Source organism: Pongo abelii, chromosome 14, assembly GCF_028885655.2.
Source record: "Pongo abelii isolate AG06213 chromosome 14, NHGRI_mPonAbe1-v2.0_pri, whole genome shotgun sequence".
Lineage (NCBI taxonomy): Eukaryota > Metazoa > Chordata > Mammalia > Primates > Hominidae > Pongo > Pongo abelii.
Window position 1 is genome coordinate 56,871,778 of NC_071999.2, and position 236,891 is coordinate 57,108,668.

Sequence of the window (236,891 nt, forward strand, 5' to 3'; positions counted from 1 at the left end):
CTTGCTTCCTGTTAGATTGAGCCAATGGAGGCATGGATGGAAGAAGAGGGAAACTTGGTAATACACCAGCTCCACCTCCCTTTCCAGCCTTTTCTTGGGCAGTGACTACATCTCTCTCTGTAGGTGACCACATTTCCTCCTTGGACCCAGCTCCATCACACAGCCTCTTCTTGGCTTCCATTTCCCATTCCCCATGATGGCCTTTCCCCCATGGTTTCAGCCGTAGGGTCCTCAGGTGGCATCTCATGCAGCCCCTCCTCCAGAGTTCCAGCTCACAGTTCCTGGGTCTGGTGGCTCAGTCCCCTCCCTTTGTTCCTCCGTCCTAGCAGTGGTAATGGCTTCCTGCAGTTGCTAATCTCTGGGTTGCCTCACCCTCCCCCGGTTTTATAATGCCCTTCTAACTAGCCTGCTGTATTAAATTCCTTCCACGAAATTCCCTGCCTTTCTTGACTGCACCCTGACTACAACACAAAGGTTAATGAACCCAGTAAAAGTTCTTGGCTAATTTGTTCAGCTCTTCCCATTTTCTGACAAACATCATACATCCATCCTTCATGCTCCTTGAGTTGTCTGCACTCACTCCTTAAACATCCACCTGTCCTTGGCAGTAACAATGAGCTCCCTGGCAAGGACTTTGTACCAGGGTCTTCTCTCCAAGGGTTCACAGGAACAGAAGTCAAACTAAGGAGACCTTCTCAGGTGGAGATTAGCTTAGTTTGCTTTCTTTGCAGTTCTCAAGTATTTGTTTAGAGGATTAGGAGAGAGCTTAAACTATATCTGTGTTTTAGCCATTTTAAAGTAATTTGCCAGTATTAAATGCATCAAAAGCTCTGTCTCCCTCAGTAAAGAAGTACATGTGAAAAGCATCCCAAATTAGAAAGTCTGGGCCTTGTTTCTGTGCTGAAGTATTTTCCCTCCTCCCCTGCACCCTAATCTCAGATCCCCCTCTTCCTTTAGCTTGACCGGGACCTGCTGCTTCAGAATCACTGTGGTCCTGAGACTAATCAGGAAAAAACAGCAACAATGATGAATGTGTGTTTTTCTGGGATTCTCCCCAAAACAATGTTTACTTTAGAGGAGTTGTACAAAAATCCCTTCCCCTAGCTCACACCATATGTGCTTCTGCTTGGCCTCTTCACATTAAGAATGTGAACATTCAAATGATCAGCATCAGCTGAAGACTCGATCACCAGGGAATGTGATCGTGCTCAGAGGAGGCCACACAGTTGGTTCTGTGTTTTGGGAAAATGTTTTTTATTTAATTAATGTTATTATTTATTGGATAGGTGCCCAGAATTAAGGTCAGTCCTGAAAAGACTGTTTTTTAAGACGTAAAAATCATTCCAAAAGTTTGTCATCTTGTTGTGGAGAAAACAAATATAATACATGAAATCCTCAATGCAGAACTTTGTATGATTTAAATAATAATGAAGGTAACAATAGTAATAAATGATGAAGACAGTAGTGCTGTATGCAGAGCAAAGAAGGGAGAAGTCATCACACAGGACAGAGCCTGGAAGGCCTGAGACAGGCCAGCAAGTTTCTAATCTTCAAATTGAGATTAAACGGATACAGACACACCACCCCCCGCATTGAAGAACTGCTTGGGGAACAAGTTTGTAGTCATCACAACTTTAGAGATTAAAAAGTGTCAGCAACAATTCAAATCATCAAGCAGGGAGTGGGATGTATTGGGACAAATAACTGTGAAAGGACAGAGACAGAAGTGGCGGCAGGCACAACTGGATTCAGGAACTAAAGCAAAGGCATGAGTGCTCTCCAGCTCTCCACACCTCGTGTGTTGGGCTTGTTCTCTCTCCCTACAGACACTCTTTCTTTGTGAGTCAGGGGACTGGGACATCAGCACAGGAAACACCAGCTTTATGCCCTCCCAGGCAATAAAAATCCAAGACAGAAGAGCCCTGCATGTGGAAGTTCAGTAAAAGGACTCTGATTGGCTGGGTTTGGGTGATATGTTCACCCTTGGAGCCAATCACTGCAGCTGGGGATGAGGCGATGGTGGTTGGCTGGGGTTTTGCTAGGGAGCTGAGTTCTGTAGATCTGAAAATTACAGCTGCAGGGTGAGAAGCAGATGCCCAGTGATGTTCAAAGGAAAGGCGTGAAAGGACTGAGAAGTTTACAAAAGGGAAAACCCAAATGTGCAAACGGAGCCTGCAGTCGCTTAAAGCAGTGGTCCCCAACGTTTTTGGCACCAGGGACCGGTTTTGTGGAAGACAATTTTTTCATGGACCAGGCTGGGGGATGGTTTCGGGATAATTCAAGTGCATTACATTTAGTGTGCACTTGATTTCTATTATTATTACATTGTAATATATAACAGAATAATTCTACAACTCACCATGATGTAGAATTAGTGGGAGCCCTGAGCTTGTTTTCCTGCAACTAGATGGTCCCATCTGGGGGTCATGGGAGACAGTGACAGATCATCAGGCGTTAGATTCTCATAAGGAGTGGGGAACCTAGATCGCTGGCATGCACAGTTCACAATAGGGTTCATGCTCCTATGAGAATCTAATGCCACTGCTGATCTGACAGGAGGTGGAGCTCAGGTGGTAATTTAAGTGATGGGGAGCAGCTGTATATACAGATGAAGCTTTGCTTGCTCACCTGCCACTCACCTCCTGCTGTGCGGCCCAGTTCCTAACAGGCCACGGACAGGTACTGGTCCATGGCCCAGGGGCTGGGGACCCCTGACTTAAAGGAAAAAGGAACTTGGATCGGCCTGGCTGAGATGCATGTGGTACTGGGGTGGTTTGTGGGGAGCTGCAGAGAGCCCAAAACCAGCGTAGGCTCTGATAGCATTGCCCTCTTCAGCTGCCATCACGGGGTGGGAAACTGCCACTGAAGGTGGTTTTCTAAATACTCCTCACAGATGGGGCTCACACTCTGTAGTAACTGCAGGAAAATCGAGCCACAAGACAGTGGCTCAAGTCAGATTCTCTGTGCTTTAGGCAGGGAATGGATTCTGGCTGTCTCTTGGATAGCCCTGAAAAGAACTCTGGTGGGAAGGTGCAGAGGGGTGTTTGCTATGGGCTCCACCTGGGACATTTATACATCTACCTGTGGGACAGGGCCTGAAGCTAGGGCTACCAAGACAGCAGACCAGGCATTTCCTCATCTTCAACCTCCTGTCCCCTCACCCCTCCCAGCTAGACCCTGACACCGCTGACTACATCCCCCCACCCTCTGCCCTGGGATGGGGGAAAAAATAAAACAGTTGAGCATGCAGCTAATGATATTTACAGCTACCAGTAGGGAGCGTTCCCAGTGCGCCAAATGCTTAACATCCACGATCTGACAGCTCCCCTGTGATGGTAAATATCCTCTCCACTTTTCAGATTCCAATACACAACCCCTGAGACTCAGGATGCTCTTGCCATGGTCTTTTTTCCCCTTTTAAATTTTTTTAAAAATTTCCCACATAACAACCAACGTAACCACAAGCCTCTCCTAACGGCTGCCTGACCCTCCTCCTCTTAGCCTAAACACTTCATCTCTTTTCTGTGGACAATGCCTGCTTTCAAAAGCTCTTTTCTTCAGGGAGACCAAGAGTCTGCTAAATTCTATTAGTGTTCAGCAAACCCCAGGGCCCCAGTCTCAACTTTGGCACAGGAAAGTCCAGCACTCCGCATCCCCTTCCTGGAGGAGCCAATCTGCAGGAAATTTTAACTCTCAGCCTACAAGAAAGCTTCAGACTGACTTGTCTTTTTCTCCAGCTCCTTCTAGCTGTGCCATTGGGGACAGCTTGGTGAATATAAAAGATTTTCAAAGCCTATAACAAGCCATACAGCTCTAGAGGGGTGTGTGTGTGTATGAGACAGAGAAACACGTGTGTGTAACACAAATCATGTTTTTAGAATAATTATTGAAGTTTTCTTATCATTTCAGAGACTCAGTTTTAAGTGAAGGAACTATGTGAGCAGCAGTGGCATGTCCAGGAGAGGGCACCCTCTCACAGCCTGGCTAAAATGTTCATGGCAGGTCCTGGTTCTGCAGTCACTGCCCTCTGGGGAAGGTTGTTCAAGCTGTCAGTGCACAAGCCCGACGCACCCAGCTGGATGCCCTGAGAGGGGGATGCTGTGATTATCAGACAAAGCCTGTTGTGACCACCAGAGGAGGCCCATCTCTTCCCATGAGGCAACCCTGCAGCTGTCTTCTTACAGTGTCTCCAGAACTCCGCTGAGTACTTCCAACTGTGCACTGATCCTTGCCAGAAGCTTGGCCAGTTTGGTCAGCTTGGGGGCCTGACCGTTGTGAGAACAGTGGCCTCAGTTGGTCATGCGCTCAGGACAATTCAGAGAACTTAAAGGAACCCAGGTACCTGGGCTCCACTCCAGACATACTGAATCTGAATCACTGGGGTAGGGCCCGGGCAGGTATGGATTTTTGAAACCCCACAGGTGATTTAGATGAGCACCTTGACAGGAGTTAGTCTGCCGCAGTTCCATGTATGCTGGCAGAAAACACAAGACTCCTGAGTCAGAAACAAAGCACAGCAAGCAGCACAAACTTCATGTTCAGGTTGGTTCCCTTTGTTCTCTGGCACCACAGGGTGATTCAGAGTGGCCCAGGTGAATATAGACTACACATTGGGTTCATCACAGCAGAGGAGCCCCAAGTTTCAGAAACCCAAATCTTCTGAAAGGCTGAAAGGACTGCAGGTAAACCTGCCCAACTTTTACACCATAGTAAGACATTGTCTTTTTTTTTTTTTTTTTTTTGGAGACAGGGTCTTGCTCTGTCACCTGGGCTGGAGTGCAGTGGTGCCATCATGACTCACTGTAGCCCTAACCTAGGCTCAAGCAACCATCCTACCTCAGCCTCCAAAGTAGCTGGGACCACACACGCATGCCACCATGCCTGGCTTTTTTTTTTTTTTTTTGGTAGAGATGGAGTCTCATTGTGTTGCCCTGGCTGATCTTGAACTCCTGGGCTCAAGTGATCCGCCTGCCTCAGAATTCCAAAGTGCTGGGATTACAGGCATGAGCCACTGTACCTGGCCAACATTATCTTTATTATCAAACACAGTAAGAAAATCTCTCTTCCCTGGAAGGGGACTCTTATTTTTGTCTGCCAAGATGATTTCCTTTATAATCTTCTTGAAAAAATAGTTGAAAAGATAACTAGAACAAGGCTGGGAGCAGTGGCTCACACCTGTACTCCCAGTACTTTGGGAGGCCAAGGTGGGATATATCACCTGAGGTCAGGAGTTGGAGACCAGCCTGGCCAACATGGTGAAACCCTGTCTCTACTAAAAACACAAAAATTAGCCGGGCGTGGTGGTGCATGCCTGTAATCCCAGCTACTCGGGAGGCTGACGCAAGAAAATTGCTTAAACCCAGGAGGTGGAGGTTGCAGTGAGCTGAGATCGCGCCATTGCACTCCAGCCTGGGTGACAGAGTAAGACTCCATCTCAAAAAAAAAAAAAAAAAAGAAAAAAAAAAAAAGGGCTGGGCGTGGTGGCTCATGCCTGTAATTCCAGCACTTTGGGAGGCTGAGGTGGGTGGATCACGAGGTCAAGAGATCAAGACCATCCTAGCCAACATGGTGAAACCCCATCTCTACTAAAAATAGAAAAATTAGCTGGGCGTGGTGGCGTGCACCTGTAGTCCCAGTTACTTGGGAGGCTGAGGCAGGAGAATCGCTTGAACCTCAGAGGCGGAGGCTGCAGTGAGCAGAGATTGCACCACTACACTCCAGTCTGGTAACACAGTGAGACTCCATCTCAAAAAATAAATAAATAAATAAATTAAATAAAATAAAATAAAAAGATAACTAGAACAAAAGTGCAGTGCCCCTGCTCATAAACATGCAGAAATACAAGAAACTCCTGGGGAGTTTTCTCCTAACACACTCCTGGTTAAGAATCACTAATGCAGGATATTGTTCTATATCTACAAGCTTTTCAGTTTTCAAAGAACTAATTGAGAAATGAGCTCCTTATAATAGAGAGGATGGCTGCCTCATGGATGGAGAAATGGGCAACTGACTTATGGTGTGACGGCAGCTACCACTACATAAATATCATGCATTTTCTGAATGTTATACAAAACAAACATCAGATTCACATTTGCAAAAGTAGGAGCACTATAAGGGTTAAACTAAACAATATATGCAAAATGTTGGCACATACTAGATAATAAATGTTAGTTCTCTCTCCTCTTCTGCCCTTTGCCTATTTCACAGCCTATCCTGGCTGCACAAAGCCAACAAGAATGGCTTAGACTTACATCTTTTTCCTGCTACGATGGCACTGCTGGAAGGAGTCCTTTGGGTCCTTTAAATGTGTTCCAGGAGAGGCACCCAGCATGCTAAAAGGGTAATAAAAATGACTGTGCCACCGGCAACCTGTTGTCTAGGATTTCCTGATCCACCACTCACTTGATTCTACCTTGTACCTGCCTATCATTCCTCCTCACTTTCTCTGCCTCAATCCCCGCTCCAATCTCACAGTACTAAACCTGTTCTCACCCACCGCTGATCACTGCTGGCCTTCTCAAGGCCACCTTCCAGAGACTGTCTAGACTGCATGTCTTACTCCCACAGCTCTTACTTATTGATTCATTTAGTAAGAATAATGGTAAGTAAATGAAACTATCTCTATTCACAGATGGTATAATCTCTTATCTGGAAAATCCATAAAAAACGCTTTCAGAACCAATAAACAAGTACAGTAAAGTTGCAGGATATGAGGTCAATATACAAAAAATCGATTGTATTTCTATATACTAGCGATGAATAATCTGAAGAGGAAATCAAGGAAACAATTTACAATAACATCTAGAAGAAAAAATACTTGAGATAAACAACATAGGTGCAAGGCTTCATAATCACACTGTATCCCATAAATATATACAGTTATTATGTGTCAATTAAAAACAGTAGTAAAAACCTGAAAAAGGGTATAGCAACTTTTTCCAGTGTAGTTCTAATCAGCAACATTTGGCACTTGCAAAGAAAATGCAAGTCTTATACACTAAAAATTATAAGATATCATGAAAGAAATTAAAGAAGGCCTAAATAAGTGGAAAGACATGCCATCTTCATGAATCAGAAGACTTAAGTATTAAGATGGCAATATTTCCCAAATTGATGCACAGATTCAACATTATCCTCTCAAAAATGTTATCTGGCTTCTATGTAGAAATTGACAAACTGACCCTAAAATTCATATAAAAATGCAAGGGATCCAGAATAGCCGAAACAATCTTACAACAAAATTGGAGGACTCAAGTTTCCCAATTTCAGAACTTAATGCAAAGCTATAGTAATTAAGACCGCATGGCACTAGAAAAGGCTAGACATGTAGTTTAATGGAATAGAACTACATTTTTATTAAATTATGAATAGAAATAAATCCTTACTTTTATGGACAATTGATTTAGACAAGCCTAGGCAATCATATGGGAAATGAATAGTCTTTTCAATAAGTGGTGCTGGGACAACTGGATATTCACCTACAAAAGAATGAAGTTGGACTCCTATTTCAAACCACATACAAAAATTAACTCAATATGGGTCATAGTCTTACATGCAAGAGTTAAAACTATGGAACTCTTAGGAGAAAACCTGGGAATAAATCTTTATACCTTGAATTAGGCAATGGTTTCTTAGATAGACACTGAAATCATAGGCAAAAAAAGAAAAAAAATGTAAACTGGACTTCTTCAAAATAAAAATCTTTTGTGCTTTAAAGCACATAATCAAGAAAGTTAAAAGACAGCCACAAAATGGGAGAAGATACTTGCAAGTCATAGATCTGATAAGGGACTGGAGTCCAGAATAAATAACTCTTACAAATCTACAATAAAAGGACAACCCAATTTAAAAATAAGCAAATGAGTTAAATAGACATTTCTCCAAAGAGGATATACAAATGACCATGGAAAGATGCTCAACACCATTAATCATCAAGGAAGTACAAATCAAAACCACAATGACATACCACTTCATATGCACTGAAATAAAAAAGACAGACAATAACAATGTTGGTGAGGATGTGGAGAAATTGGAACTCTCATGCATCATTGATGGGATCAGAAAAAAGATGCAGCCCATGTGTCAGTTCTTCAATGTTAATGTAAAGATACAGTTACCATAATAGCCTAGCAATTCCACTCCCAGGTGTCTCTCCAAGAGAAATGAAATATATGTCCACACAAAGACTTGTATGCAAATGTTCATGCCGGCACTATTCATAATAGCCAAAAAAATGGAAACAACCCAAGCATCCATCAACGAATGAATGGACAAACAAAATGTGATATATCCATAAAATGGATTATTATTCAGCAATAAAAATGAATGATGTATTATTGATACATGCGACAACACGGGTGAACTTTTAAATCATTATGCTAAGTATAAGAAGCCAGACACAAAAAGCCACACGTTTTATGGTTCCATTTATAGGAAATGCTCAGAATAGACAATTCTGTAGAGACAAAAAGTAGATACAAGGTTGTCAGGAAAGAGTAAGGCACGACTCCTAATGAGTACAGAGTTTTGTGGGAGAGAAGGGTGGTGAAAATGTTCTAAAATTTTAAAGTGGTGATGGTTGCACAATTCTATGACTATACCAAAAACCACTGAATTATAAACTTTAGAGGGGTGAAATCTATGACGTGAATTATATCTCAATAAAACTTTTTTTTTTTTTAAGTGAGGCCCAGCCTTCTCGGATTTGTGATGTTAATGTCCACACAACCGCATTTCTACTCACAAAATTGTGAAGGAAGAGAACCTGGGTCCACACACACTTTAATGAAGCATGGTTCCTGAGTGTGGCTGCATCTGGCCCAGCTAGAAAGTTGTACCTAGCATTTGACCTGCTAAAAAGCGAAGTTCCACGTGGTCTAGAGTTCAATGCAGAAATATCCCTGGTACATATAAAGAAACCACTCCTGCTGGAGGGGTGGCGCCCAGTGGAGCTGCCTGTGCCCCACCCGCCCTCCCACGCCTCACGCCCCTCTCAGTTGTCAGTTGCCCCTGGAACAGGTACTTCTGGAAATTCATATAGCCAAGGAAAGTCAAAAACGAAGAAGAATCCAACAAAAACACAGAAACACATCAGTTTACTTGGGTCAATGGCATTACTAACTACCCTCGGAGAAGCCTGAACACATCTTCAGTGCCTCTATTTTCCTTTCTGCCCTCCCCCAGTGCCCACTCCATCCAAAGTCCCTTTACAAAGCTCTGTGACAGTGGCTCTCCTAAGTATCTAGAAATACCTGCTCTCCTAAGGCTCACTGCCTCCCCCAGTTCAGGCTTTATCAGCCTCCTCCCACAACACGTAGCCTCCTCCCTGCTTTCCCTACCTCCAGCCCAGCCTAGCTATAATCCTCTGGGCAGAAGACCCATTGGGTGTGTTTACATACGAAATTTGTGCAGAAAATCCACATAGCTCCATTGGGTTACCCAGTCCAGAGCAAACACGCCAGGCCTTTCTCACTCTGTCATCCAAGTTCAAAATCCAAGAGAGTACAGTTTCAAGAAGGAGGAGCTTGGGAGGTTATCCACTGGGGTCAAGCTCCATGGAAAGGTCATGTAATAAAAAAACTGAAAAGAATCACTTGGGATGTGGTATCAGGGGGGTGTTACTGCAGACCTCTGGAGAAGCCATTTCAGGGGTGATGTCAGAAGCCAACGTGCACTGGATGAAAGAATAAATATAGGTAGATTCTCTGTTTTATAAGATGTAAAAATCAAGAGAAACAAAATGAAAAAAAGCACTGATGTTGAAGACAGTTTCCCAGTTGCCTTGTTACATTTTCAGTGTGGGACTGAAGGGGTGGTGGGCATTGCTTCAACAGAATCACAACACATTTTGCCCTTCTCACAGCCTGGTGCCTGGAAAAGCTTTGGGAATTATTAGCTGCTGCTATTGATGTTGAGGGCATCCACATGCCTTTAGAACCAGAATCTAAAATGTTCAGCCTCTGAATGTCTAAAATGAACTGCTGAAATGTTGCAGATTTAAAAATTAGAGGAAAGTTATTTTATTAAATATATTTTAGAATATACGTTTTATAGGAAGTATGTTATCATAGCTACTCTAGAAGCTGAACTTGGGAGAGTCCCATGGTTAGAGGGACTGAGCATTCTGCCAACAACCAGCCCCGCCTTGCCAGCCGGGCCAGTGAGCCACCCCAGAAGCAAGGCCCCCTGCCTCAGTCAAGCCTGCAGGTCACTTGCAGCCCTGATGGACAGTCTGTGGGCAACCTCCTGAGAAACCCAAACTGGAACCATTCTGCTAAGCTGCTCCCAAATCCCTGACCCACACAGACAGTGAAATAACAAATATTCATTGTCCGTTTAAGGCACTAAGTTTTGGAGTAATTTATTTTGAGAAACAGATAACTAACACAGCCCTGACAGCAATCAGTTATTGGCTATGGGATGCCGAGGGAGTGGATAACTTTCTAGCATGGTGGCTTCTGCTCTGCAAGGGCAATTCTTCAGGAAGTAGGCGGCTGCGGTGAGCAATACTCAAAGCTGGGAGATGAGTGCATCCGCCTGGTAAAGGGGCCCTGGGCAAGGCACCAATAGCATCCACTGGGGGTGTTGATTATAATCTACCTAAATATAGTTTTGGTTTTGACAGGTCAGTTTGTACACAAACACAATTGTGGAAATATTTTGCACTTCTTTTGAAGGTCTCACCTCCTTAGTGTGTGTATCCAGGCGGTACACAACTAGAACTGCATGCACGAGGCAGCAGCAGTGGGAAGCAGCAAGGTAATCTAGAGACACTTTATTTATTACTCACTAAGTCCCAAAAAGTGCTTGCAAATATAGAAAGTGCAGGTAGAGATGATCAATAATAACTAACTATAGTGTCTTCCCTTCATTGCTATTCAGGCCTTGGTTTCCAATAAGACACTTCATAACTCATTCCTAAGTGCGCTGTTGGAAGTGGGAGGGCGGGAGAGGCGGCATACGAATGAGGTCAGGGAGGGAAGAGAGACTCTATGTCAGATGACAATGTCTCAGTTGTCACTTCAGGTTCTGGCTGCTCTCTCCACTGTACAGGGAAAGCCACCAAATAGAGGGCAAACTGCTCCCCCTATTCTCCCCAGAACACCCCTTTCCCCTATCCCTAGGTGTAAGTGCAGGAGGCCCTGAGCATCTAATGGAGTCAGATGCTAAGTTAAACACCCAGAAGTCCCAGTTTCTATGGGCCAGAGGAAAAGGCAGAGTGCTATTTCCAGACTTCAGTGGCAACTGAAAAATGAAAAAGACTTGTGTGGGTGTGGGGCCAAGGCTGCCCCAGAATGCCCAAACTTTAGCTTCAATAAACCTATCATAGCCATAATGAGGCAGTGCTGGGGCAGAAAAGAGAACCATATAGGGTCTTTTGCTCTGGCAGAATCATACCTGGTTGGGCAACCAAAGCGTCTTCTCACACCTGCCCCCCATGACACCATTTGGGTTTCTCCAACAGTCTTCCGTGTGTGTGTGTGTGTGTGTGTGTGTGTGTGTGTGTGTGTGTGTGTGTGTGTGTGTGTGTGTGTGTGTGTGTGTGTGTGTGTGTGTGTGTGTGTGTGTGTGTGTGTGTGTGTGTTTAGAAAGAAGCATCTGGTCACCAGAAACTCAGATGCCAATAACTCTTAACAAAAATACATTCACACTGGACAAGTGAACACTCAACCTAACACAGAGCACCTGTGGCCCTGGGATGCTAGGAGTGAGGTGGTTTTCTGCAGTGCTGCTTCTCATTCACCATCAGCATCAGAATCAGCATGAGCTTAATGACTGCTTGTTGCCTGGTTTGCAGTGATGATGACAATGATGGTGATGGTGATGTTGATGATGATGATGATGATGATGATGATGATGATGATGATGATGTTAATGAGCCCATGGACCAGATTTAGTGCTGCTGCCTATTTTGAAATTAAGAAATACATGATGACAGAAACTGAATTAAGGTAGCACTGGGCTAAAGGCAGATGACTGATGACTGCTTCGTGGCTAGCTTATATGCAATTCTTATGATGACCCTAAGGTAATTGTTGATGATGATGATGACAATGATAATGATTATCATGATCATGATGAGTCAGATCTGGGAAAACATCACCTGGCCTTCAGCAGCTAATGCATAGTAGTAATGAATAATTTTCTCTGGGCTTGAATAGGAATTCATGGTATGGACGTGGAAAAGAAGGAGGCTCTAGATCAAAAGAGAAAAGATAAGCATGGTCCGTTTTCAAGATATTGTGGAAAGCACAGGTTGAGCAATCCAAAAATCTGAAATGCTCCAAATTCTGCAACTTTTTGAGTATCAACACGATGCTCAAAGTCATGCTCAAAGGAAATGCTCATTGGAGCATTTTAGATTTTAGATTTTCAGTTTGGGAATGCTCGACCAGCAAATATAATGCAAATATTCCAAAATCCTAAATCTAAAACACTTCTGGCTCCAAGCATTTCAATTAAGAAACATTCATTCTGTACTGATGTGGAGGCTGAGAACCTTGAATTTTATTTACCAGGTAGGGGAACATCATCATTAGTAGGATTTCTTAACCTCATTAGTACTGACATTTTGGAATAGATAATTGTTGTGGGGGTCTGTCCTGTGTGCTGTGGGGTGTTGAGCAGCATCCCTGGCCTCCACCCACTTGACGTCAGTAGCACACCTCCAGTAGTTACTGTGTACAATATCTCTGGACATTACCAAATGCTCCTGGGGGAGGTCAACAGCACCCTCCTTGAGAAGCATTGAGCTAAGAAAAACAGCAGACAACGCGAAGCAGTCAACAGAGAACAGCCCTAAGCAGGAGAAGAAATGTCAGGCTGAAGGCAGCTCGTGCAGGGAGAGAGACTGTCCTCCCTCTTCCAGAGAAAAGAGCTGTCACGACACTGGACGAGGGCCTAGAGGCAGGACTTCAGAGCAACAACCTCAGAGAGCCATGATTCCAGAGCAGTCTCAGTGCCTGCTGTCACCACCTCGGACACGGCAGGTCCCACTCACCTCGGCTAGAGCCGCACCTGACTCACCCAGTCACGGAGATGCCACTGCCCTCCTGAGGCCCTCTCATTTGGAAAGCACCTTCTTCAGGGCATCCCAAGGGAAGCCGGAGTTCCTCTTCAGCAGGGCTTTGAGATGTTTTCTAGCATGCCAGGTCCCTCCCTTCACAAAGGAAACACCCAGAGAGCAGGGAGGCAAGGGGCAAGCCCTCCCTCGAAGCAGCGGGGTCGACCCAAGCAGGAAGTGGAATCCTGCAGGGAAGCCGCCCGAGCCCGTCTGCCTGCCACAGGTCCCTGTAAAAATGGTAGAATAAGTGCTAGGAAATGCAAATTGTGATCAAGGGCCGTGAGACACTTAAAAAACTACACCTTGGTTTCCAAAGAAACAGAATGCTATTATGAGAGGCTCTGCCTCATTAGCCTTGGTTAATGTCAGCATGTGTCTTAGGACAATGCCCCGTGGTTCTATGTTGGAGAGCAACTCAGCTGTGATGCTGCGTTCTCTTCCCCAGTCGGATTGAGAATGAAGGCTTCACCTGGGGCTCTGAAGCAGACAGGTAGGAGTCTCGCTGAGACACCTAGACGCAGAACAAATGACTCATCAGGATGAAGCTCCACCACTGCACAGCAGAGGAACGTGCACTGTACCCAGTGGTGACTTGGGGCTCAGGCTCTGGGAGCCAGTGTGGCACCTCACAGGCTGTGTGCTCTGGAGGGACTGAAATCTTCTCCTAGCAAATGGTGGACCAGGCTGGGGTCCCTGGAGCAAAGAGCAGCATGCAGGGCTGGGCTGTACCTGGGGGTGTCAGTAACCCCTGCAAAGGCTAACTTAGACCGCTAAGGGAACTCCCCGAGGCATCTAATTCAAAGGGTGAAATAATCTAATGAGTGCAGCCACACAGAATGAGCAGTTATCGGGGAGAGAAGGGATTCACTGAAACGAGGCAGGCTTTGTAGGGGTCCCATAGCTCCACCCTTGGGCCCAGGGCAACTCCTAGGGCCCCAAGCCAATTCTGAGCCCCCACCAAGACAGGGATCCCCTAGAGCTTCAATGTTCTCATATGAAAAACTAGGATAATGAGGCCTAACCACAGGTGACTGTGAGAACAAGGAAGAACATATGAGAAAGTGCTTCATGGGCCCTAAAGTGGGGAGTAAATGTTGGTTGTTATTGGCCTAATTGCATATGCTTTACAAATGGTACTTTCATTGTAATAAAGCATCTGCATTTCTATAGGAGAAGGTCTAGAGTTATTTTAACTCCTGATAAGAAAATAATACGTCCATGAGAGACCCTGACCCTGAGGCATTCAAACAGTTTGCAAACAGGCCTGGGCTCCCTGCCAGCACAGGCAGGCACTCCCCGGGATCCCAGGCCCTGGGGCAGTTTCAGAGGCAGCAACCCAAAGCCACGCCAACCCTCCTCTAAAAGTACAAACAGTCCCTGCAGGCTCCTGGACAAACACCCAACTGACCCTTGATGCTGGGGACCAACAGTGAAAGGGAAGCTATACCCTGACTCCACACTAGCAAAGACAAACGAGCTGGAACTCAACTTCTTTCTGCTCTTCCTATTTGATCTGGTCTGTTCAGAAAGGCCTTTGCAGTGCTTTGAAGCCACACTTCTGTAGCAGGTTGTTTGCAAAAACAACTGCAATGACCCTCCCCTCCCACATAGTTAATGTTCCTCTCCTCTCAACGTGAGCAGGGATCTGGGGCACATCTGTGACTTGCTTTGATCCATGGGATGCAGCAGAAGTGATGTTGCATAACTTCCAAGCTGAGGCTTTACATGGCCTTGTGGCTTCTGCTGTCTTGAACGGCCTTTGACATCCCCTAAGGGAGCTCACTCTAGAGCCCTTCATGAGAGGCCACATGAAGACAGAGGCTCTGATACCATATTAACCATGTTTTTTTATGTATTCTGACACTTCCGACATCTAGGGCCTTGCTGACCTTGGCAGGCCTGTCCCTCCCAGGGTTAGCCAATTCCTAGAGACAGTAAACAACTTGCCCTTGAGCGTGCTTTTCACACACAAACCAACCAGTCCAGAGCTCATGCCCCCAGCTACCTACTTTATCAGCCTTCCACAGGACTCACACACTCTAGGCCACTATTCCTCTGCCCTAAGCACCCCAGGGCCAGGTACAAGACAACTAGGGACAGCCCCTATACCCAGAGCCTGCTGAAATTACTCAAACTATAATAGCTAACCTTAACCGTGCTCATCTTGCCTCACTCATTCCTTCCCATGGAAACCACCGTAAAGGCTCTTGCCCATGTTTTTCCATCCCTCCTGCCTTCTCGCTGACCATAGTGCCTCCCTATTTAGTCCTGCATGGCATAGTACTTTCCTTTCTCTTGGGATCTGTGAGTAACAAACCATCTTTTCAGTGGCAATCGACTCTTGATCTGTTGGTCTCTCCATACCTTAAGAATAATGCAACCTATATATATATTTTAAATCAACTATAATTTATTTAATTAAGCATAAATTTACTTTCACATTTGTCCACAACCACAGTAAATACAGTTCTTGGAATAAGGACAAAGCCTTTAGAATTTAAAACTTCCCCACCTGCAAGATTACATATATAAAACTCCCACTACTGTTTAGATAACAGTGGATTAATCAAATTAAAATAGTTACACTATCTAGAATAAAATAAAATGGAAATAATTTACTCATAAGATTCATATTTAAATCATCCTTATTTACAAAATACTATCCTGAGAATTATAATTCTATTAAGTTTCAATTTGAGCAAAAGTGTAATCACTGAAGTAACAGCAGTTACTTCAACTGAAAATGAGAACAGTCAAAACGACTTTTGAAGAGAGCGAAAATATTGTCAGGTTTCTTGCTGTGGTTCTGGATCTTCAGTAGCAGGCTCATTTGAAGGCAGACTTAACCCTGAAGGGAACTCACTCTATCTTCAGAATGTGCAGGTGGGGGGAAAAATCCAGGTCTTGGGGGAAGGTAAGGAGGAAAACCCCTCGGTGGACAGACATTTCTCATTGCAAATGGAGCACGTGGTGGACCTGGGACATCCCTTGGTGGAAAATAATCTGGAGAAGCTCCAAACATGGTTCCTGGAGGAGGTGGAGGGAAAGGAGGTCCTCTTCTCATGAACGGGCCCCTCATATCCACTGGAAACAATGGACCTCTGATTGGAGCAAGAGGTGGAGGAACAAAGCCAGGGCCAGTTGCTTCATTTTCAGTGGGGAGAGATGAATCAGGCACATTTAAATTACCAAGATTATCTTTGGTATCATTTCCACTGGATTCCATTTCTGAAGGCATTGACCCATCCATTTTATCCAAAGAAGGTATATTAAAACTTCTGAGTTCTGCTGGTCCAGAGCATCTAGCAGAATTAGAATAAAATCTGTCTTGCCTTTGTGGAGGAAGAGCTGAATCAGGATATGACTGTACTGGTGGAGGAAACATCATCCTACGGTCCTGTTCCCACGGAGGTGACAGGGGCCCAGTGTCAGAAGGAGTCTTTTGAGTATCAGTAAACCTATCACAGCTTGATTCTCCTCTTTCATTGGTAATCTGGTGGTCCAGAGGATTCCCTGGGCCTCTTAAGCCTCTTCCTCCTCCCGCTGGAAGCAGAGGTGAGAGTCTGAGTGGACCCTCCAACAAAGCTGGAGGATAGAGAAAAGCTCTCATTTCAGATGAAGGCCGACCCAACGGTGAGGGACCATATGAGGAATGCTCTCTGCCAAATGCTGTATTTGGAACATCAAGTGCATAAGGATCTTTTTCTAAAAGTTTAATTTTAAACTCTGTTTCAGCTAATTTTTGTCTGTTGTGAGCATTTTCTTTCCTTAAATCATTGAGGTTTCTTTCAGCAGTCCATGCTGCCAAACAATTATCATGTGCTTTTTTCTCATGGTATATAATCTTCCCTTGATAAAAATGAATAGTTCTCTCAAGTTCTTCTTCAAGATCTTTGGCTCGCTTTCTGCAGGTCTCCAGCTCTTCAGTGGCATGGCTGATCATTTTGTCTACTTTAGAAAGTTTCTCTTTCTCTAACCGGTTATTTTCCTCTACTATTAATTTCCTGTAGAGTTTCATTTCATTTTCTTGATATAACTCAGTCATTACTTTAACTTTCTGTTGAAGTTTCTGATTCTCACATTCAAAATATGTGTTTTCCGACTGCAAAGATGCTTGTTCCGTCTGAAGATTTTTAATATGCTCTCTAAGCTCTTCCTTGGTTTTATCAACTTCAGATAACTGAATATAAATTTGGTTTCTTTCTCCTTCTAAGGTTGTTAAAGAAGCATTTAACTTAGCAGCATGAATCAGTTTCTTCATATCTCCTTTTGGAGGATTATCTAAGTAAGCACCATCTTTCAATTCACTGTTCATTTCCAATTCCAAGTTACCATCATCCATTATGTCTTCTTCCAGCATACCAGCCTGATCTTTGATCTTCAGCAAGCACTCAGTCAGAGTCTTGATGTGATTTTCTTTATCATTTAGAACTTGTTCTGTGTGCACTTTGGAGTCTTCAAATGTTATTTTCTGTTTATTAAGTTCACTCACTTGTTCTTTCCATACTTCAGCTTCTTGCAAAAGCTGTTTCTGGCTTTCCTGAAGTTGAGAATTTTCACTCAAAGCATCTTGTATTGCTATCTTCAGTTTTTCTTCCTTCATTTGACATCTCTTGAAGGTCATTTTGGCTTCAGCTAGTAGTGATTTGAGGGATTTTGACTCATCTTCTAGAGACTGTATCCTTTTGGAAATATCCGCCATCACCTCATCTTGTTCAGAATGTTTAGATTTCTCCTCTTTTAACTCTTTTTCTAGACAGAGTATTTCATGCTCCAGTTCAGAATTGGACCTGTTCAGCTTTTCACAGGTTGCCTCCAAACTTTGTGTTTCTGTTGCCTCCTTCTCAAAGCTGGCATCCTCTAAAGATGACTCTACTTCATAGCCTTCATACTCTTTTTGAACAAGGCTAAATTTTTCAAGTAGTCTACATTTTTCTTCAATTAGTCCAGAAAGTGCTACAGCAAGCTCTTTCTCTCTTCCCACATAAAGCCGACTCCTAACAGATCTAAAACTTCTCCACAAAAAAAAGGGAACAGCAAAAAATCCAACGACAGCTGCACATATCACCAATTCCCATGGAAAACCATAAGGATTCGAATTTGGTCTCACACCTTCAGGCAGTGCTGCCATAACCCTGGGTAGCAACTGCAAGACCAGCCCCAAGTACAGCTGAGGGGTAGCCCTAGGCTCCTCCATAGTGCCAAGGCTGCTCTGGCAGTGGCCAAAGTAACCACGGCCTGTTGAGGCCACAATAAGCAGCAGAGAATACGCAGCCTTCCGTTCGGAACGCAAATCTGCGCCTGGCAACCGGAGCGGACCACTGTGGAGTCAGCTGCGGGGGGATCTGGAGGACGCGAGCACCCACAGGCCTGACAGGCCCACGCTGCCCACCCCAGCCCCCTTGTTACACTCTACATCCTGAGGCACCGCTAAAACCTGTATTTTAAAACAATACCATGTGCAGAGAAAGATTCAGGTGACCCAGCATCCCAGCTATGCCCATCCCCAAGCTGACACCCTAGCTAAATGCAGTCTTGTGCGTGAGCCCAGGTGAGGCCAGCAGAAGAAACTCCCAGCTGACAGAATGATGAGGGATAACAAATCATTGTTTTAAGTCGCTAAGCTTTGGGGTCATTCATTATGCAGCAGTAGCTAACTGAAATACCTGCCACCTTATCACTTTGGTGTTTCAGTATCTGTTGCCTGAAATCATTAATTTGGGTGCTTGACTAAGATTATGCCCCATGGTAAATTGTGATAAGTAATTTTATAGCTAAAATATAAATTTTCTGATTGACCATTACTTCATTGAAGAGAGATTTATTAAGCTCCTCCCAGATGAGGCAGATTATGCTTTTTAGGTTAACTCCTTCCAGGAAAGGGCTCACCTCTGCCTAGCATGATCCTCAACTATCCCACGCATGACTGAAAAACACTAATCTCATCCCCAGAAGATCCAGGGCACTTAAAACAGTGCTGTCACATAGAGAGTGTTCCTCTTAACTGTCCATCAAACGTACCTACTCTGTGTCTGTTTCTGAAACACTGGCACTCCTTCAACACGGATGATGCCCTGCCCTGCAATGAGCCGTCACCTCCCGAGCATGCACATATCTTCAACTCATCCGGAAAGCTCGCTCCTTCAGGAGAGGAACCAACTACCTAGCAAAATGTCCTTCACGTACTAGATGTTCTATAAATATTTTTGCTTAATTGGTTTCTGGAGACTCTGGGTTTTTTGTTTTTTGTTTGTTTTTGCTAGGCACCAGTTGGCTGCTCTAAGCCTGGGCCCACGCTGACCTGACAGTGGGTGTTCACATTGAAACAGAGGTCACATCTGCCACTCCCCTGCCCACAGCCTCCATTGGCTTCTAACCTTGCCCGAGACAGAGCCTCCCGGCCCTCCATGCACTGCCCAGCTCCATCTCCTCCTCTCCGACCCACTCCCTCCCACTGCTCTGCTTCTGCCTTCCCCTCCTTGCCTTTCCCTGAACACAACAAGCCCACTGCTGCCTCAGGGCTTTCCCGCTTCTTTCCTCTGCCTGGACCACCCTTACTTCAGGCACCCACATGGCCACTCCCTCAAGGATCTGTTTGAATGTCACCTGTGTCGCACCTCCCACCCTCACCCTAGCCTTGCAGGCTCTATCTCACTTCCTTCCTTTGTCTTTCTCCATAGCTGTCTTCCTCCATCATGGTCTGACAAACCACAGATTCATCTATTTGCTGATCATTATGTAAAGGTCCAAAAGGGCCAAGATGCGGCGGTTTTCCCTGTTTTCCCAGTCCCGACGACAGTGTGTGCAGCAGGTATTCGGTAATTATTAAGAGGCGAATGGACACATGAGAGAGAGGCAGAGCTCTTGAGAACTGTTTCCCATTCACGCTTGTTCTTTGTGCTGCTACCTGTGGCTGTTCTGCAAACAGCCTTCTCCGTGTCACGTGGGGGCAGCAGGCTCAGGAGCACCGAGCCATGCCTGGCACATCCTCCACAGAGCTCCCAGCCCACATACATTCTCAGGAAACTGATCTCTTACTAAAAGCTGTGGGGGACTGGAGAGAGGGTTTACATGGTACACCCTTTGGCCACACTTTCCAAATTTCCCTCTAAACGCCTTTCTCTTTCTTTCACTAAACTTCCTCCCTAATTATTGCCAATTTGTTTCTCTAGGACCACTCCAGGAAGCCTCACCAGCCCCTAGACCCAGTAGGTGATGCTCCACAGCTCCACATGCCCCAGACATGTGGGCTACCAGCGGCACTGACCTCGGTGTCTGCCCACTGACCCCTGCTCATCCACCCATCACGGCCTTGGAAGCTCAAGGGCAGGGACAGTGGCCCCCATGTCCAGTGCAGTCCTGGCACATAGTTCACATTTAATGAATGCTCACTGAATGGATGAATGAATGCATACATGAATGAAGCAGAAAAAATACTTAGGAATCTGAAAAGTTAGACGGATGGAAATGACAATAGAAGGAGCTTCAGAGTTAGAAAATTAACACTTGTGAACCTAGGATTCTGCCTGCCATTCAGGACTAACAGGTGTCCACTAAACAAAGCTTTCCAAGGAAAGCAATTCCACAGCTTCACCCCTTCCTCTTTCTGGGCAAAGCCTGTTAATTCACACACCAAATTAATAGATGAGTGGGCAAACTGCATTCTCAGGGTTCAGTCTTTGCTCATGTTGTCCTAAAGCTAATGCTTCGTGTGGAATGCAGTTGAGGACCTCGGGTTGAAGGTGAAAGCTCCTCCCCATACTCTTAGACATCCCCTTCCCCCAAATGGCAAGGTCAGGAGCTTCAATCCCTTGCATAAAAAAATTCTACTGAGATACACTGAATTTTAAACAAGTAACCAAGGAGCTAAGTGAAGCAGTTTGCTTTTACCAGTGGCATTTTGAAATTTACCAGGAAGGTTTTTAAAAAATAGTATTGGTGCCAAAGAAATGGGAGGGGTGTTCCTGAAAAGGGCAATGCAGCAGAATGAACCTCTTGGAATGACTGTAATTATATTGTCTCCCTGCTCTCTAAGCCAGTGACAACGTGTGCTTACTGAGCTCTTCCCTGATGAGCAGGCCCCTCAGTCCTTTTTCTGGAGTTGCAGCTGCATTGCAGGGGCAGCTTAAAATAACCCAAACCCAGGCCAGGCTGCAACTGATGTCGGACGCTCTAGGCTACAGGGCTTGGGGCAGCACCACCTAGAGTCTGCAGCCATTATGGTGCATGTCCTTCTGGGGGATGCTAATGACCAGGAAGTCTCCAGAGGATTGGGCCAGCCAGGAAATACAGCCTGCCCTCATCTATTAGCCTTTTCTCCTGGAAAAGATGTCTGCAGTACAAACATCTGATGTCTCTGGGAAAGAAATACTGCTACACATGCTCTAAAGATGACAAATAAAATCACCACAGCCTGTTGTCATCAGGCAGGCCTGTGGTGATCAAACAGCATGGCTGGGATTTTGGGTGCATTTGGGAGGACCCAGGCAGAAAGAGAATGCCAGAGGCTGTCAGCCTGCTGCACAGCTGCAAACATGTTAAGAGAGACAGACAGGCAAAGTTGACATCTGTCAGGGAACAATTAGCTGCCATCAAGCCCTTACCTCTGTTCAGCCCTCTGCAGGTGTGAGATGTTTGCAGATGTCCTTCTATTCTAACAGTTTCATCTTCACACACATTGAGAAAAAAGGAAGCTGAGCGTACATGCTGCAAGACGAAGTCACTTGATTCCCAAGGTCAGTTTAGCTCAGGAACAACAATCACCAGTTCCACGGGTGCTATAGGCCAATGCATGCAGAGTTGGATCATGTAATTTGTCATATAATGCCTCATTTAATCCATGAATAACTCGATGAGGTGGGTCATATTAAGCTCGTTTAATACATAGGGAAACTTGACGCTTAGCGGGGCTGAGCAGCACTGTCACCAAGGTGGAGAAAGCCAGGCAAGTAGAGGTCAGCCAGGTATGTCTGTTGCACTGGAAACGCCAGTGCTCTCCTGCTCGCCTTGCAGGTCTTGAGACTGACTGCAGCATCTCAGGCCAATTCAGGGAACAGGGGACAGGCAGCTCCCACCTGAGGTGTAGGGGGCTGGAAGGGACATTCCTCTTGGGGACCCAGAGCTGACTCCTGGGATTCCCCACTTAGCCCACCTGCCACCATGTAAGGCAGGCGATGGAGCTGTGAGTTCAGCCTCTGACTCTGCTACTCTGGGCAAGTCCCACAACCTCCCTGAGTGGCAATGGTTAATTGCACTGCCTGAGAGCTGGCCATACAGCGCATTAGCTGAGAGATCCTGGCTCCTCAGAGTGTGGCCCACAGAGCAGCAGCCTCACAGCACCTGGGCACCAGCCCACATCTGCTCAGTCAGAATCTGAACTTTAACAAGACTCTGACTCCAGGGGCACATGTTAGAGTCCAAGACGCCCTTTTGAGGCCCATGTTTGAATTCCAGCTTCAAATCCTGGCTTGGCCATTTAGTGGCTGTGATTTCGGCTGTTACTTAATTACTCTGTCAAGAATTGATTCAGGTTTTGTGGGCCTAAATTTTATACAATCTGGAGTATTTTCCTTAAGAAAAGGATATAAAATTACAAATACAAAATTAGGTACAAAAGTGATGTTTAGAATGTAAAGACTTCACGGCAAATTACAAATATTGAAGAGCTGGAAAGTACCACAAAAACAGTAAACAATACAGAAAAATCATTTCATGTTTTTATCAACCAATAATACACTTCTGCAATACTTTTATCCTGTGCTTTGGGGCTCTGATTGACTCTTCATCTGGCTATGATTTTATACAAGACAATTCAGCCTTTTCCCTAGCAAGGTTGATAGAAATGTTTCATTATCAATAGTTGGAATGTGTAGAATATGCCACTTCACGCATAGACATACTCATTAGATACAGCACTACTATTGATTTCTGCCCTAAAGATACAACAGCTGCAGTGAATTGTATTTCTTGGAGTTGCCACTGAAAAAGAAAACAATGCATGATGCGCTTAAAAGTATATAGGCCACATTAAGTATGTTCCTGACAAGAGAGACCTTTGTTGATGAGAATCGACTCTGTTAACAATTTTACATGTCAGATAATTGGGAGAATTCTCCAGAGTAGCTTTGAACTCCATATACTACAGATCTGGAGTTCCTCTACTGTTCATGTTCCTCTACATATACACAGAGACACGCCCCTGTCACCATGCCCCTGGGTGAGTCAGGAAGTAGACAGTGGGAATAGTCCTGGGTCCTGGAAGTCATTCCTATACAGGGAGCACTTGATACACAGAAGTGGTAGCAAATCATCTGAATAGATCTCGCTCATTCAAACTAATCGTATCCCCAACTCAATGACCTTTTCCCCTTAAAATCACTGACACTTGGCCAAGTGCGGTGGCTCACGCCTGTAAACCCCAACACTTTGGGAGGCTGAGGCAGGTGGGTCACGAGGTCAAGAGATGGAGACCTTCCTGGCCAACACGGTGAAACCCTGTCTCAACTAAAAATACAAAAATTAGCTAGGCGTGGTGGTGTGCACGTGTAGTCCCAGCTACTCAGGAGGCCGAGGCAGGAGAATTGCTCGAACCCGGGAGGCGGAGGTTGCAGAGAGCCAAGATCACACCACTGCAGTACAGCCTGGGTGACAGAGGGAGACCTCGTCTCAAAAAGAAGAAAAAAAATCACTGACACTTAACACAGGGAACGTGTATGTGCTGGAAGGGACACCGGCATGAAGAAACCTATCTTAACCAATTACAAGTGAAATATTAATAACTAACTTTGCAAAACTTGCAAAACACATGACCAAGAGAACCCATGGCTGGGCCCCTTCCAGAGCCTGACAGGGGCCTGTGCATTACAGAAGCCTTGAGGGAGAAGCTTCAGTGAACAGCCCAGTGAACGGCCCAGTGAATGGCCTCTGTACTCTGGTCTCAGTTCTTTCTCCATGAAATAGTGGGAACAATAGTATTTTACATATGGGCTGTGTGAGAGCTGGGAAGAATAGATATGTAAAGGGTTTCTATGTACTTGTCAGGGTGCCTGGCATATATTTAAGGTTCAACAAGTGGTAGCTATCATCAATGCATTCTTCCCTTGTTGAAAACTTCTTATTTTAGTCTGCATTTTAGTCTAGAGAAAGGCGCCACATGGAGCCAGGTGCTGGCTTGGGTTTGGCCCTTCCAGCCATCCAAGCATGGACCGAGCCCAGCCCTCCTTCCTAGGTTTGCATCCCAGGCAGGGCCTGGTTCCCTGGGGTGCCATTGGCCCAGAGCCCCTCAGGGTCACCTCAGGTCAGTTACCCAAGAAATCCTTAAGTTTCATCTTTTAAATCATCCACCTAAAATTTATTTTACCTCAGTGATTTTTCTTCTGAGAATCCTATTTAAACACACTCTTTCCCCCTTCAATTAAACCAGCAAGAATTCAGTACCCTTCTACCCCTTCAACTCTTCCTCCACCCCCTGAGCATTCCCATGCATCATTCTCCGGCATCATTCTCACTGTATCCTCAGGCTCTGGGAAGCTGCGTGATCACCTGAGGTGATCCAAACTCAGGTCTGTCTCGCTCACCAGTGTTTTCTCCATTCCCTTATGCAGAGGAGGACAAGTAAGGCCCCGTTAATGCTAACCTGTGGGCTTAAGCCCTAGTTGCCCATCTGCTGACCAGGCCGACATTCACTAAAGACCATGAATATGACTTACGGGTGCCAGCCCACCCACCTCCTAGTCCCACACTGCACCTGCAAACATCACCATGGAGCTCCACAGGGCAACTGTTCCTTCCTCGTCTAAGTGACTTGCCAGTGGACCAGCGACATCCCAGGTCTCTCTCTCTCAACAAATGGCAGCAGGTTGGTGGGGCTGTGATGCTGCCAGGTGACGGACAAGTTTTATTAAGCCTGAGTAAAAGACTGGAGGCAGCTGGGGCCAAAGAGGAGTTTGAGCACCCAGAGAGGGTGCTCAGGGAAGGAAAGAGGGAGAGAGCAGAAGCAGGAATTCCAGAGGAAATAATATAATTCAAGAACAAAGATGGACAGGCACCCCTAGGTTCCTGAATCTTCCATCTTCTGCCACCCCTGCCCTGCTCACATATCCAGGTACCCTTACACACCTGAGCCAATCCAGTGAGCTGTTTTCTGGGAGATGCTAGGGAAACCCACACGCTACTGAGGACTGGTGCCATCAGCTAGTCCTGCAGTTTAAGGACAATGTTTCTCAGGGCTGTGCAGAAGGGCTCTGCGCTAAAAGCAATTCTGCTATTTACTAAGTATGTGTTGGGCAAGTTACTTAACATCTCTGAGTTCACGCTTCTGAGCTGCAAAATGCATTGATGGGGCTTAAATGAGACGACAAAAGTGCCTGCAGCAGCCACCCGATAAGTCACAATATCATCACACTTCTGGGTTGACCCCGGTCTCTGCCCCCAGGGAGTTCCGAATTCTCATGTCCCAAACTGCAAACTCAGTGTTCTCCAAGAATGTCGCCCCTCTCCTCCCACCTCTAGATGTTTCAGTAACTTCTTTCCTGTTTATTGAGAGATTCATCCCAGTGTCCTCTCATTCCCTTCTGTCACTCTGGGAATTTCTTCCATCAATTTTGCTTCCTTTTTCATACCTGTCACCTGAGCTTCCAAATATCAATCTCTCTCCATCCTAAAAATATTTCTGTGCCTCATCCCTGCATGCTCAAAGGTGATCTTCCTTCTCCTCTTTACCACCACAGTTCTCAAAATAATGATTGGCATTTCTTGAATGTTTCTCTCGAAGGCCCTCTGTGAACTCCTAGTGCCAATTCCAGCAATGCCTCAGGGTCAGCACTTCCTCCTGCCACCTCTGCACCTTCAGCTGTTCTCCATCCTGGAACTTTCCTGACAGCCCCTTGGTCCTCATCTCAAGTCATCTGTAACATTTAATGTGACTGACACTTCCCTCTTTAAAAATCTTTCTCAGTGTCTGGATATTTTAGAATTGCACATGGCAGTATGAAGGGGTGGAAAGACACAGCGTCCGGGATTCACTTTAAATTACTTCAGCAAATAAAAAAGAGAAAAAGAAAGAAAGGAGGAATAGAAGAAGCAAAAATGATATGGCAAAATCTTGACAATTATTTAATTCAAGATGTTCAGGGTGGGTATATGGGGATTCACTCTTAGTCTCTGTATTTCTACATACAAAGCAATTGACATTTTCCATGTAATTTTTTAAACTATTTTTATTTAGTTAGTTTTTGGAACAAGGTCTTGCTCTGTCATCCAGGCTGGAGCACAGTGGTGCAATCACAGCTCACTGAAGCCTGAACCTCCCCAGCTCAAGTGATCCTCCCACCTCAGCCTCCGAAGTAGCTGGGACCACAGGGACACGTCACCATGCCTGGCTAATTTTTGAAATTTTTTTTTTTTCTTTTTTTTTGGTAGAGACAGGGTTTTGCCATGTCGCCCAGGCTGGTCTCAAACTCTTGAGCTCAAGTGATCCACTCACCTTGGCCTCCCAAAGTGACAGGATTACAGGCATGAGCCACCATGCCCAGCCCATAATTAGAATTATTTTTCTTTCCTGGACCTCCTTATCACACATCTCTCCTGGCTCTGCTCCTTTCTGAGACCTCCTCCTATTCCCATCTTTTCCTTCTCTTTCTCTACCTGCTTTGTGAACAATCAATGCTTCCCAAGGCCCTTGCTCGCCTCTGTGTGAGGTGCCGGTGGCCAGTGCCGAGGCCCGGGTGAAACTCCCCAGCCCACTGATTCACCTGAGCCTGCTCTGAAGGTAAGCCAATGCTATAGCTTTAGTCCTGCCCTCTCTACAAACACCAGATCCACATGTATTTTTAAAAATTTACACATATTTTAAATATGTATATAAATACAGAGAATAAGAAGACAAAATCCCTGACCCACTACCCAGATTTAACCAGTGCTGACATTTTGGTACATTTGCTTCACAGTTTTAGAAATAAGTTACAAAATATAGCTGAAGGCCCTGACACACCTCTCCCAGACCCCATTCTCTTCCCTTGCTCCCCATAGGAAACCACTGATCTGAACTTGGTATATAGCCCCAGACCATGTTTGTACTTTGACCACAGAGGCTGGTGTCTAGAACAGTATATGAAACAATTTTTTTAAATCTTCATGGCTCTTTAGGTATGTCTGTAATTTTTTTCACTCAACACTGTGTTTTCCCCATATTGATACACACAGATCCTGTTGGTTCATTCTGAACGCTGCAGAGTAAATACTTTCTCTTATGACACACATCGCAAGTTGTCTGTCCACTTCCCTAAGCGGACGTCTTGGCTGTGTCCCGAGCAAACGGTGCCATGGTGACCTGCCTTTGCGGGTCTCCTGCTGCGCACCTGCGTGAGCATGTCGCTCTCCTCACCTGCCAGCATCCCTGTGACACTTTCTTGTGCTTGTTTGCTTTTCTGACTCCCCCACTCAAACGCAAGCAGAGAAGGTATTCACTTCATCTCTATGCTATTAATGCATCACGCCTAGCTCATAGTGGATTAATATGAAGGAGAAAAAGAAGGAAGGAAGGAAGGAAGGAAAGGAAGAAGGAAGGAAGGAAAGAAGGAAGGAAAGGAGGGAGGGAGGCTTTCTATCACCAGGCTCAGGAGCTAAGGACTAGGCAATATGTGGAATTATTTTGTGGAAGTCCAGGTATGACATTGCAGTGAGGAATCCAAGAGGCATTTTAATAGCAATGTATATGCCTGCAACCAAAGAACATACTCTGAGCAAGCGTTTTACCTCTCAGCAGAAAGATGTGAGCTGCTGCCTGTATTTTGCACTGCTCCTGAAACAGGCATCTGATAAAAGCTAGTTATTGAATATTTGGTGTCATTTTCCAGATGAAGAGAACTACATGGTCTCAAGCCAGCTAAGACTTGACAGAGAAAAGATAAGACTTTGACAGTAATTCAGCCAACGTGTATTTTGACTCCTGCTCTGTGCCAGGCAGCACAGGTGAGCCCCGAGGAGGGTCTGGGTAGGGCATGGCCTCTTCACTCCCCTACAATCCACTCACCACATGAAGCAAATCGTCACGCCCCTCCTTCAAGCCCTCCAATGTCTTCCAGCAGCTTTGCAATAAAGTGTCAACTTCTTGCTCTGCTGGTCTCTCTGAGATCTGGGCCTGTTCTTCCTGCCTCCCTCCATCCTACCCATGTGCACCAGCGCTGACCCTCCCAGCCAGGTCCCCTCAGGGCTTTCTCACTCACAGGGCAGCATCTTCCCATGGCAATCCCCCTCCCCATCTCTCATCACTGCCTCCTCTACCCTGCTGTCCTGCTACAGTGTCTTCATGGCACTTTCCACTGGCAGAAATGACAGGATTTGCCTATTATTGCTGTATCTTTGTTCCACTAGAATGTAAACTCATGAAGGGCAGGAGCCTTGTTTGAATGGTTTCTTGGCTGTAGATCCCTCACCTACAATTGCGACAGTCACCTAATGAGTATTTGTTGCAAGTGGACTTCCGGTGGCCTTCAGATTCTCTGCCCCATCGTGCCTGAGGCCCAGCTGTGAAACTGCAACACTCCTGCACTCCAATTATGGATTCCCCTTAGGCTCAAACTCATTTCATTTTGCTTCTGATAACTGCAATTCACAGTTCTGCGACGCCTGGTGGGAGAGGAGCTAGGCAGAGAGCTTGCTGGATCAGGAGGCAGCCATTGAGTGCTGACCCTGGTCAATACGCAGACATTGATCCGCGAACGGAGATGCGGCTGCACATTTCTCAGGCTGTCAAGTACCTGCAGTGACCATGAGCAGTAAGGCATGTGGCAAGAGATGGGGCAAGCCTGGGTTTTCCTTCAAGACCTGGTGCAGAGCAGGTGTTCAGATATCTAGCAGGTTTGCCTCTCAAGCCATAAACCTGGGTCTCTAGTGAATTGCTATTCCAGCCTCTAATTCCACTGGGCTGGAAATTACAGATTGGTTGTTACTGGACTCCAGGAGGCTCCCAAAGTCTCACAGGAATCCAGGAGACTTAAATGATCCAAGGGCAGGAAAGAAGGCTGCTCATCCCAGCCTAGCAGCAGATTTGCTCCTCAGTCTTCAGCGTCTAAGCTCAGAGCAGTTCCTGCGAGTCTACCTCCAGGCAAGGGAATCTACCAAGGTGGGGCACCCCTGGGGGCTGTCCCTCTCTAAGACACACCAGGTACCCGCTGCCTCAGAGCTCTTGCTGTCAGAAGCCCACCTGAGCACACATCCAGGCAACACCTGTCCTTTGCTCACCCAGGCCACAGGGGAAGCTCTGGGCAACTCCTCTTCCAGGACATTAATGCAGCATAAGGAGATAATGGTCTGCTCTACTTTCAAGCCGTCAGAACTTAAGGGGCTCAAGCATCTTTCTCTCACAGACATGTGCCCCCTGCTCTCCCCTCTCTCCCACTCAGCTGGGGAGCGGAGGTCCAAAGCATTTTCTCAGAAACTCAACCTGATGTAATCTTTCTCACATTCTTTCTCATCAGTGTCCCTCCCCACCCACTGTGTGTGCGTGTGTGTGTGTGTGTGTGTGTGTGTGTGTGTTGGGGATACGTGTGTTGGTTCAGCCTGATCATGCATTCTCTCCACTCTTTCATTTATACATGTGGGTTGTGCTTTTTAAAACATAACTGTCAAGACTTAACGTCTTTGTTTTCTTGTTCCTCCCTCACATCTCTCTGCAGGCAGCCCTGGCCTCTTGAGCAGGGAGTGTCAGAGGGTGGAGATGGCATATCAGTTCATCCTCTACAGACCATCCAACCACAGGAGTTATCGCTTGAAAAAAGTTTCACAGGTCGTTGGGAAATGCTGGGCACATGCCCTTTTCTTAATGACTCACAGGGCAGAGGCAGATAAACACAGGAAGGGTCATCTCCAGGAAAGAGCCCTGTTTATACACTAGTGATTCCCAAATGCACTCAGCTTCAGAGGCTTCTTCAGAGTAGTCTTGGGTGGGCGTGGCCCAGGCTTAGGCTCCTGTTCCCAGGACTGCTGGGTTGTATTTCTACATACAAAGCAGTTGATACTTTTCACGGTAATTTTTAAAATTATTTTTATTTATTTAGTTTTGGGGACAGGGTCTGGCCCTGTCACCCTGGCTGGAGCACAGTGGTGTGATCACAGCTCACTGCAGCCTCAACCTGCCAGGCGACAGCAGTGACTCCTGTGGGACAGGGATCACACCTGCAGAAGAGCTTAGGTGGGTGGATTCACTTCCTGTTGCAGCTGTAACAAACTACTGCAAACTTCATGGCTTAAAACAATGCAAATTTGTCCTGTTACCGTCCCAGAGGTTGGAAGTTTGAAATGGGTCTTATGTGCTAAAATCAAGATGTAGGCAGGGCTGGGTCCTTCTGGAGGCTCTAGGGGAGGATCTATTCCTCGCCTCTTCCAGCTTCTGAGGCCACCACAGTCCTTGGCTTGTGGCCCTGCCTCCATCTCCAATCGCATCCCTCCAACCTCTTCCTCTATCATTGCATCTCCTCTCTGATCCTCCTACCTCCCTCTTAGAAACACCCTTGTGATTATCTGGCGCCACCCACATGGTCCAGGATCCTCTTGCCATGTCAAGACCCTTAATCACATGTGCAGGGCTCCTTTTGCCCTTCACAGGCTCTGAGGACTCGAATGAGGATGTCTTGGGGGCCACTGTTCTGCCTGCTGCAGGGTGTGGTGCTGGAGGCATGGAGTGGGCTGTCTGAATCCTCCATCAGAGTCAGATGATGGCAATGTAACCTCATGTGGAGCTGGCTGGATGATTTTTGGACAAGCCTCTGTTGGCAAATGCTGATAAGTCCTAGGCACTCTGCACTGCAGCCTGCCAATGCCAGCAGGGATGGGAGACTACACTTTTGACAAACCAAGTCCAGTCCTAGACATTGAGATCTGGGCTGCGACTCAGTCCTCTCTGCCCCATCGTGATGGGACCTCTCAGGAGACAGAATGCGATGGGCTGGTGAGGAGCTGCTCTGTGACCTGACAGGCTTCACTGCCACCACCACAGCCACCTGGGGAGGCAATGGAATGGGTGGCTTGTTAAGGCCAGGAAAAGCAACAGTGTCAGTTGTGCCACACCCACACTGAGATCAGTTGAAAGCCCATGGCCAAGCACCAGACCCTCAGGCAGCACATCTCACAGTGGAAAGTGCCGGCAGCCACCACTCAGATGCTTTGGGGCTGGCGCTGTGGACTTGAGAGCCACTGGTGAGACAAACAGCTCCAAAGCTGCCTGTTCAAAGAAGAAGAAGAGAGAAAAAGAAGAAAGGAGAGAAGGAAGGGATGGAAAAAAAGGAAGATGGAAGGAGAGAAGGGGGTAAAAGAAGAAAGAGGAGGGGAGGGGAGGAGAGGGGAAGGAAGGGGAGGGGAGGGGACAGGAAGGGAGGAGAGGACAGGGGGACAATCCCCCAAGCCCAATTAGCCCTCAGCCACCCCTGCAGAGATGAGCAGCTGTCCTCCAAAGCTAGGAGGCGCTCTGGTTTCATTGCAGATGAACATCAAGAGAAAATCTCACCCACAGGCAGCAGTTTGGTCCTATTTTCCCCAGGTGGGTACCTGCCTTTTGGCACCCCTCAGACGAAGCCCCTTTGGAGGCTCTATGAATTATCTCGAGTTAATAGTAAGCATCAGGCACCCTCAGGGCTTGGGGCTGGGTAAAGAAGAGGAGGAACGACCTACTCCTGATCAATTTTGAAAACCACCCCTTCCCTCAACCTTTCAGCTACCCTCCCGCCTTACAGCTGCTTCTCCCCAGAGCCTTGCCCTTTAGTCACTCCTGTCTGGGACTGGCCACCTGGCGGCCTTCTAGAGGTTGGCGCCCTAATCAGATGTCGTTTGGACTCTCCTCCCCCACTGTTTAAAACAAAACAACAACCAAAAAAACACCCCCTCAGGCCGGGCATAAGTGGCTCTCACCTGTAATCCCAACTCTTTGGGAGGCCAAGGCAGGAGGATCACTTGAGCCCATGAGTTCCAGACCAGCCTGGGCAACACAGCCAGACCCCTTCTCTAAAACAAAAACAAAAACAAACAAAAACCTCTTTTCCTCTTTCCCCCAGTCCCAGGAGAGGAGGTGCTGGGTCTGTTGATGGTCTCCACAATCCTGCCAGTGGGGTTGAGTCCAGGGATGGAGCCCCCATCTGCCCTGTTAATCTTCCTAGGACCCCCATTTCTGCATTCTTGGGGCCACGGTTCAGAGAAGGGGGCAGAGAGGGGATGGTGGAGTCTCCTGAGTTGGTGGAAGAGAAAGAAGAGAGCACTGCCTGGCTGTGCCTGCTTCCTTCCATCCTGCCTGAATTCTGCCTGTCTCCAAACAGTGTGGCCCCACTCAGCCTACTCATCCCCTTTCCTGCTCTCCCCAGCAGCCAGGATGCACCCCTCACTGCATACAACAATCATGCATCACCTGGACCATAAGCCCTCTCCTCCCCTCCCGAGCAAATCCCTCCTGTGCTTGACCTCACTCAGTTCTCACCCTCTCTGAACAGCATTCCCAGAAGATCTCTTCTCTGTATCTGATGTAAACTGTATTGTGGGAGGAGAGATTCTGTGGTCCCTCCAGTATGTTTGGGAAATGTGGATTCTATGCTGCAGGACTTCTCAGAACCTTCGATATAACAAGACCTGCCGGCAGGGGGTGAGCCAGCACACGTAAGGACCTCAGGCCCTTGACACCTCTTGCTCTGGGAAGCCTTCCTGGCATTACTAGACATTACTCCTTTCTAAATTTTCTCTTGCACTTAGAAGGAATGCGCCACTGTTTAGCTCTTTCTTAGTTGCTCATTTGTTTTCCCAAAACTCCATTGCCTTCGTCTAGGCACCCCATAGCAAAGCAGCTTGAGGACAGGAGTCCTGTTTCATACCAGGCTAAGCACCTGGCAGGAACATCATATTTCATCGACTGACTTCTAAAACTGATTAAAACTAGCAGAAAATAGTGTCAGCTTTCAGATAATTTCTCCACTTAATTGCCATCTTACATCATCAGCAAAAGTACTGCCTGTGAGCACTTTCCACAGGAATTGAAACAAACAAGGAAGTGATTCTTAGAACAGATGCCACCAAAGGTGGAATTAACTTTTTTCTTTCCTTGTACTAATCTAGATGGTTTATCAATAGCAATACACACATCCCTACACATCACACATACACACACACACGCACACCCCTACACATAATACACAAATATAGGCACATAGAGCTATCCCAGACAGCCTCTCAGTTTCAGTAGTTACAGAGATGCATAGAGATGTGTACCAGAGCCTTCCTTGGTAACTCATGCCCCTTCCACACTTCCTCCCACAGCTTTGCCAAGGAGAGACACTCTGCCCATTCTGCCCTGACCATGTGACTTTCCCCTAAACACCCCTTTCCCACCCAGGCCTCCACCTTCATATTCTTCCATGAAATCACACTTCAGTGCCAGCCCAGATGCCACCCTTCCTCCCCAAAGCTAAGACCAGACATGATTTTTTCTCCTCACCAAATCCCTCTCCTAAGACACAGGAGCTCCTTCTGTCATTAGCTGTGTGTGTAGTAGTGTGTTTATGTGTGCAGTGGTGTATGATGTGGTACATATGTGTATGTAAATGTGTGTAAGGTATCTGTGTTGTGCGTATGTGTCTATGTGTATGTAGTATGTGAGGCATATGTGTATGTGAGGTGCATGTGGTATATGGTGTGTGTAGTGTGACATATATGTGTGGTGTGTGTCTATGCGTGTGTGGTATGTGGTGTGTGTGGTGTGTGTGTGTGGTGTATGTGTCTATGCGTGTGTGGTATGTGGTGTGTGTGGTGTATGTGTTTGTCTTGTCTTCCCTGCACTGGTTCCTTGAGGCAGGCTCTGTGCCTTCCCTGAATCCTCCCAGGCTCAGCGTGGGCTCAGGACTCCCCTGGGGACCTGGAGATGGGAGCCCTTCCCGCAGTGACCTCCTTGCTGTGGCTTTTCCTCACTCACTGTGGATGAAGCCACCTCCAGCTCCACAGCCCCCGTTCTGGTGACTTCTCACTTGCCAGGAGAGGCCAAGCTAACCTGGGTCCCTCCAGGAGATCCACTTTGTGGGCAGTGGACACAATTCACTAGTCTTCCCCACTGCCGAGGTGAGGGCGTAATCAGAGTAAAGCCATGGATGACACAGGGGAAAGCCCTGGAGCATTAGAGCAGCCTGAATGTTTAGGCTCAGGAAGAATGGAGGAGCCTGTGAGAGGCAAAACAGGTTAAGGTCCCTTCATGGTTGGGGGTTGGGGGGTGGGGTGTGTGTGTGTGTGTGTGTGTGTGTGTGTGTGTGTGTGTGTGTGTGTGTGTGTGTGTGTGTGTGTGTGTGTGTGTGTGTGTGTGTGTGTGTGTGTGTGCGCGCGCGCGCGTGCAAGGAGCACAGTGGGTGGGGACAGGGGCGTGCTGGGAGCAGGAGGGATGGAATTATCCTCTGAATGCTCTAAGGTGGGACAGGGAGCAAGGATAATTGACAGTGATAGCACAAGTAACATTAAAACATTACTAGATCATTCTATGATGCATTTATACTTCTAAGCATGTTGCACATCATAGATATATACAATTTTATCTATCAATTTAAAAAATAAAATAATAAAACAAACATATATATAAAACACTGTTATTCAGAAAAACAAAGATTAACTAGAGATTGGTGGAGATTTAAGGGGAAAACAAAGCCCCCAGCCTGAAGCATCTAGTGCTTCATACTTTACAGGAAACCCCAATAAACCCAAATAAGTGTATCCTAAGTCACAAACAGGCAATATCAGCTTCTTTGAGGTTCCCAGAAGTAATACATGTTAACATTTTTAGCTGGATCTAAGCTTATATGGATTTTGGCATTAATTCCGAACACTACATAGGAAAGAGAAAATGGAAGTTTATAAAACACCCATATTCCTCCAAAATAAATAAATAGACGATCCCCTCATTGCTCCCCACCCCACCCCGGGAACTATTAATAGCAGGTTATTCTGTGATTAAATTCACACGATGCCACGGCCCACTCGCTGCTGTGATGGAAGTACCATACCACCGTGCTGGGTTTATATTTAGCCACCAAAGCTGGGTCATCAGAAATAGCAGAGCAAGATTGTTCTATTTTAATCAAAAATTAGTACATTCTTTAGGAATTCATATCTAAAGGCAATATAATTCTGTCCTGGAGAAAAGGGAAAGATATTTTAAAAGGTTGCTGAAAATGATCGAATTACTGAATATAAGGCAGGTGGGCTGAATGAGATAAGGTCCTGTCTTCTAAAACCAGACTGAAATGCCACATTAAAACTCATCACTTTCCTCATCTCCACACTCTTGCTCACTAGCACCCTTTACACTCACGTCCTCAATCCCCACTGTGCACCAGCATCATTCAGGCAGTCAATAAATATTTTCCAGGAGCCTGCATCCTATTCCATCCCAGATGCTCCCTGAGAGCTTTTACCTCTCCAGCCCCTACTTGGGGATGCCACATCAGTGCCATTCTAACGATGACTGCCTTTTATGAGTGTCCGCCATGTGCCATGCACTGTGCTAGGCATTTTATGTACATAATTCCCCTTAACCTTCACAAGCCACGGAAGCAGCAGTGAACTCATTTTACACCGATTCAGAAGCCCAGAATGGTGAGTGACTTCCTTAAGGTGTACAGTCGGGTTTTGAACTCAGGTCTGCCCAACTCCAAGGCCAGTGCTGTTAACCTCCCCTACATTCCGTGGTCTTCCACTGGACCCAGGGCACACTGAGGTGGAAGACACATGCAAAGACCACCAAGAAACAAGAGCACTGGGGGTCTGGCCTGGTGTCCAGTAACTGGACAAATGCAGCTCTTTTTAAAGGCAAACTTTTGTTATCAGTCCACTAAGTCTTAGCAGCAGACCCCAAAATAGGAACTTCCTTTGGCCCAATATAGAAAGATGGCTTTTACCTGCTCCGGGAACAAAGGCTGAGGAGGTTTTTTTTTTTGGTTTTTTTTTTTTCCTAGAATACAGACATCATCACTCTTAACAGCAACGATGACAACAGCCACTAGCATTTCTTGAGCACTCCGGATGTGTCAGGCACTATTCTAAGTGCTTTACTCAGACGACCTCATCATACCCTCATGGCAGTGCTGTGAGACAGGAAGTATTATCATCCCCATTTGTGCAGACGAGAAGGCTGAGGCCCCGACTGCACTCAATTGCGAAGAGGTAGGATGATCTGAGGGAAACGGCATGACACATTCACTGCCTGTTGAGATCGCCTGTGGCCACTGCGTACCTTGCACTTGTGTGCGGGTTTCCTGTGGACTGCCCCTTCCATCCTCCTAGCTCAAGGCAGTAACGACAGCAGTTCTTATCAAACAGATGAGAAAACAGAGGTCCGGAGCAGTTTGTAAAGTGGCCCCCGGGGCTTTGGTGAGGATCTATTTTCTAAGCTACCAGGGTACTAGCTTTGTAATCAACTGCTGAAGACAGATTCCTGTCCAGCGGTTTGAGGTGGAGTCCTGTAGACCCAGACACAGGAGGCAGAACATGGAGCTTTGGAGCCATCAAAAATACTGTGAGCCCTTTAAAAACCTTTTCTTTTAAAAAATGTTCAAGCCTTAAAAAAGTTATCCAGGCCGGGTGTGGTGGCTCACGCCTGTAATCCCAGCACTTTGGGAGGCCAAGATGAGCGGATCACGAGGTCAGGAGATTGAGACCATCCTGACCAACATGGTTAAACCCCGTCTCTACTGAAAATACAAAAATTAGCTGGGTATGGTGGTGCATGCCTGTAGTTCCAGCTACTTGGGAGGCTGAGGCAGGAGAATCACTTGAACCTGGGAGGCGGAGGTTGCAGTGAGCTAAGATTGTGCCACTGCACTCCTGTCTGGGGACAGAGTGAGACTCCATCTCAAAAAAAAAAAAAAAGTTATATAAACTTGCAAGAATATTTAACATGAAGCTCAGATGCACATGATGATAAAAAGAAATACGTTGACTGTCGAGTCATCCTAACATGTACTCTGCACTAAATGCATGTCTGAGGCTCTAAAACCCTGGGCTGCAAGTACAGGTGTTGCATATATTGTAGCATGGAGGTATCCAGTGGCAGAGCTAACCTCCAGCCTCATGCTCTTCCCCTTCTCCCATGTTTTCCTTCTGATACTTGCATTTCCAGATGCATATAAAAATGATTAAATTGGCTCTAGCTGCAGACTAGGAGGTTGTTTTGGTCAGATAGACACAGGGTGGCTCTTGAGATAAGCCACACTGTCCTGCCAAAGGACACCTTTCTTGTCCACGTAAGGGGACCAAGGGATGCTGAGGAAGCACAGATTCTCCTCCTAAGGAAAGCACCAGCATTCACCTTTGGGAGGAAGAGGGAGCTTTCCAGAGGGAGCATGATAGATTACAGGCTTTAGTGCCAATGCCAAATGGGTTTGAACGCCCCTTCTGTGTCCTGGACAGTCAGCTGAACAACCTGAGGCTTGGTCCTGTCTGTGGAAATGGGACAGTTATGCAAACAGCTCTTAGTGCCACTGTGAGGATGGTCAGACAGGCAAGATGAGTGACAGAACCTGCCCAGGCACCCAGCACTCAGCAGCCTGGAGGTATTTGAGCATTGTCTGTCCCCTGACCTGACCAGGACCTGGATCTGCTCTCAACAGGCCTCTCTGAGGCCACTGCAGCACCTCTGTCTCAGATGGCTGCCACTTGGTCAGGTGTTGGTCAACAAGGAGAAGAAAGGCTTTGCTCCCTCCATGTCCCAATGTGGTCCATCCACAAAGGACATCCCTCCATGAAGTCATGTTCACTGGCTTTCCTTTTGAGGCTAGGGAGGATTTGCCTTTCCCCCCCACTTTCTATATTTCTATATGCTTAATTTTTTGCTATAAGCAGTTATTATGTTTAAATTGAGAACAGTTAATAGCCATCTCCATTTCAAATGGCAAAAATGTTAAATTTCCATTAATTCTTTTCATTTTAGCCCTTAGACGGTTTTACATCTCTGTTTATTCATCTTCCTGAATAAAGGAGATTCTGGGATTTCACAGCATTACTTGGCATTCTCATATTCTATCCTGTAATTTCAACCACTGTCATTGTCTTCACACAAAGAAAAACAGCAAAGTAGACATCTCCCTCTGGAATGAAAGCCTGGACAATGGTGTTTACGTGCCTGCCCAAGGTGAGTTTGAAAATGAAGAAAATAGAGCAGTTTGATTCCTCCTAGCTCCACAATACTTTCCAATACCAAATCAGCTTCCTCACACATCAAGGTAATCTGCAAAGGGAAACTGACTGTCAGCATAAGTGGCTGCTTAAAGCATTTCTTTGCACATACGTTCCTTGTTTTTTTTTAAAACAAAGATGCAATTAAGAAAAATGTATGCAAATAAAAATTGCCTAACTCAATTGTATACACATTAGGAAATTTACCTACTAAAACACCGTCATAATTTTTTAGAGCAAAAAAAACCCCCTGCAATTCAAATAATCTCTTTCTAATTAAACTATTTGATTGGCTGATTTTGGTCTATGCTAGATTTATAAAAAATAAGTTTTTATTTTTAATCTTCAATAAAAAAGTTTTTATTTATTAATCTTGATTCCTTGGTAATCTAGCAGAATAATTTGAGAATCTATTTTCTAACATGTCAATTTCCAGATGTCATTTTTGAAAAAAAATGAGAATTACTGCATTTGTTTATTAAAAAGGTAATCCCATCACAATTCTTCACTAAGGTCTTAAAAGACTAAAAGTTATTTGGAATGCTGTGATTTATTCTGCCTGAGGAATATATCAGGAAAATGTGATCAAGTTTTAGAAAGTATCCAAAGGATTATAAATCATTCTACCATAAAGACACATGGACACTATGTTTATTGCAGCACTGTTCACAATAGTAAAGGCTTGGAACCAACTCAAATGCCCATCAATGATAGACTAAAGAAAATGTGGCTCATGTACACCATGGAATGCTATGTAGCCATAAAAAAGGATGAGTTCGTCTCAAAAAAAAAAAAAAAAAAAAGGATGAGTTGATGTCCTTTGCAGGGACATGGATGAAGCTAGAAACCATCATTCTCAGCAAACTAACACAAGAACAGAAAACCAAACACCACACATTCTCACTTGTAAGTGGGAGATGAACAATGAGAACACATGGACACAGGGATGGGAACATCACACACTGGGGCCTGTTGAGGGGTGAGGGGTTAGGGGAGGGAAAGCATTAGGAGAAATACCTAATGTAGATGATAGGTTGACGGGTGCAGCAAACCACCATGGCACATGTATAACCATGTAACAAACCTGCACGCTCTGCACATGTACCTAGAACTTAAAGTATAACAAAAAAAAAAAAAAGAAAGAATCTATCTTCTAAAGAAATGGGATCCCTTCCTAAGGTGGTATCACCCTCACTTTTCACAATGGGACATGCACACAACATGAAATTTCTGTACCCAGGCATCCGGAAAAACAGTCAAGCACGCATGGCACGAAGTCCTCCAGGGTATGCTGGGGGGCGGGGCTGGCAATCTAGCTATGCAGTCACATTGAGCCATGAGATAACCACCTCAATGATTTGACAGAGATGTGTAGGTACCAAGATGTGGATATCGGGGGGAACCTTGAAATATGATAAAGGACTACGCCACCAGCATGTCTCTGGAACCTATGATCAGGCAAGGTTCTAAAGTATGTAGTCTCTGTCAATGGAGACATCACAATGTCTATTTCCCTTTGAAGGAAGGTGAGTGCTCGTCCCAGTTTGCCTGGATAGTCCCGGTTTAGGCCAGTTGTCCTGGCATAACTATTCATAGTGCCTCCTTCCACTCTTCAAAGTGTCCTGGTGTGGGTGAAGATTACACTGTCAACTCCCTTCAGGTGTGGCTCACTTACACCCCCCGGCCACCCCAAGATGCCCACAGAGCTTTCCCAGCAGAGCCCACTAGTCAAGATTTTTCTGCTCCTCCTCCTGACCCACTCCTTCAAGGCCAAGGAACCCACAACATATCCCTCCTGATTGAGATGTGTTTGAGAACAGCCTTCTGCAGACACTCGCCCTAGAACAGAGGGGTGCAAACGCTGCAGTAATTTAAGCCTGTGTCCGACCCAGCGGGGCAGGGACTTTGACAGGAGCTGCCTTTCAGCATTCTCCCCACACTCCGCTGAAGCAGGCCTGCATTAGAGAAAGGGACTCACGCCAGTGCTGGGGATGGCAGATCAAGGGGGCTCTGCCCACCCTCATTTCCCCTGCTGTTAAAATCCTATCCTCCTCTGCCCCCTAAAAAGACATGAAGCCAAGCCAGTGCCTCACAGAAGCCCTCGTGAAGACAGGACGGCACTGGCCTCTGACCACGCATCTCACTCACAGGCAGATTTCTGGAGGAATGACAGGAACTTTATTCTAATATTGCATGAAATGTTTTTGAAGTAGAAATGATTATCTGACAAAAAAATTCCTTACACTTTGACCATCTAAAAGGTTATTTTCTATAAAATTATATAAATATTTCCATGTCCATATATGAACACAATGTTTATGGTCCTAAAAGTTTTAAAAATCAACAGAATTAGATTCTTTAGATAATGACCTAAAGAATTTAGATAATGACCTAGTCAGAAAACAACATTCCCCAAGCAAGCATAAAAAGAGGACACAATTACTGACGGATAGCGGAAATGTGCTGCGGGCTGGAGTGGGGGGCTGAAAACAACGAAAACACAATCAGCCGCTCGCTTGGATTTTGTAAAATAAAACCCTGCAAAAACTATATGTAAAAAGTGAAACTAACCATCCAAGGTGAAGGTCAGATGACCTCCTGAATCAAGTGCATTCTGAGTTGAAACAATGAATAGATCACCTGGTAGATTTGTTCTTCCAGGAGGCAAAGACCTTTTCCTTGTTTATTCTTATCAGGAAAACGTCTATTCAAGGTAGAAGGACAATTAGAGTGAAGCCTTCACAGCTGACAGACACAGCTTGTCCATTGGCTATGTCATCCTGGGCAAAGTCCTCAGCCTCTTAGAGCCTGTTTCCTTGCCTGTAAAATGTGGACAGTAACAGCTACCTTGCTGGTTGGTTGGGAGGATTAGACGTAATCTATCAAAAGTGCTGCTAAAACTGCCCCTGGCAAGTAATGGACACTGAAAAAAATCACTAAAACTATTTTGTGTGGGAGAAAAGGGTTTCACCCAGAATTTAATCCAACTCTACTAGTTTGCTCCCAAGGGGTTCTGTCAATCACAACCAACTTCAGAGTCTAAAACTGAACCCGTTCTGCTGCTCTGAGAGCCACTGCCAGGTAAACAGATGCTCCCTTTGGGGTGCTGTGGCCACTCCTTTTCTGAAGCTCCTGGGCAGCGTGCAGAATGCAGGCTCAGGGAGGCTGTGTTTCCCTCCTATTTGGGCAGTACCATTTCCTCCAAGCCACACAAGGCCAGGCGCTAGTGACATGAATTCTCTACTGAACCCCATGAGGTGACAGTCAGAAGACTGAAAACAAAGCCCCTTGGGCCGTGCAGGGAGGCTCCTGCACACATACGTCTCCCATGGGGCAAATGTTTCAAGCACCACAGGCTGGGCAGGGATATGGAAGGACGTCCTGAATCGCGAGAACCTAGACCCCACAGGAAGCCGAGTCTGGACTCTCAGGTCAGGCCCTGAGACCCTCACTCCAGCTGGTCAGCAACAACACTCTACTGAGAAGCCACCACTCCATGGAGAAGGGGGCTTTAAGCAAAAAAGAACTCTCCTCAACTTGAAGAAGTGTGTGGCAAGCTCCCTGGCTGGGGATGTGCGAGCCAGGAAGCAGGTTCAAGCTGAAATGCACACTCCAGAGCATTGGAGAAGCACCTGAGAGCAGCAGCAAAGACCACAAGGACATTGGTCCCACCCTCCCAGGTGACAGGCAGGGTTGCGAGGGGTCCCCACTGACAAGCACACAGGAGAGAAAAGGAACAGACTGTGCAGGAAGAAAGCAACAGGCACACCTGAGGTAAACTGTGGTCTCAGAAACACGATGCACACAGACACGCGTCATCAGAAAGAGCCTGACAGTGAGGTCTGCAGTTCTCTGGAGAGGCCCAGTGAGGTTTTTTGGTCATGATGAAACTGTTCTCCATTTCATAGCAGTCATCCTAAATACTCCAAGCAGAGGTCTGTGAGGAGGGTGACTTGCCTCTCACCTTCTACAGTCCAGCCAAGGACTAGAGTCCAAGACAAAGCCCATGCTGACGGTCCTGTGAGGCCAAGAGGCAGGCAGGGCCGTCCTCTCCAGGCCAAGCCCAGCTGCACCCAGACAAGGCCGCGTGCTGCAGGGCAGGATGACTGGACATATCCAGGGAGTGGAAGTCCCCAAAGCTGGAGGCTAGCTCAGCCCATCCTGCTGCTGGCTGTCCTGCTCAGCTTGTGGTGAGTGGAGGCAAGTCCCTGCCCCGGCCCGCCCGCCTGAAGTCATCAGATGTACTGCTCCTCATCCTTGTCATTCAGGAGCAGAGACCACTTGTCCCCACCATCGTCCGCTGCAGCGCTGTGCCGAGATGGCTTGTCGGACGTCAGGGAGGACAGCGACACCTGGCTGACATAGCTGACCTGGTCCCATGGTGTGGCCCTGGGGGAGTCCCGCCGCCTGTCATCCATGCCTATGTGCACACTGACCTGGGATGCTGTCAGGGGCTTCATGTGGCCATGCGCCTGTGCCTCATACCTCTCCAGGTCAGGCTTCTTATAGCTGGAAAGCAGGAATGCAACAGCATCTGAGCCATTCTAGAAACAAGGCTCTTTTTTTTCTAAGCCTGGTGAAGGCCTCTCATCCATCTTTTAATAAGATTCAGTATCAAAACCTCAAGAGTTTCCAAGGAAAAGGACATTAAACTCCCTATGGTTCCAGGAAAGCTCACCTGATTTAGAAACTTCCTAAGCAAATGCCTTGCACATTGTAGGCTGCCACTAACTTTTGTTAAATGAATGCACTCATAAATAAGTGAACATCTTTTTTAAATAAAAAAGTGATAGATAATACACAGGGACCCATGTCTGCTTGATGTTCACATAAACAGCCCTTGAGGAGCAGCAGAGTAACGGCAGCCCAGCACGTGAATGGGCAACAGTGAATTGCCTGCTCATGGTGCTGATAAGTTACACGCATGCACACCAGGCTCCACGTGGGCTGCCACTGCAGCGTTTGTCCCAGGTGAATGAATGGGGAATGAGAGGCAAGTTCCACTGTGCTGAGCATGCAGAATGACAAGGCCTCCTGGGAGCCTCCCACAGATGCTCCACCTGAGGGGACTCACCACTTGAGCTGCAGGGATGAGAGCACCACAGACACAGAGGAGGCCGCCATGGCCGCTGAGCCCATCCAGGGCTGCAGCACAATGCCGATGGGCATGAAGACACCTGGGGAAGAAAGAACTCGCACTCACACCTAGGCCTGGGGAGAGAAGCCAGGAGAGGGCTTCAGGCACCGGGCTGGCCCCACCCTCAGTGGCCCCCAGTGAGGTCTCCACCTGGTGTGCTCGGAAGCCCCTACCAATGGATCTTGCCCACAGGCCCCCCAAAGTGAGGTTTCCTAGAAAGCTGAGTGTGGGATGCTGTTGAGTGGGCCTGGCTCTCTTCCACTCGCCCTGACGTTCCCAGAACCACCCACAGGTGGCATCTCATTTCAGGGCGAGCTCCAGGGCAGCGACAAACCACAGGGAGTGGGAGGAGCGGGAGGAGAAAAGCGGCAGGAGGTGAGGGAGCCAGCTGCGCATCCTGCAGCCACAGTCCCACAGAGGACAAACACGGCTGATGGCCACAGCCCTTGTCTGGCAGATGATCTCGCCTCCAGGGCTTCATGACATCTTTAAAAGAGGAATGAGAGCCAGGTCCCAGGACAGGGTCCGGAGACAGGTATGGTCAACTTTGTGTAGCAGAGGCACACACACTGGGGGAATTAAGCTCCTGAGCCGGCTCTGGGGACAAGAAGTAAACCTGCCTGACTCACTGGGCTCAGGAGGCCAAGGCCCTGTTACACAAGTCACCACTAACCACTCAGACACAAGGGAGACTGAAGCAGGAATGCTGTGATTACAAACTTGGTCTCTCCTCAGCCCATGGAGGAGCACTTTGGAACTTTTCATTGCCATGTTCCTGGGGGCAGGGAGCAGGGGCAGGGGAGAGGCGGTTCTTAGGGAGGGGAATGAAGGGGAATTACAAAGCAGAAAAATCTATTTCTCTTCTTTTTCTTTTTTTCTGAGATAGGGTTTCACTCTTGCCCAGGCTAGAGTACAGTGGTGCGATCATGGGTCACTGCCACCTCCAACTCCTGGACTCAATAAATCCTCCTGCCCCAGCCTCTGTACTCCCAGATGGGACTAAGGTGTATGCTACCACGCCCAGCTAATTTTAAAATTTTTTGTAGAGATGGAGTCTCACTATGTTGCCCAGGTGAGTCTTGAACCCCTGAGCTCAAATGACCCTCCTGCCTCAGCCTCCCAAAGTGTTGGAATTACAGGCATGAGCCACCATGCCCCTGGTCAAAAAGCCATTTCTTTCCATGATCATTTGAGTAACTCAGAGTGAAACTCGGGCAGGATTAATGTTCAGGATAAGGTTCTGAAACACCAATAATTGTGCCTAGCATGTAGTAGATGCCCCATAATTCTTACTAATGATTATTTCTCAGACTATATGTCTTAACAAATGGCTCAGAAAATAAGGCTACAGTAAAACAGGGCTCAGAAAATACAGCCAAGTGTCTCCACTAGCTTTTTAGAAAGGACCAGAGTGAATGAAGGTTTCAGGTCCTCTCCACAGTTTCTCATTTAAAGACATATAAAGCAGGGGACATTAAAAAAAAAAAAAAAAACAGCCTTTCTAAAACGCCTCTAGCCAGCCAGTGAGTGAGCCACTCACTAACCCCAGCAGGAACCTGGGAGAGAGAAGCCTTTCCGGGCTCAGCTGGAGCACAGTGGGTAAGAGTTGCCTACCTGCCGCAATGGGTATCCCAACCAGGTTATAAATCAGTGCCAGGACCAGGTTGATGCGTATCCTTCGGACAGTCCTCTTGGAAAGGTGAATGCTAGCTACCACATCCAGCAAATCATTCTGATGGAGAGGAGCACACAGTGAGGAAGGGATCTGCCCACTGCCCTCCCAGCACCCACAGCCTGGCTGCAGCCGCACTCACTCTGATAAGGACGACGTCGGCTGCCTCGATGGCCACATCCGTGCCGGTGCCAATGGCGACACCCATGTCTGCCTGGGCCAAGGCCGGGGAGTCATTGACCCCATCCCCCACCATGGCGACTTTCTTCCCTTTATTCTGGAGCTCCTGGACCTTGGCCACCTTGTGCGAAGGCAGCACCTCTGCAAAGACTTTGTTGATGCCAACCTAAGATGAAAGGAAGGCAATGCCTGGTGTTGGTAAAAGGTATCAGATAGCAGCAGAAACCTCAAGTTACCCTTGCCCCCTCTGCCCTCGGCCTCTTGGTCCAGTCAGTGACATTGGTCAACCACACCCTGCAGGTCTGCTGTCACAGGGCCAGTTTATCCCTGGCTCCCACCCCAACACCCCGCACTGGTTTAGGCCCTGTCCTTTTCTGGATGTGCAAATAACCCCCTTGCTGGTCTGCCTGTCCACAGCTCATTCCTCCAGCTCTCTTCTCCATGTGCTGCCCCCATGGTCTTTCCAAAGCATCTGTCCAGCCATGTCCCTACTCTCCTGCCTCACGTCCTCCAGTAGACCCCATGCACCTCCCAGGAGGGCAGCTCAACTCTCGGGTCTGCTTCCGAGGCCCCCAGGGTCCCAGGGTCTGGCAGCTGGTGCCATACTCGACCACTCAGCTCCCCGCGGCGTCTCCAAATAACCGTCCTACTCTGCGCCCCTGGGAAGTGCTCCTGCTGCCTGCTCTGTCCTGGGAAGGTGCAGTTTTCCTTTCCTAGTCCCTTTCCCGCTCTCAGATCTACACCGTCACTGGTCCACCTTCCTGCAAGACCATGAGCCCCTCAAGGGCAGAGCCCCCTTCACTCCTCACAGAGCCTGGCCCCGCACCTGCCTGTCACATTTGTGGTGCTTCATAAGTGCCTGCTGAATGGATGAACAAGTGCTAGCCAGAAAAGTGGGGAAGGATGATAAAGAGGTCCATAATTAGCAAGGAGGACCATGGAAAACAGGGGTACTGCTGCTTCCCTCAAGGAACACAATTAAGCTTTCAGAAGCTTAGAGCTCTGCACGCATTTTGAGGTGCATAATTTCTAGGAATCCAAACTGGAGCCGCTGCTGTGTGAGAAGTCAGGCAGCCATCCAGTGGTGCTGTCCTCACAGGCCAAACTCAGCCTCAGGGGCTGCTGGAGAACTGCCCAGGAGTCACTTATCTGAGCACCCGAGTGAGAAGAGCTGAGCTGGCAAAATCTTCCCTTAACATAAAGGTTTAGAAAATGTCTATCTTAGCCCTTAAGTCACATACTTTTTTCCATTGCAAAGACTGGGAAAAGGTTAGAGAACACTGGAACTCCTCTCCCAGGATGCATGTGCCCAAGCCCCAGGGAAGAGATCTTCGCACAGCACCACAGTGCTCACGTGCAACACTACACGGCCACAGAATGAAGCACGTGGAGAGAAAAGCATCCAGCAAGGAGAAAGAGCAGGAGTACAGCTCAGTGCTGGGCCAACTGGTGCTTACTTTTGTCTCTAACTGCTTTTATAAGCTTCACACAGTTTGCAACATTAAAGGGTTGTACCTGGGTGGCAATGGCTCTGGCTGTCTTCCGGTTGTCCCCCGTGATCAGAACCACGTCCACACCCATGCTTTGCAGCGTGTGGACAGCCAGGGCAGCCTCCTGCTTGACAGCGTCTGCGATAGCGATCATCCCACAGAGCACACCTGGAGCAAACCAGCTGGCATCAGCAGCTACACAGGTTGGGGCACCCCACACCAAGATACCACACTTGCAATGTTCTCATCGTATAATATTACGTGCAAAAAACAAAACGTCAGATTATATAACACAATGCGGTTTTTTTGCTTTTTAAAAAGTACATGCATTTACAGATGTACACAAAAGTCTGGAAGCAATATAATCAAAATCTTCGCAGTGGCTCCCCAAGGAATAGGATTATGAGTGATTTCACTTTCTCCTTTACAGCTGAATTTTCCAAACTTTCTGCAAGGAGCACGTATGACACTTTGCAAAGTGCCCGGCTTGTAATAAGAATTCAACACATGTTAGCTACTAAAATTCAAGACATATAACAGATATCACTTAAAGTGATAAATGTCCAAACTAGAAAATCAATCCTTCCTTTGTCTTTTCCTATAGAAAACATTTCGGCAGAATTTCTCTTTGAGTGAATCTTTAGCTATCGAAGCAGGAGGGCTTTTAAGGCTGAGGTGTGAATGAGAACAGAGTGAGGGATGACATACAAGAGGGCACGACTCCTTTAGTTGTGCCAGTTCTGGTTTGATAGCCGAGGGGAGGGTGGATTTACAAAGACTTAGAAAAAGGGAAGAAAAGAGAGAATGTGAGAGGAAGACATATTTGGCTGGAGCATTCAAAAGGTATCATATATTTTATTTCTTGCTTGCATATACTGTTACTTCTTTTAGCAGAAACTACATTAACGAAGTAAAGACTCTAATCTCCCTGGGATGTAAAGCCCAGGATAGAACCAGGATAGAATCTGAGCGCTAAAACACACGCAGTCTTTTTTTTGAGACTGAGTTTCGCTCTTGTTGCCCGGGCTGGAATGCAGTGGTGTGATCTTGGCTCACCACAACCTCCAACTCCCGGGTTCAAGCAATTCTGCCTCAGCCTCCCAAGTAGCTGGGATTAGAGGCATGTGCCACCACACCCGGCTAATTTTTTTATTTTTAGTAGAGACGGGGGTTTCCCCATGTTGGTCAGGCTGGTCTCGAACTCCCGATCTCAGGTGATCCGCCCACCTCGGCCTCCCAAAGTGTTGGGATTACAGGCGTGAGCCACTGCACCTGGCCAACACACAGTCTTGAGACCTGTACTCTGTGCAACACCAGTCTGTATAAAGCAGATAAAAGGGCAGGCACGGTGGCTCACGCCTATGATCCCAGCACTTTGGGAGGCCAAGGCAAGCAGATCACCTGAGGTCAGGAGTTCGAGACCAGCCTGGTGAAACCCCGTCTCTACTAAAAATACAAACTTTAGCTGGGCGTGGTGGCGGAGGCCTGTAATCCCAGCTACTCAGGAGTCTGAGGCAGGAGAATTGCTTGAACCCAGAAGGCGGAGGTTGCAGTGAGATGAGATCGCACCATTGCACTAAAAAAAAACGAAAGTAATAATAAATAAATAAAGCAGACAGAGAAGGGTGGCATGGATCTCGTTATTTAAATGTGTCCTGTAGTTAAACCTGTTGGGAAGTGAATTCCTGCTTTGTCTGCAGGGATGAATGAGAAGGATGACTCTGAACTGCCCACCTGGACAAGAGCAACGATGATGACACAGACAGTTTAGAATTCCAAGGTCAAGAAGACTGAGGCCAGACCAGAGCTGGCTCTGGGGCCAAGATGGAGACAGTGGGAAAGAATGAAGAGAAAAGACAAAAAGACAATCTCTTGGAAAACAGGCCTGAAATTAAGAGAGGAAGGTTTTTGTTTGTTTTCTTTTCTTTTTTAAAGGAGGACTCTTTTGCCTGATATCTGCAGAAAACTGTATTTCTGAGACAGCGGAAGGAAGGCAGAAGCAGAAGATACCGTCAATAGCCACCAGGATGGCCGTCTGTCCTTTCATCTCGTGGTCTGTCATAGCGTCACTGACGTCGCTAGAAATGGTTAAACCGTTGCGCCTCAGCCACTCACGGTTTCCAATCAGCACAGAGAAGGTCTGGGGGGCTGCATCTATTCAAAAGAAGCTGTGGTTATTTCTAAATGGTCCAATTTCACTGTGAACTAAAAAACATGCAATCCTTTTAACAGCAAAATATCCTTATAACCATTCTAAAAAACTGTAACCTTGTAAGCACCTCTTGTGACAGCATCCTTTAGGACAATTAAAAAAAAAGTAAAATTAATGTGTAGGATGTGTGGGTATGAATTAAGATGGGGCATTAATAGTACATGCTATATGGGTGGAAATGGTATAAACATATTAAAGATAAGGCAATGTCCATCTTTGTCTTAGAAGTATCCACTGATTCTTTTTCTGCAGGGATTAGAAGCACTTAAGTATTTGCCCAGGACACAAAGCAAGTGTTGACTACATTCATTACTGCTTGGTGTCAACAACCCCAGGTGAATCAACAAATAATCAGACACGTCTACATGAAATGTTTAAAACTGTAACTCCCGAGGCTAATGCACCTCTCACCTATCACTTTCTAACAGCGTGTGCTGCTAGCTGAGGTGTCACTGCACGGCCAGGCTCTGGAAGCTCTCACGGAAAGGCCATCCTGGGGTTTTAAAGGCTGGAAGGTGGTGGATGGCTTCTAACCACGCAATCTAAGTCACAATTTCACTACCAACACTTAGGAAAAACACTAGTCATAGATTTTGAGTGTTTTCCACCCTGTATTCTGGTGGCTGGCAAGCTACCTTGAGAATAAGAAAGGCCATTCTTCAAAAGCAGCTGTCCCTCCAAGCAGTGTCCCTTCCTGGCTTGGGCAGACATTTCCCGCTGCTTTCCCTGACTTTTTCTGCCTGCTTTGTAAATACCAGAATTCTACCACACAGAATGGAAACAGGAAGAACAAAAGTGGAATTCCCGTCTGCCTACTCTGTAGCTTATGAGAAACAAGACTGATATGGGATAAGAAAGAGGAGAATCAAAATCATGGGTCAGCTAAACAATGCTCTATGAATTTAAGGCAGCCATAAGCAACAAAATTTAGATGCACCCAAGAACATGGGAGAAACTTTCCTGGGTGTGGGGAGGCAGGCTTGGGTTCCTTAGCCATGAACCGTCTGCCGCACAGCAGAGGCAGTCACTGCTGGGCATGGTGCTCTCTGTGGTTTGAACCAGCTGCAGAGAAAAATGCCAGCAATACCTTTTTCTGCAGGAAGGCTGCCAGCCTCATTCAGGTGACTGGCCGGTGCACTCAAAGGGCGCTCACTGTGGGCCAGGATGCCTTCCACGTTGCTGACTTTGCACCCAATTCCACAGCCTGGCACTGCCTGGAAGTCCGTGCAGTATCCCAAGGTCTCTGTTCCAAGTTCCTGGGAAGGTGGAAAGAGAGGAAGAGGAACCTGTAAGCCAAGAGGGGTGAAGTGAGAGGGAGGTACAGCAGGACAGGGACACAGGGTGAAGGTGGCAAAAGAGCAGCAGAAAGCGGGAACTGAGAGAAAGGAGGGGAGGGAGGTGGAATGGATGGGAAAGGTTAAGATACTGACTAGTAACTTGTAATTATTTCTCCCTCCTTTGGTAAAGATATTATAGCTGTAAGTTGAATGAGACTATTTTAAACAGCCTAAAATCTTTCCCTGGGTGGGTGCCTCACGACAGTGAACAGGTTACCGATTGCAAAGGAAAAAGGCAACTCGTATCAAACACCTCAAATTAAAGAGGAGTGCAGGTGCCAGAGAGGGAGATGTGAATTTTATGTTGCAAATAATTTCATAAAAACAATGGAATAAGTAGTGTTAACAAAGCTCTTTGAGGCTATCAAGAGATAACTGCCTGTATATCAGATCCTGGAGAAGGAGGGGACAAGGTGGCAGGGGAAAGGAATGGCTGGGGTTTCTGGACTGCCCGTCCTCCCCCAGGCTGTGAGCTCCCAAAGGGTAGAGTTCACATCCCACTCCTGTTGTTCTCCTGAGCCTGACGCCTGGTGATGTTCAGCAAATGACTGTGACACCGACCTCACTTTATGACAACCTAGAACTGTGGCAAGGGCTGACTGTGAGCCCCTCATCTCCACTTGCTGCAGAGGAGCCTTCTAAGCGGTTTTCCAGACCACACAACAAATAAACGATGACTGAGGGTGAGCAAGATTCTCCCTGAAATGTCAGAAGGGTGAGGTGAGAAAGAGTGGGCTGTCTGACCCTACATGAAGGACAAAACTAGAAATGAGGTTTCTGGAAGAGCCCCTGATCAGGAAGAGTTGTCAATTGTTTTTCAAGGCAATGATGTCACCTTTCTACATTTACTGCTAACAGTATTGCTCAGGCTGTTTAAAAGTTGTCAGGGCAATATTCTGTGTGACACATTCTGCTGCCCCTATATTCAGACTGAAATTAAGAGAAAACAAAATAGAACCTTTCATGTGGAGAGACCAAAAGAGGGCAATGCTTCTCCACGAAGTGCCAGGAACCTGCTGGGCACTCTGGCTCACCTCTGCTGGTTCCTCTCTGTCCCGGGTGCTCCCAGGGGAGTACATTTCTCCCTTCCACCCCAGTACTCCCATTTCATGTTTGTGTCCCCTTGCACTAAGCACTGTCAAAGCACTGAGTTTCCAGACTGCCCGTACTCCCCAAGACTGGGAGCTCCCAAAGGGTAGAGTTCACATCCCACTCCTGTTGTTCTCCTGAGCCTGGCGCCTGGTGATGTTCAGCAAATGCCTGTGACGCTGAACTCCCTTTGTGATAACCTGGAACTGTGGCAAGGGCTGACTGTGAGCTCTATATCTCCGCCTGCTGCAGAGGGGCCTTCTAAGTGGTTTTCCAGACCACACAGCGAAGGCCTCCTCGAGGGCAGCCAGGAGAGAAGGACATGGTGAGGAATAAAAGTCCACGTACCTCTTTACAGTATTTGGTGACTGCCACGCCCAAGGGGTGTTCACTGCTGGCCTCCGCAGTCCCCACCACAGCCAGAACCTTCCTGAGGGGCAGTGTGGCCACATCCCCCAGCAGGAGCACCCGCATGACCCTGGGGACGCCATGGGTAATGGTGCCAGTCTTGTCAAACATCACAGTCTTTATCTGCCAAAAACAACCACAACTCAGTGACCACAATACAGATGGAGGGGCTTCCATAGTCACAGTCCTGAGGCAGAACTTCACCCAACCTGCCTCAGACAGGAAACAAGACACCTGCACAGCTTCCTAACGTGATCCTCTGTCGTTCAATCTCAGGGTTCAACAACTCCCACTGCAAAGAAACTGTTTCCCTATGTGTCCAGTCAAACCAGCCACACTGAGGCTTGACCTTGACCAGGCAAAGCCAGAAACCCTCAGTCGGCTGTACAGGAGATGGCACAGCACTGTCCCCCAGACAGTGACACCATCCACAGAGTTCCCCACGTCAGGTCAGGAGTCAGGACCCTGAGGGACAACTGCCTCCCTGTCCACTGCCATCCGCCGAGCCCAACCTCAGCTTCCTTTTGCCTGCCTAAGTGCAAAAGCTACTGGGAATAGAGTCCTCACACTCTGAGTTCAAGAAAGGAAAGGACAATTCTATGGCCATAATGACAAACAAACCCCCGGAGCCAGTTTTAAGTTGGTCACACTTGGTCAATGGCAGTCTGCAGAGTCCCCACACCTCTGGGCTCAGATATGGGCAGCAGCTACATTCAGGTACCTGCACTTCCATGACCAGGGCCAACCGAGCCCTGAGCCCTGCTTCTGAAAGTCCAGTAATCCCTGAAGTGTATAATTTAACCCATTTAAGGCCAGCAGGTTGCTCTTCTCAGACCATGTCCCACAAGCAGGGTTCTCCCTTACAAGCAAACAATAATTCAGCTTTTTGTTTCTGATGCTGAGTGGTGGCCTTCCTTCAACACACTTAACTCATCTTCCTCCAGGGATTCTTGCCAACTTTCAGTGCAACCTTAACTCTGCAGCCAGAATGATCTTCCCAACACACGATCCAGTCACATCACGTGGGTATGCCATCCCCTACGTGGCTTCTAGGCTAACGTTCAGAACTCTTTACTAAATCTTCAGCCTTTGGATTCGGGCCCCTCCCTCAACGGCCTCATCTCTAGTTCCTCTCTCTCAATGATTTTCTTCCAGTTCCTCATTTGCTCATTCAACAGATAACTTCTGAATGCACTCGATGTCTCAGGTTAGATGCTGGGGACACCGCGGGGAAGGGAAGTTCCACCTCCACAGGTGCTTTCCACCTGCTGTCCCCATTTTGGAACACTCTTCCCCAGCTCCGTTGTCCAGCTCTCACTCAACAGTAAGGTCTCAGATGAACGTTCGCATTCGCTTCCCTGACCACCTGCAGCACCCTCGTCCCTGAGTCCAACACCCCAAGTCTAGGATTGGCCCCTGTTCAAGTGTCCCCAGGACATCAAGCACCACCAGTCAATACTCAGTATCTCGTAATACTCAGTCAGCTTTGCTATTTACTTTTTCACTGTCTGTCTTTCCCCCTGGTGGGCTCCTTGGCGGCTGGAAACCATGACCATTGCCAGAACCCAGTGCAGGGCTCACACGCAGTGAGTGCCCAGCAAATGCTGATTAAATAGGTGAAAGTGTGGAAGGCCAGAAGTTAGTAAGTTGGGCAAAAGGAAGACTCTTCACAAACACCGTCACTTACTCTTCACTCCCCAGGGTCACAGAACCCACCACTAATCCCACAGATGTCATGGTGGGGCTTTTGTCCTGGAGCCTGGCTACCTGGGTGTGAATCCCAGCTCTGCCTCTGGTTAGCTGCAGGCCTTTGGTCAAGTTACCTAATCTCCTCCTGCGCAGTTTCCTCATCTATAAAATGGGAATGATAAGCACCTACCACACAGAGCTGTTAATGCAATTAAATCAAGTAATGTTGATAAAGCGTTCCATTATATGACTGGTGGCTACTCTGTTGCTATTGTTGTTATTCCCAGTTATACTCGACTTCCTATTCTACGTAATTAACACTGCTGTCTTGAGTGGCTCTCAGGCTTTTCTCTCAATGTGAAATAGTAAACAGATACTACTTTCATCTCTCAGGATGGGGAAAGCCGTGGTGCAGGCTGACCTTGTGCGCCATCTCCAGGGGCTTGCCTCCCTTGATGAGGATGCCGTTCTGCGCGGCCACCCCGGTGCCCACCATGACAGCCGTGGGCGTGGCCAGCCCCAGGGAGCAGGGGCAGGCAATGCACAGCACCGTGATGGACGTCTGGAACGCAAACCGGATGATCACCTCCGTCTGGGAGATGTGCTTGTTGGGGTTCTGAAAACAGGACAGAGTCAGAGGCAGGTTGAAAGTTCAATAAGGAAGCTCCCAGAACTCTAATCACATAAGGACATTTCAGGGGGGCACTGGGCACAACGTGACGAACTTGGGTTTCGGAAACAGATGGTATTCTGCACTGCTCTGCCATCATAGAGAACACGTTACTGCTCTCCACATCCCAGCTATCCAACTTCATCCTACAGGTCTCCCTCAAAGAGGCATTACAGGAGCAGAGTCAAATAAAAGCCCTTGACAGGGGAAAGCAGGCTCTGGAGATGGACCACACAGATCCAGATCCTGGTTTCCTCATACACAAAATGGAGATGATAATGCATAGCTCATAAATTGTGGCAAGGATTGAATGAGGCAATACACATATAAACATATAAATATACACAGTACATAACACCTGGCATAGGAGCAGCATCTAAGAAACAGTAACTATTATCGTTATTTTTCTCATCATTAGGAAAGCTTAAAAAATGCTATTCTAAGGTGATAATCATATAAATGAGAAAAGATGCAAGGATATTTGCCACAGTGTTTTGTTTTGTTTTTGTAATGACAAAAAATGGAAACAACCAATAGGGGATTGGTTAATTAAATTGTAGGTGTGATGTATATAATGGGATACGAGGCAACTGTTGGAATGATGATGTATATCTACACTTACTGATATGGAAAGGTACCAGCAGCACTGCAAAATTAAAAAGCAAGTACAAAATGGCATGTGCTGGGATTTATTCATGCAAAAATCTCTGCCTATATCTGAATATAGCATTTCAACAATACTGGAAAGGTATCCACCAATATGCAAAAAAATTACTTCTAGGGATATGATTTGGAGGTATCTTTATTTTCTTCTCTGTATTTTTCACTATTTTTTCTTTGTACCCAAAACAAACAAAATATGATCTACTTTCCAGACACTTGGCATTATTTGCATTCTGAGAGCTTGAATTATCTTGGTTTATTTTTAAAAATGGCTGGTGGCTATGGAGTATAATCAAGAGATACTATGTTCACTTACTTATAGTGAAAAGCACAGTTGTCTAAGGTAAGGCTATGGACTACAACCTCTTTAGCTTCCATCTACATTTTATTATTTCACTCTGAAAGGCAGGATTCTAAAATAAGATATATTATTAAAGGGGTCTTTTAATTTTCATAGAAACAGTTATATTTAGGTAGAGGGATATATTAAGATTTTTAGACATAAAGATTATGTAATCTTTTTTAAAAACACACTAATTCTTGTCAAAATCACACCTGGCATTCTGATAGGACTGGGTGGACTTCTGGAAGTTACCATGAGCCCTTTTCTACAATGACTTTTGTACAGCAGAGAGATGACAGTATCTTAAAGGAACATGCAGTACCTCATTTGCCAGCATCCTCCCTGATATTGCAGATAAAAACAAAAGAAGCCAAAGTAAGATGGAAAGGCATGGAACAGCAGAAAGCCACAGATTCCAACTTGTTTAGGACTGAGTCTTCCCATGGCCACATGCCAACACACTGCTCTCCCAAAAAAGCCGAAATTATAGGCAGTCAGGTGCCATGGATAGCCACGGGCACATTCTACCAATATATCTGTAAGTTACTTTTAAGAGCACTGAGGTTCCTTAGATGTCAGAAAGTGTTTAACTTGAACATTTTTCAATTTAAGATGGGAAATTTGAGGGAGAAAATACATCCTAGTAAATGACATGTGTCCTGAGAATATTTGATATGCTTTTAATTATGTGAAGGATTTTTTTTTAAAAGAAAAAAATTATCCATTCCATATTTGTACTTTTTGCTACGTTGCCCAGGTTGGAGTGCAGTGGCTATTCACAGGCACGATCATAGCACACTACAGCCTCAAACTCCTGGACTCAGATGATCCTCTGCCTTAGCCTCCCAAGTAGCTGAGTCTACAGGTGCATCACCACACCCAGTTTGGTTTCTCATTCTATGGCTCTATGGTATAACAAGCACTAGACTGGGCTAGGAATAAGATAAGGTAAAAACATTGTTCCGCTCATTGCGCCATTACCAAATACTGTTCTAAGTGTGCCATTAGCTTTTTAAGTACATTATCAAGGTTTCAACCTCAGTGCTACTGACATTTGGGGCCAGATAATTCTTTGTTGTAGGGGCCTGTGATGTGCCTTGTAGGATGTTTAGCAGTCACAAAAACCAAAAATGTCATAGCTCCCATCTGAGAATTACAGATGTAATATAGCTTTTATTCCTCAAGCAGATATGTTTTTTGAGGGGTGGCCTGTATTTTCCTTTCTTTTCCTGAGGTTTAATAAAACCATATTTCCTAAGATAGTGTTCTTCAACCACTTTTTTAAACTCAAAAATGTATATTCCATTGCCTCACATACAATGTTTACTATTTAATTATTATAAAAAGCTATTCACGCCTGGGTGCAGTGGCTCACACCTGAAATCCCAGCACTTTAGGAGGCTGAGACAGGCAGATCACCTGAGGTCAGGAGTTCGAAGCCAGCCTGACTAATATGGTGAAACTCCATCTCTGCTAAAAATACAAAAATTAGCTGGGTGTGGTGGCGTGTGCCTGTAGTCCCAGCTACTTGGGAGGCTGAGACAGGAGAACTGCTTGAACCTGGGAGGTGGAGGTTGCAGTGAGCCGAGATCAAGCCACTGCACTCCAGCCTGGGCAACAGAGGGAGACTCCATCTCAAATAAATAAATAAATAAATAAATAAATAAATAAATAAATAAATAAACAAACAAACATAAAAAGCTATTTACATTACTTGGGAAGCTGGGAGGTCAAAGATGGTACTGGTAAATATATATATCAAAAGATATTTTTCTTAAAATGTGTTAAATAATATTATCATGCCATTGACATTTAAAGTGAACTATTTTCTATGATGTACGCCTCATAACCTCAAAAAGGACCAATAATACATATTGTAAATGCTTCAAGCATTACAACTGAGCACCAATCGGTGTCTGTGAAAATTATCTAAGTAGAATGTAAAGGAGATCTTTAATAGAAACCTGCAGAAGGAGAGTGACTGTTTATCCTACTCTGGCTTAGATTTTGCTGTCAATAAGAGACGCAAGCAAATAAAATGTAATGAATAATTAAAGCCCAGTGAATCTAAGATATGAAAGAATAGGATCAATGTCAGTAGATTATTTAAAACACAACCACCATATAGCCCAAGGCATTCAACTTACAGGAAAGTATTTCTGAACAACACCAAAATCGATAAAACCGATTACAATCCATACCACCAACGTCAAAGTTGACATGATGATGATAAATGGGACAAAATATCCACTAAACCGGTCAGCCAGCTGCTGAATGGGTGCCTATGAAAATAAAACACCAAGACCATGGGAAATTACAACCTATGAAGAAATAAAACACCACAAGCATGGATAAGGATTGGGATAATCTCCTTCATTTAACCACATTTACTAATCAATCTCTACTCAATAAAACTGTCTGATTTCCCAGAACTCTTCACATAATTTCTAAAACGAGAAAGATGAAGTTAGTTTTAAAAATTTCTTCATTACCTTTGACATCTGAGCCTCTTCCACCAGTTTCACAATCTGAGCCAAAGTGGTGTCATTGCCCACGTGGGTGGCTTTAATGAGCACAGAGCCATGTGCATTTATAGACCCCGCAATTACAGTGCTTCCAGGTTTCTTAGTGACTGGCATGGCTTCTCCTAGACACAGGAAAGAGACAACCGTCACTTGCTCAGCCCCATCCAGCACTCATGTGACCTGACAGCTGCTATGATATCCGCCTGAGGGAACATGAAACAAGCCATCTCACCCGTGATAAGGGACTCATCAGCCATGGTATTGCCTTCCAGGACTTTCCCGTCCACTGGAAACTTTCCCCCAGGGACCACCTTGACGATATCGCCCCGCTGCACCAGCTCCATGGGGACTTGCTCCTCCCTGCAACAAACGCCACTTATCACTCACATGGCCACTCATTCGGTCACCGGGTCAGGTTCTAGGCCAGCTGTCACACTAGTTACACTATATTTGCTTATACTGAGCAACAGTATTCATTTGATCTGTCCATTTACAGATATTTATCGTGCAGTTGCTGAATACCAGGCATTGTTCTAGGCACTGGTGATACAGCTGTGAATGGCATAGCAAAGGCCCTACTACCTCATGAAGACAAGTTCTGTGGTGGAAATGGACAACAAGCCAGATAGAATCAGGTATTAAATATTAATAAGTGCTGTGATGAAAATAAACCAGGATAATGTGACTAGAGGACTTCTTAGGGTGGCAGAGGGAGGAGGAGACATGGAAGGGCTTCTCTGGGAAAGTAACATTTAAGCTGAGACCTGCATGCCAAGAAGGTCCAACACACAGGGAAAGGAAGTTCAGGGAGAGAAAACAACTGACACAAAGGTTTAAGGCAGGCAGGAAGGGTGCGTCTGAGAAACAGCAAGAAAGCAAGCATGGCTGGCAGGAAGTAAGTGACATGCAAGTTGAGGTCAGAGAAGCAGGCAGAGTCCAGATCATGCCAGCTCTCCTGGAGCAGAGCATGGGTTTTGGATGTAAGGCTTTTAGCAAGAAAGTGACACAATCTGATTCACATTTAAGTGATCTCTTTGGCTGCTGCATGAGAATGGGCTGTAGGGGTGATCACAGGAGTGAGGGGGAGAGTCAGGCTGTTGCAGCAGCCTAAGCAGAAGATGGAAGTAACCTGGACTACAGAGAGAGGGAGAAGAAATACACAGCATATTCTTAGATCATGTGTTAACAAGATGTGAAAATGCACTAAATGTGAGGGTAAAGAAAGGAATCAAAGATGAGCTCCAAATTTTCATTTTAAGCAACTGGGTGGATAGAGAAACCATTTAATGAGATGGAGATGATTATGGAGAAGCAGCTAAGGGAGGGTGAGGGAAGAGAAGGGGAAGGGATGGAGAGAAATGGTTCATTTTGACATGTCGGGTTTGAGATGCCTATTTGACTTCCACGTAGAAATATCAACTAGGGAGCTGAAAATATGAGTCTGAAGTGGAAAGAGGTCAGAGGTAGAGAACAAACCTGAGAGCTGTCACATGTAGATGGCATTTAAAGCCATGAGATCATACAAGCGTCCCTAGGAGTGTACGGGGAAAACACAGAAGGGGTCCTAGAACTCATCCCTGAGACACTCCACTATCTGAAAGCTGAGCAGAAGCTGAAGGACCAGCCAGTGACACAGGAGGAAAATGAGAGTGGGGATGAGGAGGAGGAGGACGGAGCACCCATCCAACCGCATCAAACGCTGCACAGGTAGTTCCACAGGGGCAAATATACATAAAATTCATCACACTCTACACGTTGGGTTTGTGTGTTGCAGTGAATGTGAGTTACACATTGAAAAAAGAAAGAAAACCAAAGAAACAGACAAGGGGGAAATACTGGTGAGAGACTGAAATGAGGACTTAACACAAGCAATGTTGGATTGGGGTATATGGAAATTATTTGATGGCACTGGCCAAACCAAGTTCAGAAACTGGTAAAGGCAGAGGCTCAACTAGAATGGGCTGAGAGCACGTGGTGAGAAGGCAAAGACAACAGCAAAAGTCACGTTTTTAAAGAAGGCTTGTTGTGAAGGAACAGAAAAACAGAGCAGTAGAAGGGCGAGTGGATTAAAGTGGGGATTGTGTTGTACATACATGTGAACTGTGCGCTAGTGGGACATGTCCTGCAGAGACAGAGATGCTGGGGGGAGACAGGAGAAGATGGCAGGAACAGAGACAAAGCCAGAGGGAGGGCACCCACGGCCCAGGGCCAGCTTCAGCAGCAGCTCACTAAAAGCATGGCATGGGCCCAACAGAATTAATTGTATAGGTAATACTGGCTCATGAGCAAATGGTCAACAAGCCAGAAGAGCACACGCGGAAAGCAAGCAGGGCTCTGAGGTTATTTTACACCTTCCTTTCATGCTACAAAGACTACATTTAAACTATCACAGGCACAAAAGCCATCTTACTTACTTGAGAAGGAGAAATAGACATTTACTGAGTGCTAGGAACTGTGCTAGATTTTTACATGTTTTACCTCACTGAATCTTCCCAGACACATACAAGGTGAGTCTTATTACCCCCATTTGAGCAAAACCTGAAGATAGGAAGGCACAAAATTGAACATACATGCCCACTTATTTAAATGTTGCTATGTGCAAATATATAAAACTTAGTAACTACCATATGCAGGCAGGTATGTTAAATATTTGCATTAATATTTTCCTTTGTAAAAATTGTTCAGGAACAGTCTCTGTGCTATGAGGATTCAAGGCTTGTGTGGCTACTTCCCAGGATTATGTGAGATGCTTAGTATGGCACCTGTACACAGTAAGTGCCCAATGAATGCTGGTGATTTTTATTATCACCTAATTGACATTTTCATATTGATTGGCCTCTTGGGTACCAGGCACCAGGGTAGGCTGGGGTTACAAACAGGACAGAGTAGAGCCTTCCTCTCAGGAGGTTTATAGCCTCATAACTAAAAGCAGACACACAGATGGACAGTTAAGACACACACAGAAAGTTCAATCATGGCAACCAAAATAAATGGAGCACTGAAAAGGAGACTTTCAAAGACTGAAGTCTTCAGTGCTGGGAGTATACCTGTGTAAATCTGTTTGGTGCAAAGACTGAAGTCTTCAGTGCTGGGAGTACACCTGTGTAAATCTGTTTGGTGCAAAGACTGAAGTCTTCAGTGCTGGGAGTACACCTGTGTAAATCTGTTTGGTGCAAAGACTGAAGTCTTCAGTGCTGGGAGTACACCTGTGTAAATCTGTTTGGTGCAAAGACTGAAGTCTTCAGTGCTGGGAGTACACCTGTGTAAATCTGTTTGGTGCAAAGACTGAAGTCTTCAGTGCTGGGAGTACACCTGTGTAAATCTGTTTGGTGCAAAGACTGAAGTCTTCAGTGCTGGGAGTATACCTGTGTAAATCTGTTTGGTGCAAAGACTGAAGTCTTTAGTGCTGGGAGTACACCTGTGTAAATCTGTTTGGTGCAAAGACTGAAGTCTTCAGTGCTGGGAGTACACCTGTGTAAATCTGTTTGGTGCAAAGACTGAAGTCTTCAGTGCTGGGAGTATACCTGTGTAAATCTGTTTGGTGCAAAGACTGAAGTCTTCAGTGCTGGGAGTATACCTGTGTAAATCTGTTTGGTGCAAAGACTGAAGTCTTTAGTGCTGGGAGTACACCTGTGTAAATCTGTTTGGTGGCTGAGTGAGCCAGGAGAAGGGAAGGATCTCGACAACCCAAGAATATTCTCTGCTTATTTTTAAAGTCCTCCAGCGATGGAGAGGTCCAGGCTCAACGCTGCCCTTGAGGCCTCCTCTGTACAACCTAGAGGATTTATCATCCCACAGAGATAAATGGCCTGAGAAGCCCAAGTCGGGAGGAGGAGCTCCCTGCATTCAATTCAGAAATGAAAGACCCCAAGAACTAAAGGTCAGACTCTCCTCCAGCAGAACCTAATCACTAAGTTTTAAAATGTCCACTTCTGTAAGGAGACTTAAAATTGGCGCGAATGTACAGTTGGGTGTCTTTCTAAGAAATCTTTAGTAATGTTAATCTCTGTTAAATCTAACTTTGAATTTCTCCTTTGATCTCAATTAACCACACCTTTCTATCTCTAAGCAGCTTACAAGGAATAGTCCTTTATGGGAGTTAATGTGGCTCCTTCTGGTGAATCTCAATAGCATGTATTCTTCAGAAGCTACTATTCCTCTCCAAGTGCTGAGCGATAGGAACCCTCTTAATTAAAAGACAGTGGTTTGTTTCATAGCACTTCATCTTTAAGAGTTTCTGCCAAGAATCTGTTTACTTCACTTGTCTCCTCTCTTCTACTCCCCTTCCTCATTAAACACAAGTTAAGAAAACACAAGTTAAGAAAAAACTTATAGCATTATGGTCACTGGTCTAGATATGATTTGTAATTTGTTTCCCCATCAATTATAAAAAAAAAAAATTTTCAACGTGGGAGACTGGGGATGGGGCTGTGCCTTTTAATATCAAGCACACACATGCATGTGTGCAGTATGTTTCTTTAACATCTGACAGCAGTTTCATTCCCACTAGTGAGTATCTCAGCACCTGCCATGTTTACATCCCAGGGTGGTTGAGGCAGAGTGCTCTGAGAGCACTGAGGAGCCACAGCTGATTCAGGCCTGGGGCATCAGGAAAGGCTTCTGGAGGATGCAATTCCATGGTGAGCCCTGAAGGCAAGGAGCCAGGCAAAGGATAAGGAAGAAGGGAGTTCAGAGGGAAGGAAGGATGTGTGCAGAGGTCTGCAGAGAGAGGCAGCCCCTTCCTGGGACCTGCCAGTGGTGCACGGCAGCTGGAGCACAACGCAGGGGATGGCAAGACAGGCTGGGCTCAACAGGCATGCAGGCAGACGCCGGGCCTCACTGCCACATTAGGAAGGTGGTGTTGATCCTAAGAACAGCAGGCAGCCATTGAAGGATTTTCCAATACGGAGTAATATGATCAATTTGTGCTTTCAGAAAGATCACTGGTTTGAATGTGGAAAAATACTGGATGGATACCTGGCTGCAAGCAGTATGAAGAGACAGCTGCGGTGCTTTAGGGGCAAGGCCATAGTGGCCTGGACCAGCATGGTGCCAGTGGATGACACCCCTAGAGACGGAGGTGCTAGAACCATGCGGATGGAGTGCAGATGTGTGAATGAAGGCAGGGAGGCATTGTAGAGGACACACTGGGAGCTGGCATGAGGGTGCCTTTCCCTGAGACAGACAGGCACCAAGGAAGGGGAATATTTTTGGGAAAAAAGTGGGGGAAGGTGAAGAAGAACACAGACAGGCCGAGTCTGAGCCTTTACCAGCCACCCAAGAAAAACGTTCCCACCGGCAGGTAGTCTCTGGGATCTAGACGTAGGTTTGAGAATGAGCTTCCCACGGCTGTTAACCAAAAACATGGGAGAGTGAGACGTCCCAGTGACGGTGTGTAACACACAAAGACAGAGGCACTACCACCAGAACCCCAAGGACCGTCCACAAGGGATAAGGAGAGAAGAAAGCCCATGGAGACTAAGCAGCAGCAGCAGCAAGGAAACTACAGCGTGCCAGACGGATCGCACCTGGAAATGCTGCCAGCACCCGAGACTTGGAGTAAAGAGAAAGCACAAGTGTCCCCAGCAAAGGGATGGTCAGAGGAAGAGGCCCAAGCCTCAATGAAAGAAGGCAGTTATATGAGAACCTCTGGAGGCCTTCAGAAGGTGCCGTGGACCAAAGGCACAGGCAGAGGCCCAGACGCGGGAGGGCCCTGTGGGAGGCAGAGTCACTGGGAGACCAGTGCCCAGTGCACCTCAAAGCACAGAATGGTTGCGCTCAGGAGAGGCCTAGACTGTGGCAATCCAGGCGGCAGTGGGTGCAGCCTTGGCCTGGGACAGAGGGGTGGGCCCGGGGTGTGCTGTCAGGAGGCAAGTAGGAATGACCACACCCAAACTGTGAGCCAAAGGCAGAATGAACTCTGGTCTTCTGGCCCCTAGCTTAATAATGTCCTGTCATGTTGCATGGTAGTAGTCAGGCCGTGCATCCCCAGCCAAAAAATGAATCGGCATTCTTGGAAATGAACTGAGTTATGACAGGTGCTGCACGCACTCCGTGGGCACTTCGGCCGGCAGATGCCTTCTCCTCCTGTTCAGATCCCTGGAATAGTTCCAAGCAACTGCAGTCAGTGCCATCAGAGGCGCTTCAAATTGTACTGAAGACCCTAGTAAGGCGAGTCGGAAGAAACGTGAGTCAAAACCAACACAGCTGCCAGCGGCTTGGCTCCCGTCTGAACGTTTTCACTTCTCAGAAACTTTCATGCAATTAATTTATAAGAGAAAAAAAAAAAAAAAAAAAAGAAGCCAAGGCATGTGACTGCTGCAGACCCATGGCACACCAGAGCCCAGCATGCCAGGTGCCGTCACACAGGGTCCTGTCTGGGGGCAGCACAGCACAGTGGCTGAGGGGGGCTCTGTGCCTCCAGGGGTCCAATCCCAGCTCTGTTGCCTGCCTGCCACGGACTCTGGGGATATTACTCCACCTCACTGTACTTGGCTTTTCCTGAGGAAAGCTGGGATGATGACAATGCTGCCTCACGGAACAGCTATAGAGTGGAACTAGACGATCTGTGGCAAGTGCTGGGGAGTGAGCCTGGAACACCAGAAAGACTCAAATCTCAGTTGCCAGTCCTACAATTGCGATGATCATTTAAAAGCCAGCATCCAGAACAAAACCAGTGCCACCGTGCGGCAGCCATCCTGCACCTCATGAACACTCATGCATCCGTGTGGCCCCGGTCAGTTCCTCTACTCACCTGGGGCGTGCCCAGGGCCAGCTGCACCAGCCCTGCAGACCCCATGGGGAAGCAAGAGGTCTGTGTCAGCCTTCACGCCCAGGCCTCCAGGACACAGCTAGGGCAGGCTGGCTCCAGCAACAGTGTGATACATGGACAAGGGCACGCAAGGGAGGGGCAAGGCATAACGCCTCTGACAATGGGAGTGGTTAGAGTCTGCATGACATCGGAGGATAAGAATCAGAGACACCAAAAACCACTGAGAAAACCAACAGAGAAAGGTTCCCGGGTAGAGGCATAGGAGGAGACGCCTCTCCCACCAACGGGGCAGGAGCGGGAGGTGCCACAGAGGAGGCTAGCTGTCTAGGCTGAGGGACAGGGAACTGGAGGGTTTCCATCTGAACACTTCTCCTTCCAGTAGTCCAAAGCAAGATCACAGGCTAATAGAAAATGTGGTGGGACCAGGGAGAGATTTTAGGAATATGAAGGAGGGCTGAAATAACCATTGCCTAGAATATAAAAAAGAAGCTAACCCCAAGGAAATACAGAAGCCTTAATTAGAAAAATTTCCATATTATTAAATATGCATTAAGAGTCAGTGTGTGTAAAGGTTAAGAAAATAGACTCTGGATCCACCAGCCTGGGTTACATCCCAATTCCATTACTGAATACCTGTGTGACCTTGAGCCAGCTGCTTAGCCTCTCTGAACCTCAGCTTCCTCATCTGTAAATTAAGAGTAATAACAGTCCCTTCCTCAGAAAGTTTCCATCTTTGGTTAGATTAAATACAAAGAGATTAGAATAGTGTCTAGCAAACAATAAATGCAACAAGAGTTTCCAGGAATAATAATTATTATTATTTTTAATATCAGGCAACCTTATGAAGATGATAAATTTCTCCTTCAATTTTTATTCTTTAGCAAGTTGAAGTCCTTATCTCTCTGCCTGTCTGAATCTGTATCTTACTAGGAAGGCCTAGTTCATACTCTATGTTCTCTGTGAAGTTTCCTTTGACCACCACTAGCCTTCCTCTTCTTAATTCCTGGAATACTACTCATTTACACCTCCCATGTGCCATTTGGCACACACACACCACCTACAAATCTTGCTAGTTTTATAGTTCAATGCCTTGCTTTTGTAGCTGGATTGAGAGTGGTGATCTTACTGTGTCTCTGCCCACACTCACAAGGTCTACTGCAATGTCAATACAACATGGGCATCTGATGCAGCTCACACAGATTGATAGATACCAACCACAAAGACATTTGATAACCATAACTCACCTGATGATTAAATTGTCCTCACCAAGGGTCACAACGGTGGCTTCTGTGGCTTGGAGAGACATGAGTTTAGCCAGGGCTTCTGAGGTTTTGCTCTAGGAAATAACCAGAATGTGAAATGAGAGCTATCAAAAACAGACCTGTCCATACCCAGCCTGAGAGTCACAAGCGTGGTGTTAAGAGACAGCTGGTGTGAAAGAAACAGCTGCACGGCACGATAAAAGGCTCTGCAGGTGGGCGTTACTTGCTATCCACCACACATGGCCACATGTCACTTCCACACTGATGCACAGTGCCTGTGCCACTAAGGTCTGGGAATTACATTTCAGACTGGAAACAAACATCAGTCTTCCCACTGACCATTTTCTTTTAGATTCAATCTAATTTCTTTTAGGGCCTGAGTTCCATTCTCTTGTAAGATACATTTCAGTGTCAGGGACAATGAAGGGTGTTAAAAATGGCATGACCTTGAGGAGGATGTATGGATTTCTAAACCAACTACATATTCAGTTTTGCACTAAGAGACAATGTAGGCTCTGCCCTGAAGGCCAGGGTTCTTTAGTTTACACAATACACCTGAACGATGGTTTTAATAATTAACCAGATTAGCTGGGATTTCAGAAGTAGTGACCAATTTGGAGATTAGTGACTAGAGCACCTTAATTATATGGAGGTTTCCTATTTCTTTAAGTCTGTCTCTATGCTGCATATAATTAGTAATTCTAAACATGGTGTTCAGAGGAAGTGAGATTTGTTTACTGAAGGAGCAGCTCTTTTCTGAACCTGAAGCTGCTGTTACCTTTGCCAAGTGTTCCAGCCACCGGCCCAGGGCAATGAACACGAAGAGCATGGGGGGCGTGTCGAAGAATGTCACAGGGCTCCTCTCCGCCTTCTCAGCCACAGCAACCACCAGGATGACCAGAGAATAGACGTAAGCAATGCTCGTGGCCAGGACGATGAGCACGTCCATGTTGGCTGACCTGTGTCTCAGAGATTTGTAGGCCTGAACGTAGAAGTACCATCCACCGAGGAGCTGAAAGACAAGGACAGTGAAGGCTGCCAGCAAGTAGGGAGGAGAGTTCAATGAGCGACACAGGGCTGAGGGCCCTCGGGATGGCAAAGCCTCTAGCTTTGTGCACAGTCGTGACAGTACTTCTTCCTCTGTGATGGGCGTTTATGAAATATACTTTCCGATTCAGAGGACTACGGTCCACAGGAATGAATGACCAAGAGCATGTGAGATCTTTAAAACCCAGTGCATACAGCACAAATGTCCGCTAATAAGAGAATGGTGAAACGTTGGGGGGAAAAAAAGTCACGACTCATTTATACTGTAGACAGTACAAAGCATTCCATTCACTAAAGAGAATGGGCTCCATCTATAAGCCACTGGCATAAAAGATGTTTAATACATGGTTAAGTGAAAAAGCCAGCTGCACATCAGTCTATCTCGTATGATCCCACTTCAGTTAAAAAAGTCTGTATCTGTATTATGTGAACATATACATACGCATACACACAAGTGTGCATTTTCTCTATATAAAGATTTGGAGAGATTAATGCCCAACTATTCATATCACCATAGCAACACTGGGGAATGAGATCGGACGGGAGGCAGAATGTGATTAGTGAAAGGGCATCTTCCCCTTTTCTTCTTATACTTCAGTATAGTTTGAATTGTTAATAATAAGTGTACATTACACTTATAATCAAACAAAATATAGAAAAACACAAATTCAGGCTGGGTGCAGTGGCTCACACCTGTCATCTCAGTGCTTTGGGAGACTGAGCTTGGAGGACTGCTGGAGGCCAGGAGTTTGAGACCAACCTGGGCACATAGCAAGACCCTGTCTAGCCAGGCATGGTGGCAGGTGCTTGTGGTCCTAGCTACTCAGGAGGCTGAGGTGGGAGGATCGCTTGAGCCCAGGAGTTCAAGACTACAGTGAGCTATGATCACATCACTGAACTCCAGCCTGGGTGACAGGGTAAGACCCTGTCTCGGAAAAAAAAAAAAAAAAAATCCAGCCTACCAATGCTTGCCCCCAAATAGCCCCTAAACATTCCAATATTAGGACAGGGATTTAGTTTTATATTCCAAAATATACGCACAGAGGGCACACTTCCCACCAGACACACAGCTAGTTCCTTAATATCACCACCAAAGCAGACATTTCATGCCTTTCTCTTTTAAATTATAACTTCCTCAGAGATAAGGACCATATCTCCACCTTTTAAGATAGAACACTCGAGAGTGGCATGGGCTCAAGGGTGATCCAGTTGTTGCTTCCAACAACGAACGTAAATTAACCTAAACAATATGCGAATTGGAGACACAGAGTTCACCACACCTTGCAGCAAGGAGGTTGCTATTCCAGGGACAGTTCTGATCACTTGCAATCAACTGAAACTGACAGTGAAACCAGGCCCTTAGTAGTCCCCCCACACTGGAGGGCCCCCCAGCCCCACCTACTGGTCATAAGACAGAAAAAAAGCAGCAACTGCCTGGGTGGGGCAGGAAAGCTGCAATAAAGTGCCATTTAAACCAAGCTAAAGCCCTATGTTTGCGCTTAGCGGGCAGAATATCTGAGGGCCACACACAGCATGGAGGGGAGAGGTCTGCCCACCTGTCTCATACATACCTGGACAAAGGTACACAAGATAAAGAAGATGAGATTTAGAATGGACAGTCCTGGAATGATGTTGTGGTCCAGGACCATGGACTGGTGGGGCTCGTTGCTGGGTATCAGCATATAGATCATTAAGGCCATGACAGGGATGCCAAACACCAGGCTGCACAGGAAAGACTTCTTCCATCTGGAAAGCAAATGCAGCAACACAGATATATCAGATACTGCTTGTCACCTGGATTACAAGCCACTCCCCTCCTGAGGACACAGTTTAAGACCTGCCTTTGTCACATGTCTGGGACAGACCACCAAGAGCTAAAATGAAAGTAAGAACTCTCTCTCTCTGACACTGGCCATCTGAGGGAGCATCTAGAGGTCTAAACATCACTGCAAAGAGGTTCCAGAGATGTTGAGGCCCAACTCCTGCCTTCACATACTGTGGTTACCTCCAATTTATGGGTGAGGCAAGTGAGGCCCCAAAGCTGAGAATCTAGCCCCAAAGGGACCTACCATCCTCAGCCTATGGTTGCCTATAGCTCTCTTTTCAAAACGCAATCTTATACAGACCCCCAAAGAAAAAAATAGATAAATGCAGTATTTTATTAGTATAAACTTATACATTCAATCTTTAAACAATTATTTGAAATAGAGTCCATGAGAACAGTGATCAGTGGCTGTCTCAATGAACACCATAGTTTGGAATCGGGGGTCATGGCCAACAGCTGTGGTCTCATGTTAGCTGCAGCATCCATGAAATTCCAACCGAGTGGTTGTGGAACCTCAAATGCACCTAAAACATGACATGAAAACCACTGGCCTGTGAGGCTGAAGTCTTAGGCTGCTGGACTGCTACCCAAGAACCAGACCCCCAACTGGCTGTCCAGATGCCTCTCCTGTAAGCTCCTCTTGTGCCCCAGGCATGCCTACTTAACCAAGCCACAGCAGTGCCCGAGGGTACCTGCCACCAATTCCTTCAGCCAAGCAAACTTCCACTCATTCTTTGAGGCTCAGATCTTATGTCCCCTGCTTGGAGTTTTCCTAGACCTTCCAGAATCTGCCGGAGCCACTGATTTCACTGCTCACCCACTCTTTCTCAGCCAGACTATGGGCCCTTCCGAGACAGGGAAAGTATTTATCCCCAGCACCTAGCACATTGCCCTGCAACACAACAGCAGCCTTTATGGTGCTGAATGAGTAAGTGGCCATCTGAAACAATGAATGATCTCAGGTCTCCTGCTCCTGGGCCATTTTCTTTCCACTCAGTCATTATGCCTGTCCTCAAATTCTAGTTCTAGAACCCATGCAAATAAAGTCTGAAAACACTGTCAAAGGAAAAAAAATCTACACTCTCTTCCTCCCTCCCAACTTAAGTGCTGTCCAATCTGTTAGCTAAAGGTAGCTAAATTGAAATTCCTTAAAAATTAAAAATTCATTTCCACAGTCACACTAGCTGCATTTGAAGTGCTCACTAGCTACACGTGACTAGCGGCTATCACATTGGGCAGTGCAGATACAGAACACTGCCATCATTCCAGAACTTCTTTTGGACAGCACTGTTTTAGAGGGTTCACATTACAAGAGTAAAGGCAACTAATCCAGGAGGAAGGCACCATGGAAAGACAGGACCAGCAGGCAGAGTTGGGCCCAGGTAGAGGAAGGGACTTAGATGAGAGCTAGAGTTTATCTTTTGTGTTCTACCTACTGCTTTATTTCCATCTTGTGGTCCAAGTGATGAGCGTTGGGCTTTCTCTGGGCCAGGGAAGCATGAAAGCCAATTTCCTTGTCATTAAAAAGAGAGGGGTGGGGAAAAAGGAGGAAGGTATTTGGTTAAAACATGCATTGGCAGAGAACACTTTTCAGCTTTGGAAATTAGAAAGTGAATCTAAAAGTGCTCAGAAGACTTTGTGGGTTTTCTGCTCACAACTTCTTTACCCGATAGCCCTACAAACCCTGTGCAGAAGTTCAGCACTTCTGGGAAGACAGCTTCCCCAGACCCCAAAGCTCAGCAGCGCTGACTTATAATTTATACTCAGCATTTTTGAGTGAAGGAATCCCAAATACCTAATGGTCAGAAACCTTCATTCCATGTATGAGGAAACAGAAGGTCAGAGAGGATAAATACCTTGCCCAAAGCCCCAGCCTTCTCAGAAGAGCTGGACCCAGAGCTCCAGCCTCCAGCTTCCAGCCCAGGCTTCTTGCCACTGCGGCAGAACTCGGCTCCTTCAGCATCTGGAAGCACAGCTTCCGCTGTGCCCCAACAGAGTCGACACCACAATCTTGTGCTTTGCTCACAGTTTAACTCAAGCGCTTTGTCACCACGTTCATCTGACCACTATATCTCTGATACTCTTTATGAATACACACAGGAAAAACTGCCAGGAATGCTCTTGTCTGGTAGCACAATTAAGAGAAGGGCCCCAGAACTCTGGTGCTGGGACTTTTACGCAAAAATAAAAAGTTGGGGTGGGAGGAAGAGCAGCTGAGACCGTCTAAAGACAAATCCTTTTACAACTAATACCAGCCTAATTATATTAGCAAAAAATGGCCCAGAGATGCAAGAATGGAGGACAGACATTAGCAATATTCCCCAAATAAGGTCAGCGTGGATGCCACACCACACTTAGCAGGCTGGGTAGAGTAGAAGCAAGTGAGATATCAGAAATCAAAAAGGGTTGGCCGGGCGCGGTGGCTCACACCTGTAATCCCAGCACTTTGGGAGGCCAAGGCAGGTGGATCACCTGAGGTCAGGAGTTAGAGACCAGCCTGACAAACATAGTGAAACCCCATCTCTACTAAAAATACAAAAATTAGCCAGGTGTGGTGGTGCATACCTGTAATCCCAGCTACTCAGGAGGCTGAGGCAGGAGAATTGCTTGAACCCGGGAGGCAGAGCTTGCAGTGAGCTGAGACGGTGCCACTGCACTCCAGCCTGGGCAACAAGAGCAAAACTCCATCTCAAAAAAAAAAAAAAAAAGAAAGAAAGAAATCAGAAATGGTGACTAAGCCGTGTTCAAAGGCACCACGTGGGACTCCTTGCTGCTGACTGCATCAGTGTGATGTCTGAGCCTCATCAATACCATATCACTACTGTTCTTTACGATTTGTGGTGTACTAGACTCACAAAGGCCACTGAGCTCGGAAGCACAAGACCTGGGTTTGAGCACCAGTTCTGCTGTCCGTGAGCTGGGTATTGTGAGTAAAGTTACTTAACCTCTCTGAGCATCTTTCCTCAGCTGATAAAAAAGCTATGCTGTCTGCCTCCAAGGGTGGGGCCCTGGACCATGAGCAGCATGATCATTTCCATGTCAAAAAGCTCTCCTGGGGCTAGGCACGGTGGCTCACACCTGTAATACCACCACTTTGGGAGGCCAAGGCAGGTGGATCACCTGACGTCAGGAGTTCTAGACCAGCCTGGAAAACATGATGAAACCCCGTCTCTACTAAAAATACAAAAATTAGCCAGGCATGGTGGCAGGTGCCTTTAATCCCAGCTACTCAGGGAACCGAGGCAGGAGAATCGCTTGAACCCGGGAGGCAGAGGTTGCAGTGAGCCGAGATCATGCCATCACACTCCAGCCTAGGAGACAAGAGCGAGACCACGTCTTAAAAAAAAAAAAAAACTCTCCAAGGCCGGGCGCAGTGGTTCACGCCTGTAATCCTAGCACTTTGGGAAGCCGAGGCAGGTGGATCACCTGTGGTTAGGAGTTTGAGACCAGCCTGGCCAACATGGTGAAACCCCATCTCTACTAAAAATACAAAAATTAGCCAGGGGTGGCGGTGCATGCCTGTAGTCCCAGATACTTGGGAGACTGAGGTAGGAGAATCTCTTGAACCTGGGAGGCGAAGGTTGCAGTGAGCCGAAATCATGCCACTGCACTCCAGCCTGGGCAACAGAGTGAGACTCTGTCAAAAAAAGAAAAAAAAAAAAAGCTCTCCCAGGCCACATAACAGACAGCATCTCTCTTTAAACACACACACACACACACACACAATGAAGAGAAAATTCAGGATACTACTTTAAGCCTGCTATAAGATGCTTCATTTCATAAGCAATTTTATAACATGTAGTTCCCACTAAACTTAATTTATCCTTACTAGCTGTTACAAGTTAATCTTGTTTAGTTTTGACTGCCTTAACCCATTCAGATCACCACTGATGCTCATTCTCTTATAGTCTAGTATTGTATAAAATGTAAAAAGGAAATGGCATGTCTGTGGACAAACTGGGAAGGGAGTAAGAGGCAGGGCATGCATGAAAATTCTCACTGATTTTCCAAAGCAGAAGCGGCCAAGCTCTCCACAACAAGAGTGGCCTGGCACAGTGGCAAAATGTGGTATCATTTTTTCCAAGGCCAACATTCCTTTGCTCTACAGATACTTGGTTTGGGCAAAGATCACATTTAAAAATTACAATTAGGCACTTTAACCCTATGTACAGGGTATCTTGACAATATTGATGTTTCTTAGGGCATATCTAAAATTAAAACAATAATAATGTGTTTTCCCCATCTTTCTCTTACCCATTCACTGATATCCTCCCTCAGATTATTTACTATTTACTTACCTTCAGTTTATTTTAAAATGACTGAGCTTATTTCCATGGGAAAAGTTGAAGAATTTTGGTTATTTTCATTTTTTCTCAGCTATATTTTCTCGTTTTTCTTCACTGATTATATATTACTGTTTTTAAAAAGGTGAGTACAATTTTTTAATGAATGACTTACCTCAATAATTTTGATAATATCCCGTGGACCGATAATTTCCGGGTCAAACTTAACAAGGGCTTTGCTGGTGGCAAGGGCAACGGAGGCATAAGTGATGCCATTTGTCCTCGTGAGTTTGGACTCTATGTTGTGGACACAGGACGCGCAGGTCATCCCTGTGATCTGCAACACAGGATGGCAAGAATCCCACAGACCCAGGATCAAGGGGAGCCTGTGAAAGCCAGTCCGGGGAGTCTGGGTAACAGGCAGCCACGAGCCTTTCCCTCCTTAGCACTACTCTCAAGACCCTGGACTCCACCTCCAAACCCCGCATGTGAGATTCTCAACGTTCCTCCAGTGGCTTCAGGGACTAAACAGTGGCTCTTCCCCAAAACAGGTACAAGAGACAGCCAACCATGAAGCAGATGGCAACAGACCAAGGCTTGACTTCTGGCTCTGATACGGATGGGCTTTTATAAGCCCCTCTCCACTGTCTGTTACCTCTCTGGCAAAGCCGGGATACTAATACCTGTATGGGGATGTGCACCTCTGTGAAACTCGCTGCACTCCTGAAATACTCTCCGTAATCCTGACTGTTGCTGGCATGCGGTCTGCAGCTGCTGCTAGCATCCTCCCTATTTTAGTGCTCTGCTGGCTCCAAGCGTGATGATGTTAATACCTCTATTAACAGGAGAAAAGTGGCTGATGCAGGAGATGTAATCAAAGGTGGTCCTAAGGTACAAATAGTGTGTTCACAAGTGAAGGGAAGGACACTACCAGAAGGAGAAGCTCGAAAAAGACGAAAGGCAGGATAGCATGAGGTATTCAGGCAAACATCAAAAGCCAGGCTTCTCTGGACACAGGATGCCCGAGGGAAAGGAGGGAAGGCTGCAGGGTTAGGTGGGTCCACAGCCTGGAGGCTCTCAAGCAGCCAGCTAAAGTGTTGCTAAGCTAGCAACTGATGCAAAGTCACTGAGGAGTAATGAGCAGTGGAATGACGTGACTGGAGCTGCATGCTGAAATTCGCATCAGTGATCCCAGAATAAATACAAAAAGAGCCAAGGGTCCCATCTGGAATTAGGGAGGAAGAAGAGGGGAGCTCATCTGTAATCAGAATGCATTCAACTTGGCCCAAGACCCAAGGAAAAAATGGGAATGCAAGGACCACCAGGCAAATTTAGGAGCTTATCTGTTGGCAGGTGACTGCCAACAGAATTTTAAAAATCAAGTCTCCAAATATGACAATGGTACTTCTCTGCTCTCCTTTTGTTTTTATAACAACAACAATAATAGGTAGCATTTATTGTGCACTTGCAACATGGCTGGTGCTGTCCTAGACACTGCACTGCTCACACCAAACCTAAGAGGTAAGTCTCAAAACCGCAGTACTGAGAGGTTTAGGAACTTGTCCAAAGTCGTGCAACTAGTGACGGGTAGAGCTGAAGCACGTCCCCAGGTGGGCTGGCTCCAGAATCTGCTTCGAGCCACTGCCATCTGCAGCATGAGGCGAGTCTTCTCAGACCAGGTTCAGAAGTATCCCTGCAGTGACAGGGCCAAAACTCAAACCTGGTTTTTAAAGCCTACACCGCTTGTGCCGTACCATGCATGCTGTGCCGTCCTGACATGGGAAAGGGAAGTCTTAAGTGTGACGCGCTATTCCTGGGATATGTATTAGGCAAATATGAAACAAATAGACAATTCACTCTTCTGAGTATCAGTGGTCAGTATTTCCTAGAAGACTAGTTAAATACAGAAATTCACATAAAATCTGAATATGTGATGACAATGTAACTATTGATACAGCATGGTTTTTTTAAAAAAGAACACTACAGACACAGCATGCTGCCACGCTGACATAGACCCCGCTCTGCATGCCAGCCCGCCCGCACCTACCATGGCCACAGTTCAGCACCTGGAAGGAAGATGGTGCCTGGTGGACAGCAAAGGCTTTGATGAATACATGAAGGAGATAGGAGTGGGAATAGCTTTGCGAAAAATGGGCGCAATGGCCAAGCCAGATTGTATCATCACTTGTGATGGCAAAAACCTCACCATTAAAACCAAGAGCACTTTGAAAACAACACAGTTTTCTTGTACCCTGGGAGAGAAGTTTGAAGAAACCACAGCTGATGGCAGAAAAACTCAGACTGTCTGCAACTTTACAGATGGTGCATTGGTTCAGCATCAGAAGTGGGATGGGAAGGAAAGCACATAACAAGAAAATTGAAAGATGGGAAATTAGTGGTGGAGTGTGTCATGAACAATGTCACCTGTACTTGGATCTATGAAAAAGTAGAATAAAAATTCCATCATCACTTTGGACAGGAGTTAACTAAGAGAATGACCAAGCTCAGTTCAATGAGCAAATCTCCACAGTTTCTTTTTTTTTTTTTTCATTACTGTGTTCAATTATCTTTATCACAAACATTTTACATGCAGCTATTTCAAAGCGTGTTGGATTAATTAGGATCATCCCTTTGGTTAATAAATAAATGTGTTTGTGCTAAAAGAAAAAAAATAAAAAATAAAAATATAAAAAAAGAACACTACAATAAAAAAATATTGTTTAAAAGAAATGTACACCTTTTCCAATAATCCTCTTGCTTTAGATTTTCCATAGAAGTCTGAGCAGGCAGAGATGTCCACATGTAGATCCAGAGGTTTGCAGCAGAGACCCTGCCCCTCTTGTTGGGCACCTCTTGTGGGGCTGACCGAAGCTATGACCCAGCAAGTATTAGCTATGCCCTCCAGACACAGGGAGGCCCTACCAGAGCAAAGGGTTTGCTCCACAAAGAACACGGCTTATCAGGAGCTCACGGGCCTCTGTGTCCTCAATGCTTTCCCCTCAAACATCCAGTTACCACTAATGGCACTGACAAAACATACAAAGGAATTAGAAACCCTCTGACCTGGGTAAAGTAGCATCGTTCAATTCTCTGTGAGTTCTTCTAAGTCTCCCTTTGCTTACACAAAAAGAGCTGTACAAAAAGTACAGAAGTGCTTTCAAACATAGCATGTTCTAGGCATCAGACACATCCATTGTTTTCAATAATGTGTTGGCATGTAGACAGATGGGAAACAATACCTCCCCACCCAAAACACTGGCAACAATCACCACCTGGAGCATTCCCCTCAGACTGAGTGTTGTGGAGCACTTTGGCCCTCTAGACACCCATGCACCTATCACAAGTCCTTTTCTCTCAGAATGGCACTTGCTACCACACGGACTTCCCTCTTCTGCCTTGAGACAGTTGCACTCATGCTAGCTTCTTTTTAGCCTTGAAGGACTGTGTTCATGTTCAACTCCCCCTAACCACCCAGCTCAGGGAAGTCCACCGTCTTTAATTCCTCTTTCTTCTATACTCCTGCAGCTCACCATCTCTTCCTCCTAACATCCTGAATACTCTCAGTGGGATCCTCCCCTATGCCTATTTAACGTAACTGACCTTTCTTAAAATGAACAAGTCATTGTTGTCGGCTTCAAAGGAAAGTGAAACAAACAAAATACCTAACAACAACAAACCAGACACGTCCAAGATGGGGAAATTTACTAATCACAAAGATGGATGCTGTCCAAAATGCAAACTGTCAGAAGCCTGTAACCCCGTAACGCACCCACCGTACTTACTGTCAGCTCAATGTTGCCATCGGAGCCTGCGTAGTCCTCCATGACTGCTGCCTCAAAGCCCAGGTCCTGGATGAACTGAGCTATCTCGAGCGGCTGGATGACTTCTGGGTCATACTTGACTTCTGCCTTTCCTGCCATCAAGGCAACCAACACGGAGAGAACACCTGGAACCATCAGGTCATGGCTTAACACTGGGTGGGCAGGGCCTCTAGGGTGACACGGTCAACATAACCGAACAAAGAAACACATCTTTCCAGAATCCTCTAGAACAGCAGTTTTCAAACACAGCTGCACATGAGGCTTCCTGGGAGAGCCTTCGACAATCACGATGTCTGGTCTCTAACCCAGACCACCCAAATCAAAGTCTCTCAGGGTAGGTGGCAAGCATCTTTTTTTCTTTCTTTTTTTTTTCACTCTGTCGCCCAGGCTGGAGTGCAGTAGCACGATCTCGGCTCACTGCAACCTCCGCCTCCAGGGTTCAAGCAATTCTCCTGCCTCAGTCTCCTGAGTAGCTGGGATTACAGGCGCGTGCCACCATGCCCAGCTAATTTTTGTATTTTTAGTAGAGATGGGGTTTCACCATGTTGGTCAGGCTGGTTTCGAACTCCTGACCTTGTGATCCACCCGCCTCAGCCTCCTAAGGCATCTTTTTTTTTTTAAAAAAAAAGCTCCCCAGGTGATCCTAATGTGCAGGGAAGTTTGACAACCACTATTCTAGAAGAACAATGCTTCTCAAACTTTAATGGACATATGAATCACCCAAGGACCTTGTTAAAATAGAGCTTCTGACTAGTCGGTCTAGGATGCGGTTTGAGAATCTGCAGGTCCATCCAGCTCCCAGGTGATGCTCATGCTGCCAGCCCATGGACACATTCTCACTCAGGCTTTAGAAGACACCAATGAAGTAAGGAATGTGGTCTGCAGTTATTGACTGCTGTTACAGAAAGGATATCCTTTTTTTTTTTTTCTCTGGACACTTTCATACAAGGAAAAAATAAAGAATTTTCAAAAGTGGTTTTCCTTACTCTTTTTTATAGTTTCTAATGACTTTCAGGTATGAAAAAGAAATCCCACAATCTTGCTAACACTATTGTGTTAGTTTAACATGGGAAAAAAGCCTCATTCAAATAAATGAAAGGAATGAAGTGCTTCAGAAAGGATGCCACATGGGATAAAAATGAGGATTCAAGTCAGGAGCAGAAACAATGGCTATAGGAGACTATAGGCTAATTTTATGAGCAGTCAGACCATGGATAACAAAGGATCTCCTATTAACACCTCCATCTGCTAACAGTCACTCTAGAGCTGCAGGAAGCTATAATGCAAAGTGAACAAGAGGCTGGAAAAACATGTCATCTGAATTCAGAGCTGATTCTAAGGGCCAGGAAGTTCAAGTAAAAAGACACGTCACTGGGGTAAGAAAAGAGAAAGTGATTCTGGTGGCAAGGTAGAGTCACGGTTAAGAGATTTTCCAAACAAATAAATGGGACAGAATTTTGTTGTACTTTCAGGTTTAAAAGTATTGGAAATGCATTCTGGAGGACAAAACTTTGACATTTCCACACATTTCTGTCCTGTTGTTCCTGCAAACACTCTCTGGTTTACAGGAACAACAAGAAAGAATATTTGAAATTGGAACTTCTATACAAAATGCAGGTTATTTATTTATTTTATAGTAAGGGGTTGATGGGATGGGAGGGAACAAAATACGGAATAATACCAGCACAACCTAATCGAGAAGTCTATCCACAGAAGGTACTATGACCTTTAAACTGGATTTTCAATGGCTAACTTACTCAGAGATATATTTTATCTCAAACTAAATACTTCTTAAAGAACAGAATGCCAGTTATACAAGGACATTAGACAAATATTTATGCTATATAATGAACTTGCTACCTGGTTATCAGGGCTACTGATAAACACAGTTGCAGGGTGTTCTGAAGGGAGAATACGAGGTCTATATGCAGCATTCCTAAGTTCAACATGGGTGTTCATCTCTTACCAGCTTCTTTCTGCAGATTCCTTTCTATGTTAGACACACAGGACGCACAGGTCATGCCTTTGATCTGTAAGAAACACTTCTGCGGTGCCACTGCTCTGGTTGATTGTGGGGACTTTGCCAAGATGTCCGGGGCATGGTTTGTAGGGAGCCTCCCAGCGTGAGGAGCCACTTCCTGCACAGATGTAGGTGTACCACCTGTAGTTTGCACCACGGAATTCCCAGCATTGTGGTTTCCAAGAGGGTTAGTAGAACAGCTTTCTAGGATAAAATGTCAGAAAATATTCAAATTAGAAGAACAAATAATATGTTTTTCAGAACAAGAGGTTTCAGGGCTCTTGGTGAGGGTTCATGGTCCCAGCTCCCACCAAACAGCCTCAGCCCCTGGGCTCCAGTAACTACCTTGTCCCTCAGCCATCCTGCAGGAGGGAGCTCCCTGCTGTTGTTAATCTCTGGGGTTCTTCCCATTGCCTATTTGGATTTCCAGCTCTCTAATACCTTTGTAAATAGTTCTCTATATTAAACCCCTCCACTGAGCTATCCCGTAACTTCACCTTATCTTTCATTTCCTTCAGGAATACCTACTGCATACGGGGTGCTATTGAGTCCAAGGAGAAACAAATCACGCTGGCCGCAAGGCTGTCCTCAAGGAGCTCCTAATCAATCAAGAAGGGCTCTTCAAATACAAACTGGTACATTAATGGTTTATTCTAAATTAAAGTTGCCAGGTAAAATACAGGACATCCAGTTAAATTTGATTCTTAGACAAACAACAAATAATTTTTACTATACATATGTCATGAATATTGAGCTGGACATGTTTATACTAAAGAACCATTCATTGTTTATGAAAAATTAAAATTTAAGTAGATGTCCTATATTTTTATTTGCTAAGTCTGATACCCTAAATACCTCTTGGGCTAAATATAATTCTCATAATCCTGCCCAATTAAAAAAATCACTATTCTTTCTAGGTTTATTTAATCAAATCCAATTATTCTGTAATATATAAGTTCAATGCTAATTTCCTTTTACCACTAATCACCTGATTGCACGGTTGAAAGACTTTAGGCATCACACAAAAACAGGCAGATGTTTACCCTATACTATATTTCTTACCTTTTGCGTACAGGATTTACTGTTCTATTGTGTTTTCCTTATTGATTTTTGTTTTAAATAAACTCCTTCCTGAAACTTGATACAAAAGACAAAGCACAAAATGCGGCCAGGCCACTCCACACGAATGCCCACTCCCTTCAGCAGTAGGTGTGTGTGCTGTGGGCACAGAGGGGAGGCAGGAAAGACTCACAGCTGAGTGAACTTTTCAAGGACACAAACTTTATCTCAGTGACCACAGGAAATGATGTGGGAAACCAAAGTCCAGCCATCCCTGAGCACTGAGCTGCTGGTGGGCTTGCCCATGCCACCAAAAGCAGCTCTTCCTAGTGTTGGGCCCACTGCTCCCTACAGTACTGAGCTCCAGCCAAAAGGCTGAGGAAGCCAGCCATGTCCTGGTCCAGTCCACAGAGACACGCACGTGCAGGGCCCATGTTTGGGACCTAATCGGTTACAACACACCACCCACACAGCTGCCCCTCACAATATGTGCCCCTTCCCTCCTTATCTTCAGCATTTCTCTCAACCATCTCCACTCACCTATCACCCCCTTTATCCCTAATCTAAGCTACTAGTGGTCTCCACCCTTACCACCAGCCAGGCTGGGCTCCCACCTTCCCAGGGTCCTGAAGCAGCTGCCGAGGCTTCCAATGGCCTCCCCTAGTTAACCCGGAAAGATATGATTCAGACCTTGGCCTCTGCAGCTCGCATTATGTCCAGGGTGACTAGGAGACCCCTCCTCCTCCCTCTACTTCTTTCCCATCTCACAATCACTCTTTCTAGGTCTCTGTCATCTTCCCACACTCAATTCTGCATTTCCGGCCCCACACTCTCCCTCAAAATTCAAGGCCCTTCTATCCCACTGTCCTCCAGCATCTCAGCTAGGGGCTCACCCCAGTTACCCCTTTCCTCCATAGCTCTCCCCATCACACACCCCTCTTGGTGACCCCAAGCTTGGTGGAGCTGCCCTCCTGAATGTCTTTCAAACCCACCTCATCCTCGCCCGGCCTCCTACGTGGTCTCATTGCCTCCATGGACACTGTACTGTGATACCACTCCGGTCTTCTAAAATATCATCTGACTTCGTGCTTCCTCTGATTAAAACCCATGATGGTGGCTGAGCATAGTGGCTCACACCTGCAATCCCAGCACTTTGGGAGGCTGAGGCGGGAGGATTGCTAGAGGCCAGGAGTTCAAGACCAGCCTGGGGAACACAGCAACACCCCATCTCTACAAAAAAATAAAAATAAAAAAATGAGCCAGGTGTGGTGGTGCACACCTGTAGTCTCAGCTACTCAGAAGGCTGAGGTGCGAGGATTGCCTGAGCCCAACAGTTCAAGGCTGCAGTGACCTATGATCATGTCACTATCCTCCATCCTGGACAACAGGGCAAGACCGTCTCTCTAAAAAAATTTAAAAATTTTTTAAATTAAAAAATATAAAAGCCTGGTGGCTCCCTCACCTTTACCTCTTCTCTTATATTCATCAAAAAGGGAGAGAAAAATCATTGATAAATCCTTTCCTTAACTAATTTTTACCAGCATGGTCTCTAGGTGATGAGACTAAGGCTCTGTTGTTTAGCAATAAAATCTTTTGAGAAGGTGATAATAGTTCTCTTGGTAAGAAAAGGGCCTGGATGGTCCCACAGTGCTCTATTTCAGGATACAGAATCAGAATTCTCTCCAGAAAAGAAGCCCAAATCTAAGGAGTTTAGCATTCAAGTCAGCCATGGTTTGAATGTATCCCCCAAATTTCATGTGTTGGAAACATAATCCCCAATGTGGCAGTGTTAAAAGGTGAGGGCTTTAAGAGGTGACTGGATCATGAGGGTTCTACCCTCATGAATGGACTAATCCACTCATGGATTAACGGGTTATCACAGGCGTGGCATCGAGGCTTTCTAAAAAGAAGAAGAGCCACCTGAGCAACCACGTGAGCATGCTCAGCACCCCTGCCATGTGATGCCCTGTGGCACCCGAGTCCCCACTGGCAGAAGGCTCTCACCAGATATGGCCCTCAACCTTAGACTTCTCAGTAACTATAAAAAATAAATTCCGTATCTTTATAAATTACCCAAATTCAGCCATTCTGTTACGAGCAACACAAAACAGACTAATACAAAATCCTAACTATATGAAAAGCAAAATCTAGACACTTGGAGATTGTATTTCCTCTATCTTAACAAATTTAACACGCAAGGAAAGTTTGCAGGGTTTTGTTCCACTGTTGACATGGGAGGCAGGGAGCAGAGCTCACCTATACCACCATCCAGGAGCTATAAGACACAAAGAGAAAAAGAGACAAGCTCAGGACATGCCTCAAACACACTACGTACCAGAAACGACTGAAGCCTCAAATCCCATGTCTTCTATAGCAGCTCTGAGTTCTTCTGGGCTAATTACAGAGGGATTATAAAGAACTGTTGCAGTCCCTTTGGCCAAAGACACCGATATTTGCTGCACCCCTTCCAGTTGGGAGATCACGCCTTCAATGGAATGGACACAGGATGCACAGGTCATGCCGGCAATGGCAATCAGAGTGGTACTGCATGTGCCCTGGACCTGGTTTCTCGGGGAGGAGCCAGGGGAATGAGAACTGGAAGACCTGTGATCTGTCCCACTCCCTTTGGCTCCATCAGGAAGAGAAACTTTAAAGTTCCCAGGTGGAAGTGCCTCGATAGCCCTCTGCAGAGCCACTGGGCTGGTACAAGAAGGGTCATACTGTACTTGGGCAGTTTTGTTCTCCAAGGACACTTGAATACTTTGAACCCCTAGGAGCTGGCCAATATTTTCTTCAATATTCAAGACGCAAGATTTACAATGCATTCCGTCTATTCTCAGTTGGAGGGTGACCACATGGCTTCCTTGGTGCCCCAAGGTCTCAGAATTATTAAAATTCTGGTTAGCAGAAGATAAAGGTCTCTTTGGGTTAGTGCTTTGTAACCGCTCAATATCAATTGGTCCCAGGCTTAAGGGAGCCACTTTGTTCTTGATGGCAGCTTCAAATCCCATGTCATTTACATGGTCCCTGAGGTCTTCCGGCTGAATGAGATAAGGCTGATAAGTGATGACAGCCTCTTGGTTGCTGAGTGAGACTTTGACTCTCACTACTCCTTGCAGTTTCCGGACCTTGCCTTCAATGGAGCTGACACAGGACTGGCAGGTCATGCCCTCCACCCGGAGCTTGACCACAGCCTCCTGGGCAGGCAAGGACCTTGAGGGCCAGGAGGCTGCCTTTCCTTCTGCAATACTGGCCTCGAAGCCCATGTCCCCAATTTGATGGCAAACCTGTTGCAGGCTCACAACCGATGGCACATATTTCACAGTGGCACTGCCTTGTTCCAAGGAAACCTTCATGCTGATGATGCCTTTCAAATTGGAAATCCTGTCCTCAATGGACTTCACACATGACTGGCAAGCCATGCCCAAGATCCTGACTGTGCTGGTGGCCACCTGAGAAGAAGGGCCCAGGCCATCCAGACCACCTTCGTAGCCAACATTGTCAAAAGCAAAACTCTTCTTCATTGCTGGTTCCCAGGCACGGGTAGGCAAAGAAAGCTTAGATAAGATCTAAAAAGAAAAGAAATAACATTTTTTATCCTTAAAACCAAATATTTTCTACAACATCCCAGCTTCTCTGGCACTGAGAAAATGGAAAACAATGCCACTGGTGTCAAAACATCCCAAGGGTAGAAGAACATAAAATACACAGAAAGCAAGCTAAAGGCAGCATCTACAAAATGAAAGAGCTCTGACATTCTTCTCTGACAGAAGCTAACTGTCTGTCCTCCTTAGTGAAATGTCATTTTCACACAACAGACGTGGAGGATTCTGAGGGAAAGACGGAAAGCACGACACGGCTTTACATACGGAATGCAGCACGGCCGGCCTGCAGCAGAGGCAGAGGGCACAGCGGCTCACAGTGGGAAGGCACAGGTATCCCAAAAGAGGTCCCCACCTCCGGCTGATACCTTCCCACAAAACTTAGTCCTTTCAGCTCAAACTTTGGGGGTCCTGCTGAAATACAAACCCCAGAATAGGCAACACCTTACTTCTATATCTCTTTCTAGGGGTGTCTGTCTGATTATCTTAGCAGAGGTTAAATGTGCTTAACACCCTTCAGGTACACGCTCCAAATGCAGACTTCCTAGGCCCGTAGGGTTGGAATCCAAAGGTACGCCACATGCCTGTGAAAAAGTTTTGGAGGTATAATCCCTGGGCGAGGTTTAATGAGCACCTGTGGCTGAGCCGAGGGGCAGGAAGGGAAAGGCTGGAAGAACAGGAAGTTGAGTTTCACAAGGAACTTCATAGTTCTGCCTGGGATTCAGTGTCACCACCCTCCTGGGTGTTCAGGAGAGCTGTAGTCATTACCTGAAATTTCAGGTACATCACTTAATTAAAGAACCTGTTTTCTTAACACAACACAGTCAAAGTGTTATTCCCTGGTTTCTACACAGGATGATGTAGTCTCAGTCATTCTATTAACAAGCAAAATCTTCCTTTCACAGGCTCCCAGCCTACAGCTGTCTTAACTAGATGTACTTTTTACACCAGAACTTCTATGTGCTTCAGAAATTTGGGAACAGGCCTTTATACATAATACATCATAAAAAAGCACATTTCTCTCTACTTGTACACAATCCTGCTTGTCTTCAGATGAATCTCCTTTACATGGAATGATCTCCTTTTTTCTGTGCATAAAATGCAGACCTTGCCAACTGGCTTTTCAGCAGCTTAACAACACAAATGTTTAAATAACTTCTAAAGTGCAGACTATATAAATGTTGATTTCTATATCCACAAAGGTTTGGGATTAATAATTACATAGAATTTTAAATATTCACTGTAGCATTTCCTAAGAGAAAAAAAGGAATAATTAAGCAATTTGGGGGACAGCAGTTCAAAAGATATTGCTGAATCCAGTAAATACATGAATGTTTAACGATGTTGTTTAAGGATGGTGATACATTCTGAGAAATGAGTCATCATTGTGACTTCATCATTGTGTGACCATCATAGAGTCACTTACACACACCTAGATGATGTAGCCCACTACACACCTGAATAGTACGGGATAGCCTGTTGCTCCTAGGCCACACACCTGTACAGCATGTTACTGTACTGAATACTGTAGGCAATTGTAACACAATGGTAAGTACTTGCATATCTAAACATATCTGAATGTAGAAAAGGTACAGTAAAAACATAATATAAAAGGTTAAAAAATGGGGCAGTTATGAATGGAGCTTGCAGGACTGGAAGTTGTTCTGGGTGAGTCAGTGAATGAGTGGTGAGTAGATGTGAAGACTTAGGATGCTGCACTACTGTCGATTTTATAAATACTGTCAACTTAGGCTACACTAAATTTATAAAAAATAGTTTTATTTCTTCAACAATAAATTAACATAGCCAGAAAGTGGCTCATTGTAATCTCAATGGTTTGGGAGGCCGAGGCAGGAGGACTGCTTGAGCCCAGGAGTTCAAGGTTACAGTGAGCTATGATTGGACCACTGTACTCTAGCCTGGGAGACAAAACAAGACCCTGTCTCTGAAAAAATAATAATAATTTATTAATTAACCTCGGCTTGCTGTAACTTTTTTATTTCATAAACGTTTAATTTTTTTTTTTTTTTTTACTTTCGACTCTTTTGTAATAACACTTAGCTTAAAGCACAAACACACTGGACAGCTGCATCAAATATCTTCTTTATATACTTATCCTATAAGCTTTTAAAAATTTTTTATTTTTAAACTGTTTAAGCATTTTTGTTAAAAACTAAGACACAAACACATACATTAGCCTCGGCCTACACATGGTCAGGATCATCAATGTAACTGTCTTCCATCTCTGCATCTTCTCCCACTGGAAGGTCTTCAGGGGCGATAACAGGCATGGAGCTGTCATCTCCTATAATAACAATGCCTTCTTCTGGATACCTCCTAGGACCTACCTGAGGCTACTTTACAGTTAACTTTTTCTAAGTAGAAGGAGTACACTCTAAAATAACAATAAAGAGTATAGTAAATACATAAACCAGTAACATAGTCATTTATTATCATTATCAAGTATTATGTACTGTACAGAATTGTATGTGCTCTATTTTTATATGACTGGCAGTACAGTAGGTTGGTTTACACCAGCTCACCAAAAATACATGAATAATGCATTACTATGACATTACAACAGCTGCGAGATCACTAGGCAATAGGAATTTTTCAGTTTCATTGTAATATCACAGGACCAGTGTCATATGTGCAGTCCATCATTGACTAAAACATCATTATGAGGCACATGACTGTATAATAAGGATGACACAGTTTAACAATATTAACAGACAACTGACTAGCCACCTCGGACACCTATCTGGAAACCTATATGTCAAAAGACATTTCAGGCAGATCAAAGATTAAGATGTAAAAAAGAAATAACAAAAACACTAGAAGAAAACACAGGAGAATATCTACAATAATCTCAAAGTGAGAAAAGCCTAAATATGACAAACAAACCAGAACAAAACCAAGAAAATCCAAAAGCTATAAAAGCTATAGTTAGTTTGACATAACTAAATACAATGAGGACAAAAATTACTAAAATGAAGTCGAAAGATAAAAAACTGGGGGAAAAAAGATTTGCTTCACATAGCATACATTAAGAGCTAATTTCTTTAATATACAGAGAGTTCCTCCAAAAAAGCAAAAGGCCAACAATCCAAACACAAAAGAAGACAGTTCATCAAAAAAGAAATGCATGTGGTTTTTAAAATATATGAGAAAATATTAAAAAGAAATGTAACATTCCAACCACACTGGCACAGTGCTCACCATTTGCTCCAGCGCACAGTCCTCCTACATTGCTAGTGGGAGTGTAATCTCTCTGGAGGGCAATTTGCAATACCTATTAAAATTACAAATTTACATACTCTTTTACCCAGCAACTCTACTTCTAAGAATTTACCCAATAAATATATTTGTTCATGTGCAAAAGGAAGCATGCCATGGAGATATTAAATGCTGCCAAAGATTAGAAACACCAATGTCCATCAATAAGAGGCTAGTTAATTATTGTACAGCCATAAATGGAATATTATTCAGCTCTTAAAATGAATGATGTGGCTCTGTATGTACTGAAATAAGCTGATATCTAATATACTGCGCAGCAACTAATATACTGCGCAGCAACAAAAGCAAGGCACAGAAAATATCATATATATAGTATGTGTTTGTTATCTGTTGCTACATGACAAACCAAATTTAGTAGCTTACTAGGAACAGCTCACAATTTTTCAATTCGGACAGGGCTTGGCAGGGAAAGCTTGTCTCTTCTCCACATAGCACCACTGGCGGTGGCCTGAATGGGGCTGGCAGTTCCAGTTCCAAGAAGATGGTTCATTCATCACATGGCTGCCACGTGGATGCTTGCTGCTGGCTAGGGGCTCAGCTGAGGCTGTTGGCAGGGACCCAGTTCTCTTCCATGTGGCTCCTCTTTATGACTAGGTGGGGCCCTCACAGCTGGGGGCTTCTGGGTACTGAGAGGGAGTGTCACAATAGCAAGCACTCCTCTAGAACACATTTCAAAGTGCAAGCTCTTATCAAGCCTCTGCTTGCATCACACTTGCTAACTCCCATTGGCCAAAACCAGTCACACGGTCAAGCACAGTCAATATGGGCAGGAATTACACCGAGCTTGAATACAAGGGTGTGTAGTTCACTGAGAGGGCTACAATTCTATCATGGTGCTAGCACTACCTGTGTGAAACAAGAGAATATCATACAAATGGATGCTTGTATAGGCATGGATTATCTCTGGGATAATGCAAAAGCTAGCACAGAATTTGAGGAAGATTAGGGAGCTGAAGGGGACCAGGTGGCTGGGATACAGAGAAGAATTACTTTCACTGTATAACCTACTGTACAATACACACATTACCAAAATCTAAAAATTAATTTAAAATTAAAATAACATGAGCACAAAGAAGACTCAGAACAGTGACTTGATTGTAGTTGGTGTTAATTAAATACGTTTAATTAAAAAAGAACCAAGGATAAAAGAAAAACTAAGAAGATATTCAAAGACATTCATTTTCATATAGTACCTTATCAGGCAAAAACCTCTTCCTCATAATAACAAAGACATAACCCTCAACCATCTAGTTTGTTGGAAAAACAAATCCCTCATGATAACCCAATTTACTCGCTCCAACTACAACTTAACAAACCCCAAACCACAACAGTGGCTCTTAATTTCTAGACTGTTGATTCTATGTTTCTGCCAAAAGGGTCTGCAGAAGTACTGAAAGCAATTTCCTATTATCAAACACTACTCAGAGGCCCCCATTTCTAGACAGGCAAGTTTTTAAGGCCAAGCAGTTACAGAAGACAAAGCCTTGCAAATAACATATCTCTACAAAACACTAGAGTATCTGTTGGTCTAGGAACAACCTCATTCAACAACTGGTAGTGTTTGGATAGTTTCAAGTGTAGACAAAGGGCATATGTACGCTTTTAATTCAGTTCTTCAATTAAGATGATCTTTGGGGGAAAAAACTCTCCTGATGAGTTTTAAAAAATAAGCACAGGTTTAGATTTAAGGGCTCATCAAAGAGTCACAGAAATGGAGAGCAGGCCAGGGTTCCACATGGGTATCCCAGAAAGCCTTGTGAAAGCACTGGTTTATTTAATTCCCACTAGATTCTGCACTCCTTGCGGACAGACATTTGGGACATTTTCTGCAGACCCAACACCAGGCTTTGGAATGACTTTTTCTAGCTTTTGAATTTTTGATAAACGATGGTAGACATCAGGATGAGAAAGGACTGGAAGCACAGGAGGCCACAGAAGGGAGTCCAAAAGTGAATTTCAATTCTCTGCTACCTCTCTAGGTACCCAAGTCACATGGAATTTGCTGAGAGTGCCAGGGCTTTTAAAATAAAATATAGGTTAAAAAAAATAACCATTGATTCACCAAGACGAAGCCAGAAAGAAAAACAAAATCTCTGGATAAGCCATTCTGATATGAAGAAATCAGAAACTGGGTGGCATGTTTTCATGAAGGGTTTCAAAGCCAATCTGATAGTGAAAAAGCAGAAACAACATGCCTTGTTAGAAAGTGGCTGTGATCACAAATCAAAAAATACTAACCCATGTACAAGTGAAGGACCGCTAGCCACTTCGGAGGTCTCTTGATCACTCTTGGATTCCCATCAACCTTAAATAGGATACCACTCAATCCCCTGCCGCCTATCCTCAAGAATTCTTTCACTTTGAAGGATGTATAACACCCATAACAACTTATGAGGCAAACATGTTATACATGCATGCAACTTTTCCAACACATCACCTCCCACCATACAACTTAATACATCTGAACTTTCATGGGATTCAAAATACAAAGAAGTCCGGATTCTTTCATACGCACACAGATCCAATAATAACAAATAATTAATGATTCTGAGTGTTATTTTATGAGGATGGCATTTTATATCCCTCGTGCTTAGGACAATTCTAGAAGGAGATATTATCACCATTTCACCATTGAAACTGACTCAGAAGCTTATCCAAGAGCACAAATCAACGTTAAGTAACAGAGCTGGGATTTAAATGCCGCTGAGAAATCCAGGAGGCTCTGTATTTTTTAAAAACAACTTTTAGAGTAATCTTTTCTTTTTAGCCACGTTAATTATAGGAAGAGATTACAATGCAGAAAAGTGAAATGAAAATAAACAGCCATACCTGCAAGCAGCAAGCCAGGCTAACACACAAGAGAGCTGAGCTGCCTGAGCCCTGGCTTCACCCACTAGTATCTGTCACCTCAGAAAAACTACAGCAGAATATCCACACTCGCTCCACTTTCCTCAATATCTCTAATCAAGGCAACCACACTTACAGGAGAAGGCTGGACACAAGTCAGAGGAGACAACAGCTCTGGACCATGTACATCCTGAATATCTGGAATGAGTACTGCCTTGCTCGGCCTTATCTAAGAATTCTCTGGAAGTCAGAGGAGACAACAGCTCTGGACCATGTACATCCTGAATATCTGGAATGAGTACTGCCTTGCTCGGCCTTATCTAAGAATTCTCTGGAAGTCAGAGGAGACAACAGCTCTGGACCATGTACATCCTGAATATCTGGAATGAGTACTGCCTTGCTCGGCCTTATCTAAGAATTCTCTGGAAGTCAGAGGAGACAACAGCTCTGGACCATGTACATCCTGAATATCTGGAATGAGTACTGCCTTGCTCGGCCTTATCTAAGAATTCTCTGGATGCCACAAATTCACAGAGGAGGGCACAGGTCAAAAATAATGCCTGACTCAAGAAAGGATCTCACCCAAACAATCCCAGGCATCCAGGCCAGTGGGGGTTGGTCTCTAAAACCCCCACTAAGGAAGAATCAATGTCCCATATTAACCTCTATGAACATTAAGTATACAGGGGGATATACTTAAATATCGGTAGAGAAAATTCAGTTTATCTTTGGGTGAGTTATGAAATACTGATTTTTTAAAATATCTGTACATATTTCCCAATTTTTCAAACTTAAATTAAAAAAACAAGTGTTACTTTCATAAGTAGAAAATAAATGTGATTTTTCCATTTGTCTAAGGCAAGCCTGTCCAACCCATGGCCTGCAAGCCACATGCAGCCCAGGACAGCTTTGAATGCGGCCCAACACAAATTCATAAACTTTCTTAAAACATAATGAGATTTTTTGTGTGTGATTTTTTTTTTCTTTAGCTCATCATCTATTACTAGTGTTAGTGTATTTTATGTGTGGCCCAAGACACATTCTTCTTCTAATGTGGCCCAGGGAAGCCAAAAGATTGGACACCCCTGCTCTAAGGCAAGGAAGAAAATGTTTTGTTAAACCATTCTAATTTGGGCAACAATATTATTAACTGTGATAAAGATAACAACAATGATGAATTGATGACACTTTTGTACACTGCTTTATAGTTCAAGGAGCATTTTCACATATATTTGTTTAAATATCTGTCTTTCCTACTTCTGAATTTCTTGAGGGTATGTCTGAGAGTTTTAAGTATGAATTCCAGCATTATCTGAGCAAATCCAGGCCTCAGTTTCCTTTAGGTATAAAGGTTTGTGTTTTGGATAGTTTTAAGCATAGACACAGGGCATATGTATGCTTTTCATTCAGTTCTTCAATTAAGATGATCTTTAGGGGAAAAAAGTCTCCTGATGAGTTTTAAAAAACAAACACAGGTTTAGATACAAGAGAGCTCCAGCTGGCACCTGGTGGGAGTAATAACAATGCCCATCCTACAGTTGTATAGGAAGGCTTGAGAGCTAAGCGGCCTTAAAAGATTAACATCAGCTTCTGGCAAGATGGCCGAATAGGAACAGCTCCAGTCTGCTGCTCCCAGCGAGATCAATGCAGAAGGAGGGTGATTTCTGCATTTCCAACTGAGGTACCCAGCTCATCTCACTGGGACTGGTTAGACAGCAGGTGCAGCCCATGGAGGGCAAGCCAAAGCAGGGTGGTGCGTTGCCTCACACAGGAAGCACAAGTGGTTAGTGAACCCCCTCCACTAGCCAAGGGAAGCCATGAGGGGCTGTGCCATGAGGAACGGTGCACTCTGCTCCAGGCAGTACGCTTTTCCCATGGTCTTCACAACCCACAGACCAGGAGATTCCCTCGGGTGCCTACACCACGGGTTTCAAGAACAAAACTGGACGGCCGTTTGGGCAGACACCGAGCTAGCTGCAGGAGTTTTTTTTTCATACCCCAGTGGCGCCTGGAATGCCAGCAAGACAAAACTGTTCACTCCCCTGGAAAGGAGGCTGAAGCTGGGGAGCCAAGCGGTCTAGCTCAGCGGATCCCACCCCCACAGAGCCCAGCAAGCTAAGATCCACTGGTTTGAAATTCTTGCTGCCAGCACAACAGTCTGAAGTCGACCTGGGATGCTCAAGCTTGGTCGGGGGAGGGGCATCCACCATTACTGAGGCTTGAGCAGGCGGTTTTCCCCTCACGGCGTAAACAAAGCCACAGCGAAATGCCAACTGGTTGGAGCCCTCCCCAGCTCAGCAAAGCTACTGTAGCCAGACTGCCTCTCTAGATTTCTCTTCTCTGGGCAGGGCATCTCTGAAAAAAAGGCAGCAGCCCCAGTCAGGGGCTTATAGATAAAACCGCCATCTCCCTGGGACAGAGCACCTGGGGGAGAGGGTGGCTGTGGGTGCAGCTTCAGCAGTCTTAAAGGTCCCCACCTGCCAGCTCTGAAGAGAGCAGTGGATCTCCCAGCACAGCACTCGAGCTCTACTAAGGGTCAGACTGCCTCCTCAAGTGGGTCCCTGACCCCTGTGTCTCCTGACTAGGAGACACCTCCCAGCAGGGGCCAAAAGATACCTCATACAAGAGAGCTCTGGCTGGCATCTGGTGGGTGCCCCTCTAGGATGATGCTTCCAGGAAGGAACAGGCAGCAATCTTTGCTGTTCTGTAGCCTCTGCTGGTGATACTCAGGCAAACAGGGTCTAGAGTGGACCTCCAGCAAACTCTAGCAGACCTGCAGCAGAGGGGCCTGACTGTTAGAAGGAAAACTAACAAACAGAAAGGAATAGCATCAATATCAACAAAAAGGACATCCATTCAGAAACCCCATCCGAAGGTCACCAACATCAAAAAGCAAAGGTAGATAAACCCATGAAGATAGGGAGAAACCAGCACAAAAAGCCTGAAAATTCCAAAAACCAGAATGCCTCTTCTCCTCCAAAGGATCACAACTCCCTCACCAGCAAGGGAACAAAACTGGACGGAGAATGAGTTTGACAAATTGGCAGAAGTAGGCTTCAGAAGGTGGGTAATAAAAAACTCCACCAAGCTAAAGTAGCATGTTCTAACCCAAGGCAAGGAAGCTAAGAACCTTGAAAAAGGGTTAGAGGAATTGCTAACTAGAATAATCAGTTTAGAGAAGAACATAAATGACCTAATGAAGCTGAAAAACACAGCACAAGAACTTCGTGAAGCATACACAAGTATCAATAGCCGAATCGATCAAGCGGAAGAAAGAATATCAGAGACTGAAGATCAACTTAACGAAATAAAGCATGAAGACAAGATTAGAGAAAAAAGAATGAAAAGGAATAAACAAAGCCTCCAAGAAATATGGGACTATGTGAAAAGACCAAACCTATGTTTGATTAGTGTACCTGAAAGTGACAGGGAGAATGGAACCAAGTTGGAAAACACTCTGCAGGATATTATCCAGGAGAACTTCCCCAGCCTAGCAAGACAGGTCAACATTCAAATTCAGGAAATACAGAGAACACAACAAAGATACTCCTCAAGAAGAGCAACCCCAAGACACATAATCGTCAGATTCACCAAGGTTGAAATGAAGGAAAAAATGTTAAGGGCAGCCAGAGAGAAAGGTCAGGTTACCCACAAAGGGAAGCTCATAAGACTTAACAGCGGATCTCTCTGCAGAAACCCTACAAGCCAGAAGAGAATAGGGGCCAATATTCAACATTCTTAAAGAAAAGAACTTTCAACCCAGAATATCATATCCAGCCAAACTAAGCTTCATAAGTGAAGGAGAAATAAAATCCTTTACAGACAAGCAACTGCTGAGAGATTTTGTCAGCACCAGGCCTGCCTTATAAGAGTTCCTGAAGGAAGCACTAAACATGGAAAGGAACAACTGGTACCAGCCACTGCAAAAACATACCAAATTGTAAAGACCATAGACACTATGAAGAAACTGCATCAACTAACAGGCAAAATAACCCACTAGCATCATAATGACAGGATCAAATTCACACATAACAATACTAACCTTAAACATAAACAGGCTAAATGCCCCAATTAAAAGACACAGACTGGCAAACTGGATAGAGTCAAGACTCATTGATGTGCTGTATTCGGGAGACCCATCTCATGTGCAAACACACACATAGGCTCAAAATAAAGGAATGGAGGAAGATTTACCAAGCAAACGGAAAGCAAAAAAAAGTAGGGGTTGGTATCCTAATCTCTGATAAAACAGACTTTAAACCAAAAAGATCAAAAGGGACAAAGAAGGGCCTTACATAATGGTAAAGGGATCAATGCAACAAGAAGAGCTAACTATCCTAAATACATCTGCACCCAATACAGGAACACCCAGATTCATAAAGCAAGTTCTTAGAGACCTACAAAAAGACTTAGACTCCCACACAATAATAGTGGGAGACTTTAACACCCCACTGTCAATATTAGACAGATCAATGAGGCAGAAAATTAACAAGAATATTCAGGGCTTGAACTCAGCTCTGGACCAAACAGACTTAACAGACATCTACAGAACTCTCCACCCCAAATCAACAGAATATACATTCTTCTCAGCACCACATCGCACTTATTCCAAAACTGACCACATAATTGGAGGTGAAACACTCCTCAGCAAATGTAAAAGAACAGAAATCATAACAAACAGTCTCTCAAATCACAGCGCAATCAAATTAGAACTCAGGATTAAGAAACTCACTCAAAACTGCAAAACTACATGGAAACTGAACAACCTGCTCCTGAATGACTACTGGGTAAATAACGAAATTAAGGCAGAAATAAATAAGTTCTCTGAAGCCAATGAGAACAAAGACATAACATGCCAGAATCTCTGGGACACAGCTAAAGCACTGTTTAGAGAGAAATTTCTAGGACTAAATGCCCACAAAAAGCAGGATAGCTCTAAAATCAACACCCTAACATCACAATTAAAAGAACCAGAGAAGCAAGTGCAAACAAATTCAAAAGCTAGCAGAAGACAAGAAATAACTAAGATCAGAACAGAACTGAAGGAGACAGACACACGAAAAACCCTTCAAAAAAATCAATGAATCCAGGAGCCGGTTTTTTGCAAAGATCAACAAAACAGATAGACCACTAGCCAGACTAATAAAGAAGAAAAGAGAGAAGAATCAAATAGATGCAACAAAAAATGATAAAGGAGATATCACCACCAATCCCACAGAAATACAAACTACCATCAGAGGATACTATAAACACCTCTAAGCAAATGAACTAGAAAACCTAGAAGAAATGGATAAATTCATGGACACATACATCCTCCAAAGTCTAAACCAGGAAGAAGTCGAATCCCTGAATAGACAAATAACAAGTTCTGAAATTGAGGGAGTAATTAATAGCCTACCAACCAAAAAAAGTCCAGGACCAGATGGATACACAGCTGAATTCTACCGGAGGTACAAAGAGAAGCTGGTACCATTCCTTCTGAAATTATTCCAATAACAGAAAAAGAGGGACTCCTCCCTAACTCATTTTATGAGACCAGCATCATCCTGACACCAAAACCTGGCAGACACACAACAAAAAAAGAAAATTTCAGGCCAATAGCCCTGATGAACATCGATGCAAAAAACCTCGATAAAATACTGGCAAACTGAATCCGGCAGCACATCAAAAAGCTTATCCACCACGATTAAGTTGGCTTCATCCCTGGGATGCAAGGCTGGTTCGACACACACAAATCAATAAACGTAATCCATTACATAAACAGAACCAATGACAAAAACCACATGATTATCTCAACAGATGCAGAGAAGGCCTTCAACAAAATTCAACACCCCTTCATGCTAAAAACTCTCAATAAACTAGGTACTGATGGAATGTATCTCAAAATAATAACAGCTATTTATGACAAACCCAGAGCCAATATCATAGTGAATGGGCAAAAACTGGAAGCATTCCCTTTGAAAACTGGCACAAGACAAGGATGCCCTCTCTCACCACTCCTATTCAACATAGTATTGGAAGTTCTGGCCAGGGCAATCAGGCAAGAGAAAGAAATAAAGGGTATTCGAATAGGAAAAGAGGAAGTCAAATTGTCTCTGTTTGCAGATGACATGATTGTTTATTTAGAAAACCCCATCATCTCAGCCCAAAATCTCCGTAAGCTGATAAGCAATTTCAGCAGTCTCAGGATACAAAATCAATTTGCAAAAATCACAAGCATTCCTATACACCAATAACAGAGAGCCAAATCATGAGTGAACTCCCATTCACAATTGCTACAAAGAGAATAAAATACCTAGGAATACAACTTGCAAAGGATGTGAAGGACCTCTTCAAGGAGAACTACAAACCACTGCTCAAGGAAATAAGAGAGGACACAAACAAATGGAAACACATTCCATGCTCATGCATAGGAAGAATCAATATCGTGAAAATGGCCATACTGCCCAAAGTAATTTATAGATTCAATGCTATCCCCATCAAACTACCACTGACTTTCTTCACAGAATTAGAAAAAACTACTTTAAATTTCATATGGAACCAAAAAAGAGCCCACATAGCCAAGACAATCCTAAGCAAAAAGAACAAAGCTGGAGGCATCACACTACCTAACTTCAAACTATACTACAAGGCTACAGTAACCAAAACAGCACGGTACTGGTACCAAAACAGAGATATAGACCAATGGAACAGAACAGAGGCCTCAGGAATAACACCACACATCTACAACCATCTGATCTTTGACAAACCTGACAAAAGCAATGGGGAAAGGATTCCCTATTTAATAAATGGTCTTGGGAAAACTGGCTAGCCATATGCAGAAAACTGAAACTGGACCCCTTCCTTACACCTTACACAAAAATTAACTCAAGATGGATTAAAACTAAAACGTAAGACCTAAAAACATAAAAACCCTAGAAGAAAATCTAGGCAGTACCATTCAGGACATAGACATGGTCAACGACTTCATGACTAAAACACCAAAAGCAAGGTCAACAAAAGACAAAACTGACAAACGGGATCTAATTAAACTAAAGAGCTTCTGCACAGCAAAAGAAACTATCATCAGAGTGAACAGGCAACCTACAGAATGCAGGAGTATTTTTGCAATCTATCCATCTGACAAAGGGCTAATATCCAGAATCTACAAAGAACTTAAACAAATTTATAAGAAAAAAAAAACTCCTTCAAAAAGTGGGTGAAGATTATGAACAGACACTTCTCAAAAGAAGACATTTATGCAGTCAACAAACATGAAAAAAGCTCATCATCACTGGTTATTACAGACATGCAAATCAAAACCACAATGAGATACCATCTCATGCCAGTTAGGATGGCAATCATTAAAAAGTCAGCAAACAACAGATGCTGGAGAGAACGTGGAGAAATAGGAATGCTTTTACACTGTTGGTGGGAGTATAAATTAGTTCAACCATTGTGGAAGACAGTGTGGCGATTCCTCAAGGATCTAGAACTAGAAATACCATTTGACCCAGCAATCCCATTACTGGCTATATACCCAGAGGATTGTAAATCATTCTACGATAAAGACACATGCACACATATGTTTATTGTGGCACTATTCACAATAGCAAAGACTTGGAACCAACCCAAATGCCCATTAATGATAGACTGGATAAAGAAAATGTGGCACATATACACCATGGAATACTATGCAGCCATAAAAAAGGATGAGTTCACATCCTTTGCAGGGACATGAATGAAGCTGGAAACCATCACTCTCAGCAAACTAAGAACGGAAAACCAAACACTGCATGTTCTCACTCATAAGTGGGAGCTAAAGAATGAGAACACACGGACACAGGGAGGGGAACATCACACACTGGGGCCTGTTGAGGGTGGGGGGCTAGGGGAGGGATACCATTAGGAGAAATACCTAATGTAGATGACGGTTTGATGGGTGCAGCAAGCCACCATGACACGTGTATACTTATGTAACAAACCTGCACGTTCTGCACATGTACCCCAGAACTTAAAGTATACTTAAAAAAAAAAAACATTAACATCATACATGTTTGAAAACGAATGACTATGAGAACAAACATCACCTCATTTGATCTTCAAACATGACCCAGGAAGGTTCGAGTACTCTACATAGTTTTCTCCATTTTACTGATAAGGCAAACTAATCATTAAAACTAGTGTACATATTCCCCCAAGCCCTTCACTGTGTTCTAGGACCCTGTTTCACAATGGTCCAGAAAGACTTTCCAATAATCTGGACTGGAAGTCCAGAAAGACTTCCAATAATAAATTATTTATTTATTTCCAATAAATAAATAATTTAATTTATTTATTAAATAAATTAAATAAAATTATTTAAATTTTATCTACTTTAAAAATGAAGGCATTCATTCAAACACACAGGAGGGCCTACTATGTGCCAGGGCTGTGTGTGCATTAACCCGATCTCTGCCCTTCTGAGGACAGACTGTAAACTTTCTGGGTAATTCTGCACAAATGACTATTCATTGCCTATTTGCTTCTCTCAACCACAGCAAGGGAAAATATTAACCCTTACTGAGAAACAAAATGTAGCATATCTGATACTTGCCTAAAAAAAAAAAAGTGAGTAAAATTAAAAACAAAATTAACAAACCTCACCACATATGTACATACAAATATGTTATTTTCAATATACAACAAAAGGAAATTTAGAAATTCACAAACTATAAGACAGGGTAACCTCTCCAAGGAGCACTTCACAATATTATCTCAGAAAACCCATTCACAATCTCGTGCTACACAGCTTTATAATCAACCGTTTCAGAGAATGCGCTGCTTTTATGTCTATTGTAACAATTATTCCATCTAACTTTTATCAATTAACAGCATTTTCCAGCTTCAGAATCTTCTCTAATAACACTCTGTATTTCAAGCCTCTCCCACCAAAGAGGTTTTATTATTATTTTTTACTCTGTACTCCAAGGAGTATTGGTTTCTGCCTAGAATTATAGGTATGACACATAAAACAAATGTATTCCTTTAAGACATGTACAAACCTAATGTTTATAAATTAGCACTACTCTATAAATGCATGATGGGAAATGCTATTTAAAATAATCCTTAGAAAAAGAAATATTAAGTATCTAATATATCTTTTTTAAAATTAAAACAACATTTATTATAACATTAATAAAGTAAATGTTATTAATTTAAAAAGTCTGATGATACAGTAAACAAGAGTACAAGGAAAAGCCGTTCTTAACCACTGTTTGTAGAAAGCTAAATTTTGCCTAATTGCTCTTCAAAAAGTATTACTGCTTTTGTCCTAGAAATTCCACTTCTGGGAATTTTACCATACAGATATACAATTACATATTAATGTTCATTGCTACACTCAAATAGTGAAAAACTGGAAACCATCTCAGTATTCTTCTATAGAGAACTGGCTACATAAAATATAGTCCATCAAATAGAAATCTATGTCATGATTTTTAAAAAATAGGTGAATTTACATGTATTGACGTGGAAAGACTTCCATGATGTTAGAAAGAAGAGCTGCAGAACTGTATTAAGACAGTCCTCTTTATCTAAGAGAAGAAAAGAACTACACTTCTATACTTTGCTACTAATGTTTGTATCCAGCAGATACTACTTTGAGGAAAAACTAAATTCAAGAATCCACTTGAAATAGTCTCTACAAAAGCAAATAAAATAATAGTGATGCTGATGATTCCATAATGACAGATAACTTCTTTAAATGACTAGATCACACCACCTCATTTATTGTTTTTCCTTTATTTTAGAAGGGATATATCTGTGCCAGCCAGGTCATCCTGATTTCAACTAGGCAAAAATAAAACCGAACCCAGCCGGGCACAATGGCTCACACCTGTAATCCTAGCACTTTGGGAGGCCGAGGCAGGTGGATCACAAGGTCAAGAGATTGAGATGATCCTGGACAACATGGTGAAACCTCATCTCTACTAAAACTACAAGTATTAGTTTGGTGTGGTGGCATGCACCTATAGTCCCAGATACTCAGGAGCCTCAGGCAAAAGAATCGCTTGAGCCTGGGAGGCAGAGCTTGCAGTGAGCCAAGATCGCGCCACTGCACTCCAGCCTGGCAATGGAGCGAGACTCCGTCTCATATTTAAAGAAAAACAAAAGAACCTAACCACCACTTACCTAAGAACAAAATTCCGTATTCTGGTCTCTAAAAATGCTAAGTCCACCACCTAACAACCTTATAGTCACCATCAGTTCAACGTGTCTAACATCAATCCCCCCTGCTGCAGTATAAATCTACTTCTAGTTCATTCACTTGTTCACTCAGTCAATAGCTTGATATGATGGACTGAACTCTGTCAGATACAGGATACGATGATAAATTAAAACAGCAGCCAGTGTGCACCTGTAGTCCCAGCTACTCAGGAGGCTAGGGTGGGAGGATCACTGATGGGAGGATCCCTTGAGCTCGGGAGGTGGAGGTTGCAGTGAGCCAAAATCTGCGGCAACTGCACTCCAACCTGGGTGACACACTGAGACCCTGTCAGGAAAAAAAAAAAAAAACAGCAGCCAAGCTTGGCCAAAGAAGTCAACAGAATCATGAGTAAGAAGGCTTAAGCAGTTGTTTCTGGAAACAAAGGGGAATTCTGTATATAGCTGGAAAAAGTTTCTAGTAACCTCCAACCATTTCCCACCTGCCAAGACAGGTAGAGGAGACAGGTAAGGAGGGGCTAGAGAAGGGAGAGCCTCAGAGGCAGGCACCCATTCCTCTCCAGCTCACCATCCTGGGCCTGAAAGGTTGTCTGTGGAACCTTTGATAGGAACACCCGGGCCAAAGCACTGAGCCCCCGCCTTCTACTCTGGTTAGTGTGCTCTCCTGAGGGGATTTGTGGGGAAGGCCCTCCTCCCTATTTCCTCCTTCTCATAATTTCTAGGAACCTCACCAGGCTTAGCCCTGCTCACATCAGCAAACAGAAACTTTCTAATGTGGAAGGGGAGTGGGGGGAAATGTGCCTGCCAGACTCTGAGCTTTTATCAGTTATGCCTTTTAAAAAAGATCTTTTTCCCCTCTCTGCCTGTCTGAAACACAGAAGAATCAAAGAAACAGGTTTCCCAATGACAATGATTCTACATTGCACAGAATGTACTCTGCATTGTATAAGAAATGTAAAATACAAGCAAACAAACCTGCTAGACATAAACAGTAATTTTTAAATGTTTTATTCATAGCATCGGCCTGTGTCCTTTCTAAACAACGTGCCACCTAAAAGCTAACTTTCCATTCACTATGAATTAGCAGTTTTCCAATACTTTCAAAACTCTATTTCACCCAGTGTATTAAATAATACTTCAGTGTTCCAATGGAAAAGCAAGGACTTGTCATCAGACAGACCTGGGATTAAATCTCTCAGGAAACCTAAGCTCTCAGTCAGCTTTCTCATCTGTTAAAGGTGAGCTGATGATACCTACTAAAGTTGTTAAAATGATTAAGTGACAAGAGCAAGGTTCCTACCATATACCAAGTGCTAAATGTTAGTTCTCAAGGTGCAAAGCTGATTTATAACAGACTTTATAACAGATTTATAACAGAGTCACAATTGAAATTAACTTTTGGGTTGGTTTTTATAATCATAAACCAGCTACTGCAAATTTCTTCTATTTAAGGATGACTAAATTCTTTCTAAAAATTAATCCTAAATTTAAAAGTGGAACTGCAATAAAAAATGATAATATAGGCCAGGCAGGGTGGTTCACGCCTGTAATCCCAGCACTTTGGGAGGCTGAAGTGAGTGGATCACTTGAGGTCAGGAGTTTGAGACCAGCCTGGGCAACATGGTGAAACCTCACCTCTACTAAAAACACAAAAATTAGCTAGGTATGGTGGCAGGTGCCTGTAGTCCCAGCTACTCTGGAGGCTGAGGCAGGAGAATCAGTTGAACCCAGGAGGTGGAGGTTGCAGTGAGCCAAGATTATGCCACTGCACTCTACAGCCTGGATGACAGAGCAAGATTCTGTCTCAAAAAAAAGATAATACAGATGTACATATATATTGACATATAGAAATGTAGAAACGTCCACAAAATATTCAGTAAGAAATGCAAAGTATAAGATGGTATGTATAATTTGATCCCATATTTATGTTAAAAATATACATTATGTACACATAAACATACTCATATATACATATACACATTCATATTTGTTGGGAGAATGACTGCTTTTTCTTTATACTTTTTTGTATTCTCCTCGTTCCATCATAAATTTGTTTTTTATATAGAGTATATGTTACTTTTATAATCAGAGCTTTAGAAAAAATAGAGCTGCTAGGCACAGTGGCTCGCATCTATAAACCCAGCACTTTGGGAGGGAGAGGCAGGAGGATCATTTGAGCCCAGGAGTTTGAGACCAGCCTGGGCAACATAGGGAGACCACATCTCTACAAATAAAAAGAGAAAATGGACATGGTGGCGTGCGCCTGTGGTGGCAGCTATTCGGGGGGCTGAGGCAGGAAGGTCATTTGAACCTGGGAGGTCGAGGGTGCTATAAGCCATGATCATGCCACTGCACTCCAGCCTCGGCATCAGCAAGAGACCATGTCCCAAAATAAAAAATTTAGAAAAAAAACAAACAAAGGAAAAATAGAGTTGCAACTGTGCTCAGATAGATTACTGGGTTATCACAGTCCTATCCAGACATTCAGACAACACATCAAACACATCTCAGAGTTGGAAATTCTTCTGAAAAAGCATAATTTTGGCAGAAGTAACACTATTTTGCATTTGTATGATAATCTACAAAGTGCTTTCACAATTGTATGACGCAGGATTTATCATCCACTTTGCAATGAAGAATCTAAAGGAGTGTCCAAGACTCACCTGCCCAGCTCCCACAACCTGTGATGGGTCTGCACTCAGATCCCCTCCACTAAGGCCTCTTCCCCAGCCCTCCTTTCTGAAAAGGCTCCCCTAGTCAGCTTCAGGTTGCCCCGCTAGTCACAGATTGGTGCTGGCCTTAAAAATCACTAGCACATGTCATATCTCAAAACTTCAGATATAGGCTGGAAACTGTAAAGTAATAGTTTGGACATTTTTTAAAAATGCCTCAAGCATTTGCAACCCAAAATATTTAATATTTCACTATTTTAAACACATGGCTAAAAGTATAAATGTTCACCGTATATTGTATAAACCGGCAACATATGAAAAGCCTGATTAAAAGATTAAATGCTCTGTCACTCTTTAAAATTCTAAGTGATTTAACACATTAGTTTAGCTACTGGCTTAATACAGTTTAAACAGACATAAAATGAAATTTATAAAACTACTTTAGAAAACAAAGTAATTAAAATTGTATCTATCACCTCACTTCCCTCCCCCAAAACCACTCAAACCTCTGTGTAGCTACCCAAACTGGCAGCCACTGAATAATTCTACATTTCCTATTTTTAAATTTGCCTGGGAAGAAACTTTAAAGGAGTCTCTTGGAAATTTCCACAAATTCAGAACACCAAAAAACACTTTTAATATTTTAAAATAAATACCTCTGAGCATAGTTATATCCTTGGTTAAAAACCTGATAGCAAAATGCAGAATCTTTAAATACTCAAAAGGAGTTTCTGTCTTCAATATCCAAGTACCCTGTGATTTCAACGTATGTAAATCTCTTGCATAGTACATTCGAAAGTTCTTTTCACAAAATTTCCTTTAGTCTTTGGGACTTTAACCAATGAACAGCATAAAAATAAGTCTTAGAGGAAGCAAAGTACTTATGAAACCTTCCTTTGTAGCTAACTAGTAAATGCCTTCAAAAGTCGTTTTTTATTTTCATCTCACTAGGTCAATGAAAAAGACCCTGTACACACCACCAGTCTGCTCAGAAATGCTACTAAAAGGCACCATTTTTATAAAACGTTATACTGCCTTACTTTTGGACACGACCTAACCTTTGGAGTAACAAAATTTTAATTTGCTTAAGAAAAGGAACTTCATTTTGCAGCATTTTCAAAACGTTTAGTTAAAATGTACAGCTTAACAAAATAAGGTATACACTATAAAACATATTAGTAAAAAGAAGGGAGGATTCATTTTTGTTTGACTTGCATTGTGGAAAACTTCTGCTTCATAGAGGCTTACAAAATATTCTGAAAATAAAAAGCAACAAAACCCAAACTTCCAAGCCATGGTGTAATCAATCACCTTGACTCCTGCCAGTTGCTACATTCACACTCTCATTCCGCTCCCCAGACCTCTCCCCAGTACCCCACACAAGAGACATGGAGAGAAACCTCCATCTTTAAAATGGGTCCAAGCCCTTCCAGGCTTTTTAGCCCATCTGCAATTGCACTGACCTAATTGGAACTCATTTCCCGGGTTCCATTCAAAACTCTCTGTGGAAATTCTCCTTCCTCTGATGGTGGAGTGCCTTCCTCCACGGTAGACACTGGCCTGGCTGAGTGCCTAACCCCAGGGTTCTTCCTAAAGGACCACTGCTTGTGGACAGACAGCAGGGTCACATGTGGGTCACTCAGAGTTGCCAGGAAGGACTGCTCAGGGCTCTGAGGCACATCACCCCTGGCTTTCTCCATCGCTGAGTCCACGGCCACGCCTTCCCTCCTAACTAAAGCAGTTCACCTTCAGCAGACTATTTGGTTGTGTTAAAGAGAAATGCTTTAGAAGTGTCCTCCTAATTAGCAAGGGGAAAGACACCCTTCTACTCCTGACCCAGCCCAGGAGAGGCTGCCGGCAGTCTTCAGTCTGGCAGCAAGCTTTGGGAACTTGGGCAGGCTGCACAGTACTGCACCTATTTGCTTTTGTTTATCTACACCCGTCCCAGCACTTGGCACCCTCTCACTCAACACACTGCATGCAGCACTGCAGATCTTTGCACACGGCCCATGCACGCCCTCACCCAGTGCAGACTGGACACCCGGGCAAGGTGTCCATGAGCACAGCATGTAATCACTTGCCAGAGTGCAGCAGTTTCCTTTTGGCCATGTGCACTCCTAGAAACCCAGTCTAGAGGCAGGAGAGATATGCCACTTCCTTTTATTACCAAACTGCTGGCACTTTCTTGGAATTGCTTCAGCTGCCTCTTCCACAGCTCCAATGTTGGCAGGGTGCAGAATACTTGGTGAGAGAAGTATTTCCTAGGCAACATGACTTGCATTTTCAAGAAGGTGTAAGAAAGTTCCATGTTTCCTGTAGCTTTGTTTTCCCTTGGACCAAAGGCTTGACTTCAGTAAGAACTGACTGCAAAAACTGACTAGCTAACAAGGCTCATCTGTTTAAGCAGCACCACGGCCAGGAACTAAGGCACAATTCAGGCTTCTCAGGCTACCTGCTGTTCCACATGGGGATTAATAGGAGGAGACACACGACACCGTGGTAATTCCAGCAGCAGCCTGCTCTGTCGGGCAGCGCTGCCTCCATTCCCACCCCACCACTCGGGGACCAGAAGGAGAGACCACATCCCCCATGGCAGGAACAGCTCCATCACAGCCACTAATCCCAGCCATACCTCCTGCTGCAAGTGAGTGTGGAACTGAATTCAGGGTAAAATGATCACTTTGTCTCTCCGTGTTATTCTTCACAGCAGAATGTACCAGCAGGGGGTCACTACGGTGTGCACTCAATGAGGGCACTCAGAACACACGCCCAAGGTCACTGAACGCTGCCTCCTCATAGGTTGCCCACAGTGATGCTTCCTCCGCCATTAACACTGTCATCCCTGCCCCAAGAACTCCTGACTGACAGATCTGTTCTCTTTGAGGAAAGGCAACCCCAAGGCTGGTCCACGCACCGAAGCCCCTTCGTGTCTGCTTTATCCTGCTGCTTCTTACTACACTCGTGGCGGTTGCTATCACTTCTAAAGCACACGCTGAGCAATCAACTCCTCCAAAATGTGTCTGGGTTTGTTTCTTATCTTCTAAGTGCTCAGCCAAAAAACAAAGAACCTGCCTCAATTTCCAAGAAATATCATTCAAACCCATTTTCATCAAAGGAAAGGTATACTTGATGCTAACGGCCTTGGGCCCCAACCCTAGCCTCCCTGCCAGAGGCCAGCACTGTGGGGCTGTGCAGCTGCCTCTATGGGAGCCTAGGTAAATACATCAGGTGCATCTGTGATTGCTTTCTAGTGATTCTTCAGGTCTTGCTTATCTACATCTCTCCCTTCCTGATAGGATCTATCGGGAGCTCCACATGTCCTGCTGACCACCTGACATTTTGCTTATGGGGCATCAGAAGTAGATTTTCCGGCTAACTGAAGCTTATCTCTTTAAGCATTAGATTTTTTAAAAAATTTTGTTATTCTGGGTGAAAATCTTCCCCAAAGGTGACATCTATTTTTCTGCTGCCTTTTAAAGCAAGTTATTGAACATATTTTAACTTTTCCTTGGTGACATGAGATCATTATAAACATAAATGCTTCTTCTGTGCTGTGCCTATGAATAGCTAATAAGGAAAGTATGTTGGGATCGTATGTCCCACATGCTTTTAAATATGGGATCGTATGTCCCACATGCTTTTAAATAATCTATCCTGTTAGCTCCATGAAATTGCAATACTTCACCATTCAAACCATTTCTAAATGGTGGCTCAGACCCAGAAGACAGCCAGAAAAAGGGGCTGGGGCCAGGTTAGAAAGGGCAGAGTCTAGACTTTGTCCTGTGGGTGGTGTAGAATCACCAGGAGTTTCTGAGCAGAGAACTCACAGAATCATTATTTGTGATCTGGAAACAGTTTGGGCAGAAACAAGAATGAAGACCCAGGAGAGGAGGGATTACAAGGGGCAGGAAATTTAACAGTAGAATACAATTAAACAAACAAGGAGGCCTCCCAACTCAGTGACTGCTGGATCACAGCAGGTGACAAAAAGTGGGGGCCTGAGGATGACAATGCCGTTTCCAGTTTCGCAGATTGAGCACATGGTGATGAGTACACCAAGATGAGCAGGGAGGGTGGGAAGAAGGCAAGTCTGGGGTAAACACAGTGGCTTCTCCTTTGCTCCCATAGAACCTAAGGGACCTGTGGAACAGCCAAGGCATGGGCCACCTTCCTAGGCTACAGCATTAAGTCCAAACTCCTCTTTCTAGCACCTTCCCCTTTCCTCACACCTGACCCTGGCTTCCCTGCTCCTCCCCTTCCCGGCACCATCTAATCCTTCTTATCCTTCAAGTCCTGCCTCTCTGTGGAATCCTGTCAGTGGCTCTCTCCCTTATCTGAATTCCAGCATCACTAATGTCAACATCAGGGTGCCAGCAGGTGGTCAGCCTGTAACACTGCTGGAGGACAAGTCTTCTCTGTCCACCGAGGCTGCAGTCAGCTCAGTCCACACTTGTTACTGATGCCTATGGGCATGTGCTCACTTTGGGAAACATGGTCAGATCCTGGAACACAAGGATCTCATATCTTAGCTGCCCACAGACCTAACATGGTGATGAACAATATCAGACATTAAATAAGTATATTTAAGCAGTTAAATATTTACATATTTACATTTGAATAAGTATATTTAACCATATTTAAATAACTGAGTTGAATTATATACTGCTCAAAATGTGCTTTCTACCTAGAATTTCATGGTACCTTTTGTCCCCCTTACCACAACGCAAGGGCAAACTCTGTCGGTCCCTCACATATTCCTCCTAGGTCTTCAAGGGTTTCCTTGCACTAGATTATTCTGTCTTCCACATGTACAAATTTCACAAGCCATTTTCCAGAAGAAAATTCATCTTCTTTACCTCCTATTCACCTTCCCAGTCTGTGGATCTTTCCTGTATAAAAATAAATATCTCTTTGGTGTCCTAAACAATCTTGTTGCAACCTGAGAAGCCTGGGCCCAAAGGCAGATGGGCAGCTCATGTTTCCATGAACCTCCAGGACAAAGGGCTCTTTGGAGGAGGGACATCTGGTTAAAATATTTCAACACTCACAAACATTACCTGCTCAGTCCAGCTAGAGGCTCACACTGGGCAGGGCTTCCCAGACGAAATCCCCAGGCCAGCCCTCCCAAGATGGGGAGAGGAGTCCTGGATCCTGTGACAGGACAGGAGGGCAGAGCCTGACATTAAAGCTGCATATGCTGGGTTCCCAAGAAGAGAACATGAGCACTGCAAACAGCACAGCCACCAACAGTGAGGGCTCTAGCAGCCCAGCCTTCAGAACAGAGGGGAGTGTTAACCAATGCAGATTATTCACAGCCTGAGAGCCAAGTATTTAAGTGTATGCACAAGAGAAGACCAGGAGAGGAGCGCAAGACATACTGCCCTTGGAAGTTTACTGGCAAGTTAGGAGAGAAGAACAGTAGTAAAGAGCAGTATTCAAGTCTGAATTCCTCAAACACTAGGTGCTGGGAGCAGGGGAGGGAAGGACTGGTGGGCTTTAACAGAGGCTTGGCTTCTCCTCCCCATACCGCTGCTGATCTCCAAGACTGAAACAACTAGCTCAGCAGGACTTTCATATCAGCTTATTAACAGGAGACAGGCACAAACAAACACATACCTAAGTGAGCTCACTGAAGGAGTGCTCTTAAATAAACTGCACTTGGCTGAACAGTCTTGAGTGAAAAACGATTACAATAGTTCTAAATTATGAAGAGATGGGATGGCCAAAAAGAGAAACAATGGGATTATCGAAAAGTAAAAGCCAATGTTTCCATTTCACAGTTCATTCCATGCACCTTCGACTTCACTGGCTGCCCTCATCCTCTGGCATCTACCTGCAAAACTCCAACACTGCTTTACTCTCATTTCCACTTGGCTTCACGCCTGTCCTCTAGCAGCTCAATAAGAATGAGACAGAATGCACATCCAGGCTGGCTGGCCGCACTCTGATTCAGCACCACTAACTGAGGGAGGACCCGTGCTGCCACCTGGCAGTCCAACTACCCCCTAGTCCGCTCACCCTTCGCTCTCCGAGACAGTGGTCCTATCCTCTCTCCAACTCCTCAGGTCCCCAGTGCCCACCCCCATCCTTACTCTCAGCCAGTGACACTCACACTGCCCAAGGTGACCAGACCTTGTCTCCAAGCTCAGCCTCCAAGTTGTCCCACCCTCCTGATTTTCCTCCTATCCTTCCCACCAACAGCTCCTACTCAGAGTCTTTCGCCAGAGCCTCCAAGTCTGCAGTGGCCCCCATCTCAGCCCTTGGACCTCTTTTCCATCTCTACTCATTCCTTGTGCACTCATCCAGGCCAGGAGAAGTATACCTTTCTTAGCTCACTCAGGCTGCTATCACAAAATACCTTAGACTGGGTAATTCATAAACAACAAAAATTTATTGCTCACAGTTCAGGAGCCTGGGAAGTCCCAGATCAAGGAGCCAGCAGATTCGGTGTCCGGTGAAGGCTGTTCTTTGCTTCATAGATGGTGTCTTGCTACTGCATCCTCAAATGGCAGAAGAGCAAAGTGGCTCCCTCAAGCCTCTTTTATAAGGACACTAATCCCATTCGAGAAGGCAGAGCCCTCATGGCCAAATCACCTCCTAAAGTACTCATCTCCTAATACCACCACCTTGGGGGTTAGGTTCCAACATATGAATTTGGCAGGCACATTAACATTCAGACTATATCACCACCTATAGCCTACAATTCCCAACTCTACACTTACAGACCCAAATGCCTCAACACCATCTCCTCGGTGTTTCATATGCATCGCAAACTTGTCTACAACAGAGCTCTCAATATTCTGCCCTTCCCTGCTGCTCCCACAGTCTTCCCCACCTTAGTAAATAAAACTCCCTCCTTCCACTTGCCCAGGAAAAAATCCTGGATTCCTCTTTGGTAAGAATAATCTCATCCAGGCACAGGGGCTCATGCCTGTAATCCCAGCACTTTGGAAGGCCAAGGTAGGAGGACCGCTTGAGCCCAGATGTTTCAGACCAGCTTGGGCAACATAGTGAGACACCATCTCTTCAAAAAATAAAAAATTAGCTGGGCATGGTGGTGCACACTTGTAGTCCCAGCTACTCAGAAGGCTGAGGTGGGAGGATCACTTGAGCCCAGGAGGCGGAGGTTGCAGCGATCTGTGATTGGACCACTTCACTCTACCCTGGGTGACAGTGTGAGATTCTGTCTCAAAAACAATAATTAAAATGAATTTAAAATCAAAAAGTAAAAAAGAATCATCTTCTTCTTTCAAACCCACATGTAAATGTTTAGCAAATCCTGTTAGTTCCACCATCAAAATGCATCCAGCATCCAGTGACTTCAACACATCCACAAGAACCCTGGTCCAAGCCACCAGCTCATCTCACCTGCACTATTGCTTAGAATCTCCTAAGTGACCTCCTAGCTTCTGCTCTTAGCCCCTGAAGTCTATTCTCAACACAAAAGTCAGAATGCCTTTAAGAGGAAGTCACAAGATGTCATTCCTCTAAAATGCCTCCAGGGGGTTCCCATGTGCTTAATAAAACCTAAAATCCTTACAATGATGACCTGTAAGACTATACAGTTGCAGCCCTCCCATTACCTTCCAACTTATCCTCACACTCCTGGCCCCTTACTCATTCTGAAACTATCATTCTGATCTTGCTGTTCCTTAGGTAAGCAAGGCATACACCTGCCTCCGGAACTTTCTGCTAGCTTAGAAAAACCTCCCTCCAACATCCCATATCCAAAGGGCTCACTTCCTCACCTCCCTGAGATCTTTGCTCAAACGTCAACTTCTCAGTGATTTCCCCCAAATGACCCTATCTAAATTTCATACACTCCCAATTCCCTATCATCTTTCCCTGTCTTATTTTTCTCGAGAATTCTCAATCACCACCAAATGCAATAATACATCTTTTACTTACTCTTTTTAACAACTATCTCCCCAGTTAGGATGTAAGTTTCACAAGTGCAGGAATCCTTCACATTTTTTTTTTTTTAAAGACAGGGTTTCACTCTGTCACCCAAGCTGGAGTGCAGTGGCATGATCTTGGCTCACTGCAGCCTCCGCCTCCCTGGCTCAAGTGATCCTCCCATCTCAGCATCCCAAGTACCTGGGGCTACAGGTGCGTGCCACCATGCCCAGCTTGCTTATTTATTTATTTATTTATTTATTTAGTAGAGACAGGGGTTTCACTATGTTATCCAGGCTGGCCTCGAACTCCTGAGCTCAAGCAATCTGCCTACTTTGGCCTCCCAAAGTGCTGGGATTACAGGTCTGAACCACAACACACAGCCTCTTCACGTCTATTTTGTTCAGTCACTGCATTATTCCAAGGTCTAAAACAGTGCTTGACACTTAAAGAATTTCCCAATAAATATTTGTTGAATGAATGACAAAGAACGCCAAGCAAAAACAACTTACAAATGTGCTTGCTGTAAAAAGACTGCTAAACTTTCAGACAATACTCAACATTCAGGGCCAGACGTGGGGGCTAACACCTGTAGTCCTAGCACTTTGAGAGGCTGAAATGGGAGGATCACTTGAGCCCAGGAGTTTAAGACCAGCTTGGGCAACATGGTGAAACCCTGTCTCTACCAAAAAAAAAAAAAAAATTTTAATTATCTGGGCATGGTGGCACATGCTTGCAGTCCCAACTACTTGAGAAGTTGAGGTGATAGGATCACCTGAGCCTGAGGAGATCCAGGCTGCAGTGAGCCTGCCACTGCATTCCAACCTGGGCAACAGAGCACCTGTGAAACAAGAAGGGCAGGGAAGGGAGGGGAGGGAAGAGGAGGGGAGGGGAGGGGAGGGGAGGAGAGGGAAGGGAAGGGGAGGGGATGGGAGGGGATGGGGGAGGGGAGGGGAGGGGATGGGGAAGGGGAGGGGAGGGGAGGGGATGGGGGAGGGGAGGGGATGCGGGAGGGGAGGGGATGGGGAAGGGGAGGGGAGGGGAGGGGATGGGGGAGGGAAGGGGAGGGGAGGGGATGGGGGAGGGGAGGGGATGGGGGAGGGGAGGGGAGGGGAGGGGTTGGGGAGGGGAGGGGAGGGGATGGGGAAGGGGAGGGTAGGGGAGGGGATGGGGAAGGGGAGGGTAGGGGATGGGGAAGGGGAGGGGAGGGGAGAGGAGGGGATGGGGAAGGGGAGGGGGGGATTGGGAAGGGACAGGAGGGGAGGGGAGGGGAGAGCGCAGAAGGGAGGGGAGAGGAGGGGGAAGGAAGGAAGGAAGGAAGGGAGGGAGGGAGGGAGCGAGCCTCATGCAAAAGCTGGCTCCCTCCTCCCTCACTTACTCATTCATCTATCCCTTCAAGCCAGGGATCTAAGCTCAAATACAGGCATCTCTCAGAGGTCCCACGGGTTTGGTTCTAGATCATCACAATAAAGCAAATATCCTAATAACGTGAGTAACACAAAGGTTTTGGTTTCCTTGTGCATATAAAAGTTATGTTTACACTATAGTCTATTAAGTGTGCAATAGCATTATGCCTAAAAAAATATATACCTTAATTTTACAATGTTATGGCAAAAAAATGCTAACAATCATCTGAGCTGTCAGTAAGTCATGGTCTTTCTGCTAGTGGAAGGCCTTGCTTCAATGCTGAGGACCTTGCTCTGGACTAGGCTTTGGCTTAAGAGAATGTTGTGTCTGGTTTGATCTTATGTTCAAATCACTAAAACTTTCTCCATATCAGCAGTAAGGCTGTTTCGCTTTCTTATCATTTATGTGTTCACTAGAGTAGTACTTACTTTCCTTCAAGGACTTTACCTTTGCATTAACAACTTTGCTAACTGGCACCAGAGGCCTAGGTTTCAGCCTATCTCAGCTTTTGACAAGCCTTCCTCACTAAGCTTAATCATTTCTAGCTTTTGATTTAAAGGGAGTGGACTCTTTCACTTGAACACTTAGAATCCATTGTAGGGTTATTAATTGGCCTAATTTTAATATTGTTGTGTCTTAGGAAATAGGGAGACCTGAGAGGGAGGGAGAGACAGACAGGAACTGCTGGAGTCAGTGCAGCAGTCAGAATGTACACATTTCCAGATTAACTTTGCCATCTTACACAGGCCCCAAGATGATTATAACAGTAGCATCAAAGAGCACTGATCACAGATCACCATAACAGATATAATAATAATGAAAAATATGAAATATTGTGAGAATTACCAAAATGTGGCATGAAGTGAGTATATGCTGTTACACAAATGGCATCAGTAGACTTGCTCAGTGCAGGGTTGCCACAAACCTTCAACTGGTAAAAAAAAAAAAAAAAAAATACAACATCTGCAAAAGGGCAATAAAGCAAAGGTTTGCCTGTACTGTCACAAGTAGGCACTGACTTAAAAGAGCAGAACAGGCTACGTGGGGCTTGCGGCCACAGGAGGAGTTCATGCCCCACCTGGAGGAGGCAGCTGTTCCTCAGCTCCAGCCAACTGTTGTCAAAAGGCCTGGTGTCACCAGAGCTTCCAAGAGAAGGTGGATAGCTGGAGTTTTACATAGTAAAATCTTCCCATTTTAAGATGTTGAAAACTGGCCAAAGTTCTAGCCAATGGAATATAAGGCAAAGTTGTTTATCAGGGCTCCTAAGCAGGCTCCTTAAAAGAGCAGGACTGGCCGGGAGCGGTGGCTCACGCCTGTAATCCCAGCACTTTGGGAGGCCAAGGGGGGCGGATTACCTGAGGTCAGGAGTTCAAGACCAGCCTGGCCAACATGGTGAAACCCCGTCTCTACTAAAAAAAAATTCAAAAATTAGCCGGGCATGGTGGCACATGCCTGTAAACCCAGCTACTCGGGAGGCTGAGGCAGGAGAGTTGCTTGAGCCCGGCAGAGGGAGGTTGCAGTGAGCCAAAATCATGCCACTGCACTCCAGCCTGGCTGACAGAGCAAGACTCTGTCGCAAAAAAAAAAAAAAAAAAAAAAACAGAGAGAGAGAGAGAGAGAGAGAGGGATTATCCTTGCCTTTCCCTTATTTCAGCTATGTGCAACTTGAAATACACAGCTGCAGCACCAACAGCTCTCTTAGGCCATGAGGTATCAGGAAGATGGAGTTGCAGCCTAACTTGTGTTAAAAAATCATTAATCAGGAAGCAATTAGGCTGAGATGACTCCAACACTTCAGGTTCCTATGTAAGCAAACCAAACCCAACTCAATATAAACAGTAAAACAAAGCTTAAGCTTAACCAATCAGAATCCATTAACTATCTCTAACTAGAGACTTCATCAATCAGGAACCACCAACTAAACTCTAACTAGGGTCTTTTTTATTCCTTATTTTTATTTTTTTTCTCCAATCTCATGACAGCTTATAACTAGGCCTTTCTACTTTAACCAATCAATTATTCTCTTTGTTTTGCTTCCCTGAACACTTATAAAGTCTTTCCTTCATTCCCCCTAGATGGATCCCTGAACCGTGTAGTCTGGAACTGCCCAATTCATGACTCTGATGGTACTGCCCTAGTGGGGGCACTCTGTGGTGGCTCTTCCTCATAGACGTTTTCTGCCTGGGCCCCGGGTTCTCCAAGACATCCTCGGAAATCTAGATGGAAGTAGCCATACTCCACAGCTCTTGAACTCTGCTCAGCTGCAGTTAACACCACATGGACACCAAGGTTTATAGCCTGCACCTTCCAGAGCAGCAGCCCAAGCCACACCTGAGCCACAGCTGGGGTGGCCAAGGAGCACTGCAGAATGCAGGAAGCAGAGGCTCGAGGTGGCCCTGGGCAACTAGACCCATAGCCCTGCTGGCAGGGTATGGTCCTCTCCCTCCTGCCCTCATGGTCCAGGCACTCTGGGCCTGTGACACGAGGAGCAGTCCCAAAGACCTCCCAAATCCCTTTAAGGTCATTCTTCCCAGCAGCCTTTTTATTCTTTATGAGCTAGCCAGGCTGAAAATTTTCCAAATCTTTCTAAGTTCTGCTTCCCTTTTGATTATAATTTCTGTCTTTAATTTGTTTTCTTCTTGCATTTTCTTATAAGCAATCAAGAGAAGCTATGCAGCACCCTGCACACTCTGCTTAGAGATTTCTTCCACCAAATATCCTAGTTCATCACTCTTCATCTAGTTCATCATCTATCCTCCACAAAGCATTAGGGCACAGACACAACTGACCCACGTTCTCTGCCATTTTATAAATAAAAACAGAATGGGCTTTTCTCTAGTTCCCAATAAAATATTCCTCATTTCTGTCTAAGACCTCATCAAAATGACCTTTGCTGTCCATACTTCCACCAACATTCTGATCATGACCACTTAAGTAATCTCTAAGAGGATTCAGGTTCTGTCTACAGCTCTGTTCTTCTGAGCCCTCACCAAAATAATCCTTAATGCTTAGTTCATAACTATCTAGGCTTTTTCCAGCATGTACCTCCAAACTCTTCCAGCCTCTACCCTTTACCCAGTTCCAAAGCCAACTCCCCATTTTCATGGATCCGTTATACCAACACTCCACCTCTTGGTACCAATTTCTATCTTAGTCCCTTTGTGCCTCTGTTGGGAACAGGCCCCCCAAAATCTGGCCATAAACTGGCCCCAAAACTGACCATAAACAAAATCTCTGCAGCACTGTGACATGTTCATGATGGCCATGACGCCCACGCTGGAAGGCTGTGGGTTTACTGGAATGAAGGCAAGGAACACCTGGCCCGCCCAGGGCAGAAAACTGCTTAAAGGCGTTCTTAAACCACAAACAGCATGAGTGATCTGTGCCTTAAGGGCATGTTCCTGCTGCAGATAACTAGCCAGACCCACCCCTTTATTTCGGCCCATCCCTTCGTTTCCCATAAGGGATACTTTTAGTTAATGAATACCTATAGAAACAATGCTAATGACTGGCTTGCTGTTAATAAATTCGTGGGTAAATCTCTGTTCGGGGCTCTCAGCGCTGAACACGGATACTTCCTCGATATCTATGCTACGGCATCAGTGAGCAGCGTTCATGTTACTGGGCCATCTCCACCCCTCCCATTGAGAAGAAAATGTGTGTCAGGTAAAGAAGCACTTAAAATCCATCTCTGTCACTTGCTTAGTTTATTACCCTGCTCCGTAGGTACCAACTGCACTCTGTTGCTGCTAAAACGACCACTGGCCTCTAATACTCAGGACAGTTGAGTTTGGACAGCCTAGTTTCTCTACCAAGAAGACAATTTCATAAAGAATAAGGGTAGAAGACCCAACTTACCGTTCTTTTTCAGGCTTTTCAGCCACCTTTGGTCTGGATAGGGACGATCATTTCCAACAGTCTCTAGCTAGTCTCCCGCAGCTCCCTGCCCAGCTCACCCTCTGCCTTGCAGGAGTGACTTATGCTGTTTTCCTGTAGGGTAAAGTCCAAACTCCTAGCCTGATAAACAGGGTCTTCCACAGACCTTCCAGCCTTCCACTCTTCCAGCCTTGCCACGCCCCTCACAGTCCTCTAAATGCCTCTTTCCATTTCCAGTCCTCTGGACCTTTATACATGCTGGTCTCTGCCTTCAATGCCCTTCTCTCCATGCTCCTGTGTGCCCAGTCAATGCCTGCTCTTCCTGAAAGACCCACTCGAGCACCACCTCCCACTGAAGGAATTTTTGTGCCCCTTCTGTGGGTGCTGTACCATGTAGACAGCTCTGTCCCAGCATGCATCCAGCACAGGGGCTGACCTCTCTTCATCTATGCATCCCCCTGCTTGGCCCAATACCAGGCAAACAGAAAGTGCTCCATAATGTTTATGGACTGAAGGCTGAATGACCAGGTCACTGCTGCCCCACAGAGAGACCTCTGAAGAGAAAACAATGTGGAGAAATCATGTCGAGAATCCATTCATTCAAGAACAACTGTGGTGCACCTACATGCGCTGTGGGAAATAGTTTTTTAAACGGTAGAAACCCGGTTTCCATTTCAAGAAGCACACAGTTGCAAATAAAAGCTATATTCATTAAATAATCATACCAGGTGGTACGACCAAGTGTCAAGTAAGTTTTGACAATAAAAAAATCACTGAGAAAGTCAGGCAAGCCTGGCTAGGACTCAATCCTATATCTGCCTCTTATTAGCAAGGTACATCGGGCAAGTTACTTAACTTGTGTCTGGCTCAGTTTCCCCATCTGTAAAGCAATGATGAACTCTGACCTCCTGTTCTATCACTCCCACTCCTTCTCTCTGCCCCAGCCACTCTGGCTTTCTTATTGTTCCCCAAACTCTAACATCATGTCTTCTGTACTGTTTCCACTCATGACGCTTCTGACACCAAATGTGTGGGGTTTTTCTTCACACCAACCAATGCTCACTCTCCAGACACTAACTGGGTGCCCTACGATTCAATTCAATTCCGACACCAACCATCTGGAGTTAGCACAGACCCCACAGGTAAGGGCTCAGGCCCACAAGACCACAAGAATGCCCACACTTCACATGCCAGTCACTGGGTCTGTACTCCTGACCGACTGTGAAGTCAGGAGGTTCCTACAACCGCCTCCTTAGGTTGGGTAATTTGCTAGAGCAGCTCGCAAAACTTAGGAAAGCACTTTATTTACTATCACCAGTTTATTATAAAAAATACAGCTAACAAACCACCACATGGAAAAGATGGGTAAAATATGGGAATGGAGGTTTCCAGGAGCTTCCATGTCCTCTCCAGGCACCACCTTCCCAGCACCTTGATGTGTTCACCAACAGGAAGCTCTCCAAAACCCATCATTTAGGGTTTTTAAGAAAGCTCTATTTGTGATCCACTGCGTTGGTTAAAAAAAAAGGCCAGGCGCAGTGGCCTCACACCTGTAATTCCAACACTTTGGGAGGCCGAGGCGGGTGGATCACAAGGTCGAGAGATAGAGACCACCCTGGCCAACATGGTGAAACCCCATCTCCACTAAAATACAAAAATTAGCTGGGTGTGGTGGCATGCGCCTGTAATCCCAGCTACTCAGGAGGCTGAGGCCGGAGAATCACTTGAGCCCGGGGAGCATAGGTTGCAGTGAGCCGAGATCCCGCCACTGCACTCCAGCCTGGCAACAGAGTGAGACTACATCTCAAAAAACTAAATAAATAAAAATTTAAAGAAAGCTCTATTCTGCAGGCATCACTGATTAGATCATTGTCCATTGGTGATTGGCACAATCTCCAGAGGTTGGAGCACCGGGCTGAACATTCGAATCCCCTAATCACGTGGTTGGTTCTTCTGGCAATCAGCCTCCATCCTGAAGCTATCTAGGGGCCTGTCAAGAGCCCTCTCATTAACAGAAACTCAGGTAGGGGTCAAAGAGATTTGTTATGAATAACAAAAGATACTCTTATCACCATCCCTCAGGAAATTACAATGGTTTGAGAAGCTCTATGTCAGGAACTTGGGACAAGACCAAGTATATATTTCTTCTTATCACATGACTGCCTTAGGACTCTCACACTTTATGGTTTCTCAACCTAGGATACTTCTCTGAAATCTGAATCATTCAGTTCTCTACTCAAATCCTACCTTCCCAGAGTAATCATTCCCCGACCACCTACTTAAAACAGCATCTTCCTCTCCACCCATGTCAATCCCTATCTTATTCTCTTATTCTGCTTTCTTTTCTTTTCTTTTTTTTGGGACAGGATCTTGCTTTATCACTCAGGCTGAAGTGCAGTGGTGGGATCACAGCTCACTGCAGCCTCAAACTCCTGGGCTCAAGCCATTCTCCTGCCTCAGCCTCGCGAGTAGCTGGTTCGACAGGCACACACCACTATGCCCAGCTAATTTTTTTTTTTTTTTTTGTATAAATGATGTCTTGATATGCTGCCCAGGCTGGTCTTGAACTCCTGGACCCAAACTGCTTTATTTTCTTCATAGTACTTACTAGTACCTGAAATAAAGCTATTGAAGGAAACCAAAACATTTCACCTCAAAACAGACTTATTGGAAATATTTTGAGATGGCCGTTCAGAGGGCCTACAGACAAAAGTAGTCCTACTGTGAGGGAGATGAGCATCTGTACAGAATCTCCATTGATGCAGCCAGTTTTTCTCAGAGGGCCCTTCCTTGTCTGGATCTGGGTGAGATTCGCTGAGTTTGGCACCTTCAAGGTCTGAAACATTTCTTCTCCCCGAGGGCTGCTACCTGTGAGGTTTCATCTACATAAGACCACCTTTGCTAGCCAGGTCTCCTCTTCTCTCCCTCCTATAACCTGATTTACAACCATAACCTGTTTTTGGCCAAGCTTAGAGCCCCCACACTTTCTGTAACCTCAAGATAGTATAAATGTGGCAACCACCTTGCCTTCCTTTGAGATCGTATTTTGTAAGACTCTCACGGCACGTCAGTAAATGTGTATGCCTTCTCTCCTATTAATCTGCCATTTGTCAGCTGATTTTTCAGTGACGCTTCACGGGGCACAGGAGAAGTTTTCCCTTAACTCCTATGCTATATATTTGTTTATCCCTTTTTTTTCCTATCTCCAACTAGGATGTAAATCCATGAGGGCAAGGTCTTGGTCCTACCTAAATCCCCAGTGTCTAAAACTTTGAGTATTATGTGTTTGAGCACATAGTACACAAAAAAAAAATTTGTTGAATAAATGTTGATAACAAGATATAATACCTACATCAAAGGGTTTTTGTGAGGATTAAACGCGAGAGTGCACATAGAGGGATATGAGTGCCTAACACAATGCTCAGCACACAGTAAGCTCAATAACGTTGGTCAACGCTATTATCAGAGGATTCCAGAAGACAGGTCAACATGGGCAGGAGCAGTTACAGAACGTTTCAAGGAGGTGGCAGGTCTTGAGCTTGATTTGGAAGGATAAGGATTTTTTTGTCTAGGTGGGGACATTGTAGGAAGTTGAAATCTCCTCTGTACAAGCCACCCCTCCCAACATTTCTTCATACTCCTATCAAATGCATAGTCATCATACCGTACAAACCACCTACTAACCAGCCTCTCTCTGTCTGTCCACTAATCCATTAGTTTTCATTTCTGTATCACCGGAGCCTAGATGAATTCACTACTAAAGGGCACCCAGCAACGTCAGTGAATTAGTTTCAGAAATCTGTGGAAAAGAAACAGCCTACTGTTCTGTCCAGCAATCCAGGCCTAAGTATCTATCCTAAAGAAATAGTGTCAGCATTAAAAATCATGTACAAAGATGTTCACTTGCAAGAGACAGAGAAAAAAAGTAGCAAACAGAACGTCCACCACTAGGAAACCACGAATAAACTATGATGCGTCCAAACTGTGCAGAGGTTGCACTGAATTGGACAGTTAGTGAAACAATCTCTAAGATATATCGTTAAACTGAAAAAAGAATACACATACAGCGATCTCATTTAGGTAAAACAAAAATTTTAACACCTCAAACGAAACCTAAAGATTTCTCTGAATGTGTGCATATTACATATAGATACATGTCTTGTTAACCACTGTATCAACTCTTCAACACTGTGTGCCTGAAACATAGTAAGTTCTCAATAAATATTTGCCGAATGAAGACATATGTACGTGAATAGAAAAAGACTGAAAAATAGATCTGCTTTTCTGCAAAATATTTCTGTGCTGTTTGCATTTTTAAAAGACTGTCTTAATGTATTACTTGTACAATTAAAATGAATTTAAAACAGTTATAAAAGTTCCAGGACCTCGATATACCATATCTGGTCCAAGCACCAGGCTCTGAGTAACTTCTCCAGGTAACTAACTTCATCGTTTTGAGCCGTTAGGGCTCTAGCACAGCAACTCGACGCTCACTTTACCTCTCCAGCATCAGACCCCTTAAAAGCCTAAAGATGAATTTTGAGGTGCGGGGTTTTCCATTGTTCCCAAACATCAGTTGACGGCACACTTTTTCTAAAGGGTCCTTTTCTCCCACGCCAAGATGTCCCTGGAGCTGGGGGTCTGGCTCGGCCTTCCCTGAGCACCCCCTGGGGGCGAGTAAGCGCCGAACGCGGGGAGGAAAATCCTCCTGGTGGGAGTGAGCACGCTGCGCGGGCGCGGGTGAACAAAACTCACTTTCCGACTGGCCCCTTCTCTGGCTGTGATCTGTCTCTTCTGCTCAGGCATCGTCCCGCGGGGACACCGAATTCTTCTCTGATCCGGCTCAGAGCAAAAGGTCACCTGGTCGGTGGAGGAGAACGTGGTGTTAAAGTCCCGGGAGAGGAGGCGCAGAGCGCGAGGGCATCGGCGCGGCTCGGCTCTAAAGCAAAGTGGGGTCCGGGAACCGCCCCTTCATTTGGGACCAGGGAAGCCGCAGCCCTCGCCACACGGATGATTCAAAGTTGCGCGCCGCCGTCCTCCCGACCTGGGGGCACGGGGATGAGCGCGTGAGAGGAGAGTTGGCCTCGGACCCTCGCCCACTCCCCAAGTGGCTGGGAGTGCCCGCCCTGGAACTGCCTGCCCCGCCGGTGCCACAGTGTCCTCTGCCGTGCCGGCGCCGCAGGGCAGAGGCCCGTCCTCCGCGGTCTCGGCCACCTCGCGCTGGTGCGCTCCGACACTGTACTGGGATCTCACGCGTGTGCGGGAGCGGGAGGGCAGGTGAGCGGCGCAAAGCCGGGCCGCAGACTCAGCTCCCAGGGCTCACCCACCGCCTGCGGGGAAGGTGCCCGGCGGCGCCGCGTCGGATCCGCTCTGCGCTGCCCCCTCCTCGGACTCTGCGCCTGGCTGCCGGGCGCCGCGGGTCCCAAACGCAGCAACCGCGGCGAGAGTGAACTCCGCACCTGGAAAATCGACCCGCGGTGCGCAAAGGCCAGCCAATGGCCTCCAACGGGCGGCGGGCTTTGGGCCGGGGACGGGGGCGCAGGCGCCCAGGCGGGGGCTTCTAGTGGGGGAGGTGGCCGAGGGAGGGAGCGACGGCTGTCAATCACAGGCCACGCCCTCCTCAGCCCAACCCCCACTGCTGTCCCGCCCAAGGGGGCGGGAGCCGTGTGCGCCACGCCGCACACTAGTCTTCGCCTCGGCATATTCTATTGACTGGAAAGCCGTGGGAAGCGGCTACCAGTAACCAATAGTAACGCACAATTGGCCCGTGAGGGCGGGGCGAGCACGGCTTGCTTTCTCAGGAGCCAATAGGGAAAACGAAAGTGAAGCGTTTCCTGAGTTCGGGGGTCGGCGGAAGATGGCGGCCGGCGAAAGGAGCTGGTGCCTGTGCAAGTTGTTGAGGTGAGGAGCCGGTCGTGTGGGCTCAGGGACGTTTTCTCTTCTGTAGTGGTACTTGCCCGTCCAGTGTAGCTAAATTTTGCGGGCAAATGGCCTTCCTTGTCATGAATCTAAGGTAATTTCTCAGGCCAATGAGCAGTCTTTTTCTTGGGGGTCTCCTATGTAGACTGGAACAAAGTCTTAAATACTCAATTTACCGCGTTTTCTTCTGCTTCACTGTTGGCTGAGGGGTCGAGTTCCCTTCCCTGCTTCAGCTTTTTTTTTTCCTTTCACACTCCAGTTAGTCTGTCATAAATTACTCATATTCATTCCTCATTTTTCTTTACGACTGAGCTACGAGACATTTTCCAATCTATCATGTCCCTTTTCGGTAAAGAAGAAACCGGATCTTCCTTCTCATCTTAGTTTCTCCTCTTAAACTCACCAAAACTGCCATTGTTAACACGTCACTTAAATATAAAGCTTATGTTGTATCCTCTGCTTTTTGATAATCTGTTATTTTAATTTTTATGATTGATGTAAGAAATTACATAAAATATTATTTTATTTGTATTACGTGTATACGCTGTTTCTTCTAGAAAAGTTAGAAAATAGATGAGTAAAAGGAAAAAACCCCAGGAATGCTACCATCCGGAGATAGCCACTGTTAACATTTTGGTGAAAAAACTCCCAGGCTTTTTTCCACTTTTGTTGTTGTAGTACTACTGTATTTTAAGTGCTTTGCCCTCCACTAATAAAACAGAAGGCCTAGTATATTCTACCTACCTGGGTTTTTTACCACCTACATATTTTTGTTCAGGCTGAAAATTTATAATTAACACCATAGCTTCCTGAATAGCAGTATATACCTAATTCTTTCAAAAGTTCAGGCATTTCTTCTTCATTTTTGTCCCCTCTACTTCAAATTCTGTAATCATTACTTTAAACATTTTGAATGAGAAAGTCTATTATCAGAGCCTTTTGGTTCTTCCCTGTCATACGTAATATTCCTCAGTGCTTTACATTATAATGTTTAAATAAACTCACTAACCAGACTTAAAGGACAGGTTTAACTTTAGTCATTATGCAGCTTTTAAGTTAAATGTTTAACAGTTCAGTTTGAAAAGCTTGTCACATGAATTTTCCCACCTAAATTATTTGAAGGAATTGCCAGAAAAACCTTTACATTATATGGGTCAGCTGCATTTTAAATAAGCTTTTGAAAGATTGTCCTGAGAAAGCAAACTGTCCTCTGTAGTGTTGCTTTTATGAATTCATATATTCCAAATGTTAAATAAATGATAAATCTTACCACTTTTGTCAGAATCTGTTCATCCTTTAAGGCAGTGGTTCTCAAATTGTGCTCCATGGACCATGCAGGTCCTGAGGCCCTTCAATGGATCCTCAACAAATCTGTTTTTATAATAACATTAACGTAATATTTGCCTATTTTACTATGTTGATAAGTGCAAAAGTGATGGCAGATGAAACTAAGTGATAGCGGATTTTAATGAACAGTGTGAAAAGGTCATTGATAGGGTTTCAGAGTCTGTATTGCAACTGACATTAAGAAATTGCATAACTTGTCAAATGTGGTCTAGCATCAGAGAAGAATATCTGTAACTAGCTGAAAAGTTAAATATATTTTAAACATAAGATCAATATATATTAAAATATACTCCCTTTTCCTACTACTTGTCTAAGTTAGCCTGAATTTTCTTCATATACTTCAACAAAAACAACATATCACTGCAGATTGAATGCAGAAACAGAAAGGAGGAGCCACTATCTGGTTTCACGTTAAGCCAGACATTAAAAAGATTTGCAAAAAATGTAAATCATTGGCACCCTTCTTGCTTAATAAAAATATGTTAATGTGTTATGAAATAATTTTTATTTTCAAATGAATTCATAAAAAGTTTAAAGTTCGTTAGTTTTCATTTCTAATATGCTAAATATTGGTAGATATAAGCAGTGTAAACCACTGGTTCTCAACCAGGGGTGATTTTTGCCCTTCACAAGACATTTGGCATTTGGCAATATCTGGAGGGTTTTTTTTTTTAATTATATTTTTTTAGAGATAAGAGTCTTGCTCTGTTGCCCAGGCTGGAGTGCAGTGGCATGATCATAGCTTACTACAGCCTTGAACTCCTGGCCTCAAGCAATCCTCCCACCTCAGCCTCCCAAAGTGTTGGGATTACAGGCATGAGCTACCATGCCCAACTGATAATTTTGATTGGGAGGGTGCCACTGGCATCTAAGTGGGTCAAGACCAAAGATGCTACTAAATATAATACATAGGACAATCTCCCCAACAAATAATTATTTGGTCCAAAATGTCAGTAGTGTCAAGGATGAGAAACTCTGATGTAAATAAAAGCTATATTGGATCCTCAGTAAAATTTTTAAGAGTATAAAGGTGTATAAAGAATATAAAGACCAAATTATTTTAGACCAATTATTTCAGCTTTGAAATAAAGTGCTCATGTGGGATTTCAAATAGAGTCAAATACCTCTTCAAGTACACAGTAGGAAATCCCACATGAGATTTGTTCACAATAGGAACAAATGAGGATTTGTTCACAATAGGAAATCCCACATGAGAACTTTATGTCAAAACTAAATATCAATAAAATATTTACTTCTGGCCAGGTGCAGCAGCTCATGCCTGTAATCTCAATGCTTTGGAAGGCCAAGGCAGCAGGATTACTTGAGGCCAAGAGTTTGAGACTAGCCTGGGCAACATAGCAAAACCCTATTTCTACAAAAAACATTTTTTTAATTAGCTGGGTGTGGTGGCACGCACCTGTAGTCCCAGCTTCTCAGGAGTCTGAGGCAGGAGGATCACTTGAGCCATGGAGTTTGGGGCTGCAGTGATTGCTATGATTGCACCACTGCACTCCAGCCTGGGTGACAGAGTGAGACCTTGTATCTAAAAAAAGCAAAATTTACTTTTCTGATGAATTTGTATGTTTTCATGTGGGCAGTGAAAACTATGTGATATGGTTTGGCCATGACCCCACCCAAACCTCAAGTTGAATTTTATCTCCCAGGATGCCCACGTGTTGTGGGAGGGATCCAGGGGGAGGTAACTGAATCATGGGGGCCAGTCTTTCCCATGCTATTCTCATGATAGTGAGTAAGCTCACGAGATCTGATGGGGTTTATCAGGGGTTTCTGCTTTTGCTTCTTTCTGATTTTTCTCTTGCCGCCACCATGTAAGAAGCGCCTTATGCCTCCCGCCATGATTCTGAGGCCTCACAGCCATGTGGAACTGTAAGTCCAATTAAACCTATTTTTATTCCCAGTTTCGAGTATGTCTTTATCAGCAGCGTGAAAATGAACTTGGTACAGTAAATTGGTACCAGTAGAGTGGGGTGCTGCTGAAGAGACACCCAAAAATGTGGAAGCGACTTTGGAACTGGGCAACAGGCAGAGGCTGGAACAGTTTGGAGGGCTCAGAAGAAGACAGGAAAATGTGGGAAAGTTTGGAACTTCCTAGAGACTTGTTGAATGGCTTTGAACAAAATGCGGATAGTGATAGGACAATGAAATCCAGGCTGAGGTGGTCTCAGATGGAGATGAAGAACTTGATGGGAACTGGAGAAAGGTGACTCTTCTTATGTTTTAGCAAAGGTACTAGAGGCATTTTGCCCCTGCCCTAGAGATTTGTGGAACTTTGAACTTGAAAGAGATGATTTAGGGTATCTAGTGTAAGAAATTTCTAAGCAGCAAAGCATTCAAGAAGTGACTTGGGTGCTGTTAAAAGCGTTCCATTTTAAAAGGGGAACAGAGCATAAAAGTTCAGAAAATTTGCAGCCTGACAATGCAGTAGAAAAGAAAGACCCATTTTTTTAGGAGAAATTCAAGCTGGCTGCAGAAATTTGCGTAAGTAGCAAGGAGCCTAATGTTAATCCTGAAGACCATGGGGGAAAATGTCTCCAGGCAATGTCAGAGATCTTCATGGCAGCCTTTCCCATGGCAGGCCTGGAGGCCCAGGAGGAAAAAGTGGTTTTGTAGGCCAGGCACAGGGTCCCTGTGCTGTGTGCAGCCTAGGGAGTTGGTACCCTGTGTCCCAGCTGCTCCAGCCATGGCTGAAAGGGGCCAACGCAGAGCTAGTGCTGTGGCTTCAGAGGGTGAAAGCCCCAAGCCATGGTAGCTTCACATGGTGTTGAGCCTGCGGGTGCACAGAAGTCAACAATTGAGGTTTGGGAACCTCCACCTAGATTGCAGAAGATGTATAGAAACGCCTGGATGCCCAGGCAAAAGTTTGCCACCGGGGCGGGGCCCTCATGGAGAACCTCTGCCAGGGCAATGCAGAAGGGAAACGTGGGGAGCCCCCACACAGAGTCCCTGCTTGGACACTGCCTAGGAGCTGCAAGAAGAGGGCCACCGTCCTCCATACCCCAGGGTGGTAGATCCACTGACAACTTGCACCGTGTGCCTGGAAAAGCCTCAGACACTCAACGCCGGCCCATGAAAGCAGCCAGGAGGGAGGCTGTACCCTGCAAATCTACAGGGGCAGAGCTGCTCAAGACCATAGGAACCCACCTCTTGCTTAAGCGTGACCTGGATGTGAGACCTGGAGTCAAAGGAGATCATTTTGGAGCTTTAAAAATTTGACTGCCCCACTGGATTTTGGACTTGCATGGGCCCTGTAACCCCCTTGTTTTGGCCAGTTTCTCCCATTTGGAACAGCTGTACTTACCCAATACCTGTACCCCCATTGTATCTGGGAAGTAACTAGCTTACTTTTGCTTTTACAGGCTCATAGGCAGAAGGGACTTGCCTTGTCTCAGATGAGACTTTGGACTGTGGACTTTTGGGTTAATGCTGAAATGAGTTAAGACTTTGGGGGACTGTTGGAAAGGCATAATTAGTTTTGAAATGTGAGGACATGAGATTTGGAGGGGCCAGGGCAGAATGATATGGTTTGGCCATGTCCCCACCCAAATCTCAGTTTGAATTGTGTCTCCCAGAATTCCCATGTGTTGTGGAAGGGACCCAGGGGAAGGTAATTGAATCATGGGGGCTGGTCTTTGCCATGCTATTCTCATAATAATGAATAAGTCTCGAGATCTGATGGGTTTATCGGGGTTTCCGCTTTTGTTGCTTCCTCGTTTTTCTCTTGCCCACTGCCATGTAAGAAGTGCCTTACACCTCCTGCCATGATTCTGAGGTCTCCCCAGCCATGTGGAATTGTAAGTCCAATTAAATCTCTTTTTGTTCCCCATTTTGGGTACGTCTTTATCAGCAGTGTGAAAACGAAGTAATACGCTATGTAACTACACAAAACATCCCCTATTTGCCTAGGCTACTAAGCAGCCCAGAGCCCAGTCTGCTATTCACTACTATGTATGTAAATATAGCCTGCATACCTGTGTCCATCATCAACCACCATCCCAACATACACACCATTTTTATTCTATTTTCCCTGGTCCTAACTTTTTATTATTTAACTTTTGGTATTTTATTGTTTTTAAATCTTATAAGCCCTCCTCAAATCCTTTATAAAGGATAGGCAGAGTATGAAAAATATTAAGTTAGGTTCCAACTTTACTGGCAACCCTAAAAGAAAAGCACCTTGACATTTTATTTTAACGTATTTTAAGCAACATCTGAAGAGGTAATAAACTTTTGCATCCGTCATATATTCATTGGATGCCTTCTCTGTGCCAGGCATCGTACTTGGCATTGGGGACATGGTATGAGCAAGCCTGGGCCCTTGCTTTTGCAGAGCTTCAATCGACCTGACAGTAATGGAGAACCTTTTAACAGTCACTTTGTGAATGAGTTTACTAATGAGTATTAAGTAGAACATTAGTGGGTTTTTGGCAGCTCATTCAGAGGTACATAAGGGAAGGTAGTAGTATTAGGTCATGTAAATAGAGCAAATACAGAACTGGAAATAGAAGTGGAGAAATCTAAGTTCCATTCCTTTATCCCAGAAATTGTTCTACTTGAGGTGAAGTGACAGAATGAAAAAGATTTACTATCTTACCAGACTTTAATGGAATATTGATCATTCAAAAGACATTTTTTTTGGCATCTGACCCTCAAAATGACAGTATATAACGCATTCTTAATCACATCTTGTTTAGATTAATAGTTAAATTTGTTTTAATCCCATAACATATATACTAAGTTAGGAGAAAGGGGGTTCAATGTTGATTTTTACTGCTGATTAAAGTATGTTCAATTGGTAACATGCTACAGGAATTGGAACTAAAGGGGACTTATCCTTTCAATATTGGATATTTAGCAGCGTTAGAATTTTCATACTTGAGTATTTTGTTAGCAGACTTGTTAAAGACAATTCTCTCTTTGTTACTAATATATAAAGTAGATATGTAAAAGCAGACTTTAATTTGTAATTTTTTAAATGTATATATCACATGATTCTCAACTTTGTCCTCTTATTTCAGGTTTTTTTATTCATTATTCTTCCCTGGGCTCATTGTATGTGGAACTTTATGTGTGTGTTTGGTCATTGTCCTTTGGGGAATCAGACTGCTGCTACAGAGAAAGAAAAAATTAGTGTCAACTAGCAAAAATGGGAAAAATCAAATGGTGATTGCATTTTTTCATCCATACTGCAATGCTGGTGGAGGAGGAGAAAGAGTTTTATGGTGTGCTTTAAGAGCCCTGCAGAAAAAGTAGGTATCCATCTTTCTTAGCTAATTTGCTATATTATTCCATTTCTTAAAAAATATTACCCAAAAATTCATCTTTCTTTTTTTTTTTTTTTTTTTTTGAGACAGAGTCTTACTCTGTCACCCAGGCTGGAGTGCAGTGGCACGATCTCGGCTCACTGCAAGCTCCGCCTCCCAGGTTCATGCCATTCTCCTGCCTTGGCCTCCTGAGTAGCTGGGACTACAGGTGCCCACCACCACATCCAGCTAATTTTTTGTATTTTTAGTAGAGACGGGGTTTCACCATGTTAGCCAGGATGGTCTCAATCTCCTGACCTTGTGATCCGCCCACCTCGGCCTTCCAAGGTTGGTATTACAGGCGTGAGCCACTGTGCCCCGCCTCATCTTTCTAAAGTACCTAAAGTAAAAAATGAATTCCTTTTTAAACTGTTCTTCAATAAGAAAATATTTATTTCATGTGCCCACATATCTTATATGATCTTATTTGATTTTAGTTACTATGATAAAGAAATAGACAAACCCAGGCATGGCGGCTCACACCTGTAATCCCAGTACTTTGTGAAGTCATGGCAGGTGAATCACTTGAACCCAAGAGTTTGAGACCAGCCTGGGAACCATGGCGAAACCCTGTCTCTACAAAAAATTATCTGGTCATGGTGATGCGCACCAGCTTCTCCAGAGGCTGAGGTGGAAAGATTGACTGAGCCTAGGAAGTCAAAGCTACAGTGAGCCGTGATTGTGCACTGACTGCACTCCAGCCTGGGTGACAGAGTGAGAACCTGTCTCAAGGGAAAAAAAAAAAAGAAAGAAATGGGCAGTGGATGGGGAAAACATCTGCCCTTTTATGGCATAAATTAATGGGAATAACTGGTCCCCTTGGGAGAGCATATACAGAAGAGATTAAGTAATAAACAGAAATATACCAAGTACGTCAGAGCACTTTAAGCCTGAATGCTTTCAGGCAGTTGTGGCACACAGGAATAATCTTTATGAAAGTATCTATTTGACTCAAATTTTTATGTAATTACCAGCTGGATAGTCTCAAGTTACCATGTTAGAAGGAATATGGTGTTATACATCTTTTAATATTTGAGGCTTTGTCATCTCCACCCCCCATACCCCAAAAATATTTATGATTCCCTTTTAGAAAGGAAAAAGCATAGTAGGTTCCATTATTTTATCATATGAGAAAACTGTTATTCTTCATGGTTACCCTACTTCCTGGTACACACCCTTCATTCAGTGCCAAGGCCTTCACACAGAATTCCCTCAGCTATACTTTTCTGTAATCCTGGCCCATCCTAGCTTCCAGGCCCTACCCCTGTATTTGCTCTGCCATCTTCTGTAACTGCCTAAATACAAAGAATTCTCGTAATTCCCAACTCCGTGACGCTTTTCCTACTCTCATTGATAATACTTTTTTCTTCTCTAACCAGATTATCTACCTCTTGATGGCGGTGGTAAAGTTTCATGATATCTGTACACATAGTCCCCGGCAGCCTCTATTACTCCTAACCCATCTACAAGGAGAAAAAAACCAAATCATTAATATGACTTGGAAGATACTTTTTCATCTTGCTCTGGCCACATTGTGTTTCTCATCCCTCCCCATTCCTTCACAGGTACTTAACTCCAACATGCAGAACAAGGAGCAGCTCCCTGAACACATGCTCTCTCTAGAGTCCTTCCCTTTCTATATAGTGTTCTTTTCTTCTGAAATAACCTTTTTCTCCCCAGTTAATTTCTATAAGTCTTTCCTAACTCAACACATACTACAGTGCACTTTTCATTCGACCTAGTAGTATTTATTGGGGACCTGCTATGTGTCAGGCACTGTTCTAGGGGTTGAGATTAAGAGAACAAGATCGATCAAGTCCTTCTCTCCTGGACGTTCGATTTTAGTTGAGAGAGACAAGATAATAAGCAAAGAAGAAAAATATCAAACAGTGAGAAGTGCTATATAAAAAGTTAAAATAGGGTAATATAGGAGTGACTTGATACTTTAGATAGAGTGATCAGGGAAATATCTGGTAACACAATCAAAATCTGAATGACAAAAACAGCTGCATTCACTGTGTGATGATTGTATGTTAGGTATTGTTTGAAGTGCTTTACATGTGTTAGCTCACTTGATCCTCAAAACAGCCTTTTGCAGTTGTTACCATTATCCTCATTTGACAAGAAAACTGAGGCACTAGAGCCCATGTTCTGAACCACATGCTAAACTGCCTGCCTTATGAAAAGACTGAGTGAAAATGAGAAAAGAGAATTCAGAGTAGAGAGAATAACCACTGCAAGTCCCCTAAGGCTGGTTGGAGCTTGGCATGTTCAAAAAAAAGAATGCCGGTTTGGCTGCACCCTGGAGGGCAAAGGAGAGCATGGGAAGGGGGGTGACAGAGGGAGGCAGGTTGCAGATCACACAGGACTTGAGTGAGCAGGGAAATTAGTTTAGATTTTATTCTAAGTGCTATAGTAAACCAGTTTTGGGGTTACTGTTCTGTGACATGGTTTAGGGGCTGCCATGTTTGGTCTCCATCATACTGTTGCAATTAGATGGCAGCTGGGGCTGGAGGCATCTGAAGCCTTTTTCACTTACATTCTGGTTCTTGGGCTGGGATAACTGAACCTGCTGGGGGCTGTCGGGCATCTCTCTCACTGAGGAGCTTCTTCATGTGACTTGGTTGGGCTTGCATACAACATAGCAATCTCGAGCTGGTTGGACTCCGTACATGACAGCTGTCTTCTCCTAGCATGAGCATTCCAGGAGACAGGAAGTAGGAGCTGCCAGTCCCTTAGAGTCTATGTTGGGAAACTGGCACAATGTCACTTTTGCCATATTCTGTTGGTCAAAATAGTCACAGAGCCAGGTGTTATTCCAGGGGAGGGGACTTAGATGCCACCTCTCAGTGGGAAAAGTATCAAAGAATTTGTGGCCCAGCCGGGCACAGTGGCTCACACCTGTAATCCCAGCACTTTAGGAGCCCAAGTCTGGCAGATCACTTGAGGCCAGGAGTTTGAGACCAGCCTGGTTAATATGGCAAAACCCCTTCTCTACTTAAAAAATACAAAAATTAGCTGGGCATAGTGGCAGACATCTGTAATCCCAGCTTCTTGGGAGGCTGAGGCACGAAAATCACTTGAACCTGGGAGGTGAAGGCTACAATAAGCCAAGATTGTGCCACTGTACTCCCGCCTGGGCAACAGACAGAGCGAGACCCTGTCTTAAAAAAAGAAAGAAAAAACAAATCGAATTTGTGGGCATTTTTAGGCTACCAGAGATTACAATCTTTTTTCACATTTTAAAAGGCTCATTCTTGCTGCTGGGTAAAGAGTGACTGGGAAAGGGCGAGAGAGGAGCAGTTAGATTGTCATACTTTAGGCTTCCCCAGCATCCTGTGGGTGTCTTTATCAATGCGTAGCATACAGTTTTGCAGTTATTTGTTTTGCATGTCTGTTTTCTCCACTGGACTGAACTTCTGAAGATAAAGACTCTCTCTCATCTCCATAACCCCAAAACCTGGCATCTCATACTAGATGCTTAATAAATTTTTTTTTTTTTTTGAGATGGAGTTTCACTCTTGTTGCCCAGGCTAGAGTGCAATGGTGCGATCTTGGCTCACCACAACCTCCGCCTACTGGGTTCAAGCGATTCTCCTGCCTCAGCCTCCCAAGTAGCTAGGATTACAGGCATGTGCCACCACACCCGGCTAATTTTGTATTTTTAGTTGAGACAGACTTTCTTCATATTGGTCAGGCTGGTCTTGAACTCCTGACCTCAGGCGATCCACCCGCCTCGGCCTCCCAAAGTGCTGGGATTACAGGCGTGAGCCACTGCACCCAGCCAATAAATGTTTTATGACTCAAAGAATAATTATAAACGGAGACCAAAGCATTACAAGTCATAAGAATATACTTTTAGATATTTTCATACTAATTATATCTAATTGTGATATAGGCACAAGATCTAGCTTTTAAAGACTTTTGCATTTTTCAGATAAAAACCCTGAGTATTGCTTTAGTATTGTGATCCTATCTGAAGACAGGTTTGTTCAATCTTAATTGTTGTTTATAGTATTTTATTACCATTTTTTTTACTAAGAACACTGTCAAAACTTTTTAGTATTTCTTTAGACCATCTCATTCATAAATCAACACTTACTGTTGATGCGTGTTCTGTGTGAAACCCTCAGTGGAGGAAATAGCAAAGAACTAGAAGTCATGGTCTCATTTGAAGGACTGTACTTCTAATTCAATAAAAAATGTAGAAAACATCATTTTTAGTATGACCAACATGGAGAAACCCTGACTCTACTAAAAATAGAAAATTAGCCGGGCGTGGTGGTGCATGTCTGTAATTCCAGCTACTCGGGAGGCTGAGGCAGGAGAAGCACTTGAACCCGGGAGGCAGAGATTGTGAGCCAAGATGGCACCATTGCACCCCAGCCTGGGCAACAAGAGTGAAACTGTCTCAAAAAAAAAAAAAAAAAATCAAATCTTCTTTATAACTGTAAGAAAATAGTTATCTACAACTTTTTGCTAATCTTTCTTTTTTTTTTTTTTTGTTTTTTTGAGACAGAGTTTCACTCTTGTTGCCCAGGCAGGAGTGTAGTGGTGCAATCTCGGCTCTCAGTCTCTCAGGGTAGGTAGCAGGCTTTTTTTTTTTTTTTTTTTTTTTTTTTTTTTTTTTTTTTGAGATGGAGTGTCACTCTGTCACCCAGGCTGGAGTTTGCGGCTCACTGCAACCTCCGCCTCCTGGGTTCAAGCGATTCTCCTGCTTCAGCCTCCTGAGTAGCTGGGATTACAGGTGCGTGCCACCGTGTCTGGCTAATTTTTGTAACTTAATACATTCTTAACCATTACATTCTGTTTTAGGTATCCTGAAGCAGTTTATGTTGTTTATACCGGCGATGTTAATGTCAACGGTCAACAGATACTAGAAGGTGCTTTCAGAAGATTTAACATCAGATTAATTCACCCAGTGCAGTTTGTTTTTTTAAGGAAACGCTATCTTGTGGAAGATTCACTGTATCCTCACTTCACACTGCTGGGCCAAAGTCTAGGATCCATTTTTCTTGGCTGGGAAGCTCTAATGCAGTGTGTTCCTGATGTTTACATTGATTCAATGGGATACGCTTTTACACTTCCTCTGTTTAAGTATATAGGGGGTTGCCAAGTTGGAAGCTATGTTCATTATCCTACTATCAGCACCGACATGCTCTCTGTAGTGAAGAATCAAAATATTGGATTTAATAATGCAGCCTTCATTACCAGGAATCCTTTTCTCAGCAAAGTAAAGCTCATCTACTACTATTTATTTGCTTTTATTTATGGACTTGTTGGTTCTTGCAGTGATGTAGTCATGGTCAATTCTTCTTGGACACTAAATCATATTCTCTCACTATGGAAAGTTGGGAATTGCACTAACATTGTTTATCCACCTTGCGATGTGCAGACATTTCTGGACATTCCCTTACATGAGAAAAAGATGACCCCAGGACATTTGCTGGTTTCTGTTGGCCAGTTTAGGCCGGAAAAGAATCATCCATTGCAGATCAGAGCCTTTGCTAAATTGCTGAATAAGAAGATGGTTGAGTCACCTCCTTCGCTTAAACTTGTCCTCATTGGAGGTTGTCGTAACAAAGATGATGAACTTAGGGTAAACCAACTGAGAAGGCTGTCTGAGGATTTAGGAGTTCAAGAATATGTGGAATTTAAAATAAACATTCCATTTGATGAATTAAAGAATTATTTGTCTGAAGCAACAATTGGTCTGCATACCATGTGGAACGAGCATTTTGGGATTGGTGAGTTTGGCCTTTAAACAACTTGTTTGGTGCCATGAGATACACATTTTAAGTTCTTTTGATAAAATGATAATACTCTGGAAGTCTGCATCATGCCCTAATTCTCTTGCCCTCATCCACCAAATACACTTTCCTCATTTGAGACCTTGTAAGATAGTTGTTAATAATAGCAGCTAGTATTTATTGACCAATTCCTGTGTGTGGGCGACTGTGTTGAGATTTTTACATGTATTATCTAATTTAAGCCCTTCTAAACCCCTATTTGATAGGTGTTCTTGTTATTCCCATTTTATAAATAAAGAAACTCAGGCATAGGAAGGTTTAGAAATTGCTCGAGTTCAGTTACACAGTAAGTAAGTGGTAGAGCCCAGATTCTAACCCAGATAGCCCCTGCTCTTAACAGCAACATTTTCTCTCTCCATCTAACCCCACTACATACTTACTGGTACAGATTCCTGGGCCCTACCCTAATCCTACAGAATGGCCAAATGAGAATCTCTGGACAAGGCCCAGGTAGATGTATTTTGATAATGCTGCATAAGTGATTCTGTTATGCATCAAAAGTTGAGAACCACTGTTTGCATAGGGGCTTCTCACAGTAACTCTTTTAGTCTTTTATTGATTCTACCTTCACCATTGGAATGGCCCTCCTCTTGGTGCCAGATTGTATCATAAGTCTTCAACTTAAATCTCCTTGCACTTTAGCCTTTCTTGTTTATTCTGGCACAAACTGCTGTCTCTATTCTGACCTGTTAAGCACACATTTTGCTATAAAATCAAGTACTGCTTTGTGTTTAATTTGGGTCCACATGTATTTCTCAAGCGCTTTGTGCCTCACACTGTTAGTTGTTAGGGGAAATGAGGATAACATAAAAGTGGCATTTCCTAAACTAAGACTACAATTTCTCTTATACTCTTTTTACTCCTAGTTAGTAGTATAGTACTAGGCCCAGACATTAAGCAAGAACTTGTTGACCCAACCTGTTGCATGGGATCTGACCTCCTGTGCTTCCTTCCATAGAAACTTACTAAGCATTCACTCTGCTGAGCACTTGGGTGGATGCTAGGGATGTGGTGGAGACAGGAGCTGCTTGGCCTGTCAGAGGCTTCCCGCCCTCTGGTGGTACCAACAGGCTACGCAGGCAAGTGCCGTGCCGTGCTGTGCCGTGTGGCAGGTGCTATGCTAAGGAAGTGCAGGGTGATGTGAAAGCGCCAAAGAGAAACCTAACACAGACTTGTGCGGGCAGGGAACAGTTGCCCAAGGAAGTGATGTGACACTTGAGCAGGACCTGAACAATAGAGGTTAGCCAGGGGAGAGGGGAGAGTCTCCAGCAGAGGGAACAGCACTGTGACAGGAGTGACAACAGATGCATCAGTAGGAACATTCAGCAGGAAGACAACAGAGAGGTGATATAGGCCAGGTTAAGCCAGTGGAAAAGAATAGCAAGATTTTAAGTATTGCATGTAAAAGCTTTCTGATTTCTCCAGTCCATTCTGGCCACATAGGGAGTGGATCAGTGAAGAGCAGGGAGAGCAAGACTGGAAAGGCAGTAAGATGAGCCGGCCTACTGTAGCAGCCCAGATGGAGGTGCTGGTGAGCTGAACTTGGTAGGTGAACATGCTTGAGAGACATTCTGCAGTAGTATTGACCAGGACTTGGTGATTAACTGGATGTGTTAAATAAGGGAGGAAGAGAAGACCACCTAGGGTTTTGGGAGCGGGGCAGCTGTGAGAATGCTGTTGGCTTTCTCCCAGAGGGGAAATCCAAGAGCAAATGCCATTGATGAGCCAAGTTTTGAACCTGCAGAATTTGAGTTCATCTGTGGGACATGTGAGGGCATGCGTCCAGGAGGTAGTTTTGTATATAGGAGTCTGAAGTTGAGGAGAGGAATCTGGTCTGGAAATACAAAATGAGGATTGTCCTTGTGCAGGTAGTTATCAAAGCTCCCGTGGATGTGGTTAAGATCGCCTGGGGAATATGTACAGAGTGAGAAGAGGCTCTCAGTACAAAATGCAGAGAACAGGAACAGCTGAGAAATGGGGAGAAGAAATGGAGAGGGGGGAAAGCCATCCAAGTGCAGTGTCTTAGAAACCAAGGAAGAGAGTGTTTGGAGAAGAATGGAGAGGGCACAGATTCCGATGCTGCCCAGATGCTGGGGAAGGTAAGGCAGTCACTGGTGACCTGGGCAAGAGCAGTCTTGAGGGAGAAGTAGAAGCAAAAGTCAGACTATGAGCAAAAATCAAAAGTTGAGCACTCAGAAGTGAACAAATAGAGTTGGTAAGTGCAAACCACACTTTCAGTAAGTTTATCTGTGAAGTACGGGGAGGGGGAGAAGAGACAATGGCTAGGGGTGGGTGTTGCAGGACCTGAGGAGGGGCATGTAGCACCCTAGCTTCCTAGCTGATAGGAAGGAGCCAGTAGAGAGGGAAAGGGTAAAATTGAATAGATGCAGGTCTCTGAGAAAGTACAGGATGCTCTCCAGCTTCAAGCAGAATATGATATGAGCTACTGAATTCTGTTCTGCAGGGATTTCACCAGTTTTAAAAACATTTGGAATGATTTAATTTCTCTCCTGTACATCCAGGATGATATCAGCTCTGTACCATCCAGATAATTGGGAAAGCAGTCACTTGACCCTGAAGGGCTTAATTCTCCTAGGAATACGGCTAAGAAAGGCTGGCTAGAGTAATTTATATTTCATGTGTATCATTTGGCAGAAACTCACCACAACTTTCATTTAGTTCAGCACTGTTGTTGGGCATGCAGTAGTCTCAAATATGCCAGAAATCCAGGCAGTAACATAAGCACGGCCATAGTATGCTTCACTTAGGTGATTCACTTTTTAATTTTTTCTGCTAATGTAATTTGAACTATTAAAATTGTTTTTAATATCTTTTTACTCCTTTTGTTTTTCTAATACCTGTTAATATTCTACCATCTTGCTAACATTCTCTAGTCTTCTTTTTTAATTATCTGCGATATATCTTTTTTAATAGGCTAGTCTTCCATTTACTTGTCTATTTTAACTAAGAATAAAGCAGCAGGCTGGGTGTGGTAGCTCACGCTGGTAAATCCCAGCACTTTGGGAGGCGAAGATGGGAGGACCACTTGAGGCTAGGAGTTAGAGGCCAGCCTGGGCAACATAGTGAGACCCTATCTCTTTTAAAAAAAAAAAAAAAAAAGTGAAGCAGTATTATTATGAAGCTTTGAAAACTAAAAAACTTAAAATTATTTTATTTTGTACTGTAGAAGTTGAATAAGCAAATGTTCTAGACATACATTTAATTTTCTCATAAGTCCCTTAAGTTTTTTGAAGATTTCTATTCATCCTCATTCTTACGAACACACTCAAAAACTTAAAAGATTACATGATTTTTGTTTTTTTCTCAGGAGTTGTGGAGTGTATGGCAGCTGGCACAATTATCCTTGCACACAATTCGGGGGGCCCAAAGCTTGACATTGTGGTTCCTCACGAAGGAGATATAACTGGCTTTCTGGCTGAGAGTGAAGAAGACTATGCTGAAACTATCGCTCACATTCTTTCCATGTCTGCAGAAAAGAGACTCCAAATCAGAAAAAGTGCTCGTGCATCTGTAAGCAGATTCTCTGATCAGGAATTTGAAGTGACATTCCTATCATCTGTGGAAAAGTTATTTAAGTAATGCCGTATCTGTAAAATTAAAGATATTTTATATAAACTGGTTAAACACCTTCATATGTAAATATTTTTCTAAATTCAATCTCATTTGTCAAATCATTTTACTTTAGAAAACAGACAAGAAAATTTCCTTTTAGAATAAAAGGAAGTGTTGAAAAGAAAATGGATGACTAGCCTTCGGCTTCCATTCTTGGTATACATGAGAGAAGCTAGCTGATGAGATGAATGTGAACCAGGTTGCAGAGAATCTGGCTTTGAGCCAACAGGAAGAACTAGTGGATTTGCCAAAAAACTACCCCTTGAGTGAGAATGAAGATGAGGGGGACAGTGATGGAGACAGAAAGCATCAAAAGCTTCTGGAAGCAATCAGTTCCCTTGATGGAAAGAATAGGTGGAAATTGGCTGAGAGGTCTGAGGCTAGTCTGAAAGTGTCAGAGTTCAGTGTCAGTTCTGAAGGATCAGGAGAAAAGCTGGTCCTTGCAGATCTGCTTGAGCCCGTTAAAACTTCATCTTCTTTGGCCACTGTAAAAAAGCAACTGAATAGAGTCAAATCAAAGAAGGTGGTGGAGTTACCTCTTAACAAAGAAAAGATTGAACAGATCCACAGAGAAGTAGCGTTTGGTAAAACCTCACAGGTCCTCTCCAAATGGGACCCTATCGTCCTGAAGAACCAGCAGGCAGAGCAGCTGGTTTTCCCCCTGGGGAAGGAGCAGCCAGCCATTGCTCCCATTGAACGTGCGCTCAGTGGCTGGAAGGCAAGAACTCCCCTGGAGCAGGAAATTTTTAACCTCCTCCATAAGAACAAGCAGCCAGTGACAGATCCTTTACTGACTCCCATGGAAAAGGCCTCTCTCCAAGCCATGAGCCTGGAAGAGGCAAGGATGCACCGAGCAGAGCTTCAGAGGGCTCGGGCTCTGCAGTCCTACTATGAGGCCAAGGCTCGAAGAGAGAAGAAAATCAAAAGTAAAAAGTATCACAAAGTCGTGAAGAAAGGAAAGGCCAAGAAAGCCTTAAAAGAGTTTGAGCAGCTGCAGAAAGTTAATCCAACTGTGGCATTGGAAGAAATGGAAAAAATTGGAAATGCCAGAATGATGGAAAGAATGAGCCTTAAGCACCAAAACAGTGGGAAATGGGCCAAGTCAAAGGCAATTATGGCCAAATATGACCTGGAGGCTCGCCAAGCTATGCAGGAACAGTTGGCCAAGAACAAAGAACTGACACAGAAACTCCAGATAGCCTCTGAGAGTGAGGAAGAGGAGGGAGGCACAGAAGAAGTGGAAGAACTCCTTGTCCCTCATGTAGTGAATGAAGTGCAGATGAATGTGGACGGACCGAATCCCTGGATGTTCAGGAGCTGCACCAGTGACACCAAAGAGGCTGCAACACAGGAGGACCCTGAGCAACTGCCAGAGCTTGCGGCTCATGAGGTTTCTGAAAGTGAGGCAGAGGAAAGACCAGTGGCAGAGGAAGAAATTTTGTTGAGAGAATTTGAGGAGAGGCAATCCCTTAGAAAAAGATCTGAGCTCAACCAGGATGGTGAGCCAGCAGGCAGTCAAGAAACAAAAGATTCTAGCAGCCAGGAGGTGCTGTCTGAATTGAGGGCACTATCTCAGAAATTGAAGGGAAAACATCAGTCCAGGAACCAAAAAGCAAGTTCAGAGGGGACTGTTCCCCAGGTCCAGAGAGAGGAACCTGCCCCAGAAGAAGCGGAGCGTCTATTGCTACAGAGGTCAGAGAGAGTACAAACTCTGGAAGAGCTAGAAGAGCTGGGAAAAGAAGATTGTTTTCAAAATAAGGAGCTTCCCAGACCTGTGTTAGAAAGACAGCAGTCAGAGAGGACCCCAAATAATCGGCCTGATGCCCCTAAGGAGAAGAAAGAGAAGGAGCAACTGATCAACCTACAGAACTTCCTAACCACACAGTCTCCTTCCATGAGGTCTTTGGCAGTTCCCACAATAATAGAGGAGCTGGAAGATGAAGAGGAGAGAGACCAAAGGCAGATGAAAAAGGAAGCTTTTGCTGGGGATGATGTCATCAGAGATTTCTTGAAAGAGAAGAGGGAAGCTGTGGAGGCGAGTAAGCCAAAGGACGTGGACCTGACACTACCTGGCTGGGGTGAGTGGGGTGGTGTGGGCCTAAAGCCCAGTGCCAAGAAAAGACGCCAGTTTCTCATTAAAGCCCCTGAGGGTCCTCCAAGAAAAGATAAGAATTTGCCAAATGTGATTATCAGTGAGAAGCGCAACATCCACGCAGCAGCTCATCAGGTACAAGTGCTTCCATATCCATTTACCCACCATCGGCAATTTGAAAGGACCATCCAGACCCCTATAGGATCCACATGGAACACCCAGAGGGCTTTCCAAAAGCTGACTACTCCCAAGGTCGTCACCAAGCCAGGCCATATCATTAAGCCCATAAAAGCAGAGGATGTGGGCTACCAGTCTTCCTCAAGGTCAGACCTGCCTGTCATACAGAGGAATCCAAAACGAATCACCACACGTCACAATAAAAAAGAAAAACTGTAAATTGAGTAGCTGGAGAAGTGACAGCCAGGAGCCCTGATTCCACTTCCTTTGGTCTAGTTTTACTCTGCTACAGGGCGGATTCCAAAACTGGCTCAGCACATTGCATGTAGTTGATCCACATTTTTTAAAAAAAGAAAATGGATGACCATTAATTGACTAGCATTTTAGAATTGATCAGACATTAGAACACAGAAAAATTCTGGTACATTTAAATTCTAAACAATACAGTGGATGACCCTTTTGAATATACCTAATTTCCTTAAAAAAGAAAAGAAATTTTAAACAGACTTGCTTAATCGTGTTCTCAAAGCATACAGTCAAGAGGTGGGACTGACTGATGCTTTATAGGTGTGTGTAGGGTGGTAGAGGCCAAGGTGCTGCCAGCAGTCCTTTCCATTCTAGGTACTGGTGAAAATTGTTTTTGTTTATGCTGTCAGCACATTTGTGTGGGTCTCTCATTATCCCTTAACAGTGCCGCATCTCAGCCTGGAAGTCAGCTTTAAGTCATTCAAGAGAACCTCAGGTTGTTTTTCTGACAGTGATGATATGATACACAGATACATCCACAGGGTATCTTATTACCAGCATAATGCATTGTAAGATGGCAAGGTGGCATTTTGAAAAGAGTGCTAGGCAAGCAGTTAGCATATCTGGGCCTACCTTCAGCTTCATCATTTACAAACTTCTGACCTTTTGACACTAAAGCTGCTCCTTTATCTTTCTGAGTCTCAGATTCTTCATCTGTAATCTGGAGTTGTTAATTCCAGTCCTTACTACCTTTTAGAGTTGGAATGAGATGGAAAGTAGATGAAACTACTTTGAAAATTACGACAGTTAAGGGCTGGGCGCGGTGGCTCACGCCTGTAATCCCAGCACTTTGGGAGGCCGAGGTGGGTGGATCATGAGGTCAGCAGTTGAGACCAGCCTGAACAACATGGTGAAACCCTGTCTGTACTAAAAATACAAAAAAAATTAGCTGGGCCTGGTGGCAGGCACCTGTAATCCCAGCTACTTGGGAGACTGAGGCAGAAGAATTGCTTGAAACTGGAAGGCGGAGGTTGCAGTGAGCCAAGATTGTGCCACTGCACTATAGCCTGGGCAATAAGCAAAACTCCATCTCAAAAAAAAAAGAAAAAATTATGAGAGTTACTTAAAGGTAACATTACATACTAAATGTCATCTATAATCCTATCTTTATTAATGCTTTACAACTCTGTAGATTGTTAGTTACTAGGCCAGTAGCTAGGAATTGGTATAAATTTAATGCACCTTCTATCCTGAATAACTAGCATGGAAAAGTGAATATATGTGTGAGCAGATATGGCTATAAAGACCTATAGTTTTTGCACTTTATGCATATATAATCAATCCTTTCTAGTTCAGTGAATTGACCCCATCCACAGCCTGATTCATCTTTGTGTTACGGGGCAAATGAAAGGGTATATTATTCCTTTGCAGTCTCCTCTCAGTCATTCGTCAATGTGGCCAGCTTATCTACTCCCAATTATGTTGTTGATACATCTCCAAGCCATCTGTCATCAGATCAAAAAGCAGCAAACAGAGGGTCAGTCACAGGATGTTCTGACACACCATTGTAACTTTTTGTTAGAGATGATCCCATTTAGAAAAAGACTGGTAGAAATTGGAGTGAAAGGAACCCTACAGATTAGCCCAGTTCTCTCTTTATTTTCAGCTTTACAGACAAGAACAATTTAAATCTAAAGAATTTAGTAGACTCCTTCAGTGTCACAAAGCTGTTTCATGAAAGAATCAAGATTATAACCTGGATATTCTGACTCCTGGCCCAGTGCTTTTTCTTACTTTGTAGCTACACTTTGAAGTAAGATTCAAACTGTTATCCACTCAATAGCCTTATTCCTGAGGATGTAGTGAAGGAAGAAAAAGTTTTCTGGAATTCCGTAAACTATATTTTAAGCTTAATTCTTAAAAATTATTTTCATATATCACAGATATATCATTGGAAGATATAATTTGCATATATGTTCATTATCAGTGTTCCTAATGTGGTATTACATGTATCCTATTTTTTTCTGAATGACAGCATGGAAAGTGTCAAAGTGGTTTGTCTGCTAGCATCTGTCTGCAGAACTTTCAGGATGACTATTAATTCCTCTCAGATGTCATTTTTGAGTGGTCCAAGCCTGCTGTTTTGAACCCACAGCAGTGGAGATTTGTATTCTTATTTACAGTTGTGTACTATAAAGTGTGTGTTACATAGGTTTTGTGTAATAATTATTTGTAAATATTATTTAGGTTTGTATTTAGACATGATTTATATCTAATAGATACAAAGTCTGTGTCTAAATATTATTTAAAGAAGTGATTTTTCATTCTCTTGGATTCTTTCCAGTGTGGTGCCTTTTATATGCCTCAGTCTCCTTGTTCTCCTACTAATATTCCCAAGCTCCATATGCCAATTAAAGAAGAAAGAAAAATAAAAGTTTGTCTTGCTTGTGAAACATTAAGAAGAGTCTGCCAGGTTTAATAAACTTTTTAATTAATATTTCGGACATAACAAAACTGCAGAGCTTTGTACACTTGATTTAAATAATTCTTGAGGGATTTTATAAGGTCATCTTATAGACAAAATTATGAGAGACCAGTGTGATTATCAATGCTTTCAGAATATTTGTGTTTATGTAAGTATACCCCAGAGTCCAGAACTCTGATATATTCATATATATTCACAATGAGAGGATATCTGTGCCAAATCTGTCAATCAGTACAATAGGAAAGTTAATTATATAACTACAACACGTAACACAAATTTTTAGAAGCAAATTATGTCCTGTAATTTACCGCCCCCTCCCCGCTGCTCCTCTGCTAACTCATTTTCCTCTTTTCCCACTCTAAATGTAAGGCAACCCTTGGCTTTGGAGAAGCATCTGTTCCAATATTCTGGTGCTATGTGCTCACTTGTACTATATGCAAATGTTACTTAGACACAGAGGAGGTCAAAGTGTTGATTTATTGCTACCATTTACAGAATGATCAATTTGATAGCTATCATACATGGCTAGCAAGAGGCTGATTTTTCTAATAAAAAATTTTTTTTAATGCATACAGGTCTGATGAACAGTTTCAATTTAACAGATGAGGCCAAGGCTAAAGCCAGAGTAAAGCAATCAGAGCCATGCCTCAGGAACACGATTTAGCTAATAGTGTGTGTAAAATGGGTAAGGTCTAGAATTAGGGACTAAAACCAGCTGAAAATGTTGCAGATATGTATACTTATCACAGTGAATACTTCCAATTTACAGCAAAGAATTCAAAATTGTTGAGTAAAGCTTGGTGACTATTACCTAAAATAGACTAGACTTTAGCCAAGCATCTTGTCATGGGAACAAACCCGATAACCTGACATGCTTTTTTTTTTTTTTTTTTTGAGACAGGGTCTTACTCTGTCACTCAAGGTGGAGTGCAGTGATGTGATCACGGATTATAGCTCACTGTAGCCTCAACCTCCCAGGCTGAAACTAAAGTGATTCTCCCACCTCAGCCTCCTGAATAGCTGGGACCAGAGGTGCACACCAACACACCAGCTAATTCTTTTTTTTTTTTTTCTGAGGGGTGGGTAGAGATGGGTGTTTCCCTATGTTGCCCAGGCTGGTCTCAAACTCCTGGGCTCAAGCTATCCTCCTGCCTCAGCCTCTCAAAGTGTTGGGATTACAGGCATGAGCCACCACACCTGGCATGTTCATTTACCATCCTTAAACATTCTTTTTTGTCTTTTTTTTTTTTTTTTTTGCCCTTAATTGACTTGATCTTTGGATGTTTGAGGTTATTAGGGATCATGTTTCATTTCCCTTGCTTTCAAATACAGTTCAGAATAAGGATTACATGAAGTCACTAGCAGTTTTACTATGTCTGAACTAGTCCTGAAAGTAAATAAACATATGCACATCCTGAGCACTAAAATAGTTGCAGAATTAATGATACTCCAATCTCTCAGGCCATGTGTCAGTTGGAAACTAACACAATGGTGAGAACATTTTAAATATTTACAGCCTCATGATGTGAACAAACAGCATTCTCCCTAAAAGAGTAGACTGTAACTCTACACCAAGTTGAAAGAACAGTCTGTCAAACATCAGGAAATAGTCACAAAAAACTGGACGTACCTCAGGTGACTCCTAAGACTTGCATTCTCCACATTTAATGAAAATTATATGAAATGTAAATAGTAAACATAAACAGACCTTAGAAATAATCTGACCCACCTTACCTCATCTTTGTTTTCTCAGTTTAACAGTATATCGGTGAGACATTTTACTTTTATTATAGAGCAGATATTTCAGGCAGAATTCTACCACCCTGAAATGTAACCACCCTCTCCTTCCTAAGCCCAGACATACTCCTTAGTATTTAAATAAACATCTGTTAAGCTCCAGGCCATGTTCAATGTTGGAATTGTTATGATCAATTAAAAAAAGTTAGTTTTCCTACACCAAACAGTTTACAGTCTTAATGAGGAAATGTTTTAGCATTTATTAATTCAGGTAACATTTCTGGCACTGTGCTAATAACTGTATATAAGAAAATCATTGTAAGATATAAAGACCAGATATAGTCCCTGCCCTCAACCTATACACTTGAAACCATTAGAAACTATTGAAACTATTAGACAAAATGGCCATGGTCATTTAGTGCATAATTAACACACCATGCCTTGTTCTTGCTCAATTGCCTTATTCCTGTGTCAACATCAGCTTCAAAAAAGTGTATTCAATACAACAAGAAACTTCAAAATCACAGTTTTGTAAAATGGCAGATTATGTTAAATGAGTGAACCTGTATGTTGTATTTGTTTTCTATTGCTGTCCTAACAAATTATCACAAACTTAGTTAACACAATTTATTATCTTAACAGTTCTGCAGGTCAGAAGTATGAAATTGAACTCACTAGGCTAAAATTAAGTTGTTGGCAGGGCTGTGTTCCTTCTGGAGGCTCTAGGGAAGAATCCATTTCTTTGCCTTTTCCAGATTCCAGAGGCTGTCTGAATTCTTAGTTTGTGGCCTTGTCCAACATCTTCAAAGCCAGCAACATCAGGCTGAGTCTTTTTCATGCTGCGATCGCTCTGGTTTTCTCTTTTGTCTTCCTCTTCCACTTGTAAGGACCCTTGTGATTACACTGCACCCACGTGGATAAACCAAGATAACCTCCCTATTTTAAGGTCAGCTGATGAGCAAACAATTTCACCTGCAACCTTAATTCTCCTTTGCCATATTCACAAACTGTGGGGATTAGGATGGGACATGTTTTGGAGGGGGCGTTGAGCCACATTACTCTGCCTACCACATATATTAGCTGAAAGTTGTTTTTTTTTTTTTCTTTTTTTGAGACAGAGTTTCACTCTTGTTGCCCAGGCTGGCGTGCAATGGCACAATCTCGGCTCACTTGCAACTTCCATCTCCTAGATTCAGGTGATTCTCCTGCCTCAGCCTCCCAAGTAACTGGGATTACAGGCATGCACCACCATGCCCAGCTAATTTTCTATTTTTAGTAGAGATGGGGTTTCACCATGTTGGTTGGGCTGGTCTCAAACTCCTGACCTCATGATCTGCCTGCCTTGGCCTCCCAAAGTGATGAGACTGCCTGGCCTAAGATTTCTTAATAGAAACTTTAAAGTAAAAATATTAATGTCTATATTCAAAAGTTCTACTTCCTAAATTGAAAGAAAAATTAATAAATCCTTGAGATTACTAGAAAACCCTTACAGTAAATGAGCATTTATGACTTGTACCCAAATAAATACTATAGGTAATAGACACTAACTTATTACTTAAGAAAAAGTACAATAATCACACTTGTATATTTTGACTGGTTGTTGATGTTCCTTGGTCTTCATCAGTAATACAAATGTGGTCATTAGATGTAGTAGAAATATTCTCCAAGCCTTCACTTAATTCTTCAGATTTCTGCATACTTATCCCCTCTCTTTCTCTTGACTTTCTAGAGTCCTTAGAGGCACTGGAGGCCTCTTCTGTTTTTTCTTCCCCTTTGAAAGTAGCGAGTTTTTCTAAGGATTCTACTACTTCATCTCTCAACTCATCTTCAGATTCTTCAAAATTTCTGAAATAATAAGCAGTAAAAATCAGCATTATGATATGAAAGTACTGAAGAATACATGTAAAAACTCGTTTCCCTTTTCTCCATCCCCAGTTGAGCAATATAAAAGTTGCATTTTCACTCAGGTTTTTCTAAGCATGATAAACAGCTAATGTTGGGAGAATCAGTCTTCTGTTGAGTTGTACATTGTGTTAAACACCCTTTATTATATTTATTAATGTCCATCATCTAATGTTTAAGAGGAGAGGAAGAGAGAATAAAAAAAAAGAAACAACTGCTGTACATCGAGCCCTTACTATATGCCCATCAATATCCTAGGGTACTTATACCATATTTCACTTAATACTAACAACATTTTGAGGTAGACATTATCATCAAATTATAAATAAAGGAGCTAAGGCTCAGAGAGGTTAAATGTGTTGAAGGTCTAACGGCTACTAATTCACAGAACCAGGAATTAAAATTGTGTCTAAGACTGCAACATTGGTATTTTTAGAAAGGAAAGGGAATAGATCAATAAGACAATCTGCACCAACCTAAATTAACCCTAAAAGTAACTGCACCAACCTAATATTTAAGTAGCAAGTGTGAGGTCAGGAGTTTGAGACCAGCCTGGCCAACATGGCAAAACCCCTTCTCTACTAAAAATACAAAAAATTAGGCATGGTGGCACACACTTGTAGTTCCAGCTACTCAGGAAGCTGAGGCAGGAGAATCACTTGAATGCAGGAGGCAGAGGTTGCCGTGAGCCGAGATCGCACCACTGCACTCCAGCCTGGGAGACAGAGCGAGACTCCATCTCAAAACAAAACAGAACAAAAAAAGTGGCAAGTGGAGGAGATTGAGAAAGAGCTGGTAAGAGCCAAGAAGATGTGTATTGTGGAAGCCAAAGGAGTAGCCAAATAGAATGAGGACTGAGAAATGATTACCTGACTTGCCAATTTCAAGGTAATAGATGACTATTGAAAGAATATTTCAGATGAGTGCTGTGCAGCAGGAGCCAATGTACAGTGGGTCCAGAAAGCAATGGAGATTATTAACAAAGTGACAGGTGGGGACTACAGGCGAGCACCACTATGCCCAGGTTTTTTATTTTTAGCAGATAGGAGGTCTCACTGTGTTACCCAGGCTGGTCATAAACTACTATGTTCAAACAATCCTCTCACCTCAGCCTCCCAAAGTGCTGGGAGAGCTACTCAGGAGGCTGATGCAGAAGGATTGCTTGAGCCCAGGGGTTTACAGTTGTAATGAGCTATGATCATGCCACTGCACTCCAGCCTAGGCATCAGAGCAAGACACTCATCTGGAAAAAAAAAAAAAAAGGGTGGTGACAATGAATTTAAACTCCTCTTTCAGCAAGCCTAGCTCTGAAAGGAATGGTGTTATTTAGAGAACATGGGGGCAATGGTTTTTGGTTATTGTTGTTTTTAATGGGAGAGAGTTGGGCATGTTTATATGCTGAGGGAAAGGAGGTAGTAGATATTCAAAACAGGAGACAGGTGGAATAACCAATAGGAGCCAGGTCACTGAAAAGAGGCTGGATTTTAGAGCAACTGCAGAGCATGGGCTTTCAGCAGGAAGAGGGACAGTTTTTCCTAAGAAAAAGAAGATAGGGAGAGAAAAGGAGAGAAGGACTCATGGATATAGAGAAGTTATGGAGCTAGAAAACTGATTCTGCAGAACGCGTACTATCTCTGTGAAGGAGGAGGCACAGTCACACGATGAGCGCATGGTGGATGGGAGTGAGCTGAGGGATGAGGGTTTGGAATCACTGATACACTGGGAAGGAAGCTGACCAGGCTTAGGATTGCCAGTCATCATGGAGGACCCCACTAAAACTGGAGACCATAAATTTGGGTGGACCAGTAAGTGCAACTCCCACTTACTGTTACCATTCCTGAGATATGTGCTTTACACAGATCTTTGTCTTTGTTCCCCTACTAAACTAAGCTGTGTCTAGGTATAAATTTATTTTCATTGTTGCTGCTTGATAATTGTTTTATTTCCCAGATATGATGATTCCTGGCTTTGAATACTTATAGAAAGTTCACAGCTGGAATTGATTTGCATATTGTTTTCTCATATTCTTTTCTTCTGGAACTCCTTTTCATATACATTTGACTTCATGCCTCTTAACTTCTCTGTCACATTTTCCATCATGTTTTTACTTAGACCTATCTTCCAGTTACTAACTCCTTTATTACCTGTACCTATTCTTTATTACCCGTAAACCATCAGTTGAATTTTAATTTCCATTCATAGATTTTTTTTCAACTTCCAGAAGTTCTAGTGAATTATAAAAATTTTTGCTATGGTCTGAATGTTTGTGCCCCTGTTCCCAATTCATGTGTTGAAACCTAATCCTCAATGTGATAGTATTAAGGGGTGGAGCCTTTAGGAGGTGATTAGGTCATGAGAGCACAGCCCTCATGAGTGGGATCAGCGCCCCTATAAAAGTGGCCCAAGGAAGCTTCTTTGCTCCTTCCACCAAGTGAGGACACAGCTAGCAGGTGCTGTGTATGGAGCCAAAAGCTAGCCCTTACCAGACACCAAATCTATTGGCACTTTTTTTTTTTTTTTTTTTTTTTGAGAGAAGTCTCACTTTTGTCCCCCAGGCTTGAGTGCAATGGCTCGACTTCGGCTCACTGCAACCTCCGCCTCCCAGGTTCAAACGATTCTCCGGCCTCTGCCTCCCAAGTAGCTGGGATTAAGGCACCTGCCACCATGCCCAGCTAATTTTTGTATTTTTTAGTAAAGATGGGGTTTCACCATGTTGGCCAGGCTGGTTTCGAACTCCTGACCTCAGATGATCTGCCCACCTCGGCCTCCCAAAGTGCTGGGATTACAGGCGTGAGCCACTGCACCCAGCCTCTACTGGCACCTTGATCTTGGACTTCCTAGCCTCTAGAATTAGAAGAAGTATTTTTCTGATATTTTTGTTAACTCGTCTAAGATATTGTGTTAGAGTAGCCCAAACAGGCTAAGAGAATCTTCCTGCTCTTTACTGAGGGACTATATTTTTCTTATGTTTGGATTCCTGAATTTAATTAAATTAAATAATTTTAAATATACGGTATTATAGTCTTCCTAAGATAATTATATTATCTGAAATTCTTTATGATCTAATCAGCATTTGTTCTATTTGCAATCTCTCATAGTAGATTCTGTTTTTAAATGTTCAATTGTAAGTTCATCTTCACCAGTGCTTTAGTGAAAAAATCCAACATTTATCCCTCCAGAGTGTCTTATATTTACTTCTAAAAATCTCAGGAGTATTACCACCCCTTAATGTTAATTTTATTGTTAATTTCTCAACATAGATGTTTCCAGCCCATACAAGTATTGTAATTCAAGCTCCAAACACAAGTGAAGTCAAATCTATGGTTATAAATGTCTTAGGGAGAATTTTTCTTCCAGAGATTGGGCTAAAACAGACAAGCCACATTACTCGTATTTTTTTTCTAGACCCCACTTGCTCTTCAAGGGTCCCAGCTAGCAAGAATGGAGGGGGACCTAAGGAAGAAGACCCTATTAGATATTTAGGAGGTACACAGGAAGAGGAAGGAAAGGAAGAAAAAGCAATTTTAAACCCTCCAAAACAAAATGAGCCCACAAACTAAAATTCTAACACCTGAATAAATCTAATGGTAAGACAGATGGCATAAAATTAATAAAAGAAAAAATTGGACCATGAACTAACTCCAGATGAAATTATTTTTTATGGAGGATTTTGATAAGTCTCCTAAAGTAAGTATGCCCAAAAAGATAAACTAAAGCAAAGCGTTTAAATTTTTTAATTATGAGAAATCATTATGCATTAATGAAACAAGACCACATAAATATAAGAAAAAATAATTATCTTGGGCATGAAATATATAATCATTTAAATTAAAAACTCAATAGATGGTACCCAGATAGGCTTAGAAAACAGTATTCAAGGATTCATCCACGCCTGTAATCCCAGCACTTTGGGAGGCTGAGGCAGGTGAATTGCCTGAGGTCAGGAGTTTGAGACCAGCCTGGCCAACATGGTGAAACCCTGTCACTGCTAAAAATACAAAAATTAGCTGGGCATGGTGGCACAAGCCTGTAATCCCAGCTACTTGGGAGGCTGAGGCAGTAGAATTGCTTGAAGCCGGGAGGCGGAGGTTGCAATGAGCCGAGATCACACCACTGCCCTCCAGCCTGGGCGAAAAGAGCAAAACTCTGTCTCAAAAAAAAAAAAAAAAAAAAAATTCACCTGGAAAGGAACAAAGAAGAGAACAAAAAATATGAAAGTACAATTAGGTACTACCGGAGATAATTGAGAAGATAAAAAATATATCTAATATCTAATTGGAGAATCAAAATGGAGGCAATAAGAAAAGCAAATATTAAAATTGTCCAGAACTAAAGGAAGTCATGTGTTCTCAAAAGAAAGTGAAGCAAGCAGTATAAAAGACATTTTTAGACCTAGACATACCATAGTGAAACATAAGAATGTAAGGAATTTAAAAAATTATAAAAGTATCAGGGAGAAAGTTAGCATCCCTATAAAGGAAAAACAATGAGATGATAGTTGATTTGTCATCAACAATAAGAGAAGCCAGGAGAAAAAATACTTGTCAACCTAAAATTATATGCCCAGAAAAATTACTGCTAAAGACTCAAGTCAAAACAAAAACAATCTTTGATATGAAAAGAATAAGAAAGTTTACTACTCACTGACATATAAATAATTACTAAAGAATATACATCAACAAGAAAAAACTGAAATCAGAGAGAAAGCATGGGATAGGAAAAAAAATGGCAAGTTCAGAAAAATGATAAACTAAATTGGCAGAGTGAGTTACATTTGAGAATATGTATATATTAATACATACAATAATATACATAATATTTTTGTTTGAAAAAAGGTAAAATTGGATGAAATGATTTGACGTCTGAGACTTAAAGAATTCCACACTTACAAAAAATAAAGTGTGGGGGACATGAAGACAGAAAAGAAACAATGTTGATAATTGTTGAAGCTAGATGATGGATACATGAGGGTTCATTATGCTGTTCTCTACTTGCACTATAAATGTTTGAAATTTTTAATAATAAAAAAAGCTTTTTAAGTAAAATTATACTTCCATATAAGAATATCAGAATAAAAGGGTTTTGTAGTGATTTAAATTGTGTTTTTCATATTTGGGAGGAAGGAAGGAATACTGAGCAACTTTTGAATTTGTTAGATCAATTTGTAGGTAGTGTATAAAAACTAACCATTAAAAGATTAGAAATATAATCTGTATCTTCAAAATTATTATGGGGGGAAAAAGTAATATAGAAAAGTTTGTCAACCAACAAAAGGTTAGGAAAGAAGGGTAAAAAAGAAATAAGAAAAGATAATAAATAGAAAACCAAAATGGTATGGTAGAGTGAAATCCAAATTTGTCAACAATTATAATAAATTTTACTAAATTAACATTAAAAGACATTTTCACATGACAAGGAGCACATAAACCGACTACATGCACTTTATAAGAAATACAGCATAACAAAATCACAAAGAAATGATGAAAATAAAAGAATAGAAAAATACGTATTATAAAAGTACTTTAAAAAAAAAAGAAGTTGGAATAGTAATATCTGTATCAGACCAAATAGAACTTAATGCAAACAGCATTAATAGGAAAAAAAAGTGACAATCTAAAAAAGGGACACTTTACCAAATTGATATAACAATCATAAATTAGAACACAGCTTCTACATATTTAAAGTATATTGAAAAGGAGAGCAAATGATGAGAAATCATCAAAATCACACAGTTGAAGATTTCAGTGTATCTCTATTAGGAGGTGATTTTTTGTTTTAAAAAGGCTACAGAACATGTTAACAAAAAATGTTTAAGCTTGATATGATAATTACATAGAACATATGTACTCCCCAAATAGTAAGAATATGCATTTGTAACAGGCATAAAATTGACCCTGTGCTCAATAGTAAAAGAAGTCCAATAAACCTTTAAAATCACTAAAATTCAGATGATAGTCCCTGTCCAAAGTGCAAATAAATTAGAAATCCAGATTTTTTTTTTTAAGTGATTAAGGCCGGGTACAGTGGATCATGCCTGTAATCCCAGCACTTTGGGAGGCTGAGGTGGGTCAATCACAAGGTCAGGAGTTCAAGACCAGCCTGGCCAAGATGGTGAAACCCTGTCTCTACTAAAAATACAAAAATCAGCCAGGCATGGTGGCAGGTGCCTGTAATCCCAGCTACTCGGGAGGCTGACGCAGAGAATTGGCTTGAACCCCGGAGGCAGGGGTTGCAGTGAGCCGAGATCGCACCACTGCACTCCAGCCTGGGTGACAGAGCACGACTCCGTCTCAAAAAAAAAAAAAGAAAAAAAAGTGATTAAAAGAATACATTAGTCAGAAATTTCCAACTTGAATCATACCATTAAGAAAATGAACACAAATACCCAGACGGTGAGAAAATGTTAGCAAAGCAGATATCTGACAAAGAACTAGTAGCAAAGATATATAAATAATTTTAAAATTATAAAGACACCACTTCACACCTAGTAGATGGGTTAAAAGTGTTAAAACTGACCATACCAAGTGTTGGTAAGGATGCTGAACAACTGGAACTGTTACACATTGTTCACAGGAATGTGAAATAGAACAACCACTTTGGAAAACGGTAAGTTAAACATTTAACAACTGTGATGGTTTATACAGAGTGTCAACTTGATTGGATTGAAGGATTCAAAGTATTGATCCTGGGTGTGTCTGTGAGGGTGTTGCCAAAGGAGATTAACATTTGAGTCAGTGGGCTGGGAAAGGCAGACTCACCCTTAATCTGAGTGGGCACAATCTATTCAGCTGCCAGCATGGCTAGAATATAAGCAGGCAGAAAAATGTGAAAAGAGAGACTGGCCTAGCTTCCCAGCCTACAGCTTTCTCCTATGCTGGATGCTTCCTGCCCTCGAACATCAGACTCCAAGTTTTTCGGTTTTGAACTTGGACTGGCTCTCCTTTCCTCAGCCTGCAGATGGCCTATTGTGGGACCCTGTGATTGTGAGTTATACTTAATAAACTCCCCTTTATATTCCATTACTTCTGTCCCTCTAGAGAACCCTAATACACCAACCATACAACTCCGCCATTCCACTCCTAGGTATTTGCCCTCAAGAAATGAAAACTTGGGTTCACATACAGAATATACACAAATATTCATAGCCAAAATCTGGAAACAAGATAAATGTCCACCAACAGGTGAATCTACAAACAAATTGTGGTATATCTACACAATGGGATACTACTTAGCAATAAAAAGGAAATGAACTATCAATATATACAACAACATGAATAAGTCTCAAAATTATTCTCAAACAGTAGGGTTTCTAGGCAATTTAAGGGTGTTGTTTCTCTGTAATCTAAGCCAAAGCCCAAGATAGAGAAGGGCCTATATCAAAAAGATTTGTGGGTCTGGCTGTTATCTAACGAAGTGACTCCCAATAAGAGTTGCAGAGACCTCTAAGATTTTTGAAAGAAATATATATACAGAAGCATAACCAGGCTGGACTGAAAGGGACACAGACAGTATGAAACGAAAAGAGGCCTTTGGATTCCAAAATTCTGCTGGCAAGGAGGCTAAGAAAACTCCTTCTTTTCCTCCTTCCTTTGCTAGACAAGGTGATTCTAATGTCCATATGGAAAAATAAGCAAAACAAGCCTGAAAATTCTGAAGAAGACTATTTAGGGGACCTAGCCCCCAAAATAATAAACTATGTTATAAACAATATATTTATAAATCAATAATTAGACTAGAATGAATAGGAATTGAATGCAAATACGTATAAAAACATACCATAACAGTAGCATTTCAAATTAGAATAAAACATCTTTTTTTTTTTTTTTTTTTGAGATGGAGTCTCTCTGTCGCCCAGGCTGGAGTGCAGTGGTGTGATCTCGGCTCACTGCAAGCTCTGCTTCCCCGGTTCACGCCATTCTCCTGCCTCAGCCTGCCGAGTAGCTGGGACGACAGGCACCCGCCACCATGCACAGCTAATTTTTTTGTATTTTTAGTAGAGATGGGGTTTCACCGTGTTAGCTAGGATGGTCTCGATCTCCTGACCTTGTGATCCGCCCTCCTCGGCCTCCTAAAGTGCTGGGATTACAGACGTGAGCCACCGCGCCCGGCCAGAATCAAAAACCTTTTTAAGTAAATGGTGCTGGAATAAGTGAGGAGTTATTTGGGGGAAAAAAAAAAGTTGGGGGCCGGGCACGGTGGCTCACGCCTGTAATCCCAGCACTTTGGGAGGCCGAGGCGAGCGGATCACGAGGTCAGGAGATCGAGACCATCCTGGCTAATACGGTGAAACCCCGTCTCTATACTAAAAATACAAAAAATTAGCCGGGCGTGGTGGCAGGTGCCTGTAGTCCCAGCTACTTGGGAGGCTGAGGCAGGAGAATGGCGTGAACCTGTGAGGTGGAGCTTGCAGTGAGCCGAGATTACACCACTGCACTCCAGCCTGGGTGACACAGCAAGACTCTGTCTCAAAAAAAAAAAAAAAAAAAAAAGTTGGGACCTGCACGGTGGCTCATGCCTGTAATCCCAGCACTTTGGGAGGCTGAGGCGGGTGGATCACGAGGTCAGGGGTTTGAGACCAGCCTGAACAACATGGTGAAACCCCATCTCTACTAAAAATACAAAAATTAGCCAGCCATGGTGGTGTGGGCCTGTAATCCCAGCTACTCAGGAGGCTGAGACAGGAGAATCGCTTGAACCCAGGAGGTGGAGGTTGCAGTGAGCAGAGATCGTGCCACTACACTCCAGTCTGGGTGAAAGAGCAAGACTCCATCTCAAAAAAAAAAAAAAAGTTGGATCCACACTTTGTAGTGTAATATGAATAAAGTTAAAGATGAATAAAATATTTTACTATAGAGAAAATTAAATAATATATTTTTTTAATCCTGGGATTGACAAGGCACAGTGGCTCATGCCTGTAATCCTAACCCCTTGGGGGGCCAAGGCATGAAAATCACTTGAGTCTAGGAGTTCAAGACCAGCCTGGGCAACACAGCAAGACCCTGTCTCTACAAAAAAAACAAAAAAATTAGCTGGGCATGGTGGTGCATGCCTATACTCCCAGCCACCCATGAGGCTGAGAGGCAGGAGGATCACTTGAGCCCAGGAATTCAAGGTTACAGTGAGCCATGAAGGGGGCACTGCATTCCAGCCTGGGGAACAAAGTAAGATCCTGTATGTTTAAAAAAAAAAAAAGAAGAGGAAGAAAGAGTTTAAGACCAGTCTGGGCAATATGGTGAAACCTCATCTCTACAAAAAATAAAATAATTAGTCAGGCATAGTGGCACATGCCTGTAGTCCCAGCTACTCAGCAGGCTGAAGTGGGAAGTTAGATTGAGCCCAGGAGGTCGAGGCTGCAGTGAGGTGCGATCACGCCACTGCACTCCAACCTGGGTGATAGACGGACACCCTGTCTCAAAAAAAAAAAAATCCTAGAATCTTTGTTTTATAAAATAATTGATAAATCTAACTAATCTAACTAAACAAAAATAACATGGCACAAGTCACCATAAACAAAATAAAAGGCAAAAACCAAGGAAAATATTTTTGAATCATGTTACAGATAAAAGACTAATTTCCCTGAAGTGCAGAAAGTTCCCAAATCAATACAATGTTAATACCTAAATTTTAAAAATGGCCCATGAACAAATTTTCCTGAAAGAGGAAATAAAGATGGCTCTTTAGCATATGAAAAGATAACCTCACTCATAAAAGAAACGCTAATTAAAACTATCATGAACTGACTTTTTTTTAACCTATCGATTATGCAATAATCCAAAAAATCTGACAACACACTGAGCAAGAGAATGGGGAAATAGGCATTTCTAGACACTGATGTTAATAGGTGTAACCTCTGTGAAGGACAATTTTATGATATCCAGTTTACAAGTGTACATGCTCTTTGACCCAATACTTTTTGTTCTGGAAATTTAAACTATACATATACTAGTTTTTGAAACAATAATATGTATTCAACATAATACTGTTAAATGAAAAAAAAAGCAAATTACAGGACAGTGCACTATGGAACCATTTATATAAAAACACACATTTATACAAGAAATATATTTTTGCTTATATTTGTATGGAATTCCTCTGGAGAAGTATACACAAGAAACAGATTAGTTTGGTTGACTGTAGGGAGGAGGACTGTGTGGCTGATGTAAACAGGTAGGTAGTAGGAAGACTGAAAAGGGTCTACTTAAAAAATTTGGGATGTATTTTAAAAGTAAATTATGGGTGAAGTGTAGTGGCTCATGCTGTAATCCCAGCATTTGGCTCACAGTTTACTTTATGGGAGGCCCAGGTGGGAGGATCACTTGAGGCCAGGAGTTCAAGATGAGCCTGGGCAACATAGTAAGACCCCGTCTCTACAAAAAACAAAAAAATTAGCCGGCCATGGTGGCATGCTACACCTGTAGTCCCAGCTATTCTGGAGCCTGAGGCAAGAGGATCACTTGAGCCCAAGAGTTCAAGGCTGCAGTGAATATGATCATGCTGCCACACTCCAGCCTGGGCAACAGAGAAAGACCCTGTCTCAAAACAAATGTTAAGTAAATTATAATAAAATTTTAAAAATTCAAAGGACTCCAAAATTTAGAACTAATAAGAGAGTTTAGTAAAGTTACAGGATACATCAGTAGTGTTCTATACATTAGCAGTAGCGAATTTGAAAACACGAGGAAAAAAGGGAGAGATTTGTTAAAGGACAGAAAATTACAGTGAGATAAGAGGAATAAATTCTAGTATTCTATAGCACTGTAGGATGACTATAGTTAATAGTAATATGGTATATAGTTTTAAATCACTAGAAGGAGGATATTAAATGCTCCCAACACACAGAAACAATAAATGTTTGAGATGATGGATATGCTAATTACCCTGAACTGACTGCTATACTTCATATGTATTGAAACATCACTGTGTACCCTATGAATATGTAAAATCAAAATTTTTGAATTAAAAAATAAAATTAGGCAGGCACAGTGGCTCACGCCTATAATCCTAGCATTCTGGGAGGCTGAGATGGGAGGATCACTTGAGCCCAGGAGTTTGAGACCAGCCTGGGCAACACTGTGAGACCCCATCTCCATAAAAAATAAAATTAAAATACAAAAAAATCCCATTTAAAATACCAACAACAACAAAATTAAGTGGTACCTATGCCATAAACAAAATTATAAAAATACTTAAAAATACAAAGAAAAGAGAGACATAGAGAGCTGTACTATATTTATGGATGTTAAGATTCATAATCATCAATGCATGAATGGATAAAGAAAATGTGGTATATATACAGGATGGAATACTATTCAACCTTTAAAAAGAAGGAAATTCTGGCATTTGTGACAACATGAATGAACCTGGAGGGCATTCTGCCAAGTGAAATAAGCCAGACACAGAAAGACAAATGCTGTATGAGCTCACTAACATGTGGAATCGAAAACAATCGAACTCATAGAAGCAGAGAGTAGAATGGTGGTTTCTAGGGGCTGGGGGTGGGAGAAGGTGGAAGGGAAAGCCAGGAGATGTTGGTCAAAGAGTAGAAAATTTCACTTAGACAGGTGGAATAATTTCAGAAGATCTATGGTACAGCATGGTGACTATAGTTAATAACAATTTATTGTATACTTGAAAATTGCTGAGAGTAGATTTTAAGTGCTCTCACCATAAATAAATGATAAGCATGTGAGATAATGCATATATTTATTAGCTTGATTTAGCTATTCCACAATGTGTACGTATTTCAAAACATCATGTTGTATACCGTAAGTATATATTAATACAATTTTTATTTGCCAATTAAAAATAATTTTTAGGCCAAGTGCAGTGGCTCACACCTGTAATCCCAGCACTTTGGGTAGCCAAGGTGGGAGGACAACTTGAAGCTGGGAGTTCAAGACCAGCCTGCACAACATAACAAGACCTCATGTCTACGAAAAATAAAAAAGATTAGCTGGGCATGGTGGCATGTGCCTGTGGTCCCAGCTACTTGGGAGGCTGAGGTGGGAGGACTGCTTGAGCCCAGGAATTCGAGGCTACAGTGAGCTGTGATTGCGCCACCACACTCCAGCCTGGGCAACAGAGTGAGGCTCTGTCTCAAATAATAATAATAATAATAATAACAATTTAAAAGATTCATAATCCCAAATATGCCAATTCCCATAATTTAATCAATAAATAAAATGTCATTCCCACCAAAATCCCAACAACATTTCTCATACTTTATAAGAGAATGCAAAGAGGTACAGCAGGGGTGTCCAATCTTTTGGCTTCCCTGGCACATTGGAAGAATTGTCTTGGGCCACACATAAAATACACTAACACTAACGACAGCTGATGAGCTAAAAAAAAAAAATTGCAAAAAAATCTCATAATGTTTTAAGAAAGTTTACAAACTTGTGTTGGGCCGCATTCAAAGCTGTCCTGGGCTGCGGCTTGGACAAGCTTGATATACTGTGTACGATGAGGAATGGGCAACAATAGTTAAGATAATTTTGAAGAAAATGCTGTGAAGACTAGCACAATGTGTGAGGACTAGCCCCACCAGGTATCAGGAGGTACGATGGAAGCCATGGAAGTTAAGACAGAATATCACTGATGCAAATGTAGAAAATGATGCCACTGGAGAAGAATGGAGAGCCCAGAACCAAACCCGTGCGTTGTAAAACTTGATCTTTGTAGCTAGGTCTCAGTTGGCTATTTTGAATGTCTCAACTGCAGCATTTTCACTTTGTACCAGTGCTTGACTTAGGTATCGGCAAATGATCTACTTACGTATCATCATCATCAGACCTTGGTTCTAGTTGTTCCTCATCTACTTCAATGCCAGAGACCATTTCTACCTTCCCTTCATCTTCTTCTTTGGGTAGCCATTGTTTTAATGTTCCCATTGCTAAAGAAACGACAGAGAAAGATATGAAAGCATCCCAGCCTATATACCCAATGAGGGGCATATATCAAAAACCTGATAGTGAACATCAATATAATGGTAAACCTTTTAGCCATTTCCATCAAAACAGAGAATAAGAAAGGGATGATAACACAACCAGACAAGAAAAAGTGACAGGAATAAGATCAGAGAGGAAGAGATAAAACACCTCCACTTTTGGGGTAGATGCTTTCATTGTATTAGAAAAATTAAGAAAATCTTTGTGTAAAAAAAAGATGTACCACAGTTTCTATAACCTGAGTCCCCCACCATGGTTAGGCTTCATCGTGAATGCCTGTGGGGAAAACCCAAGGCACACACACATCTTCATCTTTTTTTTTTGGCAGGTTTTTTTTTACTTAAAATGTGCTTTTTTTTTTTTCCTCTTGGGAAAAGGACTAGACTGAAGATAGCACAATATTTCATTTCTTTTTTTCTTTTTTTTGAGACAGAGTCTGGCTTTGTCACCCAGGCTGGAGTGCAATGGCGCAATCTCAGCTCACTGCAACCTCCGCCTCCCAGGTTCAAGAGATTCTCCTGCCTAAGCCTCCTGAGTAGCTGGGATTACAGGCACATGCCACCATGCCTGGCTAATTTTGGTATTTTTAGTAGAGATGGGGTTTCACCATGTTGGTAAGGCTGATCAATATTTCATTTCTTTATAGCAATGCAGCACCCCCTCAACTACTCTAAGATTCTACAATTATAAGATGTGCTTTTATTTCATATATCAATCACAAATAAAATGTTCCCAATGAAATGACATGTTTTCTTAGCCTTTAGAATTTATATTCCCTAAATATAAATCATTGATTTATATTTTATAAATATAAATTAGTATAAGAATGCTTTTAGACTCTTCTCAGTATACATTCTTAATCCAATATCACTCTTGCACATTCATAAGAAAAATATAAGTGAAATAAACTGGATACAATATAACTAAAATTCTTCATATCCAGTCTAACTCCTCCTATGAATTACTTTTTTTGGACATATCAAACTTTTTTGGATCCTGATTCAAACAAAAACACCATAATGAAACAATTCATGAGACAATCAGGGACGCTTGAATTACTTTTTAAGTCCCTGATGTCCATTTTAAATTTAAATTTTATTTTATTTTTTCTGTATCTGAACTGTTTTCACTCACAACACTTCTGACACTAAATATGTACAGATTTTTTCCCCCATGATACAGGAGATAAAAAGAAATTATTTAGACTGATAGAAAGGGCAACAGAGTCTTCAGCAGAATTTCTCTTTTAACAAAAAGCAGCCCCCAAATCATTTCTTTTCTAACAAAGAGCAGCCTGAAAAACTGAGCTGCAGACATAGATAAGCAAGTTGGAAGCTTGCATGGTGGGTGAATGCTGGCAGTTGTGCCAGTGGAAAAGGGCTACCTTAAAGCCAGATATGTTCAACATGGAGGCTCCATCTTCCCTTTTATCACCACATGTACAGTGAAAAACCAGGCAATATGGCACCAGCCAGGTAGAGAACCCATCTGCATAATAAAATCTTAGGGTAGGGTGACCAGCTTCTTCAAGTGCTAAGCAAATGGCACACCTGGTTCAACTAATCTTTCATGCCCTATGTAAATCAGACACCGCCCCCTCAAACTCATCTATAAAATACATTTCATGGTGGAAGCAGCAACCTATGTTCTCCAGGACCCCTATCTCTAGCAGAGAGCTTTTCTCTTTCTTTCACCTAGTAAACTTCCGCTTTTAACCTCACTCTGGGGTCTGTCTGCGTCCTAGTTTTCCATGGCCGTGAGACAGTGAATCTTGGGTATTTATCCCAGATAACAATGCTGCTTCACTCACATCAACCAATTCTCTGACACCAACTGGGTGTCCTACAATTCAATTCAATTCCAGCACTAACTACCCAGAACTCCAAGGGTTAAAGGTTAAAGAAGGGCTCAGTCTCAGAAGACTGTTCTCACTCCAGAGGCCAGTCTCAAGTAGCAAGTCTCCAAGTTACCCCACTTCTGTCTGCATTGGCTACATGATCGGGGATTTTCACAACTCCTCCTCAGGCTAATAGTCTACTAGGATGGTTCTCAGAACCCTAGAAAATACTATCACTGGTTTATTATTAAAAATACAAATGAAAAGCCAGATGCAAACGTACATTGGGTGAACGGTCCAAAGCACAGGGGCTTCTGTCCCTGTGGAGTTTGTGGTATACCACCTTCCCACCACATGACGTGCACACCAACCCAGAAGCTCTCCAAACTCTGCCATATAGGAGTTTTTATAGAGGTTTCATTGCATTGGAATGGTTGGTCAAATCATTGGCCATTGGTGATTGAACTCAGTCTCCAGCCCCTCTGTCCCCCTGGAGATAGGGGAAGGAGGCTGAAAGTTCCAATCTTAATCCTGCCTTGGTCTTTCTGATGACCAGCCCCCATCCTGAAGCTATCAAGGGGCCCCCAACCACCAGTCATCTCCTTGGCCTGCAAAAGACACTCTTACTACTTCAAAGATTCCAAGGGCTTTAGGAGCTGTGTCCTAGGAACCAGAAACAGAGACCAAATATGTATTTATTACATGGTAAAAAACAGATAACATAAATTTACCCTCTACATTTTTTTTTGAGACAGAGTCTCACTCCATTGCCCAGGCTGGAGTGCAGTGGTGTGATCTCGGCTCACTGCAACCTCTGCCTCTCAGGTTCAAGTGATCCTCCTACCTCAGCCTCCCAAGTAGCTGAGGGTACAGGTGCACATCACCATGCCCAGATAATTTTTGTATTTTTAGTGGAGACGGGGTTTCGCCATGTTGGCCAGGCTGGTCTCGAACTCCTGACCTCAGGTGATCGGCCCACCTTGGCCTCCCAAAGTGCTGGGATTACAGGCATGAGCCACCATGCCCAGCCTCTGCTTCCCTTTTAAATATAAGTTCCAGTTTCAGATCATTTCTTTGCTCACACATATGAGCATACATAGGCTGTTAGAAGCAGCCAGGCCACATCTTGAACACTTTGCTGCTTAGAAATTTCTTCCACCAGATACCCTAAATCATCTCTCTCAAGTTAACAGTTCCACAAATCCCTAGGGAAAGGGCACTATCCAACCTCTTTGCTAACGCATAACAAAAGTGACCTTTATTCCAGTGCCCAATAAGTTCCTCATTTCCATCTGAGACCTCCTCAGCCTGGACTTCATTGTCCATATCACCATCAGTGTTTTGGTCACAATTTAACAAGTCTCTAGGAAGTTCTAAACTTTCCCTCATCTTCCTGTATTCTTCCGAGCCCTCCAAACTGTTCCAACCTCTGCCTGTTACCCAGTTCCAAAGCTGCTTCCACATTTCCAGGTGTCTTTATAGCAATGCCCCATTCTCAGTACCAATTTTCTGTATTAGTCCAATTTCAAACTGCTAGAGCCTGGGTATTTTAAAGAGAAAATGGTTTCATTGGCTCTCAGTTCCACAGGTTGTACAGAAAACATGATGCTGGCCATCTGCTTGGCTTCTGGGGCGGCCTCCAGAAACTTAAACAATCATGGCAGAAGGCAAAGGGCAAACAGGCATGTCTCACATGACCAGAGCAAAAGGAAGGGGGTGGGGGTGCCACACAGTTTTAAACAACCAGATCTCATGAGAACTTTATCATGAGAACAGCACTAGGGGGATGGTGCTAAACCATGAGAAACCACCCCCATGATCCAATCACCTTCCACCAGGTCCCACCTCCAGCACTGGAGATTACATTTCAACATGAGATTTGGATGAAGACACAGATCCAAACCATATCAGAACCCTTGTACACTATGGGTAGGAATGTAAATTAGTATAACTACTACGGAGAACAGTTTGGAGGTTCCCAAACAAACTAAAAATAGAGCTACCATATGATTCAGCAGTCCCACTGATGGGTATATACTCAAAAGAAAGGAAAGCAGTATATCAAAGAGATAGCTGCACTCCTATGTTTGTTGCAGCACTATTTACAATAGCTAAGATTTTAAAGCAACCTAAGTGTCCATCAACCGATGAACGGATAAAGAAAATGTGGTGCATATACACAGTGGAGTACTATTCAACCATAAAAAAGAATGAGATCCAGTCATTTGCAACAACATGGATGGAACTGGAGATCATTCATTGTATTAAGTGAAATAAGCCAGGCACAGAAAGACATACATCACATGTTCCCACTTATTTGTGGCACCTAAAAATCAAAACAATTGACCTCATGACATAGAGAATAGAATAGTTACCAGAGACTGGAAAGAGTAGTGGGGGAATAGGGGAGAGGTTAGGATGGTTAATGGGTACAAAAAAATAGAATAAATTAGACCTACTATTTGCTATCACAACAGGGTGACTATAGTTAATTAAAACTTAACTGTACATTTTAAAGTAACTTAAAGAGTATAACTGGATCGTCTGCAACTCAATGGATAAATTCTTGAGGGGACGGATACCTCATTCTTCATGATGTGCTTATTTCATATTGCATGCCTGTATCAAAACGTACCCCATAAATATATACATCTACTATGTACCCACACAATTTTTTAAAAAATAAAAAGTCCTGTCAGGTGCTTCAGGTGAGTTCTCCTGAATTCAGCCCTCCTACTCTGGTTGAAAGTCTAGACTTTATTTGGGATACTTTTCAAATTCTCTCTTAGTGAGGGCTTTGGTCTCTGTCTTTTGGACAGGAGATTCAGGTAAAGAGCTCTGCAGAAAATTGCCTTTTTTCTTCCTCTGTTTCACAGCAGAAGGTTGGGGTCAAGGTTTTTCATCTCTGCCTGAAGAGATAAAGTTTGAATCAAAGGATTGGCAGTGTGGCACCAGTGGTCTCTTTTTACATAGTGTGCTTTTAAGATTGCAGCTATTTTCTATTGTTTGAGATTGTGGGTTGGTTTTTCATTTGTGACCAATTCCAGTTAGTAAAACACCAGCTGGACTTATGTATAACATTTATGGGGTGTCCTCTTGTAAATATCTAGGAAACAGAACCCACCTAACCCAGGATGGTCAAAAGCAGCAGCAGCCAAAATGAGATCCTTTCAAATGTCTAAATTAATTCATTTTGTGTGCACAATTGGGAAAAAAAGAGCCAGTTTCAGAACCAGACAAACTAAATGGGACACCTATTTTATTTTTGTCCTGGTTGAAATCCAATAAGAGATTTGGAAAGTTTTGTTTTTATTTGTTTGTTTGGTTGGGTTTTTTTTTGAGATGGAGTCTCGTTCTGTCGCCCAGACTGGAGTGCAGTGGCATAATCTCGGCTCACTGCAACCTCTGTCTCCCGGGTTCAAGCAATTCTCCTGCCTCAGCCTCCTGAGTAGCTGGGATTACAAGCATGGGCCACCACGCCTGGCTAATTTTTGTATTTTTAGTAGAGACGGGGTTTCACCATGTTGGTCAGGCTGGTCTCGAACTCCTGACCTCCTGATCCACCTGCCTCGGCCTCCCAAAGTGCTGGGATTACAGGTGTGAGCCACCGTGCCCAGCCCTAGTGTTCGTTTTTTAATCATACCACAAAGAATTATAAGGCAGAGGCTTTTTTTTTTTTTTAGAACTCTGTGGTCAGAAGTCAGGTTAATTAAAAGTTTAATATTTAGGCTATAAACATTTTTTAAAGGCCTTTTCTGCTTTTTCTTCTTTTGGATGCTGTTTCCAGAATTTTTTTTTCAGTTGCTTCCTATCTTTTTGGCATGACTTCTGCTGAGAAAAATGTACAACTTCTCACTGGCCTTTTAGTTAGGTTAAAAACCTCCCCAAATTGGCTCCTATATGACTTGTTCTTCTATTTCTTTCCACTTCTGCTCCTCCTTCCTTTTGCCATTTTCAATAACACGGGAAGGAATCTGCAGGAGACTTCTAATGACTCTAAGACCCCTCGAGGAATGCAGAAAAGGTGCCACTCATCCCTCCTTAGGTTGGTCTGTTTTCCTAGTGGAGTACAAAGAGTCATGGGCAGGTTCCTCTCAGATCTAAAGCTCTACTGTCTTTTGCAGGAAGTCACTTGATCAATCTGACTTTGGGGTACCAGGGATTACATTGTACTGTGAGAGATAATTGATTTTTATGTGTGCAATGGCTGACAAGTCACTGATAAAAGTTGTAGTTTTGGAAGTGGCTGACAGCGGCTGCAGTTGTGAAAGGAAAATAAATCTCGGGACCGATTTATCACTAAGGCAAGAGAAAAGCTGAAAACTACGTCAGGCAAACCTGCCTCCCATTTTATTCCTAAATAAGATAGCTACAATTATAAAAAAGCTACATACCTCCCTCACAATTTGCCCATAAGGAAGTTCCTTGTAGGCCTCAGGATCTTTACCCTAAAACAATTCTGTTGAATTTCACCCTGGCAATGTAAACTGATAGCTGATCTTCACAGGTGCAGGACAGAAAGTCATCCCTCTGCTCACCTGAGACAAATCATATCTGATTGCTTCTGCCCTATTGTTTATGTAAAAATGCAGATTCACTGAGCCAGACTAAATTGTGTATTCAGTGAAAGGCTGATCAAGGACTCAAAAGAAAAGAATGCAAACTTTTTTCTCTTATCTACCTATGACCTGGAAGCCCTCCCCCCGACCCCGACCCCGCCCTGCTTCAAGTCGCCCCTCTTTTCTGGACCGAACCAATGTACAATTTACACATAGTAATTGATGTCTCATGTCTCCCTAAAATGTGTAAAAGCAAACTGTACCCTGATCACCTTGGACACATGTCGTCAGGACCTCCTGAGGCTGTGTCACAGACGCATCTGTAACCTTGGCAAAATAAACTTTCTAAATTGAGACCTATCTCAGATATTTTGGGTACACATAGTGAATGGTTGTTACTAGATGGGGCTACTTACTTCTTTGTGCATTTAGATTAAAAGACAGGTTTGAACACTTGGAAGTTATGGGAACACTCACCACCAAGGTGTAAGACTCCTATTGGGGACGGGCTGCTCACAGAGTAGCTTGACCGGCATTAGGTTACCCACCAGCCTCAGGGGAATGTATTTGCAGCAAGGAGCACAGTCTCATGGTGTTTCCCTCTTTGTGGGGGACCCAGGATTCAATATAGAAGTGAGATCCTTGATTTTGAAAGATTTAGATGCACTGCCTTCCAGTTTTGCCTGCTTTTCACATATTAAATATTAGGCCCTGTTTTAAAACTCTTTGTAAAAAAAAAGATTTATATCTATAAAGGAAATCTTCATTTGTAAGGCCTCCCTCTACACCCAAGCTACCATAAATTTTTAAGATGGGAAAGGCATTGATTTAAAGTTCACATAACAAACCTTACCTTTGTTCCAGACACCTTTCCTGGCAATCTTGTCTTGACTAAACCTTGACTGTGCCCTTTTTTTCCCAGCAAACAATAGTGTTTAGATCTAAGTTCTGTGCCCTTAAGAGTCACCCTTTCAGAAGTACAAATTTAGGGTTGGCTTGCTAACAATTGTTTAGGGCAATAGAACAGGTAATCAAGAGACTGATAGTCTAAAGTTGGAGGACATGGTGGCTCAGGCCGGGTGCGGTGGCTCACGCCTGTAATCCCAGCACTTTGGGAGGCTGAGGCAGATGGATCACTTGAGGTCAGGAGTTCAAAACCAGCCTGGCCAACACGATGAAACCCTGTCTGTACTAAAAATACAAAAATTAGCTGGGCTCAGTGGCACGCGCCTGTAATCCCAGCTGCTCCAGAGGCTGAGGCAGGAGAATCGCTTGAACCTGGGAGGTAGAGGGTGCAGTGAGCCGAAACTCCAACCTGGGTAACAAAGTGAGACTCTGTCTCAAAAAATAAATAAATAAAATAAAAAATAAAGTTGCAGGAAAAATTATTTGAAAACTGGCAAATGAAAACCTTATGAAGCTATAAAACCTGCTTCTGTGTGTATATGTATCATGCGTATGTGATTTTGTAACTGAGTGCCCTATTTTTAATTTTTTTTTCCTCCTGCAGCCCTCTGTGTTAACTTTTTAGTAATGAAATAAAAATCTTGACTTTCTTTCCACCAAGCACTCCCTTGCATTGCTGGCTTATCTAATTATGTTTGCTTAGAAGTTCCAGAGATTGAATCTTGAGACAATCCAGATGCCTATGCAATTCTCCCCAACCAGGAACTTCAAGGCTGCAGCTAATTTACAACCCAGACAAGCCCGAGATGGTACCAGCCCAATTCACCAGATGGCGCAATAACTCAAGATAAGTCATCGGAACAAGTCACGTAGACTTGCACCATCTCGCCCCACATGCCCTCCATACCAAACTTCCTTTTCTTAAGCCCTAGCATTTTGCCTGAGAATTCCGAAGTGGTTTTATTAAGGCAGGAGCCTGAACCATCTCCCCACTGCTAGCGCTGAAAAATAAAGGCACTTTCCTTCTACTGCACCTTGTCCTTGTTATTCAATTTTGCAAGCGGAGGGCAGCTGAACCTGTTTTGTTGATATTTCACTACCAAAATATATGAAAGAGCTATAGTTAATTGGCTTAAAGAAAAAGTAAGTGCTTAAATGAAATATTTTATCAGAAAAGTAGAAATGCACTCAAATGCCTTTTAATTCTTGTAACTTGGGTAAATTTTTGGTAAATAAGACTAGTTTGTTGCTTTAATGAAAGCAGCAGTGTCATTTGATCAGCAAAATGTCCATGTATTAACCTTAGGGCTTTTGCTTTGGTGGTGACTGCCTAACATTCACGAACTGTAGAAATGATTAATAAAGAAATAAGATGATGGCTAGATTTGTCCAAAGTTTCCTGAAAATTTCCAAACATAGTTGTTATGAAGGAATAAATAAATGTAACGAAATAAGAGGTTTTTGTTTGTTTGTTTAGAGTTGGAGTCTCACTCTGTCACACTAACTGGAGTGCAGTGGCATGATCATGGCTCATGGCAGCCTCGAACTCCGGGGCTCAAGTGACCTCCTGCCTCAGCCTCCCAAAGGGCTGGGATTACAGGCATGAGCCTGACCAGGTAGAAGTTTTAATAATAATTAGGTTTTCTAATGTGTTTACTTAAAAAAGGTTTTTCAAATCCTTTTGGTAACTTTTTCTCCTCAAGTTTTGCTAAGCTAAATTAAATGATAGGTATTCATTATCTAGATCATCTCCAAATAGCATATAATGCTAAGATATTAATGACTAATTATGAGTTTATAATCTTAAACTTTTGGTTTCGTACTTCAGAGAAACAAAGATACTTAGATGTGTTAATAAAATGTCCTGTTCCACATAAAAAAATTCCATTAGAAAGCCTCTTTCAAAATATTATAAAATGTGTATTCATTAACTGTTGGGACTCAACTGACAGTTAAAAATTACTATGTTTTTGTAGTGGTAATTAACATTGTAAACTTTTTTTTTTTTTTGAGACAAAGTCCCACTCTTGTCCCCCAGGCTGGAGTGCAATGGCGCCATCTTAGCTCACTGCAACCTCCGCCTCCCGGGTTCAAGCGTTTCTCCTGCCTCAACCTCCCAAGTAGCTGGGATTACAGGCGACTGCCACCATGCCCAGCTAATTTTTGTATTTTTAGTAGAGACGAGGTTTGGCCAGGCTGGTCTCAAACTCCTGACCTCAGGTGATCCGCCTGCCTCAGCCTCCCAAAGTGCTGGGATTACAGGCATAAGCAACCGCACCCAGCCTAACTTTGTAAACATTTATCAGCCTCCAAGAATATCTAGTACCTTAGTTTTTCTACTTGTTGTTCAACCTCACTTCACCACAATACCAGGTCCCAGACCTCACACTCGTGCAGATGCTCCTGGGATCCCTGCTTGCCTGCAGTAGCTTTTCTTGTAGCACTTCACACTTGAATACCTGATATAAGACCAAACCCTCATTATGATGTGATTTCCCTCAAACTTTATTAATAATTTTTAGAGACAAGTTCTTGCTCTGTCAGCCAGGCTGGAGAGCAGTGATCATAGTTCACAGCATCCTCTAACTCCTAGCCTCAAGAGATCCTCCTGCTTTGGCCTCCCAAAGTCCTGGAATTATAGGTGTGAGCCATTACACCCAGGCCCCTCGAATTTTAGAAAATGATGGTTGGCTTCCCTTAAAGCAGTGGTCCCCAACCTTTTTGGCACCAGGGACCAGTTTCATGGAAGACAATTTTTCCATGGGGGCAGGGAAGGGGGGGTGGTTTCGGGGACCTCAGATCATCAGGCATTAGATTCTCATAAGGAGCACACAGCATAGATCTCTCACATGCACAGTTCACAATACAGTTCATGCTCCCATGGGAACTGAATGCAGCTGCTGATCTGACAGGAGGCAAAGCTCACCTGCCTGCCACTCACCTCCTGCTGTGTGGCCTGGTTCCTAACAGGCCACAGACTGGTACTGGTCTGCGAGGGTTGGGGACTCCTGCCTTAAAGTAAACAAAAGCAGAATCTTGCTAAAAATTGGAGGAAAAAACAAATGATATTATGTTGTATTTTTATTGTCCATAAGATAGTAATTTGAGTCCATTGAATAGCTGTCAGAAATAAACTGACTCAGGTAGAGCAAAACAATACTGGATCATCAGCTACAAAGCCACTAGCCCTACTTAAACTTTTCACCAGTCGTCAGCTGATTGCATTAAAGAAAATTACACCACTCTCCAGGAAAGCTCATGTCTTTTGTTAGTAGCATTTGGAATAGGATTGGACAAAGCAAATCAGCTTCTGAAAAGGCTAGACACCCTCCCAATTCTCTCTCCCAGCTGAAGGTATTTTTATCCCCTTTCGGCATTTGCAAATCTTGACAAAATTCCTCTGGGGACTGGCTATGTTGTTAAAAATAAACTACATACCAAATTCTCCTTCATCGGCAGAAAATGAGCTACTCGTTAGATGTGCTGCTGCCAAAACACTCATTAAAGTTCCTGGAGCTTCATGCCGCCACTGTTTCCTGTTTTCTGGAATGCCTTCAATCACAATAACTTGGCCATCTGAAGAGGAAAGTGTTATTAAAAATAAAAATGCTTCTTCACTTGCATTTCTATAAGATCAAAGAATGTTAAAACCTTGGAAGTAACCTAATCCCACCTCTCATTTTATTAATAAGGAAGCCGAGATATAGAAAAGTTTAGTGACTTCTTGTCACATAGCTGAAGAGGGGAAGAGTCATCCATTGCTTTGTAAACTGGCTTTTTTGGTGTGATAAAAATTTTTATTCTATTTGCCTATTTTAAATTGATTTATAACTTAATAAGACAATTGAGGGGAAACTCAATTTATACACATAATTGCTCACTTCAGTGATATACTTACATATTTCAACTTACAGCACATGTACAAATTTTAGCTCCCTCTCAGCCCATGTTATCAAGAACATAGGAAATAAGTAATAAAAATCTTTAACACCTGTGAAGATAACATCCAGAGGTTGGAGGCTGCTATGGCCCTCTTCTTTTTTTTTTGAGACAGAGTCTCACTCTGTCAGCCAGGAGTGTAGTGGCACGATCTTGGCTCACTGCAACCTCCGCCTCCCGGGTTCAAGCAATTCTCCTGCCTCAGCCTCCCGAGTAGCTGGGATTACAGGTGTGTGCCATCACACCCGGCTAATTTTTCTATTTTTAGTAGAGACAGGGTTTCACCATGTTGGCCAGGCTGATCTTGAACACCTGACCTCATGATCCTCCCAAAGTGCTGGGATTACAGGCGTAAGCCACTGCACCCGGCCTGCTATGATCCTCTTCTAAGGAAAGGCTATGTGAGAGGTTCAAATGTAAACGAAGGAATTTAGGTAGAAAACATAATCATATCCTAAACACTCCTAACATTTAAATAGCACATTGGCTTCAAAGCAATTTATATGTATCTTTGAACTATTAACTCTCGAAATCTTGTAGAGATAGCTACTCTTTTAATTCTAATTTTACTGGTGGAAAAAAAAAAAGACCCTATGAAATCGCAAAAAAAGTTGAGCTGGCCTTGGAAGGTAAATCAAGTCAGCTGTCCTTCCTCACGCATTTTCCCTCACTCTGAGGAAGGTGGCATCCTGGATTTTTCCTCCTTTATATGTGCATGTCTAGAGTGGTCGTTTGTCCAGGACAATTAACAGGCAAGTCTCTTTAGGCATAGGGAGATACCAAAACAACATATTTGAAAGTGTCTAATACAAGATCTATAGGGTGTATACTGAGAAGTAGACTATCACATCAGGATGAGCACTGGGCTGTACGGGTCCTTGGTCTTCCCTTCCTGACGACTGACGCTAAGCACAGACTCACCGTCAGGCCCTGTGGGGCGGGTGGAGGTGATGTCGGCCACTGCCATCATCTGCAGCAGAGTCTGAGGCGCTCCTCCATCCCACTGCCTCCTGTTTCCCACAGCAGCTACAGTCTGCGTGGAAAACCCTGGGTGTAAGAAAACAACTCATTAATTTGAAAGCAGTCAAAGTGTGACTAATTGCCCCAAACACTTCTTAGGAACTCAGAGGCAGTTTATCAGCAGGTATGTTCAAAACCAGAAAAATGACCACCCTTGTTCTAACAGATATAAGACTGAAACAACAAAAAGGTGTCAACACTGTTCTACTTTTATTCTTAGTGTTTGACTGACAAGCCAATATTGCTAAATGCTAAGGAAATATCAGTGACACATATGGACAAATTCCTTGAGGCATCTATGAGAACTTTCAATCTAGTTTTTTCTCACAGAAACAAAATCTTTTCCATTTTCTTAATTTAAAAAATAACTTGTTCTGTCTTTTTCCTTATTACTGTTTTCACTATAGAAAATCTGAAAATCAGGTAGGTAGAAGAAAAAAAAATCACCCATAATCTCACTGTCCAGAGACTATAATAATTTCAATTTTTCCCTTCTGCATATGGTTTTTGCTTTGTTTTGAAACAAAAAATTGGACCACATACTACATGTCCTCTCAGAGCTTGCTTTTTTCAATCAGCTACAGATCATATCCAGGTTATTAAGTATTCTTTTATACAGCTACTTTAAAGCAAACATAATATTCTGCTTTATGAATGTAATATAACTAATCATTTCCTGCCAGATTTTTAGGTTGCTAGTGATTTTTCACTATTAAAAATAATACCATTATATAATGACCTCATTTGTAGCTAAATTTTTGTGGACATTTATGATTATTTAAACTAGATACATTATTGAAAATGACAATTCTAGGGGTATTATTTGCTTTATTACAGCTTTTTGTTGTTAAAGTTGAATTATTACTAATTTATTCTGTGTTTTTTTTTCCTATGTATTTTGAACAGATAGCTCTTCCCTGTTCAAATAAAGTTACCTCGGCCGCGTGCGGTGGCTCACACCTGTAATCTCAGCACTTTGGGAGGCCAGGCGGGCAGATCATGTGGTCAAGAGATCGAAACCATCCTGGCCAACATGGTGAAACCCCGTCTCTATTAAAAATGTAAAAATTAGCTGGGCGTGGTGGTGGGCGCCTGTAGTCCCCGCTACTCGGGAGGCTGAGGCAGGATAATCGCTTGAACCCAGGAGGCGGAGGTTGCAGTGAGCCGAGATCACACCTTTGCACTCCAGCCTGGGTGACAGAGCAAGACGCCATCTCAAAAAAAAAAAAAAATTACCTATATTCTTTTGTTTTATTTTATTTCATTTATTTTATTTCATTTTCTAATGTATAACTTTTTTACATATAAACTCTTTTTTTAAAAATTCATTTTGTTGTATCATATTATATAGGGTCTGATTTCACAATCTTCCCCAAACTGTTAACCAATTGACCCAGCAGCATTTATCTGAATAATCCTTTCTTTTCACGCTGACTTGTGATGTTACTTTTCATTTGTGCTGAATTATGATACATACTAGGATTTGTTTCTAACTTTCTCTTCTCACTGTTTTAACTATGTGGGTGCTACTATCATATTGTGTGAATGACTATAATTTCTGTAATATATTTTGACATTTGGAAAGGTAAGTACCACTTCACTGTTCTTTTTCAAAATTTTTGACCACTTAAGAAGCTCCAGGATTCTCCAACCTGCCGAGATCTCCCTATACCATTAAAAAAAAAAAATCCTACTGTGGTTTTGATTGAAATAGCCATAAATCCACATATTGAGGGAGGAGAAAGAAAGAATCAGTTAGGCAGGCAGTTAGGGCAGGTCCTCAGAATTCTTTCAAACAAAAGAACAGTCTGAAAAATCAAGCTGCAGACACAGATAAGGGAACTAGCACAGGAAGCTTGCCTAAAACATGCCCACAGCTGCACAGATAAGGGAGCAAAGCCCAACACAGAAATGCCTTTGTCCTTTGTGCAATCAGTGGGCCTCCAGCAAATAGTTCCTTCTCCTTTTGTGGGCATGTACATGGTGGGCCCCAGTGAGCACATTCCTTTCCATTTTGGGGCATACTTCGGACTGTGAGCCAAGCCTCTGTGAACCATCACTCCAACACTCAGCTGGTTGTGGGCCAAGGCTCCAACTGGTCTTTACACCATGTCATTTTTTTTTTTTTTTTTTTTTGAGATGGAGTCTTGCTTGCTCTGTCACCCGGCTGGAGTGTGACTGGAGTGTGGTGGCACAATTTCGGCTCACTGCAACCTTCACCTCCCAGGTCCAAGTAATTCTTGTGCCTCAGCCTCCCAAGTAGCTGAGATTACAGGTGTGCACCACCACACCTGGCTAATTTTTGTATTTTTAGTAGAGATGGGCTTTAGCCATATTGGCCAGGCTAGTCTCGAACTCCTGGCCTCGAGAGATCTGCCCACCTCAGCCTCCCAAAGTGCTGGGATTACAGGCATGAACTACCATGCCTGGTCAACCATCATGTCATTTTCTGAGTGGTGCCTTTTCCAAAAACAACCCCCAGCCAGTCAGCATACTAGGAGAACAGGGTGGAGCTGCCAGAAATTCATGCCTTATGCAAGTGAAACACCCAGCCCTATCAGGTTCCTCATAAAAGCCTTTGTACTCAGCTGTGAAATGGCAACCCTCTTGGGTCCCCTCTCCACAGTGAAGAGCTTTCCTCTTTTGTTTATTAAACTTTCAGTCCAAACTCACCCTTAGTGTCCACCCTCCTTATTCTTTTGGTCATGAGACAAATAGTTCTGGGTAATAACTCAGACAACGATACCGCAATATTTATTTGGAAAAAATATTTCCAATATATAGCACCGTTATTTCTCTCCATTTATTCAAGTGGTCTGTAAATACCTCAGTAAGGTTTTATAGTTTTCTTTCTATATGCCGCTCAATTCTCGTAAAATTTATTCCTAAGTGGATGAATACACACACACACACACACACACACTCATATATATTTGCTGTTATTACTATAAATGAGATCTGACAACCTACTGAGGAAAACATTTGCAATACATATTACAGGCAAAGGTTTGATTTAGATCAGTCTTATAAAGAAGAAAACAAACATGCCATTTTCAGTAGAAAAAAGGATGAAGGGCATGAGTACATAATTCATAACATAAATATGAAGGGTTGGCCGGGCGTAGTGGCTCATGCCTGTAATCCCAGCACTCTGGGAGGCTGAGGTGGGCAGATCACCTGAGATCAAGAGTTCAAATACCAGCCTGGCAAACATGGTGAAACCTCATCTCTACTAAAAATATTTTAAAAAATCAGCTAGGCGTGGTGGTGCGCACCTATCCCAGCTACTCAGGGAGGCTGAGGCAGGAGAATCGCTTGAACCCAGGAGGCAGAGGTTACAGTGAGCCAAGATTGCGCCACTGCACTCCAGCCTGGGCGACAGAGGGAGACTCCATCTCAAAAAAAAAAAAAAAAAAGAAAAAAAAAAGAGAAATATGAATGGTCAACAAACATATGGAAAAATTCTTCAGCCTGAATAATAATTACAGGAATACAGATTAAAATGAGAGACAATTTTCAGTATACTACTAATGAAGGGGTTTTTTTTTCTTTCATCTAAAAAACAGCCAACCCCCTCTGCTTTTCCCAGCAAACTGATGCAAAGATAACAGTTGAATTTACCCCTTACACAGTTGACTGCTTTCTCTGAGGCTATTAATGGCTCCTGAAAGGCCAAATCCCACTCACCTCATCTGGCCTTTCTCTTCCAGTTGATGCTGTCAATTCCTGCACCTCCTCCATGCCTGTCTCTCCTCCTTTGGCTTTACTCTCTCCTGATTCTCCAAAGTTTGTTTATATAGTGGTAGGGTTATGTCCTAAGCTCCATTTACTTCTCACTCCAGTCCTTCTGCATAGGTATTTTGACCATCACCAAGGTTAAAAAGCACGGATATGCTAAGGGCCACCAAGCTATATCTTTATCCCTGATATGCCCCAGGCCTTCAGTCTTATATAGAATCTGCAACTGATGCTCTATAGACCTAAATCTCAACATGTTCCAAATTTAGATCACTACCTTGTCTCTCCCGACCCCATTACCCTCCATGTGATGTATTTTTGGTTGATGAAAGCTTCATGCATTTGAATTAGAAAACTGGGAATATCCTTGAGCCCCTTCTCTTCCTCAGTTCCCACACTCAGTATCTATATTCCCTGCACCGCTCTGGCTCATGCACTTGGACTCTTCTCCTGCCTTCACAGTCTTGCCCTCCATGCCATCCTTTGCTCTGCAGCCAGCATGATCCTTCTCAATCACAAAAATGATGGCATGCGAAGCCCTGGAGGAGTGCGGACCTCCCTGACTCTCCACCCAGCTCGCACTTCAACAGTGATTAACATTTCAGGCTCAGAAAACATGTTTTGTGCCTCTTTTGCTCATAACACTTCTGTGACATTGAGAACAGGGCCCAGATTTCATTCATCTTTGAGCTCCCTACCACCAAGCAGTCTTTGGCACAAAGGAGATCCTCAATAAGATGCCTGCTGAATGGAGATTTTTCCAGAAGGAAATGAGACAGAGAGTATTGCAGGAAGAGGAAGCTGAGCCAAGTCCGTTCTGTAAATGCTGTAGGAGAAAATGGGCATTCCAGCAGGCTGTATGCATCCCATTTTCCATGGAAGGAAAGAGGCCGTGCTGGGATGAGAAAAGTGGGTCACAGCAGAATTAGGCCATGTAGTGTTAAATGTGGTAATATGTGGAATGGACCTTATTCTGCAGGTATTATCCAAAAAAAATCTGAGCAGAGTAATAATATGCCAAAAATAACTTTAGTAACCGATATGGTTTGGCTGTGTCCCCACCCAAATCTCATCTTGAATTCCTGTGTGTTGTGGGGGGGACCCAGTGGGAGGTGGTTGAATCATGGGGGCGGGTCTTTCCCATGCTGTTCTCGTAGTGAATGAGTCTCACGAGATAAGATGGTTTTAAAAAGAGGAGTTCCTCTGCACAAGTTCTTTCTCTTTGCCTGCTGCCATCCATGTAAAATGTGACTTGCTTTTCCTTGCCTTCCACCATGATTGTGAGGCTTCCCCAGCCATGTGGAACTGTAAGTCCAATTACACCTCTTTCTTTTGTAAATTGCTCAGTCTCAGGTATGTCTTTTCAGCAGCATGAAAATGGACTAATACAGTAACCATTTAGAGAATGAAGGGGAAATACTAGAGAAAAGGAGGTCACATAAGCAAATAAGGCAATACAGCGAGGGGAAGAAAAAGGGAAAATGAAAAGACAGCACTTAATTTAGGCACCTAGTATGTGCCAGGTCGTTTATACATCAAAACTCACTTTGGTCCTCACAATTACCCAGTGTGGTTATTCCTACTACTATTATCTCCTGTTCCTAAGGTGAAACTGAGATTCAGTGTTGGAATAACTTGTGAAAGAAAGGTCACATAACCAGAAGGTGGCAGCAACAACTGAGATTCAAACTCCCATCTGTCTCTGAAGCCTACACCACACTACTGAGAGATGACAGAGCCCTAAACTAGTAACAGAGGGAATGAAGGAAGAGGAAGACTCCAGAGACATCTCAGAATAGACACTATGCTGAGGGTGCACCCTGGTGACAGCACTGACTGTGAAGTTCTCATAAGATAAGTAAACAACAACAAGGGAGGGGTCCCAGGTTGGGGGTGGGGATGGGGGAACAACTGTTCTGAGAGATGACTCATCACAGACAAGCTGCTGGCACATCCTGTTCCCAAATACCTCATTCCTTCCACATGTAGCCCAAGCAGCAAAACCTTATCCGCACACCTTATCAGCATGTAGCTCCTCCAATATGACCCTATAAAACTTCCCTCTAGCCCCTGCCTCTTAGCAGACAGCCCCTTCTCTGCTGTGCTGCCTATTGCACTCTTGCAACGTATCTTTGTACTTTAATAAATCTGCCTTTCTTTACTTACAGTTGTGTTGATAAATTCTTTTACTGCCCACAACACTGGCCCCAGCCAGTTGCATCTGTGACACTGACCAAAATAAAGGGTCACTGGGAAGGAAGAGCACAGAAGAGCTTGACTTTACACAGCTGAGTTTCAGATACTGGCAACACTTGTCCATGGAGCTTCCCAGAAGATAATGAGAAAGACTGGTAAGTCTGGAGCTCCTGGGAGAAGCCAAAGCTGCAAGACGGAGTGGGTATGGAGCAGGAGAGAAGGGCTGGATCTCAGGGAGTGTGGCCACTGCATGGGTGGCAGGAGAATAACAAGTGTGTTTCTGCCTTGCTTAGAGAGAGCAGAAAGGGGTCAAGTAACAGTGGAGCCGAGGCAGATGCATGGGGACAGAGTTCAAAATGGGTTGCTAATAAAACAGTTCCTTCCCATTTACAACTTTCAAGAAACACGTACCTGCTTCTGGGCAGTGAAGTTTTTCAAATGCTTTGTCTGTATAATCTCCATGCTCCTTTACACATTCATATTCCTTAAACTTCATGCCATCCTCAAAGGTCAAAGTTTCATTTAGTACATCCATTGCCTAAATCAATTCCACAGTATTTCATGATAAATTAGCCATATTTTGAAAGAAAGAAAAACCATATTTTTGTGTTCCTAGTAAAACTAATTAGCAAGGTATATAGTAAATATTCAACAAATGTTTACTAAACAAATAAATCCATAGAGTTTTAAAACTAGAGCTATGTTAGATAAAAACAGAAATGTTTTCATTTCTTCTCCATGTTAACAGTGTCAAGCACTGGTCATAAGGCAACTTAATTTTATCTAGACTTTCTGACTTCAATATTATTCCACTTCAGTTCCATTCTACAGTGCTCTCAAGCTTTTCTCATTCATGCCCTGTTTTAAGTGTACAACATTCTTAACCAGCTCCCTAAATCTGCTCGTAGTATTTTGTAGTCAATACCAAAATGACCACTTCTGTTTCAAGCAGATCAAAGCAAAGAATAAGAAAGAGTGGCAGTTAAAACTTTTTGGACTCCATTCTTTCATTTCAGCAGGGCAACGTCAGCACCTCACTTCACAGAAGCTCTGTGAGAGTACCACTTCTCAAGTTCCCACTCAGAAGCAGGTCCCCAGATCTGCTGCACTCTGATGTCTCAGCTCTGGAGCATTTAGGAATGTATGGTTGAACAGAGGTGAATGCTAACTATCACCACTCTAATGAAGTCTTTATGTAGCAAATGCTCATAAAAATAAGAAATGCTAACATGAAAATGTTTTAAGCTAATAAAGAACATTAAATAAAAACACTGAGCATCAGGTATAATTATTCACACTTATATTGACTTAAAAGGTAAATTCAGAAAAGGTAAAATGGAAAAATAAACCAGTTAATTTTGACATTTATTATAGGTCTGATAAAACCACGATAAAAAAAGATTTTAAAATCAACTAATAAAATGAAATTTGGATTTGCTCTATTGGATTTACTGTATTTACTCCTTGCTGTGGCAAGGAGAGCCCAAATGCATAAATGAGATTTACTCAAAGTTATCAATAACTAATTAAGATGTAAAATAAATGTGCCTGGTTTCAGGGTACCTGTTCAATTTTTTAGGTCAGTATATTAGTTGTTGACAATGTATCAGGTCTTCTATTTTAATTTGGCTATGATAAAAATTAATATTATGAGTAAAATAGCTCTTTTAAAGAAAAGTAAATTAAAATGTAATAATTTATCTAAAGAAATAACACCAATAAAATAAAATGGGAGAATAAAAAGTATTTGGAGGACTCATTTAACACCAAACATTTTTCTTTCCCTTTTTTTTTTTTTTTGAGATGGTGTCTCACTCTATCGCCCAGGCTCGAGTGCAGTACGGCGATCTCAGCTCACTGCAACCTCCGCCTCCTGGGTTCAAGTGATTCTCCTGCCTCAGCCTCCTAAGTAGCTGAGACTACAGGTGGGTGACACCACGCCCAGCTAATTTTTTGTATTTTCAGTAGAGACGGGGTTTCACCATGTTAGCCAGGATGGTCTCAATCTCCTGACTTCATGATCTGCTCGTCTCAGCCTCCCAAAGTGCTGGGATTACAGCTGTGAGCCACTGTTCCCTGGCCTTGAGCACCAAATATTTTTCTAGAAATACTTTTTAAAATTCTAGGCATCCAAATAAGAAAAGAAGTCAAACCATCTCTTCACGCGTATGATACTACAGGTTGAAAACCCAAAGACTCCACCCAAAGGTTCCTGGAACTGATGAACAACTTCAGCAAAGTTTCAGGATACAATATCGAAGTACAATAATCAATAGCATTCCTATACACCAATAACATTCAAGCAGAGAGCCAAATCAAGAATGTAATCGCATTTACAGTGGCCACCAAAAAATAAAATAAAATACCTAGGAGTACATCTAACCAAGGAGGTGAAAGATCTCTACAAGAAGAACTACACAACACAGAAAGAAATCATAGATGACACAAACAAATGGAAAAACATGCCACACTCATGGATTGGAATAATCAATATCATTAAAATGGCCATACTGCCCAAAGTAATCTATAGATTCAACACTATTCCTGTCAAACTACCAATGTCACTTTTCACAGGATTGGAGAAAAAAAAAAACTATTCTAAAATTCATATGTAAACAAAAAAGAGCCCAAATAGCCAAAGTAATTCTAAGCAAAAAGAACAAAGCCAGAATCATCACATTACCCAACTTCAAACTATACCATAAGACTACAGTAATCAAAACAGTATGGTACTGGTTCAAAAACAAACACATAAACCAAGGAACAGAATAGAGAACACAGAAATAAAGCCACTCATCTACAGCCATCTAATCTTTGACAAAATTAACAAAAATAAGCAATGGGGAAAGGACTTCCTATCCAATAAATGGTGCTGGGATAGCTGGTTAGCTATATGCAGAAGAATGAAACTGGACCCCTACCTTTCACTGTATACAAAAATCAGCTAAAGACGACTTAATGATTTAAAAGTAAGACCTCAAACTATAAGAATCCTAAAAGAAAACCTAGGAAACACCATTCTGAACATGGCCCTTGGGAAAGAATTTGTGATTTAGTCCTCAAAAGCAATTGCAACAAAAACAAAATTGACAAGTGGAACCTAATTAAACTAAGGAGCTTCTGCACAGCAAAAGAAACTATCAACAGAGTAAACAGACAACCTACAGAATAGAAGAAAATATTTGCAAACTATGCATCCAACAAAGGTCTAATATCCAGACTCTATAAGGAACTTAACTGAACAAGAAAAAACAAATAACCCAAATTTTAAAGTGGACAAAAGATAGAAAGAGACACTTCTCAAAAGAAGACATACAAGCAGCCAACAAACATATAAAAGAATACTCATCATCACTAATTATCAGAGAAATACAAATCAAAACCACAATGAGACACCATCTCACACGAGTCAGAATGGCTATTACTAAAAAGTCAAAAAACAAATATTGGTGAGGGTGCAGAGAAAAGGGAATGCTTATGTAGTGTTGGCGGAAATGTAATGTAAATTAGTTCAACCACTGTAGAAAGCAGTTTGGATATTTCTCAAAGAACTTAAAACAGAACTACTGTTCAACCCAGCAATCCCATTACTGGGTATATATCCAAAAGAAAACAAACCATTCTACCAAAAAGACACATATGTACTCACATGTTCATCCCAGCACTATTCACAATAGCAAAGTCATGGAATCAACCTAGGTGCCCATCAGTGGTGGTCTGGATAAAGAAAATGTGGTACATATATACCATGGAATACTATGCAGCCATAAAAAAGAATGAAATCATGTCCATGCAACATGGATGCAGCTGGATGCTACTATCCTAAGCAAATTACATAGGGATAGAAAACCAATTACATAGGGATAGAAAACCAAATTCTGCATGTTCTCACTTATAAGTGGGAGCTAAACATTGGGTACTCATGGACATAAAGACAGCAACAACAGATACTGGGAGCTACTACAGTGGGGGTAAGAAAGGAGGGAAGCAAGGCTTGAAAAACTAACTACTGGGTATTATGCTCAATACCTGGGTGACGGGATCATTTATATCCCAAACCTCAACATCACACAACATATCCAGGTAACAAACCTGCACATGTACCACCTGAATCTAAAATAAAAGTTGAAAAAAATTATCCCTACAGCCTGTGAAATAATTTCATGAAACATGCTATTAAGATATATGCATTTTCTGATACCTACTAATGGAAATTTAGACTTAATGGCATACCTCTTCCTCTTGGAGGATGTTTTCATCAGAAATACATTTGTCTAAATTAATTTCAAACTTTACCCCCTTCTAGGAGAAAGCAAAAAAAAAAAAGTTTAGCAATTCAGTAAAAGCCTTAAAATTACAACTCCCTAGGTCAATTTTGTTTGACATTATAGATTCTTAAAACCATTGGTCTCATATCACAAAATAGAGCAATTCTACAAAATACTAGGAGGAAAATCACGCAGGCAACCGAGATCACAAGGTGGCTCCCCAGCCAGCTATTTAATATGGAACCCAAAGACAAAAGTATTTCTTACCTTAGCTTTATATTTCTGTTCTGGATTTTTACTTCCCTTTGTGTTCTGAAGCCTCATTTGTTTCAAGTCTTTTTCAATGTCCTGAAAATTTGGAGAAAAATACAATTCTATCACTGTATGTTTACATGAGTTGATTTCTGTGTTAAATCTGATGATTGATTTAATAACAAAAACAAGCTTTTATAATGGAAAGTTAATAATAATTAACTAAAAACTTGGGCACAGTATCCATTAACTTGAAATATTAACACATTTAACACTTGCACGTCAGTGGGTGGAATTCTATAATGTGACAATACTTATCACTCCAGTCCACTCCAGTCCAACCCAATTCAATTCAAGAATGTAATTTTGACTACAGGATCTTTCCCTTAAGAGGCTTATGATCTTTATCAGGTAAATAAGCAAAGTGCATAACTCATGATGGTATAAAGGAAGGAGAGGGCTCTGAAAATTGGCAGGCAATTTCAAGTAGGAAGAGAAGAAAACTAAAAGTGGATGACAAGAATTTCAAAGGCACAACTGAGATGTGAACTCCATATTCGGAGGTTTCTTAGCGTTCTATCTTGGGCCATCTGCTCTTCTCTTCCCTAATACAAGGGGTTTCATTCATTCCTATGGATTTAAACGCCACCGTTAAGCAGACACTCTTAAATGTGTATCTTCAGGCTTCACTTTTCCTCTCCTCTGAGCTCCAGACTCACATATCCAACTGCCTACTTAGCATTATCTTCATCTTAATATTCACTCCACAAATTCACACTGAGCACTCCCTACGGGCCAGAAACCCTCAAAATGGGTTAGCACAGTGGACATGACCAGAAAGGTCCCTGCTGACACGGAACTTACATTTTACTGGAGTAGGATAGGTAATAAATGAGTTAACGAAAGACATAATTTCAGAAAGTGTTAAGTGCTATCAAGGGAACAAAATAGGATAACAGGACAGAAAATGAGTAGGGAGTGAGAGTAATACAGGCAAAGCTTATCTGGCAATCGATTTAAGCCCTGGAATGATATTGGACCTTGGCATATGCCAGTCTGGGGAGAGCATTTTCCATGCAGAGGGAACAGTAGGATAAAGGCTCCAGAGCAGGTATGTAAACTCTCACAACTTCTCTAACTCAATGTCCAAATGGAACTCTTGAGTGCCCTCCACCCCTCCCCAGCAGTGGGCACTGAAAACGAATGCTTTCAGCCAAGACAGAGTATCAGAAACCGGATTTAATTCCGCACCTGAAACAACCAAAGAGCCAAATCGAATATATAATAGATAAATGGTTTTTAATACATTAGACATCCAGCAATGAAAGACACTAATCCCTGAGAAACAGAAAACCAATGAGACAAGCCCTGCAACTGCCCCAGCCTCCTGTCTTGAGAGAGTTTGCAAGCCATGGTGCAGGGATGGGGAACTGAAAAGGTGCAGGGATGGGAACAGAAGATGAGTGTGGCCAACTCCCTGAGTTGATAAGACAAGGCTTGGGGGTATTAAGGTGCTAGAATCTGAAAGACAAAGACACAAAGAGGAGAGAGCTGCACAGAGAGAACTGAAACACTCATACAATGTCAAGGGGAGCGTAACACAGTGCGACCATTCTGCAACACCATTTGGTAGTTCTTTGAACGTTAAATATACACCTACTATATGATCCATCCATCCCAGTCCAACGTATTTACCCAAAAGAAAGAAAAGAAGCATATGACCACATAAAGATTTGTACATGATAGCCAGGCATGGTGGCTCACACCTGTAATCCCAGCACTTTGGGAGGCTGAGGTGGGTGGATCACCTCAGGTCGGGAGTTTGAGACCAGCCTGACCAACATGGTGAAACCCTGTCTCTACTAAAAATACAAAATTAGTCAGGCGTGGTGGCACATGCCTGTAATCCCAGCTACTTGGGAGGCTGAGGCAGAAGAATCACTTGAACCCAGGAGGCAGAGGTTGTGGTGAACTGAGATCGCGCCATTGCACTCCAGCCTGGGCAACAAGGGCGAAACTTGTCTCAAAAAAAAAAAAAAAAGATTTGTACATGAATGTTCCTAGCAGCTTTATAAATTATAATAGCCAAAAGCTGGAGACAACCCAAATATCCATCTACAGTGAATGGATCAATAAATTTTGATACATTCATACAATAGAATATACTCGGCAATAAAGAATAATAATGAACTATTAATATGTGCAACATAGATAAATCTCAACATTATTATGTGAATGAAAGTAGCCAGAAAAAAGAGCACATACAGCATGACTCCATTTATGTAATCCAAACAAATCTAGAAAATGCAAACCAACCTACAGCGACAGAAAGCAGATCCGTGGTTGCATGGGGATGAGATGGGAGGAAAGGTAGGGAGAATAAGAGAGAGGAGTTTACAAAAGGGCGCAACAAACTTTTGCAGGTGATGGATACGTTCACTATATTGATTGTGGTGATGGTTTCATGGGTGTGCATGTCAAATCTTATAAAGTATATACATTAAATATGTGTGGTTTATTATGATCAATTATATCTCAATAAAACTGTTTTTTTTTTTAAAGAGATGGAGGACTCAAGTCCTAATCTGTGGCAGTACATTGGAGTAGTGAGCAAGAGACTGCACACCAGCCTAGAGTTCCTGCCTCAAGATCCCAGACTCCATGGCTACACGGTTAATCAGTCTTCACAGGGCCAAGAGGGCCTTTCAGATGACATGACCCTGGAGAGCTTGACAGCACACTAAGGCTGAATGTCCCACCCACTGGAGTAGATTAGGGTTGGAATCTGAGATCATTGTATTTTAAGGAAAGGAAAGTAATGGGGCACTTATTGTACAATTGAGACGACCAGACTATCCAAGCAAATCAGACAACCAACTTCACAAATATAAGTAAGATACATAAGTCATAGTCCTGATTTCAGACTTCATACTATTGCAAGGCAGAAAAACACCCTTCCCAAGTTTGCAGGACAAATAGCTAATAACGCTTCAAACTGACACAGGCTGGTGTATGAAGTACTTGGAAATGCTGTGGAAATACAGATGAGGCAGTTATTAATTCTAAGGGAGAAAGAGAAAAAAGCTGTGCTAGAAACTTCACCAGGAGGTCTGATATGATGTGTTCTGCAAGAAGAGAAGAGAGGGAAAGGATATTTCAGTAGAGAAATGAGCATTTTACAAAGGCCTAAAGGTTAAAAGGAAGATGTCTTTTTAAATAAGTAGGGCTTTAAAAAGTAATTTGAGACGTTTAGAGCTTTGGGTATGTTTGGGGGAAATGTGAGCAATGAGGCTGGAACATTCTGTTAGGAACAACTCACAAAAGTCTAGCATGCCATGCTAAGGAAAATGGCAGTCACCATTGATTGTCGTGTAGAGAAACAATGTGTTCAAATCAGTATTTTGGAAAGATAACTCTACAAGTAGAGACTTTTTAAAAGTGTCTTATTATATAGCTGCATATTCCCTTCAAAAAAGATATTAAAACCTAAATCCAAAATTTAGACAAATTAAGTGATAATTATTTCCTTTACAAAAGTTTGCAAAGGGATCTGCTGCTGGATTGCTCTGGAGGACAGCCTTCAGGAAATATCAGACGCCTTTTCATTTTTTTTAGAGATGGGGTCTCGCTATATTACCCAGGCTGGTCTCAAACTCCTGAGCTCACAGGATCCTCAGCCTCCTAAATAGCTGGAACTATAGTCTTGTGCCACCATTTCTGTCTTTCAGATGGCTTTTTTGTTTGAAGATATTGATTAGAGTGCTGACAGAACTAAGGAATGGACACTTTATTATACATATTTGTAGTAAAAGTTCTGTAACCTTCTTATAAAAAATCTAAAAAGTAGAGAGACAATAATCATCCCTACTCACACCAATCCAGATACCACCGATTACCACCATTGGCATTTTGGTGTGTTTTCTTTCAAAGTTACTCTTCTTGCATAAAATATACAAAATTTTACTCACCAAATTCCTGATATAAACTTTTTGAGGCAAGGTACCATCATTTGTTTGTGTTCTTCCAGTGGTTTATTTTTAATTACCTGACTTTTTAAAAACTTTAAGGCACTGGATTTACTCTAACCAGGTTAAAAAAATGTGAGAGAAAAACATGTCTGTAACATCTGAGCCGTGTTTTCACGGAATGTGACTGTGATCCTACTGGCACCTTTGAATGACAAGTTTATAATACCTTGAGAATTTTCTATTTCTAGTTGACTCTGGACCAAGCTCTAATAATAAATATAACTTAAAACACAGAGAATTACTCTAATTATAAAGATTATAATAATTCGGCCAGGCAGGGTGGCTCACGCCTGTAATCCCAGCACTTTGGGAGGCTGAGGCGGGTGGATCACCCGAGGTCAGGAGTTCAAGACCAGCCTGGCCAACATGGTGAGACACTGTCTCTACTAAAATACAAAAATTAGCTGGGCGTGGTGGCAGGCGCCTGTAATTCCAGCTACTTGGGAGGCTGAAGCAGGAGAATCACTTGAACCTGGGAGGCGGAGGTTGCAGTGAGCCAAGATGGTGCCATTGCACTCCAGCTTGGGCAACAAGAGCAAAACTCCGTCTAAAAAAAAAAGATAATAATAATTCTCAGTATGGGCCAAATCATTGAGAATCTTCTTACTAAGCAAAAATAAAAGCACACTTGGGCTTCTTATTCGCAAAATAAATAAAACTCCTTGGAAAGTAAAACATTTTATGATTTATGTAATTATTTTATGTAATCATAAAAGCATTGTTTATCAGGTCATTTCACAGGTTGAATAATTCTCAGAATTGGTTGAAATCAACAGATTCATCTTGTATTATAATTGTATAATCTTTCCTCAGAAGGGAGAAAAACTCTCTTGAGATTTATTTGTTATTTCAACTCTGCCCAGCCTCTTACCTCCACCAAAAACATAAGGTTGAAATGGAAGAGAACTTGACTGTCAGATTTCCTGACCAATGTGTCTGAGACACTGACTTAGACCCTCCAGAGAGTGGAAAGTTCTTATGCTAAATAGCAGCAGTTCTCAAACTTGGCTGCATACTAAATCACCCAGCAAGCTTCTGCAGACAGAATGCCTGGGCCTCATCCCAGACCATGTGGGGCAGAGAGAGGCATCTGAGTTTTTAAAAGCTCTGGTAAAAAGGCGGTGGCTCATGCCTGTAATCCCAGCACTTTAGGAAGCCGAGGCTGGTGGATCACGAAGTCAAGAGATAAAGACCATCCTGGCCAACATGGTGAAACTCTGTCTCTACTAAAAATACAAAAATTAGCTGGGCATGGTGGCGCATGCCTGTAGTCCCAGCTACTTGGGAGCCTGAAGCAGGAAATCACTTGAACCCAGGAGGCAGAGGTTACAGTGAGCCAAGATCGCACGACTGCACTCCAACCTGGCAACAGAGCGAGACTCCGTCTCATTAAAAAAAAAAAAAAAGTTCCCTATGTGGTTCTGCTGCACAGAGAAGGGTAAGAGCCACTCGGGATAGAGCACACACACCACAAGCACACACATGTCTGATCATAGCCATCATTACCTGCACAGGTGCTTCTCCCTCAGATGCATCTTGATGGACAGGCAGGTTACTCTTCTTCACCAAATAGGTTTTATGACTTATTTTTGAGTTCTCCTTTAACACAAATTATACACAGTCAACAAGATTGGTTCTGAGTGAGCTCTGAAGGCTATTTGGCTGATGCGTGATCAATGATGAAATGGCTGGACAGAACCCTTTTTATAGCTCCTTTTCCCCGCCGCAGCCTCAGTATTTCCCAAATCCTTCTTCCATAGTCTCTGTAGAAATGTCTGCTATCCACCTTTTTTTTCTTTTTTTTTTTTGAGACGGAGTCTCGCTCTGTCACCCAGGCTGGAGTGCAGTGGCGCGATCTTGGCTCACTGCAAGCTCCGCCTCCTGAGTTCATGCCATTCTCCTGCCTCAGCCTCCCAAGTAGCTGGGACTATAGGCACGCACCACCACGCCTGGCTAATTTTTTGTCTTTTTAGTAGAGATGGGGTTTCACTGTGTTAGCCAGGATGATCTTGATCTCCCGACCTCGTGATCCACCCACCTCAGCCTCCCAAAGTGCTGGGATTACAGGCATGAGCTACTGCGCCTGGCCAATGTCTGCCATCCATTTTTGCAGGGCTCAGGCTGCCCATCCCAGATCAGCCTTAGACATAAGGCTGATGATGGCTCCAGGCTGCCCACCATGAGCCAGGCCTCTGCTCCAGAGAGAACAACCTCCAGGCTGCCCCTCCCAGCACACACAGTCCTCTGTCCAAACCTCTGCATGGCTCTTTCAGAATGCCCACTCTGCTCCCTTAACTCTGCCTCTCCAAATTCCACTCTTTAGGCCCCACCCACTTCTTCCATGAAAACCCGCTTCCTGCTCATTCTGCTCATCTTGGCTCCTGTGCACCTACAGGGCTTACTCTATGATTGTTCTATACGTGTGTCTCATCATTCCAACCATTTACAAGTAGAATTGCATATGCCAGAAAGAATAGTGGTTACAATTGTATTTTTTTATTTTTTGAGACAGGGCCTCCCTCTGTTGCCCAGACTGGAGTGCAGTGGAACAATCACAGTTCACAGCAGCTTCAACCTTAGCCTCCCACCTCAGCCTCCTGAGTAGCTGGGACTACAAGCGTTTGCCACCATGACCCACTAATTTTTTTAATTTTTTGTACAGATGGAGTCTCATTATGTTGCCCAGGCTGGTCTCAAACTCCTGGGGTCAAGCGATCCTTCTGCCTTGGCCTCCGAAAGTGCTAGGATTACAGGCATGAACACGAATAGGGGTTTTAGAGTCAGATTTTCATTTTATTTTACTTTATTTTTTTAAGACAGAGTCTTGCTCTGTATCCCAGGCTGGGGTACAGTGGCACAGTCATGGCTCACTGCAGCCTTTAGCTCCTAGCTCAAGCAATCCTCCTGCTTTAGCCTCCTAAGTAGCTAGGACTACAAGTGCAAACCACCATGCCCAGCTAATTTAAAGAGTGTGTGTGTGTGTGTGTGTGTGTGTGTGTGTGTGTGTGTGTGTGTGTGTGTGTGTGTGTGTGTGTGTGTAGTAGCTAGGACTACAAGTGCAAACCACCATGCCCAGCTAATTTAAAGTGTGTGTGTGTGTGTGTGTGTGTGTGTGTGTGTGTGTGTGTGTGTGTGTTTTTAGAGCTAGGGTTTCCCTATGTTGCCCAGGCTGGGCTCAAGCGATCCTCCCACCTCAGCCTTTCAAATTGCTGGGATTACAGGCATGAGCTACCGTGCCCAGCCTAGAGTCAGATATTTAAATATTTCATCTCCCTTGTAATAGCTACGTGACTTTGGATGAGCTACTTAACTTCTCTGTACAGGGGTAAATAAAAGAAAGTATGAATGTGATACGGTTTGGCTCTGTGTCCCCACCCAAATCTCACCTTGAATTGTAATAATCCCTATTTGTCAAGGGTGGGGCCAGGTGGAGATAACTGAATCATCGGGGTGGCTTCTCCCATACTATTTTCATGGTAGTGAGTAAGTCTCCCAAGATCTGATGGTTTTGTAAATGGGAGTTCCCCTACACAAGTTCTCTCGCCTGCCTTCATGTAAGCATGACTTTGCTCCTCCTTTGCCTTCTGCCATGATTGTGAGGCCTCCCCAGCCATGTGAAACTGTGAGTCCATTACACCTCTTTTTCTTTATAAATTACCCAGTCTCGGGTATGTCTTTATTAGCAGTATGAAAACAGACTAATACAGTATGTGAAAGCTCTAGTTCACAGCCTGGCAAACACAATTGAATTGCACCATACATTCATTTGACTTATATGAATTTATCTGTATGCACTGCGGTGGAAGACAGAGACAGATCAATTTCAGCAGCATGGTGGCTCTACTCAATGAGTGTGCGGCCAAGTGCATGTGGGATGGGAAACAGCCATCTCAGTGCCTGCAAGCTTCTCCTAGGAGAGCATTCCAGGGCACTGAGTGTGTTCCTAGTGTTTCAATAGCCATGTGTCTTTCTTACAACTTGGTTTCCAAACACAGGCTGGCTATTTCATGTGAAGCTCTTCTGAAGAAGCAGTGATCTGTGCCAACTCTAGAGACCTTCTTGGGAGATGGAAGGATGAATTTCCAATGTGGCGCCTTTAAGAGATTTTTAAGAATCAGTTCAACTGCACTCAGATTTTGCCTTAAATAGCCTTTAGAACCTTACTCTGCAGAGAGTTGAAAAAATGCTAGTGTGTTGGGTTTGTTTGTTTTTTTCCCGCCTTCTGGGCATGAACTTATACTCATTTTGGACTTTCTGCATCTAATCCAGCTCTGGTCTAAAGTTGCCGCTCAGTAAATATGTACTGAGTGATTCATGAGGGAAACAATCAATAAGTACTTTTAATAATAGTCATTCCTGAGAATCTCAGATATCCTTATTATCTTGTGTAGTCTCTCATAAACCATAATAAACTGAAGCTCCAATGAGGTCTGACAGCTTTCCTATTAAAAAAGAAGTCTGCATGATTATCTCTATGATAAAACTTTATCTTTTCTATAAGGAAATCATTACTTTTAATACCAGCTCAATTTAGTTAGCTCTAAATCGATAGAACAATGTTTCCCCTAGAAGAATGAATTTACCTCTGGTTCTCTCCCCATCTTCTTTCTAATTTCTTTCATGTCACTGTGGTACTGTTGGCGTATTTCCTCTAACTGCTTCCAATATTCCTGGAAAGCAAACCCAATCCAGAAACTTTAAATGTTTATGAACACCGTAACAAAAATAATCTTTATGCAGCCTACAATTTCAAAAGTGTGTAATATAAAATAAAGTTAGAAAAATATGTTGCTCCTAAAGATGATAATCTGCCTTATGTTTTGGCTGCAGTACTTCACTCCCTGTGAGACAGTGGCTTTAGCTACAGAGCTCAATTTTATATATAACCCAAATGTGTTCATGATGTACTCTTACTTTATAAATCCCACTTTTATATATAACCCTCTTATGCACTGAACTTTGTCCCTCCCCAAAAAGAGATATGTTGAAGTCCTAACCCCCAGTGCCTTAGAATGTGACCCCATTTGAAAACAGGGTCACTGCAGATGAGACTACTTAAGATGAGATCATACCGGTGGGCCCTTAGTTCAATATGACTGATGTCCTTGCAAGAAGATGGCCACGTGAAGACAGGGACACACAGGAAGAACAGCATGTGATGAAGGCAGAGAATGGAGTGATGTGACTGCAAGTAAAGAAATGCCAAAGATTGCCAGTGACGCACCAGAAGCTAGGAAGAGGCAAGGAAGGATTCCCCTACAGGTTTCAGAGGGCACTTGGTCCTGCTGACACCTTGATTTTGGATTTCCACTCTCCCAGAATTGTGAGACAATACATTTCTATTGTGTTAAGCCACCTAGTTTGTTGAATTCTGTTACAGCAGCCCAGGAAACTCATACAAATCCCAAACCTGCTACTGATGGACAGTTACTCTATGAATCTCAAGGTGAAAAGCTTTATGAACTTAGCCGTACTGCATTATCTGAGAAAGTGAAATACCTAACTCTGTATCCCCTATAACACTCAGCATGGTGTTGACATATTCAGGGGCACTGTAGGAAATAGAAGTAACTCCCTATTACGTACAAAAGACAGTAATACAAAGAAATACAAGGGTAGCCCTGGAATTAAACAGTTTTTAACCTGTTCCTTCATTTCGTTTTTCCTAAATGGCAGCTCCTGGAATCTAGGCTCTTCTCCATTACTTCTTAACTCTTGCCTCTGGTTGTAATTTGGCTCGGCAGAAGATGGACGAAGACCCTATTTATTGAATGAAATAATTTATAAAGCATACTTTGATTTCAGAAACATCTTCTGATTTGACCTTGACTTTTTCCTATAAATAAGAATTATATCACTAAGCAAACTCAGTATTTGGGAGTTTTTTTGTGGTAAGTAGTAGAATTTTCTTAGCTATAAAGCATTAAAAAAATACATATTTTTTTCTGTCTGAGAGCGTCTCACTCTGTCACCCAGGATGGAGTACAGCGGCATGATCTTGGCTCACTGCAGCCTCCAACTCCTAGGCTCAAGCAATTGTCCTGTCTCAGCCTCCCGAGTAGCTGGGACTACAGGCGCCTGCCACCACACCCAGCTAATTTTTTGTGTTTTCAGTAGAGACGGGGTTTCACTGTGTTAGCCAGGATGGTCTCAATCTCCTGACCTCGTGATCCACCCGCCTTGGCCTCCCAAAGTGCTGGGATTACAGGCATGAGCCACCAGGCCCAGCCTTTCTTTTTTTTTTAAGACAGAGTCTCACTCTGCCACCCAGGCTGGAGTACAGTGGCGCAATCTTAGCTCACTGTAACCTTTGCCTCCCAAGCTTAAGCAATCCTCCGGCCTCAGCCCCCTGAGTAGCTGGGACTACAGGCACACGCCACAACACCTGGGTAATTTTTTTTTTTTTTTTTTTGTAGAGATAAGGTCTCACTATGTTGCCTAGGCTAGTCTCGAACTCCTGGGCTCAAGCGATCCACCCACCTCGGCCTCCCAAAGTGCTGGGATTACAGGCATGAGCCATCATATCTGGGCTAATCACCTTTTTGTTGTTGTTTGTTTTTTTTGTTTTTTTTGAGACAGAGTCTCGTTCTGTCGCCCAGGCTGGAGTGCAGTAGTGCGATCTCGGCTCACTGCAACCTCCTCCTCCTGGGTTCAAGTAATTCTCCTGCCTCAGCCTCCTGAGTAGCTGGGATCACAGGTGTGCACCACCATGCCTGGCTAATTTTTGTATTTTTAGTAGAGACAGGCTTTCACCATGTTGGTCAGGCTGGTCTCGAACTCCTGATCTTGTGACCCGACCACCTTGGCCTCCCAAAGTGCTGGGATTACAGGCATGAGCCACCACGCCTGGCCCCTTGTCACTTTTTTTAATGTGCAGAAGAATCTTTAACAAAATAGAACCAAAGCACAACAGCACTGCAAGGAAATTTGAAGCTCATCTACTCTAAAAATTGTCATTTATAGAAAAGGAAATTAAGGCTCAGATAGGCTGAATGAACTGTCCAAGGTCCCACAGAAGAGATAGAGCCAAGGAAGAAACCGGACTGCTAAGACTCTGATTCAAGCCTGTTCCCATTATTTTCTTTAGCTATTAAAAACTGGGGACTCGGGTCAGGTGCAGTGGCTCACGTCTGTAATCCCAGCACTTTGGGAGGCCTAGGTGGGTGGATCACCTGAGATCAGGAGTTCGAGACCAGCCTGGACAACATGGTGAAACCCTGTCTCTACTAAAAATACAGAAGTTAGCCGGGCGTGGTGGTGGAGGCCTGTAATCCCAGCTACTCGGGAGGCTGGGGAAGGAGAATTGCTTGAACCTGGGAGGCGGAGGTTGCAGTGGGCCAAGATCACACCACTGCACTCCAGCCTGGTGACAGAGCGAGACTCTGTCTCAGAAAAAAAAAACAAACAAAACTGGGGACTAGTAGAGAGTATTCTTGACCTTCTGGTGGAATGAACTTTGACTTGAAAATCTGTGAACAGAAAAACTATTAGGAAATTCCTAATTGCTTCCCATATTTGGTATTTTACTTACCAATTGCTTCTCCACTTTCAGCTTATATTGTTGAGCTTCAAATTTTCTCTGAAGGTACTCAGCAGGCCTTAGAAAATAAGAATGTTCAGCTTAAGTAGAAACTTGAACGAATCTTAGGCACCAATTTGACAAGTAGATTTTCAGTTTAGTAATGAGATTCACAATTCACCAGTGGCTTGAAGTTCCAAGTTCAAGAAGTAGTTCACAGTTAGAGAATCTTTACATTGGAAAAGAAAATTTTGGAATCAAGAGGAAAAAAGGATAAAGAGTAACAAGTGGGGATACAGGAGAGGATTAAACAGAAAAATATTCTTATCCAGTGATTTTTCTTCAGGACAAGATTCAGTCCTTCCATTCTCTACAATATGTTGTGGGGAGGAAAACAGACCCACACCCAGAAGTTCTCATGCTTTGTGTAGGTGTCTAATGTACAGGTTGTCGCTCCTGATTTAACAATGGCGGCTGGATGTGGTGGCTCACGCCTGTAACCCCAGCACTTTGGGAGGCCGAGGTGGGTGGATCATGAGGTCAGGAGTTCAAGATCAGCCTGGCCAACATGGTGAAACCCCGTCTCTGCTAAAAAAAATTAGCGGGGTGTGATGGTGGGCACCTGTAATCCCAGCTACCGGGGAGGCTGAGCAGGGAGGCAGAGGTTGCAGTAAGCCAAAATCGCACCACTGTACTCCAGCCTGAGTGACAGAGTGAGACTCCATCTCAAAAAAAAAGAAAAAAAAGAATGGCTGCATATCTGTTTCCTGCACCACATACTGAGCTCCCTGAGAGCAGAATGTGTCCCTCCATCCATCCCTTTATCTCCGCACATAAATGCTTAATGAGGAAAGAAATAATGGTTTAGCTGTCTCTCCAAATATTTAAGGTATTTTTCCAGCACAATTTTAGTCAATTCCAGTCAAACAATTTTCAAGTTTATACTCACATTTTATGTATCTATCTTTTTTTTGGCAGAATTTCCTGTAAAACATTTCTGTAATTATTGGTTGCTAAATAAAAACCGCATTTCAGACCATAAGTTTTTTGGAATACGAGTAACTTCTAAGGCTCCAAAGACAGAACTGTCATTTCAGAAATAACTCCTTTAGGAAGGAACATCATGATAAGCATCCCCAATTTACAAAGAGGCAAGTTACTAATCAGGGATTTAGAAATAGGATGAAATGACAAGCTAAAGTCTTTGAGTCTTAGTTCCTCAACTGTAAATTGGGCATGGTACCATTTCACAGGAATTGATACGAGGATTAGAAGAGATTAGGGCTGTGAAGTGCCTGACACACAGATAGTTCCTGAATCAAATGAGGGTAAATTGTAGCACTCATCTCTCTCAAAAGCCTAACTGGCATATGTATCAATATCTTCATGAGAAAAATGATTCCAACACCCAGGGGCTGTCCAAAAGACATTCTCTATCTCTCTGTCTACCTATTCCCTCTCCACCTCCCAAATCCTATACAAATTCCTCTTCCTCGGCCGGGTACGGTGGCTTACGCCTGTAATCCCAGCACTTTAGGAGGCCGAGGTGGGTGGATTACAAGGTCAGGAGATCGAGACCATCCTGGCTGACACAGTGAAACCCTGTCTCTTCTAAAAATACAAAAAAATTAGCCAGGTGTGGTGGTAGGCGCCTGTAGTCCCAGCTACTCTGGAGGCTGAGGCAGGAGAACGGTGTGAACCCAGGAGGCGGAGCTTGCAGTGAGCCAAGATCAGGTCACTGCACTCCAGCCTGGGCGACAGAGCGAGACTCCGTCACAAAAAAAAAAAAAAAATCCTCTTCCTCCATCCCATGGCCTGTAACTGGACCTCCAGCAGACAGAAAGCTGGGGATGGGGGAGTATACAAAGAGGAGGGGTTACCAGGCATCAAAGGGGGCATCCAGGAAAGAGAAGGACCCTTCCTACTGTTTCATGTGAGAGCTTAGGAGATAAAATCACATGTGGTCAAAATAATTGATAGCTTGACAGCTCTCAAATCTAGACAAAGAGTGGAAGATATATTTTCCCAGTGGCTGAGAAAAGAGAAAGGGAGTTTTGTGGCTGCTACCAGTTCCTCTGTAAAATCTATGTCCCTCACTAATTGAGTCCAATATGGATATTACAATTTGAACAGACAGAAGACATAACTTTTGATAATTGTGGAGATAATTAAAAATGTGTTATGAAGATGGATAAAAACCACAACAGTGCCCAATATCTTTAAGGATAAAACATATGCTTTTCCCATTACATGTTTCTGAAGAAATTATTCTCTTATTCTTGTTTACCTCATTTTTACTATTAATGAGATTGCCATTCCATAGTATCTTGTATTTTTCATAATTCATCCAAAATTTCAACAATAAACAATCATAGTCGCCAAAGTAACAAATTCTTAACCCTGAACAAAAAAAATTGATGACAAAACATTTTTAAAATAGAACTCTTAAGTCTTCAGGCCTCTGTTAGGTGTCAATTATTCTGGACACAGGAATATCGACATCAGTGTGAAAAAAATTTGAAAATATTGTAGATCTGCAGAAATCTATTATGGAGTAAATTTTTTGAAAATCTACCATAAGACCAATTTAAGAATACTATTTTCTTTCTAATATGTCCATATTTTGAAAATCCCTAGAACATAAATGCTGAATGAAATATATCTTATTTCTCAAAATGTCTCAAATGATCATTTGATTTTAATGATTCAATTATTGATTCATATTAGTAACCTCTGAGAAATGAAATATACACAACTATTTTTTCACCTGCCATATAGTGGAATTTAGTAGGAGGAAGAAAGAATATTAAAAGGGCAAGGGTATGGGTCTGTGCCTACAGTTAAGCGGCTCTATGAATAAGAAAATAAGCTAGATCAGACTTGAGATGAAAAAGGGTTACAGGAAAAAGAAGATAATTTATCAATTACTTATCAATTGTGATAATCTATCAACACATTTATTGCTTTCTTTAATTACAAGACTTTGTTACTTCTGTAGGCTAAATTATAATATACGTTACATAATAATTACAACACTTCTCACAGTATATGTAATTCCCACGTAATTTTATAAGAACATGTAATTGTTATAAGCTTGAGATGTCAACAGATTTGATTTGTGTAATATATATGACATTCTGATGGAAATAAAAACAAAATCTTTCTAACAAAAAAAAACAAAGAAAGAAAGGCTGGGCATAGTGGCTCTTGCCTGTAGTCCCAGCACTTTAGGAGGCCAAGGCAGGTGTATCACATGAGCTCAGTGGCTGCCTGGTAGAGGGTACCTGAGAATTTGAAGAACCAACTAACGAGCAGGTATAGGGCTGACATAGAAAGAAGGGACTAAAATGGCCGGGCACAGTGGCTCATGCCTGTAATCCCAGCACTTTGGCTGGGTGGGCTGAGGCGGGCAGATCACCTGAGGTCAGGAGTTCAAGATCAGGTTGGCCAACATGGTGAAACCCTGTCTCTACTAAAAATACAAAAATCAGTCGGGCATGGTGGTGCACGCCTGTAGTCCCAGCTACTGAAGAGGCCGAGGCACAAAAATCGCTTGAACTCGGAAGGCAGAGGTTGCAGTGAGCTGAGATTGCGCCACCACACTCTAGCCTAGGCATCAGAGTGAGACTGTCTACAAAAGCAAACAAAAGAAAAAGGTCAAGGGAACTATGTGTTTAAAATGAATATCTGGAAAGTTCTTTTTGGATTATTTGTGTTAGGAAAATTTGGATTTCAGAATAATGAATGTTAACGTATAAAGATGTTTTCAGATTAACCAAAGCTTAAGCTAGATCACAATATTACCATTGACTTGGGGATGGACCATGCTTCGTTTCCTGACCGTAACCCTCAATTCCAGTATTTTCTTGAGGAATAGGGTGACAACTTGGTTTGTGGGCTCTCCTCCTCAGCATATCAAGTTGAGCATAATAATAATCATAATGTCCACAGACAGCAGCAAGTTTGGGTCTTTCTATCATTTTTATCTGAAGAAAAGAAGAGGGGATGTTTTTAAAAACCATAATACAGGCCGGGTGCGGTGGCTCACACCTGTAACCCTAGCACTTTGGGAGGCTGAAGCGGGTGGATCGCCTGAGGTCAGGAGTTCAAGACCAGCCTGGCCAACATGGCGAAACCTCGTCTCTACTAAAAATACAAAAATTATCCAGGCATGGTGGCGCACGCCTGTAATCCCAGCTACTCAGGAGGCTGAGGAAGGAGAATCACTTGAACCCAGGAGGTGGAAGTTGCAGTGAGCTGAGATCATGCCACTGCACTCCAACCTGCGCAAGGTGAGTGAGACTCCATCTCAAAAAAAAAAACAACCATAATACAAATTTATAATACTTGACAATATGACAGTGACCATAGCTAAGATAAGGCACTGAAGGTGTATTTTTGCTGTCTTTCTTCTATAATTTTTTTATCCAGAATAAAATAATCTTAGAGTCCCCAAATCCTAGAGTACAAAAAGACCTAAGTACAAGATAGTATAGTGGTTTACAATTTTGCTAAGGTATGGACATGAATCATGCATACTTCATAGCCAGTATGTGAAAAATACTTAGCTAGTGAGTATGCCCAGCCAACCCAAGATCCAAAACTAAACTCAGAATTATTGTTTTCTATTTTTCATAAACTCATTTATACCTTACCATACTTTACAAGGAAATAAAAAGTATAGTGAAACTCACACATATGGGGATTTGCAACATTTTTAGTTTCTGATAAATTGACTAAATGCGAAATGGCATCATGACTTAAAGGAAAGAAGATGCTGAATCAGAATCATTCTTCCAGAGAAAATATAAAAAAAGGTCATATAACAGCCATGATGGGCATATCACCATCCCAGCCCTCACCACCCTTCCCAACCAGAACAGAATGAGAACAGGAGAACCAGAAATGACAGTTTATGTTAGAACTGAGTAGAAGCCACTGAGCTAGAAGACAAGAAACAGATCAAATTAAGATATAAAATCCAGTCAAGACCTTCTTGCTAAAGAGCAAAGTGGGGTCAATTTAACCTAAAGTGTGGCAACTCTGTCTAGTTTACAGTTTACAGTTAATAATAAAAAGAGAAAAAAAGACAAAACTACTGGAAAGACCTAGGAACTAATAGTTGAGAATATGAATAACAAGAACAATTAAAACCAAAATGTCCTCATGTAAAGAGGTAACATGTTATATTCTTTGTTGTTTTTACGGCTATATGGTTCATATATATGTTAGATTGGACCATATGAAATTGCACATAATTGGCCAGGTGCGGTGGCTCACGCCTGTAATCCTAGAACTTTGGGAGGCTGAGGCAGGCGGATCACGAGGTCAGGAGATCGAGACCATCCTGGCCAACATGGTGAAACCCCATCTCTACTGAAAATACAAAAACAATATTAGCTGGGTGTGATGGTGGGCGCCTATAGTCCCAGCTACTTGGGAGAATGGCGCAAACCCAGGAGACGGAGCTTGCAATGAGCCAAGATCGTACCACTGCACTGCAGCCTGGGTAACAGAGCAAGACTCCGTCTCAAAAAAAAAAGAAAAGAAATTGCACAGAATTGACCATCATTAATCTAGAAAAATGGCACTTTCATATACTTCTATTTAAATATTTAAGTAAATGTAAAAAATTTAGTTCATTAATCTAAATACAAATTATATGTTTATTTTAAAAATATTTTCTTTTCTTTTTAAATTCTGAGACAGGATCTCACTCTGTCACCCAGCCTGCAGGGCTGTGGTGTGATCATACCTCATTGCAGCTTCAAACTCCTGGGCTCCAGAGATCTCCTGCCTCATCCTCCCAAGTAACTGTGACTATAAGCACATGCCACCGTGTCCAGCTAATTTTTTTTAAATTTTACTTTTTGTAGAGGTGGGGTCTCAATGTATTGACCAGGCTGGTCTCGAACTCCTGGGCTGAAACAATCCTCCTGCCTCAGCCTCCCAAAGCGTTGGATTATAGGTGTAAGCCACCGCACCAGCCTATTTTAAAAATGTTTTTTTTTTTTTTTTTGAGACAGAGTCTCACTCTGTCACCCAGGCTGGAGTGCAGTGGTGTGATCTCAGCTCACTGCAAGCTCCGCCTCCCAGGTTCACACCATTCTCCTGCCTCAGGCTCCCGGGTAGCTGGGACTATAGGCGCCCACCACCACACCCGGCTAATTTTTCATATTTTTAGTAGAGATGGGGTTTCACCATGGTCTCGATCTCCTGACCTCATGATCCTCCCACCTCGGCCTCCCAAAATGCTGGGATTATAAGCGTGAGCCACCGCACCCAGCCTTTAAAATCTTTTAAAGCAAGAAGTAGTTTTCTTTGTTTTACAATTTCACCTATGTACAACCTAGAAGAAAATGCTACTAATGACTTGTTGAAAAGTGGTAAGAAATATAGAAAAGTATTGAAAGGCAATAAACAGTTTCTTTAAAATTTTCTCTAACATCCCAACAGTAATAGGAATGTCAGAAGTAGTTCCTGTGGAAATCAATTTTACCTTTTCAAGGAACTGGAAAAATGTCAGCGTGTTCAACAGTTCTCATAATTTAATTCATCCTCAAATCTTTTAGATGTGTTTTCTCTTCTACAGGTCTGATAAAGAGTCCTCCAAATCACAACATACTTTTCTTATTTCTTTTATAAAATTAAGCCCTTAGGCTGGGCACTGTGGCTCATGCCTATAATCCCAGCACTTTGGGAGGCTGAGGCGGGTATATCACTTGAGCCCAGGAGTTCGAGAACAGCCTGGGCAACACAGTGAGACCCTGACTCTACAAAAAATAAAAACTAGCTGGGCATCATGGCGCATACCGGTAGTACTAGCTATTCAGGAGGCTGAGGTGGTAGGATCACTTGAGCCTGGGAGGTCGAGTGATGATATGCTTTGGATTTGTGTCTCAGCCTGGGAGGTCAAGTGATATGCTTTGGATTTGTGTCTCTGCCCAATCTCATGTTGCATTGTAATCCCCAATGTTGGGAGACGAGGCCTGGTAAACGGATCATGGGGGCAGATTTCCCTCTTACTCTTCTTGTGATAGTGAGTGAGTTTTCATGATATCTGGTTGTTCAAAGGTTTGTAGCAGCTACCCCTTCGCTCTTTTCCTCCTGTAAGATGAGCCTGCTTCCCCTTCTGCTGTGATTATACATTTCCTGAGGCCTCCCCAGCAATGCTTCCTGTACAGCCTGCAGAACTGTGAGCCAATTAAATGTCTTTTCTTTATAAATTACCCAGTCTCAGGTGTTCTTTATAGCAGTATGAGAAAGGACTAACACAGTACATTGGTACCAGGAGTGGTGTATTGTATAAAGATACCTGAAAATGTGGAAGTGACTTTGGAACTGGGTAATGGGCGGAGGTTGGAAAAGTGTGGAGGGCTCAGAAGAAGACAGGAAGATGATGGAAAGTTTGGAATGTCCTAGAGACTTGTTAAAATCACAGTGACCAAAATGCTAATAGTGATATGGTCAATGAAGTCCAGGCTAAGGAGGTCTCAGATGGAGATGAGGAACTTATTGGGAAATGGAGCAAAGGACACTTTTGTTATGAATTAGCAAAGAGGTTGGAGGCATTGTGCCACTACCCTAGGGATCTGTGGAACTTTGAACTTGAGAATGATGATTTAGGGCATCTGACAGAAGAAATTTCTAAGCAACAAAGTATTCAAGATGTGGCCTGGCTGCTCTAGCACCCTATGGTCATATTTGTGAGCAAATAAATGATGTAAAACTGGAGCTTATACTTAAAAGAGAAGCAGAGTGTAAAAGTTAGGAAAGTTTGCAGCCTGGAAAGAAAAACCCATTTTCTGGGGAGCAATTCAAACCAGCTGCAGAAATTCTCAAAAATAAAGAGGAGTCAAATGTTGCTAGCCAAGATAATGGGGGAAATGCCTTGAAGGCATTTCAGAGACCTTTGAGGCAGCCCCTCTCATCACAGGCCCAGAGGCCTAGGAGGGAAGAATGGCTTTGAGGACCAAGCCCAGGGCCCCACTGCTCTGTGCAGCCTCAGGACATGGTGTCCTGTATTGTGGCTGCTCCAGCTCCAGCCATGGTTAAAACGGCCCAAGGAACAGCTCAGGCCATTGCTTCAGAGGGTGCAAGCCGTAAATCTTGGTGGCTTCCACATGGTGTTAAGTCTGCAGATGCACAGAGTGCAAGAGTTGAGGCGTGGGAGCCTCCACCAAGATCTCAGAAGATGTATGGAAAAGCCTAGACGTCCAGGCAGAAGCCTGTTTCAGGGGGACCCTCTACTAGGGCAGTGCAGAGGGGAAATGTGGCACTGGAGCCTCCACACAGAGTCCCCACTGGGGCACTGCCTAGTAGAGCTGTGAGAAGAGGGCCACCATTCTCCTGACTCCAAAATGGCAGATTGAACGACAGCTTGCACCACACACCTGGAAAAGCCGCAGACACTCAGCAGCAGCCTGAGAGAGCAGCTGCAGGGGCTGTAGCCTGCAAAGCCTCAGGAGCAGAGCTGCCCAAGGCCTTGGGAGCCCACTTCTTGCACCAGTATGCCATGGATGTGAGACATGGGGTCAAAGGAATTTGGAGCTTTAAGATTTAATGACTGCCCTGCTAGGTTTTGAATTTGCATGGGGTCTATAAACCCTTTGTTTTGGCTGATTTCTCCCTTTTGAAATGGGTGTATTTACCCAATGCCTGTACCCTCATTGTATTTTGGAAGTAACTAACTTGTTTTTTATTTTACAGACTCACAGGTGGAAGGGACTTGACTGGTCTCAGATGAGACTTTGAATTGTGGACTTTTGAGTTAATGCTGAAATGAGTTAAGCCTTGGGGAACTGTTGAGAAGGGATAATTGTATTTTGCAATGTGAGAAGGACATGGGAATTGGGAGGGGCCAAAGGTGGAATGATATGGTTTGGATTTGTGTCCCTGCCCAAATTTAATGTTGAATTGTAATCCCTGATGTTGGAGGAGGGGCCTGGTGGAAGGTGAATAGATTATGGGGACAGATTTCCCTCTTACTGTTCTTGTGATAGTGAGTAAGTTCTCCAGAGATCTGGTTGTTTACAAGTGTGTAGCACCTCCCCCTTCACTCTCTTCCTCCTGCTCTGGCCATTTAAGATGAGCCTGCTTCCCCTTCTGCTGTGATTATAAGTTTCCTGAGGCCTCCCCAGCAATGCATCCTGTACAGCCTGCAGAACTGTAAGCCAATTAAACCTCTTTTCTTTATAAACTACCCAGTCTCAAGCAGTTCTTTATAGTAGTATGAGAACAGACTAATACATCGAGGCTGCAGTGAGCTGAGACATGCCACTGCACTCTAGCCTGGGTGACACAGCAGGACCCTCTTTCAAATAAATAAATAAATAAATAAGTTAAGCCCTTTATCAAATGAAGGGCAATAACTTAAACAATTGGTTTTTAAAAAAATGTTTATATACCAACACATTTTCTAAAATGTCTATTATCAAGTAAACACTTAGTAAATACACTTCCAAATGGTTCTCTAATTTTACCATAAGCCTTCTTTAAAAATACAATTCTTTAATTAAAAGACAACAGCCATTTTATCATTTACATACCAGAAGCATTTCACTAGTATGACCTAAAAGATTCAACACTCTGCTGAAGTGAATTCAAATAATTAAACACAAAGAATCACTAGGGAAATATCAATTATTATATCATAAAAACTTCTCAATCCTATACATAATATGTTAGAATTAAGAATATTAAATGCAGAGTGTTTTCTGTTGCTATGTTACTCACTTTTCCTATACAGAAAAATCTTATTAGAAATTAGAAGAATTTCAGTTATAAAAAGAAAATTAAGCCTAAAGTATACTTATAAGAGCATACAGCATTGTTTCATAAAATATAAAAACTAGAAGTTGTCCAACAAAATACCATTATAATGCTCAGTACAGAATGTAAACAGGGATTGCTGTTGATGGCAGAAAGATTTGATATGATGTCTTTCTAATGTATTTGAAAAGCTTTGCTTACACTCATGATTTAAAGTTGATGTTCATTTAAAGTGGGAGCGTATACATGGTTCTTAAATACTAGCTGCCTTTCATGCCTTTTATTTTAAGTACAAAATTTGTGGACTCCAGACAATAAGCTTGTACCTCATGAACATGTGCAGATAGGTCTGTCAGAATATACCATAGCTTAGTGGGTTAAAAAAACAAAAGAATGAATAAGACCTACTATTTGATAGCACAATAGACTGCCTATGGTCAATAGTAACTTAATTGTACATTTTGAAATAACTTAGAGTATAACTGGGTTGTTTGTAACTCAAAGGATAAATACTTGAGGGGACAAAACACCCTATTCTCCATGATGTGCTTATTTCACATTGCTTGCCTGTATCAAAACATCTCATGTACCCCATAAATATATACACTTACTATGTATCCACAAAAATTTTTTTAAAAATTAAAGAAAAAGAATATAACAGCCGGGTGCAGTGGCTCATGCCTGTAATACCAGCACTTTGGGAGGCCGAGGCAGGCCGATCACAAGGTCAGGAGTTCAAGACCAGTCTGACCAACATGGTGAAACCCTGTCTCTACTAAAAGTACAAAAATTAGCTGTGGCCGGGCACCATGGCTCACACCTGTAATCCCAGCACTTTGGGAGTCCCAGGCAGGTGGATCACAAGGTCAAGAGATGGAGACCATTCTGGCCAATATGGTGAAACCCCATCTCTACTAAAAATACAAAAATTAGCTGGGCATGGTGGCACACGTCTGTAGTCCCAGCTACTCAGGAGGCTGAGGCAGAAGAATCGCTTGAATCCGGGAGGTGGAGTTTGCGGTGAGCCAAGATCGCGCCACTGCACTCCAGCCTGGCGACAGAGCAAGACTCCGTCTCAAAAAAAAAAAAAAAAAAAAAAAAAAAAGAATATACCATAGCTAAAAAACACAAAGGAGGGTTTAGAATGACTTACAGATCTGGCCTTCTGGGCTCCAGCTGGTGGTCTCCATTCATTTCTATGCAATATAGCATTCCTTTTAACTGGCACAGATATCCTTGATCTTGGTGGGCACTTTCCCTGGAATCTCACTTTTTGTATTTTACACTCTTAATTAACCAAAATAAAACAGCTTCAATGTTTTAAAAATTGTACACCATTAATACTGATACTTATAAGAGTATAAATATAAGCTACATTTCATAACACAGTACGTTTACTTTTTAGCCAGAGATATTTTACACACAGTGAGAGTACTGATGAAAAATTAATATGCAATTTCTTTAAATGAAAAAAAAACATTTTTTCAGAGTCCCTTTGCATATTTCTAGTAATACATAACATCACCTTTTTTCAGAAAAATAGAAATTAATATTAACATTTACAGAAACAATATGTATGGGGTAATAATAAAAGTTATTAAATTTGGTCATTAGAACTTGGGTTATCAGGCCACTCCATTCATGCCACATTGTTTGGAATTTATGAGTAGATCTTCTCTCTTTTTTTTTGTTGAGACAGTCTTGCTCTGTCACCCGGGCTATGGTGCAGTGGCAGGGTCTGAGCTCACTGCAACCTTCACCTCCCGAGTTCATGCGATTCTCGTGCCTCAGCCACCCAAGGAGCTGGGATTACAGGCATGGGCCACCAGGTCCAGCTAATTTTTATATTTTTAGTAAAGACACGGTTTGGCCACATTGGCCACACTGGCATCAAACTCCTGGCCTCCAGTGATCTGCCCTCCTTGGCCTCCCAAAGTGCTGGGACTGAGGTATGAGTAGATCTTCTAATGCTTGTCTTTATCTCCATCAAAATTTGTTCTTGGGCTGGGTAAGGTGGCTCGCACCTGTAATCCCAGCAATTTGGGAGGCCAAGGTAGGAGGATTGTTTGAGCTCAGGAGTTCGAGACCAGCCTGGGCAACACAGTGAGACCCCATCTCAATTAAAAAAAAAACTGTTCTTGTTCTCCTATCTTACCTAGATTAGAAATATGGACAATACACTGTCCCATACTCTGTACTTGTCTATTTTCTAAACATTCTCAATCTAGACTGGTATACAACAATGTTAGTCAAATTAAATGGCAAAGAGGCTCATTCATTTTCTCTTTAACTTTCCTTGATTTTAGAATCTCTATCTCAATGGATAACATTTTCCTATCATGGATTCCTTTGAGGGGTTTTCTGCTCCTCCTGATATTGTAAGTCCAGGCATTCAGTTATGGCTAAATTCTGGGGCTTTGACTTTCACAGCATCAAATGAATTAGTAATTTTCTCTTTCTTAATGCACCCCTCCCTCTGACACACAGCTTAGCTGATTCTTGACACAAGGACTAAAATTGTTTTCTTTGGCCAGGCGCGGTGGCTCACGCCTGTAATCCCAGCACTTTGAGAGGCCGAGGCAGGCGGATCACGAGGTCAGCAGATCGAGACCATCCTGACTAACACAGTGAAACCCCATCTCTACTAAAAAAAATACAAAAAATTAGCCGGGAGTGGTAGTGGGCGGCTGTAGTCCCAGCTACTCGGGAGGCTGAGGCAGGAGAATGGCGTGAACCCAGGAGGTGGAGTTTGCAGTGAGCAGAGATCGCGCCATTGCACTCCAGCCTGGATGACAGAGCGAGACTCCATCTCAAAAAAAAAAAAAAGTTTTCTCTATTTATTACTACCATAAAATATCTCCTGCCTTCTTTGGGAACCACAAAGTAATAGTTCTTACTGTTACCAATTAGGCCCCAAGATCCTAACTTCAGCTCCGATGGTCCTTTGCAACAGAATTCTTAATTGCCGGTCTATCCTCTTTCAGAAAAATAAGTTTCATCTCATCATCCATGTCTATCTGCAACCTTCTCCCACTCTGGCCCTTCACTACACAAAAGTTAAGTTTGGGCTCAACCTCTTCAAGCATCTCTATTAGCATGTCCTCTGCTTCATGGAGGTTTCCTGACTAATGAGAAGGAACCCTGTGGTCATGCATGAGCTAGATATACAACTTTCAGGCACACTCACTAGTTGCCATTTGACAAGATGATTTTTCTCCTGCTTATACTGCTTGCATTTTTTAAATGTCCACTTTCAATATGTTTGGTGAAATTTCCTTGCATTACTCTCTGTGTGAGACATGTGTAATAAATACTTTTGATTGCATGGCAAAGTCACACTTACTCTGGACCACCTTCCCAGCATGTCGAGAAGCTGGCACTCCTGCTCTGCATATAAGCATGTGATTGAATTCTTCCTGAATGACCTAAAACCGAACACACATGTCAAGGACCTGCAACCCAAAATCTCTGCCAAAATCCAAAGAGTCACCTCAAAACTCACCTCAGGAGTCAAATATTTGGGAATAAGATTCTCTAAAAAGGGCCTTTTCAAAATGGAATTTATGGATGGTCGGTCTCGAGGAGATACTTGAAAGAGCTGAGATATCAAGGAATGTAGCTCACGAGAAAACCTTGGAGATATTGGGGCAAAATGTGCTTGACAAATCTTCAGAACCAACTGCTGTAAGTTGTTACCCTCAAACTGAAAGGACAAGGAGCAATGATACTAAATCAGAGAAAAGTTACTAAAGGAACAAATAATAAAAGTGTTAAAGTAACAAATATACCAAGAAGCAAAACAACGCCTTTAAATTGCAGTTAGAAGCACTAGGGTCACCTGTAATCCCAGCAATTTGGGAGGCCAAGGCAGGAGGATCACTTGAGCCCAGGAGTTCAAGACCAGCCTAGGAAACATAGTTAGACCTCATCTCTCCAAATCATGGTTTTTAAACATTTGCTGGGCTTGGTGGCATGAGCCTGTGGTCCCAGCTACTTGGGAGGCTGAGGCAAGAGGACTGTCTAAGCCCAGGCGGTCAAAGCTGCAGTGAGCCGTGATCACGTCACTGCACTCCAGCCTGGGTGACAGAGTCAGACCCTGTCTCAATCAAAAAATAAAAAAGAGCACTATGGTCCACCCTAAATTGTTTTCATCAACTAATCTTTCATGAGCAGATACTGCAGTTACTCAACAAGATGCCATGTTATTTAAAACAAGTTTTTATTTTGTTTTTTGTCTTATTATCAAAATAATGTTTACTCATAATAAAAAACTGGAAGGTATAGGAAGTTATAAAGACAGGGGAAAAAAGTATAATTTTACCACTCAGAGGTATAGCTCCTTCTGATCCTTTTTAAAAATGATGTTTATTTTACAAAGTTGAGGTCATACTGATATGAAATTTTATCTCGTTTTTTAAAATTAACATAAACATTGTTTAATTTCCTCTAAAATGCTTCATAGACCAGCAATCTTCTATTGTATGAAACCAACTGTTATTTATACATAATAATATTCAACACCATGGTGTAGCAATAAAGGTACACATTGGCTGGGCATGGTGGCTCATGCCTGTAATCCCAGCACTCTGGGAGGCCAAGGTGGGCAGATCACCTGAGGTCAGGAGTTCAAGACCAACCTGGCCAACATGGCGAAACCCTGACTCTACTAAAAATACAAAAAAATTAGCCGTGTGTGGTGGTGGGCACCTGTAATCCCAGCTCCTCAGGAGGCTGAGGCAAGAGAATTGCTTCAACCCAGGAGTCGGAGGTTGCAGTGAGCTGAGATCGTGCCACCGCACTCCAGTCTAGGTGACAGAGCGGGACTCCATCTCAAAAAAAAAAAAGGGGGTACACATTTTGGTCAGACACTGGCTGTGCAACCCTTGACAATAATTAATAACAATAATGACAGCTGTGGAGAAAAAGAGTTGATGTAGCAGGCTCTCCTCAGAAAGGCCTGCTTACAATGTTGGCCCGTGGCTGGCGTCTGGGAACTAAGATTTCAGAAGAATTCCCACCATTCCCTGAATGTTAAGAGTGGCTCTCTTTGCCTCAGCTGTTTATGTGAACAAAATGGTTTATGCTGAACACCTGCTTTCTTCCCAGGAGTCTGGAAGTTTGGCATATGCCAGGTAGAGGGTGCCTATGTGACCAGTCCCCAGTAAAAATCCTGGGCACTGGGTATATCCGATGAGCTTTCTTATAGATCACATTTCACAGGTGACGTGGGTAACAATGCTGGAGGATTTGGCACATCCCATGTGACCTCTGGGAAAAGACTCTTAAAAGCTTGTGCCTGGTTTCCTATGAACTTTGCCCATGTACATTTTCCTTTTGCTGAACGTATCTATTCATACACTATTTAATTAATTAATTTATTTATTTATTTATTTTTTTTTTTTTTTTTGAGATGGAGTCTTGCTGTCACCCAGGCTGGAGTGCAGTGGCGTGGTCTCAGCTGACTGCAGCCTCTGCCTTCTGGGTTCTAGCAATTCTCGTGCCTCAGCCTCCCAACTAGCTGCGACTGCAGGCACACGCCACCATGCCCGGCTAATTTTTGTATTTTTAGTAGAGACAGGGTGTCACCATCATGTTGGCCAGGTTGGTCTCCAACTCCTGACCTCAAGTGATCCACCCACCTCAGCCTCCCAAAGTGCTGGGATTATAGGCATGAGCTACCATGCCAAGCCCACACAATTTATTTTTAATGGAAATATGCTACACATACTATTCTCCAACTTGGACTTTTTACTTTATAATATTGCTTGGACATCTTTCCATGTCATCTATCATTATTTTAAGTAGCTTATCCATATAATTTTTAACAATCTAATAAAACCAAACATTAACCTTTTTCTCCCAGAAGTTAATTTCTTTTCTACAATTCCAATAATTCAAGATTAGTCTGACAATGAGCATACTTACAGGATGTTTGAGTGTGCAGAGCTCATATAAGACACAGCCAAGAGACCAAATATCCCTAAAGAAGATAAGAGTTTACATGCCAAGAAAATATCCGTAATTCTTAATAAAAGCTTTTATCCTTACAGTGCCTTAAATTTGTGTCACTTTACAATTTTATGTAAGTTGATCAGCTTTTACAAATGCTTTCAGATATATCATCAATTCTTATTAGAAGTTGAGAGGTAAAATGAAAACCATTTGTAGTTTGTCAGATTTCTAGTCGAAGAAAGGCACACAAACTTTGCTACAACCTGGTGGCTTAATATTTAGTTCAGCTTCCTGCTCAAAAACAATGTACGTATGATGAAATGTTGAGCAATTTGGAGGAGGCAGGCAGAACTCAAACATGGATTTGTTTTGACTCAAAAGGTAATATTTGGCTGATTTTGAAAGATATATCCTACTCAAGGCTTTTGACAGAACCAAAGTTATATTATGTGATAAACGTAGTATCTGATTCTCAATAAACATTTAAAAATATACTTAAAATATATATCACGAGCTTTGCTCCTTACAGATTTAGTACTTCATAAATATTTATGTGTGATTGGTTTGAGGAGTTATTTTATAGAACACAAAGCACAATTAAATCTAAAAGATCAAAAAATGTCTCATGAGAAGTCAAGGAGTCAAAGCAAGAAGGAATCATTAAAGTGAGGAGTGAGGTAAATGGCTCCTCTAGCAGCAACGCTTTGTGCATGAGTGTGTGTGTGTGTGTGTGTGTGTGTGTGTGTGTGTCACAGAGAAGGAGAGAGAGATAGACTTATACTAAGGGTTTGAGTACAAAAGACGGTAAGTACAATAGATGGTAAGATTGGTGGGAAAGATTGGTGGGAAACAAATTTGTGGGATTTTTTTAATAATTTTTTTTTTCATTAACAAGGTTTCACCATGCTGCTCAGGCTGGTCTCAAACTCTTGAGCTCAAGCAATACTCCCTCCTTGGCCTCCCAAAGTGCTGGGATTACAGGTGTGAGACACCTGCACCTGACCCAGGAAACAAACATGAACTTTCTAGACCTTCTAGAAACTCACTGACCATTTCACACCACACAGACTTGTCTTTACTAGGGCTTCCACAGACCCAAACTTCTCTTCTGTTCCCAGAGCACCCTCTGTAGCCAGGGTAGAGAATTTATATGCCCCCAGGGCTCAGGCCAGTACTGCAGCCACCTGGGGGTTGGGTGGGGCCAGTTGCAGGCCTGAGACCACTCTGCATATTGAGGACTGTGGTGAACCAGTCCTCTAATGGAGCCAGCAGCTACCCACCTGATTATTGCTAAGATCTTCCAATTTTCAGAGGTACAAACTATGCATATTTTAAAGTCTTTCAATATTTAATTTTTTTTTTTGGATGTAGTGACAGGGTCTCACAATGTTGTCCAGGTTGGTCTTGAACCCCTGGACTCAAGCTATCATCCCCCTCAGCCTCCCAAAGTGCTGGGATTATAGGCATAAGCCACCATATCCAGCAGTATTTAAATGTTGATTCAAATTCTTGAAAAGCAGTACAAGCAAACAAAACAATGCAGCTGACCCAAGGCTGTCTGTGGCATGCCCTGCTCTGAACAGCCTACTTTCCGTCCAACACACCCTACCTGAATTCCTGCACAACTAACTTGAAGCCAAACTCCTTGGTGCCAGGGGATGTCTCAAAAAAAAAAAAAAAAAAAAAAAAAAAAAAAAAAATCCCTGTTATTTTATTATGCAGAGAAATTCTTACTATTCTTTTTGTAAATCTCTATCATCTGAGCTTTGCCTTCCATTTATCTCCTTCAAAGTCCAATAGCCAAGAATCTCTTGGGCGTTTTTTCCTAATCAAAAGGACAATTAACTTCCAAAGGGAACTCAGTCTTCCTTATCACCAACTTGTTCAATGGCAGCCAGCTTTGAAAAATGAAATTTTTTTCCTTCTCCTTATAGGAAGCAAAAGCTCCTCTTCACCTTTTCTTGCAGTATACATTAACATTACTGCTGAGGGCCAGGTGCAGTGGCTCACACCTGGAATCCCAGCACTTTGAGAGGCCGAGGCGGGCAGATCACCTGAGGTCAAGAATTCAAGACCAGCCTGGCCAACATGGTGAAACCCTGTCTCTACTAAAAATACAAAATATTAGCTGGGCATGGTGGTGCGTGCCTGTAGTCCCAGGTACTTGGGAGACTGAGGCATGAGAATTGCTTGAACCCGGGAGGCAGAGATTGCAGTGAGCCGAGATCATGCCACTGCACTCCAGCCTGGATGACAGAGCCAGACTCCATCTCAAAAAAAAAAAAATTATTGCTGAGAACCAGACTCTGATATCACATACACAAAAACTAACTGGGTTTTAAAGCTGGAAGACACCTTGAAGATTACCTAGTCAATACTCTTATTATTATGAGTTAGGGAACTGAGGCCCACAGAGGTCAAATGACTTGGTCAAGTTAGCAACTGAGCCAAGACTAGGATTCCTAGCTCCTAATCCAGTGAGCGGTCACCAGACCACATTGTCTTCTACTTCATCCTCTTCTATCTTTTCTTGCAATAGACTAAACAGTACTTCAAAGGTAAGAACATATAATACAAAAATGGACATCACAGTGACTGCAATTTTCGATGTCATTTTTTATACCACTTGTATCTTTAAATGAAGAGAAATGACTTTCTTCTAAACAAGTTTGAAACCTTCAGGTAACACTGCTCAGAGATAGTCACTGGGATCCCCATTTTGTGGCAGGCCAGGTCTTACCAACGCGGGCCTCCATCACAACTGTTTCTGTACTGACTGAGTGGTGAAGTTAAGTATTAAAAGCTAAAAAAGCCAGTGCCTAGCCAGGCACAGTGGCTCACATCTGTAATCTCAACACTTTGGGAGGCTGAGGCAGGCAGATCATGAGGTCAGGAGTTTGAGACCAGCCTGGACAACATGATGATACCCCACCTCTACTAAAAATATAAAACTTTAGCTGGGCATGGTGGCAGGCACCTGTAATCCCAGATACTCAGAAGGCTGAGGCAGGAGAATCGCTTGAACCTGCGAGGCGGAGGTTGCAGTGAGCCGAGATTGTGCCATTGCACTCTAGCCTGGGTGACAAGAGCAAGACTCTGTCTCAAAGGAAAAAAAAAAAAAGCCAGTGCCCTTATACAAAGGCTGTAATGTAACAAAAGCCCATCAAGAGTTTTGCCTAGGCCTTTCCTGGGCCTTAAACCATGACAAAATAATGAAGGAATTCTTAACAGGAGCCATTTAAGATTAAACAAGTTTTATTGGTGGTCTGAAGAAACTCCCCAGGCCTCCACAAACAAGTTTATTGGAGGTCTGAAGGAACTCCCTAAACCTCCATGATTTAGCAGGAGACAAAATAAGGGTAATCACCCCAGGACCTAGACCCATTTAGATTAAGTAAGCTTACTGAGGCTCCAGAATAAAGTCTTCAGGACTCAGACCTTAGTTATAGATTAAAAGGAGTTAATCACTGTGTCTTTAAATGAATGCACACTTACACATAGATATATAGCTTAGAAGGTGTATAAGCTCTGAAAAACTTTGTAATTTTGAGTCGGTCTGGTGATAATTTCCAGGCCTTCTCCCTGTACTGGTTACAAAAATAAAAACTCTCTTCCTCCCCAGTTCATCTGCATCTCGTATTGGACCGTGAGAAATAGCAGCCCAACCCTCAGTTTGGTCAGGAACAATTTCACACATGAAGAAAATGAAATTACAAAAGTACCATAAGAAATAGAGAAGAGATTTGAATTTTAGTTTCTGGAATCTTCATTCAGTGTCATCCATCAGATTTTACTGACACTTTCAAACTAAGAGTCAGCAACTTACGTTTTATTGTTGTAGGGTTTATTCTGACAGATCTCTGGGGACAGGTAGTAAGGTGTTCCAATACAAGTTCGAGCAAGTTCCATGGAACTAGTAAATTATATTAAATAATAAATCAGCATGATTTTTTATTGGAGTAAGAAAAGTCTTAAGACATGGACATGCAAGAAAAAAATGTGAAAATGGATAACACAAGATTTGATGCATACATGTGTTAGAAGAAAGCAAAACACTGTATGTTGATAAAGTAACTAAATCAGCTGATTTTTAAACTCACAATTCACCTCCCAAAAATTTACACATTAAAATTTTTTTTTTATGGCTTAAAGACTCCACAAAGAGATGAAATTCTCATGTTATAAAAATCTCTCAGATGTAGAGATTATCAAATTGCAACCTCATGATTTAAAACTTGGAAAATACAAAAATGAATAAGGGAGAAAAAAGTTACCCAGAATCTTAGCACCTAAAACAACTATTGTTAAAATTCCGATATATTTCCTTCCTGTCTTTTTTCCACACATATTTTTCATATAACTGTGATCACAATGTATTTAAAATTCAGAATTCCATTGTCTTTACTTAGTATAACAAAGTTATCAAGAAGTCTTCAAAACCACAAATGTTTATGATACATTCAGGTACATGGCCATGGTCATGCCAAGCTTTATTAAATTTAACCATTTCCCAATTGTTTAGGCATTTACGTTATTCCAAATTTCAAATTATTCCCTTGGAAGAAATTCCCAGAAACAGAATATTTAAAAATCTCTTGATACATATTGCCACCAAATTGTCTTCCAAACAGGTGCACCAATTTATTCTGCTAGAAAGTGTGTAAACCAAAAATAAAATTCTAAGCCCCCCAACCAACTCATAAACCCTCCCTTTGGTCAAGGACATTCCAAAGTTAACCTGAAAAACTAGTTCAGGCCATGATGGGAAGCAGTGTCGGACGTGCCTCATTATCTCCTCCTCCCCTTTGGAATTCAGGCACAGTTGACCAGCATTAACATTAAAACAGACCTTAAGACTGACAAAGCAGACTCCTTGTAGCAATAAGATACCAAAGTCCAGCCTGACTCTAGTATAACATCACATGACAGATAGCAGGCCTGAAAGAAATCAAAATATTTTACCCCAAATCATGTTTCTTTGTCCGTATCTTGAAATAGTCCTGCAAAGATATCTCTTGTGGGGAAAATCTACATTTTGAAGAAAATTCCCTTCTTTTTCCAAGGCTTTTTCCTGATCCAGGAAAAAATTAACTAAGAGTCTGGCACCTTTTTAAATCTGATAAGAGGAAACATTTACAATCTATTCTCTCTGAGGCCTGCTACTTGGAGATTTCATCTGCATAATAAAAACCTTCATTTCCACAACCCCTTATCTTAACCCAGACACTCCTTTCCACTAATTCCAGGTCTTTAGATAGACTCTTTCAATCAATTGCCAATCAGAAAAGTTTTTAATCCACCTATGACCTGGAAGCTCCCTCCCATTCTTCCCAGCTTGAGTTGTCCTGCTTTTCTGGACCAAACCCATGTACATCTTATTGATATCTTGCGTCTCCCTAAAATGTACAAAGCCAAGCTGTAGACCGGCCACCTTGGGTACATGTTCTCAGGATCTCCCGAGGGCTATGTCACAGGCATGGACCTTTGGTCACTCGTATTTGGCTCAGAATAAATCTCTTCAAATATTTTACAGAGTTTGACTTTTTTCATTAAGAAGTGTAAACCTGCCTATTTCACTAAATTCTCTCTAGCTTTATGCGTATTACAGTCACATCCATGTTTGATAAACTGGAATCACTACAGAATATTAGCAACATCATTCTATTACACCACAATTTATCTTGAGAATTTTAATCTCAAAGTACCATCTGATGTAATGCATTTACATAAAGCTACCTAAAATTATTTAGACAACCAAGATTTTAATATCTTCTTAATCCATGATACCTAAAAATACATATTTGGGCCACTTTGACTAGAAAGAAAAATTATTTTCAAAGTACTTACTTATTCAGGACTCTTGCTATACCAAAGTCCCCAAGCTTTGCCACCATTCCATTCTTACTAAGAAAAATGTTCTATAAATAGAGAAAATGTCATGTTGTTTGAGGTACTTCAAGAAAAGATCAGTTCTGTCTTAGTCTTCTCTCTGAGCTGTTACCTGAGCTTTTATGTCCCTGTGTAATATCTTCCTGTCATGAATATGTTTTAGTCCTAGAGAAATCTGCACAAACCAACCAAGGATCTATAGAGAGAACACAAAACAAAGCCACTGAATAGCCTGGTAGTCACTGAAATGTCTTCATGGTAACCTGCAAAAAGAAAGAAAGAAATTATACACACACACACACACACACATACACACATATAGTGTATGTGTATTTATAGGAATGAAGTTAATAGGTGCACTTTATCATATTATTATTTTCATTTTACAACTAAAAAAATGGAGGCACAGAAAAGTAATCCAAATATCACTGGTATCAAGGGAAATTCCCCATGCAGAAAAAGGTAAGTAGAAGCAAGGGAAAGAGGCATGCCGTTCATGATTTTCTTTTTTTTCCTACTTAACCCTGGGGTGCTAACTGCATTGTGAATAGTACACAAGCAGCGCTGTTTTCTGATAACCTGGGAGCCATTGGTTCTTCCTTTACAGTGGAAGGAGGGTGACAAGGGTCGGGAGAGAAAGAGGAAGAAATGGGTGATCTGTGAGGTTGTTAGGAATTGTAATAAAATATCGATATATCTAATACAAAACCAACAAATACTTTACTTTTGAAGTTTAATTTTATTTCTAAGTCATGATTTGATTTTATCTTTGTTGACCATGAGCCTCTTTATGAAAATGTGTTCTATGCCTACAGAGATTTATTTAATCTATTCTAAAATTTCACTGGTTCTTTGCCAAATTATACAGAAAGAGGAAAATAATAGGAATAAAGCTATATTCCAGACATTAATATTCAGTTGTAATTTTAGTTCATTCCCAACAAAAAGAAATGTAACTCAAAATTTTGTCATGAGAAGCATTTTTATAAAATGTGGCAAAATAATACTTAGATAAGAAAAAAGAGTTTCTATCAATATGGATTTTAATATATAATATAAATGAGCATACAAAGAATGCTTGATTAATCTTACAGAAGTTAGAGATATTGATTCTTTAATCCTTCATATATTCAAAATATTCAACTTTAAGAGGAAATTATATGAGCATGATGCTCTTACATGCTAAAATAGAACAAAGAAACAAATGGCCAAAGGAAAGATGGTGGGCCTTTCCTGTGTGCTTCTTGAGGCAATGGCCGTACCATCAATCATACAGGCGCTAATTCAGATTCCTCTCCACACACACAAACCTGTCTCCTTCATGAGTACCACTCCCAAGAGGGTTCCAAGGAGGCTTGGAGTATAGAAGAGAAATACATTTGTGCAAAGAGAAAGTGGGAGAGGCCATTATTCTTTATCTTTTATCTCCCCCTCTTAATAACCAATGAAACTAAATAGGCATTGCCAAGACAAGCTTCTATCCTCCCTAGCAAAGTGGGATATCTAGTTTAAAACAGAGCACCAAATGGTAAAAGAGAAAACAGTGAAGCTATAAATATGTTACATGTTAAATGGCTAAGGAACACTCACATTCAGATTTTTTTTTAACCATGAAGACTTATCTCAGAGGCATCCTACATGAGATTGTCCAAACAGACTATCTTTTCTCAAGAAGATCTCACTCTCTAAAAAACAATTCAGTTTAAGTTCAACTGCAAACTTGTTCTGGACTGAATCTACCAAGAATATTGATCTACTATTTTATAGTTTGAATTTCTCTACCAAAACACATGCTTTATATCAACATAGTCTAGTACTTATGACATTATAAATTTAATTCTCCCCCTACCACACATACAAAAATTAAAAAGTAAATTAGAAGTTTTTACCTGATCTTCACTAAATAACACACCCCGTTGTCTATTGATCCTTTTCATGAGATCCCCTCCATCACAATATTCCATTACAATAAACAGCCTGCCGTTCTCTGTAAGAAAAGGAATCATTTGGTGCTGGAAGGATTTCAGATATTTATCAGTCATGTTCTGGCTGTGGAATCAAGATGGACTGGGTTCTAATTCCACTATACCATTTATATTTCTCAGCTCTGTGACTCTGGGCAAGTCACTTTAACTTCTCTGTGCCTCATTACCTCATCTGTAAAATGGAAATATTATAGAAATTTCTTCTTTGGATTGTTGGAAAGACTAAATGAGTTAATCCATGTCAGATGCTTAGAATAGTGCCTATACATAATGAGAGTTTAAGAAATGTTGGCTATTTTTATTAATACATTCCTTTGAGAGATTAGAAATCTGCTGTAAAAATAGCAGCTGTGACTCTTTCATAACACCCCAGGAAGAATTAATAGCCCCTTCTTGAATTTGGGCATAAAGCCATATTTATATGGCACTTATTCATCTATGTTATTGAATATTATAGAAACTCTTATAACTGACCTCTGCCTAAACCACTCACTAGATTACAGGACACTCTCCATTGCTATTGCCCCATCAAGGTTACCACTAAATACTACTAGGCTCTCTAGTATGTCCAAGTACCTCTGCTCTTACCAATTGAACTGAATCTTACCAAGATCATTGTTTTTTTTCCCAAATATGTTTACGCCATTTATTCTTGTCTTTATAACAGAAACTGACGAAATATGAATAGAAAATGAAAGGTGATTATTTTCCAAAAGCTATGCTGATTATTTTGGAGGACTCAGTAAAAGTGAGTAGTTTTTAAAAAAAAAAGCTATTGACCTACATGTTGATGGGATGAATGAAATATAACTGGAAAACTTCTAAAAGGATTATGTACAGACTATCCACAAATCCTTGCTCCACATTAAAAAAAGAAACTAGAAATTCTAAATAAGACATATAGCTTACGTAAGAAAGAAAATTCAGAACTACAGTGAGTGGACTCATAATCTACCAACTATAATTCTGAATTTTCTTGAACTGTAGTGAGTTATTCTTGTCTTTATTACATAAACTGATGAAATATGAATAGAAAATGAAAGATGTGATTATTCCTCCAAAAGCTATCCTGAATACTTTGGAGGACTCAGTAAAAGTGAGTTTAAAAATAAATAAATAAATAACCATTGACCTAAATGTTGAATGAAATATGACAAGAAAACTTCTAAAAGGATTGTGGACAGATTATCCACAAACACTTGCTCCATATTAAAGAAAAGAAACTATCCTTTGACAAATGCTTGTAATTTCCTTAAATTTTTTTTCTTTTTCTTTTTCCTGGCCATTTCCACTCAAAGGATGATTATGTCTTCTTATCTTAAAATATGTTTGTATAATTGCTAGGATCTAAATGTCTTTGTCTTCCCCAAATGTATATGTTGAAATTTTAACCCCCACAGTGACGGTATTAGGAGGTATAGGGCTTTTGGAAGGTGACTAGGTCATGAGGGTGGAGCCCACATTAATGGATTGCTGTCCAAGAGAGAGCCCTCTCCCCTTCCACCATGTGAAGTCACAATGAGGCGGACCATCTATGAACCAGAAAGTGAACCCTCACCAGACACCGAATCTGCCTGCACCTTGATCTTGCACTTCCCAGCCTCCAGAACTGTGAGAAATAAATTTCTGCTGTTTATAAGCCACCCAGTTTATGGTATTTTGTTATAGCTGCTGGAATAGACTAAAACAGATGATTTTCTGCTTTAACCAGCTTTCTTCATTAGCCAACCAACTACCAACTGGGATCTTGTTAGAAAAGAAGGATTTCTACTCACTTGTTTGTCTACACTTCATTCTTTTGTACCTAAAACAGTAGTTAGCACATCAAAGGGGCTTAAATGTTTGTTGAGTGGATTCACTAAAAACAAACAAACAAACAAAAAAACCCCGAAGGAACACAAAACATATGTACCAAAATCAGTCTTATAAGCAATTGTTGATAACATTTTCCCCTGTAGTACCCACTAAATGCCAAAATCTCTTGACAAATATCTATCTTTTGCTATCCTACTCTTTAAAGTACCCTAACCAACTTTACTGTGGATATCAGTAACCTGGCAGTATCTACCCTTGGTTGCTTCTAACTCACAAACCATGCATCTTCTTTCACATATTTCAATTTTTCCTCCTCTCTTCTTTAAGAGACAGATCCATTCATTTATTAACAAACTTTTATTGAGGACATGCAAAAGCAAGGAATGCTGTGTAGGAATAAAAAGCAAAGAAGCCATCCATTCTACTGTTAAGAAGGCAAAGTCTAGTTGGGGAGTCCCTCAGCATTGGGTGACAAGTGCTGTGAAGAAGTCTGTAGGCTGGAGGGTGAGGAGAAAGCGCATGCGAGTAAGACTGGAGATCTAGGAAGGGTTCTGAGAAGATGCTTCCCGATATGCCTTAATATCTAGAGATCGGTTATTTTCAGGAATGTGTTACTTTTAGGAGAATTGATGTTTCTTATCACTGAAGCTCAGTCATTAAAAGGTCTGCCACAGCAATGAAGGGAGGGCAATTTCAAAACCATGGAAGAATCAGAATAATGAAACAGAGGAGACAGGATTTCATCTCACTTCGTTTTCACCAACCTCCAACTCATTCAACCTTACACTGGCTTTTGGTGAAAGAAACTGACTAAAAATTCATCATGACAGAGATACCTTCTTTTTTTTTTTTTTTGAGACGGAATCTCACTCTGTCGCCCAGGCTGGAGTGCAGTGGCGCAATCTCGGCTCACTGCAAGTTCCGCCTCCTGGGTTAACACCATTCTCCTGCCTCAGCCTCTCCGAGTAGCTGGGACTACAGGCGCCCGCCACCATGCCAGGCTAATTTTTTGTATTTTTAGTAGAGACGGGGTTTCACCGTGGTCTCGATCTCCTGACCTCGTGATCCACCCGCCTTGGCCTCCCAAAGTGCTGGGATTACAAGCGTGAGCCACCGCGCCCGGCTGACAGAGATATCTTAAAGAAACTACTGGCCGGGTGCAGTGGCTCATGCCTGTAATCCCAGCACTTTGGGAGGCTGAGGTGGGTGGATCACCTGAGGTCAGGAATTTGAGACCAGCCTGGCCAACACAGTGAAACCCTGTCCCTGCTAAAAATACAAAAACTAGCCAGGCATGGTGGCGGGTGCCTGTAATCCCAGCTACTCAGGAGGCTGAGGCAGGAGAATTGCTTGAACCCAGAAGGTGGAGGTGCAGTGAGCCAAGATTGCGTCACTGCACTCCAGCCTGGGTGACAGAGTGAGACTCCGTCTCAAAAAAAAAAAAAAAAAAAAAAAGAAAAGAAACTACTTAATGTCAATTAGCATTATCTGACTGTAAAATAAGGATTTTTCTCCATTAGCCACTGTTAATTTTATATTTATTGGAAGTGTCTGAAAAATCATTTATGCTCTCAAATTTTCCATCTGCTGTAAAGCTCATGGATCATTGACACTTCAAAACAACTGAGGGGCACTAAATAACCTTTTTATTTGTCAAGTTCCAACATTTATTAAACAATTATTATAATTTATTCTAAAATGCACTTTTAAAAAATCAAGGGCCTGGCGCAGTGGCTCTCGCCTGTAATCCCAGCACTTTGGGAGGGCAAGGCTAAGGCAGGTGGATTGCTTGAACTTGGTGTTTGAGATCAGCCTGGGCAACAGAGACAGCCTGGGCGAAAACCTGGCTCTATAAAGAAAAAATATACAAAAATTAGCCAGGTGTGGGAGTACGTGCCTGTAGTCCCAGTACTCAGGAGACTGAGGTGGGAGGATCCCTGAAGCCCAGAAGGTCAAGGCTGCAGTGAGCTGTAATCACACCACTGCACTCAAGCCTGGGCAACAGAGTAAGACTGTCTCAAAAAAAAAAAAAAAAAAAAAAAAAAATCAAGATTGTTTCTTACAGACATTGGCATCTTCCAATCACGTGCTGTAGACCCGGCAGGCTTAATGTTTTCACTGCCTAAATAATTTTTAGAATACCTTAACCAAATTTGTTTGCTTATATTTTCTTTTTTTATGTGTGCGTAAGAGTAATATAAAATAAAACTCTGTGTTTAAATAAATGTAAAAGAGCTCTTTCTGGCCAGGCACAGTACTCACAGCACTTTTGGAGGCCATGGCGAGAGGATCACTTGAGGCCAGGAGTTCAAGGCTGCAGTGAGCCATGATCCAATTACCCCAATTGCAAGTAAATGAAATCTGTAACAACCTAAATAAGCTTAGAAGAGGACCATGAGCCAAGATAACAGTCCCAGCTGACACCTTGATTTCAACTAGCTGAGACTCTGGGCAGAGAATCCAGCTAAGCCAACCTCAGGCTTCTGACCTACAGAAATCAAGAGATAATAAATAGGTGTTGTTGTTAAGCCACTAAATTTGTGTTCGTTTGCTATGCAGTAATAGAAAACAAATAAAACAGCATGGGAATTTTTGCCTATTTTGTTTGCTGATATATCTCCAAGACCTAGAACACGCTTGGCATATAACAGACACTTAATGAATGTTTATTGATGGAATTTACATGGAATTAATTTAGTCTTAGGAAAATATCACTACATTCTCATTATTTTTCTTATGTTGCTTCAAACCAATAAAAACATCCTTTTTTCTTTTTTTTTTTTTTTTTTGAGACAGAGTTTCACTCTTCTTGCCCAGGCTGGAGTGCAGTGGCGCAATCTCAGCTCACTGCAACCTCTGCCTCCCAGGTTCAAGCGATTCTCCTGCCTCAGCCTCCCAAGTAGCTGGGATTACAGGTGCACACCATCATGCCCGGCTAAATTTTTTTGTATTTGTAGTACAGACGGGGTTTCACCATGGCCAGGCTGGTCTTGAACTCCTGACCTCAGGTGATCCGCCCGCCTCGGCCTCCCAGGGTGCTGGGATTACAGGCATGAGCCACTGCGCCCAGCCAAAAACATTCTGTTTTCTATAGACAAACATTAGAGCCATGGTTCTTATGATCAGAGATAAGCCATTTGAGGGAAAACAAGCCTTTACCTACACTCTCTAAAAGACAGAGGCTACAAGGCCCTCTGAGGCTTTTAGATAAGCTCAGTAGTTCAAGTCTCAGCAATCGGCCAAGCAAACTCAAAGGCATCACAATAGCTCTAGTTTTCCTAAACACAGGGGTGCTCTACTTAAAAAGAGTCATGAGAAAATGTAAACTTACAGTATCAACAAACACAGCAAAGGTTATGTATACTGTAAAAATGACCTCAGTTTTGCAAAAGCTTCCAGTGGTAAACTGTCCTCAAAAATCAATCTCACATGGTATAAGGAAATACTCCAGTCTCTAAAAGTGGTTCAGTCCATTTGCTCATTCAGTAAATAGGTATTGAGCAGCCATGTGTGCTAGATGCCAAAGATCAAGTGGTGAGCAAAACAGATGGAGCCCCAAAATTCATTAAGTTTACTATGTAAAGGGCGACAAATATCAAACAAATTCATAATTATATAAATAGACATATGTAAGTGCAACTGCTGTGGAAGAGAACCAAAGGGAGCTGTAATTTGAATTGTGAGTTCAGAAAAGGCCTGAGGATAAGTAGGAGTTAGCCAGAGAGTCACAGTAATAACCTCAAACAAAATAAAGAAGAGAAAGATCATCTTATAGCATTATCAGTAGCCAATGGACAGGAATGCAGGGCACTTTATTCAGTGGCTTTCCTTGAAAGTTATTCCATGCAACCCAATTCCAGACCATGTATACTGTTCTGCTCCCAGGAAGACCTCAGAAGAGTCCCAAGAGCTCTTTTTAAATACCCAGAAGCCAAAGAAGGGCCATACACACAGAAGTACCTTGAATGTAGCAGTTTTAATCAGTAGGGAACACAGTGCTCTGCACAGTTTACATACTCGAGACACAGTGGCTGTATTCATTTATTGACTGACTTTTACCCAACTGATGATGCTTGAAGATATTGAGGTTAACACTTCTGCTCCATGAACTACTTATCAGTCTTAAAACAGCCCTGTGCTGGGGGCTGGGCTGGGGAATGACCCCTCATAAAACTGTCAGCACATACAGCCCTGTCACAACTTAAGACACACCTGACATACCGTAGATTTGTTTATTGTCTATCTCTTCCCACTAGAATATAAATTTCATGAAAACAGGGATTTTCATCTGCTTTGTTCACTGCTATATTCCTGACACCTAGAACAATGCCTGGCATATTGTTCTCAATAAGTATCATACTCAATAAGTATCAGTTCAGTGAATGAATGCTGTCTGACCAATGCCCCTTCATTTATTATTTATTTTTTACCTTTGGACTACAGTGATGGGCAGAGGCAGAATTGCATTCAGGTGTACGGAGGAAGGGACTTCCTTCCCTAAAGTTCTCAGCAGAATTGTATTCAGGTGTACAGAGGAAGGGAATTCCTTCCCTTAAGTTCTCCCCCTCTCCATGGCAGTGTGCTAGGCTATGGTGCGTGGCTGTTTGCTGGCTCTCTGTAAGAGGATTACACAGTCCCATCTGTTGCCTAAGGATATGCAGGATCTCATGTAAGCAGAGTACCCCCCCAACACACACACACAAACACACACATCCTAGCAGGGCTTTGAGAGCGATAGTGTGGTGGGCTCTGTTTTCCCCTCTTCTCTTGCTTATGAGAACAGCTGGTTCCTTATCTGAGCTGCTCCTTCAGCCTGGGCCCCAGACTCAAGACCCCAGCCCACCACAGCTAGCATGTAATGTAAGTGAGAAATAGATGTGTCTTATTGTAAGTCACTTAAATTTGGGGGTTGTTACTACAGCAAAGAAGCTAATAAGCAGTCATTAATTTTTTGGGAGAGTGAGAATTAAGGAGAGGCAGAAAAACAAGAAAACATAAGAAAGCTGTCTACAAAAACTTACTAGAGAGGAAATAACGAGGATGTCTCAAGCTGCAATTTAAGTAAATGAGGAAATGACCCATTTACAAAAATTAATCTATACACAGTCCTTAGGAACAAATCTTTTTACATATGTCAACATGCCTATACTTTATAAAAATACTTAAGGAATGTTAGAAAATCAAACCTTGAAATGAATTGAAGAAGGCTACAATGTTGGGATGTTTCATCTTTTCCAGAAGAATCACTTCTTTCTTTGAAGCTTCTTTTTCTTGTATGGGCATCTAAATTACATTAACAGACAGAGTAGTCTATAAAGCTAACTTGGTTTCAAGAACATGCTTTCTGCTCATTTCCACCTAAAATTCTCTAGGATTTCACTGGCTTTTAATGTCACTTTGAAAACGATCTTTCAATGGCAGGAAACAACATTTCTAGAATTAGTTGAGTACCCTATATCTCATCAATGATTTGTCGACAATCATCATCAAGAAAATAAATATTTCTGGTGAAGTTTTGCTATATTAAAAGTTGGACTGGTGGTACTGTGTTCATTATCTAGCCATATGGAGCCATATTTTAATATCTATCTTTCAGTAGCAAAGGAATTCTTTATAAAAATGCAACATTCCAGGAGCAATCACTGCTGAGAAGAAACAAATGAAATCTAAAAAAAGAAAATGTGTCATATCCCACAGAAATCAGGCCAGTAAAATTTTGTATTAAGATGACTACATTTTTCATTTTCAAATAAAAATTGTCTTGCATGACTTCATTTTAGAAGTATTTGGGTGTATTTTCTTGTTCTACTTTCATCTATAGACAATACTTTCCAAGGGGCTTGGTGCCAGTACCAGTGGCCACACCTCATTTCTACTTTTTCTTCCTCACTCTTGATGCTTTGCTGACTTGTCATTTCTACCCTGACTTCCAGCCCCTGACTGCCCCGCTTTTCTGATGTCCACGGGGCCTCCACCCATTAGAGGTCTTCAACATTGGCCAGATTTCTCATTCTCATTTAGACTTTAAGAACTTCTTAAAAATTAATATTCTCAATTCTAGCTTCCCTACATCTCAGCTGAAGGATCCTTCAGTAAGTTCCTTAACCCCTCTAAGCTTCAGTGTTTCCTGCCCCAATTTAAATTGTATAGTCAGTACATAGGAGTTTCAAAACAAAAACAGCTAAATTACTCCTACCAGCTGGATACATTTAGCAACTTAAAAAATTCCTAACTACTATTTAAAAGAATATTATAAACAAAATTAAAAGACAAACAAAAGGTTAGGATACAATATTTGTACCATATATGACAAATATATTTATAATATAAAAATTTATGGCAAATAATTTTTAAAAAGGCAAACACCTCAACAGAAAAATAGCAAAGTACAAGAATAGTCAACCTGAAAAAAACAAGAGAAGTAAAAATGGCTGATAGAAAAAAATATTCAATCTCATGCAGTAATCAAAGGAATAAAAACTAAAGCAAAATTTGGCTGGGTGTGGTAGCTCATGCCTGTAATCCCAGCTCTTTGAGAAGCCGAGGCAGGCAGATCACTTGAGGCCAGGAGTTCAAGACCAGCCTGGCCAACATAGCAAAACCCTGTCTCTACTAAAAATACAAAAAATTAGCCAGGTGTGGTGGCACACACCTGTGGTCCCAGCTACTCAGGAGGCTGAGGCAGGAGAATCTCTTGAACCTGGGAGATGGAGGCTGCAGTAAGCCAAAATCATGCCACTGCACTCCAGCCTGGGTGACAGAGTAAGACTCCATTGCAAAAAAAAAAAAAAAAAAAAAGGATTAAAAGCTAAAACAAAATGTAATGTAGTATTCCATGTATGAAATTGGCAAAGATGAAAAGAATGTCAATAACCACTGTTGGCCAGAAAGCAGCAAAATGGACACTCATTTATTTCTGGTAAAACTACACAAATTGATAAAATATTTCTGGGAAGGCAGTTTTACAATATATAATATGAATATTTAAAATGTTCATTTTTGCAGGGGGGTCTATATCCTGCTGAAGAAATCTTTTTTTTTTTTTTTTAAGACAAGGTCTTGCTCTATCACCCAGGCTGGAGTGCAGTGGCATGATCTTGGTCCACTGCAGCTTCTGCCCACTGAGCTCAAGTGATCCTCCCACCTCAGCCTCCTGAGTAGCTGAAACCACAGGCAAGCACCACCATACCTGGCTAATTTTTTGTATTTTTAGTAGAGATGGGGTCTCACCATGTTGCCCAGGCTGGTCTCGAACTCCTGGCCTCAAGTGATCTAGCTGCCTCAGCCTCCCAAAGTGCTGAGATTATAGGCATGAGGGAAATGTTCCTATTTTTGACTAATTCTTCTAGAAATTTATCCAAAGAAGATAATAAAAGTGTACAGAAGAGTTCTCATACAAAAGACTTTGTTACAGTGTTTTATTGCTAGTTTTTAAGTTACTCTAATAATGCATGCTTGTTTTAAGTCAAATAGAAGTGAATAAGGTAAAAGTGAAACTTCCCTCTTTCTTTCTCATCTAGCCCACACATGAAAGCCCATAGGTGGTAACCTTACTCTTAATGGCAAAAATGCAATTACTTTTGCACCAACCTAATACTATATTCCCTAGGGATAACTGTTGTTAATAGTTAGAGCTTTTTATGTCATGCATATATAGGCAAGCATATATACATAGTTTTGTTTAACAAAAATGAATCATACTTTACATATTAAATGTTATTGAATCATAGCCAAAAAACTAACCAAACAATGTAATTATCTGAAAATAGAAAAAGAGTTAAATAAATTAACTTTTAATAAATTGCTTGCTAGCTTTTTTTTTTTTTTTTTTTTTTAAGACAGAGTTCTGCTATGTTGTCTAAGCTGGATTTTAACTCCTGGGGTCAAGGGATCCTCCCAACTCATCCTCCAGAATAGCTGGGACTACAGGCACTTGCCACCATGCCCAGCTAAATTATGGTATTTTTAACCTGCTACCACTTTAATGCTATGCAGTCATTAAAAATAAAGGGAGGCAATGTATTATCATGGAAAGAGCAGAGAAAGACTTAGATGGATCTGCTGATTACTGTGCATCCTGGAGCTAACTGCTTAACCTCTTTAGCCTCAGCTCTTTCACTTGTACAGTGAGAATAATGAGAGCTACCTTTTAAGTGGTTGTGAAGATTAAATTGAGTTGATATATATAATAAAACACCCAGGATGGTGTGACATATAATGGACACCCTGCAGGTGGTCCCTTTATCATTAGTGTGAACATTTAATATCATTATATGACAACATTTTATTATATAAAAATATTGAATGAGATGAGGAAATATTCACAATATATTGCTAATATAAAAAACTGTTACAAAAGAGTATATCTGGGCCGGGCGTGGTGGCTCACACCTGTAATCCCAGCACTTTGGGAGGCCGAGGCAGGCAGATCACGAGGTCAGGAGTTCGAGACCAGCCTGGCCAACACAGTGAAAGCCCGTCTCTACTAAAAATACAAAAATTAGCCAGGCATGGTGGCACACACCTGTAGTTCCAGCTACTCAGGAGGCTGAGGCAGGAGAATTGTTTGAACCTGGGAGGCAGAGGTTGCAGTGAGCAGAGATCACGCCACTGCACTCCAGCCTGGGCGACAGAGCGAGACTCCATCTCAAAAAAAAAAAAGAGTATAACTACCATGACACCAATCATTCTAATAACTTATATACTTATACATTAAAAATAGTCTAGAGAGAAATTCAGCAAAATGTTGATAGTGATTAAGAAAGAGGTTATATGCTATTTTTATTTTCCTCTAAATGGTCTTATTTTCTCCTTTGGCTCTTTTCAAAATTTGTACAATGAACATTTTTATTTTCACAATTGAGGAAAGATAAAACACTTTTATTTGAGCCCAGAAGGAAAAGAACATGCTTGATAATGGTAGGATGATAAGAGAAAATATTAGCTTTTTGGTACCTGTAAGAAAACAAGCAATTTAGTTCTGGGGTCTAGTGTAGGGAGTAGGGAGGCATTAGAGAGAAGAAATATAAATTTCTCTAGATAAGAAGTAATGAAAAACTACATGAGAGTAGATAGGAAGAAAAAAGTAATAAATGTTAATATTGTGACACAGATGTTACAGGTAAATTCCATAACATAAAGAGATATGGGAAAACAAGAATAATGAGGTCTAATATAAAATTCTACTTATTTATGGCATAGTGACAAGAGTAGTTCATGAGTAAAGTGATGAAAAATTGGTGCTCTATTAGAAAAATATAGTCAATTTTTGATTATACTAAAGAATGGGAGAGATGCTATGAAATGAAGTAATGTACATTTTTATAGAGATTCACCTCTCAAATATTTTCTCTTTACACAGAATTAAAATGGTTTTATAATTCCTAAGTATATACCAGCTTCGCAATAGAGCAAGAGGGCCTGAAAGCATCTGTCCAGTGAATCATCTATCCAATAAGAAGTTATTGAATATCTCCTGGCACCAAGCATTAGGTGCTGTGTGGAATACCAGCACAAAACGCACATGGACTCGGTCCTCACAGAACATGTTACAGCTAAATAAGGAGGAGAAGGCACAAAATAAACAGCCAAAGCATGTCCAGAAAGAAAGCAGTCAGTACTATAACAGAGGTTCCAATAAAAGTTATGCAAGTTTACAGAGAAGGATAAATTCTTTAGAGTGGGACGATTCTGGAGGTATGGTAGAGCTCAGCCTTGAACAAGTGGGATCTTGATGCTGGGAGATCAGCAGGCAACGACCTTGGAAGCAGCAGCCCCATAAGCAAATGCAGAGGCTGGAGTGGGGAAAAAAAGTAGGGTATGTGATAGGAGCCGTAATTTTGGGGCAAATCAGAAAGGGTCTCAAAACTTCTCTGAAGAGTGAAACAATATAAAAGCACAAGGCAGACCAGGCACAGTGGCTAACACCTGTAATCCCAGCACTTTGGGACCCAAAGTGGGAGGATCACTTGAGGCCAGCCTGGGCAACATAGCAAGATCCTGTCTCTAAAAAAAATTTCAAAATTAGCTGGGTGTGGTGGCGCATGCCTGCAGTCCTAGCTACTCAGGAGGCTGAGGCAGGAGGATGGCTTGTTCAAGGTTACAGTGAGCTATGATGATGTCACTGCACTCCTGCCCGGGCAACAGAATGAAATCCTGTCTCAAAAAAAATGCACAAGGCAAACCCCACTTTCTACCTCAATAATAACAATTTGTGTCTCTTTTTCTTTGTACATATATGAACATATTTGTAGGTATACATATATGGAGAATATATATATTTTTCCAAAGATTGTATTATTTTACACTTACTATTTTCTCAAACATTGCAAACATTGAAATTTTCCCATGTCAATGCTTCACCTACAACACGATTTCTAATAGCCACTTAGTTTTTTATAAATTACTTAACAAATTACCTACTGTTGGACATTTGTTTTCTGTTTATCTGTGGGGTTTCTCTTTGAATAAACTCCTAATTTCTTAGTTTTCTACTGAGTTTCAAATTTTTGTATGATGACTTCATATATGGATTTTATCTTTTTATTGATTTAATAAAAGGCTAACACCATTAAGTCAATACTTGCAAATATTTTTGGCACCTTTTCAGTTTTCTTTAAATTTATTTATAGTGTTTGTTTTGACATACAAACGTTTTCTATTTTTATGTAGTCAAACCTAGGCAACTCTTTCTTTACAGCCTCTGTCCCAGTGAAGGTTTGGGGGCATGGCTGGAGCATTATCAAAATTTGGCTGGAGCCACTTGAAGGATCCAAGTGACCCAGGGCCTCGACAAAAGGACTGAAGCAAATTCAAGGAAGAGGAAGAGTCAACAGTATTCGCCAAATATTTGAATGTGGAGAGGGAATAAGCTCACAAATGATCCCAAGGTTTTCAGGCTGGCAACCATAAGGACACTGATGACATTAATACAGCGCAGCACATAGGAGGTGAAGTGGGTCTGCTTACAACAAGGAAGAATCACTATTAATACTTGTTTTTGGGTACAATTGTGATACCGAGTGTCCAAGGTGGTCTCAATGATCATCATCCTAAATTCTTGATGCACAGGATCTCTGAGACAATAAATGTTTATTCTTTAAGCCACTAAGTTTGGGGTAATATGCTACACAGCAATAGATTAATAACATAGATGTTGGATGGGCACGGTGGCTCATGCCTGTAATCCCAGCACTCTGGGAGGCCGAGGCAGGTGGATCACGAAGTCAGGAGATTGAGACCATCCTGGCTAACACAGTGAAACCCCGTCTCTACTAAAAACACAAAAAATTAGCCGGGCGTGGTGGCGGGCGCCTGTAGTCCCAGCTACTTGGGAGGCTGAGGCAGGAGAATGGCATGAACCTGGGAGGCGGAGCTTGCAGTGAGCCGAGATGGCACCACTGCACTCCAGCCTGGGCAACAGAGCAAGACTTCACCTCAAAACAAAACAAAACAAAACCACAGATATTACCTGAAGTTATCTAGCTGGCAGAAGAAATGCAGAACTAGGGTACTGAAAGATGTCAGGGGTAGAGACAGAGATTTAAGGGAGATCTACTTATTGGTAAACACTAAAGTGGGGCAGTTTAGGTGACAATGGACAGAAAAAGAAAATCAGAAAAGGACACATGGTTGAGGACATACAGAGGGCGAAGACAGAGATAAGCCTGAGGGAGAGCAGTCAGATAAACAAAAGAGAGTGAGCAGAATAATGTCATGGGAGGAAGCTATTGCGGGCCACTAGAATAAGAGGACATTATTATGAATACGCCATGGATTCACAAAAAGAGACCTATATTGGGAAATAAATCATTATCCCTGGAAGCCAGTCATTTACTCTTGAGCTTTAAGTCTGGGTAGGTTTTCTTGTAATTTTTTGTGGTAAGATAAAATTTATATCATTTTAACCATTTTTAAGTGTACAATTCAATGGCATTAAGTATATTCACATGGTGTAACTTGGGTAGTCCATTTTGCACACACTTTGTATGGAACTTTTTATGCTACTCTCATTTATAAATCCTCTAGAAGCTGACCAACAAGACTTGCCTTAGAATTAATTCTAGCAAACAATGGATATTGTTGTCCCAATATATTATGAAATGAACATACCACTAAAGAGGGTGACATAAACACTGACCAAGGTGGATTTAGCAAAAATTATTAATTTTTAATTAACTGTATTTATTTTCCAAAATCATTAGACCAACAATTACATATGGTCTTCCTCTATTCATTCAGTGCACTCAATAAATTTGTTTAGCACCTATTATATGACAGGAACTGTTCTGCATACTGAGGAAGACAAGCAATAAACAAATGAATAATTAAGAGAGCAAAGTAATTGCAGAGCATTATACATGCTAGTAAGAAAATAAACCAGGCCAGAAGCAGTGGCTCAAGCCTGTAATCCCAGCACTTCAGGAGGCCGAGGCGGGCAGATCACTTGAGCTCAGGAGTTCAAGACCAGCCTGGGCAACATGGTGAAACTACATCTCTACTAAAAATACAAAAAATTAGCCAGGCATGGTGGCATGCACCTGTAGTCCCAGCTATTCAGGAGGCTGAAGTGGGAGAATTGCTTGAACCCCGGAGGTGGAGGTTGCAGTGAGCCGAGATCATGCCACTGCACTCCAGCCTAGGTGACAGAGCGAGACTCCGTCTAAAAAAAAAAAAAAAAGAAGAAAACAAAACAAAAAAGAAACCAGGAACCAAGGTGGTGTGATAAGGTGATAAGGTGTGATTGTGGCTGGGGGTCTACTCTAGCTAGGATGTTTGCAGAAAACCCCTCGTAGAGGACCTGAATAAGGAGAGAGGAAGTGCACCACAGAGAAAAGTCAGGGCAACAGAGGAGGCTGGCATCTCACAGGGCCTTGCAGGGCACCCTAAGGAGGGCCATAGGAGCCACAGAAATGTGATCTTATTTCTTTTCTATTTTCATTACAAAATTTTTTTTTTTAGCAGGGACAGGGTCTTGCTATGTTGCCCAGGCTATCTTGAACTCCTGGCTTCACACGATCCTCCCACCTCGACCATGCGAAGTGCTGGGATTACAGGGGTGAGCCACTGCGTCCAGCCTCTTTTTAAAAATGAGATCATTGGTTGCTGTTTGGACAATGGACTTAGGAGGTTGAATTAACAAAAATCAATTATGGCTTAAAATTCGTAATTATAAAAAATAAAAATTTCCTTTTTATATTGGATTAAAAGTCAGCTGAATAGCCCACTGAAAATTAACAGAAATTTGAACTTCTTAACTTTACCTTTTCAAAATTGATCTCTTTTATGACACAGTGCTTACTATCTGATTTCCCTTTAGCTAAGTATGCTTTCCCGAAGGCACCTTGCCCGATGGCCTTAATCACATCGTACTTATCCATGGTCTCCAATGGGCTGAGGTTCCTGGAATTAGAGTAATGTAAATTTATCACACACGTCTCATAAAGACTAACAAAGTCAGAAAATTGATGACTAAAGTGTAAAAGAACTCACTTTGCTAAAACTTTCCTCCCAGCCTTGCCAAGACAGAGACAAATAACTTTCCTTGTGGCCACAGATAACAACTGAAATGAGACAAGAGTTTCTTGGTTAGACACGGGTCGTAGCTCAGCTTTGTTACACTTTTGCCCTGTATTCTCGGGTAAGTCACTTAACCTGGCAAAACCTCACTTTCCTAATTTCTAAAATGGAATAACAATACCTGTTTTGCAAGTTTGTTCTGAGAATGAAAGATACTATATCCAGTGTTTGGCACCTTTATAAAGCAGGAATGTCCTTAGGCTTGTGCACTTTTACATTTCTGTCTTTCTTAGTGGGGACGTACTGCCCCCTAGGGGGAATTATGGAAATATATGGGGTGGTGAAGCTATTTCCCCGAGATTCAGAGGCATGAGGTTTACAGGTGGTTGGGGCCTGAGATGGCAGGATTCTGGGATTCGAGAGACAGTCCCGCACAATAAAGGATTACCTCGCGGCCCTACAATCTTGGAGAGTCTTCCTATACATTCCTGCGTGTGGAAAAATCCGTTTGTGGCTAGAACCAAACTCTATTTTACATCGAAATGCTAAGTATTTTTGCAGTTTTAATGAACACTTTTTTTTTTTTCGAGGAATGCAACTACATGTAAATCAAGGCTTGATTGCACTTCGGTTTGGAGGTTTACCAAGAATTGTTCACCATTTGGGAAAAATCACGCCCTTCACTGGCCACGCTGCTCCTGGTCCCGGAGACCCAACAATCTGCATTTGCTGTCGTCACGTTCAGCGACTCCCCAGGCGCGGATACTGGCTACTTTTCTACTTTTTCCAAGGGTAGTAGTGCCAAGCATTTTCAGATTGAAATATGTACTTTCTTACTTATTGCTTTCCTTCTATTTCCTCTTTATGCTACAGTTAGGGCATAATACAGTGTTGTTTTGTTGTTGTTGTTGTTGTTAATGGGGTGAGCAGGGGGGGTTGTTTTCGAATAATTTCATGTCAGGGTAGGAAGTAGGTACAATTGGGTTGCAGGCGGCTGGGAACCAGCTCCGCAGCCAGGAGAGGCTGCAGACACCAGAGGATCGGGTTCTGAGAGAGACGCATACGGACTTGGGGCCGGGGGTGACTCGCCGGGAACTGAGGGCCCACGACCCTCCCGCCCAAGTGGCACCAGAGGGTGGAAGTCCCCAGGTTAGGAAAATTCCTTCTCCCCAAGGGCCGCCCCTGGAAGCGGCCGCGGGTGGGTGGCGAGACGCTTACCTGTACCGGACCTCCGCGTGTGGAGCGTTGCCATAGAGACCGACGCGCCCTGGAAGCTACACCTACACAGCCCGGTAAGCTAGGCCTTTTCTGGGCTGCCCCCGCCGCCCCAGGCCGAGACTCCATCCCTTTCCCCCACCCCGCCCGGCTCCCGAAGGCCTGTGGCGTCTTCGGGCAAGGACTAAGGGCGGCCCTTGCAGCGTACCTGCTCCGTCCGCCGGCTCCGCGGGGCCAAGGAAGCGTCCCGGAAGGATCCGGGTTCCCGGGGCCGCTGCGCCTCCCTGCTGCCGGGGCGGAGCCGCGCAAGGAAACGCGGGCGGGGCGCGGGGCGCGGGGCTGGAGTGGCCTGTTCACCTCGAGGCAGGGTCAGGCGCCAAGGAGTTTGGCGACCCGGCAGAGTCACCCCGCAACCGTCCCGTTGCCTTGGGTCTGGATTCCATTGCTTTGCAGTCTATAGTAGTGCTCCGCGCTCTTGCTTACGGTGCACCAGACGCTTCGCAAAAGTTCTCTTTTTTTCACAACCCCTCAAGGCAGTAGTCTCCCAGTTTTACAAATGACCTGAGACAGGAAGAGTGTTTCTTGTACAAGGTCTCAAATACTGCCAAAAGGTGGACGTGAGACTGGAACCGCTTCCTGCTCTTTGGGCCACAGCGGCGGCCTGCCAAGGGACTTTCTAACGAAGCCGGCGCTGCCCAAGCGTCTGCACGCACGCCCGGTCCCCATCCCACCCTGCCCCATTCTGGATTTGCACGTCAAGCTGCTGTCTAAAATGTTTCTTTAAGTAGTTGAAAAAAATGTAATTTTCAGCAATTGTAAATAGTGACGCAAGTAAATATATCCAATTGAATCGAAACACTACAGTAATATGGTACCCTCCATCGTCCATTTCACACACACACAAAAAAAAACCCACAAAAAACTCTTTTAAAAATCCTAAGTTTACATCGTTACTTTTCCTTCTTAAAATCATCTCTCGGCTGGGCGCAGTGGCTCACGCCTGTAATCCCAGCACTTTGGGAGGCAGAGGCAGGCGGATCACGAGGTCAGGAGATCGAGACCATCCTGGCTAACACAGTGAAACCCCGTCTCTACTAAAAATACAAAAAATTAGCTGGGCGTGGTGGCGGGCGCCTGTAGTTCCAGCTACTCGGGAGGCTGAGGCAGGAGAATGGCGTGAACCCGAGAGGCGGAGCTTGCAGTGAGCTGAGATTGTGCCACTGCACTCCAGCCTGGGCGACAGAGCGAGACTCCGTCTCAAAAAAAAAACAAAAACAAAAAAATCATCTACGCCGCCTCCTCCCTGTCCCCGCCACAAGAAATTTCTTCTTCTTATAAGCACTCTAGTCAAATTGGATTAGGGCTGAACTAAAGGCCTCATTTTGATCTAACTGCATCTTTAAAGTCTCTATCTCCGAATATAGTCTCATTATTAGTTACTGGTGTTAGATTTCAATATGTGAATTGGGAGTGGCCGGGGCGGGGGCGAATGCAGCCATAAGGGGAGTCCATAAGTTGTTCAGCAGTTGGAATATCCAATGTTAGTTTCTTTGGCAGTGAAATTCCCTCAAAATATTAGTAGGTATATGATCTACTTGTTTTTGTTTAATTACATGTGTCAGTGACCACACCCAAATTTCTTCCCTAGAATTCTTAGACATGCTTTATTAAATCATATCTTCATTCTACTTTCCTGATAGAATTTTATCCCAGTTATCTTTTTCATACTTGAAAGTTTTATTGATCATCCTATCATACTGCTGAAAGTATAGAAATGGAAATTTATATTTCCTGCTCACAGAATTTTATTTTTTTCTGGATTAAATTGTTAAAATTACTAGTACTACACAATTGATCACAATAAAATATATCACAATACCGATAATTATTAAATATAAAAAATAAAATTGTATTGAAAATTCATCTCTTTAAGACTTGGATGGGCTTCCCATGCGCCATTAGTTCCTGTATCCACAGATGAATGCTAACTTCTTGCTACAATGAAGTTTAATAGTGATTCTCTTCCATTTTTTTTAAGGCTGTAAGTGCTGAGAAATAAGTACACAGGAATGAAAAGTTTTGTTAAAAGTGTCCCTCAATTTTTGTCTAGTTTTATCTCAAGAATCATATAGTAGTCTGTCACCAAAACTGGTTTATAATCATGAACTGGTAATTCCATTAGTCTTCTGAAATTTTATTAAAAGCAAAACCCCATAAGCCATTCTGATTTTGAAAAGGATTTACTATCCAATACTTATCCAGTCTCTCAGTAACTGTATATAATTTCAAGTTTTTTTTGTTTGATGGTTTGGAAATGTTTATGCCCTTGGGCAATGCTAAGATTGAAGATGACTAAGAGGTATGGAATACAGTATATATGAAAGCTGAGTACCTGGAAATATCCTTAAAACTATCCATGCCTGCTTTAACTTGAAAAATCTTCAAGACAGTGGTAAGCTAATTTCAAAGAGCTAACCTAAGTAATTTTGGGAAATGGTATTTGACTGGAAACCATGAGACAATAGGAAAGGTACATAAACTCTGTACCTTAGTTGGTAAATTTGTTTCTCCCAGGGGTATGGGTTAATGATTTGGAAACTGCTTTACAAATACACTAGGATTGAACAGCTAAGCAGATGGTGGATGGTACAAGCCAGTTTTCTCATTGTCAGGGATAGAAGTTACAGAAAAGCATGAGAAGAAGGCTAGAATGAACCTTGTAGTACTGGGTTAGTTGGAGACATCAATATGGACCCATGCTTAATTAAATGTATGTACAGATGGAGAGATACAGAAATAACTGTAGAGATGTGTGGATGGCTATACAATTATACAGTGTATACAGGTTAGTATACACACATATACTTCCTAGCTCTGTCTGCTGAGAGGGCCTAGAAGCAGTGACACCCCAGGAGCAACAAGCACACCCAGCACCCAGATCTTGGTTTCTAAACCAGTGGGAACCTTGTTGAAATGGATGATTTTGGGGCTGGGGCAGAGAAGGTAAAGATGAGTCTGGACCATCTTCTTGTAGTGCCAGAAAGGAAGGAAGTGCTCCAAAAGAACAAGGGGACGTCAAAGGGACACAGGAGGTGACCTGAAACAATTCCCAATGGCCAAAGCTAGAACGATTTAAGCAAGAAAACAAACGACTTATTATTGGATTATACTCTCACCCCCAGAGATGGAGATTAATTCCTCTGCATTGGACTACGAGCTAGAGTGTGTGACTCGCTTATAGTGAACATAGCGTGAACATGGAAAATTATGAAGTTGATAGTGGAGAGCCTGGCAGACACTGCCTTCATCAAGTGATCAAGGTGAACGACACCAG

The 236,891-nt window shown here is 42.9% G+C and overlaps 5 protein-coding genes, 1 long non-coding RNA gene and 1 pseudogene across 27 annotated transcripts; 3 read left to right on the plus strand and 4 right to left on the minus strand.

Annotated features, from left to right (window-relative positions):
* Nucleotides 1-8,986: 8,986 nt before the first annotated feature.
* Nucleotides 8,987-34,982, minus strand: LOC100451133 (cTAGE family member 2-like). The gene is given in 2 exon segments (XM_054529061.2): nt 8,987-15,926; nt 15,929-34,982. Coding segments are annotated over 2 exon segments (2,409 nt in total). The 5' UTR covers nt 18,261-34,982; the 3' UTR covers nt 8,987-15,849.
* A 5,421-nt stretch (nt 34,983-40,403) lies between these two features.
* ATP7B (ATPase copper transporting beta) lies at nt 40,404-121,133 on the minus strand. Of its 4 annotated transcripts, none has more exons than XM_054529060.2 (22): nt 120,994-121,133; nt 120,290-120,394; nt 82,088-83,321; nt 78,640-78,897; nt 76,635-76,798; nt 73,028-73,189; nt 70,006-70,082; nt 68,316-68,490; nt 66,476-66,709; nt 65,680-65,771; nt 57,896-58,023; nt 57,631-57,785; nt 57,286-57,420; nt 53,884-54,078; nt 51,714-51,896; nt 50,027-50,195; nt 48,738-48,881; nt 46,753-46,895; nt 45,200-45,403; nt 45,000-45,117; nt 43,323-43,425; nt 40,404-42,757 (listed from the first exon to the last, which is right to left on the minus strand). In XM_054529060.2, exons 2-22 carry the CDS (start codon nt 120,338-120,340, stop codon nt 42,484-42,486), a joined length of 4,398 nt encoding a protein of 1,465 aa, XP_054385035.2. In that variant the 5' UTR covers nt 120,341-120,394; nt 120,994-121,133; the 3' UTR covers nt 40,404-42,483. The 4 variants fall into 4 exon arrangements, with proteins under 4 accessions (XP_054385035.2, XP_054385034.2, XP_024086846.3 ...); XM_054529059.2 differs by having other exon boundaries at nt 42,024-42,757; nt 50,027-50,225; XM_024231078.3 differs by lacking the exon at nt 120,994-121,133 and adding an exon at nt 120,862-120,985 and having other exon boundaries at nt 42,024-42,757.
* Nucleotides 74,880-75,373, plus strand: LOC103892247 (fatty acid-binding protein 5-like; annotated as a pseudogene).
* On the minus strand, nt 83,355-95,471 carry LOC129049535 (uncharacterized). 2 transcript variants are annotated; one of them, XR_008512690.2, is made up of 3 exons: nt 87,015-95,471; nt 85,547-85,749; nt 83,355-84,122 (listed from the first exon to the last, which is right to left on the minus strand). It is a non-coding gene; the product is annotated as an uncharacterized LOC129049535 (long non-coding RNA). The 2 variants fall into 2 exon arrangements; XR_008512691.2 differs by lacking the exon at nt 87,015-95,471 and adding an exon at nt 86,574-87,006.
* A 173-nt stretch (nt 121,134-121,306) lies between the features above and the next one.
* ALG11 (ALG11 alpha-1,2-mannosyltransferase) lies at nt 121,307-142,513 on the plus strand. Of its 2 annotated transcripts, none has more exons than XM_024257615.3 (4): nt 121,307-121,435; nt 127,837-128,067; nt 132,937-133,868; nt 137,260-142,513. In XM_024257615.3, the coding sequence occupies exons 1-4, from the start codon at nt 121,392-121,394 to the stop codon at nt 137,529-137,531; spliced, it is 1,479 nt and encodes a 492-aa protein (XP_024113383.1). In that variant the 5' UTR covers nt 121,307-121,391; the 3' UTR covers nt 137,532-142,513.
* UTP14C (UTP14C small subunit processome component) lies at nt 137,843-142,593 on the plus strand. Its single transcript, XM_024230829.3, has 2 exons — nt 137,843-137,918; nt 137,984-142,593. The coding sequence occupies exons 1-2, from the start codon at nt 137,843-137,845 to the stop codon at nt 140,050-140,052; spliced, it is 2,145 nt and encodes a 714-aa protein (XP_024086597.2). The 3' UTR covers nt 140,053-142,593.
* NEK5 (NIMA related kinase 5) lies at nt 141,302-234,213 on the minus strand. 17 transcript variants are annotated; one of them, XM_063714651.1, is made up of 25 exons: nt 233,561-234,213; nt 232,316-232,386; nt 232,087-232,225; nt 224,011-224,107; nt 216,914-217,011; nt 215,137-215,220; nt 214,983-215,053; nt 212,962-213,048; nt 209,109-209,163; nt 206,686-206,886; nt 206,527-206,608; nt 204,337-204,470; nt 197,217-197,398; nt 193,425-193,491; nt 191,537-191,653; nt 190,477-190,563; nt 187,400-187,492; nt 181,881-181,961; nt 181,579-181,647; nt 177,757-177,883; nt 171,313-171,438; nt 169,891-170,028; nt 169,394-169,464; nt 168,779-168,911; nt 146,010-146,146 (listed from the first exon to the last, which is right to left on the minus strand). In XM_063714651.1, the coding sequence occupies exons 1-24, from the start codon at nt 233,684-233,686 to the stop codon at nt 168,789-168,791; spliced, it is 2,526 nt and encodes an 841-aa protein (XP_063570721.1). In that variant the 5' UTR covers nt 233,687-234,213; the 3' UTR covers nt 146,010-146,146; nt 168,779-168,788.
* Nucleotides 234,214-236,891: the final 2,678 nt, after the last annotated feature.

Coding starts and splice junctions, on each gene's coding strand:
- ATP7B (XM_054529059.2), bottom strand. CDS start 120,340: ATGCCTGAGCAGAAGAGACAGATCACAGCCAGAGAAGGGGCCAGTCGG. Junction 58,024..65,679: donor GAGGACAATTTAATCATCAG/GTGAGTTATGGT, acceptor CGTTTGTTGCAG/GGAGGAGCAAGTCCCCATGG. Junction 51,897..53,883: donor CCCTGGAGATGGCGCACAAG/GTCAGCCTGCAC, acceptor TGTTTTTGGCAG/ATAAAGACTGTGATGTTTGA.
- UTP14C (XM_024230829.3), top strand. CDS start 137,843: ATGAGGGGGACAGTGATGGAGACAGAAAGCATCAAAAGCTTCTGGAAG. Junction 137,919..137,983: donor TCCCTTGATGGAAAGAATAG/GTGGAAATTGGC, acceptor TCAGTTCTGAAG/GATCAGGAGAAAAGCTGGTC.
- NEK5 (XM_063714649.1), bottom strand. CDS start 233,686: ATGGAGTCTCGGCCTGGGGCGGCGGGGGCAGCCCAGAAAAGGCCTAGC. Junction 215,054..215,136: donor ACAGGGACATAAAAGCTCAG/GTAACAGCTCAG, acceptor CTCTATTTATAG/AACATTTTTCTTAGTAAGAA. Junction 171,439..177,756: donor ACTTCACTGCCCAGAAGCAG/GTACGTGTTTCT, acceptor TCTTACACCCAG/GGTTTTCCACGCAGACTGTA.
- ALG11 (XM_024257615.3), top strand. CDS start 121,392: ATGGCGGCCGGCGAAAGGAGCTGGTGCCTGTGCAAGTTGTTGAG. Junction 121,436..127,836: donor TGCCTGTGCAAGTTGTTGAG/GTGAGGAGCCGG, acceptor CTCTTATTTCAG/GTTTTTTTATTCATTATTCT. Junction 128,068..132,936: donor TTAAGAGCCCTGCAGAAAAA/GTAGGTATCCAT, acceptor ATTCTGTTTTAG/GTATCCTGAAGCAGTTTATG.